General features: G+C 38.8%; 5 protein-coding genes across 8 annotated transcripts in view; all 5 read right to left on the reverse strand.

Annotated features, from left to right (window-relative positions):
• Positions 1-49610, reverse strand: part of WWOX (WW domain containing oxidoreductase) — a 524293-nt gene extending 474683 nt beyond the window's left edge. For all 4 annotated transcript variants that reach the window (XM_086757955.1, XM_086757956.1, XM_086757954.1 and 1 more), the window contains exons 1-5: positions 49479-49610; positions 46776-46840; positions 45458-45515; positions 44077-44255; positions 21373-21479 (exon numbers count right to left, since the gene is read on the reverse strand). In XM_086757955.1, the coding sequence (XP_086614081.1) occupies positions 21373-21479; positions 44077-44255; positions 45458-45515; positions 46776-46840; positions 49479-49585 (516 nt within the window). In that variant the 5' untranslated portion in view covers positions 49586-49610. The remainder of the gene's footprint in view (positions 1-21372; positions 21480-44076; positions 44256-45457; positions 45516-46775; positions 46841-49478) is intronic.
• A 20542-nt stretch (positions 49611-70152) lies between these two features.
• Positions 70153-75936, reverse strand: CLEC3A (C-type lectin domain family 3 member A). Its single transcript, XM_010129519.2, has 3 exons — positions 75822-75936; positions 73634-73714; positions 70153-70544 (listed from the first exon to the last, which is right to left on the reverse strand). The coding sequence occupies exons 1-3, from the start codon at positions 75934-75936 to the stop codon at positions 70153-70155; spliced, it is 588 nt and encodes a 195-aa protein (XP_010127821.2).
• A 14236-nt stretch (positions 75937-90172) lies between these two features.
• Positions 90173-148709, reverse strand: VAT1L (vesicle amine transport 1 like). Its single transcript, XM_086758012.1, has 9 exons — positions 148411-148709; positions 141894-142023; positions 137665-137880; positions 126952-127094; positions 123285-123388; positions 122067-122122; positions 120124-120318; positions 94766-94849; positions 90173-93224 (listed from the first exon to the last, which is right to left on the reverse strand). Exons 1-9 carry the CDS (start codon positions 148638-148640, stop codon positions 93126-93128), a joined length of 1257 nt encoding a protein of 418 aa, XP_086614138.1. The 5' UTR covers positions 148641-148709; the 3' UTR covers positions 90173-93125.
• Positions 148710-169708: 20999 nt separating this feature from the next.
• NUDT7 (nudix hydrolase 7) lies at positions 169709-174185 on the reverse strand. The gene is made up of 4 exons (XM_086758452.1): positions 174151-174185; positions 173673-174078; positions 172484-172642; positions 169709-171942 (listed from the first exon to the last, which is right to left on the reverse strand). The coding sequence occupies exons 1-4, from the start codon at positions 174183-174185 to the stop codon at positions 171559-171561; spliced, it is 984 nt and encodes a 327-aa protein (XP_086614578.1). The 3' UTR covers positions 169709-171558.
• A 1447-nt stretch (positions 174186-175632) lies between these two features.
• On the reverse strand, positions 175633-184307 carry LOC104485477 (hypoxanthine-guanine phosphoribosyltransferase-like). The gene is made up of 9 exons (XM_086758077.1): positions 184290-184307; positions 180939-181045; positions 180279-180462; positions 179292-179354; positions 178733-178750; positions 178440-178522; positions 177346-177392; positions 176598-176674; positions 175633-175680 (listed from the first exon to the last, which is right to left on the reverse strand). Exons 1-9 carry the CDS (start codon positions 184305-184307, stop codon positions 175633-175635), a joined length of 645 nt encoding a protein of 214 aa, XP_086614203.1.
• Between the last annotated feature and the right edge of the window lie 99573 nt (positions 184308-283880).

A 283880-nucleotide genomic window follows, 5' to 3' on the forward strand; every position in this document is an offset into this window, starting at 1 on the left:
AGAAGTTGGCACGGAAAGAGAATGAAAGAAAACTTGCAACTAATTCCAGTGCTGTACACCACTGAAAGAAAAAAAAAGCCCCTTCCAACTCCATATAGGACTTTGCGAGCCCAATCCAGTGACTGAATAATTGAACTGGGTGTGTTTTGAATCAGACTCCAAAGACACAGTCGAACTATTTGAAATGCAGTGTTGATTTCCCAGCTTTTTACATACCAGAATGGTCCATCAACAAACTGCCCTAGCTTAGCCCTGACCAGGACCCGACTACACAGCCTCTCCTCACTCCCCCCACCCTCCAGCGGGACAGAAGGGAGAACTGGCAAACTAAAGGCAGCAAAAACACAGGGACTGAGATGAAACAAACAAAAAAATAATAATAATAAATTTAAGAGCAATAACAGAAGAAAGCAAAACAGTTATGGAAAACAAATACAGTACAATGGCTTACAACAAATGTCAACATCCAGTTTCTTCCCAGGTAGCAGGAGACTCTCCTCAGCACCCTCCTCACTGATACACTGCGCATGGTGTCACATGGGATGGAACAGCCCTTGGGCTAATTTGGGTAAACTTACCCCAGCTGTTGGCTAATTAGTAAACTACCCCAGCTGGGTGCCCCAGCCATAGGGGCCACCAGCTCCGGCCCTCCTCCCAGCTCAGGTGAATATTAACTCTATCCTACCCAGAACCAGGACACAAACTAGCAATACGAAGAGAACAGGTTATGTTTAAATAAAGCAGAAGTCACAGAGAAAAAAAGTCAATTAAATACTAAATTGTTTAATTTCTCAAACAAATTAAATAAAATGGGAAATTAAATCTTTACTTTCAGTTAAAGAAAAGTAGTGATCCTGAAAAATCATTCTCCAGATGGCAAAGTTTTCACTATATTCTTACAAAAAAAAATTTTTACTTTTTTTGGTAACAAATTTTTAAAGGCTTATAGACACTAGGTTTATACAACTAAACAGATGTGGTAGCTCAACTAGTTTAAAACACAAATATGCCTTCTGACATGTTTGCATGTATATAATTTCCAGGGGTTTTGTGGGTGCCTGTCAAGAAATCTCTAGATTCATATTTATATTGGCCAATGACTTGACCATGTTGGCAAGGCAACCGTCTTCCTGGTGGCTCCGAGCTATTAATTAAGCTTAAATGTACTGTGAAAAACTCTTACAAGTAGGTTATGCAAGCTAAACTAGAGGAAGGATTGGAAAGCAGGACTGAAATCACCATCACCACCATCATCAGATATACTCTGAGACATACAGCACAAAACAGCAAGTTCTGTGTTGAAGAAATGAAAGCATCAAGTGAAATGTTTGGTTACTACAGTTTATGGAAAAGATAATATTAGATATCTTAAACCGCTAATCTATTTTCATCTGGTTTACATTCTATTGTAGTGCTTCAAAAATCTGACATTTTGATAAAATTGTTATTCCACTTTCTTTTCCACCAGCAGCTCCAGAGCTTTATTATCTTTAATAAAGGCTGCTGAAACGCTCCTAAGGACTACAACATTCCCCTCACTGCTTGCTCCTTCAAGAGAGATGTCTATTACACCTATTACCTGTTCTGCATATTGTCCACCATTTTATGGATTAAATCCATGGTCTTCTGAAACCCCGATTGTCCCACTCTGGCATGAATCAGGCACAATCTCATAAGCACAACACACTTACATCACTGGTATAAAACACAGCTACTACAGTTCAAAGGCTTTTATTTCTTTTTATTTCCAACTGATATCAACAAATCACCGGATCTACCCGTGGGTATTGTTTTCTGGTTTTGAGAGTAGCAGTACAGAAATAAAGAACAGATTTTTAGAATTGGTAATACAAAACTGACCACAGGCCATTTCTTCTTACACATGACCATTTTTCCTGTACATAGATCTAGAAGGCAGCCCCAGATGCAGTTATATGTATTATAAAGTATTGCTTTAAATAGGTCATTCTTCAGACCGTACACATTTTTAAAAGTAAATGAAAAATTATGTACTTGTATACTAGAAAAACACCAAGAGAAAGCTAGAATAAAATGAAGCTTATGAAAAAAATATAATTTTCAACAATTTACTTGATTTTGAAAGTTACAAACTAATTCTTGGTTTTCCAACTATGTTCCAAACAAAAACTGTGGCCAGCATCAAATAAGTGTTTAGACCTTCTTATCTGCCCTTTCCACATTAGCAGGGACATTTGCCACCTCCTCCATCTTCCAGCACTCCTTTCAGCTCCAAACACTATTATTTGCACACATTCCTAGCTGTGAATGCCTCACTCCCCTCCCATTTGGGGTGACACAGCCCCAGTATTTACCTTGCACTGTACAGTCCCAGTACCTCAGAGGCTGAGAGCTGGAGCAACTGGGGAGAGAAGGATATGAGAAAATATCCTTGAGTAAAGGGGTTGTGCTCCTTTCCCAATTGATAAGCAAGTCTGCTAACTCAAAATTTACTCCCAGTTACTTAAATTATAAGCAGAAACTCAAATATCAATCTACAGCCACAGCTCCAGACATAACCATGGAATAATAATCAAAAATATTGTAATTTTATCCTTCATTACTTCTCTCTAGAAAATGTTCTATCAATCACGGACACATTCTGTTTCAGTTCATTATTAAATTTGAAGTGACTTGTTTCACAATGAAGTTCCTCAGGAATCCTGATACGGTTTTTGTTTGTTTGTTTGCTTAAGGCAGTGCATAACATATCCTGTTTCAGTAACACTCAAAAAACTGAACCAATCTCAAGCAGATTTAAAATGCTTTAACAAAGGTATTTTGAGAGGAGGGAAGGTTACCTAAGGTTTGTCTACTCTTAATTCTGTGTCAATTTAACACTAAATTGACTAAATAAGATAAACCAGCACTCAATACAGTGCCTTATCCACCAGATGACTTCTGTATCATTTAGATAAAGAACAGATCCATGTTGCCAGCCAGGATCACTATCAGGAATATTACTTTTCACAGTATTACAGTTCCATGGCTTTTGCATCAATGAAGCTCACCCTCTTAAAACAGAAACAAACTGCTCATTCGCAAAGTGAGATTCACCGAGTTAAAAAATTAAGTTGTACAGATCAGAAATGTAATCATGGGAGACAAGCTCTGAGAGTTTTTCAATCACTGTGGGGCTGCATCAATTTAAAGTCATGTTACATTAAAGAGAAAAACGTCTGGGAAAGTCTCCCAGTTGTCACTTCAGATTAGATTTGTTGTTGTTATCAGACTGTGCATTTTGTAGGCTTTTTTACATCTTAAAGATACTGCCTCATGCAGCTACACAGTGCATAAAGAAACACGGAACATACAGTTTTTTAATCAGATTGCCTAGAGATTAGGAGTTTGCTGGTTAATTAACTGGTAGTCTAAAACAAAAAAAAAAAAAAGTATGCACATTTTAACTGCCTTTGAGTCACGGGGAAGCCACCCAATTTAACTTTTTTTTTCCCTTTTTTGAAGTCCCACTTCCCAGTGAAGCCCTGCCATTTGTATTGACAAGAAGGTCAACAGAAAGTTTCAGTTCCAACAGTAAAGTTGAACACAGTATGAAAACCTGATGGCACCGGTCATCTTAATTGCATGGTTTTGGTGCATAAGTAAATTTTAATCTACTTTAATGGATTTACTCATGTAACCTACATTATTTTCTGTTACAACAGTTCTCAGAATTAGGCCCTTATATCAGACACTACACAGCAGATACAAGATTTATGTGCATAAAAATAAAATTGAAGAATTTTAGTTCATTTCTGCATGATTTCAAGCTGGCTTCTGATACATTGCATTTATCAGAGCTTCAGACAATTCTCGTAATTACTCTGACTGTCAAGCAGTCATGTAAAGGATTCTTGAATATTACTGCATGTATTCATGTTGTCAAATACTGTCTCACACAGGCAAATGCAGCGAAATCCCCAACCATGTTGCTAGACATTACTATTTCAAGCAAATATTCAAAATAAGATTTATACACCATAATGATTTTGCCTTGCATTGCGTAAAATTTTTAGATATTAAAATTACAAATTCTAATATGAAGTACGTTTTTTCTTATACAGCTTTTAAGTGTAGTATTTCAGCAATAGTAATCTTTCTGAAAAATGAAGTTAGGAGCACACAAGTCTAAGTTCAAATACTTACAGGATGCTCTTTAAATCAACCACACACCTTTGATCTAGACCCCTAACCTTTTGAAATCTCGAAGACAAAATACATTTTCACCGTGTGCATAATATGCCACATCTCCCTTCTTGTAATTCTGCACATGGTAGGAAACATTCAAAGACTTTGCTAAGGTGAAACAAAAAACTTGAAAAATGCAAGACTAAGTTGCATGCCCACAGAAAGTTTGGCCACAGAACCCCTGATTACTGAAGCAAGGTCAGGTACTTACTCATAATGCATTATGCTTTCCTACTTTGTTTTGGAGTTACAAGACATGTACTGTTCTGGTGAGACTTCTAGTATCATGGGGAAATAAAGTCATTTGAAGCCATCCATGTTTTCATACTAGTCAAGACTGTCTTCCCACTACTCAACATTTTTGTTGAGTCCCTGCTGTAATCAGAACTGCTGTTACTGTGCCAGCTTGATACATTGCTTGCATACAACTGGAATGAAACTTTTTTTCTACTATGTAGTAGTTGAGTGCTGGCATAAAAAAACCACTCCTGGTCTTCTTAGTTACCACAGATAAGTCAAACTAAACCCAACCTCTAAATAAGATCTTTCTACTCCCAGAGAAGACAATGCACCAGCAATATACGGCATTTTTAAATTTACGATTTCTATGAGACCTACCACACACTTACAGAAAAGTCCAGAGACTAACACCTAAAAATAATTAAGAAGTTTCAGACTTGCTATGGTTTTTGTGAAGGTGGACTTTAAGCCTTGTGAGGACCACCAAAAGTAAGAAGAATCTTATCCCGAAGCATGACAGTTGTAACAAGCTATGTCTTAGAATAGTTCATCTTTAATCTAACACCATAGCCCTGAATCTGTTCTGGTTCTACAAATGCCTCTAGTTATTTCATTTTTATCAGTGAAGAAAATGAAATAAAAAGTATTTCATACTTAACACCAAACAGAGCACGTTATCCCAGAAGACGTGCTTAAATAATTTAGCTGTTAAAAGAATCTTTAACTATAAATGTACTAAATTCCAGTGCAAAAGATTAACTACAAAAGAAATTAAAACTGCCTTAGGAAAGAGAGATAACATTTTTGTAAAGCATTTCTAAAGCTTTTTGATACGCTATTTTTTAGAATTATATCTCAAGAGAACTAATATTTTTAAATGAGACTTTCAGAAGTGCTCAAATTGCAAAGTAACATTTCTGCAAGTTCAAGAATTCTGTGGAACTTGCTTTGCTCCCATTTAAAAAAAACCCCACACAAAAGCAGTACACAATCTTTGCCCATTTAAAGAATAAACACCTAGCAATCAGAATTTATCAACAAAAAAAAAATTCAAATAATAGTCACTTAAAAAAAAAAAAAAAAATGTTGCTTCTGGTTCTATCAACAACTTTGTCACAACCAATGAAAGCAAAACAAGATCTTTTCCCCTCAACAACTTAAGTTTCCAGGGTTTTATCACCAGTCGAAGCAGTCTGTTTGCATTCTCCAATACAAACTGACAATCTAGCAATACAGTACATTAAAAATTCTCTGTAGTATTGACTGCCTGAAGCTGATGCTCCCTTGCTAAATGCAGTGCAGTTCAATTAACAGCTCTTCAATATACAATTTAATTTTTCTTTCATCTTGATCCACAGGCGAGCTTGAAATGAGGAATGCTGGAATAGATGTACTTTAAATATTGAAGCAAGTCTTTATAAATAAATCCATCAAACTGGTAATGATTTCTGTCATAACACGACCAAACAGATGAACCTGAATGTCTAGGACTTTCAGGTCTGTACATTGTTTTTCTCAGCCTTACAGGACTGTGAATTGCTGGTGCAGGAAAGGCTCCAAAAACACCCCCCAAGGAGTCGAAGAGCTTTTCCCTTACTGCACCATTCTTAGGGAGTAGAGAACACTTTTCTGCTGCTACTTTATACAGTAAAGCCTTCCGCGTGTAAAAATGCAACTTATCACTACTGTCACCAGAACCGATTCCGAAATTTTTAATATTTCTCTCATTATTTAAAAAGACAACCAACAAAAGAATTGCGTGGCACCAGTTTCCATTACCAAATTTGCACTCAGCTGGAAGGCAACCAATTCTGAAAAAGTAAATGTTTAATGCATAAATACTACCCTGGATTCCTTTTTTCTCCCTGTAGTGTGAATATACATGGTAAACTTCAAGTTTTCTCTAGGTAGTTGTACCATTTCACAGGAAAATGTAAGGTTAATTTAACCAGGACAGAATGAAATATTGCATTTCAAAGTTACTCTAAGTGGGACACTGCTAAGGAAGCTATTAATATCTCTTACAGTGTGCACGCTCAAGGAAACATTGTGAATCAGCTCATTTCTCATAGGTCTACTACACAGCTTTCAAAATGGTAGAATTTACTACTGTTCATCAGAAAGGAAAACACTCTACTTTAAGCTAGAGGCATTTTCTACTCTTTAAACATATTCACAAAAACAAACTTGACAACACTTACTGCCTTACGTAGCAGAGAAGCACCACCGACATGGAAGGCTCCCAACCAGCGCGAGATGAGTTACAAAGCAAGAGAGTCTTCACCAAGTGAACACAAGTAGCGTTAGAAGAGCAGTAATCAGCTTCAGATTAATTCTGTCAAATTGCCTTTTCTCAATCTATACATCAACGCATAGTGAAATAGATAGGTTTACCTCGTTTGTGTCCACACTTATAATGGTATTAATTGACATGCTGAGGTAAGGTGCCTCTTAATTGTTATACTTTTTTCTTCTTTACATATTTTTAATCATCTCATCTACATTATCACTTTGAGTGCTGAAGAAAAAAATCTTTATAATATTAACCAGCCTCATTATTGTCACCGTTTCCTTTTTCCCTTTACTTCTAGTCCTACAGTCAAAAAAAAAAAAGTATCTCAGTACTGTATTTTAAATTGTCACAGAAATAACATTCAGCATTTACAGCAATTAACTCATCATTACTTTGAATAACCACTAATTGGTATGCTCTACAAACCTGCAATACTGCAGAATTAAAAATAAACATAACAAAGATATAATTTACAACTACTCAATACTTACAATTAAAGTTAGTTTCAAGATTTATTTCATTCTATTATTTTTTATTAGCTACAGCAGACAGTAAATGGGGTGTGCCACGTTCTGCTTTGCAAATACCTAGATTATAAAATATAATTACACAAATTAATTAGAAATGGGTACATACACTCATGTCTTTGTTTGTAACCATAACATGTTAAACATGACTACATTAACGAGCAGTTATAAGGTAGTATAAACCAAGTGAAATTTTAAAGCTCCCTGACTACGTAAGGCATAAATGTCACCCTGGCACAGAGAGGGTCACCCCCACTTCGGTTCTCCTGATGTCCTGTCTCGAGGTTGCAGGTAGTATACAGGTTGGCCGGAGTAGCAATTCTGTGAGAACTCCAATACCCAAGGTACCGTGGCAGAATACAAGTCCAGACTGAAACTACCCCTGACCTGGGCCCTGTACTTTCTTTCCCACCTGTGCCTTCAGCTCTGCCCACTGATTGCACACTTACCCTTTCACAAAGCTCAATGTGATTATCCTAATCATCCTAAGGATCTTTATCCTTCTTAAAAATTTGCTTCTAAACACTCTAAGAGACCAAAAGTTATTAGCCAAGGAAGGGCAGATACAGTGACTGAGCACGTCTTGGTTCCCCGGGAAATCAGAGAAGAGATGACTCTTGAGAAAGCAAGGAAACGAACAGAATAATCTGTATACTTTCTTCTAAAGCCAAAAAAAAAAAAAAAAAAAAAAGGAGTTCTTGTTTATTTGCTGCGTCCAGATCTGTACCTGCTGCACTTTCCTAGCAGGGTCTATGATTACAATTATACTGCTATAGCATTTCAAGGATGCATAAAGCTTGCATCAGCAAGATGCATTTATTTCAGTTCCACCTTGGCAAAACAAGGGATATTAACCATAAGCCTTATTTAGCAATCTAATTGCATCTTCACAAAGAGCATCTACCAATACATCTAAGCTGGATCAGATACACCTCACCAGTCTACCACGTTGTCAAGAATCTGTAGTGTAAAACTCATCCGAGATCTCCTTTGAATGTGCCTAACATGGTGTGTTTAGAACCTTTAAGTACAAATAGCTCTTTGTCATCACAACCAACAAATATCCAAGGCCTAAGAGACCTAAAGATGTTTCAAGTTAAAACCAAACAACAGTTAGATCACAATGTGTCCCTTGCCAAAAGACCAGAACTACACAGCTGGCATCTGTATGAGTAAGGATTTAGAGGACCTGAAAGAGACATCTGCAAATGTAAGTCTAAGGTGAAGACGTCCTGATTTATCTTCTAACTCATAATTACAATAACAACAGTTTTGATAAGCACGCTTATGAACTAAAAGTATTTAGTTACATATTTTATGTTAATTTTTCCTTTAGTATTTATACGCTACGATCAGCTATTCAAGATTTATTTAGGTGGTCCAAGGCCTGTTTTGCATGTCTCCAGCAAAAAGAAACTAACAAAACTACCCCAAACATTCCTTTCATTTTCTTATTTCAATACTCTTATTTGATAAGCAAAGTTTATTGTTGAAGTTAATGCTGTATCTCAGTGACTTCAAATGAAATATGGGAAAGAAAAGTTTAGCACATGATTACTAATTTTTATATACTGAGTAATAAAGCTGCTTCTGCAAAATGATGTGCTGAGTATCTTTATTGGGACCAAATTAATAGCAGTTTAGTGCAAAAATCTGAAAATTTAGATTGTGTTTTCCATGTAATTTTTAATTATGAACATCCCCTCATCAATAGAGGACTATTAAAGGAACAAGAGTTTCTGTTTAGAAAGCACAAAGTGTTTACCTGCTCACCATGGGGGTAGCAGTGTATCTAATTCACTCTGGTTCAGAGTTCTCACATGGAAAGTCACAAGTAAAAATTCAAATGAATTTTTAACAGAACAAATTGCATTCAGAAGTAATGCATGCTTTCCCCTCTAGCACAGTCAGGAAAGCACATATGAGAAGTGCTTTCTTCCAAGATGTAAACCAGAAAGGAATAAAATAAAGATTCTTAAATTACCTCCCTCCATAATGAAAGGGTACTTGTATGTGGCGTGTACTCCCTCAATGCAGCTCTAATAAATCTCAGTAACACAGTTTCAGATTTAAAAAAAAAAAAAAGAAAAAAAGAAACAAGCACAAGAGAGTAGAATCACCTATGTTTGACACTACATAACACAAATTATGGCAGATATTGGCAGGTATCTCAACGCTTGTAAACTAAGCATGGACAACCGGCTGCAGACATATAGCTAAAGTTCTGCCCCTTAAAAACAGCCTTCCTGCATACGGATATTTAGGGTCTGATTCAAAACTCTTCAGGGCAATAGAAAATCATTATTTTCAGTGGGCTTTGTAACAAACCTTTTAATAAGATAAGATAAATATACATTCTTTTGAAAATCAGCACATAGATATACCTTAGATTTACAGCCTCTTATTAAATTAAGCATCATATATATTATCAGCACAATGGTATTGTGTCTATGTACCCTAATATCTTAACCAATTGAGTTAAATAAGCAGATAATAAATCATCCTATTCATATAAAGATGTCTGAGACAGATGAAAGGTTTTGATTATTAATTTGTAAAATTACCTAAAGAATGGTGACCATTTTGCACCCCACTTCAACCACTTTCTCCTTGGACACATGATAAACAATAGTTCTCATCATGCATTGCTAAAATGGAGATTTTCAAAGAAAGCAGTGTAATTTCTCACAGCTAGCACTAAACCTCATGAAGTGAAATAAAAGATAAAATAGCAGGCTATTAAATAGAAGTCCAGGGGATCAAGCAAAATCCAGTATTCTTCTGTCCCCAACTCACTCCCTCCAAAGGAAATTATCAGCACAAAAGGGAACTAAAGGATGAGGAGAAATTAGAAAGGACAGTAAAATAAGCAAAAAATATTATACTTTGGTTTCATAGCATAAAGGAAATAAACCAATAGTACCTTTTGAGCACTCTACTTAGCAAGTCTACATTCTATATATCTTCTGTGTTCCTGTTTTCCTGTTGAACTCAATTTATGGCTGTTTTATGTCATTTACGCTGCTCTGTAGTCATATAAGCCAGATAATTGTCTTCAGTTTTATTAACTATTGTGGATCATGAACCAAATCAGTGCTTCTTTTGATGCCCTCAACATTAGTCCCTTGTCACTGTAAAAAACTATTAGTGATCCAGCAATGAACATCCACAAAGATCCTTTTTTTTTTTTTATGTATTACAATTACGCAGCGTTGTACTACACCATGCTGGAGCTGTTATTTTCCTGCTCTACTGTATTCAGTGTTACAGGAGAACTGACACAGACCTTAGCATTTTTGTCTTTCTCAGCAAGCATTCTTCAAACATTACCACGCTGCCACAGCGCTGCAGATACATGCAGCACAGCTTCAGAAGTAGGAAGAAAATAATCTCTCTACATTTTCTTCCCCAAACTAAGCTCAATCAAGAAAAGTTGCGCTACTTCAAAAGTCTCATTTAGCATATTGACAGACCAGTTACAAGCCTAAGAAAATAAATAAATCTTAAAGAACCAATTCTTGACATTGCAGACTGTGTGACCCATCCAACTAAACTCTTTGGGATCTGAAAATGTTTATCACTCCAAAAGCATGAATGCTGAGACATCTCTTCGATTTAGTTTTAACTTCTGAGCCATTTTTAGAGCAAAGGCCCATTTCACAATCGTAAGTGGCAGAAAACCAAGACAAGAACACAGCACGTACTAGGTTAGCAACAAGCGTGCATGAGTAAGACTACATTTTACTACAAAGCATTCAGTGTTGAGTGTTGAAAGTGTTGAAAGACCCACAAGTACTCAGTTATTGCCAGCTAATATACTGTTTACAACTAATAGTAATAAATATTCCATCCTGTTCACTTCTGATAAAGAAATAAACTAATGAAGTCGGGGTTTTTACTGTGGAAAAAAAAAAAAACAATTGCATGGAAATCTATAAGATCTTGAACATAAGCATTAGTTCTTTGTTTTCTTTTTATAAAATTAAAGCAAAGAACTAATTTGGGGACAAAAATGACCCACTGGATTTCACCATGACTTTCATAAAAAATGATCACAGTACATATTAAATCATTAGCGAGACACAACGCTGTCTGTTAGTTTTAAAATGCAGAGAATGAAACTCATTGCAGAAGCAAAAGAGGGCCAATAACGTAATTACAACCCGGTGCCTGTGCCGTCTGAGTTAATGCCGTTATTTGACATTGCAAGGCTATGCCTTCTCCCACGAGCCCCGCTGGAGACAAGGTTCACTCTAATTGGTTCCAAAGCACAACCCACCAACAACAGCCTTCCTCCGGCCCAGGAATGGTAATTTCCACACGACTGTAAATAGTGTTTGCAAACAATACAAACACGGTAATAAGAGGCTAGGTGGGTAATTAATGTGGTTACAAAGCAGCTTATTTGCATTTTTATTTAAAACTGCCTTCTTTAAAAAGCAGCTCAGATTTCTTCTCGCAAAAGGAGCCTTGGTTAAGGAACAGAGCAGTAATTACTCTCTTTAGGGGTTCTTTCATACATCCTTTAGGGAATTAGAATGAAAAGATAAGCAGAATTATAAAGGGAATCATGTAAAATATGAAATGCACTATAAACACTTAGTACTGTATTTACCATAAGCTAAGCTTGTCTTCTTCATTAATGGAATATATTACAAGCTTATGTTACAATCAGATTAATTGTGAAGATGGTTTAAAAAAAAAAAATAAATAAATGTAACCAGTCGCTTTAATTCCCCCTCTCCTCTCGCACAACTGACAACCAGAAATCCAGTGATGGCAAAACTCAGTGTATATAAGAATGCATCTACCTGGACCATAGTGAGTAAATTTTCAATGTCAACAATACTAAATATATTTAGAAAATAGATTCTGAGAGAGAAAGGTTCAGAAAAAAAAAAAAAAAATCAAACCCAAGTTACAGTAATGTACGTAAAGGATCAGTGAAAACCAAACCTCTCAGCACCCTATAAGCTAAACTCAAGTCAACATACAAATGCTGTGTTTTTTTAAAGACAGACATCTACAGACAGGTTTTTAATACTGTTGAGCAAACAGTGTTTCCTAGTGCCATTTAATGAACACTAAGTATGAAGTGTAATTTTAAAGAGGTTATTCTGGTTTGTGTTTCTGTTTGGAAGGGTGTCTTAAAATTTTGGTTTAAAAGTTCACACTGTGTTTAAGTAGTATTATTACAAAACTTTAGACATGGTAGGGATTTTGAGACTCACATTTCCAGATTAAGAACAGCAGGATTGTACTAAAGAAACAAATCACCAAAAAGATCACCTCAACATTTCTACGGATAAAATTCTGCTGACTGAAGGAAAAAATTAAGGAATGGTAAGATACTGTGACTACTTTCAAAATTATATTTTAGATTTTTTTTTTAAAATAGATGTAGTAGATGTTGGAAGGTGAACAGAATGATGAGAGTAGAAGTAATTTAGTCAACTCAAAAGACAACTTTGTCTTTACCGGAGGAAATCATGGCAAATTCACTAACTATGTTACAAATCTCACCATCTCATAGCTATGAGAACGCTCTGTTGGTTTTTATCAGCTGTCTACAGCATTATGAATTCATACATTAGCAAGAAATTTCAATCTAGCCTAAAAATCCAAAATTAAAGACAGAACGTAGGGTAAACTGTATATTCCCAGACCATTTATTCACCACCTTATTCAAGCATACCTTCTGGAATAATGAATCTCTTGTACAAGGCACAAAACCAAAAGGAGATGAAGTCACCGAAGCATTGCAAAAAATGATTTTTTTAATTTATTTTTCCCCCCAATAAATAAAAACCACTTCAGTTCTATTCCTCCATAGCTAATAAACTCTGTCTAGTCTGAAGGAAAGAACAACTGTAGACTAAATAATGGTCACCATCATGACAAAAAGCCCGTAACTGGTGGGTCAGCAAGGGCTTGTGGAACTCATATCTCTGAAAGTCCGTGCCTTTGCAGGGTTTTTTTCAGGTTCCCCCCGCCAAAAAAAAAATCTTCATGTGCTTCTTGCAGAAAGAAACCCTTTCTTCCTCTGGCTTGTCCCAGGGATGGATGAAACAGGCAGTAACAACTGCAGAAGCTCTTCCATGATTCAATAAGGCTACAGCGAACTCCAAGATCAGAATGGCTTACAAACAGCAACAGACACCCTACCCGAAGGATACCACAGCCTTTTCCCTAGTATTGACATAAAAACAATCTTTACTTTTTCATTCTTCTTAAGGACCATCACCTCTCCTAGCTATAAAGCCAAGCTGTTGCACTGTTCTCCTTCACCAGCATCCAGCTTTTCATTATTAATAGAAATCCTTCTGCTTGCCTTTTCTATATTTGTAAAGAAGTCCCAATTTATTTTAACATGTCTCACTACATGGGTTTTCCTCATATCTGAGAAAAAGATTATGGAAAACAGAGATTTCTGCCTTTTACAGAGTAGTTCCTTCATTCATATTACCAGACTTATTTTAAATGTTATTTCCTATACATGTAAAAATTCCACAGTGCTAAACCACTTCAATTCCCTTCCACCTTGTTGGACATTACTAAACTTTCTCCTGCATTTATTACTTCTATTATCACCATTAGAAAGTATTCTCTACTGAAAGACAGGTCAACAACATAAACCAGAGGCTTAAAAACAAAATTAAAAAGCAACACTACAAAATGTTTACGTTTGTTTCCTTAATCCTCATTTATTTAATAAGAACTGAGTTCCGAGAACACTTAATACCAAATTCTGTGCTTGCTACCACTACAATGGAAGTCAATGTCATTATGTGGGGTAGTGAGCATAAAAATATAATGAAGAGTGAATTCCTGCAGACTCCAAAATTGAAATGCCTTGCACAGGAACCTAAGCTATTTTTACCACATATTTTTCCTGTAAATAGTCACATACATACAAAGGATTAATATTAATGGTCTTTGCTTTATGTAACCAAAATTCAGTATTGCACCGAATACAGTACAGCGAAAATCAAACACTGACCTACTCTAACTGTAGTCCTTTTCAAGCAGAGCAAAGCTAGAATCTAACTACATTTTTAAGAAGTACTTTCCTTTTTATCCACATTCACATTTAGCATATACTTTATTTTGAATCTCTGCCACCAACTGAACCAGAATAAAAATAGTTCTGAGAACCATATTGAGAAATAAAATATATATCAAATTAATGAAACATTTGGAATTTATCCCTGTTTACTGGAAATGTAAGCCATAAGAGGTCCTGAATGCTTGGAAAATGCCCACCAAATCCTTTGAAGCCTCCTGCACTCACTCACACTGACTGGCTTTTATATTTCATAAATGTAATTACTTTAAAATATCAATGTATTTATCTGGATAATAAAACTATCTTTAGAACAGTAACAGTGCAGAGCTAACTAGAGATGAAGACACAGGTATGAAACAGTCCAGCTGTAGCCAGTGCATCGACTCCCTCACTAAACGCTATCAGTATTCAGCAGGATGCCCAGCCCTGCAAGTTAGGGGCTTAACACATCTGCTGTATAGCTCAGACTGTTTTACAGTGGTTTCGTTACTAACCATAAAAACTGGAACAGTGGAACTGTATAAACAAACTGAACAGTGTTTTTACTGTAAAACACAAACGTAATATAAATATTTGCCTTTCCCTTTTCTCAGCATCTATAATGAGAGCAAATTCATGCCATATGTTTATAGTGTACAAAAAAATAGATCTCAACAATTCATCCATGTAAATGTTGGTTAAATTGTTTAATGTTTTTAACTTTGTGGGTTGTTTTTTTTAAACGCAAATTTCCTCGCAAATCATTAAACAGCCTGTCGCTCATCAGTGGCCACATTCACTGATCTGGAGCTGGTTTCAAGAGATGAATCTGGCAGAAAAACATGAAGATCACAGATTTCTCACTGATAACAAGATCAATAGCTCTTGACAGGCTGCGACGTGACCACGTGGACAGTTACATTCCCAATACACAGGCCTGTGAACTGAAAGAAACTGCCACCTCAGAACATGTCAGAGACTTCAAAATACAAAGACAAGTGCTTTCCAGCTTCTCACATTAACAGAGTATATCAGCAGACCGCAGTACATCTAGCTTTTCTTACAGCTGTGTATGCATGCTACTACTGCTAAAGAACTATGTCTACTGTTATTTAACAATTCACTGTCCGTCTGTATTTGGAAAATAACTTTGCAGCACACACCACGCTCTAAAGGTGTCTCAGATGAGGAGATTACTCCTAGGAATTTACTGAATTCTTGAAAATTATGGCCAAAGTCTGGTCGTACTTTCACACTGTTCTCCATCAGCTGTTACTAGCACCAGTACTGGTTAAGGCCTACACTATCAATTCTCCACTAGTAACACAAGGTCCGATTCCACTGCAATTACAGCTAATTAAAAGATTCCTTCCCTTCAGAAAGATCGGGAGCACACCGTTAAAAACAAACAAACAAAAACCCAGCATTGTACTCAGCAGTGACAATAATGCTTTAGTTTGAGTGTCTCTGGCGGCAAGTGAGACAAGTTGACATGGAATTTTTTTTATTGCATCACCAGTTAGCTTAATAAAAGATACTGCCTCTTCCTACACGGCCTTTTCCCCATAGCAAGGTTTGGAAAACTACTTTTATCTTGATTCTTCAGCACAGTCACTATTCAGAGCACTGGAAAATGAAATATGTCTGTACATTGCAGGCTTTTATAACTGTGTATTACACTGTGATGGCATGTGAGTCAGTAATACACAATTTTAGAATATCATGCTTTGAAACAACACAATTCTTTATTACAAAATAACAATACAATATTGGAAATATTTTCTTAGAAATGCATGTGTTTTACCCACATGATATTCTGAAATATTTTATATTTTGAAGACATTACTTTTTAAAAGCTTTTATTTAGCACCATTTTGAAACCATTTAATTCTGTACTAACAAACTTGTGGCTTTATTCAGTATTTCTACATCTCCAAAGCTATCTTTTATGCATTCTTCAGATTCTTCCATAAATGAAAATCTGCCACTAATCATGCTGAGATGTCCTCTCTGAATCATTCACGTAAGTTAGTTTCAAGAACAATTTATTGTGCTGGTTCTAATGTAGTCTTACATAGTCTTGGTATGGAAATAGTGTATTAATGGCCTGACTGATTTACAGAAAAAGCTCACAAAATTAACATCCAATAGACAGAAAAGGAAATCTTATCTTCTGTATTGAGGTTAGCTCCCATTAGTATCAAGAGACTAAGGAAGAAGAATATTTTACAGAGCTATCCTGTATTCCACGCGCATACAAAAAAAAAATAATCTTAAACCAAGGCCACCATGGGGACAAGACACTACGGGGAAAATCAGTCGCTTTTCCTTGAGGAGGAAGCACACACAGCCAACACACGAAAACTGTTGTCCATGTTCTGTCCAAACAAGCCCAGTTTGCTTCTTGTCTTTCTGCACTTTGCAGGATTAAATTGGAATACAAAGAGTCACTTATGTTCTAATTTCATTCAGTTACTTAATCAGCAAGAATATAAATCACTCCTTAGGTGGAGAATACTTTGAGGGAAAGGAATACAGCAAGAAGTCACGTTTATTTTGTTGGGTTTTCTTCATCGCCAGTCTCACTTCTCTTGTCACGTCTCTACCTTATAAGTTTCTACATACAAAGGAAACTCAAATTTTCTTCCTACAGTTTAATCTAATCTTTGATGTAGCTGTAGGCTTAACACTGAGGAATAATTACAAAAGAAACATTATACTTTTTATGAAATATTAAACTTACAATTTATCTTTAATATCTACTTCAAAGACTTTGACAGGAATAAATAAATGAGAGCTTCTTGGCAAGAAAAGCTGTGATTTATGAAATATTTTATTCATTCATATTCTTAAGTATTTTCTTGAGAATACTGCTAACATCTGGAGCTACGCAGTCTTATCCAAACATTCTGCTCATACTCAATTAGAAAATTATATCAATAATAATGTAAAATAAATTACCTAGCTTCTCTTCCTGGAGCATAGATTTCAATGTTCGTCAGAGCAACTATGTGTACAAACAGCACTGTAGTGTTTTTCATTAAGCCTTAAAGTCAATTAAGCCACGAATTGGAACAATCATTCCTCCTTTGCAAAGTATTGATATTTTTTCTTGGCTGCTTTCGGGCCTTTTCACTACTCAAGGAGAGATTTATGTTTGACAATTTCTCCCTGATTAAAATGAATCATAACTCTAGAATTCCAATTTCCTCTCTTCTGAGCAAGAAATTATCAAATGGTTTTAAATTGATACTGAATGTCATCATGCATGAACAACATTCATTCGCAAGATATCAAATGTAAAACTGTACTGATCTCTTTTTTATCTTCTTTTACGTACTTTCTCTTCCTCTCTCTTTCCCTCTATATAAAAAACATTAGATTGTACTAATACAGTCAACGATACCTCTCTATAAAAATTGTATTTGGCAGAGTAGCTAGACTAGTCACATTAAAACTTGTCACAATGCTTTATATAAGATAAATTACTCTCTATTTGCAATATTAGCAAAATTCTACTGTAGTTTAGAAATAAAAAAAAAGGGAATACTGCAGGTTGCAAACAAATGCCAGTTGTCTAAAGTAATTAGCAAGTTTATATGGGTAATCCCTACTCAAATAGCTCAAACTATAAAACAGATCTTTAGACATAAATTGTTAAAAACAAAGTTTCTAGATTTGTCTCCAACAGCCAATATGATCAGTTTGAATTTTTTTTTTTAATAGCTAACCTGAAAAATTTTTTTTAGCAGCTAATCTGAAAAATCTTATTTTCTCCCATTATTCCTCCTGATTTCTCTAAAACTTAACAATTGGATTTTTTCAAGGCATTTAGCTGTCCCATTTTCCCTTTATAAATTTGATTTTCAGCTTTCACTAAAAGCAGATTGGAACCGGGGCTTTTGCCTAACAACTTATTTAAAACTACAACGGGCCGAAAGCAGAGCTGTCTTTCTGCAGATACTCAGTTCATAGCATTCCAAACCAGGATCTCGCCAACAGACTCACGAAGGGAACAAGCTGGATGGTTTTCCTAAGTACTGTTACATATGCTGCACTTTATTTTTAAATGTTGCATTACCATAGGTTTGACTTGGGGTTTGTTGTTGTTGTGGTTTGGCAGTGGTTTTTTTGGTTGGGTTTTTTTAGGGTTTTTGTTTTGTTTTGTTTGGGGGTTTTTGTTTGTTTGGTTTTTTAGAATTCCATTTCCAGGCTTTAGTTAATACAGACCATCAACTACATAATTGTATCAAAGTTTGAAATAATAAGTTGTTTCTTTATACATTTTTAATTATTTTCTCTTCCTGCAAAATAAGCAGAACTCTTTTGTGTCTGACAATAAAATGAATGAAAAAGGAAATATTCTTTGTCAGATACAAACCCCGAGTACTAAAGCATACTGTCCCACAGAAACATCAGCATAAGATACATATTGTGTTTGGTAATCTACATCTTATTATAGAAACAGCAATTTTATTACCAATGTAAACACACTAGAATTCAATATGGCAAAGATTTTATATATATATATATATATATATATATATATATATAAAAGTATAGTTCATGCAAATTAGAAGAAAACAGGGTTTGGACATGTGGTTGAAGAGTAGGTACTCATTTACCAAATTTCTACCCCTCAAAATATTGGAGGCAGACAGTATTTATAGTGGGGCTCAGATACTTAATCTCAAAAATTCAGAAGAAAACATAAAACAACTAGTAGTACTATTGTTGCAAACAATACCACTTGAGTAACATGAATATGAGGCTTTGTAAGGCTGTAGCCTAAACAGCTATGCTTTTTTTAAAAATTCATTCCAAATTGAAAAGTAATTCAATAATTTTGCTTTCCGTAACAACAAGGGACACAAAATACTGTGGATGTTTTGAAGTTATTAATAGCAGGATAGTTGCAGTTACATACTGAGAATTCACCCAAGCCATACACAGAGGTTGTTGACATTTTTCTTAAACTCTTTAATTTTAGGAAATAATTTTCAATTAACAGCTTCCTGCTCTGTAGTTAATGCCTATAAGCTAAAAATTAATATTTTACATCAGTATTTTAATATTACTATCAATCAATCATATTAATCTTTGTCTCTTTGTTTTCAGTAACTGACATTGGGGCAGGTTTTTGCGTTTGTTTTCCTCGAGATTGCTTACAATTTCATGTAAATTTTAAGCATCTTGTAATTCATCAACTAATTCTCTCCTGGTTACACACTCCAAGTAATTAAAGTTCAGTAATAACTTATTCTTTCTGCTCCAGCACCTGCATTTCATTTGTTTATTTTCCCAGAGTCATAAATCTGAGGGACTGTCAAAGTGCCATAATATTAGTGCAATAATCAAAGTTAATTAGTCCCTCTCAATAAACAACAACAAAGCCATTACAAAGATGCATTGAAGGTTTTCCAGCTACCCAGTTTACAGATGAGATTCTTTTCTGAACAATTAGAATTTGAGAACTGTTAGTAAACAAACGTAGTGTTTCTGAAGTAATTTGACCTTCAGTGATCTTCATTCAATTAACAATTCATTAACTTTTGGTGAGGTAATACAGGCATTAAGACAAGTCCTCCTGAACTCCCGTTGCCTTCAAAGTGCTCAGAGATATGCTTAGAATTAAAGAGATAATGGGGTATTTTAAAAATCAAAGGTACTCAGCACTGCCTTACTTTAGTTATATAAAAAGCTATATTTATCTAGACTGGGCCCGCTAAATTTAAAAGACAGAATACCACCAAATCCATTTCTATTGAAAGAGAATGGACAGATAAACTTTAAGCAACATACGCTATGCTTGGCCCTGTCGGAATTCTCTTGGAATTCCACACTGTTGAAATAAAAAACAAAGAGAGCTTTAATGTGAAGTGCTGAAGGTGAAAGGAAGGTATGTTTCTCTTCCAATCCTTTACTTTAAATCATTAATATCATCGGGCAAGAGAAAAAGGCCTAAAACCAAAGACTGTTTCTTGAACAAACTTGTGGTTACAAAAATTAGCAATATTATAAGCATCACTTATTTTGAAATACTTACTTGTAAATAAGCACTGTTTGTTTTGCACTAATAAATATTATAATTATCTGTAGACTACTTATGTGTAAATATTAATCCTACTGAGTGCTCTCCCATATCATCTGGGAGCAGCTGAAATATCTTCAGAGCCTGGGAAACAAAGTTACAACACTCATCACTGATTTTAGGAGGAAAGAAATAACATTCCAAGAAATCTGACCCTGCAGTTTATTATTTAAGTAAAGTGTATGGGACTGTGCCCACAGATTATGTCCTGGAAATCAGCAGTCAAGCTCAGACAAAACTAGCCTGCAATTCTTACCAGCAACTAAATGATTATGGGAGGAATAAATTAATATTGAATAAATGTTGATATGGGCCTTAGAAGATTAAAAAAAAAAAAAAACAATTGAGGGGGGAAGTTAGGAGTCAAAGAGAAACAAGGGAACAAACAGTGCTGAAGAGCTTGTATTTGCATGACAAAACAGAAGAAAAATGAAAGAAAAAGGAAGGAAAAAAAGACGTTTAGACAGACTGCCTAGCAGCCGTGCTGTTGGACCTGATAGACTAGGAAAGAAAAGGAAGGAAACATTCTTGGTTTTGAAAAGAATAAGAATGATCCTCTGAAATTTCTCATAGTATAAAGACATAGGCAAAATAGTGGCTGTCTCCAACATGTGAGTGTGTACATTCTCCTTCAGTTAGGGATACATTTTGGTTCTAGAAACATGCTGCCCTGCGAGCTATAAAACATGCCTCAGTGGTTCTTTCAAACATTTTCACCCTTAGAAAATATCTGGATGTAACAGGGCTAACAGCATCTCAAGCCTTGCAGTCCAATACGGTCACATGAAATGAAAAACCTCAATCAGGGATATGCCAGTGACTGAACATGGTATTACCAAGTAAGACAAATGTCTTCTTCCTTAACTTCTTGCATGGCAACATATTCTCTATTTAACTGCTTGTACTGCACAAAAGACCTCCCATCTTGCAAAACATAGCTTAGTGTTGGACACTATCTACATTTACTTACCCATTCCACAAGAATGCGTTGCACAGCCTCATTGCCTCTTGACGTATTTCTGCAGGCCAGGATAACATACGCCCCATGCAGTGCAAGAGACTTTGCAGTTTCAAAACCTATGATAAAACATTTTCCTAGTCAGAAATACATCTCAGTAACAAAACAGAGCAATAAAATTACCTGAGAAGGTGAGTCACACACTTAAGTACACTAACACTACCTTGCAGTCTCACTACTTGTTTGACAGTGGCCTGGACTCGGCTTTTAAGAGCACATTGGAAAAATGTAGACATCTCAATCTGAGCAGGTCTTTGGCGTAAGTATGTATTTTGTGCAAAATAGGCCTGGGATCTTCAAAAAGCAGACTCAATTCCTCTGCCTTGGTGTCTCCAGTGGTTAGAAAAGCAGGATTATACTTACTCCTTACCTGTTTGGCTGTGAAGAATGAGTCTGAAGACAAGATTGCAGAACTATTATGCCTGGCAACATCACATTAAAAGTGACAGAGTATTCTAAAATCGAGCTCCCAGCTCTTTAGATGCACACTTAGCCTTTGATTCATCAGTCTGAGGACCATCTATGGCAGGGGGGATCACCCAGTGGGATGTGTGAGGGAATAATAATCAAAATCACATGGAGGTAATGACTCCTTTTTCCAATCTGAATGCCAATCCATCTGTAGAACACTGCTGCACAAAACCAGGGACCAGAAAACTATCCAAGTGTTAAACCATTCCTGGGAGGGGGTTGTCAATCTCATTCTTAGAAAATGAGATTCTACCTGAGGAGATCTATTAAAGTGCAACATGAATCTATACCCCAAGGTTTTTTTGCTTTCATCCATAGAATAAAGTTTCACAGAAAATTTCTAAATAACTGTACACAACTTTTGCAATATTTTAAATAATTTCTTCCCCATTCTGAATTTGTGCACTTCATTTCTCCTTTCTAAAAGGAGACTTCAGATTTCAGATTCATTTCAGTTTGTTAATTTAGGACTATACTGCAATTTATTGAGATCAGTTCCAATCATGAAACTGCCCACTAAGAGCTGCCACTCTTTCCAACTTGACATTACCTGCAATCTTTGCAAGCTTACTCTGTTTCACTGCTCAGTTCATTAATGAAAAGCTGCATAGAAGTCGGTCTGAGGTAAACTTCATTTAATTGGAAAAAAATCTGTGACAATTTACACCAAATTATTGGCTCTTGGAAGTGCAGAATGCCCATAAAGTGCAGAGAATTTAGTCAGAAACCAGGTTTCTATCAGGGGTGACCTACTATGTCTTTGTGATGTGTTCACTAGCATCATTGGGTGTGCATCTCCATGGAGAACTGAAACACTGACAGAAATTTCCATCTAGTGGAAAGAGGCATAATGTAGCTTAACGCGTTCCAATTAGACAAGCTTAAACAAGAAAATGAAGAATCAAACTGAAATGCCCAGCAATTTGAGTATGTGAAGAAGTCAAACAGAAGAGGTATTGGTTTTAGCTTTACGACATTTAAGGCATGTTCATGTTTCCTTTTAAAAATTGTTTACAAAAAAAAAAAGCCTATTAAAATGGGCTGTCTCACTTCCAAAACACCCTGAAGCAACAAAATTCAGTTACAGCACAAGACATAACTTACATTATAGAAACAACAGACACCAAGACAAATTTACACCATTTTCTGCAATTACATCTTACAGTATTTAAGTCCAAGCAATTTTCTTGTATCTCTTTTAAAGCCATTCATTGTACTAAGCAACTTTAATTACCTGGGTAATTCATTGCATGCACATGAATTCAGCTACAGCATATGCAAAGATTCCCCCTGTTCCTAACTCCACTTTAAGCATATTTCACTAGAATTTTTCATGTAACTAATGTAAGACATGTTGTACCGGAGTTCTATGAGCTAGCTGTATGCTTCTTGTCTTGCCCCCAAAAATACACTTACTTTGACCAGCTTACCATATTATTAAAAACTAGCTGGAATGCCTGGGAACACAGTTTTTCTGCTGTTACACAAAGACCTAGAGCTGACGGCCAGTTTAATTAGCTAAGCGTGATGGTGTTTTGGTAACTCTACCCCATGTCATACCATGCAAAATAATAAACTCCATTCCATTATCTGTAACAGTTAATAACTTGATTCTCATTAGAAACTAAACTGAGAAAGACTAAAATTCAGCCAAGTTACATGCTGTAAATTTAGTTAATTTTAATACCGCCTTGATTCCCTGCAAACTTAGAGATGAGCGTGAAATACTCGTCTAAGACACAGTCACTATTTTCTAGGCTACCAAAGGATGATTCTTCAGCCTTAGGCAGACATGTTCTGGATCATTCCATAAAATTATGTGCTAAAAAAACCCTCTTTTCTGAGGATTTTTAAGTAGACCATCCTTCCATTCAAAATATTTCCACAGGTCACGTGCCCATGTGTCTCCCCATCAGTCACATTTTCAACTACTAACTCATTCATGAACATTCTTGCACTGTATTTAGGAGAGCTAGGTTTATGTAAAAGGAGAAAAACAAAGCCAGGTATGCAAGCCACGTAAAGCTTACAATTCAACAACTGAATTACTGGCTATAGGTAGGGAAGGCATGTAGCTATTACTACCTGATCTTTCTATCACTTTGTGTGGAGCATAATTCATAAGGCATCTTCTCAGACCATCTACCAGATGAAATACATGAAAAGAAGGAGGAAACACAATGTCTTCTTCAGAGAGCTCACTGGAGTTTAGGTATGATCTACCTACCAACTTGTTCACTCTTGAGACTACAGCACTTTTGTAGAAGTCCTTAAAACAAACCTCCATAGATGTGAAAAGCCTCATTAAGCAGTACAATTAAGTACCTTTACAGTTTAAGAAGCAACTATGCAGGAGCTTAGAAGAATGCAACTTCTAACTGAAACACCTGAAGCAGGAGTTTGGAAGCACCTCAGTATTCAAGTCCTTTTACAGCTTTAGCTCTTTTTTCTTCCGCAAAAATTAATGCTTCCTTCCTCCCCCAGCGCCACATAGCTAAAACAGGTAGGGAAAACCTTCTAGCAGGGTGGAAAACTTTTTTTAACAGATTCACTGTGTTAAACTAAGTTTGCCAACAACATTTGTTTTTCAGCAAAACGTAGCCATGTTTTCAATACACAGTAAATTTTAAAACCTCAGCCTAACACAGGGATTGAGTATTTATAGTACAAAACTGTTTAAACTCTGTAAAGAAAACCTTGCCTATCTATAAAAACTACATTGGATCAAAACCCACATTGAATGTGGTTTCGTACACTGCAGTTAAACCACAAACATCATAAACACCCAAACAACAGTAAAACTTAGAAAAAAAAATCACTGTAGAGCTAAATAGATAGAGAAATCTAAATACCTATGTTAAAGACGTGCATAATTAAGGAACCAGAGCAACCTCAATTCCACCCACAAGAGCAACTCTGTGGACTTTAAAAGAACCAGATTCCTTTACAATTTCACTTAATCGGAGCTTGCAGCTACCAGTGCGCTCTCTTACAGCGACACAGCCCTTCACAATGAAAGAACATTAACAGCAACGATACCAGTTTCTTTTCCAGGAAAGAAATCATAACCTCCAGTGGCGAATCTTGCCTGTACCATAGTGTTAGGGTATTGCAGCTGCAGAACCATTTAAGCCAGGTAAAAAAGACAGCACAGCCTACTGCAGACAAGAACTATTGCCATTTGCATTCTGCCTAGCTGCAGCCCCTGGCAAAGGGTGTACGTGGCTGAAGGAAGCTGAGCCCAACCTCAATATAATACTTTTTTTGTGCGTCAGTTTTCAAAGTAGGCATCTCAAAAAAGCCACAAAACTTGAATATCTTCTTATTAATAAATAAATAAATAGATCGATCACACATTATATATACTGGTTGTGTTTTTTTTTAAAGTAGGAACAACATTAGAAAAACAGCATAGGATAATATACTTGAACATCCAGGACAGTCAATTACAAAGTCAGTTACAAATTACAAAATACAGATAATTCCCCCAAGTGTGACAGAAGAACAACATCTTTAAATAACGTAAACTTCAGAAAAGCTGTAATAGTATTTAAATATACTCTATACAATACAATGTTGAAAAAGTGTTGTATAAACTAAGATAAATTCCAAGTGATTTCCCGGGAAATCTCAAGAGACAAGACTGTCCTGAGACTGGCTACTCTTCCTGCTGTTGCTCCAGCTCTGACACTCAAAAGTGACAGTCCTGTTTAAGAATAAGACATACACGAGGATTAACATTATGGCACAGCTCTCTACAGCAGCAGCTAATCTGAAGGAGTGGCACCAGAACTAACAAACGCATGGGATTTGCTACAGACATTTAAAACACTTCAGCCCTTGACTTCCAGCACGCTTTTCATAAAGACTCAGAAATCAGCACTCAATTTCATTCTTCATCTTCTGTGATGACTGTTCAGTTCAACACTCTCACATTCTTATCTGCAGTCAACTACTATCAGTGAATTTTGGGACAGATTTTCAGTTAACGGTCTCAATTAACGAGCAGTTAGCATCGCTCAATTAATGCCAAGTACACTGTGTCAACATACACCAGATGAGTACATGGCTCTGTCAAACGGTGCAACCTCCTCTATAAAACAGAGAAAGGGATTCACTGAGTGGAGAAGTAATTCAGCGATTTCTTGTTTAAATAAAGTAGACAGTATATTTATCATCAGGGCACATTTTGTAAAGAATTTGTATCAGGCATTTACATGTTTTAAAACATTCCTTTATTCCAAATATAAGAAAGTTTGAATACACAAGAAGAAATTAAAAACCATTTCAGACCATGGCAAGTTTTCTTCAATACTGAAATACTGCAACAATGATGTGAGATTTAGGGAAGAGTCTTCTGCACCTAAGGTGCAACAAAAAGGTTGTTGCTTGTGCTGGTGGTTTAAGGGTACAACATCCAACAGATCTTTCACATGGAGTGATGGCAGGCATATGCAAAACACCACATCATTGACAAACTCATACTTTTCAGACCCCAAAAGCACCTTTCATTCTGTATCTGGATTTTTTTGGTCACAATCACTCTGCTTCAACATGGATATTTAGGATAAAATCTTAGAGGCATGTTATTCAAGTTGCTCCAAATGCCAGTCTTCAAGGAAATAAAGCACCAAGATATTTTAAGAGTAAAAAATTTTAAATGAGCAATTCACATGACATACTAATGCTGCCTTTGTTTCTGTGTGTCTGCAGGCACGTGGCAATGACACATACTGATTTTTCATTGAAAAGTTTGATGTTATATGAAAGATACATCCTGCCTCTCCCTTTGTGTGCAAATTGGACAAATATGTTTTTCTTGGAGCCATGAACCACAGAAAAAGCCAACCAAAATAAAACAGGATGACTAATGCATTGATTCTGTCTTCCACCTAACCTACTTAAAAATATGCACTCATTACACAATACACTGCCTTGCCCAGAAAAGTGTATTGCAAAGAAAAGTTATTCTTAAAAGTAAGTGCATTGCCATTGTCACTGACAAAACACAAAATCTTTTGTTTCATCTGAAGGGATCACAACACTGAACAAATATGAAAAAAACACCCTTAAGTTGATGAGATTATAAAGACCTGTGAGTTATTGTTCCTGTAAAAAATTAAAAATGCATCACTTGAGGCAAAGAAAGGCTAAATTCATAACTGAAGACACTGCAAGCAAACAAAAATATAGAACAGTGACAATGTCAGGCACATACACTACAAATGTCCTGCAACTAAGTCACAAAGTTGTAGTCAGATCTCGTATTTACTCTAGTTGTAATGTTAAAAGACTCCCACCAACTCATTTTAAAATATAATTACACAAGACACGAACAAAGCTTGGACTTCAGTCCTTTCAGATCTGTTAAAACCTAACACTGACAATGACCTCAGCTATCCAAAGGCACAGCCTAGCAGCAGATTCAAACCCACATTTCCTACACTTTATGTTGCAGAGGTGCTACTGTCCAATATAAATATTGCAGTAACAGCCCAGGGGTCCAGACTGGAATGAACCCTACTGTGAGACGCCGCGTATTAAATACAGAGCCAAGCCACTTAACGTGTCCCATGGTAAGACCTTGTTTTCATTGTGTAAAGGCAGTTTCCACCAACCACTAAATCTCTGTCCCTGGAGCGCACGGAGATGACCACCCTGAAAAACTGAAAGTTTCAAAAGTTTTGAAATAAGTTAGATATTCCTAAAGAAGCTTAATTAAAACATAGTGAGAGACTGAAATTTACTACTAAACTGCACAGATCATCCTAACCACGGTTCTTTTTTTTCAGTTTCAAGGTCATGTAAATACAAGCAGGTCCTGTTAGGTGCCTGAATAGATAACAGTGGCCAGGGGTGAGAGTGAAGCGAAGAGAAGGAGAATCAGACATAAGAAAACTCAGTGCAGTAAGAATTTCAGAATAAGAAATTCACTCAAAGTAAGAAATTTCAGTGAAATCCCAGTTTTATCTTTCATATCTACTCCTTGCATTAGATGTGACCAAAAATCCCAGTCAAAAGGGGTTCAGACATGCATCTTCCATTTCAACTAATCCCAAACTTGGTTTAAACAACAGACACTCCTTTGAGAGGGGAAAATTAAGAAGTCTCAGCCTTCCTCTTTCATCTTGCCTTTCTTCATCTATTAAATGGTAGGATCATGCTCCTACCAAATCACAAACAATTTTTTCCTCAGTATTTTTTTTAAAGTGTATTGTATCAGTCCAATGAACATTATCAGAGTGGCATTTGATCAATACTAAAATCAGTTGCAGAAATTAACACAACTAGTCATAACTTAGGATCACAACTGCAACTGAATATTACTCTGAACTTTTTATTCTCAGCGTTTCCTTAAGCATAGAATAACTACGTTTTTCTCTTGTCTTCAGAAATGACAGTGTGGCTTCTTGCAAGCAAGTCAGCCAATAACATAAATCAATTATTGCATATTTTTTAAAAAATATCTAAATGATAAAGCCAAATGCTAAATTCTATGTTTAAGGAGAATTTACTAGAGTTTATTTTTCTGTTTGCATATAATTTTTTTTATTTGTAACAGATAATATACTGGGGGAAGATAAGCATCTGAATATGCAGCAACTCAGCACACAACTTCACATTTTCTAGACAAAAATAACCTTTCCACCTAAATGTGCATCTACATATATCACTACCAAGTCAAACAAAAAAGTTATACACATTTTAAAAGGAACTTGAGCTAGCAACTTTGTTTCAAAATGAGCAGAACTCATTTTATTGTGACTCATATTCCTAATTTTAGTTTTAAAATTACTCTATTCAGAATTACATGTTTATATTCATAAGAGAAAAAATATTTTGTTAGACTACACCTATGTTAATATATACTTTTATTTTTATTGCAAAATAAAAACTTCCAAAATAAACACTTAACTGAAATCTAGAGTAGCGAAAATGGTAAATCTCCCTGCAATGTAAGTCAACATCTAATCAGCATCTCGATGAAATCTAGATCAGTGCTAAGAAGTGAAATTTGACATGACATTTAGGGCACACTATTCCCCAGTAAGTAATCATTCCTGAATGTTTAGTCAACTATGGGATAAGTGACCAGGTTTTTGTTTAAAGTAATTCTACTTATAAGCATAATTACTTGAATCTATTAAGGAAATAAATACCAACATTTTTGTGCATGCTGATGATAAAGAGACTCCAGTTTCTAGCTAATCCACACACCCTGGAAGGGTTTCTGTTGTGGAAAAGTGCTAGCATGACAGCATCCATCCCTGCATTTATAAAAAAATCTGATCAGATTAACTAGGTTTTGAAAGTTGTTTTGAGGGGCATATATTTTTTTCAACTCATCTCCAAAACTTCGGGGCTTTTTCTCCTCTTACTGCTGCTATTTTTAACACACCTTAGATAAACTTACTCAAGTGACCAGAATAAAGCCCAGAGAATTTAAAATTTATCTCTGATTGCCTATCTTGGGCTTTTTTTTTTTTTTAAATCAGATATTAAAAAAAAAGTTCAAAGTGAGAAATGAGGTTGGGAAACTCTCATTCTCTAAAGTTGCTCTTTGCATCAGCAGTAGCTTTAAGCAACACAACAGCTTTTCCCACCAAACCAAAAATGGAGGAAAAAGCCAGAAGTTGTCTAGTTTCTTTTCAAGTACGCTTCTGTTCTTCCATCAGCCATCAGTATCACAGGTTTCTGTACTGCTGAGTCCTACTTAAACGTAACAAAAAAATTGGTTGCATGTTTTGAATCTCCTTTTGGCAAGTACAACAGTGCAATATTAATAAAAGAAGAAAAATTAATAAAGAGGAATGGTTCATCCAAGGCAAAATAACTAAGACATACTGTGCCGTCAGCTAAAGTGCTAGATCCTCAAAGCTTTAATGCATAAGTTATGTCATAAGAAATACTCAGTGTTATGTAAAGATACTAAGAAAGTATTACAACATAAACTGGACCAATTTTTTTTCTTAAAACAAACTGGATATTTATTTATATCAGTTACACAAACAGTGAAAGATTTTAAAATGTATATTAGACATTTTACAGATTACTAATAAAACAAGCTTCTGTCCCAAACAGTTCACAATTCAGGTTATCAAAAAAAAAGTCTTAGAGAATCAAACATACACAGCTAGGTTCTGTTCTGAAGAGTTCATAGATTGTGTCACGGGGGAAAGAAATAAATGAGCAGATCGAAAATGAAAACAACACTACTTGATTTCTGACAGTCACTACCCTCCTCTTTTTGGGCAACATGAGATAAGACAATTTGTTTAGTTAAGCAGCAGAGGAAGATTTTAATACAAGAGTCATTTTGGGATCCTGTGAAAAGAACTGAATACAGAGAAGATGCAGTTCATTGTTCTTTCCAGTGCAAACAAAAACAGCAGATAAGACACAGCTAGCAAAGGGCAAGATAACAAGGCACAGAGGTTTGTGAATTTATACAGTCCTGGGTTACCTCCTTAAATTCTAGTTTTTCTGGTTTAGGTGCTATCGAGGATGGGTACCAACCTCCCAAGGTTCAAAACTGGCAAACCTTTTGGGCGTGCTTTAAACTACGAAGGAAAGAGGGAGATGGGAAGCTGTTATGTAACTCAAATGATCCATCATGTGGTTCCGACATACAAAGTAAGGCAGGAGATGAGTTCTGAAACAAAAGATGAAGAATAAGAAGAGTATTAACAAAAAGTGTCTAAACACAAAAGCAAGGAAAATGGAAAACAAGCAAGAATTAGAAGTCATTAAATTATAATGGAAGGTCATGGGAGGAAAAAAAAAAGAAAAAAAAAAAACACACACAAAAAACCCACAAAGATCTCTGCCACACTTTCGAGAAGGGCACAAAAGGATATCTTGCATCTTCTCACATCACAACGAATGTGTATTTTTCTAGTTTACATTTAAGGTTGACCTGCTAGCAGCTGGAACACCAGCAACCAACCCAAAAGCTCAATGATAACAATCTTCTAAAGCAAATGACCAATTACAGCTGCATGTTCTATACCAATTTTTTTCATCTTCCAAGAAGTTAGATCTTGTCAGTTTAGGGAGGAGGATGTTAAATCCAGAAGTGCACATGCCAACAAAATTTTACATCTGTAAAAATAGGAAAAACTGCCAAGTCAACAAGCATACAAAACGTTCTCTAAAACCTACTGGGTTTTTGACATTACTTCTACTGATAGCCAGAATCTAGCATTGAGTAATTCACTCAAGATCACATAGAAATTAAGCTGTACAATTCCTGATCTCATATTCAGCCTCCCTTCTTTTTGACAAGTTCCCTAGTTAAATGAGCCAGTCTCAGTTTGTGTGTTTAAAGTCAAGTAAGTGATATTTCTTCATCAAATATATAATATACCATATGAACCATATCTCTGCCTTACATTCTAAATACATAACTTTTTGTTTTGCAAGAGATAATTGTTTAAAAGACCAGATATAAAGAACAGAATCAGGAAGTCTAAGTCTCCATTCCTTTAACCACAGATTAGATTCACAAACAGATACAGTAAGATGCCTTCTCACAGATCACAATCTTCATTCACTCAGGATGCCAAAAGCGTGCTCCCAACTAGGTCACAGCCATTTTTATGTACTCTTCGTTGCCTATCTTAGAAAGGCACAAAATAATATAAATTTACCTCCAGAGTTAAATATCCTTCAACAATAGTAAGATTTATTCCCCTTAGCAACTGCTCACAGCTGGATCCAGACCCAAACAAATAAAGCAGTTTTTGGAAAAGCTTTTTTACTCATTTCTAGTTGTCATATGTTCTGCTCTTAGTAGATCTTAATTAATTATTCTGCCAAAGAATTAGAATAGCTTTCAGAGGAGTATACTTTTTATCCTGCGACAGAACAATCCAACTCCTACTTTAAATTGGAATATGGACACGGGCATAACCCATAAAACTAGGTCAGTTACTGCAGCCATACGTTGCCCCATAAGTAAATAAGACTATCCACGCATTTCTCAAAATCTGAAGTAGCATAGTTAATGTCTGTAATGCACAAATTCAGAGAAGTGAGAAATGTTGCTCATGTTTGCCAATGGCAGAAGAGGAACATAACCAGAACCTCTCAGTTCCTGGATTTCTGAATATACAATATAATATTGTTTTATTCAATTTGGTTGTGTTAGAGGAGAATTAGAGATGATCCTCACAAACTTTTAAACAAACAGTGAATTTTTGCACAAAGGCAGCTTTTTGACTAATCATCACAAGAGGAAAATGTCCCACAAGTTTTATGAACCTGAATTTAGATATCAAAAATAAAGGAAACACAATTAAAGAATATGCTGATAAAGCTGCTTGGATAAAGATGGAATAATGAAGAGGCAACAAACATACCTTCTACAAAGATAACATAACCTGGAAGAAACAAAATATTTCTACGCAACACTCATTTTTCTGAACCTCAAGGCAGAGTGCACGTGAAAATTTAAATAAATATATCCAAAGCTAAACTGTGGTAGTTCCTTGTTCACACAGATATTACTACTATCAAGAAAGTATAACAACAACCAGAAAACCTAACGTCGCTTGGTTTTCAGTATGAAGGAGACACTAACTAAGAATAGGAACTTAGAAACAGTAAGCAAGGTAACTATACTAAAATGAAGAAGAGAGGAAATGTAAACCATATTACTAGAAATTATTCAGATTTGAAGACAGTCAGCTTGTAGGGAGCTTTCTGAAGCAACAGATAAAGCAGTAAAAACCACCACGTAAAAGTACAGCAAGAAATCAAAACCAGCGAGATGTTACATGAACAGAAAAACTGAGGTTATATAGCTGAATAGAAGGCTACAAAGATCTCACACAATAAAAAGAAAAGACTACAAAATGGAGAAAAGACAGACAAAATGGAAAAAGGAGAAGAAACAACAAAAATCTTTCACTCACAGATGGAAAAATAAAAATAACAGAAAGGCATAAGACTTAGTGTATGGTCAATAACAGAACTAAGAACTGCAAATATCATTAATTAAAAAAAAAAAAAAACACAGAAGATTAAACTACTTTTGGTTTTCATGTTCTTCCCTTGAGAATTATTAAAAGGATATGACATTTGATGTATTTATTTTTCTAGGGCACACACTGTCTTGTAGAAAGGTTTGCAAATCATAGACTTTAGGATGAATATAAAATCGATTTCTTTCTCACAGTACTACTCCTATTTGATAATTGAGGCAAAATTCTGGCCTCACAAATTCTGAAGTCAGTAGCAGTTAATACCATCAGGATATCAATCTTTATCTTCCTAAGTTCATACCCGCCTCCTTTCACTTGCTTCTCAGCAGGGATTTACTGTTTCAGACTTGAGTTTCAAAACCTTATAAAACCTTGACACAATCAAGTATGAGGATCTTGAAAGGGACAGAAGATAATGAAATCCTTTCTTGTGGTGACCCTAATGCTTAGCATAGGCAGAAACACCAAGAAATTTTCTGCTGGCAAGCCAAAAACTTCATATCCATTAATGTACATCTTTATGCTGTAACCAGAGTTGACAGTATCTAGAAAAGTCACCAGATGTCTCAGAAGACGCTGTCATTAGAAAGCAGTATGCTTTATTTATTTATTTTATTTATTTAGTATTAGAAAGCATCAAGCTCTTCTGTTCCCACCATCTAATAAACACTCAAAAAAAAAAAAAAACCACAAACAAATGTACAACCAAAACTATCCAATCAATTCTTGCAGCACAATTAGCTTTCACAACATGAAGACACAAGATGATGCAGAGCAAGTTCTGTGCTGCAGCAAGACAGACTGATTCATGCAAAATTTTCATCTCTGGACTATGAAATATGCACAGAATAACAAGAAAAATTTTTGTGAAATTAACTATTTCAAAAGATAGAAAAGTGCAGCCCATTGAAAAGCCTTTTTAAGTCCTAGATAATGGACAAGAAAGGTGTGCCACATCTGAAGGTTCCTGTTCTACAAATGTTCTTCCTCTGTAAAAGTACCACCAGGAAGTACAACACAGGCATCTAGCTCAATTCATTGTAAAAAGATTCCATTACAAGTAGTAATCATTATTGAACCTTTTAGCCCAGATATGATTTCTTACATGTTACAACAAGTTTCACATGCATTGTGAATTTCAGCCAAGGTTGATGAAGTTCAATAACTTGACTAACCAACCATGTGTACTACTCATTACAGAAGTAATAAATAGATTCATCAAAATGAACACGAAAAAGCAGTATGAACATCTGACACCATTTTCAGTTTATTCAATAAGAAATATAAATTACAGAAGTCCCAGAGGACCTTTTAATATTTATAACACGTAACAAGTAGACAGTTGGGGTCTGACGTAAAGCAGAGCAGCACTAGTATTCCACAATATGAAGCCAGAGTTAGAACAGAGTGGTGGCATTCATGGAAAACTCAACCACTATCATCTACCGTAAATTTTCAGAATTAGCACTGTAAATTAGAGAGAATCCTCTTCTATTAACATTATACAAAATCTGAAAATAATAGCTTTTAGTAGTTTTTTAACTGTCCAAAATACATCAGTACTAATCTCTGACTGACAGCTACTAATGTCCTGCCACAGAATGAGTTAGAAGTTCCACCCCACAGGCACTTTCCCCTCCATAAACTGTGCTTTTCTACACCAATTACCCAGATAATGTACTCTGGACAAAAATACTGTTCCTGCAAGATCCAGGCTCTCCTGGAAAAGCATTGCACTCCCACTCCCCCCAAAAAAAACACTGGTACAACAAAATTCATGCCTGCTACAAAGTTTTGGACTTCCATGAAGAAAATACCTTAAAAAACAAACTTACACTTCACTGTTTTTTTTCAGGTATGTTTAAGTATGAAGCAAACAACTAAACTTCTATACAAACATTGACATTTTTATGTTAGGGCTACTCATGTGGTTTAAAATAATCCATGCTAAATTTGGTCCACAGCACGTGGATCACGGGACTTAAATTTAGCCTTTAATTTTGCAGCATTTCTTTTCCCATTTTTTCATTAAGCAACTGGTTTCTCCTCAAGAGAATGAAAAAGTCTGTTGAAGCCAGAGTAACAACATGAAACTAAAACACACAGCTGCACATAAGATATCAAGCTGTATTAGGCTGAAGGATGATTCTTTTTTCCCCCTCACCCTTGCCACCAAATCTCATTTTTAAAGGGCTTAAAACCAAACCTCCATTGCCACTGTTTTGCTGGCAAAGGATGGCAAGAATACAGTTCCTAAACAACTGTGCTGGCAGGAGACTGTGCTGTAAAAGTTATATCTGCAAAACGATGTTTTTATTGGTAACTTATTTTTCTCATGAGAGGTTATTTTATTCTACCAGGGCAAAGCATACACACACCGGCTGCACCTAGGCCAGTTGTGCTTTTCTGTTAATATACTGTGCTTCTTAGAATAGTGAAACATGTGATATATGGAGCCTAGAATTCACAAAAAAAAATTTAAAATATGCATCAAGGAACAACTCTTTCATGCTTTTCAGGTCTTTAAAAGCCCAATAAATACAAAAGTATCACATTAAAACAATCTCGGGGACAGCTACGACTTGGCCAAGAAAAATAATCCAAGGTTATATATTGCTGATCTTTCTGTCTGCCTCACAATAAGCTTTGAACCCAAGCCTCCATAAATAATACCCACTTCAGTTCTCCACATGTGAAACACTTTCAGCATGAAAACATACAACCATGCAAAGACTGTAATAGCTCAATCACCACAAGTTATGCTGGTTTAGCAAGAGCCTAAGATGCATCTCCTTAGCAAAACCCCAGTACTTCCCTTCTCTCTGCACCACCAAGGTACAGCTGAATTACGTACATAAATTCTTAATAAAAACAGGCAGAAGTTTCTACTTATTAGTCCCCAGGAATTCAGGCATTTATGAAAACCAATTTTGATTCAGACAACAAGCTCTGTTCTCTAAACTAGGAAAAAGATCTAGATAGTAGGAAAAGACCATTCAAGAAGCATTGTCACAAGCTTGCTCCCCTACGCCACATCCCTTTTTTCTGCTTTCATAAGAAAGAGGGACGCAAACAATAGAGAATTACTGGAAAGCAAACACCTTGTTGTTTATTCACCATAATAAAATACACAAAAAAATAAGTTTATGCTTAGAAATCTTTGAGAAAAGTTAACATATTAATAGAATTGAGAAAAGTAACAATACAGACCAAAACCAGTCAGATTCATTTTCTCTTAAATATTAGTTTTTCCAAAACAAACTATCCAACAAAAATAGGTTCTTTTTTTTAAGGCTGACAAAATTCAGGTGTTACAGAATAAGAAAAATTCCAAAAGCGTACAAGAAATCATAAAGTGAATCTGAAACAGAGGACTATCTCGAGCAGTTCCTTTGTAGAAATCTTGTCAGTTGTATAACCTTTAAATATTATTTCATCTGGAAACAGACAAGAAATTAGAAAATAAACTTTGTGCTTTCAAAGAAAGATGTGCACATTTTTTAAGGAAAATCTAGCTCAAAAATGGAGCTGAACAATTCCTTATCAACAGATTCAGACAAACATCTGTGGGCTTAGACCACCAAACTCCATGCAATACAGTGAAACACAATGAACATATTTAAGACAGTCAGACTAATACTACTAAAATGAGAGTCCTCAATGGTGTTTGTAAGGGTCTATTTTATTCCTCCCATATGATCCGAGTTTGACTTAAATGAGACCATTCACTGGTCTAATTAGGATTCAGCAAGTGTTACCTTCTTTGTGAAGGCCAATAAAGCCAGCCTCAGTAAAAATGCTATGTCGCCCACAAATAATCTCAGTAACTTCTGCAACTAGAATGTTTCCACATATCCACAAAACTCTCTTATTTGCAGGTACAGAGAAGTCAATTTTTGATTTCTCAAAAAGTAAAGGTGCTCTCTTTCATCATACTTTCAGTAGCTGTCCGTTGCCAATAGATTTAGGGCACAGTGGTGAAAGCTAGCCAGCACCTATTACAGACCTTAAATGATCTTCATAAGAAATTTAGATGAGCTTTAAAAGTCTAATTTTGCTCCTGTTATAGGTAGTAGCTTAAATAGTCATTACTCAACTAGCTATAACCCAACTGGCATATGAAATGCAACAAATGTTAACTATATCTACCTCTATCAAGGCTTTGAAGGTAGACCCCGCTTTTTAACTGCAAGAAAAATCCAGAATACTGATATAGGAAGCGCTCAAATACTACTGACACAACATACAGAAACAATAGCTCAAAATTCAGGAATTCAGAAATTCTTAAGCTATGCAATATGTCACTCCCCCAGTAAAACAAACTTTCATTACCTTCTGCCAGTACAAAGTACAAAAGCACACAGCCAAAGCACAGTAGTCTGGCCATGTGTATTGTATCATTTATGTACAGGTTTACCTACAGCTTATACTCCTTTAATAAAGAGAAACAAGTAAAAAGCTACCAAAAATATATTTTTAATACAATAAAACAATGACGGAAAAACAAACATATCGGAATCTTTCTGAATTAACATAGGCACTGTATGCTTACTGAAAAGAGAGATCTCTAGCTTTCCAATAGTTTAGAGTTATATTTCCATCCTGACAGTATCAGATCTTGGATGCTATTGGTCCTGGAATTAACACAGTTAATCCTACATCCCAGACCACTGAGACTTTACTGTTTTTTCTGGTAAGTGAGACAGAAAAGTTTCTAGTATTTTAGAAGCAGAATAATTTAAGAGGGGTAGCCATTCTACACTGCTTACAGACATAAAGTGTTGGAATAATGTCACATATGAGAGAGATGTCTGAATCAGGTGCAGGTGATACAGTGTAAGGCATATGATAAATAAAAATTATGTAGCTCTGCAGTTTATCACAAAAGCACCACCACGTGTGGACAAAATCTAATCATCTACATGTTACCATGATGACTAATACAAAGTAAATTATCAGGTAACTTACTGTCAAAATGTTACCTTCTACAGTTTCACAATGTTCAGTTATGTTTGTGTATATATACAAACACTCACTGCAATTAACTATGACATTTGATACTGAGAATACAGTTCATTAAATATACAGTGCATTTCAAAAGCTGCCTGGGCTCTATTCTGATAGTTGAGCTCAAGATAGACTTCTAGGTTTAAGTCTCTTTGACCGATTTCACATACCTGATCCTGAAGTATTGGCTACTTTTCTTTAAGGGGATGCCAATCAGCCATGGGTGTAGCATAAATAAATTTTAAAAGAAAGAATGAAAGAATATAGCTGCTAACTGTATTTCAGTAATTAAGAGGGGAAAAAAGTAGGCTGCTTTGCATTTCCTTTGTTTGTAAAATCATATTTTAATAAAACGTCATCTTCTGCTAAAATTCACTCATAATTTTTAGCTGTAACTTAATCAGACTTTTAGAGTTTAAAAGCCTAAGTGATATGCTACAGTTTAACTTGCACAATAACAATAAATATTTATTATTATTAACTATGTCAAGCTAGCTTTCCACACTTAAAAAAATCCACACCAATAGAGTCATCAGAAAAAATAAAGCTGTGAGAGGGCAATAAAACAGAAAGCCTTCTGTTTATCATCTATAAATTAAAGGGTCAGTTATTCAGAACATTTTTTAAAATAATAAAGCAGATGTTTGATTGCAATAAATTATAAGCACGTCTCCCAACCTTTTGCATCAGTATGTCAAAAGTTGCTAATACTGAAGTTCTGTACAAAAAAAAAAAAAGAAAAAAAAAAAAAAAAAGAAGAAATAAGACAACTTCTCACACCAAAAGTAGATGGCAGACCAAAAGCTCACTGGAGTACTGACTGGTCTTTTAAGTACTGATTAATAGTACCTAACACATAACTCTTCTCCAAACTAAAGCCTCTTCATTGCATAGCAATAAAAGTGACGGGGAAGAAAAAAAAATAAATAAAAAAAAAACAAAAACAAAACACAACACTTCCACAATTATAAAATTGCGTGTTTTACTCTGGCAAAATATAATCAAGAAAAGCAATATAGCAAGCCATATTTTGACTGAACCTTCTAGATTTTCTTCAGTATTTGAAAAGAAATTAAGCTGCTCAAAGCCAAAAGTGGTTTTCATTTTCTCGAGATAATTTGTGCTTGTTCTGAGCATCCCTTACAAAAGCAATTAACAGATTTCTTTTGACCTTCATACAGCAGAAAAATTAGAACTGTAGTTTGAGCAATGGTTTGGGTGTGATTATCAATACAGTTTTTGATAAAGTCTTGCAAAAGCATTAAGAAAAACGCTGCTTTGTGGAATCTGTCTGACTGCACAGAACATACACTTTTTGCCCTTCCATAATATACTGCACCACTACTGACATTTCCCTACGCGTGCATACTCTAGCAGTCACGATAGGTTAGATGCAACTGCACTTGATACAGGAAACAGAACATGTACTTTCAAGGTCATATAGCTACATGAATCTTAAAGACAGACCGCAATATTTACAGAAGCCATAGAAAATCACATTAGCTACACAACTGTCTCCCTGATATTAAAACCAAGTAATATTCTTTAAAAAAAAAAAAAATAAATGTTTAGATTGCTTACAGATGCAGTTGAAAATACCACATCTTTTTATAAAAATTAAACCTAGATGAACAGCTGACATGCTTAAAATTTCAAATTCTAGCCCTAATAATTAAGAAGACAAACAACAAAATTCCAGGAGCATTTACCAAAAACAGGAAAAACCACCAGGTCGCTTTTGTTTAGTGTTTTCAAAGAGCAACACAGCCCTCTAGTGGAAAAATTGGAAAGTATGACTGACTTCATACCAGCAGCACGCTAGGGAAGCGTTTTCTCTGTAACCCTAATAATGTTGAGACCTTAAAAACAAAAAAAAACCAACGCACACACAAACCTGCATGCTGTCTTCAATTCCTCACAGTGGAATAAGTCTTACTGGCTTTAAGAGAAGAAACTGACCATTTACACGACTCATGTTTAAATGTACACAGAACAGTAAGTTTTTAAAACCAGAAAGATTGACACAAGACTAACTGTTCAGTCAGTCTTACTTTTTTATTACATCAGCTTTACCGTGACCAAAAGTTACCTCAACTTCTGATGTGATACATAGACCAAAATTTTGATTGAGCTTAAAAAACAGATGAGAAAAAAAATAAAAAAAAATATTTGGACTGCAGTGTAAGAAGAAAAGAAATCTTTCAAAATAAAAAAAAAAATATAGGAAAATGTTTTACTAATAACTCTTGATCTCTTTATATTGTAAAAACAGAATAATTTGCTAACCTTTTCCAAGTTGCTAATGAAAACTAATTAAATGTTTACAAATCTGATTTTTTTAGTACTTTTTTTCCCCTCAGGCATTTTGCAGTAATTTTAAGGACTAAATTAAGAAAGCGGGTATGTAATCTAGGAAGCTCTTACAGTCCATATTCCTTCAGCAGTAAAGAAAAGAACCACCACAGAGCAGACAGCCTCCCAGTTTTACAGACATATTAAGAGAAGTTCTAAGAAAGATGGGGAGAAACTCTCCAGCAGGGTCTGTTGTGCTAGGACGAGGGGTAACGGTTTTAAAATAGAAGGAAGCAGACTCAGTCTGGATACAAGGAAGGAATTTTTTTTTACAATGAGGGTGGTGGAACACTGGCACAGGTTGCCCAGAGAGGTGGTGGGTGCCCCATCTCTGGAAACATTCAAGGCCAGGTTGGACGGGGCTCTGAGCAACCTGATCTGGTTGGAGATGTCCCAGCTCCTTGCAGGGGGGTTGGACTGGATGGCCTTTAAAAGTCCCTTCCAATCCAAACTATTCTATGATTCTGTGAAGTAACATTTAAGAAGCCAGTATGTGTGATACCACTAGAACTCTACCACTGCTGATGTCATTCAAAGTATTTCCTCAGTAATTAAACAAACATCTCTTTTTCAGAAGACAAGGACATTTTTTAACTATGAGGGGGAAAAAAAAAAGTTCCTGGCAAGCTACACTGGATTCCCTGTATTAGATTTTTTCAAATAAAGTCAATTAACATATCATTCCATCTTTGTTGATTTAACTTCACTATCTTAAAGTGGTGTATATAGATGAATAAAAAAACCCCAGCTTCTATGTTTATCCATCTTTCAAGGGATTCACAGCATTTCCCAAACTTTATTTTGAGCATTCAGCAATGTAATAACTGAAAATGCACTTTATGCATTTTGATAAATTGGTAGACTGCAATTTACACCTTGATCTTTGTTCTACTCATCTTGAAATCAAAAATTCCTCAACAAATATACAGATACTAGAAAGTTAGTTTCAAATGTACCATCGAAATTAATTTTTACAACAATGAAAGGGCTGAGTGGCGGCGGGTTTCTTTCCTTGCATTAGTATGTATAAATACTCAACAAGCAATCCGTTCTTTTTCAACTACTTTCTATTTAATGGACAGCAATATTTCCTTCAAAATATTTATGCTTACCTCTTAAAGAAAGCATGTCAATGTTCTGAAAACACAGTAATTGTTTACTCCTCAAAATACATAGGGAGGGAAACACCAGCTCCAAAATACCCAGAGAATTTAAAAGGAGTATCTACAACACAAAGTGGAACACAGCACTGAAATTCTAAAATAAATGGGGAAATAAGCTCCAAAGTTGGCAAGACTCCACTTGAGATAGCTGATTAGTATTTCCACATGCAGTCCCAAAGAACTGTGTAGACATACTACAGTTCACAGGGATCTCTACCTTGCAATCCATTACATGACACTGACACGTTCAAAGCAATTCGCCAAGAGTCACAAAGCATGGCTAAGAGTTAAGTCAAGACTGATACATTTTAAAGACTCTGACAACAGTTTCAAGAAAACTTCAAATTCTCACAATTATGTCCCAATTAATTGGATAAGAACACTATTAGCCAACCTCAAAGGGGGAGCATTCCCTTCACACAACACCAAGGAGTTTGAACCTTGTTTTTCTCCATCAAACAGGTCAATGAAAAGTCATAGTCTGAGCTGGGCTTGTGCTGGTTATCTCCTCTCAGAAGTCCTTAGAATTAGGAAAAAAGAACACAGATTACGCAAGAGGCGTAAACCCTAGAATTGCTTTCTCCTTAACCCGTGCTCCAAGGCAACTGGTAAGTTCTATCAGACACAAAGCCTAGGACTACAGCAATATTAAATACAAAATGATATGCAAGAGTTGAGTTACACAGGCCATAAGACCACCTTCATTACATATGTGATACCACACCTTCATAGTTTTGGACTCTAAGTCCTAACCTCATATTTAGTGAAATAAACTTTGTGTGAAATTATGTGTGGCACTAGTGAAATAAGTCTTGGGCTTGTGCTGCTTGTGCACACAAGGCTTATTTCACTAATGCTCTCAACTCATCTTCATATGCTTCTGACCAGGGGTGATACCCTGCCCTCACCTACTAAGAGAGATCAAGAAAGTATGTATGGGTATATATATCTGTGCATATATGCCACAAGCAAAGAAGATCTGGTGCAAAGATACCCTCGCTTACTTGTGATCAATCCAGATTATAAACTAAGTGAGAAATAGGGGGGGGGGGGCGGGAAATTTGGAAGAACCATCATACATTTTGGATTAATCTTTTGCCGTGTATGAAACACTTTCAGCTCATTCAGCAAGTTTGACTGGTAGCTCTTCTCCTGCTGAAGGCAAATCATTTGAGCCCAGGTAATTCTTAAATGTTCTGAGACTGCACAGTTGCATACAAAGCAAATTCTACTGCTGGATCCAATGTAAAGATATGCTGTACTAAGAATCTAGAATGTAAACCTTCCTAGAAAACACAAATTCCTCATTGAGACAGATAAGTACCACACTTGCTGCCCTCACTGCAATACCAATCCACAGCAGCATATCACGCAATGGCAGCAGGACATGTGCTGTTAAATTGCAAGCTACAATAAAGCTCTAAATTCCTCATCTGACTCCTGTGGGATAACACTCCCTTAAATAATTAAGAGGTAAATAAGACCAAAAGAATTCAGAATGCTAAGCCTTGCTATTAACCCACTTTACAGAGCATCTCCAAGGTTTTCCAATGTCCTCATAAATGCATTTAAATCAAGATCCTGCACTAAAAAAAAAGGACATAAAATAAATTTGCATAAGGACTCCTTCAATATTGATGTAGTCCCTCCATAAAAAAAAAAAAAAAAAAAACGCAAACCACAAAAGGGAACAAAAGAGTAACAGTTATGTGGGATTTAGGTAGATCCTCTCATTTACCAAAAAAAAAATTTAAATCTAACACCAAATCACACCAGTGTTGTAATATTTGCAGCTCCTCCACAAATTTAATCCACATAAAAAGACACATCCTGTGCAGGTTGCTGAATGAAACTTCAAACAGCCTAGCAAATTAAGTTGGAGAAGAAACTCTGTCTTCTGAGAAGAAAGGCAAAGCCCTTAAGCACCAAAGCTTCATTATAAAATGGAACAAAAGCAGCTCATTAGAATCTCTCAAATAGTATTGCTTCTATGGCAAATGTGTATCTAACAGATATCTAAACAAGCTGAGTGTCTAAAAGGATTTCTGAACCTGCATAAATACAACTAACAGGGACTTCAAAAGGTCATGAAGATTTTATTTTTTTTTGCCCTAAAGGAGCATCAAACATGACATTCTGAGACAAGTTCATCATCAAGATGACTTGAAAATACCTTCAGAGATAAAGATTCCACAGCTTCCTTGGGGAAAAAAAAAAAAAAAAAAAAAAATTAAAAAAAAAAAAAAAAAACTTTCTCTGAGTTTACCTGCTGCCATTAGAAAGTTTTTCTGAATACTTTATCCGAACTCACCTGCAGCCATACAAACCTCACTCCTTATCCCAGCCACCCAGATCATAAAAAGAAACTTCCCTTCCCTTTCACAGCCATCCTTTACATACTTACACAATGTAAAATGTCTCCATCAATAGTTTTCTAGACAAAAATCAATTGTTTCAGACTTGATGTCTCTCCTGTGGCTCTCCTCTAAGCTCGAAATTCTCCACATTTTTTTAAAAAGCAGTACACAAACCTGAAAAAAGTTTTCTAACTAGGGGTTTTGTATGGATGCAAACTAAGTTTGAATACCAAAAGTACACAGGTATTTAAACAACTGATGTCAAAGTGGCTTGTAAGATAAAGATTGCCATATTTTACCTTGTGCGTAGCATTAACCTACCTATTCCTGAATTTGCTCCTGTGATTATAACCACTCTTCCACTCAAGTCACGACCCTGAAGTATTTCCATTGCAGTACTGTTTCCATCATATTTTTGTCTAGTAGTAGGCTTTACTGGATTATCTTCAACTGTAAAGGCCAGTCTTGGGTCAAGATAGGTAGTCCTTTTGTTTATGTGGCTGCAAAAGAACATAAAAATTCAACTGCTTCAACGCTTCTGTACTCTGCATTTAGAATTTAAATGTATTTTAACCACTGTTGTGTATAATTCTAGTAGATTATTTAAATTTTTAAAATCAAATTGTTTTCAGATTTGTTAAAATTATTCCAATTACTTATTTCATCAACCATTTTTCCAATACTGACAGCATCCATGATTGTACTCACATACTTCACAAAGCCATTCTGAACTTTATGTGAACTCCTGACATAGAAAGCAGAATTTTGTCAAGGGAAAAATTGCATTGTATCAGGGAAGATCATGTTCTCTTAGGAGCTCTATAAAAGGGACTTACACTACTCCCTTGAAACAATATACCAATGAGAAATGTAGCTCAGTACTTTCTTCCTCAAATAAGTGAAAACAAATAGCTTCACATCAGCTCAGTAAATGGCACAATTTGGGTCAGGCTCACCTTTCTAAAACAAAGTTTCAGTTTTCTTCACACAATTATCAGAAAGAGACACTAAGCAACAACTTTCAGTCTTCATCCCTTAACTACAGGACAGAGAGGCTACACTTACTATTTTGGCCCCTGAATATTCTTTATTCTGCCAAACCAGTTTAAGATAACTACCCCATTTTGAACTCGCCATTGAAAAGATATAAAAGGAAATGTTCCTAGAAATCTCTTTCCACTTCTGTGAACTTCCTCCTGCCTTACCTTTCTAAAAATCTTTGCTAGCTCAATCCCCGTCCTCTTTCTTTCTGTGCTTGAGACTGCGAGTGAGTCAGAGCTGCAGTAATTTTGTCTTCATCTTGTATGTTTAAAGCACTACTCCAACATTAACAATCAGCCATGAAGTTCTGGATAAGTTTTAAAAGTTAGAGTGCAGAGCTTATCCATAAAGGTATACAAATAAAATGAGCCTACACAAACATCACCTGAGGGACAGCTCAAATATTGAGATGTGGCTATGCAAGTCACTTCAGTCTGCCACACAAGCTGATTTTCTGGGCACATGGAAGAATTCAGAAAGCCGCAAATGGCTGTTTACACACTGCTACAAGTGTAATATCTGCATATGGATTCTGAAGTTGTACTTACTAATTTCTTTGTCTTTCCACCTGATACTATCACAGTATCGTAACTCAAAAAGGCTACCCAACATGAAACACAGTTGTCCTACTTGTTCATGTTGTACATTTTGACATACTTACTCTACAAAATAGACTTGTCCATTTTCATCAGTCTCCTGCTCCCATCCATATGGTAGACCTAGGACACACAAAAAATATTATCTTTTTGCAGGCATTAGAGTACACTGACATTTGAAGTTTGAATGATTTCTCAGACAGACGTGGCAAAATTCTGCATTATTTCTGTAGGCAATGCATTTACCTGCTGCACTTCAATACTAGAACGTGAAAGAAGGATTGCTTCCCTAATCACACACAACTGCTCTCTAAGAAGAGTACAATATACGTACAGGAGATCTGGTACTTCATGTGCTAGTCATTGCAGTTGTATAATCTAAAAATTATTTATATAGATTATTTTATGTTATAGGACAAATCAGTAAAACGCAACCATGCTTCCTAGTAGGCATACAGTTTTTACTGCATGCATAGAGTTTTTATCTTTACTGCATACAGTTTAGTATCTATCCCTGATAAAGTAAATAGCAAAAACATTGAACTAAATGTAGGAAAAGTTACACGTAACACACAACAACAGCTGGAAGATCATAACCCTCAAGTGGGTATGGGATATGTTAAATCAAAGTTGGAAGGACAGATAAAAGAACAAAAATGACAAATCTTTACAAAACAAACTCTTATATAAAAGACCCTACCGAAGTACTTAACAAATAGCAGTCCCAGTATTTCTAGTCCTGGGTGAAAAGTATTAAATTATAATTCAATCAGCTCAAAATCTACTGAAAACATTCCAGTTAGTTATAGTCACATTACCAATGCCAAAAGAAATACGGCTTGCCAACAGTATAGTACCCCTAGATACACCATATAGAAGCTTCTGAGAAGATCTAATTTAAGGCACTGATCCAAGGTCTTTAAAAAGTCCTTTGGAAGTTTCCTGCAACATCGGCCGATTTCTGTTCTGGCACAAACAGACAACTCGGTTAGAGAAAACAAGTAAAATGAAAACTAATGGGACTTCCTTCTGTGCCAGAGATATTCAATGATCAAATATATTATTTGAAGAATATAATCCAGAAGAAAATAAAGAATATGAGGAATATGAATATTATCTGATGAACACTAGGATATCAGAACCTAGAATTAGTACTTTGGCTTTATGAAGCAACACAATAAAGCCATAGAAGTGCAAAGTGATCACTCCACACAGACATAATCACACAGGCAAAATCCTGCTGAAATCAGCTGTGTTTTGCAAGCTCAGTTTGCTTATGTGACTAGTGTCAAGTAGAAGATCAAAATGAGATCTATCTGTTGCATAAACTCCAATTGACATTTGTAACACAATTTCAGTTCATTAGGAGCACTTAACACAAACCTCCTGCAACACGTTTTCTCTTCCCAGATTTAGGATGTTCCCACTGTGTTTTTTCTTCCAGGTGGCTGTAGGAAAAGAAAAGTTTAAGATTTTTAAAAATTGCCTAATAGACTTTCTGATGTAACGCTTTTTTTTTTTTTCATACAGTAAATACAGTTTAAGTCCTTTTTTTTTTTTTTTAATATGGTTCAGAAAGTGGCTTACCTTCCACCAAAAACCCCATGTTAATCCCTAGTTTAAGAAAGGTCAAAACTATTGTTAGAAGTTATCAGGCTTCCACACTGCCACAGTTCTGAAGGAAAAGTAACTAACTAGAAAGCATAGGAGTATATATTCAAAGAAATATTTTACTTCCGATCTAAGGTTTGTTGCTTATGATGAGAAGAAAGAAAACCTAAGTGTCATTAAAGAACAATATTAACAGACTCAGAAAATGTCTCAAAAAGACGGTGAACCTTGGCAGGAAAAAGGAAGAAAGGAGCAAGAAAAGAATTTATCTGAATCTAGTAGAAATAATATTAGAAAGTTTTCAAATAGCAAAAGCACCTTTCCAAACTCCTGTCTAACAATATTGACCTGCAGGCTGTAAGGTAAGTAAGCCTGGATTTTAGACGAGCGATTGCAGCTTTGGACAGATAAGTTTATCCAGAGGCCTTGACTAGTCGACTATTTATTTAATGGTGCTAACAGTATCACCTCACTTCTTCTCATTCAGAGATTTTATTCACTTAGATCACTATAACAGAATTAATATACTCTATCATGAAGTCTTCTGCACTACAGACTAATAAGCAAAGTGACGTACACATAAACAATATCGTAAAATACCAGAAGTGCTGAAATCAGGTTGGATATTAAAATCTTGTATTTCATTAAATATTTTTAAATCATAACCAAGTTTTTATATTGAGAGTCAGGCAGGGATTACTTGAAAGAATGTCCAAATTGACAGCTGCCCACATATGAAATAAAGACTAACAGCATATTGAATAACATGTAATAAACACATAACAAATAATCACTACAGATCTAGTACCAACAGGAATTTACACACAAGGTAAGCAACTTTTCCTTCTTATAGTAATCATGCAGTTAGCCCACAGTGACAGCACGCTGTACTACAAGAATCACAGCTGGTCATCTTAGACTAAGTACATCTGTGTGACCTGCAGTAGCACTTGAACTTCAGGACACTCAGACACTAAAGATACAAGATCCTGAGTTACTCCTGTCTGATGTGAGATTCATAACCAAATTACCACAGCTTGACAAACAAATGCACGTGCACCGAGCTTTGGTAACTGCGTTCACACCTGACTCATCACAAAAGTGTTTAAAGGTCCTAAACCAAAGTAACCCTACTCCTGCTAAGTTTAAAGTTCATATTGTTGGTAAGGTTCAAAAACAAATTTCCAGAATATGCAGAGGCATCACAGATACAGAGCTCACATTAATGTAGCAGTAGTGTAACACCTCTCCATGTCAAGTGTTTTTAGTCACACTGGACAAGATTTTGAGCTCGTAAAGATATATTAATGTAATGTCATTAAATTAAATTGAATTAGTTCAGTTTCACAACAGTTTTAAACAGAACTATTCAATGAAGTCTTTGTGTAAAAACAACTCTCAGTAATATCTTATTATTTTGTAGGTTTGCTACTTTCAGCAAGTGATTCCTTTTTGAAAGGGCTTTTGAAGTCAAAGGAAATATACAGAAATCTGACCTAAGAAAAACAAACATCTACACAGAATGCACAGTGTTTACAAAACAAGTGCGGACAAACCAAAGCATTCTGTCCAGTGTTTATAAAGCAGAACTTGGGAGAATGATGCCAACTCACCACAGGTGAGAATGCTCTCTCTATACTTTTCCCCCCTTTTTGTGGAAAAGAATAACTCTTGCAGCTTTAAACAGACTGAAACAGATCCCAAGACCAGCATGGTTACAGAAACCACAAGAGAGGAGAAAATACACAAATACACAAATATATATCCCAGTAAGCCAGTCAGCCCTGTAGCGCATCCCCTTTCGTGAGCGGTGAGGATGCAGTCACGTTCGGAGCGGCACAAGCAGATGGTGCCACACGCACGTTTTTATCTCTTGTCAGAACTGCGGCACGCTGAAGAGCCGAGGGAGAGCATTTTTAACTTTTAACTTCCACGGCACCTGCTTCTTCTCTGCTCCTACAAGGAGGAAAACTAAGAAAACTACAATATTGTGTCAGACTCAGCTGCCCATGCGGATAAAGGTCACGCACAGAACCGTGACGCGCAGTGCAACGGCAACAGCCGCGTGCCAGCCCGCTCCGGCACCCCCGAGCGCCTGCGGCTGCCCCCGCACCGCTCCCGCGCCAGGCAGGCGTCAGGGGCTCAGCCCGGCGGCGGACGGCACCGCGCAGACCCACCCGCGGGGAGAGCCCAGCCCACGCTCCGCGCTCCCACGAGTCCGGAAGGCACCGCACGCGGAAACGGAGTCACACGGAGACCGGTCCCGCCACCAAGCCCGGGTGCGGCCGCGGCCCCGGCCCCAGCCGGCCCGAGGGCGGCAGCTCGCCCCTGGGGCAAAGGGCGCGAAACGGCGGCGCCTGCCCCTCTGTGCCCTGCGCTGAGGGGGCAGCGGCGGCAGCGCCACGGGTGCTGCCCCGGAGCGAAGGGCGGGCGGGCGGTCAGAGAGCTCCAGGCGGGGTCGCCCCCCTCCCTTACTTGGCGTAGTAGACCCAGCCGTCCTTGGTGGTGCGCTCCTCCCAGCCCGGCGGCAGCTCCTCCTCGCTGTCCGTGTCCTCCAGCCCCGCGTACTTCAGCGCCGCCATTGGGACGGGCAACCCCGCACCGCACCGCCCCCGGCCAGCGGGCCCGCGCCACACCGCCCCTTCCGGCCGGCCCAGCCAATGGCGCGGCGGGGCGTGCCCGGGGTACCATGGGAAGTGTAGTCCGGCGGCGCGGAGCAGAGGACTGCTGGGGGGCGCTCTCCTCAGCCCCGCGGGGCTGGAGCTGAACGGCGGCACCGCACTCCGTCTTGCGGATTTTAGCAGTGCCACGGAGATTTTAACCCCTAAGGGGCCCCGGACTGAGTTGAGATCATCACGGATGGCACAGGAATCTCAGCTTTTGGGGGCATGAAGTGTTTCTAGCCCTCTGTTTTCAGAGATGGGCATGAATGCAACGAGGCCCTGGAAAGTGATGAAAAGTGAACTGTTGTTTAAGCTTTTTGCCATTAGTTGTTGCCTCCTGATCTGTGGGATGAGATTCCCTCTCCTGGCCGCGTTACTCAGAGCTCCTCCACATTGCCTGGTGTGGAAGGCCCGGCTGGAGGGCAGCACCTCGCTGGGCCCAGCGCCCTTCAGAAAGGCCGCAGCCGGCCTCACCCCGCCTGCGCAGGCCGCTCTGCCAGGCCTGGGTCACTTGGCAACACAAACAGAGCTGCAAAGATGGAAGCACCGCAGGTCAGCCGATTGACAGTCACCTACAGCTCCTGTCCTGGCAGCCGAAGCCCAGGCAGCCCGCTTTGCGGCTGTGACTGATGAAGAAGGGCCTTGCCGTCACCATCACTCAGCTGACGCGGCATACACCCGCGACCTACCTCAGTCCTTTTGATCCTGTACCCGTACGCTGACTTATTCATATCTATTTATATAACCAAACCAAACCGTCAGGATTTGTAACAGCATTTTCCTTTTGTAGTCCTTTGGCAGGTGTTTTAAGTAGGAAAAAAAAAAAAAAAAAAAAAAAAGCCAAACTCAGTGTTGGACAGAGACTGTACTCACTGCGAACTGCACCAGGTGGCACTGCAGCCCCACAAACGCAGCAGAGAGCTCTGACTCCTTTGGGTAACATTTTTATGCCCTATTTGAGACACTGACCTATATGGCTCACCCAATCCCCACTAATAGCATGCGTAGCTGCCTAGAAAAAGCAGCCTGAACTTTTTTCTGCCCTGCTGCTCCCATCACTTTGCAGGTTCCCCTGAGGAATTACGCCTACTAAAAACTCATGCACCGTCAAGAGCCAGTTTTCATGTGAGTATTACTGGGAGTATTAAAAAACTCTGTGACCATGTCTTTTGGGTAAACATACAGGAAGGGAAACATCCGTGACATGCTCACTTCTGGTCCAGGAAGCTCCTGAAATGGTGACTGACTGGAGAGACGGGCCAGGTCTCAAGAAAATAGATTATTTAAGTCAGTATCTGAAGTACAAAAAAAAAAGAGTATTAATCTAGCAGTAGTCTGTAGGAAAAAGTACTTGTTAAGTCTTCTTTCTGTTGTAGTCTGTTAGTTTTCAGCATCCAGCGTTCCACCAATTGCGTTCAGTGGAAATGTGGAAATAGTTTGTCTGACAGTTATCCTATCCCAACCATCTGTATGGCATAAAGAATGCATTATGTCCTAAATGTAAACAGCAGCATTACAGTATTTCAGTGCTAAGAGTGTACAGTGTACTTTAGATTAGCAAGAGAAAAAGAATCTTAAAATTAGGTGCCTATATGTGTATATACTAATTAAATAGAACCAGTATCTTTCATGTAAAAATATTTATTGAATTGAAAAGGAAAGGCTTTATTTGACAAAATAATGTGGATATTAACAAATTGTCTTGAAGTCCTTGGTACACAAGTAATATGATACCATGGAAGTCCTATGGGTTTATATTGTTTTCAGTGCAATTTCAGTTTCTACAAAAATTTCAGATACCCCACACTTCCCTCTTTGAAAATTCAGAATCAACAGAGACTCCAACAGCTATGATACTTTTCATAAATATTTACTTCCCTCTAGTTTTCACCACCTCCTACTTTTCAGGAAGTTTTCACTGGGGGAAAAAAACAAAAAGTCACAAGATTTGATAATTTAGTGACTTATGTTATTTACTTAATTGTTTCAAAGAATGTTGAAATTCAACTATGTATTTCAAATTCTGGCAAATGGAAGATTCATTCTCTTTCAGAAGGTCAGAGAAGACCTTTGCCATCTTTTCGAGCTTTTTATTTTTACATCAGTTTCCGACATATCTTACCTACATAATCCAAATTACATCAAGAAACGTCATGTGGACGTACAAGATTTAGGTATCATTTCAGTGGAGGTCCATGGAAGTTCACGTTTCTGTCCATTTGTACTAAATTGCAGAACTAGTTCTGTTAGGTTTCTCAAATGCCAGAAAGCAATGGCCATGATTTCTTTAAGGGCATGACTGTAACTTTAGATTAACACAGGTTAAGGTCTGTAACAGTTTTACCACAAATTAAGACACTTTTTCAGATCCTAAACCAATACGAATAATGCAGCCTTCCTCCTTATCACTTCTTTCCCATCAGCTCTGTGTTAGGAAAGAAAGAAATTGTATATAAATTGACTGAGTGTACGCACTGATCTTTGAGGTATACAGTATGTGCATTGTTCTGGTTGGTTTGAAGTTTTGGGTTTTGTTTGTTTTGGTTTGTTTTTTTTTTTTTCTAATAGCAGTTGTGTGAAGTTACTATCCATTTTCTTGCACTGCAGAAAAATAATGAGTCTCTGTACTATTACAGTGATCTCAGTCATCATGTTCATTGAGGCAGGGTAGTAAATAATCCATACTGCTTAAAATCTTCTGTCATTTGCTTTCAGAGTCATAGTTTATCAAGTAGTGCTTCAAAGATATCATTCTGATCCATTGCTGCAGCAATCCTGTAATTTAATTCTTCTGATGATTCTGAGCCTCACAGACCAAGATTAATTCCACAGCCTGCCAGGAAGTGGATAAATTAAAATGAGAAGGCATTTAGAAATGGTTGTTGATTTCACAATAATACAAATGTCAATTAGAATCTTAATCTCATTTTCTATTAGCCATACTTTACGTAGTCAAAATCAGATTTATTTGTCTCGCTTCTCCATGAGAAACATTGACAAAAATTTGGTCATATAATTACACTGGCAAGCCTAAGGCAGCAAAAACTTAACAATTCCTTAACGTTAGTCACAGGCTTATATGCTTTGCTAAATTATGGCCACTTTCTGTCAAAGATTTGAGTACTGATTTGCCTGACAAGGATTTGAACACTGAGAGTTATCTGGACAAGAGGAAAATAATCGTGACATATTGCAAAGGCACCCAGATGACACAGCAAAGGGTTGATTCATCCTTTTGATAAACCATGTGTCTATTTGTTAGAAATCATGATTCAGGAATATGACAAAAATCTGAACAGCCCTCAGATCATAATTTTTCAGCAGCTGCCAAAACATGGTTGCATAGGCTACAGCTGTTTCTTTTCAGGTGAAAATTCTGCCTCTGTGACTCATGCCTTTCTTACCTCAGCGTTAGACTAAAGCAGTGTAGTCTGGATAAGGCTACAATTGTAATCCACTGGGACATGATAAATGAATATTTGAGCTACTGCCTACTGTGAATGTGCCACGTCCTTCAAGTGAACAAATTTTTTTGTTTGTTTTGTTTTGTTGGAGTTAAACTCACCTTTCCACAAAACTGTTCACAATGTCACCTCTTACTTTCTTTCAAGTTATGAAAACTGTTTAAACTTTTAAAATCCCTGAATCTTTATTCAAGTTTATTTTCAGAAGTATAATTTTATCCTCCTTCCTTACATATGATAACATCATTTTCAACATAATTCACAGTTAATGGATTCAGATAGGCTTTGTGGTTGATGATCTTTCAGTTTCCTCTGAAAACAACATAAAGAACATTTTGCGTATGAAATCTGTCTATGAAACCTCAGTGGAAACTGCAGAGTTGGAATCCCAGTCATAAGAGAGTTTGTTTCTATTTCTTTTTAATTATATTTCCAGAGGAAAGAATATACTAGTGAGATGCAGAAGACTGGAATACAATTGTGCCTTGAAATGCTGTGGGATCAGTAACTTCCAACAGGCCATATTCAAATACTGCAAAGTCTACCTTTAATATTTAATTTAATATTCATTTGCTAAGATCATGCGTTGTGTGGAAATTAATGTGCAGGGTCATATCTGAAGTCCTTACCTGCAAATTCTGATATGTTATTAACAGAAATATTAAACTTGTTCAATATGATTTTTAAAATAATGGTAGGAAATGATACTTAACGATTTTGGTATAAATGCTAAAAAGGAAAAGATTTTATCCCTTTATTCATCATTCAGTCAATAACTTTCTGTCACTGTTCAGAAGCAAACCTTACCACTGCAAAAAGTCAAATAATCTAAAAGATGAGGCAGTGTTCAGCTGAACTTTCAGCCTATGTATATGTTATTTCAAGAGCTTATAGGTTTCTACCTTATACACTAGTAAATTTTCATGCTATTTGCTTCTTTCTAAGCTTCAAGTATCCTTAGCCTTGAGTGCTCTGGTTTCACCTGTAGTGGCATTTATAGGGGCAAACACACTGATAATAAAGCATTTCCTTTCTTGTGTGTTGCATGATCAAGAAATTTATTTTTTTCCATATCTTTTTATGTACATCAGCATGCATGAAAGTCTGTGAGATAAATTGCAGGCTTACCAGTGTCAAAATGCATAATTCTAGGAACTACTTCTTCTGCAATGACATTGGCCTTCTCATTGAAGGCAGTTGTAAACCTCCTGTGAGACACCATATCTCAGTCTCCTGCTACATTGGATGCAATGTAAAGTTAGTTCATTCACCCTGGTCTCTATATCCATCTTGCAGGTGTTGAAAGATTGATGGAGTATTCTTCACGAGCCAGTTAAATAAAAAGAACAAACAATATTCAAGCGTCCCTAGGTACAAAACCCATATTTGAACATACGGAGAAGTATTTACCCACATATACTAAGTAATTATTCATCTTCCAGGCTGCAAAATTGGACACTGATAAGTTAGGAGAAAAAAGAAGTGTAAGTGAAGTATCTAACTCCTTTAAACATTTGGCTTTAATTGCTTTGCACAGACAAGAAAGCAAGAAGTAAGTAAAATTAATTAGTGAAAGAACAGATTAATTGTAAAGTTTTTAAACCTCAGTGTGATTAACATTTTTATTCACTCTTGGTTTTGCAGTCTCTCTCTGCGTTCAGGGATACTACTCACATCTCTAAAATTAAACATGGAAATGCTTGCAGCGTCAGACCTGGAGGGTATAGGAGAATATCTGGTTCATTTTTCACTATTAGTCCTGCTTCTACCTGAGGCAACAGTGAGAAAGCTAGAATGTGTATGTGCAACATTACCGGCAATGGAAGAAGGGGAATTACCAGTATATTTTAAAACGAATGTGAGACTTGATATTTGACCACAGACATGAAAAAGATTAAGTTTTCATTCTGACAGATTTAAAAGCATGCAGATGATTTGTCTATAATTACTTAGGAGAAATCAAAGAGATGTAACATAACTAAAAGAAAACAGAATAATCACTGTAACTGTTTATAAATATTAATCACTAGTACCCTTTCTTACTCAAATGAGCTATTACTCCTGATTAATCTCACCTTTAATGAGCTTCTTCACACTCATAACGATGGATGCAGTCCATGCACAATGAATACAGTTCAAACACAGTTGTTGGATTAAACTCTAGCATTTTTCTTAGAAAAACTGTTTTCTCCTAAAAATTGTTCTCTCCTAAAATTATTTCAGCACAGTAGCCCATTGTAACTAAGTAACTGCATGCTCCTTTCCTTGATCTAGCAGGTTAGTGACCAGGACTGCCTTATTCATGAAAGCAACTCATTAGAATAAGTATTGAGCACTGATGGTATGCAATCCGTTTACAGCACTATGGAAGAAAGGGTATTATATAGGTACACGGTCAAGAAGATCAAATTGAAAAGATTTTATCTCCACTAAACAAAGCATTCTAATCTGTATCAAATTGCTAGAGAAAAAAAAAATAGAACTGCTGCAAAGAAAAACAGTATTCCTGATAATTTTTACAAAAATGCTGTAGTGGACATGTTGGTTTTTTTTCCTAGGCTGGATTATGTCAAGGAAAAACAGAACTAATGTATCAGAGAAGTCAGTGCAGTATGGACTGCAGTAAACTTATTTTGGAAATGCTCTGAAAAATCTTGAGTTGATTCTGATCTTGCTTAAACCATTGATACCTGACATGGTTACAATTCACTTGTGAGAGATTTGAATGCAGCTTATATTTTAAAGGAGCATTAATGTTTGCATAAAGAAGTATCATAGGTCCTTCTATATCCCACTTCAGTTACCTTTGGATGACCACATACTGTTTGTTTATCTCTTTAAAAATTTTGTTTTCATTTCCTTCTCTCTCTGAATCTCTAACGGTCATCCCAGTGAAGGACATCACATTAGGTTTGTGGTAATAACTTTATTTCCTTGGTAAGACTGTGGGAATTTTCCTCAATGCATTTTACACACAACCCTGTAACAGCATTTCAAGCTGTCTGATAGAACTTGATTTTAAAGATGCTTCATCAACTAGGTTATCCATATGCTTGGCATGAGTAATACTATGCCTCTTCAGAAAAACATCCAGGAATGCAGGGGAAAGGGACCAGCTATCTAAATTCAGCTGGATTTCATTCACATTGTTCATGACCTTCAGCAAAAAATGTACCGTGCAAACCTTGGTGTAAGGCCTATTACAACACCTACTGCAACAAAATCATGGCAAAACAGTTCTTAGGGCATGTGTGGGTTGTGATGGGCTAGCCAGTAGGTTTAGACGCAATAGAAAAGGGCTCCTTATATAAGGCTTACTGAGTGTGAGGGGTAGAGAGAAGCCTGGCAGCAAAAACTAGTGACAAACACCTTGTTTTTGTAAAATTTCTGTCAGTCATTAGTCATGTTTCTTTGTTTGAAGCTAAATGGTCTACAGTCTTGCAGAGATGAAAATGTGTCCTGTAGAGTCAGCCTTGTCATCCAAATAAAATAAATTAAATAGCGGGAGGCCTAATGCATGTCCCTGAGGCATTTCACTGGGTACTTCTCCTCAGTGGTCTATTATCTTCTGTTTATGGTCCTTCAGCCAATTTTCGTTCCGCCTGAAAATCAATTTGAATTCAGTAAAAGGCTGGCAGTACATTCATTTACATTCCTGACATCTACTCATTCTGCAATTCAGTAACAAAAAAGCAGCCACAGTTGCTTAATCTACTAACTTTGTGTTAAGATGATCTAATGAGAACAAAAGCATTTATGGAAGTGCAAATTAATGGATACACTTAATTTAATTTCAAATGTTACATAATGACCTGGAAAACACAGTGCATTTCACTGAATGGTATGTCCGTATCGGAGGAAAAATTTAAAATGTCTAAAATCTCATGTTGGCACCAAGTAGCTGGATTATCAAAAGAGCTTAAGTTATTGAGTGCTGAATGCTGTTGAACCTTGTGCCTTGAGTCTGAATGTACTCTGAAAAACCTGGTCATGAGCTCCTTTGAAAGTCTAGCTTTTATTGTACAAGATATTTGAATTAAGGTATTCACCTTTCCTCACTGAATGAAAATATATGTTCTGTGGTTTTGAAGAGGGACCAAAGGGAAAGTTACTTCCAAAAATAGTCTGTGCTCATGCAGCCTTTAAAAATGAAAAATAGATCTTTAAGACTAATGGTGAACAATGTGCCCTCATTACTCATGTTTAAATTGCTTTTCTTGGCACAAAACATTTCTGTGCTGGAGACTCTCTATTCCATAGCTGGAGAGAATCCAGCGTTTTAAATCTCTGATCAAACTCACAAAACTCTTCACAATTACTCTATCTTTGGTGGTAAAATGAAATCCTCAAAATGTGTTAATAAAAATCTTCAAATACACATTTTTGTATCCCTAAGCTAGACACAAGACTCCGATGGGGATCTTCTGCTACAAATATTCAACAAGTGTTTGGAATACTCAAATGTAGCATATGACAGTATTAAAAAGCAGATCTCAGTCTTCTCAGCTAAAGATCATATTCCTGAATGTTTTTCACATCATTCATTAGCTTCTAATAACAAGTGTGAATTCTTTGGCAGCAGAGCTTGATAACATACTATTTATCTCTTTCCTCAATAAAAGTCAATTGTATCTTGATCTTACAGAAGAATGTAAGGACCCTTCCTATTTTTTGGCACAAGAGGGGAGCAGAGATGCCTGTCAAGCAAGAAGGTGGGAAGAAGCACAAGCAAGAGAAGCAGAAGTTCTTACCTCACCAATATATTTCCAGCAAAGTTTACTGTATTGTGACAAAAATATAGTATTAAAATAAACTATTAATACTGCCTGGATGACATGGCAGCTAAGGAAGACTTGTGAAATGGTCACAGATTATGGCAGTCGGTGTGCTCTTGCTTTCTCAGGCGAGACTTTTAATGACACAAGGTGCACCTATAGCACCTGAGGCAGACAGTTGTTCTCAGCAGAGCTTCTCAGCTCTCTGCTTAGTGATTACATAGCTTTCAAAAAAGAAACTAATACCTAGCTGTCTCAGGACATGCAACTTAGAGGATTTGTCATTGTAGACATACCCTGTTCATTCTATCCTAAAAAGTATCCTCATCAGCTATTTTGGAGAAGATAGCTTGTACAATTGCTACCAGGCAAAGCTGATTAGAGATCAGCTTTTCATTTTTCTGGTTTCTTTCTCCCCACCATGCTTCCCTGAATCCAATCTCTCTTTCTTCTTCCCTCCAAGAAAATAAAATTATTTTAAAAACTCCTCAAAATTTTCTACTTAGTTTGATCATTTTTCCCCTCCTGTTTTTTTTTTTTGTTTGACCATAAAACCAGGCAACCTATTATTCACCCAGTTCTACTAATGAGCTTCTTTTCCAGAGTCTTTGTACTCTGCATAATGAAGAACATCTGCATCTTGTGTAAAGTTTGACATTTCCCTGCCTATTCACCAATGGCCTTTTCCTCTTTTCTTTCAATGACTGAATGGATTAACACTGCAATACTGCTCATGCAATGCATGGGAAAGGAAACAGGCAGAGTCTCCAGAATGTTCTATTCTTATCACCTTCCCTTAATATTTCAGTAGAATTACCCAATTCATATGGCAATAATTTCCTTCTAATCAATGTTTCATATGTAACCTTGCTTATTTACTCCTACTTCTTCCTACGTGCCAAGAAAGCTGAATGAGACTTTTGGGGGTGTCTCTCTTTCATGATGTTGAGAACAGATTAATAATGCTGGCAGCATGCTAACAAAAAGATGTTTTTCATTAATTAACACTTATAGATAATTTGTTAAAGGTTACAGAGTGCTTAATGTATGCCTTAACAAACAGCTATTACATGGACCAGTCAACTAATAAATTGCTTACAACTATGAAAGCTCTTCTGATGTGCTTAGAGTACTTCTCAACCTTTCTAAAAACAAAGGGCCACCTACTATCCTGAAAAAAATGCTGACTGCCTAGTTCTGTAGAAGTAGACTATTTTGTGCATCACTCCCATAATGTGTTTCATATAAATTTATTATATGCTATAATTCATATTAACATATCCCTTTGTTTCCCATGATGGTTTTGTCATGTGCATAGATGTGTTTGTGAGGCCATTTTTTTGGAAGGGAGAGAGTCCATTTTACAGGCTACTTTGTGATGTCTGGCAAATCGTCAGTGATCCAAGTTGATGCATAGTGATGTGTGGTACACACTGCTCATGTAAGGTGCTATTAGCAGTTTCTTTATTAACTCTTACGAGAAGTGTACTCATGGGCTTAGATTCCAGTCATTGACATTATTGAACTACTGCATACACACACATGTGCACAGACGCAGTTTGTATTTCCTAAGAAACCATCTGGTTTTAACTTAACAGTAGTAGAACATCGAATTTCAGTAGGAAACGGGATTTTAAAATTTGAAAAATAGCAGCAAAGCTTGTCTTCTGGTGGGTAAGGACTACATTAAGTCTCATAGTGTCCTTGCTGTGTCAGCAAGATCCAGTGGATGTTACTTAATTGCCATATATTGGCATAAATATTGTAGGGAAAAATATAGTGCTGTGCAGACAAATGTTTGGGAAGACTCACATGCTTATAAAATCCCTGTGAGCCCATTGTCTTCCATTTATCACAGTGTCTCTATAGCAGAATGTATAAAATAAAGCTGAAGCTGTTTTCTTTGTTACCTGTCTCTGATCTCAAAAGCTGCATTTCCTCCATATGCATTCCAAGATTCCACAATGTAATCTGAGCTCATCAAAAGAACTGAACTGGATTCTCCACAGGATTCATCCACTACCACAGTTTTGTTTTGTTTTGTTTTTTTTTGTCCAGTCTCAAGATAAATGCTTCCTTACAGAATCACCTGAAAAATAATTTTTTTAAAAAGGATATTCATATGTGATTATTTCACATTTGCTAGGGCAAATGCACAAAGTAGTTCACCTTCTTTATAATGGGTATGCCAGCAAAACAACCTATGGAAATGGAGTCCTATGTCAGTTAAACTCATTAGGAATAAGTTACAAGAAAACATAAACAAAAACATTACACCACATTTGAAAGATCCCTTGTCCAGGCTAAACCCACCTGCCAATTCTTTAGAAAGATCTCAAAGAACTGCAGCAGTATTAGTAGAGTTTTGCGGCTAATAACACTTTCAACTTGTTACACACGTTCCATTTTATAGACATAGGATGACATAGGAGATTACGCAGTTAGAATTTAATTTCATTTAAAGCAGTGGAGAAATTCCACTGAGGTCTTTGCATAGAATTAGTACCAAAATTTTCATGAACTAGAGACTAAGCAATGTTCACATAATTGTCTTTACACAACAGATTTTATGAAATGTAGGATTTACGGTGGCCAAAGGGCTTCTTAGGAATGCCTTTCAACTGTCTTTTATAATGTTCCAAAATGGTTACAGTGATTCTTAGTAAGCAATATTCTCAGCAAATGTTGTGTTTTAATGAGCAAAAGGACATCGTAGGTGGCTGCAGGTAATACATATGATGATTAACAATAAGAATGGGTTGATAATATCAGTAACTCCACAGCCAAGGTAAAGCTAGGCATGAGTAAATATCTTGGAAGATAATGTTTGAACTTCTGACCTTGGTGCTTGGAACAGATGAAGCTCTTTCTCATCTGGTGTACCAACATCATTATGCCTAGAGACTACAGACTATACAGTCGTAAATTTTTGCATTAGCCATATTTTATAGGAAATGGTTTAACTTTGTGTAGCATGTATTAAATATATTTGCAATAGGAACAGAAGTAGTTATCTCTTCTTTCCATTTCTCTAACCAATTAAAAATGTAACATTATTAATATACAATAATTATTTGAATCAAGACAAAGCGGACTCCAGTTAAATTAACTGAAATAGTGCCTTCTCAAACTTGGACAGGTTTCCTAAGATAAATTTTTCTGCAGTATCCATGTTTGCACTTCACCATGCTTAATTAGATATTAGCCACAGTTTGTTTCATGCTTTTAATCTTGATATTTTTCACATTGCTTTAGCCAGCTTAGACTGATTGCTTAGCTAAATACATAAGATGATAATTAGTTTAACAGCATGTTAGATTTATAGAGCAGTTCAACAGTAACTCATTATTGGCTACACTAATCACATAGAGCACACTAACATAATTACTCTAGATGTACTGGAGTAAATATGAAATATAATGTTTATCAATTGAATGCTTGACATAGCATTACCTGACCCAAGAATTGAAAATAAAGTTAATTTGATATGGGCTTTTTCATAGAAGGGAAATTGAGGGTCTCTGTCAGAGGGTGGAGTAGTTCTGGCAGGAACAGTCCTTGCCCTCCTCACACTCCCAGCTGCCATTTTTGTTATTTGGAACCCAGATCCTTCAGCCTGGTCAATCCCTGTGCTGCTCCCATGGATGGGAGGAATGTTTGTTACAACTCATCACATACCTCAGATCTGACTCTTGGGAAAGAAAGATAACCTAGTGGCTGAGATACTGGGTCCAGAAGATTTCATTGTCTTCTCCTTGCTCAATGATGCTTTACTTCAATCCTTAATTTCTTAATGCTTCAGCTTCTCCTTTGTAAAATGGGGATAATATTCTTCCTTTTTTCTATTTAGACTGCAAACTTTTTGGAACAGACACTTTTTTTTTACCATGTATGCAAGAAGGTCCTGAACACATGACATGCTAATATTTTAAGTTAGAACAAGTAACTCTGATTACATCTAGGGAAAAATTTAAAAATCTTTTGAAAAGGGCTGGTTCTGCACCTGCTGGGCACTTCTGTTTAAAGCTGGTTCTGCTCTTAGAAAACAGCTTGGTTTTTTAATCCTTACCTCTTTCTTTTCTCAAGAGTCCCATAATTCCTCTTTCTCCTCCTTCTCATACTCTTTTTGCACTCCATTCCTCCAAAAGCAGACAGCAGGACTAGCAGGGATACATTTTCCTATCAACACGTTTAATACATGGTAAATATATTTTTGTCTAGAGAGAAACTGTGATCAAAAACACACTTCAACTGATTTTCTAGATCTCTTGAACCACATCTCAGAGAAGAGCAATACCCCTGATATTGCACACTAACCCCAGCTCAACAAAAACAAAAAAAAAAAAGGCAAAATTTACCCCCAAAACTTAAAGAAAATCTCCTAAAACCCCACGTACTTTAAAGAGTGAGAAACTGCTTTTGCCAAGGGGTGCGGTGCAGGAGATGCAGCCCTCGCTCGGGAGCAGAGGCAGTCTAGGGGCCAAGCCGGGGCCAGGGCCGAAGCTCCACCGAGTCTCTGCAGAGGGAGCCTTCCCCGCCCTGCGGACCCCGCTTCGGGCCAGTCGCTGGGCAAGGGCCGCTCGCCCGCCGTCCCCTGCGCTCCGCGGCCTCCGGGGCTGCGCGCCTCCTGCGGGCAGCTTCAGCACCGGGGGCAGCGGACAGCGCCCCAGCGCATCGGCACGGCCGCGTCTCGACCGCTGCTGACCCCGGCGGGAAAAAAAAATCTCAAAAAAACAAAAAAAAACCCCCAAAACAAAACCAAAACAAAAAAAAAGTCCCAGTTTGTAGCGGCTGGCCATTGCGGAGCTCAGCGTTTCACGGACTGGCAGGCCCTGGTGCCCCGGGATGCGGCGCTGTGCCCCAGGAGCCGCCGGCGGGCAAGTGGTGGGGGCTGTCTGCGCGCACGCAGGAGCTGCCCCCGAAAATCCCCTTGCTCTTGCCCCTCAACTGCTCCTTGTGGGTCCTAGCAGAGCAGGCAAGAGTCGCCCTCACGGTGGAGATTTCTGAGCAGGGGCTGTCGAGGGACAGCGGTGATGTAGCAGACGGGATTGGTATTTAGGGCAGCCAGCGCTCACGGTCACTGCTATGCTGGAAGATGAAATCTCTTGCTACTGGGATACCCCCTTAGCCCACCGAGGATTCATGCCACTTTGGGGCTGGAAATCAGAGGAAAAAGTCAGGGTTTCCTCTACTCCTTTCCTTCTTGAGCTGATGTGTGCATGTACTAGTTAAATACCTCTAGAAATGAAACCCGGGTGATAGCTAGTGAAAACAGAAAAGGAATGACAAGTTCCTGTTTTTACTCAAAGTCTGTTGAAGCAAATTGAAACACAGTCCTTTCCCTTCCATAGCTTGCAGATTGGGCCTTTGCACCCTGAATAGACTGAAGGATTTCACTAGTGAATACATCTCCAGAGCAAACACTACTAAGACTTAGTTCTGCTTCTGTGTTTCCTTCACTGTGAAGGAAAAAAATCACTGCTATTGAAGGAGGAATGAGTCTTTTCATTTACAATTTAATTTTCTGAAAAAGCAAAAGGACCTAGTACCACCATATTTTCAACAGCCATCTTCTGCAGGTTTATTAATTACTAGCAGGTCTGGTAGCTCTGACACAGTACAGAGGAAAGATGGTTCATGTAAAAGTACATAATTTACTTTATTAACTAAACCATCTTTAAGTCTTATCACTGCTGCACTGCTGCTTTTCTTTTTAACTGCACTTCAATTCATCTTTGGCTATCCTAACAGAAGGGATCTATGTTTGTGGAATTTTCCATATTGCTTCTGCATTAACATAGAAGAATAAATCACAGTGCTTTAGTATGTGTATCATGTTGCCATGTTTTAGGTCAGAATATATCTATTTTATAGGCAGCCTATCTAATTAAATGTGCCATCCGCAGGTGCCTGGTCATACTGTATCAGTAACAGGCTCCATTCACTACCAATAAAAGTGTTTTAAATTCTTTACTACTTCATTGACTGCAAGTATGAGCCAAAGTAATGCTCTGAATATCACTGGGTGATTTTCTCAAGAGAAACTGAAAGTGTTATAAGTTGGCTCAAATTAGATTATTTATATTCAAACCCCTGTACTATAAATTCTCCTCCTTTTCTGCACAGGTGGTGCAAAGAGAGGCAGAAGCAATGCTCTGTGTGCACCCCAGCTGCTGGGCTTTTCCACCAGAGCAGTGAGAGTTCGGCCATCTGTACCCTCATCTCAGGTGCTTCTGAAGGAGGAGATGCTGTCTGGCACAGTGTGATACTATGTCCCTCAGTTTCTCTGAGCCTACAGACAGCTGCAACCTGAGAGAGCAAAGATGTCTTTAGAATACTCTCAAGCCATCCTCTCGTGCCTAAAACTTGGCTGGGGGAAGGAATGCTGTATCAAGATCATCACTACAGGGAAGTTCTATTTTGTTTAGACAACACTAAGTGAGATTGGTGTTGTACTTACCAGTGCAATAAACTGTTTTCTAAGGCACCCATCATTTAGTTTCCAAGATCTAGTACCGCTTTTGTCCTTCACTAAAGTAATCCACAAGATGGAATTTAACAAGAAAAGAGGAGCTATAGAGGCTTTGTAAGAGAGTCTATAAAAAAAAAAAAAACCTCCTATATAGTAAAAAGAAAATCAATAAAGAAGGAAATATTTCCAGACTCTGAGGAGTAATTGCAGACCACAAATGCCTGGTCTGCCAGGCACAGTAAGGTGCTTCCAGTTGGGATACCGAAATTTTATTTGGGATTATATCCTCCAAACCCTGTCTTGGAGTCTGGTACAAAAGGACTTTTTCCTTTTATAAACACCCCTACAGTGGAAGGAACACAGCTTTCCCAATAGCACAGCCATCTCTGGGGTCTGTAGAGCTGCCTTAATCCCAGAAGAAGGCTTAAATTGGAGATTAAGACCAAGAAAGCTGAAATTTGAAACCATTCCCTATCATTTTAATGGATTTCCAGTTAGTTTTACTTACTAAACATTTGACTATTTTCTATTTTTAAAGCTTCTGCTGCCGAAATCCACAGCACACATTAATCCATCAGACAGCCTGTGCCTCAAGCACAGTTGAAAACTTTTCACTGAAACCCAAGTATTCAAGTGGGGATGATTGGTGCGTGATACATGCTAACAAGCTTCGGCTGAGCTTAAATATGAGCAGAGTCTCTAACTGAGGTTCTTTGCCCCTACAGAGGAATTCCTGTTGCTACTCAGAGGTAAGGTTCTCTGAGTTTGTTTTATGTTTCATAGATACAATTGCTGTCCTTCAGTAATTACCCAGATTTAGGCTGTTGCAGTGTGTGATTCAGACAAATCATATGCCCCTGTGACGTAGCAACAAGTGACGTTGTGACTGGTCTGAGCTTACTGGGACAACATTAGTGCCTCAGAAACGCTGAGTGCCACGCAAGGTACTAGGATGTTGCTGGTGGATGGAAAGAGTTCAGCAAGGTTGAATTTTGTACTGGTACTGGAGTGAGTACTCAAGAACTGATCTTTAAAGCCTTCTGAATTATAGATCTGGCTACGGAAGCAAACTTCTGTGCTCTTAGAAAATATTCCTTCTCAGGGGTTTAATGTGTATGCATGAAGACTGTGAAAAAAAATATGGAGAAAAACCACTGGTAGGAGAGATGTTGAGAGAAAAAGGTGAAAATACCAGTAAATAAAAGTACTGTGCTTACATTCTTGTGTGTAAGGCTAGCTCTGGGCTTGGCTTTGAATTGTAACTTCCACTCCAAACTGCTCTAATTTGAGCTTTGTACTCCCCACTAAGCTCCCTAGGTCAGGAGTAAATCAGCAAGCCGTGGGCTCTGCTGTGCAGTTTGAAAAGCCTGGGGGATGCTCCTGAGCACCTCTCAGCTAGTATTAAAGCTTTCCCTTCAGGAGCAGACCAAGGAGGGCACGTCTGTAGTACAGCTAAGCTCTCAGCTGGATGTTGGTGCTGGCAGTCTTTCTTCTGCCTCAGACTCTCCTCTTGCTGGCAGGCAGTGGCAGCAGGCTCGCTAGGATGAAGTTCACCCTGGTTTAATATACACAGGCAGGGCTGAGGAGGTCAGAAAGAGAGAGGAAGGAATGAAGCTGAGTGAGTTGTTGAAAATTCTGTGAGATGTAGCACAACTGAAGCCAGACCAAACGATATAGTGGATGTATATTGTGTAATGAACAGGATGAAAGAGGTTCTCCTTCCAACAGCCTCTTGTAACTACCAGCTCTCATGCTGGAAACAACTTACTGCTAAAACACAGAGTAAGGCAGAAGCAAAGTGATGTGAGAGGTGCGAGGGACAACATCTTGCACTAATAAGAGAAGAGCTGCCCAGGGATGGAGTGGAGAATGGTGACCTAACCGTGTGCCACCCTGTATGGTAAATTGACTCTTACTGAGTTATAAAGGCTGGGGAGGCAGCTCACTCACTTTGGTGCCTATATTCTGCTTTTGCTTCCTTTGGGGCAGGAAGGTGGAAGAATGGGTTCTCCCTTGGCGTGAAACAAAGGAGGAGTGAAATCCATGGATGCATTGATGCAAAGTAGGAGGAAAAATATAAGTATGAAACAAGTGGGGAGAAAATAACATATTATTTATCCTGTTGTGATGCTGCAATGCAACGAGTGATTTCAGGGGGGTTATGTTGTCTTATATATTCAGGACATCATTCCTGAGGTTTTTATCACAATGACTGCTTGGTTTGTTGAGACGGAGTCTATGAAACACTCTGAGTTTAAAAAAAAATATTTTTTTTCTGCCTAAAATGAAAATTTGCTAATATTTTTATGAAAATTAAAAATAATGTAGAATTAGCAGCTAAATGTTAAGCGCTTCTGAAAACTAGTATGAAGCCCTTCAAGAAAATTTATTTTCTATTTTATTGCGAACATACTAGTAGATGTTTGGGCATGTTACAGTGGACCTTTTTCCTTTAGCAAGCGATTGGAAGGAACTAGAGGCAGTATTTGTTACAGTAACTGCATTTAAATGTCACTTCAAACTTTGAAAATTCTGCATTCTCCCCTTACACCACTAGGTGTGAGTGTTGGAGCTTTTTCTGTGCTTGGTTTTGCAATAAAGCATATGAAAGTTGCTGCTGTGTGCCCTGTTGAATTCCTGGTTGCCCAAGCAATTCCCACCTGAACCGTGATGACTGCCCAGTGCAAACGGGAAATCACTAAGTGACTGCCCACTCATGATACAGCACCCATCTGCAGAGCAGAACACCCCAGCTGCACTTAGCAGGGACCGTAATTCAATCAAGTCTGTTAAGTTTCGGAAATGATGAGCAAAACTCCTGGCTCTTGCCTCCCTTTTGGCATGTGTACATGCATGTACTGGGGAGGAGGAGTCCTAGTCCACAGTTTTGTGACCTCTGCATAGATGAGGAACCCAGAGTTGGAATTTGAAGGGAAAATTTCATGAGGAGACTTCAGAGGATTTCAGAAACTAATTGCTGGAGACTAGGGTAGAGAAGGGAGCTTAATCTGCTTGAATGGAAAAGCAAAACAAGGAATTCATTCACCACTTCCCATGGACAGGCAGGTGTTCAGCCATCTCCAGAAAAGCAGGGCTCCATCATACATAACAGTTATTTGGGAAGACAAATGCCATCACTCTGAATGTCCTCCGCCTCCTTCTTCTTCCCTCAGCCTTCTGTGCTGAGCATGACACCACATGGTATGGAATGTCCCTTTGGTCAGTTGGGGTCAGCTGTCCCAGCTGTGTTCCCTCCCAACTTCTTGTGCACCCCCAGCCCACTCACTGGTGGGGTGGGATGACAAGCAGAAAAGACCTTGACTCTGAGTAAGCGCTGCTCAGCAGTCACTAAACCATCCCTGTGTTACCAACACTGCTTCCAGCACAAATCCAAAACGTACCCCCATCCTAGCTACTATGAAGAAAATTAACTCTACCCCAGACAAAACCAACACAGCTGGGGAATACCACATATAATCAGGAGAGAGGAAGTGTAGGATGGGAAGGTCTGGGGACAAGAACTGGTCCAGCAGCAGGTCAGAGCAGGCCCACCAGGTGGCAAATACTCATCCTCACCTTGAGCTCACTTCACAAAGACACATTCAGTCACTGAGAGGAAAGTTAGTGGCAGTTAATCTTACAAGACAAAGTTTGTCTCCTTGCTGTGTTCCTACTTCATTTTCTGTCTGTCCTGCTGCCATTGTGGGCCTTTCTGGAGGAGGTTTTATCACTCTACCTCTTTCATCCATCAGAGTTTTCCTTCATCAGTTTTCCTATTTACTTTACATCTCCCTTTGTTATTTCTTAACTAAGCATTCTGCTAGGAATCTTCAAATTGATTACTGATTTCTGTTTGGTGGCGCTTATCTTTGTGAAGTAAATCACAGCTAAATGAGTAGTTCTATCTGTCTCCGGTACCCGTATCCACTGGATTACAAATGTCCACCGATAACATCTATAAATGTTTTCAATTCCTGGGTATAACTTCAGAAGCTTGGCTGAAATAGATTGAATAGGACATAAGCTTATAAACTCCTCAAAGTTTTGTAGGTTTTGGCTAAACAAGTCTTGAGTTTGTAGTGGTTTTTCAATTTGACTGTAGCTGTAGGGATATGCTGAGATATTGACTTATTTCAGACAAGCCAGAGGTAAAGCAGCCATGAGAAATTACTGCAGACTTTTAATCACATTAAAATGTAGGTAAAAGGAATATTGCTTCATAACTTGAGTAAATGTTGGTAGATTTTGAAAGAAAATCGGAGATATCTGGGGACTTTTTGTTCAGAAGCTAGTTAAGGGAGTTCAGAATCAGGCCTATTTTACAAACACATTAGGTGCTGGGAAAAAGGACATTAATTACAACACATTAGTGGTGCATTGAACAGTTGTATCCTGTACAGCGCTTAGGCAAGTAGAGATCCAGACTTTGTCCTGTGGCATGTAGGTACTCTTAAAGAAAAGGTGTAGTATAATATGCCCAAAGATAGTGCCCTTTAGAACCCTCAAGAAAATCCCAAGGGAAGAATGGCCTTCACACGGATGCATAAGCTGTCAAAAATACTACTACAATTAAATACCAAGAACTGCAAATTTATTGCATAATTTAGGAGAACCTTGCACAACTAAAAGATTAAAAAGTAGGAATTAGCCTCCAAAAAGCAATATATTTTTAAAATGAAATGAAACGCCTTTACACAAGAGAGAAACTGCAGTTTATAACATGAAGACAAATCTCTATTGTGAGGTTAAGAACAGCAAAAAAATAACCAGTGGGTTTTACTTCATTTTCACACCAGGTGTTACACTGGGAAAATTTACATGTGGCCAAATGAGCTGCAGTTTGGCCCCTCTCCTTTGTGCCAATCAGGCATGCTGCCTGCTGTGTGGAGAGGTGAATGAGCAGTGATGGGCCCAGAAAGGGGATCTTTCCTCTCTACTCGTGCTTTCAGGCAGTGTTACTGTCTGAATTATAAAGCCTCTCTCTGATCCTGCAGGAGAGAAGGCTTTTGCACGTCTCAGTAAGGCATTGCATAGCAGAGGTATGATCTAGTCCCAGGTGTTTTCTTCCATAGGAATGTTGCAAATGACATCTAATATTTAACCATAATTTAGACATTTAGAAGCAAACATGTTTATACTAACTGACCTTTTAGAACACTACTTCCCTCATTTTCTAGCAATGTATCACTTTTAACTCCATGTAGTTTAAAAATTAACATCCAATTTTTGTTTCATTTGGTTTTCTTAAGCCATAGGTAAAATTCTTGGTTTCAGATCAATCCTGTTAAACTCTGTAAGGATGAGCACCATTTTTCACAGGAGCTCCCAAAACCCCAAAGTCCCTCTTAAGCGCTGGAACGGAAAGGATCCCTACCCCTTATATTAGCACTTGTCACCAACCGGCAGTCTTCTGTGAACTGTCAATAAATTGATTAGAGCTCTGAATTCAAGTAAATGCAATCCTACCATGGAGATACAAAGTACAGGAATAAGAGGTGAATTCCAGCAACCCGAACATCAGGCTGAAATAATATGCCCAAATATGATACAATGTAGGTCAAAACATAATATATATTCCTCTATATAATGAGAGCACTCAGTAAACTTTTTTAGCATCTGAATAGAAAATAAATTAATAGGGAACTTCTGTTTCAGGAAAGAGTGAGCACAATGCAAGAGATGGATATTTTTAACTTGCCACTGTCTAAGTGGGAGGGTTACTAGCAAGCAAAACTGCATGTTAATAACCCAAAACATGATCATTTGTAAATGTAATTATGGGATCAAAAATTCACAAATGTATCTTTTGGCAGTACGGCAGACTTCATCCACCCACTTGCCTTGTGATGACTGAGAAAAAAAGACACAGTTTTCACGCTTCCCCCCATTCGGTTGGGCGCGATCCCAATTGAAGTACTGCAGAGCCATGCCATTGACATCAACAAATTTCCCTTCGTTTATCATGTCATTGACACCCAACCAAAACTCAGACACTCTAGGCATGCTTTTCTTGCCATAATCTCGAAGAGCGTTCGTTTCATCGTTATTTCTCGGGATAGCCAGTGTCCCTCCCTTGGCTATGCAGTCTTCATTGGCTTCGTGAAAATGTTTGGTGCCTTCTGATATGAGGTAGCACTTCTTATGGACCTTTGTCCCACGAAGACAGACTGTGAATAGATATTGGTTTGCATGTTCAGTAAAAGCTTGGGTTATAGTTTTGAATAATGTTTCTTAAAATGATAATTTTCTAAAGGTATGTCAGGGATTAAGCAGACAAGTCCCTCAGCAAGTGAAAGGCCCTTCCCTCCACCGAGTGCACCTGAAAATAGCTGTCAGATCAGACTTTCCTGCTATTCCTCCTGTTCATGTAGGACCTTGTATGCAGCCAACATGTTAGCATGCCTTTGGGAAATCTGAACAGACGTCTCACAGGCACTCTGCAAAGCAGCTTGGACTACAAGGGATGGCCAAAAGCAGAGCATGCTCTGGTAGCTGCTCCAGAGAAGAGACACTTAAGAGGAGGGACAGACATAGCTGTGATCTTAAGACTACAAAGTGCTTTGAAGAATCTTTCCTGTGTTTATACTGATAAACTTGAGGCATAATCTTGAGCCTCAGATTCCCTCCAGCAATGTAATTCTCCCAAGGATTTGTTTATTTTGCTGTTTTAGAACATTAAAATATAACCCAGGCCTGTTGCCAGTGTAGTTTGTCTTCTTTTAGCAAGTAGTCTTGCTTTCACACATTTTAACCTTATTTCCTCAGTATTGAAAATTATGGATTAGATGAGGTATGGCTGTTCGTATTGTTGGCAGATGTGAGTTGGTCATCAGGAATTCTATACTTGGCTTTACAGTAAAAAGACAGATCTAAAGATCTTTTCATATTTACGATATTTACGTGCCAAAGTAAAGTGTTATGCATTAACTAAGCCTAGTTTCTAGCAAACAAAAGCAGGACAGAAAAGTGCTATTTTAAATGTCCTGCTCACCAGAAAAATATTTATTTTCCATTCATAATGCAATTAATCACAACAGATGATTGATAAAAGTATATTGCCCCTGTAGAAGAGTATACTTTCACCTCTTTAATTCTTAATTTCTGGTCTTTCCAGCAAAGTCTATTCCTTCAAACTCTAAATTCAATTGAGGTAAAGCGGCTTAAATCTATTAACGGTTTTTAAAAGTGTACACTTATTACTGAGCTTGCATGACAATCTGAATCAAATAATCCAAACATTTGCATTTATAAATCTGTTTGCTTTTAGTTCTACTGGAACGTATCAGGGAAGTCTTGATGTACAGCCTAAATGTACTAGAACATTAATTTGGCATATGCTCTGTAACTGGAATTGCCTTTCTTCTAGCCTAAGGTCTGTATGGGCAGACTTGCAGGAGTGAATCCTTAAACTTTGCTTTCCAGCTCTCCTAGTGCAGATATGTGAAAAACTGATCCTCCCAAGATAAATACTTAGAAGAAGAGAACTCTCCTTGAAGCAGTGTTCCTTCTGAGCTGAGGAAGGCAGCAAAGGCCTTGAGTAAACTCCTGTAACAATTATTTTTAGAATCTTGCATGTGACTACTTCCAGATTATTTCATTTATTGCTTAAATTCATCTTATATTAAAAATATCATGAAACAATATGAACATCTTCTGTCCTGATGTTTTCTATAATCTTTTTCTAATTCCTGTCATCTGTTCTTGTAATAAAGTAATTATGCATCAGATCAACAGGATATGGAAATCCACTTTGGACCGTATCCTATGTCTCAGTTTTTTAGTATTTCCAGTTGTAGTATTCATTGCATTCCTTAGCTGCATTTTCAGGATCATAATTTTATATTAGGGCTTATCCTTCAAATTTTATCCTTTCTAACTGCTAATGACCAAAGAAAACAACATTTGCTAAACGTTGAATTCTTTAACAAATTTATATTAACAGGAAAGATCAGAGAGACCTTATCTACTTCAGCAATGCTGCAGTACTGATGGAGACTGGCCCTCTTTAGGGTGCTGCTAAATGGTGTGTGGCAACATTTCACAGTATGTAGAAAGGAGACCTAGGAAATTCAAGCAGCAGAAGAAATCAGATGGTAGTATGTCTTGGAAATGTCCATAAGCTAAAAAAACAGCTCCTTTTTCAAGTATCATAAGACCATTGATATATGCAGTCAGAGCTAGAGGGGTCATAGATCTCTTTTGGGCAAATTTGGAATCCAGTTGAACAGTGTGGGTTCTGAATTTAGAATATAGCTCAAAATAAGTTTTAAGGATAGAAAATCTCCTGGCTCTGGTTTCATTTCTAAGCCACTGCATGCTTACTGTCTAGCTCCTTCTGGAAGCAATACAAGAACTACTTTTAAACAAGAGTTACTTGTCTAGCACAGGATCTCTCTTTTAAGAAACTTCTGAAGTTGTCTTATAAGAAATTTAAAATAAAAATATTTTGTAAAGCTCAAAAAGCTCTATGTAACCTAAGACATAAAACAAGACAACCCAGATATTACCATCCCTAAGGAAAATATGTTCTGTTTCATGTGAATGATGTCATTTCCTCTGTAGTGTCCTCCTGTACATGTTTAAATGCCAAGTTTTGTGTCAACAGCTGTGAAAAAGCACAACTGTCTAGTAGGTGCATGTGTATTTACCCTTCTCATTTTGTTTGGAAATTTCCATCCGGTTATTTAATACTTGAGACTCTGCACATTGATTCAGGGTATTTCTGAACTCACGGTGGGTATTACTTTGAAGTTTTACGGCAACATTCACATTTGAATGTTGCAAACTGCACACTTTAAAAAGGCTCAGTCCTTTTAGGTTACTTTGGGGGGTGTTGTCAGCCTTTTCCATTAGTATTTTTGCCTCGATAGTCAGCCCATGTTCATATAAAAGCTGGGGACCCAACTCGTTGATCATCTAAACTCTGAAACCCAGCAACCCTAGTTGTGTTGCCTTTGTCTGATTATACCTAACATCACTACTTGAGGTTGGGCATAGCAAAGACAAAAGCAGTTCTTGCTCCAGATGAATTCTTGCTCTTAGTGAAGAATTGTCACTTGTATGCCATTAGTTCAAACTTGATTTTCCTTGAACGCTTCCTTCAACGTTTGTCTCACCATTACAGTTATGGCAATACCATGCTTATAAGGAGTTGTATTTCTTAGTCACAAATCCCCATTAAAGAGAAGGGAGTGAAGGAGAGAGGAAAGGCAGTTAAAACTTTTTGGAAGGCATTGACCAGTGTAATCTGCTTTACCTGTCTGAAGTGCTTGGATTTCTTTCAGAGCATTAACTTCTCGCCACAGTTTGTCAATCTGGGTCTTTAGATCATCTTTTTCTTAAAGAAAAGAATATAAAGAAATGAACAGATAAGCACACACACACAAAAAAAAATTTTTAAAATTACATATTAAAAGCTGTTACAGAGTATCATAGGTTCCTGCATTGCTGAGATATATTTTGATTTTTTAAAGATTTTTCCTTAATGAAAGGATTTATGTAGGGTTCCTATAAAAAAAAGAAGGAACCCACCTTTACCTTTCATACTCATAGTTTAAGTCTCATTTTCAGTTGGACTATATGCTAGTAACTGTTTGAAAATCAGATTGTTGCAGCTGATCACTATTTAGCCTGCCAGTATCTAATTTACAGCAAAATTTGCCTATTTCTTTTTGAACCTGTACACCATGGTGTATATATATATGACATACAAATAATAGCAGAACACAAGTTGTGTTTATTCAAAGAAATGTTATTTCTGTGAGCATTAAGTTTCACACAACCCATTTTAACGGGGTGAGGAAGAGCTAATATAATCCCACTCCAGACTCTGAAGGTATGCAGCCAAGTTTGCTGAGCTGCAATTTCCCCTCCCCAGGAGGAACCTTCCTCTCCCTCTTGTACTGAGAGGGCCTGGTGACTGGAGTCACCCAAGTTCAGTCTGAACCACCATTTTGAAGCACTTACAAAAGCACCAACAAGATGGTGGGATGAGAAAAGAAGCTAATTTGCACATAACAAATCAATTTTCATGTCCTCTTTTCCTTTCTTTTTTTCTTAATCATGATAATATTCCACCACCATCAGACAATTAGCAGGCATGTTTCTATTGCACAAGACTGCAATTTGATATCGGCAGTAACCAGACCTTCCAGAAGCCACAGTAATGAACATGAGGAATAAATAAGCTCTTTCACACATAGCAGAACTAACAAAACCACAGTTCCTACAGTTCTATATTACATCACCTAATCCTCCAGCTGCACCCCAGGAAGCTCCTCTCTTCTCCATATTCCTCAGTGCCTGTGGGGATAACCCCAGCTGTCCTTCATCACTCCCTGGTTTCCCAAGGCAGGACTCCCAGTTCCCCAGTACATGCTACTCCCTGCAAGTCGTAGTTCACAAGAGCCCCTCCATGTTCCTCTGCTTCAAAAGAGGCAAAAACCAGAACAAGCTGAGCTCCTGGTGCAACCTCTTCAGAGTGGAACATGATTTTTATTTTTTTTTTCCCCACTCTCATTCCAAATTTCATAAAATACTGGGAAACTTATCTTCAGGAGCTCCAGTCTTCTGCCAGATTTTTTCAAGTTCAAAGGTTATTAGTGGAAGGTTGACAGATGAATGTGCTGGCAAAACACACGTATAAGCATCCTGTCCTTAGGATACTAAGCTTGAAATTAGAGATTCAAAAGGAGAAGGAAGTGTACATAACTGTATACCTCCAGAGCAGTGTAATCATGTTGTACAACGACTTTATCAAAGCTGTGGTTTTCTCATTGACTAGGAGTTTAAATATTTGCCATTACTGTAACCTCCATCATACCCTCTTTTATTAGAAATAAGTCTTTAAGTTAAACACACAGACAATTCCAAACAGCACTCAGCGGTTTTGTATTTGCTCTGTAAGCTTTGCTCTGGGAATTTATGCTTTATCTTTTTCTGCTAATTCTCTTTCATTAGTTTGACTTGCCATTTCACAGTACTTTTCACACAGGTAAAGTAGTATTTCACAAATATTAGACTGACATTCTGTTAAAATTAGGAAAGGGTACAAAAATCTGCACAATAACCCTTGGAGACTGAATATTTTATTCTGCTCTTTTCCACCATATGTACACGAATTTCCATTCTTCTGATCTTAGTCAATATAAGAGTCCTCTCTCAGCTGTACCTGTGAGTCCTAAATAATGTTGACAGAGATGAGCAGGCAAAGCAGAGTGACTGTTATACAGCTCTATTTCCATAACTCATTCTGGCACCTTATTTTTGGCTTTGCTAACTCACATAAAAATATTTTAAAGACAGATATAATATAGAGTCAGTTGTCCTTTGTTAATAAGCATTTGGATAATATTAGTTTCTGGTTCATGCAGTGTTGTTTAAGTACATAGTAAAGTTGCATAGTCCATAAGCTTCTATCTCTCCTCCCATTTAAAACCCAGTACCTTTCACTCTACGTTTGCTGTGCTTCCTGGCTTTGAATTTGGAAGCCTGGCTGATGGTCTGATCCAGCAGTAGTATGCTTATGAGTAGAAAAATCCTAAGTCCAGTTTGTCCCATGTCTCTTCTAAAGAACTTAACAAGAAGCTTCCAGAGATTCTCTTTAGCAGCTACAGGAGTAAGTCACACAGACACATCTCAGTGGGGACTGGCTGAGGTCAGTTTTATAAAAGTGCAGTGCTAGGGTTGGCTGTACTGCCTGCTTACGAAATGTGTTTAATACTTCACTGGCTGTAGCATAAGGCACCTCCTTGTTCTCACATCTCATCTGAAATTCCAATTTCCGTTTTGAGTTCGGCTGGGACAGGTTGCTTTTACAGAAGCCATACCAGCACTGAACAGTGCACTGATTGCCACTAATAATCACTATACTTCCTATTTCAACAAAACGTATGGAAAAGCAGATGGATGCTCAAAAACACCTTGTGCAATGCCAGCCTCAAGAAGAGGTAGCCAAAAGACTTCTACAAATGCAACAGGGTCAGCCAGCACAGCTCTGTCCCAAGCTGGTGAAGTCATTACAATGGTCATGATGTTATTTACACCGAAACAAAAAAAGAATGCATTTACTCACCCCTTGAGTAAATGCAAACACTGCAGCTACACACACAGAGTACATATACATTAAGATTGCATTATGTGAGGAGTGCATTTATTATTTTATGAAGTGTTAATAAATGCCTAATAGATATGACAGCATTTCTGATTAAGAACAGTATGTGCTATCAGCAGGGTCCAGTCATGGGAACAAAAGATAGTGATATTCTTTCAAAGGTTCCGAGGTCCTGACTATATGGTGAAAGGAAGAGTAAAGCACAAGATGCCTGAAGCATGACAGTGCCTCTCTGGGCTCTGGAGAGCTCTCTGCATTGAGCATCTTTCATTTGCCCCTGGGCTCTGAGTTTTGTGGGGCTGCCTTTTCATTGCTGTAAGTAGTGGAACCTACTGTGCCTATCCATCACATTTTTTTTTTTAATTTCTTTTTTTTCCTCCTCTCCTCCAGTAAGAAAGGATTTCTTTAAAACATTGACACTGAAGTCATCACTAGGTGATGGGGTGCTGCCAGGTGCAGTTCACACCCCTCAGAGTTGTTGTTCCAGACATCTCTTTGCCGTCTCTGCCTTGGTTACATTCTGCTCACATTGCCAGATTGTTTGGTTTTTTTTTTCAGAACTGTAACAGCAAGAGACTTATTACTTTATTAAAGGAAAGCGGAGACTTAGGGACATGCTGTTATACTACATGAATGCGTACTGGCTTTTTCCAGCCCCCACAAACAGTCTGAAAGGACTTCAGTACTTACAATGTAAACCACAGCTACACCATCTGATTTGGATACCTTTAAACTAGCTGTATTCTAATAACCTGTAACTAGTAAGCATCTACTAATCATTAGTTAGTAAATTTTTAATAAATGCATCCCGATAAAACTTAGTTTCAGTGATCCTGCTTCAAAATATTGAAATATGTTACATTGTGTAGGGAAACCTCTGGATGAGCAATGCTAAGTCCTCCGTGCTATGACAGAGCATAGCAGACCAGAAATGGTTATCACCCACCCAGGACTGTCTGACAAACCACTCACAGCTGCACGTTTCTGTACACAGTTAAATGTGGAAAGTGCTGTCATTCCAGCTAGCGCACCAGAAACTGAAATGTGAGCTGTCAGAGAGGGAAACAAGGAGATTTGCAAGGGTCTAGTACAAGAGTTAATCTGTCATCTAGAACTAACCCTAAGTTCAGGGTTGATCCATATTTTATCCCAGTGATATTGAGGCATCAATATAAGTTAATTAAGGGCAGAGAGCTGAATCAATAACTGCCTCCAGTTAGTTTTTCATTTGGTCCTTTCTAAGAGCTTGGGGAATTGCACATGAAGCTGACCCTGAGCCACTGCAGCTTCTGGCCTGGCATATTAAACTAGTGCTAATTTTGGGTTGCTTCAGTAAGTGAGCTGTAAACCCCCAGAGCTGTTTCACGTGGAGCTTAGATGGCCCACAGGCTCTGAGAGAGGCAGGACCTGTAGCTGGGGTCAGCAAGCATTTTAGTGTTGGTGTTTAAGGACTCAGCACCAGAATATATTTATTCTTGCTCCTAGGAACTTGAGTTTTCTAACACAGACTTTCTTTTCTTTCTGTTAAAAGAGTCTGACAGAAAAAGATTTGTACACTACTGAGGCAAGCACACAACTCCTAGAAATGGAGGTATACAGAAAACACAGATCTGATGTTCTGAGAGTTCTTGGCCAAGAGCCTGAGTAAAAACCTGTGCTTTTTAGAGTATGCCATGTACTTTTAAGAACAGACTGAAACTGTTTTGAAAGCTTCATCCTCTTCGCTCAGTAGTCTCTTTGAGCATTATACCAGTCTGCAAGTAGCTCAGCTGGACTTCACTCCTGAGACCTGAATCACAAAGCTGTCCTTGCAGCTGCTGTGGGAGACACAAGGGTACAGGGGCTTATTTGTCTACAGTACCTGAGAAATGCGTTTCACACTTTGACTAATCTATAGCAAGTGACGAAGCAAGTTAAACCTCTTGTATACAGTATGTGGGCAGGAGAGTCAGAGAAAAGTCAAAATATGTTGCTGAGAAGACTTAAATTCCCAGTGCTGCTGTGAGGAAGCAGGAAATGGAACCACATAGGAGGTCTAGAGCCTCACTGAAGTGCGTACCTGGTCTGTGTTTCGTCTTGAAACCAGCATCACAAAGTCATTTAGAGTTGAAATTTTTCTTTCACTAGCATAGTTATAGTAATATAATACAGCCCAGAGAGTGAACACAGTTCTAGATATGTATAGAAGTAATTATTCTTCTTTCCATATCAGAATGTGCTATACAAATATAAATAGCCTCATATCTTTATAGCTGCATCCAGACTAGAATGAGATTGTGCTTTTTTACACCAGTATCGTAGAACTTCTGCATACAGAAAAAATCGTGGTTTCTCTTGAAGTGTTGTTTTCACTTCGGAGCACTCTTGAAGAGCTTTGTTTGATAAGAAACATCTTGGAAAAGCCATAGCTGCTGTACTGTGCAGGCAGCTGGTTTTACAGCTCCCTTCTCCCCACCTCATTCTGTTTGCTTTCAGACAACTGAACCATTCAGAGCATAAGCATCCTTTGGTAAAAGATTTATTTCAGTTTCTCCACAGAGGCTCTTCAAGGTTAGAAGTCTATTCCCCTTGGAGACACTTCTAGCTTTATACGCTGCTGTAAACTGGCTCAGAAAAACTCCTCATACAGCTGTTTTTTCCTCTCCGTTCTCAGCCATCACTGGGTTTGTGGAAAGAACATGCAATTGGGCACAGAGTAAGAGAAGTCAGTGTGAGATGAGGACTGGATGCTAGGCTGAGATCCTGAAATAGGTCTGGCTGCAGAAGCCATTTCCTGTTGTGTGGAGTAGGATCCTGTGTAGGGAGATCATGTCCTTATCTCCTGAAGTAGCAGAGCTGCAAATAAAACACTGCTTGTAAAACCTATCTTTAAAGAAAATTAATGCTTCAATTTGTTGAAAAGCGAGCTACTCATGTAAGTCTTTCAAAGTCTTTTTTAAGGATTTGATCCCAGTCCAACCAGGTATGAAGCGGGATTATGGCTGACATCCCAACACCAAAGTTATTTTGGGGAAATTTGTGCAAACAAACTGTGTGTTTAGAAAAGGGAAGGGCTAACCTTATGGTATGTGAGGTTCTGTGAAACTTATGATATTTGGGGTTTTTGCAATCAGTTGAAGTTTTTTCCTGTCGTGCTAATTGTTCTTTTGAAACAAAATTTTCTGGCTACAAGTGATCTGCTCTGTCTTTTAGAATTAAAGGAGATTCCAAGTTTAATGTAAAATCAGGCTGCAGAGCAGTGACCTGCCCTGAAGGTCACTGAGTGTTGAAACAAGAGCATTCATGTCTTCTCTAGATACATGATGCCACTATCCCAGGTGCATGCCTCACCTTGGCACTGTGTCACTGACAATAGGACTGATGAATCAATAGGCTTCTCGAGGTGGTATTTTTCGGTTCCAAAGCTAGCTATTTTTACCTACAGGTCTGCTGCCTTTCACTTCCTATGCTGTAAATACAAGCTTCAAAAAAAGAAGAAATTGGAGATATAAATAATGTATATGTACTGATAGGATGAATCAGAGTGGTATTTTGAGCTTCCGGAAGGAGTGCTTTTTGTGTCTCTTATTTGGGGTCTTTGTCACAGCAGCATCTCACAGCTGGGTCTTAGCAAGCAGTGAGGAGAGAAAACAATTTGCAAGAGGCAGCATAAAGACTTGTCTTATGTCTACCACACATGTTTAGGGGAAATATCGTTATCTTGTCTATGTGACCAAGCTACCTCACCTGTACTCCTTTCATAGCTATGTGAAATTTGCAAAGAGAGCAAACCATAATCCACCTCAAAACAGACTTTTTTTTTTTTTTGCAGATCAGCTGGCTCTGTGTCATCTCTAAAGATAAGGGACTTTAGGAGAAAATTTAAAGCAGTTTCTTTGCAGTCCAGGTGCAAAGAGAAGAGTTGAATGGGGTCTTTTGAAATGCTACTCCTGTGGATTTGGCAAAGTTTCCATGTTGGGAATTACTGGCAGCAGCTCAGCTTGTTTAGCCCTTGGGATGTGTATGAGAATGTGTCTCTTTCTCTTTTGTAAACACAAATTACCTGGTGTGCTAATTTTTCTACTGTAATGTGTGCTGCCTTTTTTCCTTCCTGGAAATGATCTGAAAACATCCTGAGCATTTAATTTCTCCCTTTAAATGTTTTATTTTTGATCATCACCATCTCTCTAATATGAGGTTTTCCAGCTTCACTTTAACCTGATTTTAGTAGGTTCTGCTCATCCTTACCTGTGCCAGACAAAACGGTTTGGACAAAGCCTTGATTTAGGCACTGTGAAGCCTCCAGACAGTCTGAATTGCACATTCACAGGTTCATAGCAGGTTACCAACAGAGCAGCTTTGCATAGTGCCAGTAGGGCCGGCCAGAGTGAGGATTACATTTTGGCTTGTGTAGATGTTTGGAGGATTTTCCTATACCAAATGGAAAACCAGACCTTCTCAGGAGTGTGATCATGTCTCCTTTTGGTGGCTGCACTTCACCGAGGGACTCGAAAGTTCTGCTCAAGGGCTGAGGCCCCTGCTCGGCAACCCAGAAACTCGAGTTCCCATCTCATGTATGGCCATATGACCTTTGAGGTCCCCATCTCTTGCGCCATGGCCCTTCTACAGAGGTGCTCTTGGAGACCCTCCCAGTGCTGCTGCTCCCACCCAGCCGGTGTGGCTGCCTGCTGACAAGGAGATGCTTCAGTGGGGTCTGTCAGCCTGGCTTGGGGCGAGGAACCAAACAGGAGCTCTGCAGTCCAAGGCTGTCACAGGACCTGCAAACAGCTGACCCTGCTGTACCATGTCTTAGAAGCAGCACCAGCCCCATGCATAGGCATAATCAGCTCGTGTACCTGGCCCCAGGGCTAGAAAACATGTGATGTAGTCCAAATAAAATGCTGTTCTTTAAAATGTAAAGGAAGTTTTTAGCTGCCTGGTCAAGAAGGAAAAATAGTACCTAAATGTAAATGTTTGGAGGATGTCTGCTTGTCTCTGCAGGCAAACTGAAGCAGTGAGAAGTGGGAAGTGGTCCTGCCTTGCTGGAGGCTGGGGAAGGGGCAGTTTGGAGCAGAGACAAATACTGCAACAAGCCCTACCACTGCACACTATGCATGTCCCTGCCCTCACGATGGGATGAAAGTGCAAACCACATATCATCAACTGGGAGATGCTCACGCAAGAATGCTGAGAGTGGAAAAGAAAAAAGTAACTTGTATCAGTGCAATTTTCACTAACAGCTCAGTACATCTATTCAGAAGTAACGTTTGCTTCTGGGAATGCTGCCCTCCTGTGAAATGTCAATAATATAGCATCCTCTTGAACTTCAGCTCTTCTACCCTTAAGGCTGTGTTTTGATGATACACAGATGAGTTTATATGCTGTTACTGTATTAGACGTCGTTTCAAATGCTCTTCCTAAAATTTTCCTGATTACAACACAGTAATCTGTAAGTCCTTTTTCAAAGTCTTGGTTGCTTTTCCCTGCTGAATTCTTGCTTGGGCAGAAAGAACCATGATGATGTTGGTAGTACGACGTCCACCTTCCCTGCTAGCTACTGTCTTTAAGGATTTGAAGTCTTAGTACATGCCGTGGCTGGGTATTGTAGCCAGACTAGCTTGGCTTCCAGTGAGAACTAGCAAAATGTACATTTATCTTTTCTGATACGTTCTCTAGCTTCTTTGCTGATAGCACTGAAGCTATCTAGTATAAAGCCAGCTTGTTAATGTCTATATAAAACACACTGAGTGCACTTTCTACAGTGTAGACAGACTTTGGCTGAGATACTGGCAATATTTAATGAGTAGAATTAGTCTGTTTCAGAAATTGCAGGACGTTTCATCTCCTGCGCTACATGTTTAGGAAAACCCCAGAGTTTCTAAATAAAAAGCCGAAGGAATTAGCAAGAAGGTGGCCACAGTTACACCTAAGAGGGCGCACTCATCTGCATTTTAGGGAGGTTTCAGAAGCTGGGGTTATGGATCTGGACATAGCATCCTTTGGGACTGAGAACTGAAGGAATTAATGTTGTAACATTATAACTAGCTAAAAGTGGCTGTTGGTCAAGGAAATGGGGATACAAATCCCTGCTCCTCCTCTTCATTTTTTCTTCCTGAAAAAATGAGATTCCTCTGGTAGAGTTGGGGGTTGCTTTAAGACGTGTATCTCTCTGTGCACTCCTTGGTCAACGTGTGAACATCATGTCCCACGCCTGGATCATCGTCCAGCTCCCATGTGCAGTATCCCCTCCCTGCACCGTGACCCCACAAGTCAGATGCAGCCAGAGAACCTGAGCTGTGGGTTTATAGTGTTGGATTAAGTAGCTGGGCATGTGCAAGTGGCAGGGCCACACACCCTGACAAAATATACAGTGTTCTGCAAAGCTCTTTAAAGAGGACTTGGAATCAAAACTTTCCTTGTAAGATGTTTGTAAACAAGATTTGTAAGAAAACGGGGAAAGAGATTTGTGTGATCCCCTGTATCCAACTCCAAAGGCATCTGATCTCACATCCATCCAAAGCCTGAAAATCTGGCCTCTACTTTAGTCCCAGCACATGATGTTACGTACTGTGCATGTATGTCTGTTCTGTGACCTTACACATCAGGGAAGAAGGGAGTTCAAAGACTGCATTCAAACTTGAAGTGTTTTGAAACTGAAGTTTAATTCCTCAGTGGCAACAAGAACAGTGGGAATAAACAGGTTATTTATTCAAATATTTTCAAATGGAAAATATTCTGGCATTTTCCAAGTAATTTAGACACTTTAAATGTAAACTTAACAGAATTTCTAATTATTTCATTACTGATTCTGTTATGTACATTCTTACTGCAGTTTATTCTTGTTTCCAGCAGATGTCTTAAGTGCCCTAGGAATGATTAGGAGAGCTCTGATTTTGTATTGCTTATCCATCAAAGCAGACAAGAAAAGACCAGGCTCTCTGTCTGCTTAATACTCAGGGTAAATCGCTTTTGTTGTATGGCCTTACACCAGTGTTACCCAGTATAGGATCAGGCTCGGTCTGATTGCACATTTCCTAGATGCTTCATTGCTGTAGGACGTGCAGCTGCAGACAGACAACCATCAGGTCAAACCTGTTTGTGCAATTGGGGTTTCAAAAGGAATGGGATGTCATTTGTCCTGGCTTTGTTGATACTGTTTCCTAAAATAATGCTATGGGCTCTGCCCAGACTAAATCAACTTCATATAAGAGGGTGACATGATTTCACAAGTTACATGGATATCTGACTGATTACACTGGCTGATTCATCTTCTAAACATCTTTGAATATCGGGATCAGACATGTTTGATACCACTTCACGGCAGTGGGAGAACAAACAGGCTAAGTTTTCCTGGACTTGACAGTCACTGCCCATGTTCGTTCTCAGTGCCTCCCCAGGCAGAGGACAAATCTTTGCATTTCTCATACCCCTCCCTGCAGAGCCAGGTTCCCTGCTGACACGGAGGCCTGCAGCTGGTTTGGACCTCACAAGTCCTATGCTTTACCTTGCTCCTTCACGTGTGCTTCTCCTCAGGCAGCCCTGACAGCTGTACCCAGCTGCGGTGCAGTGCTGGCAAGCACAGGCTCAGGCTGCAGCCATGTGCCATGGTTTCTCCCCTCTCACACGCGCTGATGTCGTAGCCAAATTGTGGAGACAGTTCCTATTTTACGGCTTTATCAAGCCCTGTGCTGTCCCTTTGCTCAACAGACTTGCACATTACTGGAAGACTCTCAGCCCACAGAAATAGGAAAGGGTAAGTTCCTGTGAGTTAAATTCTCACTAAAGGCAACAGAGTTTTGCCTGCAGAAGGCCAACAGCCTTTGCTGCTTCTCTGATAAGTCGAGGACCATCTCCCCGTGCAGAAGAAAAGCTGGATGTGTACAAGTGAGCCAGCAATATTTGTGCAGAGCTAGATCTGAGCTAGTCCAGCTGACATGGCAGGACTGCCTCCATATATGAGCTGGCAGGTTTGTGTGGTGCTTCATGCTGCTATGTAGACTTAACAGCTTGGGTCTCCATTGGTTTGAAGAAGTTGGCACTGCATGCTGCTGCTTGATGTAGATGCTCCCCAGGTTGCAAGAAATGGTCTCTATCAAGGCAGTCCCTTTGCAAGGGATCTCATGTGACTAGGAAACAAAGCAGCTGTCCTAAAGAAAGGCTAGCAAATTCATCTCTCAATGTAGGACCTGTCAGACAAGTGCTTGCTTTACATATCCAAGCTTTTTGTGCAACCTGACGCTTGACACAGGAGCTTGGCTGGCATTTGCGTGCTGCCTCTGGTAGAGCGAAGGGCCGCAAGTCCCCCAGAGTGTCAGAAGCAGCACAGCTGCAAATGCAGAGGAGCAGCTGTATTCTCTGTGCAAGGATTTTCGATTTTGTACTTCATTTACTTGCTCCAGTGGCTCCATAAAACCAGTATAAACCAATACTGCATCCTCAAGAAAGATAAATTGATTTGGCAATGCATATAGTGTATTTTAATATGGAGAATTGAGTAAGGCTTAACACAAAAAAAGAATCCTGTGTTTATTTCCCATAAAAAAAAAAACAACTTATGACATGGAAATAAATATTACTCCCTGAATTTTTAATGCTGCAGCTATGACTAGGTTCATTTAGAGGACCAATCGGCTTAATGCTGTCCCTATCAAAGCCAGTGTAAAACTCCTACGAGATTCCAGTTTGAGCTGGATTTACCATCTTAATGGGAATATGGAAGGAAGCTTGCAACAACTATCCTTTTATCATTCTGTTTTGCTTGATAATTAGCAAACAGAACACTGTGTAATAACTTTATACATCGCTGGCATGATGAACAAAACGCAGATCAAAAATCTCATATGAATTGTATTGTGTATGCTTTATTAAATTAACCTACAGTACCAGGGAATGTGCTGCAAGCAAGAGAATATTGAAATGAGGGTAACACTTAATATGTGGACTCTGAGAATTGGTTAGAGCAAGTGTCATGTGGCACAGCCAATGGCATCTAATATGTGTAGGTGAGTGGTTGCAGATTGATTGTTCAGGTGAGACCTTAAAGACTATTTATTCTGTAAATTTCCTGTCGCGTGCCTGTGCTGAGTCTTGAGTACTGACACACCGCATAAACGCACCACTTGGCGATCAGACTTTATTATGGCACTCGTTTTTACAGCCCGGTGTGCAACACCATTTCCCATCTGATCCTCAGATGGAGTAATCCCAGATCCACCCATGAGGTGAGGATGAGCCAGAACAGCTGGAGCTGCAGTCTCATCTGAATCCAGACACTGCTTGGAGGAAAAGGCTGTGTCTGGGGATCCAGGCTGCTCCTTTCCCTGTGATGCTCTACCAGAGGCAATTACTCAGATGTATGTGGAGAGCATGATCAAGAAAATAGTAGAAAATGCTTATAATGGCCACATTCAGTGTTGGTTCAGGATCTGAGCTATCCTATTTGATGGGAAAGCAAGGAAAATCTCTTAACAGCATATATTTTTATGGGGTTTTGCTGACAGTCTTAGCTGGGGGTATTCAGTATAAGGTTCTGTGCATCTCCTTTGCCTTAGAGTAGGCATGATTTGAGACAGCTTTCAGCCATGGAGGCAAAACGTCCAGCTCAGCTGCTAAATTTAATCTGGATTCCTTCAGTAAGTGGAGAATTAAATGCCAGAGAACTGTAAGTCCTTAAAACAAATGGCAACAATATGGCATTGGACAGGACACTTAATTTCATTTTTCCTGTCTACAATAGAAATGGTCCAGGAACTAAAAGGGATGCTTTTATAGGACCAGTGAGATACTTGGTGAGTCACAGGAGACTTAGTTTGATTTTTAATATTTTTTTTTAGAGTGGGAAAATATTCCTAATATAAAATACAGACACGAGAAGGGAAACACAGCAGCAGAGAAACAGTAAAATAATCTGCCAAAGCAAACTGACTTAGAAAAGAAAAACACTTCACTTGTCATCATCTCTTTTCTATGTTAGCAACAAAAGAAATATGTTCTCCTAGAAGCCTCTGGAAAACATCACTGATCTGACGTGTCCTCCAGGCCACTCGATGCATGTATCACCAGAAGACATCCTAGTTACCATTCCGCGAACTTCACCCACCGGCCTTTAGAAATATTGTCTGGTTATTAGCTTATCACCTGGCCAGCCCAAGGCCTAGCCGTTTCAGGGAAAGTACAGAAATCCTTATCATAAATAATGCATCCAGCATATCTGCCATCTCACTCTGTTCTTCTAGGGCAGCTGAGATGCTGCATCATTTACTGCTGCGCTATACAGTGAAACACATCTCTCCATGTGGGAAATGCATTTACAAAGATGACCCAGCAGAAGAGCACAAAATGATTTGTACTGGAACCTGCAGTTTATCAGGAAAATTATGTTTGGCAGGGACACAGCTAATGTCTAGCAGAACGCAGCGCGTTTCCAGTTCTGGCGGCTGCAGAGGCAGAGCTGCTTCCAGCAGGGCTGCAGGTAGCAGGAGGCTGACGGATGGCAGCCCGGCCTCGGGCCTGGGCTCGGCAGAGAGCCCCTGTGCCTCGCAGGAGCTGTGGGTGTGGGTGGTGTAAGTACTCATCCGCAGCTCTAAGAGCAAACTTGCCCCCAGAGAAGCACTATTGCCCAGTCCCTCAGCCCTCACAGTGGAACAATTTTTCCTCCACCATTTTTCCCCAGTTCTTTTGGGCTAATTGTAGCATCTCATCATGGTCACTAAACAAGGGGAAAAAAAAAAGTTCTTCTAAACAGATCAAAGCCTTCCTAATCTCAGAAGGAAAACAAGCAGGCCCCCACCCCTGCAGCCCTCCCTCAGTCACAGACCCCATGCACCCAAAACACATCCCTCTTCCCCTTTTTATAGCTGGCAGCTGCTGTTCCTAAAAAGTGCCAGTGGCATATCTTAGCCCACCCATTTAATCTCTGGCTGCCCAATTTGCAGCTTTGTAGGGCTGTTGGGAGGCTAGTGGTGTCTGTACCAAGCACTAAACATCATGAGGGTTCAGAAGCTGCAAGATTTAGAGTCTTCCTTTGCCTTTTTAGGTTATGTTTTAATTCAGTCTGTTTTAAAGCTTTTACAAAAATCTGTGAATACTGTTTCTATCTAAATGAAAGCTGATCTTATATGATGGCAGGTGTTTGAGTTCTGAAGAGACATGTCAATCCCTGTGAAGGCTGGCAGTGCTTTTTCCCAGCCTTTTTTTCTCATCTTGCCCAAAATGCCAGCAGAAGAGAAGAAAGGTTCCTATATATGAAGGGTTAATCTGCCTTTGTTGAGCCCACTAGGAGTTTGTCTGTCACTCTCTGTGGGGGATGAAAGTGGACATGATCCAGTATTCTCCAAAAGGCAGAAAATTAATTTTCCTGAAGTGCTACCAGAGAACAACAAGGATTATTGAGCACTGCAGGGACTCTAGAAACCCTGCGGAGAAAGGCTGGGACCCCCCATCAAACCTGGTGAGAGGTCTGGGGGCTGTTAGAGTAGCTCCAAGGAGGATACTGACTGCAGTAACAGCGGTGACGGTGTCAGGCACCCCTCTATACAGTAAAAAGCAGCATCTTTCAAACCTTCCCCAGGTCTGGCTGGCTGGAGTAGGAAGCAATGGTGCAGCTGCCCGGTTTACCTCCCAGGCCTGTGTTAATGGGCTGTTCTGCAGCCTGGTAAATGTACTTGGCTTCATACAGAGATGCAGGAACTGAACTGAACTCTGAGCTCTGAACACTTTCCCTGAAGTGAGTCAGGTTTCCAGTGATGTGGTAGAAAAAGAGCAAGACCAGAAAGCCTTGGAGGCTGCCACAGTGGAGCGCAACAGTCTGAGCAGCGACTAAATGCCTCGCCCGTAACAAAGCAGCCTCCTTTTCAAGCACACAAATAAATCAACAGATAAGATGCTGCGATTTCTAGTCACTTGTTGCTCTTGAGCAGAGATGTACATGATTCATTTCTCTTCATACATGCATCCTCTAACTCTTCATCACCTGCACTGTTCTCACAACACCTTCCAGTTTCTGCACAGCGTCCTGGTGGTGAGGCACCCAACACAGCACTGTTACAAATGGCAAAGATCGAGGCAATTTCGGAAAAACAGGCCATTTGCTGCAGAAGTAGTTGACAAAGACAGTTTTCAAAGGTAAACACGAAAGGAATGGCTTAGTTAGGATCAACTGGGTCCAATCAATCAGCATGACAGCTCAGACTAAGGAGATAAAGCTATATTTGCATTTATACTCTAACCTGTTCTCTCAAAGGAGAACATTAGGATGTTTACCTAGATATTACAAATTACTTGGAGGAAAAAAAAAAGATGCCTCGATGCAGATAGCAGCTATAGTCTGATGACTGTTTTGGCTCTTTTTGCAGTGAAGCAAAACACTAGCTCACACCAAGCGACTTAGGTGCTGCCAGGGGGAGAAACTCCTGCGTGGTTCTTGAGGAGCTGGCGGTTTCAAGTATATTGTGCGCTGGCAATCAGGGTCATACCAGAAGAATCTTTTCTGACAAAAACCAACCAGGATTAATCATTAAGCTCACAGAAAATCTGAGTGGAAGCACAAAATGGAGGATGAGGTGAGGGCCAGGGATACTCCGTATCCTAGGATGATCGTTGCGTTTTATCTGGCCAGATGCCACAGGAAGGCAGCCTGCTGCATCCCTGCTTGCCTGGCAGCAGCCTCTGTGTGACTGTATGACAGCCGAGTATAGATGGCCCAGTGGGAAAGCTGGTAAAAGGCAGAGCTTTGTTAGTAATCACAGAGAGTTTGCAAAAGGCTATGGCTGTTTGCTTTCAGCCTTATCCTCACCCAGTGATTAGGGATGCACTGATCATTATTTGCTTATTAAGACCTGAAACCAGAGGGCAGTACTCTGCTCCTCTTCACAATAGCAAGTGCTCATACGGGCTTTTAGATTACAGGGTAGAAGCAGTAACTACCAAAGTGAGATTTTCCAGGAGCATTACAGGCTTTAGGAACATGTCCTGCATGACTAGGATGATCCAAAGCTAACATTTCCTCTTTGTTTAAACTGAAGTTTAAACCTTCCTTCTTTTCATGCAGGGAGACCTTTAAAGCCACGTACTCAAGTACAGGCTTGAGATGACCTGGAAGGTTTGGTAACTAAAATAGGTTCTTTGAAAGCAAAGGTGTAAGAATTACATTCAGGAGAGGTAATCTAAGAGCTCATGTGAATTGAATCACCTCCTGAGCTAAGAGCAACACCCAGGGAGAGTGGGATTTTAGATCCAATCATGTCCTCCTGCATTCTATTAGCTAATTTGGTGGTTGCTGTTTTGGATCCTATTTTAAGATTATTGCCTTAGAGTATATTCATTTCTGAAAGGAACTGTCTCTCGGAGGATAACTTGTGTGTCAATCCATCTCCCAATGCACTCTGAGTGATAAAATTGTGTAAACTAGTTTATATCTGTATCAAAATACACTTCCCTGAACACTTCATGAATGGTGCTTATACGATGTTTTGAATTTCTTAGACTGTAACATTCAATATTCAATATCTAAATTGTTAATGTTCTGTAAAGTAGCACACACAGCCATTTTAATAACCTTGATGTACTCTCTTAATAACAAAATATTATTTGTATATCCCTCATTGACTAAAATTGAAAAGACAACCTCAAATTTTCCTCTTAACCAATTCCAAGTCAGTTCCCTAATGTGACCATGATATTAGAATAAAACATGTAAGCCAAGGATAATGCTATGCTCAATATTTTATTTATATTTTTATGTAAACATAATTTGCTTTGTAGGCACAATATAACAAAAGCTCTAAAGCAACAAATACAATTAAACAGTGTTTCAGTTTACTTCAATCAGGCTTAAGTTAAAGAGAAGCTTTCACAGTTCCTTTAAGGCAAATTGAGAAATAATTTGTTTCACTTGAAGAAACTATCCAATTGTCTTAGAGTTGTTTAAACAACACTGTCAGTAGTAAGCACAAACCTTCAATAAGACCCGGTCAGTAACAAGTCTCAGCATCATCGTATGCGATACTACTGGTTGTGGTATTCTAAAAAGTACTTGGGGCTTGTGGGCCAAATTCTGCTAAGCACAAATCCTGCTTCCACAACAGATATCTGAAAAATTTCCATTCGTTTCAGTAGTAACTTTCATACATGCCATACTAATACCAGTAAAACACAAGAGTATGATTTAGCTTGCTGATGGTAACACTCATCTGTGTTGCACTTAGGCAGATCTAGATGTATTCCTTCGTACTCACTGCAATTACCTGATATTCTGCTGATCAGAAAATGGCCCTAAAATTGGTATGAATTAGCATGAAGAGTATTTTTGCCTTGCTAACAAAACTAGAAAGAACTAGCCAAAATTATTTCATTTGATTGTTGTCCCTATGGGGTCTGTGGCCATGACCAAGATCACCCGTCTTTATTTCTCTCGAAGGGTAATTTAACTGTAGAGCCAACCATACTGCAGTTTATAACAGAAGAACGGATTTGCTATTCTGCTTGCCCTACTAATTTAAGGCCTTGAGAATGCCACTTTACTGCCAGCTCGAAGATCACCAGCAATATTGCTCACTTTGGCGTCAAATCAAAATTCCTAGTTATGTTAAGGTTTGTTGCAGGACAACATCATTACACTAACTGCAAAACAAAATTGGACATGTTTCCTACCGTTGTCAGCTTATGAGTTGTGAAAACTTAATGGCCTTTCTTAAAAGTCCAACTGGCAAGGCCAGTACACGGAAAACTCTCACTGAATATATATTTTTTTTCTGTGGATAAAGTCCCTGTTTGGGCCTGATATGGCACTGGAAGTGTAGGCAAGTCCAACCTGAAAAGAAAATCAACTGTAGTGAAGTTCTGCATCAACACCTACAGAAAACTAAGTTCTGGTTTGATTAATATTTCAAAAGCTTTTTTGGCATTTTTCTACAGTTATTTCTTCTCGTTATTTTCTAATTTGTTTAACCCAAGGGAAACTCCTTCAGAATGAACGTTCTGCACAATTAACTGGTATTAGAACAGCAACTTCATGAGTACAGTGTAAAAAGATGGACATTAATACTCAGGCAGCGGGATGAAACAAACAGGAAAAACAAGAGAGAATCTTCTAAAACCACACATAAAAGTCATCCAGACACACAAGTCCTTTCTCATTGAGAAAAGCCTGAGAAGCCCTCCCTCTCCGCTTTTCTAGATTAGATTTTAACTGCTGTCACTACAGGATACTTGTAGATTTAGGTGAACAACTAGCCATGCTGGGGGAAATACTTCCTTTTGGAAAAAAAAAAATTAATTCAAAGACAGATGGCATTGTACAAGGTCTCTGACATTCCGTTAGCATTTCTACTATAGGTGAACGCAATAATTTTAAAATCATTGTTTTAAAAAGACAATTGAGGACCTGAGTAGCTGCGGCTTGGATAGGTGAAAGACATGGAAAAAATGTTTATTTAGTCATGTTTAGATACAGTTTCCACTAGTGGGAGGTAGATAAGACTAGCTGGTCTTTGAATACTTGATCCTGCAAATAATTATAAACATAACTGTACAAATGGAGCAGGGCTTTTGACAGAACTACTCACCTAGATCAAAGTTATCCCTCTGCATAATTTCTGATGGGATTAAGGCTTAAACCTCATTTTTAACAGGGTTAACTTCTGTAGGAGCTCAGCTCCAGCTTGCTAGTTGATCAACACGTTAGTGATTTCAGAGCAGTAAATTCCATCAACAAATTTCACATACTGATGAACGATCCTTACCAATACAATTTAAAAATGAAATTTAAAATTGCTTTGGATTTTGGACACAGATAAGTCAATGTGTCCTTAGCAGAAGATGTTGATCTGTCAATAACAATGCTAATTGGCTACAGGCAATTAAAGTTCTGAGTCTAAAAAGAGTGGCTTTCTGACCTTTTTCTTTGCCTGTAACATACGGGGTGATAGCTCAGATCAACAGGAAAGCATGACAGTTGGCACTCTGAATGAAGTGTTTAATTACTGGTGCTGATGACTACCAAGATTATACAATACTACTCAAAGTCTCTCAATTAATGATTTCTTGCACAAGTTCAGATTCTACCATTCTAAATGAGGTATGTTTGAAAATGAAAATAGGATCACCTATAAAATGATAAAGCATGACTGAGGAAAATGAAAACTTGTATTTTTTTGCAACTTTTATCTGTGGTTCATAAAAGGAAAACTATTTTAACACTGAAAATCCACAAACTTAAAATCCACCCTCCAGTTACTAGAATTGTTACGAGACTCTTCCAGATAGAAAGTGGGGAATTTTTTTGTTACTGTTGTCAACTCGCAAAAAAAAAAGCCCACCCCACCCCCTGTAACTTTATGCAAAATGTTGGAATTTGCATGAGAGAGATGCCCATCTAAAATTACACACTAACGTAATAAGGCTTTTAAACCGGAACAGAAAAATCCATGGGACTCCTACAGGGAAACTGGGTATTACACAGGAATGTCATAATACTGCACTGGATGAGAATGGCACTTGAGTTCAAAACAACAATGATCAACAGCTCATAGCTCAGCTGACTGCAGACAAATACAACACACACTGTACTACAGCATTTGTTCACTGATGCACAGAATAGATTTCCCAGTCTTGTTCCCTTCTACTTCATCAATCTTTCTGCTCCCACCACCTCTGGCTGTTACTGGATGAATGGCATGCGCTCTTTATTCTCGTTGTCCCCTTCATGGTCTTCCTCCTCTTCTCCAGCCTCACTTGTTTCTGTGCTGTCGTTGGCCATCTGTAGGATGAAAGATGAAGGACATCAGAGTGCCTTTCACACTGTTTTATTCATTCTTATTTCAGTTTGATTCATTTGATAGAGCGACTTTAAAAACGAAAGAAGGCATAGCTGCAACATGAAAATAAACAATCTGTCTGTGCAGAACTTCTGTTGGCACTCCACCCCTTCCAGCTAAAACTGTAAGCTGTTCCCTCACGGCTTACAGCTGCATTATGTAACAAAGCTGCTTTGTAGGACAGTTGCGCAAGCAGATTCTGATCTGTGCACTTAGAACAAACTGATGTTAAGGCTCTGAGACAGGAAATACGACTGTGTAGGAAGTACACAGAATGTGAGAGGCCTCTGCTTTACAACTTCTGCATCTGCTCTTCCACAAACAAGGAACACTATACTTTAACGCCAGCTAATGGGCGAGATCTGGTCCCACGTGAGGCGTAGTATCATCAAAATGCAGAGAACAACTGTTTTATATAAACAACAACCTGATTTTAATGGAGAAAAGCAGTACTCTGAAGTTACCCATATTTTTAAATTAACACTCTTTTGTGAAAGCGTATCACGATTTGTTCTCACCTGCTAACCAATGGCTATTGTGAATATACCATATCAAGAGAACAGATGGAATAAATGTATTAATGTTGTGTTAGGGATTCTTGTTTACAGTTTCAAGACACAATTCAGCTACAAAATAATGCCCAGTTTCCATGTGTGAGGTCCCAAAAGCTGCCTTTTTCCTTGCAGATTTTGTATGAGATTTGGGGCCACTTTTAGAGTAAAAGCTTAACTGTCATTCTAGATTCTTTTCTGTTCTTTCAAAACAGGTGGTATCTCATGTCTGAAAGCAAAATTCATACATCAGTATTGATCTGAAGTCAATTTTTCATTATCTTTTTTACTGCTCTTTCCTACACCATCAGTGAGTGTTTAGGCCTGACCATGACTGTCACTTACTCCTGCTCGCTGGAATGTTTCGGTACCATGCTAACTGCTCCAAATCCAGTGGACCAGAGCTCCATCACAACTATCTTCCTTCAGAACAATTCTAGAAGGAAGTATTTAGATATTATACTTCATATATTATAATAGAAGGAAAATAAATTCCTATCAAGGGTGTCCCCTGACTCTTGTACCGGGAATCAGAAAGCACTTCTGTGTCTGTATGTTGAAGTAATATTGACTGTGTCTTTTTCTGTTCAATCCACTTATCCTTCTAATTTTGTATTATGTGAAGCGTCTATTTGTTTTCCATCATGGGGACAGAAATAGATGTGGCAGTTTTACGCTGATCTAAGACATGCAGACACATTTTTGGAGAGGCAGAGAGCCATTCAGTATAGAAAATTAACTGCTGGGACTCTTAAGAATTGGATTTCACCTTTGGTTAAAAATAGAAATTATGATTATTGATTGTATTTAGATGCTATGGATGTAGAAAAAAACAATATAAAAAAAAAATTGTAAGGGACATTTCTCCAAAGGTCACTACCGTGCTTTAACTTGTACGACTGTACACCATGTACGCAGTGCCTTGCACTCACCAGGGGAGTAGGTGCCTTCTCCACATCCAGGATTAGTTTCCCTATATTTCCTCGGTCATGGATTCTCTGCATGGCCTCCTTCACCTGAAAGAAACATAACCTATTGATAATCTTCATACCCACTAAAAGAAGCCTGAATTTCCTCCTTCTTTCCTAAACCAGCAATACATTTAAGGCATGCTATGTGCAAAGTCATTCAAACAGCTGCTTGAAACAAAATTAATAGTCAAACATTTTTAGTGACTTTGTAAGGCCTGATTTTTGCACTGTGTTTGCCAAAATGGGATGTGAGGTCTTGATGACAGTTTCTGAATACCGTAATACATACATAACGTTAATGTAGTACAAAAGTAATGGTTAGTTGAGGTGCAGAGAGAAATATCGGCTCAGGAAGTTAATGCTGACAGGTTGTTCATTAGATTTTCTCTCTACATAGAATATTTATCAAGAAACTCTGCTTTCACTTGAAAGCATGAAATGTTTTTCTAATTGACCTATGATATTTTTTCATCAATTTATTTTGTATTGCTACAGAGGGGATGCCGAATCTAGGCAGTGGCTGTGATTAATGCAATACTGTGGTTCTCACTGCATAAACACATATTTCTTTCCTTTTTCCCCCCATTTTTAATTTTTTAAAAAATTTTAAATAAGTAATGTCCTATAGATACCACTAAGACTAGACGTTTAACAGCTGGCTGCAATTAGCACATGCGTGAAAGGAACAAACCCCCCTTCTCACCAGTGCCCTGGAGAAGAGCTTGTTTTGATGTATGAAGTTTCAGAACTCATGAGAGCTCAGTGTTGATGAATTGACATTGTGTGTGTGTCGCACTGAATGTTCAATGTGCTGCATGCAGACCACTATTAAATCACTGAAAACTGGAAGATGTCAAGAGTTTTCTCACTTCCATGGTGGGAAACTTCAGCAACTGAAAATGTACACATAAAGGCTGTTTCATACCCTCATCACACTATTTTTTGCTGCCATAACAGGATATGTTGAGACAAGAAAGAGTTTTATGTTAATAGGATCTACCATCTGTGACATAGTTTTATTGAATATTTTAAGAATAATGGCATAAAAGTTTGCAACAATATGCGGACTTGGGAACAGGTGGGTCCCACAGTACATTTAAAAGCCTGAACTGGGGTCCAGGTACCTAAGATCATTACTGAATGTCTAATACAGAAGAAGGTATGAGAATTTTAAACATACCAAGTGAATACAGCTTTCAACTTCCAATTAAATTTAATGGATGCTGGGCACAAAATGTCTTTACCATCTGTCAGTCTTATTTTGAAAGCTGGCAGCAGTGAACTCAATATTACAACCTTAATTTTGCCAAGTGGTTCCCTCAATTAGTAAATACCAGACTTTAAAAAAATAAAAATCTGTTAGAACAAAAGAAAAACTGCACTGCAAAACACAATGACTTTCTAACTTAGGGCATAATTGTAAATTACCCTTGGAAAAGTCTTATGAATCCCAGTGGATAGAATGTTGACATCTAAATGTAGTCCACAAAATCACAATAACTTTTATTAAGTTACTTGACAGCATAAACAATACTTAACTATCCTATAACACTTGTTCTGCACTATGAACAATATTCCTTTAAGAGTATCCAACAAAGGTTCTGAAGAAGCAGCAGCTACATTATTTTCCTATGAAACCTCTTAGCCAAATCAAGCTTTTAGGAGACTACAGCATGGCATAAATAACCAACATAGATGTGACAGAATTGGAGAAATCAGCACACACGTTTGCCTGTCCACTGAAATTTATTACCAGAACATCATGTGAAAGCAGGGCATGCAACATTTATTTTAATTTGTACCGTATCATATTTAGCAAGGCAAATTTGAGAAAATGTGCTTTCCCTGCGTTTTCCACACGCAGCGGATCAAATTTAAGACTCAGGAGAAAGGTTCAGGAGTTGTTGCCAGGACACTTGTAAGTAGCTTGCAAATGCAAACAGCAGACAGAGGCAAAAGGAACAATAAAACTTAGAACAATAACAGTGCCTAGGGATCCAGATGGAGCTATTAAAATATTTTTTTAAATTGAAAAAAAGTTTGAAGGGTTGATACTACATGTGTATATTTCAGTGTTATTTGCAACTTACCTACTCTGTAGGTCAAATTCTGTACTCCTGCAATGCCACTCAGTATACTACATCTGAACTAAGAGACCATGAGCTGTTTTATAAATGAGTAATTTTTATGTTTATGGCTGCTAACAGTCCACTTATTCAACCAAGACTGCAACGACTTATTTCCCAAAGTGCCTGAATATTAAAACCATTCCCTCGTACACTCTAGAGAGCAGAGAGCATAAAAAACCTTCTTTGCTATGCAAGTATGGTTAAGGCTTAAGTTGTTCTATGCAGACTATATAAAAAGCATTTCCTTCTTCACGTGAACATTTAAGAGCTGTGGATAGTCTGCCTTCTGCAGAGTGTGGCACGGAGCTTACGCTAAGTCTGTGCCTGAGTGTTTGCATGTTACCAGTGAAGATGGTGATCACTCAGTACTTGGTTAAAATCAGTCCCAGGCTTAACCGTGAGTACAGTGAGGCATGTGGAAATCCTGGAATTTACTGGAGGTTCTCTGAAGTGGTTGAAATTTGATTCAAAATAAACATCCCTTCCAGTAGCAAGGATCTAAAGGGCTTCCCTCTTCTTACGGAATTGCATCTCTAAATTACTTTTCACCAATTTATTCTATATTGGTTGCTATTTGCATTTGTCAGCTCAAATCCCAGTAAACAGATCTGACATTTTTGTTTATATGGCCAAGTTAATTGAATTTCTTATTGTGCAGTATCATCAGCATAGGGCTCTTGGATTGGAAATAGTGCAAAGGAGCGTTTACTAATATAAAGAGTTTCCATTGGAATAAACAACAAAAATTCTGTTGGCCTCTGCTTTCAGTATAGCTCAGCCCTTAGAGGGTCTGTGTCTAAACTAATGCTGAACTACAGATTTTAGCCTTGAGAGGCCCCAAAGTGACAGAGTCTGTACCACAGAGCTCTGCACTGGAATCAGAACTATTTCTACACATTAGCGGACAATTGGAAAATGCTTCCATTTCCATGTTATTTATGTAAGGAAAGTTGACAAACCAGTTACTGAAAAACAAGACAGACGCAGAATGCTGCACAGCCATGCACTGCTCAATGAATCCAAACAGGCCCTCCTAGGAGTCATAGAGGAAAATCATCAATAGCAAAGGAAAAATAAAAGGAATCCCAAGCTTGCCTCTTCCCTCAAGCACACTTTTGCATTAATTCATATCTTAGTTTCACATACTGTTTTTAAGCATACTCTAGAGCAGAATGACTTTCCCCTATCTGTTCAGTCTAGTGGAAGATGACACCACACACACAAGAAAAGGACCCTTCTAACCCAGTTTGAAACAATTTGCATTTGCTTTAGGGAATATGCTTTTATAGTTGGAAAAACAACTTTGAACAAATACATTTCTCCCATTCCTTTCAGCTCTCCAAATGGTACCATCATGGATATGTTATCACATATCCTCATTCAAGTGTTGTTCTTCAACAATAGTGAATCTGGAAATCAAGACAACCTATGCAATGATGAGGCCATCTGTAAAACAAAAAACACAGTCTAGAAAGACAAAAACAATGTACCTCAAGGTCGTTTACAAGTCATACTTACCACGCCCTGTGAAAAATATTCAAATTCTCATTTTCCATCATAACTCCCCAAGTCCTGCAAATTTCCTGAGCCTCCTACAAGGTCCTTCCTCATACCACTCTGCTGGACCCAAGCAGAGAGGCAAGGAACACACAATATATAGAGTTTAACTGCGAACGTACAGGACCATTGCACTGTGTTAGCATCACAGGCAAAATTTAGCAGCTTTAACATTTCTTAGAAAAATTTCATCTATTAACACACAAGTGCACATTTACAGAGCTGTTATGCTACCAGTGCTATCAACAGAATTCTGCAAAGAAGTCTTGATACAAACACAGGATTTAAAAGGTCACAAAGCTAGCAAAGGTGGCCTGTTGTGGAAAAGCCTATTCAAGTATATTTTCCTGAGGGGATCTTATGGTTGGGATCGCAGAGCTTCTCTTGGATCAGAGCCACTTTTGTCCATTTGTGCTGTGTATCGTACTGTGAAGAGCAACAATCACTGTCCATAGTCCTTGCTAGGAGAGGAAGAGCAGAAATGCCTTCATGTAATCTCAGAGAATGTTCTAGCAGAGGTTTCACAGCAGCTGGGTTCTCTGGAAGTATGACAGCTGTACTGAACCCTCTCCAACACCACCACAGTGTCTCTCTTGGGGTACTCCTCAAAAGTACCAAGAACTTTGGATATGTGTCCTCTTTAAAATTTCTTATTCTGCTCAAACATGCTCATCTTCTCCAGCCTCAAATCTTTTCAAAATCAAGTCGTGGCACTTCTCTTAACCAACAACGGTGCTTTTCAGAATGCTGTTTAATACTTTCATCTCCTACTAGACTAGAGAGTCTCTGTCTTCAAAATCAAACTGTAACAATGAGATCTCCCTCTAACAATTTTTATACAGGTAATTATTGCAAAAAGTTAGTATTTTTAAAAGAATCTTCACACTGAAATTAAAAATAGCAGCCACAACACACTTTACTCAAATAATTTCTGCAAATTTAAAATAATTAAAAACAAGGTATATGCCAAACAGAGCAAGTAATGTAATATGCTATCAGATTATGACATTACATTGGGATATTTGCAGCTAGCTGCTGATTACATTGTTTTTTCCATAGCTTTTGATGGGAGTGTGTAAAACCAACCCATTTTAAATTGACTAAAAGACCTTTTTTTTTCTTGAAATCATCTTGTACACCTGCCGTAGCTTTTTTTTCCCATGTTCTCCTGTGATATTTCTTGGGTTTTTTTAGCATTATGTTTTCCCCAGGTGAAATTAGTAAGATAGATTTCTTGTCTGCCTTTTCATCCTAAGTCATTCATTTTAGGTGTCCAGCTCTACTATCCTGGTAGCCACAGCACCGATCCTTCAATTTGCTGAGGCCTGCAACTGAACTGAGGAGCGCGACACCTTACAGAAGAAACCTTCTTATTTAACCTTGGATCCTCATTACAGAACAAGCTTGCAAACTGTACTGAGACCACGATTACTTTGGAGATGTTTTCCTGGATGTAAGTCTGACCATTTATAATTAATATATGCCTGAAACAAAGAATTATGCTTCAACTTTGCATTGCTATAGTCAAGCCTTCACTTATTTACCCATTTACTTCAAACTAATTGGTCAGCTGTTCTGCATTTGAAATTGAGAGCCAACAGTAATCTCTACTGAGGTATTTGTAACTGCTTGCTGACATTCAGTTCTCTCTGGAACATCATTTTGTCGTTAGAATATAGCAAAAGCAGTGTACTGCTTTTGAAATATAGGAAAAGTTAAATTGAAGATTTCATGGTGTGAAATAAAATGCAGCCTGCCTAAGAAATGGATATTATTTTCAAGTCTTTGGATACTATTTTAAATATAATGATCCATTTCTGTATTTGGCTCTTAAAAGGAACCAATCTCAGGAGTAAAATAAGAGAGATTGCAAAGCTGGAACACGAAACCGCTTGCTAAGCCAATATAACACACTGGGGGCTTCAGGCCCGTGTTAGTAATCTGGATGTTTAGTAGAGAGAAACAATGGAAGCAACATGCCATGGAAAAACTTCCTAGCAGAAATGTCAAAACAATGCTTTCATCATCCTACATGGAAATGTTCAGCTCAGTAATATAATGAATTTTATCAATTTTTAAAGTAGAGTTATACATTTACTTAGAAAAAAAAAATAATTGAAAAACACTGGTGCAATAGAAGAGTGGATACTCTTTTAACTCCATGAGGCTGAATGCAGTTTGTTGCACAAGCTGCCATCTACAGATGACAGTTTTTTGCAGACTACTTCTTTACTCCCTCACTCTCAGCTCCGGCAAGTTTATTGGATGGTGCCAGAGGGCTGTGTACTTTCTTTTCCTGGGCCCCTCGGTGATAGTGGGTTTCCGTGAGGCATATTAAAGGATTTCTACTTACAGTAAAGGAATCCTTCATTCTCCTTTTTGGTAAATTAGGCTGTAGTATGAAAGGCTAAAGAATCTTATTCCAAGGTTACAAATTTAACCCAAGCCAGAAGTGAAATTAGTTCAATTACCTCTGTGTAATCTGTCAAACTCACAAATTGTTCTAGTGCTGTATCATCACATGTTGTCTCAAAGGTGACTAGCACCCAAATAAAGGGAATGTCCCTCACCTCCAGATGAGCACAGCCTAACAGAGCATCAATTTAGTTTATAATCTGCAACCGTAATTTTGCTCTCTCATTAGTTCCACACCTTTAGGTTCAATATTGCTGTTTATTTTCACACATCATCTCAAGGAATCACCTTATGTCCTCTGTTTACACATTGAAAATATCTAAGTCTTCCAGCATGTCTAGCTATGAAATACTCCCCTCATCCATTGTAACCTGCACTGCACAGATCACCCCAAAGTCTTACTTCTTCAGCTATGTTCCTTCTCTCTTTAAACCTTCAGACTAAAAGCGAAGGCCTAAGTAGCAACATTTACTCTCTGCATCTGGCCATCAAGCCAAGTCTTGTCTGCTCACATCACCTCCCATGAACACTTTTACTCAGTATTATTTTAAGCACTTGCACGATTTTTCCTGTGCTGCCTTTACAGTTAAGAGAGAGTTCAACAAAGACATCTCCAAAGCTGGTGCTTTAGTGATTCTTTACAGTAATCCTAAAATGGCAATGTCACTACATCCCTCAAATTCTTTGTAAGTCTCTTTTGATGTATATATGGGAGGCTGAAGTAGCTGCCATAGTCACGTAACAGTTACCCCATGCTCCCTCACTTACTGGCTCATACCACATAATGCTCTTGGACAGTTTTTGAAGCAGGGACCGTATCTTCCTAGGAGTGTGTGTATCATGTCAACAGAACCCCCACCTGATCGTAGCCAAGCCTGCTCATCACAGCTGTAGCACACACCAGTAGTAACAGCACCTTTTAACCATCTGTCGTTGTACTGCCAATTTCATATATAAGCAAAAGAGGTGGAAAAAAGCATTTTGCAACAGCAAAGTACCTTTATCCTGAGGCTCTCACTTCTGTTCTCCAAAGAATATGGGGAGAAAGGAGAGAGCACCCATTTATCCTGCTTAATCATCAGAAACAGAATCATGTCTTTTCTCAAAAGGTTGGTTGGTTTAACTGTACTATCAATAAAAACTTTCAAGTTTAAGAGAGAAAGAAATAGCAGTAATGTAGAGGCCAAATACTAGAAATGCAGAAACTAGTGAAGGGAGTTAGAGGATTTAGGTAGGTGTCTAAACAGACAGACATGTGCTAGAATTAAGGTTAGAAGCCTTGGCTCAGAAATAGGTTGGAAAAGACAAATAAATACTAGATTATCTCATGAGATTTTTCTAACAATCATCACAGTCTGCTTTGGTATTGCTGCACAGAACAGGTCCAAAAATCTCCTTTGTAGTGCGATTGTGAGGTTCAGTAGATGCTGGAAAGGAAAGCGCACGGCACGGCAGCTACTTTTTGAGGATAATTTTGCATTTTCTGTGGAAACAAACAAATGTCAATCCCTGTTCCAAATTCCACTCCCTGTTCCGCTGGTATAACTTCCCTGACATCACTAGGTTGCATGTGAATGAGAAGAGCGGGTAGTGGAAGAGGATAAAAGTGTCAGTTGATAAAGCAATACTAGTAGTGTCCAGTAGACTTCAATTACTTAAATATGTGTTCTGTAAATGAATATTATCCTTCAAACACGGTTTTCACACAGGTCAGCACTTTCTGACCACTCCTCCCGTGTTCACAGAACATGAACTTTCTGTTAGGACAACTCAGCATTTTCCATAGGAAAGCCAAGAGAGATTCCTCCTGCTACCCCTACCCTTGCCCTAGTCCTCTATATGCAGCTAAAACAACAGAAGTTCAGCTTCTGCATTGCTTCCACGCAAGCACCCTCTGCCAGAGAGAAGAGCTGTTTGCAAGAGCATTCCTTACCAACAGTTAATTTCTCTCTTGCTCACTGCTGTGTGTCTGAGAAGCCTGCAACTGCATCATGTCTGCAAAATCACACGGACAGGATCTCCATGGTGATAGTGTCATGCGGTATGCAAACATCAGCTGGCTAGTCAAGGTTACTTTGGCAACCCAAGTGTCATAGGTAATGATCCAAATCTTGTTCAGACTTATGAAAGAATAATCTGAATTAAAAACATGTTCTAGGGCTGGTTCTGTTTTGTTGCTGTCCATAACAGCCACTATTTCAACGAGCCCAGAGCGATCTCCATTAGAATTACAAACACTAATATCAATAATATTTATTTAAGCATTATTTGTATGCAGTAATGAAGAAAAAGAGGCATACTGCAGTCTGTTCTAGCATAAACAAGGCTTTAATACTATTGCTTTCATTAGAGTCATGAGGCAACATGATTTTTATTATCAGAATCACTGCTGTGGTCTATTACAAAGCTATGTTGTCTCTTAAATGAACTGTGAGCTGCAACTTAATCGCAGATGTTCTTCTCAGACCAGGTGAGGAGTTTTCTTTCACGTCATTGGCACATACAGCTTTTAAAACTGAACACAGCACTCTGTACAAAGAAAAATCATGTAGTCTGTCTTCTGGATTATGGCTGTCTAGCTTTAGTCTGTGGAAGGGAGGAAACTCAAGAAATCAAGGACCACAGTTTCATAGCTTACTGGCAGCTCTGAGGGAAGTGAACTGGTGAGCAGTCACTAATGACTGTGTCCTTCCACTCTCAAAAGTGACAAGTCCCATTGTTTCGCTGGCATACTTCCTCACTGAACTTGAAATGTCTCATGTTTATGCAACATGATTTAGTGGGGTAGTATTTCATCAGAAAACATGCTGACATTTTTTGAGTTTGCAATAGAATCAGAGAATCATTAGGGTTGGAAGGGACCTTTAAAAGCCATCCAGTCCAACCCCCTCGCAAGGAGTAGGGACATCTTCAAATTTCCTTCCTCAGACTAAGTCTTCCCTACAAGTTTTTGTAGAAAAGCTGTTTACCTGGCTGTGATTACTAACAATTACCTTACCACAGATGCAGTTACTTGGAGAAAACCATCCTTTTCTAATAGGGCTTATTTCCCCGGGAACAAATGGAGTAACCTGTATTGACCAAAACACACTTCCATGGGAATGATGTGCATTTTTGATAGAAATATTTTCGTCGCACTGCGTAGCAGAATAGCTAACAGAAAGAGTGCTTCTGGCATTTAATTGATCTAACTGCTGTGACAGTGACAGAATCCTCCAATTACCTGTTTGCATGGGAGTTCAGCATATGGGAGGCTGGCAAACATGCATCTGCAATTGGCCTGCATTATCCTCTCTTTCCCAGGCTGATTCTCCTCTCTTACCTACATTAATTGTAAAGAAACCTCTCAAACTCTCTTGTTCTTCTAAAGGCTGAGGGTATGCAGCATCTTGCAAGATAGAGAGAAAAGCAGCATAACATTTACAGGATCTTGAAAAGACTCTGTTCCTGCCCACGGTGAATACAGCTAGCTCTTAACATGCAGAAATCAAGCACTGAGTGTATGCAAGAAGACACATCAAACTTAGGGCATCTGGGGCCCAATTTTCATAAACACCTCCTGAAAAAAAAGTGGATGGGGAAAACATGGATACAATCAAAATCAACTGCTAAAGTGTTAAAAAGTTAGTGTGTGTTGGCAATGACTTTGAGCTGATTAGAGTGAGCATCTCAGACACAGGAGTAGGACAATAACTTGGGTCATGGAGTCTGTTTCCTTGTTGTGAAGCTAGTCCTGTTATCTGCTAGTATCCATCTGAAATCAAACCCGATTTTATCCAACTCACCTGTTGCTGTTACACTGAACCTTTGCACCAATGGTTTTGCCTGCCTACATGCAACTAGAAAGTACTTTTAAAATCCCTTTCATTCCTATTGCTATTCACAGCTGCAAACAGCAGCTCTGGCCTCTATTCCCTTCTGCTGCCTGCCAGCGAGGAGAGACCTTTTCTCTGGAATACCTTTTAGCCTCACTGTATGTTGCCATGGCAGCAAGACTAAAACCAGACCGAAGATGAGAAAAATGTCAAAGGAATAAAAACTGACGCTACAGGCAAATTCTGACTCTGAGTCCTCCCTCGGCTACTGAAGATACATATTAAGTTATACATCTTTTAGATGGAGAGCTACAGCTGCAAAACTGTGCTGTTTTCACTCTTTCCTTATTCCTATAAGCTCTTGCTGACGTCAATGAGTATTTGTTTTGCCTCAGTAAAAAAAAAAAAAAAAAAAAGGAAAGATTTAAAGCCTTGTAATTACAAAATAACTGAGCCAAATCTTGCCAGCTTTTACTTATGGAGTCACCCAGGATAAAGCAGAAAAAAGGCAGAACCAACATCAAATTAAAAATTTAGAAGTACTAAACAGCAGTGCCTAGATTATCAATTTGGTGGGAGCATTCCTACACACTAAAAGAGGAGAGAAGACCTTGAAATTTGATCCATCAACATGGAGATTTCCAGCAGGTTAGGACAGCTCAGGAGTATTCAGCACTTTAACAGTTCGACTAGCATTTCAGTTACAAGCTAAGCGCTATAGAAAGAACATCTGTATAATACTGTGTGTATTACCTTAGAAAAACCTGCACAGAGTGAGAAGGAAAGCTGTTTTGGATTTAAACAACCGGCATAGCACAGCTTTTCTCATGATCACTTGTTATTAACATAAGCTTGAAGAAAAGGGGGATTTTTTTCTGCATTAATATGGGAAATAATTACCTTATTATTTTCAAAGTCACGGGTGGTTTCTGAAGGGTAGAGATTTGGTGAAGAAATCCCTGGAGCTCACTCGAGCAGAAAAACCGTATCTTGTAAATCAGGATGAAGCTGTAAGGATCCTGCACTAGGATTTCTTTTAGAGCAGCAATAAAACCAGAACTCCTGGACCCAAATCTTCCGCAGCAGTCTGTCTCATCGACAGCACAATACAATCATATTGACTCTACACTGAGATTACCCAGTCTGAAGACGAGCAGGGAGTTGTGTGCAAGAGATACAGAACTATTGTGACAAAGTTTAAAAGTTCCTCAAATCCGCTGACCAAAGGGGGATCTCTCCTACATCACACTTCTGGTTGGCACTACATCCCTGTGAGCCACTGAGTCCCAGCTGCTGTCCGAGTCTTTGGGATTGCTGGTAGAAATTACGATAGCATGGCCCCAATTTACAGTAGGAAGATGGCTTTAAGTACATCAAAGCCACGAGTAGAGGAGCTCAGAACTCATCACCTTTATGGTACCCTTCTCCATTCTGGGCAATAATGCATCTCACAGAAGGCTGCAACCAACTGTGCACACAGGGATGCCCCAGACACTCTTGAGCCTTGGGGTATTCAGAAGTGTAGTGGTTCAGATTCCATCCCAGTGAGTCTGGTTTAGTCTGCAGCACTGTCTTACAGTCTTACACTGGGGAAAATTCCTTTTGCTACAAAGGAGTTTTGGCAGTCGCAGGCAAAAGAAACAGGCCCTCTGTATTTGGTTAACATGCAGCAGTCTCCTGCCTAAATTGAATTCATACATAACATTCAGTTTGGTGTATTCCTCTATTCCATCACAATCTGTTGTAACAATTTATGTCAGGAAATAAAGTTTATGACATTCATCACTATGCAATTAAAAAAAAAAAAAAGACGTTTTATGTTGTTACTGACTATCAAGCTGCATGACATCAGTTTTTAAACTCTTGCCTCAGCAATGCTGCCTTGGGATCTCTTTGAAAAAACGTTTGGAGAAAAACTGCATGAACCCACAAGTATGTCTCATTTGTTCTCTTTCACATAAGCATGCCCTAAAAAAGAGTGTCATAAAACTCTCCTCCTCCCCTCCACCCCCAGAACATGCAGGCTTAATTACAAGCATCGTGCTTTGCGTACTATTGTATTGTTGTCTTTCTAATTACAATGCCTAGACTGCAGAAGGTGAGTGTTGTTGATCTCCTCTGCACAGTCTTGCAGCAGCAATCCTGTCTGGCTGCTCCTCTGCGGGTCCCTTGCAAACGGAGATCCCTCTCCACACACAAGTGAAAGATCAGGCAGCCTTTCTGGAGCTATATTGTTTCACAGCCATATGAGAACTCAAAGTCTGAAATACTTCCAGAACCACAGCTTTTCACACAGACTGTCTAGACGCTTGCAAGACACTATTTAATGCCAGAAGAATAATTTCTCTGACACCATATTCTGAATTGCCTCTGAGCTAACTAGCTGCAAGGTGTTCAAAGTCAATCCATGTCTTAACTCTGCCTCCAGGCAAATGGGCACAAACAATGCCACTTGGGGGTGTGGGGTTGAATCAAATAAACCAGCTGGCAAAATATTAGGTGATTCTTGAACATGCATTTATCAAAAATCAATGCCAATTCTACCATGTTTTTGTCCATGTATGCAGTTATACCAGCATATAAAATGAAATGCCGCAGACTGGGCTCTTTTCTGCAGGGACTCTGCTGCAATTTGAGCAACACCTGGGACTAGGGGGCCCTGATTCCCCAGGTTTCTGAGCACTGCAGACTTGACTTGAATCAGAAATTCCTGTACTACTGGTCTGCTTATTCCAAGGAACCTTAAGTCTTTCTTCACTGCTACTATGGAGAAGATATTGTGCTCTATTCCAGAACCACTATTCCAAACCTTGGGAACTAAACTTCCTGGTTACAAAATACAGCAAACACTCAGTCTTCCAGATAGTAAAGACGTAATCATTAAAAAGCCTTGACACAATAACTTTCGAAGTCTGAGAAGTTTCATATACAAATCCACCTACGAGGATCAGATTACAAGAGCACATTAATATTACACCTTTGAAAAAAATCTCTATGTTCTTTTGTAATAATGGATTCTCTCCAATAAAATCCATCTTAATCAGTAAACCAATTATGCGAGTTCTTGAAACTCATCAAGGTAAATCCCAAAGGTCTCTAAAGATCCAAATCAGAAAATATTTCTCCTTTGATTTCTTATATAATTTTCTTTTTGTTTCAGAAAGTAGTACCATGAGGACTGCAAATCTAATTATTCATAAGTCATCATAGTATTTTTTCATTACTCAAAAAAAATCTAAGTCAGATCCTACCATTGGGTGCCACTTTGTACCTTCATTAAAATTATACTTAAACAAAAACAAAAACTACAGATATATTAAATTGTAATGCAGTTGTAATGTTAGAGAGTATGATTCATGCTTATCCTCAGTTTGAGCTACATCCATTTAAAGCAGATTGAAGTCGTTCATCTAGGTAAGATGAAAGGTGTTTGAATTTATCTTGTTCACTAGTTGACAGCTTTACAATATATTTTGCAGGCCTATTTGCTTTATTACTTAACATTTCTCCTGGCACTGTTAAAAAGTGTTTCAGTCTAAGCCTATATTAAAGATGTTAACTCCACGTTAAGTACTGTACCAACATGATTGCTATAAAAATTGATTTGGTTTACAAGAAGTTTAATGCTCATGTGTGAATACTCATTCAGCTTAGCATTACGTTGCATCGACTGAAATCAAATTGCTATGTAATTGGCAGCAGGGAGCCAAAGCAGAAGTGCTTGTATGATAGAACGTCACTGATTCTGCTGAGACAGTTTCTAATCTAATTCAATTAAACTTGCATGTGTAGATGCACCAAAAAAAGCAAACGGCACATATACTAGCTACAATAATTCAGGAAAACAGGCAAGAACCTGAATAACACACATTTTGCTAGCTCTAGGCTAACGTAGGCTTAACTGTACGGACTTTTACAATTATGCTGGATGTTTCCTTTAAATTGAAGACACAGCATTGTGTTACTTTTGCTAACTAATTAGAAGGTTATGCCCTTTTTCCTCAGGAACATTTAAGATCTTTAAGATATTTTACCCAGAACGTAAGCATAGTGTATAGTAGAAAAAAACCTCAGGTTCTTCTCAATGTTGTAGGTATTTGGTGATGGTAGGGAATCCACTTTTACACAGCCTTATTCTTCTAAACAGAGTGCATTTAAACAAAGGTTAGGAGCTGTGATGTATGAAGCTTTATTTCTTATAGATATGGCCTACATTTTCCAATGTGTGCACTTTAATACCACATTCAGAGTCTGAACTCTGATATTCAAGCTAGCATATTCAGTAAAATCAAAACAGTGGAAAAATCAGTTGCTCATTTGAAATTACAAATTAAAACAATCCTAAAATGAAGCAATGTAAGTCAGTGATTGTAACATACAGATTTGCCCTACAAAATATCTTTGTGTTCAGTCATTAACAGCAGGCTAATATACATAGAAACCTTTTAGTATCAACAATATATCTGCTTTGCTGCCTTGGTGTTAATTTATATCATTATCTGTAATGAGGAATAATATCATTACTAAACTGCAATACCACATAAAACTCTCAATTATCACATTAAATTTGGATTATATTATGCTAAGAGATGTCTTTATGTCCAAGAGGGGGCTTAAAGCACAACCTGGAAGATGCTAGTTTCCCCTGACTGGGATATTCATTCTTTTGCTCTCTAGAGAGTAATGAACAGGTTCATGTTGCGACGATCCAGTAATGAATCTCAAGATGTGTAAAGCAAGAGTCAAACACTGGAATACAGTGACTCATGAAGTTTAATATTCAACCATCGTCCCTAATTACAATCAATACCAGTAATAGATCGCCTGGTTAATATGTAGAAGATTATCTACATAAAACTACAAAATTATCTACAAGTCTGGTAGATAAGACAGTAATGAGTGGTTCTTTGGGGGGACATTGGCAAAGCTGTATGAAATAGAACACAAAACTTGTGTCTTCCTTGCAATAAAGAGAATCTACTAACCTAATTAGACTATTGGTATGAAAAATTTAAAAATTAATTAAAAAAGAAAACAACATCCTAGGAGATTAATTTTGTGTGACTGCTCATGAGAACTCTAGAAGTTCTACCAGTCTACCAAAACTTGTCATCAACATGGTTAGCTGCTGAGAGACAAACTGGGTTTTGATGATGGAACTAAGAATTTACTCTTTCTTTGGTGATTGTTACAAAGATGGACCAATAAGCAGATTCCCAGGAGAAGAGCTAGAATGTTCACTTTAGAAAGGCATTTCTAAAACCAAGAAGGCCCAATCCATTTCATTTACCAGAGTTCTGTGTCCACTAACAACTAAACAGCCTTCTACTATAGCTAAAAGCCTATGTCGTTATCTCTTTATAGGCCAAGCACCCAAAATCCCCAAAAGCAGAAAAATGTCAGCTAGAGTATACAGCAGAAATGCTGAAGGCGTATATTTCTCACCACAGTAATTTTGCAGTCCCTAAAAGCATCTCGTTCCCTTCTGCTCTATTAACCTTTCTGCTCCCTGTCAGTCATGAAAGATGGCCACAGGGACCAGTGCTGCCAGTGTAGCATCTTTTAGACAAAATGGACCCATTACATTTAAATATATAGAGAGATTTTCCTTATTTTTATCTCTCACTCCCTTTTGATTCTTTTCACTGACTCCTTAGATGGCTTTCTAGACATTCATTGATTAATGAAGTATTAGACTCATAGATTACAACCAGAAAAAAAAACCCAAATAACTAATCTGACTTCACAAATCAGAGGCCAAAACCACATCCAAAATCATCAGGGATCTCTTCCCAGTCTGAAAATGGGAAGGTTTCGAAGACTGGAGGAGTCTGAATTACTTGTATTCTGTATTGTGTCAGACACGTAAGGATGGCATCTCTCAGCTTTGTCAACATTCCCAAGAAGACTTCATGATTTCTATCTCAGTTTTTTTTAAAATCCTTAGCACCTGGGAAAACAGGTCTTTTAAAACTTGAGCTGAGACCAAAAAGAGTTTCCGAGAGAATGAGAACAGTCACTAGGAAATGTTAATACAAACCTCAGATTTCTTCTTCATGGCACCCTGGGAGAAAAGCTGGATTTCTCACATTAGCAGTCCCTGCCAGTTCAACTGGAACAGCCAGGAGCTTGCTTTCTGAACCAGTCAACCGATTAACAAAGAAGCGTGAGTGGAATTTTTTGACACAGAGGAAGATTCTACGTTCCATTCACAGGCTCTGTGGCTTAGACTACATACACTAATACCACATAGCACAAGAATATCATATAGCACAAGAATGAAACAGCTTCTAAATGTGTCTCTGAAAAATTAGTTTCTAATATTTTCCCTTTCGTACCTGCTGTTTATCTAGTGGTTTGCATTTATGGCGTGCAATAGTTATTTCTCCAAGTGACAGAAAACACTCACTGTTCCAAATCTTAACAATTCCTTGCCAGTTAAGGTGGCCAGTTCCCTGCCTTCCTTGGTTAGTGGTACTACCAACTCAGACGTCTAAGGTATATCCCTTCTGCTCTGGTAAAGCTTTCCCTAGCCCGGTCTCTGGTTATTTTCTTGCATGGGTACAGTATCACCGTATCAGTTCAATACACAAGGAATGTGTGCCAATTAAAACTTAAGCACCAGCTAATGTATTTCAGTAAGCAGACTATTCCTGTGAAATACTGCTTCTTCACAGTAATTGATCAGCACCTTGCTCCATGTAACAGGTTTGTTCTTATTTTTTCTAATAAATGACAAACTGATTTTTCCCATATACAATCTCTTGTTGCTAATTTAAGTAACTGGAAGCATGTGACTAGTTTATCTTTAACTGTGCACACCTTCTTTAGTGGAATCTATCAATGCTTCCTATATTATTTTCCTGCCCATTTCCCCCTGCCCTCACATTATCCACCAGGAACCAAGTCTGTGTGTTGTCTTCTTGCAGCCCGCAGTTAGAGAAAGCTGTTATCTCTGTGGCACACATGGGCAAAGAGAAATGACAATCCATCCTGACCCAGAAACACGTACCATGACTCACCACTGCACTTTTAACTTCCAGTGTCTCAAGCCTTCTAGAAAAGTATTTTCTGTCTGTGTATCTCCATAACTAATTAATTCTTCGCAGAGTGCTTACTGAGTAGATGAGAAAAGTGCTGTAGCTGCAGGCTGTATTTATGGTAATTGAGAGGGGTTTAGTCTCACACTAGTCAGCTTCTAACCTTTGTAACAGCAATATTTGAACACTAAATCAATGTTCATCAGAAATAGTACCAAAATACTTTTCCATGTCTGCTACTTGGCTGTTAGAGACCAGAACTGGAAATTAAAGAGATTTTCAGGCTGAGCCGTGATCTTTCCATTAACATGCTGCATGGCATCAAGCAAGTGAAGGTACCCACCGTCTCTTTTGTTATTTATCTATTAAATGAGTATTACAGCATGAATATTCTCAGCATGCACAAACAAACATTCTGAAGAGTCTAGCTGGCAAAATTGTTTACACATAGGTATTCAACTGGTAAGCTAGAAAAAACAAGCTAAATTTCAGAACCTGTAAAGAAAATAGAAGAAAGCACAGAGCTGAAATAAGTTACTTCTTTAATTAAATTCCATTCATGTAGGTTTAATTTAATGCAGTGTTTATGAATAATATATAACAATTGAAAACAATTGACTTCTGCTTACATACTTAACAGACTTAACGAGTGAGGTCTTAGTTTCCTGAAACAGCTCATTTACACAGCCTGATTTTGTTGTAATCACAGCTAATGATGTCAGGTATCTGAGGCCTTATTATGGAGCCACAGTGCCTATCTCCAAGCCTTGTCTTGCTTCTTTCTATCTCACTCTTGTAATAGAATCATGATCACACGTTACATTGCCATCAGCCGTGCGTGAAGCCAAAAAGACTACTGGGTTACGCCATCACTTGCTGATACAGTCAGGAAGGGTAGAATGAGCTATGAAGTAATATGGAGTCCTGTTAAACAGCATTAAATGGGGAAGAAATGTAAATGAAATGATGTAGGTATTTAACAGGAACTTAATAATTTATATAAAAGCAGCAAGGATCCCATAATCAGGTATGCAGAATACTTTAGAGGGTAAAAAAATGCAATGCCTAATCTCCAGTACTTTCAAGATATGTTTTATTCCTCTAAGCATACAGTACAAAGTTATTTGGAGTTTTAATTAATATTTACTCCAGATAAGGATCTTGGGAAAAATTCTTTGCAAAGTCTTTATTAAAAAATCACCTTACTCGTGGCTTAATTTTCATTCATTTAGACCTTGTGTTCAATACATTTAAGGTTACCAAGGTAAAATTCAAGTGTAACAGCTTTCCCCTTACCCTTCCCGAAATTTGAAAGATATATTGGCCTATAACTGTGTATAATTTGATTGTGAACACAGAAGCAAGCTACCCTGAATTATTCAGGTTTTGCTTCTCAGTATGCTTTTTCCACGTCTCTATTCTGAAGCCTCTTGCATCAGTAAGACATAGCTCCTTGCATTTTTGTACGCTTTAATATCTGCATGAAGCTTGTACTAAACTTGTGTCAGACTTGTTTGTATACAAAGAACAACAGTGATGTACAGATAAAACATTTACATTTACTTTGAACTATTATTTTATACACTTAGAGGGAACAATCTTACACATAGGAAGAACAAAGAGTTCTAAGGCACTGTCATAGGACAGTGTATATGCAGACCTGTAAATCAGGAAAGCAGTTCATTAACGACTGCAAATGAAGAACTGTCAAAGAAATAGTAGCAGCATCAAAACAGGCAGACTCCGCATTGTAATACTAGGGCAGCAACCACAGCAAAGGAAACACTGACGTGCTCGTGGGAGTTTTCACAGAATGGCTTTGATTTCCCTCTTGGTACAATATAATACTGCAAAGTAAATTGTTTTATGCTTATGAAAAAATATTATTTTCTGTATTTCAGGGTGGGTTATTACTTTGATTATAAATGAACTTCCACTTTTATCATGTTACTCTAGATTATTTTGCATACCTTGAAGAACAAATATGGGTTCTAAATGCTATAGATGTCGCTTGACTTAAAAAATGGTGTAGTTTGTTCAGCTGAAGAATCTATTTTCATCAAGCAGAAACGAGAAAAACCTGCACCTGCCATTATTATGTTATCACAAAAAAACCCTCAGATATGAGATGGCATTTAGTATTCATAGAAGGTAGCAGCCTGACATGATATTGTTAGATTGCCCTCTTACTATATGTTACAAGTAACTAATGGGTCAATTTTCTCTATGCCTTACTGCAGTCATACATGAAAGACTTTTTGCACTAAAGCTAAGATCAGGAAAGGCGTGAATAGCTTTTGATCAAATTAAAGTCCCTGCTTTAGCTACTACTCTGCTATTACAGGTTTGGGATTTCCCATCCCCCCACTCTCAATAATATTGGTATCATTGATATCCAAAACCATGCACTGAGATGGTAACTTATAAAAGAGAATGAGTTCAGTGGGAAAAAAAAAAAACCAAAACAAAACAACAAAACACCCAGGTTTACAGTTCCTGAAACTTTTCAAGCCACAGAGCAGTGCTAAAACTAGACATACTGTGATGGCTTTGCCCTCCCCAAAACACGCTATGAGCTCTCTGTGGCAAACATTCCTTTGTCCGGTTCTCATCACTGGATGAGAACTTGATAAGTCTGATCCTAGATGTAAGGTTTCTACTGTTTTCCTTTGCAGGTTAATAACACTGAAAGCTACTACAGGGACCAGAATGCATGTGAGAACAGCAACATCTGAGAAAACGTTTATTTTAAAATAAAATTTTGTATCAGCAAGTATTCTATAACATTACCACAGTGTGATTAGTTGCACTGCACTCCTTTAGGTTTAGGTTCTTGAACACAGCTTGGTTTTTTCTTAGCACTTTACTGTAGAGAAAAGCTCTGGCTTCAAGGCAAGGAAATCTCACTTGTATAAAAACTGCATTTACAGCTAGACTTGCAACATCTCTCAATTATTCAGCCCCCAAAAACCCAGCAACTGATAGTGCAGTGATCCTTACAAACTAAATTAAGGTACTGGCCTCTTTCCACTCCAAAATATTCTTTGCACTGACCACAAGCACAGCCATTGGAGTCCTCTGACACTCTTACCAAGATCCACAGGGCTTGATCCCTAAATGTATTTAGTGCTCCACTGATTTCATAGAATCATAGAATCATAGAATGGTTAGGGTTGGAAGGGACCTTCAAAGGTCATCTAGTCCAACCAACCACAGCCGAAGGCTACAGTATATGCCTGGCGCTGGGCTGTGGTGCTTGCATTACTGGTTGCTAGGTAAGGAGTTGCTAAAGACATGATTACATTATCACTGCAGAACAATGACGCTGGGTGATGTTCAGTGCCTACTATAAGGTACCAGCCTGATCTTGGAATATTATCAGATTATCCTCTTATTTTTTAAGAGTAAGTAGCAACTCCGCATGTTTCAAGATCTTCATCACTCTTACTGGCCCTAAGGCAGTGCAGGTCCTTGATACCATTATTACTCTGTAAGCACACCATTATATCACCTGAGACACGAATTAAATGCATCCTTTGGTATACAACGCAGATCCATAGTCAGGATGCTTTCCCATAACCTCACTGGTCACCTATATGGCCCAAAATAGCCCAAGTTTGAAAACTTTCTGGCATACTAAGAGTCCTTTTTGAAACAGGTAGTCTAGCATGAGTGAAAGGGGCCTACAGATATTTTGATGACATGGACCGGATTTTGCACTCACAGGCAGCTCATGTGCAAGAATTTGAGTTTTGTTTTACATGCTATCAGTGCTACTTTCAGCTGCTGTAAATCTCCAAAGAAGGTGCACGCAACTTCTGCGTGAATAACCTGTTCTACCTTGAGTATATATTTTCTTTTGTAATTATAAAAATCTGGAGAAAGCAGAATTTCAGTGGAAAAGTACAACATGTATATTTTTATTCAACACACTAGATTTTTTGAGAACCTTCAATTTTCATCCTGCTTAATAATCTAGAATAGTCTACTGTGTAAAGCCAGAGATTCACAGACCCTCAGGAGAATGCTAATGCCTAAATGCACACTACAAATTAATCAGAACGAAGCAGAGTGACTAACTGCAAATTAAGGATTAGACAAGTAGTTACTAACAAAGAAACAACCACAAAGCTCAACAAATATTCACTGAATACTAATTCTGTTTTAAACTCTGCTATTTGTAATGAAATGCAATCTTACCAGACAATCAGCTTTTTACTACAGAACAGTATTTTAAGCATGCAACATCTACAAATTATCTTGTCTTTTAAACGCTTGAATGCATAAACAAATAGCTGCAAAATAGCGAGACATCTCAACAGTAGCTAATTTATTGTATGACTTCCCTCATCTTATGATGAATAATTCCCCAGTTAGACTTCCATTTTAAAGTATCTATGGATTTTGTTACTGTCTCTCTTAGTTAAATCTTTTTTACATTAACACCATAAAATGGCTCTAATGGCCTACTTGAGAACAGACTTGACTTTACTACGATTTATGGATGTAAATTTGAGATAAAAATTACCCTTCCCAAGCCAACACCAATGGATAACAGCAATACAAATAGTTTTGCTCCACAGCAGTAGTCAGTAGTCCAGATCCTGACCCCCTTGTGTCAGCGACAGTCTGATGCGCTGAAGAAAATGAAGTCAGTTCTAAGTTTCCATTCAGAATAAGTTCTGTCCCACTCTTTCTTCAGTCAGTCAGTAAATTTGTTTAAGCAGACTGTACTGAAGAAGCAGAGCAATCCTCATCCTAAAACAAAGGCCAGTGAAACTGGGAGTCCTTTCATGGACTTCCATGGCCTCTGGATGAGGCCCTAAAATGGAGAAATCAGAACACCAGAAGGATTATATCTTAATTAGAATAATCTCACTGACACTCAGACAGACCTTTATTGTTCAATAAGAATAGTATCAAGCCAAGCCTGTCTAATAATTTCTGAACACTGCTATCCTGAATATTATTTGACAACCAACTAGACATCACTTAACATACACTACAATCTGATGGACAAATGGGAACCTAATAACTTTCTCCAAACTCTGTATTACTGCCACTTGAAACACTTTAAAATTCAGAATCTCACTGCAATTACAATATTCCCTAATAAGTATATTGTTTTAAATTCAAACTGTGTACTCCTACAGAAAGTATTAAGAAATATATACTGCTTAAGGAACCACACCAGTCTTTTAGAACAATAAAATATCTTTTTTACATAATTTCGAGGACCTATTAAAACAGACACAAAACCCTCCTCTGGCTGTTCTCACAAGCACCCTCAATTTCAGGGTTATCGGGCAGGAAGTGGTCCTGCAGCAACCAGCCTTAAGCAGCGAAGCTAACACCACTTTAGATACAACTCATTGTCTTCCAAGACTGCAAAGATGCTTTTCAGCTCAGATACACAGATGGCTATCGCAACTGATACCTGATTGAAAATACAAGTGCAGTTTTGGAAGAAAACTAGGTGTCTTCCATGTTGGCTTTAGAGAATCTCCATTAACTTGTGAATTCATATTTGCAAGAAGAAAGAATACATGAAAACAAGTGCAGATGCAGAGTGAATAAAGCAAGCTGAAGGGGTATGTTGGGGATGTGCCTTTCATAAGACCAAAACTTTTACATATGTGCTGGTACATTTAGGTATTTAAAATCAAACATTTGGAAAGGTGTTCCACAGTTAAGGCTCCTCAGAGTCTTCTGTAAAATATTTTCATTTTGAACGTCTCTTACTGGATGCAGGCTCACCTCTACAATAGAATTACTGGTCAGACGACAAACAGACTCTCCTGTGAACCTCGAGAGAGTGATATTTTTCCACAGAAAACTATTCAGTCATTCATTTTCAAATGCCATGCAAGGAGTCCACCTTTCTGCCACTTTCTAGTTAAACATACTTATTCTCAATGCCCCTGTGGGTCAGGAAATTTCCTTAGGAAACATCAATGGTAAAAATTGGTCATATGGGTTTAGCCTCTAATGAACGCTGCTGAGAATGGTCAAATGGAAGCAGACATTTGGAGAAAATCAGGCTTACTCCATAAGAAATGAAAAGCAATCAAATGCCAAACTCTGAAGAGGGGAGATGTTAGCACTAAGGAGTTTAAAAAAAAAAAAAACAAACCTCTCAAAATAGAACAAAAATACAAAAATACATACCAACCTTTCCTCAGTCTGGCTCCATTTAGTCCTTAGCTATGACACATATTTCTGCGTATCATACGAACTTGAGAGTCAGCCCTAAGCTTTTTTTATACCCGCAAAAATATATCCTCCAAATGATCACATCCTGAATGAGTAATATTTCAGTAATACTTTGCAATTGATTAAGGACACCTCTAGCACTGTTACATCCCTGACGATACTAGCCAGACATTTCCTTTGTAAATCACCAGATAGCTCATGGAAAGTGAGCAGGCATGATAAATGAGCTGTAATTTTCTAGACTGTGCTTTTTAACAGATGTATTTACACATTTCACAATCTAACGGTAGGGATGGTGCATGTTACTGGCAAATGTTAGATGAAATGTTATCAAACAAGTCTCCCAACAAATTCCCATCACGTTGACTATTAAGATCAGCCTGCCATGTGTAATTTTTCATGTTTTGTCCTCAATTGAGATTTTTCAAGCCATTGTTACTGTTTTAATTATCCTTTTCTTACTCACCAACACATGAAAAGCACATATTTACATCAATCACTTAAATTTTTAAAATACTTTGTAAGATCATTAAATAAGTAAATACAAAAAAAACCTCACCACATCAAAAACCTAAACCTGATCCCATTTCTATTTCACACTGCTCTTCAAAGTGCTCTAACATTTCAGATGTCAGAGCAATTTTGTCTTGCCTGAGCCAGCTGCTATGTATCAAAACATCTCATTTCCCAAATGCATTTCAACATTGCAGTGTGTTTGGTGAGAATTAGCAAACAGCTGAATGCCACTCCCATGCCACTGGCTAGTAAGCCTGGGGTGTTACTGAGTTGCTGTTAGTGACAGCGTGGCCTCAGGTGGACACTTTAGAGAAACAGGAAGAGGTTCCTTGGGGAAGACGCAGATAAGAGATTCCCGGAGAATATGTCATTCCTCTCTGTTTTGCTGGAGTGGAACAAATGGAGCCCACGTTGTGCTGGACCGCTTGCATCTGCTGTACCACATGAAGTGGCGTGTTGGGGTACACCGGGGCAGACGTAGTGACAGTATGAAGACATACATGGCCTGAGACAGTGCACACCTTGTCATATTACCTGGCCCAGGCACGGAAAAGCCCCAGTGAACACACAGTGCATCCAGCTCCAAGAACTGCCGTAGGCTGTAGAGTCCCACCACACAACTGCGATGTCTTACCTGTGTCCATGACAATGCCACTTGAATAACCTACAGCATGCTGGGCTCCAAACCCTGCCCACGGGGCATTCAGAATTGTAACAAAATCTAATATGATTAATGTCTTAAGTCTGATGGTTACTCATGGCTCATTGATGCATGGTAATACAAGTTAATGTGTTCACACACAGACAGAATTTTGTGACAGCATCTTCTGAACAGCAACCATACAGTGATACAATCACAATTCACATTCAGAGCTCTTACAGATCACGCAGTCAGTGATGTGTCATGCTCAGTGCACTTAAAACACATAAAAGAAAAAGTAATCTAGTGATGCTACTACAATCATGCCATTTCTTTATACGTTAATGTACGTTCACACCTCTAAAAATATATTCATTTATCAGCATCTTAAGTATAAAGGTCTCAGAAAAGAGTGTTTTCATCAAAGAGCTTATAATTGCCCAAGCTATCATCAGATTAGTTTCTTTGCATGTCTTCAAGGAGAGCTGAGCAATTAGAAGGAAAGAACCACCGAAAAAACCCACACTCTATAAATTTAGCTTACATTAAAAGTGAATTCTGATTTGACTGCTTGTGATACATTTTCAGTAACATCCCAAATACCTCCAAGCTTCCAAGGTTTGCTAGCGCAAATATAAAACTGAAACTAAAGCTTATGTATTGGATCTTTTCCTCAGATTTTAAGTTGCTTTCAATTATAAAGTCTGCATTTCATCCTGCAAGTCTGTGCTTAAGTTTCATGCACTTAGGAAACAAAAATCATTTTCTAAGATTGAAAAACCACATTTATTATTAGTACGTTCAAGAACTTTACACAGAGTCTTTGAAATTCTAAAAATAATTAGAGAAATAGCAGAGGCTTTGGAGATAACTTTCACACAAACTAAACAGCAGAATATGCTAATAACTAGAAGACATACTTAAATGTAATTTTACACCTAAAAGTGCACATATTTCATAAATTTCAAAATGAGGAAAGAAATTTTGCTCCTACCTCTTCCAAAGCCCATAATGAATCAACCACAGGCTTAATCTTCTTATCGGTATATAGATTTAGGAGTTTGTCCATCACACCCTTGATCAGGCCACCTCGATTCTGTTTGAAAAGTAGATTCAACAGAGAAAACCCAGCAATGACTTTGTTCTCCTCGTAGAGCTTGATAGGATTTACTTTCTCAACTTGCCACCACTGGAAAGCCAAAAACAAGAGCAGGGTTAGAAAAACACTTTTCAAGAAATGTACAAGAAAGTTCACAAGAAAACTGCCTGGGCAGATGTGATACACGACTCATCTGTCAGATGTGAAGCAAGAGCCAAGAGCAGCAGTAAGGATTTTATTTAAGGAAGAGGCAAAAAAAGTATACAGCTTGCTGACATGTGGAAATAAACCACAGACTTGTGTCGTATGAGATTAGGGTGTTAGAAGAATAGGGAACAGTTTTGGTTTTAGGACATGGGCCTAGAAGTAAGGAATATGGACCTCCCTCCTTACTCCTGCTGTCCTCCTTTGTTATCTCCAGAGAGCCATGCAAGCTTCCCAAACATTCGCAAGCAACTCCTGACTATTATTCTTCTCTCAAAAACAAGAAAACCAAGCACTGCTTATCAGCTTCCATTTACTCTTCACCCATTATTATGTCTGTGATATTTGAGTAAGCCTCATAATATCTAATGAATTTTTTTCCTTATTTAGCCCAAGAGCATCCTTGAGACTGAGATCCCACTTCCTAGCAAGTTTTATTTGAACGGGTCAATTTTTAATTAAAATTTTCATACAATTTTGATGAGTTAATTTTGCAGTAGAATTACATAAAGAAACTAGATGTACTTTTATACAAAATTTGGTATGCTATTTTTATTAATATTTATTCAGGCAATAAATACCAGTACTATCTGAAAAAACATTTCAGTTAACATTTACTTCGTTGGGTCAACCAACCCTACAAATTATAGGCATCTGGATATGTTTATATTAACAGTAAAAAGGCTGCATAGGAGAGGTGATCTTGTTTTAGCTCATAAACACATGACAATAACAAACATTATGCCACTACAGCCATTTAGAAAATGTAGGAGGCAAAGAGTAGCTGCTTGCTGCAGTTTTTGATTTATCTTGTTTTCAACTACATACATAGAGACTTTTGAAGCTAATTTCTCCTGGGAAGGAGTTGTTACTGGAAGCTCTACGTGAGCTCTTGCCAGAAAGATCATATGATAGATCTTTGGTCAAGACTTCTCCCTTGCTTTTTCTTATCTGAAGGAATCACTTTCACTCCTGGTTAACTTATTTCTCGCTAAAAGTTTATTTGATATATTTGTCTCTTTGATCTCTAAGATTTCTGAGCAGACTTTTCTTGTTGTAGTAAGCTGAAGAAAAAAAAAACCACGCACATTTGAATTTTGGATTTGTTGATGTCATCAATTAGGAAACAAATGCAACATCATCATCTCTTTGATGTCACTTGAAACGAACATGGAGAACTGAAAAATGCATTTCTGTAAGGAACTAGCTTCTGAAAAGCTGGAAATGACTGGATACAAGCCCCATCTTAAGAGATGTATCTCCTTTAATATCTCCTTTAATTCACTGCACTGACAGCGTTTTCAGCTACAAGGAACCTACGGGGTATAGTTTTCCATATCCATGATTATGATATTCTGCCGTAAGTAAATAAATAATGAGTCTAACTTTAAACTCAGCTGTATAAGAGAGATACGTCTGAGAGCTAACAATTTAAGTATGCATTGCGCACAGATCCAATCCCTGTCATATCAGAAGAAAACATGTCAGACCACACTGCAGCCAAAAAAATGCTCTCTTTAGCAACATCAGAAGTAACAACTTAGTAGAAATTAATTAAAATTATAAACATGAAAATGCTACAGAAAGGACTGAAGTTAGAGGAAAGAGCAGAATCACAGCACTGGGACACTTACTGATTTTGCAAAACTGAAGAAGCTTTTTGTCTCTCCAGTAACCATGTTAGACGAACCTGTAAAAGACGAGTACATTCACACACTATTACATGCTGACAAGCAAACCATTTATTATATGTAAAATCATTTCCATGATTCATATTTAAGAAAAAAAAAATCCCCAGGTTTAAAAGTAGTAGATTAGTAGACATCCTTATACTTTGGGAACAAACAACAAAGAGGCTGAGGTGACTGAGCCCTACATGTTTATAAGTATTCCAAGGTGAGAAAAACAATCTATCAAGTGTTCTAAAACCAGGAACAGGTTAAGTGCTTCTAGGCATCTTGACCTCAAAACCCTTCTATACCTTTCTCCTCTGCAAAAAAAATGCCATTTGTTTCTGACACGCTATTTTTTAGCAGCAATCATCACACAGGTGTCCTTTCTCTGTATGTGTAAAAATCCATTTATCTGACCACTACACGTGTGAACATACAGGCTGGCTTGTACAGTCCCAGCAGGTATCTGAGTGACAGTGCGTTCCTTATTGCCACCCTGCTAGCGAGATGAAAGCCCAAGGAAGCAGGTATGCTTATACATGATGCCTTTGCACCTTCCACTGTGATACAGATATCTTCTTCATTTCAGAAGTTTAGCAATCCCTTCAGCTGTCCTCCTAAAGAAGCTTGGCTTGCTGTATCAACACACAACATGGCAACCTGTCAGAACTGCAGGAAAGACGTGTTTACTCTGTATGTGGAGCAGTTAATGTACACTAATGGAAATTTGTAAACAGAAACCTGGGCTTGAATTCCTCAAAGTCATGCCAAATAAAAACGACAGCATTCTTTCAGAAATATTCCTCCAAGCTTCCCTCTCAAAAGAACTATATTAGAGTTTCCTTGGCCACACTGCGATTCCTATGGTGTGCAGAATGAGATCTCCAACCTTTCTCCTACACTTCTCCTGCAGCACCCAATAAAGTTTAACAATCTGAAACATATGTTCAGTTTCTCTTTTGGATTAATTTTTTTAAAAGAGTTTATTTGTACTACCTATTGTTTCTCAATAATTCAGTCTATGCTCAGCTTTAATAAAATCCTTGATTGGAAATAGCCAAATTGAGAAAGCAGAACATGGTAGCCTCCAGTTCTGGAAGAAGCGGCATGAGTGATTTTAAGAGATTTTAAGCTTTGCAAAGCTTGTTTTGAAATATGTACCTGGCTTTTTCCACTCACCATATAAAATGTAAGTTCCAAGTGGTTTGAGAAGACTGAGGCCTTTCCCAGTATTTTCTCCACACAGACAGTCCAAAACAATATCCACTCCATCTGTCGAGATTCTAAAAAGCAAGAAAGAGATCTCACTTTGCAATAGGAGCCACAGGACCAGTCAGCCAGCATGATACAAGCAGATTGTTAACAGAATATTAACATCTTCCAGGTACTTTAGAAAGGATTCCAAGGCTGAGGCTTTGACTACATGAAAATCTTCTCATCAGTGCTGGAATGCAAGTTTGTTGGGCTGGCCAACCCATGCCTTTCAGGCTTAGAAGAGTTGGAAAATATTTTGTTCCCCCTTTACGAGGGCTTTCACTAAAGTTGTATTATAAAAAACAGGTGATAGCTATAAAGCTCTTTTTGAGTGCATATGAATGTCAGAGAATGTCTTTTTTGGTCAATGAATGTCACAGAGGAAGAGGACATTTTTGTTATTCACATCTTCTTATATTCTTTTTCTGAATTTGTAAAGAAATAGATCTTCTTACCCTAGTTCCTCTCAGATAAAATTATGTCCTCATAAAGTCATTTAAAGAGTCTTCTGCTTCAGACTTTGTATCAACTAGATGACAGCAAAGAGTTAAATCAAGCATGAGAAGTCCCCCAGAGCTAGAAACTCAGCTTTAAGGACACAAGTAGGCCATATTATAGAAAGCAGACAGTATTTATACTGTTTCAACAAATAGTTTGCATATTTATAATCTTCCCATAAATAGCTTTGTGAATGCTATGGCAATATGACGCTGAAGAAAAAAAAATACATCCAAATATCCTGATTTAGTTCTTTTTTTTTCCTGACAAAACATCAGCCTGCAAAATCCTATCACTAGTTTGATCGAAGTTTAATATCCTACATCCTAACCAAGTAAATAGCCCAAGCAGTAGTAAATCCTTGACTAATGCTCTTAAACAATTATGCAAATAACTAAGAAAATGACAACCTGGAGACTATCAAAGGTTTAAGGGGCAGTCAATAGCATCTAATCCCTGGGAACATTGATCGGCCCTGGATGACCGTGCCTTCTGCAGTGGTATAAATGCAATCAGAAGTCAGGAAAGAGGTACAGCTTTATGGCTTATAAAGCACCTTTCTGTTTCCTCACAAAACAAAAGTGATACTTAAAGATCCACTGGTTACAAACAGCAGCAAAACCGGACAACTTTCCCCTTTGGTACTGCTGCCACATGCGGGGTAATAAACTGTTCATACGCAGGCCACCGCATGAGCTTGCGCTGTAAATGAATAATGACTCTGCTTTCAGCGGCTTCCATGGTTGAACTGATTCCTCATTCTCTAGAAGGAACATTTCCACGTCCATATCATGCAGGGTTTTTGTTTGTTCGTTCATTTGCTTGGGGTTTGGGGTTTTTTGTTTGTTTGTTTGTTTGGGTTTTGTTTTTTTTTTTTTTGACTTGGCTCCCTGATGAAAGCTCTTCCCTGAAATACCCCAGGTGCCTACAGTAAAGCAGGTTCCTACCACTGCCCTTTCTCAACCACGGGCCCACCCTTTCCGGCTCACAGATTCAACACAGGAAGAGCCTCCCCTTCCCTTAGGGCTCCCCCCGACTCAGTATACAGCAGGCAGGCAAAGGGACTGGCTGTCTTCCATGCTGGCCAGCCAAACATTTGAAGCAGAACACAGTATGCAGCTAGCATCCACAAACCAGCCAACTACGCTGTTCACCCCACTGCCTCTTTCAAAAGACAACCTAGAAATTCCATTTGTCTTTATAACATTCTCAGAATTACCACCTTATTTTTTTTTATTTAGTATTTTTTCAATGCAAAGTGAAAACATATGGATCTGAGCAAAAAATCAGAGTACTGGTATATTCTACAGGGTGCCAATTGTGACTTTTAACCAGGAGTATCAATTGTGCTAATACTACACACCTCTATACCAGGAAAGAGCACAAAACAGCTTGCTGCATCTACATTTTATCTTTTGTACTCACTGGTTCTCTGCCTCATTGGTCTCCTGAGAGGTGAAAAAGTATGTGAAAATGCAGGATCATCAAAAGGGATTTTAACAGACTTAACAGAGCAGAATTCCACCCCTTCAGAACCAGATCCCTTTTGATTTCAGTAGATTACGCTCTGTAACACAGAGTCAGGGGTGGTGTCAGGGAACTGTCCCAAGCAGAACTGTCCTGATGAAGGGCAGAAGCAGCCAATGTTATCTGCCATCATAAAGTTACCAGAAGTTAAAGGGGCTTTGATCCTTTTTTTTTAAGCATTGATTTCTGTTGTATCTGCTCCCACATCACATACCCCCTTAGATCATATCTTCTGCTGCCCCTGCCAAGAGTTAGGATTAAGGCTGGTGCTGAACCCTGATTAATGTTTTCAACCATTTTTTCTTGCTGAATCGATGTTTGTGAAGTGAGGATTGCTAGAATTCAGTCTTCATCTCACTACAGCAACTTTCCAGGGGCAGCAAAACACTTAGGTATGTATACTTCTCCAGGAGAAAGGCTATCAAAGGGCTGCAGAAATATGCTGCAATTCTGCTGAGCTGTAAGAAAAAGGTAGCGGTGTCATCTGCTGGACAAGTCCTGTCTTTTTTGGTGAAACGTCTCATATGGTAAAGTTTTCCTTTGATATAAAATGTCCTTTGGTACAGATGATTTCAAACGTTCTCTTAAGCAGAACAGAAACTCAGAAACAGTTGCAAGATGCCCTGCTTTCTCCTCCAACACCAGTCTGGATTGCTAACCACTCAAACAAAAGCCCGCTGAAGGCCCTCTTTGAGGGTCAGTAACCCTCGTGCTACGAGACCTTCTGAGACTTTGCATGTCACCCCGAAGAATGCGTAAGTTTGACAGGAAGCCTGTCAGCTGTACTACCCTTGGGTGTCCCTTTGAGAAATTTCTTGTTTATGCCCAGCTACATAACCTAGTATTTTAACAGATAAAAGATGAAGGGAAAATATTCTTCTTACCTGTCTGACAAGTAAAATCAATGAGACATTTTTTGCTAAGATTTTTCTTATAAATTCTAAAGTTTTGCCACCTGTATGTATCAATATTAATATCTAAAACCAGACAAACTGGAAAACAAAGTATTTGAAAACACATAAATGGAAACACACATGATGACTTCAAAAGGCAAGAGGATGATTCTAATCTGAATGCAAACAAACAAAAGCTAAGGACTTGAAATTAAAACAGACATCATGTGCTCTGATATCAATCCCTGGCAGAGGATAAAAACCCAGGAAGGTAGAAACACACCAGGGAACACCAAAACCTGGATAACTTACAGATCCACTGAAAATATCTTACTCAGTGCATTACAGTGAGCTACTATATATGCAGATATGCATACGTGCACATGCAAAGTACATCCTTCTGTTAAGACTTTTATTCTTTTTCACTTAATTTACTTTGCTCGCAACAGATGTCTGAGTATGAACATGGACTAACAAAGCTTATGTTGCTTATGAAAAAATAGGGAGATGCTTGCTATCTTGTCCCTCGTAGTGCACATACGGAATATCTGGAATAAACTACAGTTCCCAAACTCACAAATGCAAACTCTTCCCAAAAATACGATCAGCCCGGTGTCTTTCATAATATTTTGCCAGATCCTATACAACCTTTACTCAGGAAAATGAAAGATTACCTTTTTACTTCTTGAACATAGTCTGCATTTCTGTCAAACAGGTGAGTTAGTGAGTCTTTGATTGCTTCATGTTTGAAAGATGAAGCTGTTCCAAAAACAGTAACATTGGGAATAGTCGAACAGAGCTGAGCGACAGCTTGACCCTGCAAACACATTGTTATGTTAGTTCACTGACAGAGAAATTGGTTGACAGACTTTGCAGCTGCCAATTCACTCATGACACAGCAAAATCCAAGACCAAACACACGCAAGGACTTCCCAAACTCATTTCTTACCAGTGCAATAAAATTCAGCCACAGGAAAAAAAAAATTGCACTTAAATCACAAGGATATTCTGAAGACAAAGCAACTGCATGGATAAAAGTAATTTAATGTATGAAAAATATTGGAAAAGAGGAGTTCTTGATCTTTTAAGAAAGGCAGTGTCATCAAAGGAAATGGCATTCATTTACAAGGACCACCAAAACAACTACTCAGAGTGCTAGAGAAATATTGCTCATTTGCCGCTTGCGTCCTACGTGCACTTCCCCCAGAGCCCCTTGAGTAACATCAGCAGTCCTCTCTGCACTCCATAGCTGTGAACGGTGCTGACCGCTTCTGCGCGTGATTCCAGCCCTCTCTGCTCACGGGGAAGGCCTTGCAGCACCTGATGCCAGAACAGAATTTCTGGCAGATAACGTAAAAGTACTTGGCTCCTCTGGTACTCAGATGCAGCTTTTACGCTTCAGGTTTTTGCAGTCCTGATACAGAAGGTCTAGCGGACCAGGACAGCGTGTACTCCACCATTCCTAAGCAACCACATTTTCTTATGGTTTTAGTGGGAGACAGCAAGTTGGTATACAAACAACCTCAAAACCGGTCAAAACAGCAAAGGGGATTAAAAGGCCTAGAGAATGTATAGGAAAATCTTTCTCCTACTGTATCCTTCCTGCATCCGGGCAGGACTCTAGTGGAGTCAATCAGATGTCAGTGTTCAGGTAGGTCTTGGGGCATTAGAGAATTTGTGCATTCACATGTCCATCTTCAACCTTCCAGTTTTGGGCCCAGAAGGCTTTAACTTCTCTAAGTTTTAACCTCTAATTTCATGAGGCTGAGAGAAGAAAGGAAGCGCTGCATAATTGCTGAGCCATCGAGATTTCCAAAAAGATCCTAACACATCATCTTTTTACAACCCTGAGTTTTCTTTTACTCTTAACATACTAACAAATGGAAGACAGACTTTTGGTAGCCACATCCTGCCTCTTGCTGTAACCATACTGTTCCACTGGAGCTCACACAGTTACACGGATATGCCCAGAAGCAAGAAATGGCATTGCCATTCTAAAAATAATGTCTGATGGAATTCAGCAGATTCTTACTTATATTTACAGCCAAAAGATGGTGATTTGTAAACTACATTCATGACCAATAAAATCATCCACGGATAAACACATTTCTGTTAATTACAGCCAGAAACTCTGATTATCAGTATGTAAATACCAGTAATCAGTGCTTGGGTTTTATTTACAGTAGAATAATTAGATAGCCCTGCATACCCTGGGGGTCTTGGCATCCTCACATATAATGCTGAGTGTAATTGCTAGTGACAATCCTCTGAGCTGAGCATCACAAGAGAGGACAATATTATTACTTATACATGGTGGCATCCGGGAAATTAGTTTGCTACTGGATAAGTCAGTAAACAGCTACAGAGCAAGGCATAGTTTATGTGATCCTTTGGACAGGTACCAAGAGATACAGAGAAGAGAGCAGGAGAAGGGATGTAATGTCTCCTGGGATCAGAAAAAGTTTCACTCTTCTCATTTTCATTTCTCTGCTACTTACAGTCTCATTCTGAAGCCCAGACTTTAGCCTCCACAAATACTGAAACATAAAATTAGAAGAACAATTAATCTGGATTTTGCATCTCTCCTTTTCTTAGTAATTTTCACTAGCAATTTTCTTTTCTCACTTTCTGCATCTCCCAGAAAACCATCATCCACAGGGATTTAGATAAGTTAGTATTTTACAAGGTATGCTAGTTGAGTGAAAATCTGACGGTATTGATCTATTCTCCAACTCATTTTCTGCATTTTCAATCTAACTTGGGAAGATGAGGGATAATGAGTATATACTGAATCAAAACCACTGAACATTTAAAAGGTCAAATATTAGAGTAGAAAACATGTTGATTTTTATCCTGCAGAAGATGATTTAACATTTAAACTGACAGTCAGATAAATAGCAGAAATGCACAAAAACCCCAGGATGTGCATAACCGATTTTCCTCCTGACTCAAACTCGTTAGTACACCCCTCCCTCCTCCCACGGAGATAAGCTTATCTAAAATCCCCCATCAGAATACCTTCCAGCTTTCTGTAGATATTTAAAGCCTAAAACTCACTCGTATGACCAATACTTTTATGACTGGATGAACAACATCACTGAGGTATTCTGAGGCAATTCCACAAAACTTTCTTCTACAGCTTTCTGAAGATCTTAATTTGATGTTGACTCTTACTTATTTTGGTGCAAAGTATTCTTATTCAGAAATCTTGGGAAAAAGGCTGATATTGGACCTTTCATGCTTTCCCCACCAAAACAGGAGAATTGAACTCAACCTATGAACTCAAACATTTCACTAATTTCTGTGGAATTCAACTAAGCTTCAAAACAGCACCCTGGCTACGCAAGTCACTTTTAAATCTCTTCTAATCCCTCAAGTCATCTAGCTGCCTCTGGATTAGCAGCCAGTGTGTAGAGAGCTATACATTTTAATTGCAAGTATGTGAGGCCCCGGTGTTCAGAAGGTCCATAGTTCACAAACGAAGCATGCAGAGGGGTTTTGCAGCTGGAAGGAAGAACATGCTTTTCCCAGGGCTGTGGAGGTGCAGGTGAGGTATCCATGCTGGCTCCTGTCCCACCACGCACTCTCACCGCAAGGCATCCCTTGATGATGAGGGCACACAAGCCCTGGCCCGTCTTTTGGATTTCAAAGCCATTGCCCTCCTAAAAACTGCTTTGTGGAAGACAGAGACAAGGGAGCTTTCTGTCTCCTCCCTGTCCAGACAAAACCACATAATCTCTGCTACCAGCTTTCACCATGGAGACCACATGGATATTGAAGTAGGCACCATGTTATCAGAAACTGTGTATGACCTCTAAAAGCTGCTGAGAAGGTGTCTAATTAGATAGATTTTTCATTTAAAAAATGAAAAACAAAACTCTTCACAGATCTGATTTTTCATATACCATGCAAATTTCTACATAAGTACAGACTAGATTCCTGAACCTGAGAAAATTTGTAAGTGGCAAAAAATAGTTCTCACTTGGAGAGTTAATTTTACCTTTAACAGGATTTAGCAGTCTTTGAAAAAATGGATCAATTGTTTCACCGAAGGGACAGACATGGTTACAAAATATGCCCTTAAAATTTAATCTCCTTTAAAATACATATATTTTCTATACCATTTATCATGCAGAACTCCACACAGTGAGTCCTCAAATAAATTAATAACTGGGACTAAAGTGTTCTGTGGAAATGAAACATATTGCCTAATACTGGACCAGGCATAGGCGTCTTGTGTCTCTTCAACTTCAAAGTCTGTTTGATGGACTCTTTTTCCAGGTATCCTGTCAACTTATAAAACCAGTATGTTGAACCTAATCTACATATATGATTATTACAGAATTCATTGTAAATTGATATGCTTATAGTCGTTTTAGATCCAGTAAAAAGAATGAGATTTCTTTACACTCCTTTGCTTTAAATCCCAACTTCAAACCTGTAGGACTGGAAACTTCTCATACTGAGATAATCACATAAAAGAATGGAAAGGCAGATTTTCAAGAAGTAAAAATGAAATAGATTGAAATTGTTTAAATGCACAGAACAAAGTTAAAAAAAAAGGTCATTGACATTTAAAAGGCAATATAGAAAGCATGAATAGAAGAAAACTTACTAATCTAATTAGCTTATTAATGCTAACTTAACACTGGATGAAATATAAATAAGGGGTATAAGTTAGTGGATGCCCAAAAGGGTCTGACCTGCTGGCACAAGCCAGACCTCAGTGTGATGAGTAACCTGTGCACAGCAGTTACAGATCAGTACACTTTCAAGAAAGCATCTTTTTTGCTACCTTGTAAACTCAGCCCAGCTTTATAGCAGGAGAGAACAAACCATCTAAAAGATACCACTCTGCAAAACTACATCCATTAGAACCAACAGCATCAGTAAGAAATTATCATTTCTATGACATATTTTTGCAGCCCAGAGGTGCTACAGCATTTAAAAAAACAAACAAACAAACAAACAAAAACAACAAAAAAAAACCCACAACAAAACAAAACATTCAGACTTAATCTTGCACAAGAAACCTGCCTGGAACCGAATGTGAGCTGAAGGTGGTACGCAGTACAGAAACATAGTAAGAAAACTGCAAGAGAAGATAACTACTGATCTCCTGGCATCAAGGAAAGCTTTTCTCTGGTCTACACAACACTCCATCTCCTGAAGGTGTTGTTTTTCCAATTACAGCAGAGGAAATTGGAAACCAAACACTAAGGTGAACATTGCAGAGTGGGCAAACTGAAATGTTACTCCTGAACAAGCACAGGGCAGCATCTGCTACACTCGGTGCACTGCAGATAAGTTTTGGAGCAGAGGGAGGGGAAGAAAGAGTCACCATCAGATAATGATCTCTTTTACCCTCAAAATCTCTTATTTTCTGAAACAATTAGTAGGGTGTGCTTTTTCATTCCCTCCTGCAAAACTGTGCAGATGAGGTGCATCCAAAACTCAGGGCTGAATCTCCATCTCGTATAAATCCTCTTCAGTTTAGTGGGGCTCCGAGAACATACCCCAGCCAAGTTCCTCGCTCAGCGGACATAAACTCTCATCTGAAAAGGCAGAACAGCCAAGGAAGAGTTAAGTGCTGCCTGTCTGTGACATGACTCAGCAGGGGATTCAGGGAAAGGACGTGTCCTCTGGGGAGCGCAGGGCTGCAAGAGGCAAAGACAGGCCTTCAGAGAGTGCAGCCTGCTTTGGTCAGGGAAATTGCTTTTTGTGTATGGCTCGCCAGGCTTTTGTGTTTGATTAACGGATTACGCTCTGAGGCAGTGTCTGGAAATAGACTCGGGCACGGCACCGGGACTCTCCCGAGCTGCTGAGGGAGCACATCCATCGCTTCAGAAGCATCCAGCGGCACAGAGCAGCTCAGCGTGGAGATACCCTGTCTGGCTTTACGTGGGTACTTAAAGCAGCCTAGACTTGGTTACAGAGCTCTGTGTGAGCTGATTTATTCCCTTCCTTGGCTGCTGGAGATGAAATAAGAGGAAAGCACTTGCGGTGTATTCATCAAATGCAGAACAGCTATGAACTGCTCATATGAAAATAGCAAGCGCGGTCCTGGGAGGTATTGAGTAAAGATCTCAGCAAAGTGGGAAGTATCGATGCCATTGTGCACTATGCTGGCCAGGACCATCACGAGAACAGAGTAAATTCTAATTATTCACATTCAAGGACTGACTCAAAGACGAGAGTGCTATTTAATGTGCTCCTACCTGCTAGCTGCAGACAGACCTAAATTCAGTCTACCCATACAATGTTTAAAGGATCAAGGATGCTGTGAGACCTATTTTAAAAGGCTCTGGCTTTCACACCAGCTTACTGCTCCTTTGCTGCCAACCAGCTCAGAACCCAGAAAATGTGTACGTATCTGCCTGGACCAGCATCTGCAGGATGACCAAGGAAACAGACATCTGACCTTAGAGAGAAGGGGTAGGAACAAACCAACCTGCTTTCGGCCTGAAAAATACAGGCCAAGGAGAAATTTGGTTCAGAGCTTGTTCTAGCCATAAGCTCACATACATCCTACCAAAAAGATCTAAAGAAGTGCCCGAAGAGGAAAGAATAGCTAATTTTAATTAATGGACAACATGAGCAGAATAATCAAAGATACATTAAGTGGCCACAAATACAGACTGCAAATTGAGAAAGATGTCTCATCAAGCAAGACAGAAGAGAGGGATTTTGAAGGGATAAACACATAGGGGTTTTTTTTAAGGAGAATTTGATAATTCTCTTGAAAAGGTTCCTATATGCTGCATGTAATAGCAGGTGACTAGATTTACTCAGGATTGCCAGTTCTTTGTCAGATGAAATATCACCACTTCAGTGATTCAGTTTGGAACACATCCTCAAATATTTGCAATTTATGCAGGGGAGACACAATAAAAAAGAAGGTTCCTGCCAAGCAGTAACCAGTCTGCCAGGATGACCTAAATCTGTTGCCAAGTCAGATTTACCCTTCAAATTCAAACATGGGAGCTGCTCTAACTTACTCTGCTTGCACTTCCTCTGCTGCTGAGCCTGAAAGGGACGATCAGATCGCAGCTTCAGGACAGCAATCGATGCTCCTGCATGAAAGGCAGCTTAATTTTAGCATCTGTAAGATCAAAATGCTAAAGATTTGGCTAATAACTCTGCCTTGAGTCTGAGGGGTTAAGTGATGAAATTGAAGTGTTTACAAAATCTTGGTAAATGACCAAAGTTTTGTGCTCTAAATATTCAGAATAGGAAGTACATAAAGAGCAAACTAATATGCAGATGGGCATAATGGCTGTATCTCACAAATCTAAATCCCTGAAAGAATTCATTTTCCAGGTGGATATCATAGAGAGAGACACACACTGGATTTATTAAAGTTAGAAGAGAAGAGCCTAAGGTTTGTTTCTTGGGGGTGGGTTTGTTGTGGGTTTTTTTTTTGGTTTTTTTTTGGTTTTTTTAATACAATAGTTCTGTATTTATACTAATTCAACTAATCCAGGATAGAGTTCACAAGTTTACAGTAATAATTTTAAGAGCAACTTTATAATCTCATAAAAGCCTGTGCTGTGACTGGCACTGAATGCACCAACTTAAGCGGTCTTCATTTTAAAGAACTAATTGCTTCATACAGCAGATCAGTCGCAGCGGGGTGCCTGCTGCTGCTCAGTTTTCTCAGTCTATTTTCTTCAGGCACCACTTTGCTTCACTTGAAAACAAGTCGTGGGAGTGTATTTGTGAAGGGAGCTACTCTACCATTGTCCTACAGTCAAGCATTACTTACAGCATTTTACAGTTAAGATATGACCTACTGTAGGATATATATTGGCCTATGTTACTGCAAACTTATGTTTCTGAGCATTAACTTCTATGCATGGATAATATGAAGTTTTTCAAGTTCAGTGTTAGCTGACTTTCTCATTTTAGCAATCATTTCAGAAGGACACAAACTTTTCCTTAGCTTTAAGCATTTAAATTCTATTTGTATTACACAATTATATCTTTTGTTAACTATCAAACCGTCCTCCTGCTTAAGTGTCCTGACAAGCAAAGGCCTGAAAGAGAGCGTATGACAACCACTGTCCTTGCGAGACTTTGTCAGTAGCAGCTCGAGCAATGGCATCAGAATGCTTTGCAAGGTACTGATTTCTTGTCCAAGTCTGACTGAACCATGCAATGCAACTGTGAGTGCACCATGCTTTCCTGGAAGGTCCCTTAGATTTCTCCAGCCTACTTCACTGTGCAGGTCAAGGGCTGAGAGTCAGTCTCTCTTAACTGCCCCTATCTCAAGAAGAAACAGGAAAACCAAACCAACCCTCAAAGCAGCCCCCTTTCCAAACGATCAAAATCAACAAGCTGGCCCTAGGAAACAAAAGCAAATACAATCTCTCCTTTCAGACCCCCTTTCTAAGCACTACAGCAGGTCTCCCTCTTCAGATGGCAGGCTACAGAGCATCAGAAGCAGAGTTGGAGTGTCCACCTCTCTCCTCCTGGTTCAGAGAGACAAGTTGCTTCCCTACAGCTAGCCAGGGAAGATCACATGATGCCCTGACCTTTTAGCTGAGTGGGTGGCAGGGAAGGTGCTCATTTGGTATATGGAACAGGATCCAAGCCTCTGTAACAGAGAGACAGGTATGTGAGACTTTTTTCAAGACAAATTATCTTGGTACATTTCCTTTTTCTCAACATCATCTTCTGATGTCCACTGGAACTTCTGGAAACAAGTAAACTGACTTATCTAAAGCATCCTGTCAGACATTAAAGGATACCGTCACGTGCTAATCACGCCCCAGGCACAGATGGGAAGTCAACTGCTACAGTTACCTCACTATCAAAAATACCAATAAAAGAAAATAAGGCCACATAAATAAACTGAGGCAATACAATAATAAAGGTCCTAGAGAATTTTCCCTGACTTAATTTATTGAACAAAGCTGCAGGATCCTCCTAAAGGGGACTGGGGAGCCAGAACAAAGAACCTCACAAACATTTTTGAAGTAACAAGTTCCTTTTCATAAACTGCCTGAAGCAGCTATAATAATGATCTTGCATAATGAGAAAGGAACAATTACAAACTTCTAGTCCCACAGGGAGCCTATTGTCTCACTGAAGTGCTCTGGAATTTCTATGACATTTAGAAACAAAGTGGACAGGTTTCCCACTTGCTGAAAGCGGGAATGGGCCTTCTATTAAAGCAACAGCACAAAAATAACTTTTCCCATAGCAATTTCAGTGCCAGTTTTCTGTTTTATTAACTAAGAACTCTGTGAGAATGATTTGTTCAATTGAGACTGTTACATTTTTCAAAGGATTAACAGACAGATTATTAGAGCAGTTTAAAGAGTAACACAGACCTCTCTGAAATCTTTACGTCTAGTTAGCAGGAAGGAAAAGATTCCATGCATCTCCAGAGTGGTATTTCACTTGTAGGATCTATCAAGCAATGGGGAAAGTCTTTCCAGTTGTAGCGATACAGGCTCTTCCCTTACCAGGAACGACACGCTGCGTGAGGCACTCTCCCTGTGACAGAGCGATCAGCATCCTGCCTTGCAGGCCAGCCAGCCCCGTCTCCCTCTTAGATACGCTCCCCCCGGGAGCACACACAGACCCTTACCAGTTATTGGCCAACTTGGCTGCTCTTCCTGCATCTCTGCTCTTTCCCTTGGAAAGTCTGTTTTATTTAACTACTTAGCAGGTGATGGATCTGGTTTCTCCTTGTTCTCCTGGCAGCCAACCAGGACCCATCCTTTCTTTAGCTTCTCTCAGAGAAGGCCCACAAGCAGCCATGGCAGAGGATCAGTCAAAAACTGCTCACTGACCAACTGCAATAAAAGAAGGGAAGCCAGCAGCTCCCTACAGGAACAGCCCAGCACAGAGGCTGGGCACCAGTGATGGAGAGTACATGGGAGCTGGCAGAGCATTAACAGTGCTTCAGGAAGAGGAGGAAGAAATAACAGAGGCAAATGAGGTTAGACAGAGGAAGAGAGAAAGAAATAAAAAAGGAGTTCATTTTCTCTAAAGACATGTATATGTGCAGGGATTGCTTCTGAGTGTTTTGCTAATTCTGTATGCTCAGCCTGGATCCGTACAGTGTTAGCCGGGCAAATGGCCTTCCAGCTAAAGCTGAGCTCTCAATTCCTGTACAACACACAGTCCCCTTGAATGTGTGGCCTCGTATTGCTTTAACAGTCCTAAACACCACATGAAAAGATTTAATATTAAAAAACAAAGTCAGCCATAACGCTCTAGGTTGTATTGTGCTGAAGCATAAGACGATTATAAATTCCATTCATTTGCAGAAGCATTCCAAGAGGACCATTTACTCCAAGTAGGATTATCGTTAGCTAAAAATACTTTGTATGGGGAACTCATGAATTTATTCCTTTGATTACAGTCTTCTTTTATATGAGAACCTGAAAGAAGGTCTAAGAGCATAGAATTAGTGATAAGGTGTTTGGGGCTGCCCACCAGACCTCAGCAGACAACAGAATATTAATTTAGCATAAATAAGGCATAATAATAAAACAGAAGAGGTACTCCAGTTTGAAAAGCTAAGATCTGCTAATGTTCTCTGGCCGTAAAATCTGTCTTATGGAAAAGGACTGCTTAATTTCAAATGTAAACAAACCCCCTGTCAGTGTCTTAATACTTTGCACAAGCTTCAATATTTTCCAAAGGAGAAAAATGTTCCTTAAAAGACAGTTCAAGGAACTGGTAGCACAAAATGCTGACTTTTTATTCATTGTGTGGCCTGGTATTCCACCAAATTCACCCTACTGTTGCTTTACCTATGCAACATAACGCCTCTTTACTAATGATCCAAACCGTGACAAGCAGCAGCCAGCACTGACTCAAATTCAGTATTTGTATATTTTTCCCAGGGTTGGCACAATAATGCTTTCCATTGCTTTCAATCCCTCTAAAACAAAGGGGAAAAAAAAAAAGAAAAAAAAAAGAAAAAAAAGTCTTTCACAGAGAAAGCATCACACACACTCGCATATGGTATCTGCAGGAGTACTCCAGGAGGGGCATTTACTGCAAGGAGGATTACAGTTACCTGTAAATATCCTGTGCAGAAAGTGCATGCATTTATTCCTTTCATACCTTCTTTTACACAGAAGTAGTACCAGGTGCATAAGTTCAGGAATGCAATGTTTGGGACAACACTTGCTCCTCGATCTCTGACAACCAATTTGGAGGGGATTTTTATTTCACCAAAAGCTCCCGACAGCCATTCACATCAGTGTTTCAATGGGAAAACAGATGCAGTTCCTCCACCGCAATCCCTCACATAGGGAAGTCTGATATGGAACCAAACTGCAGGCTCTGGCTCACGTCAGAAATTGAGATGCATCAGACTGCTTCAGTTACTTGGTGACAGGAAAGTAAGAAAAATTCCAACTTACCACCCCGCCTCCTGCCGAGTGAACCAGCACAGACATGCCTTCTCTTAGGTTAGCGACTTCAAAAAGCATCATGTAAGCAGTTACAAAGTTCATGGGAAACGCAGCAGCTTCAGAAAAACTCATGTCATCTGGGATCTTGTAGACAAATTCTACTGGTGTACATACTACTTCAGCCCACGCATTGTAGTTTACAAAAGCCATGACTCTGTCTCCAATCTACAAACAAGGAAAAAAACAACGTTCAGGATATGGTTGCAACTGAGACTGTAGAGAGCACTTTATGAGACCCGCAACTCTCCCGTTCAAGCTGTGGGTCCCTGATTGATGGTGAAGATACTGGCGCTCCACATCTTTGGCAAAATAGCAGTTAAGCTGCTCAGCTTCAGGCTTTTACCATTTTTAAATTGGATTTATTTAAAAAGTTGAATTTAAGAAAAATATCCAAACAAAGTTAAAGCCACCTCTCATTTTTTTGCTACACTGCTTCTCTGATGGAGCAGTCTTCCATCATCACTAATAAAGATCACCCTCTGCTAGCAGAGCTCCTAAATCACAAATGGGCCTGTAAACAATGAAAACAATAATAACCATTACATCTTACATAACATCTTACAAATAACCAGGAAATTTGTTTACCAAAAAAAAAGAGAGGAAAAAAGATTATAATGATATTGATGAGATGCATGGAATAAACAAAATTACACCCAAGATAATTTTCACGTTACTTTCTCAGCCTTCACACTAATTTAGAGCTACTTTTCCTCTCTGTGGATTGAGAAGGGGAGGCCTTGTACCCTGGTAGATGGAGCACATGAAAGCGTTCAGAAACCACTCATTTAGGAGATAACACCATCTGTATCCACTCTCCATTTTTATTGTCTTATTAACTGATTTTACCAATACATTGCCATTATTGTCATTTCTACAGTCACGTGTCAGACCAGAGTTTGACCCTGCAAATTCAAATAAGCCACCTGAAACATCAGAAATATACCTCTGGATTCTGAGGCACTACTAAGCCTACAAAGCGAATTTGACAGGATCTAAAGGAGCAACAAAATATTCTCTTGGAATGCAACATTTCTCTACTAAATTTATTTGGAAAATATACAGCAGTGAAAGGGTATTTCACTATGGAGAAATAAATATTTTATGCTAATATTAGACACAGTTGATTACCCATAGGAAACTGATTTCAGAGGTCCAGGCACATTAAATTCATATTTTTGTACAGTGGTCTGCATTGCAGCTTCGAATTTTTAAAATGGAGATAGTGACTCCCCACAGATGGGCAAGAAAAGACAACTGGAGCTCTGAGGCTTCTGCAGGGGTACAACCAGACTTGGAAAACACTCACATAAAAGTAGAAATTGGTCTGCTGGGGCTACGAGGGAGAGCCATAGCGAGCAAATGCCTGGCCAATTTATATTAAAACCTTCATAGGCACCACTCTTACAAACTCTTGATGATGGCTTGTCACCAGCAGTCCCTATGCATCTTTAGCCTTGTCCTAGACCTCTTTGCCTTTCTATAATACACCAATAAAAATGGCATCATTAACCATGAAAGGAGCTCTTCAGTGTAGCCACCATATAAATAATAAGGCAGGAATAGCATCAAACTTCAGGACTTCATGTTTTAACTAAAACCGACGGCAGCTGTCCCTCGAAAACACCTTTGCTTACCCGCCCTTTACTCTCCATCTTGCATTCTACTAACACTCACTAATGCTTTAGAAATACTACAGGTTGTTCTTAGACTATTTCAACTATCTTCCACAGCAACGGAGTAAAGCACAACACTTTTACCTTCAGGCAAACATTTATAGCACAAGCACATTTTGATCTCCCAAGTACTTGTCATCACTTTGGCTTTGGGATATTGCGGGTTTGCTAAAAGCTAAGGTGCCGCTGACAGTTCTGAAGAGTTTGTCTCTCTTAGAATGAGGATGCTGGAACAGAACTGTCACTCCAATTTCACCAAAATGCCTCCTCCTTTTGAAAAACACATTCAAATTAACAACGCCTCACTGGTAAACACTCTGGTTCCCTTTTCCTGTTAGAGAAGCATCTAAAATCTAAAGTCTGCTAGTGAAGATGTTAATGTGTCCTATATCCTTGCAAACAAACATAAATGATTACCAAAAAGGATGTAGAGAAGTCCCTCTTGGTGATTCCCAAGGGATTCCAGGTAATAATAAATACCACATTTTACCACAAACACTCTCCAGAGCCTACTCATCACGTCAGATTAGGCCTTAGCTCCTGAGAATCATCCCCACAACTTGAGAGAGATCAGGCCTGATACATTTGGCCTCAGCAAAAATCAGCTTTTTGTTTTAATGGGAAAAGGAATAGGCATTACACCATTATTCCATAAAAAAAAAAAAGGCTTTCTTTCAATGTACAGTATGTTCTTGCACATTGCTATCACAACAGACTGCCATTCACTGCTGTCACTTGTCATAAGATAATGCAATCACAGCAAATGAAGACAATAAACAGCTGGCAGTATCTCAGGAACTACGGACTAAGGGCCAACTTTTCCAGAGCATGAAACGCCCACAACTTTAACATGACTTGAACTGCAAGAGATATACAAAGGGAAAGAAGGTCAGAAGATGTAGGGTGCAATCTTTGCCATTGCTACGGACAGTGGTAACAGCACACGTCAAGGAGAAAACAAGCATCTGGTGTGCTCCTGTTCTGTGCAAGAAATCCATAAAGAAACGGACAGAACATTCTTGCATCTTCCTCATGGTACGCTCTCCTGTTGATGGGTTCACACCTGTGCAGAGCAGTTATTCTGAGCGTCGACCCTTCTTTTAGATCACTCTAACACTACTATGGCTATGCAGATTATATGCAAAAAATAAAATACCACAGCTTGTTTCAATTTTAGGGAGTACACTGGAGCACAAACACGTTCTGTAGTCAGAACAAAGATGTAACTTTAAAAAGAGACACAGTATATTCAGTCAGGTGCAATGCTATTCAAAAAAAAGCACCATATGCTGTAGCCTCACGATACCCTTTAAAAATAGCAAGAACTTTTCAACTGAGAATGCTGATCTAGAGAAGAGATTTTCTACAATTCTTTCACAGAATATTCTTCGATATGCAGCATAACTAGAGCAGAACAACTGAAGCAGCAGAGTTTTTTAAACAGCAGAGTTATTGTTCAGTTATTGTTTCTCACAAAAAACACTGGAAGATTATGACTTGTTTAAAGGCAGAGATGGGCAGGAGGGGGAAGGTAGAGAAGTGTCCTAAGAAGAGCTCATCACTGAGCCCCTGCTAGAAATGAAATCGGCCATTATCTTCACTCAACTAAGAAATTTTACAGCTCTTCAAAAGTAAAAATTTTACCTTTAAATAAAAATATTTTAGGTAATTGCCTTCTTAAGATCAAGATACAGCAAGAATTCAGAAAATGCAATTACTTGATGACATAACTGTCTCGGCAAGTAGCTAAGATGGAACTGATGTGCACTAACTCAGGTTTTTATTTCAAAATTTTTCTACCTACTTAGGAAATAAAGTGCAGGATTGTAGGGAATATAGCTGTTTAACACCAATAATGGAACAGGAGCCAGGACAGAACACTGTTTATATGTAATAAGAGACACTGAAGAGTACATAATGCCAACCAGTTAGGAAAGCTTTATTACATACAGTAACTATTTGTCATTTAATGCTATTCTGTTTGAAAAATGACCTATTTCACCTAAGTGATCAGAATAAGTCATATACGCAGAATCAGGGTCCCAATTTTACGCGTCTCATGAATGCACATGGTTGTAGGAAGCAATGCTTATTGTAGATGGGGCTCTCATTACTCAAGATCAAAAGCTGGAGTTCATGGGCTTTGAGGAACAGAGCAACGATGACAGCAAACATGGCCAAGAAAAGAAACCTAACGAGTTAGCTGAATTTCTTTTACTTTCTTAAAGCACAGTCATACTATCCAATTCCTACTTAGCCATCAGGATATGTACATGGTACAAGTGACTTTTCAGGAAGGATTTGAAGGAGATGACAGTGGTGGCTTTAGAAACTAATTCAACTGGTCATCCTCATGCTTGGGAAACAACAAGGAAAAATTGCCCTTTCAAATCTCAACAGGGCGGTGAAGGCTGCTGTCGCTGGCAGACCAGAAGAGATTAGGGACAACATACTCAGTGAACTGGTGATTATTTAGCCTTGCTCTGAAAATAGAGAAGATATTACCTCATATCCTTTCACGCTATCTCCAAGAGCTTCTACAATTCCAGAGCATTCAAATCCAGGAACAAGCGGCGTCTTAGGAGGGTTGTCGATATTCCCCTGTCGCACCATCAAATCAATAAAGTTCAAACCACTGTAAAAGACAGGAAAAATATAAAATCAAGACTATTACCACAGATCAAAGCAAAGGGGGAAACTTGACCCAAGTGATGAGAAAGCCAGAAAACTTCAGGGCAGCATAAAAAAGCTGGGCTCTACAGCATAAGAGGGACCCAGCAGACGTTCATGTTCTTCATGCGTGGAACAGACTGACTTAACGCTGTGCTGTCCAAGCCCTGGGCAGAAGAGTACACATGCAAGGCAACCACATCTGTCACCAGCCCCAGAGCTTACAAGACTGTTTAGGAGTCACATGTAGAAATTCACAAAGGGCATTTAAAAACTCAATACACTGAAATATTATGATTTCTATGAATGCATTAGTAGCCCACAAGTAAACACAGTGCGAATTAAGAAGAAAACCCCAAACCTCACACATTATAGATGTTTTGGGCCAAGAGCAACCCGATGTAACTATCCTTGTGCTCATCCCAGGCAGGAGACCAAACTTCAACATGAACTTATTAACTATCAGACAGGCTGGTGTTTTAAAACTGTTCCTCCTGGATCACTTCTGTATCATTTTGCAAAGGTTATTTACGTCTTTGGAGCCCTCTGCATTGCTGCTCAGAAAAAAAAAAAAAAAACAGGTCTTCTTCCATAGTCTCAGTTTTGCAAAAATCTTGAAGCATCTTTGCTTTGTCTTTTATATGCTATCCAATTTTATTAAGTAAAATGTTGTGGTTTTCTAGGCAACCACAAAAACACAACCAAAAAAGGTACTGTTGATCTACTATGTGCATATACTGATTACTGGCACAAATGCCATACATAGTTAAAACTTCTAAAACTCCTAACTCGCTAAAATATGCTTCAGCATTTATCCATTGTTCCAAAACACAGCCCTGTATTTACTGTGAGCCGAAATCGCTGCATACTGACTCCCCCGACTCCATGAAGCTATGCACACAGCCAGTCCCACTCATGCACAGGATACCAGCAACTGCTGGATGCATAAAATTACTGATGTATTTATAAGATAGAGCTTTAGTCAGATACTAATTAAGACACAAACAGATTGAACAGACCCAACAAACAAAAAGACAAAGTAGACATACAGCGTGCGCAGGAAGACAAGACAGCATTCACGAGATGTAGGTCACTGAGGGGGGGACGATGACATCCCACCAAATGTAAATATTTGTAATTGTGGTGGAGGGTTTAAGAGCAACCTGAACTCAAAACTTTTAGCTCTATAAAAGCAAGATTATAGACTATTTCTGAAAAAAAAATTACTTCAACAATGTAGCTTGACAAACTCAGGAGAAAAATTAAAAATAAAAAACTACAAACCAGAAAAAGAAAAAACTCCACCCCAACGTGCTCACGCACAAAGCTCGTAACAGTAACCATATGGAAGGTTAGGAGGGGTTTGACACAATTAAGTTGGGCGCTTTGACATTATTTTGAAAAGGCCACTTCTAAGATCACCTCCTGCATCGCCACTGTAATGTCGATAGTGAAAGAAAAATTCCAAATAACAAAATGCCTGCAAGGCAGTCGTCATTTGGAAAAAAAGAAAAAACAAACCAAACCCACCACAAAACCAAAAACCCCACAACAGACATGGTGGCAACCACTGTCTGTGTCCATTAACTTCAGTGATGATCCTTTGAACTCAGCTTTCCATTGGTCAGCTGACCATTTCACAAGAAGTTCACTTTTTCTACATTCCTGCAAGAAAGGGCCGCTGGAAGCAGAACCGTGATGCGGAAACCTGTGTAGGAACACGTACCGTGATGTTGTAACAAGTACGCAACAAGCAGACACATGGCTACGGCAAAGACCATAGCTATTTGATAACAACATATGATTACGAACACATCACTGCAGCTCCTTCTAGAAACATTCATTCTTACAAAATAACTCGTCAGACGATTTTTGAAAGGGCACACATTCGGTTTTACATCTAACAACCTAATACCAGCAATTCAGTTCTGTTCTGGTTCCATTTCTCTTTGGTCTGTCTTTATCCTCAATAAAAGGCAGCAATATTAAGTAAAATAGAGAATTCATCTCTATTACAGTGAACTTATAAGACGTGATGTTAGAACACGGAGAGAAAACACACTACACAAGGCACGTAACACCCAAGTCACATGTTTTTGTCGTTTTAACTACTCGCTGGAACATAAGAGTGTTGATCAGCATTTCTAATCATTTCTAGTCACTTTCCAGAGAGTTTCTTCTTCATTCACATCATCTTTAATCTCCTGTATGTCTATGTGTTGTCACATCCCCGTTACTCTCACATGAGTTTGTTTCCATTCTTCTCCACTTTCAAATAAGGACAGAAATAAGTTGTTTTATTTCACCTGCCAAATTTGAACAAGCCTTATAAACAACAATGGACATGAAAGCATAATTACATTGTATGGTAAAATTTTCCTTTGAATAACCTGGAGGGCCCAAAGATGAACGGCTGGTTTGGTAACTACCTCCAAGACACCCAACCTTATCAAGTCCTTCATTGAGATTCAACCTACAGCAGACACAGGAAAAGGGAAGTTCGTCTGCACAGAACATTACTAGAAAATACATCTCATGAAGAGTGATGGTTTTAGAGAATAATCACAATTTATTTCTTGTATTAGCACAAAACAGCATAGCCTCTTCTGGTGTGTAGCCAGAGAAAGTGACTCCTGAACTTTAAGTAAGGGCATATAGAGGGGGAAAAGTGTGAACGTAGAATGATTCAGTGACAAAAAGTGCACAATTTCTTCTAGCCATGGGTTTTTAATCCTAAATGAAGAGCTAGATGCAAATGAAGACAGGGAAGGATACGACTTGCCAAGATCAGCACATGGACATAGGGGTTCTGCAAGAACCTTTGTGAGAAAGAGCAGGGACATTGGCGTGACCTGCACAGACTGAACTACCTGTGCATCCCTGGAGGCAGTTTATCAAACATGGAAGTATCTTTGAATCGGACTTTCTACGTCTGCAATGCTCTGCCTTAACACCAGTTTTGAGGACCTTGAAGATTATTTTCTATACTCGTGATTTAGCTTTGCTGCAGTTTTATTTTCTTTTTTTTTAAGTGTGGGAAGTCCTGCAGATAGAAAGCTGTATTCTAGACTTTTTTCACCATCAGACCAGCAACTCGAGGATGCCCAATACTTCCATAGCAAAAAAAATACCAAATCATGCAGACCATCCTTTACCCTTTGGTTTGGAGAGGTGCTGCTTTTGATCTATCTTTCTTATTTCACTGTAAGACTCCACTGAAATTAATTACTGAAGTCAAGGAAATACAACAGAGCAAATAAGAGGACCACTGAGTTTTACATTCTTAAAATCCTCCCTCTATACCCCTGGCCAGCAAATTGCCCAACAGTCTTTTAAAAAACAAAGAAGGAAGAAAGGTTTAAAATGACCAGATTTCATGCTTTGTATCCAGAAACACCCACAGTGTGTGAACAAGACTGCTCTCAAGAACAAAACTGATACACTGTCCACTACTCTGCAATACTTAGGATTTCTTTCATTTGCCTCCAGTTTTTTTAAAGTGCTGTTATCTCACAGTCACAGAGTCAGAAGGGTCACTTCTGCCGCATTCCTCATGACGCACACGTATAGCGGCACAAAGAAGAAATAATTGTAACAGAGAAAAGAAAAATAAAGGAAGGTAATCACAGGACATGATTCCTTATTCACACATCCTATCCAAGATACTGTTTCGGTTTGTTCTAGCTACTTGTCTGATCTTTTAAACAATACGTTTACTAGTGTTCTGCAGACTACAAATTACAATACAACAAATACAGCAATTTCAACTGCTTCATCATTATCAATCAAAAATTATTTCAGGAAATATGCAGAAGCTGTGACTCAGCTTGGACATCGATGGCTGCTCCATTTCTTAGTCACTGAATGAGGCTAACACATGACTCATCTCAGCTGACACATTTTCAATTGGATCATTGATATTCCAGACCTTCAAAAGAATTATTCATCTGGCTTTGTGCTAATAGCAATATATCCTTCACCTCCTCCATTTATAGCACCATACTACAAAACATATACATATGATTTAACTGGTCTGTACATATGATTCAACTGGTTTGATCCCCCAGAGATCACACAGAACTTCCAGTTTTTACTGATATATACTATTTATCATGTACCCACATATTCTTCTTAAAATAACGACCTGCAAAACTGATTCAACTAAAAACATTATTTCTCATCAGTATCTCTTACTGAGTAGCCCATCTTCAGCGTGCTCAGCACTGTACGCACTAACAGGTGCATACCACGCCAGGCAGAGCCAACAGACATTTTTCTCACTCAGTCTCCCAGAGCAGACCGCAAGTCCATCATCATCCTGATCAATCTCCTGTATTTACAGACTCGGGTCAAGAAGATAGGCAAATTGATTTTGCCTTGTTTGGAAGCACACTTGGGTGACCTGATGGCATTTCAGCCCTATGGCCACTTCCAGCCAGGAATGCCAAGCAGATGCTATACAGCCTGCAGACTCCTCTGGCATGAGGGGAAGCTTCCAAAACACACACGGTATTGTGCAACCAGGCAGTAACTACGAAGCAGCTGAGCAGGACTACTGGTGTCAAACAGCAAGCAATGCAGCTCGCACAGCTCACTACTGATAATGCAACCCTGGCAACCAACTGTAGAATAGAGCTGAATATTTCTATTTAACAGCCAAGCGTTCTTTTGCAGGTAGCTTGCTATTTGTGATACACACAGATCTACCGCTTTGATGGAAGTGGAATTCATACAGCTACTGGAGAGCACTGTAAACCCTTCAGGCATTTACAGGAATATGCCCACATGCTCAGAACATTTTACATTCTGCATGTTAACTTTTCTTAACTCAATGGCTTAAGAAAAAAAAAAAAAAAACCAAAAAAAAACCCCAAACCCCATTAAGAAAACAACACAGCCTATTCTCAAATGGAATTACAGCACTGCTTGATAGCAAACTGAGCTACCCAGCAGCTACTTTGCTACTAGTATTTCTTATATTCACCTAGCATGGGGTTTCTTGCATTTCCCATTGTGATTAATAGAGGAAAAAAAAACAAACAAATGAGAAAGCAAAAAATCCTGGCCCTTCATTTATTAGTTGTCATTCAGACTGATGGATATCACCATTTGTCATGGGCAGCACCTTGGGGTGGAGGAGGAAATACTCGCGTAGGTCACAAACCTTATGATCCCCATTAAGTATGGGATGGAGAGCCCAGCATCTGAACAGCCCAAGACACTCAGCTACATTAACCTACCGGGATGTTCCAAGATCTGAGGCACATCCCCTGGATACATCGTGCAAAACAAGCTCACTGCCCCACACCAGTATAATTTTTAATGCAAGTTCCTTCTAAAATAAACAACTTGGCCTTCACCTTGGAATTTGTCTTCTGGAAGCACCATGTTTTCTCATAGCAGAAGACGACAACAAAAGATAAATCCCTGCCTAAGCGAAATTAATCTGGTCTTTGGTACACATCAAGCTGTGTGATAAGATCCTAACGTTGCTTCTGTCACTTAAACAAATAATCCTGTTTTCACAAAGGAACATGTGCACTGAGAAACAGCTATCTAGGAAGAACAGACTGCTCCAAATTGTCTGGGGGAAAAAAAAAATTAGCCTTCTAGGAAAGCTCGTTTCAGGATGCTACCAGATTGCTAGCCACTTGTCAACTGGGCACAGGAATTAAACACTGGGAGTTTATCCTCAGCACCAGCTACGCCGCCACACCAGCTGCAAAGAAAAATTACAATGACTGAAGTGAGTGATTCCCAGGAGAACAGCAGCTAGTACCAGAAGGGAAAGGGACCCGTGGTGAGCACCACACACAAGCTGGCATCCACAGTTCTCAGAAAGAAAACAAGAAAACCCTCAACACACAGTTGGGCAGGTTTTTTCCCCCTATTTCTCCCTGCTGGCACCGTGAAAATCGATGACAATTTTTTTTTTCCCCCTGATGGCTGCAGCTGACAGCACGCAAATCCCCGGCTCTGCTCCACGCCCGCCCTGTACCAACCCAGCCCCGGCCGGGGGTCTCCCAGGTGCCGCGGGGAAACGGCCGGTACCCGGGCGGCAGCGGGGCAGGAAGCTGCGGCGGCGGCTCGGAGCGGGGCTCCCCGCCGAGGGGGAAGCCACAAGTGAGGGAAGTGACTGCAACAGCCGCCCGCCCGCCCCGGGCAGCGGCAGAGGGGCTGCGGGGCTCCCACCCGCACCCCGCCCCGAGGACCCCGCCGCAGGGCAGCGCCGCCCGCGCGGGGAGACGCGGCTGCCGCGACACGGGTGTGCGTGAGGCGGCCCCCGGCCCCCCGCCCGCCCGAGGGGGCCCGCACCCCAGAGGGAAGGGGAGGGCGAGAGGCGATACTGGACCAGGCTTTGACGCGGATCTTCAGCTCCCCCTCCTGCGGCTCGGGCATGGCTTTCTTGGACACGCGGAGCTTGTTGAGCCCGCCGAAGGCGGACAGCACCACGGCTCTCATCTCCTTCGTGTCCCCAGCCCGCAGGCTGCCGGCGGCGCTGCCCTCGGCGGCTTCCTTGCCGCCCTCCTTCTCGATCATCTGCTCCGTCTCCTCCGCTCGCTGCGCTCCCTCCTTGGCCATGGCGGGGCTGCGGCGGCGGCGCGGCTCCCGCCGGCTGCTCCTGTGCGAGGCGCGGTCCCGCCGTGTGGAATGGCCGCGGGCGCGGCGCGCAGCGGCACGGCGATCGGTCGGTCGGTCGGTCGGCCCGCCCGCCGCAATGCACCGACTAGCTGCGCAGCGCCATCCGCCGCCCCGCCGCGGCGGGATGCGGCCCCGCGGGTCCCTTGTCGTTGCCCGGCCGCCGGAGCGGGAGGAGGGCGCCGAAAATCGCACCTTCCTTCGGGCGGGGCGGGGCGGGCCTTCCCCGTGTGAGGGGCTGCCGGGGCCGGGGGAGCCCCCCGCCCTCCGGGGACCGGCCGGCTCCTCTCCTGGCGGCTGGGCCCGCGGGCGGGAGCGGAGCGCCTGAAGCCACAGGTAGGCTGCCACCCTCCTCCCCACCGAGCAAGGTGCGAGGCAAAGCTGAAAAATTCCCCCGATTCTTTAATCTTAGGCCTGCGCACAGCCCGAAACCCCCGAGGAGGTCGGTGCGCAAGCTGGGGCCAGGTGAAAGGTTGTCGGATCAGACCGGCCCGTCCCTCCACGCCCCACACTGAATGGCACCACGGCTCACATCTCCACTTGAGGTGGCCAGGCCTTGATCGTCCCTGGGGATCCATGTGTGCAGAGTCGCTCCTTACCCACTCCTTGCCCTGAAGCTGTTCTCAGGGGCGATTGAGTGAACACTCTTAGCATCAGGAGAATCATACAGGCAGGCAGCTGATACTCGGCTGTAATGAACATTTAAGCCTTTATACAGCAGGTCTCTCCCTGGTGATCAATGCTGGTGTTTCCTGGTTTCTGCGGGGAACTTAATCCTTTAATGCAAGCACAGGAGGTGCTGTGAGACATCCCTTAGCTGGAGCTTCCCAAGACTGGCCTTGTCTGGGGACCCTAACAAGGCGCAGGCATCAGCTGCTTAGCTCTGTGTTAATGAGGGTGGGTGGCTGCAGCTTAGAATCATAGAATGATGGAATAGTTTGGGTTGAAAGGGACCTTTAAAGGCCATCTAGCCCAACCTTCTTCAACTAGATCAGGTTGCTCAGAGCCCCGTCCAACCTGAAGTCCAAGCTTCAGCTCTGACAGCTCAACATGGATTTGGGGGGATCTCCATGGGTGTCTAAATTTTGTCTGTTGAGTTCAATATTGGACATCTGCATCAGTTTGTTGATGCCCCCTTGGTCTGAATAAATCCACTTCTTACGTGCCTAAAATTATGCATCTATTTATGGAGTTTCAAAATTCATTGCAGTGTGCTGTGTGTCTAGAGAGTGTTCCTCCAGACCTCTCTGGGGACACAGTCCTTCCGTCAGCCCCCCTGCAGCAACTGAGTTCTTAAAAAGTTTCAGGACCTTTCTGACTCGTGGTAGGGATAATCACCACCATCTCTTTGGGCTGTGGATTTGTTGCAGTCTAAATTTATCAATATTCCTTTAATTTCACAATATGTGTTTGTTTCATCTTGGATTATGTATTCAGGATATTGTATTTAGAGGAAGAAAAAAACTTGGAAATGTCTTAGCTATAGCAACTAATGGGGTAAACATTTTCATTCACATTAACAAAAAGTGAGAGAGTGAAGGACTGGATGGAGTTTTTGTATTTCTTTGTATTTAGTATGTAACACTTCTGGGTTTTTTTCTGTCTAGTCTGTAAAAAGTTTGTAGACAAAATATTTTTTTAAAGCCCATTTCTGAGAATTTGTCGTCTAAGCCTGTCATAAATGAAGCAGTAAACAAATACATGTTAGGAGCAAAGGAGAAAGACCAGTAGCCACAGGGAAGCTTCACTAGCTTCGTTATCTCAAGAAGTTCAAACAGATTTTATCAAAAGCGAAGTTGGATATCTTAAAGACCTCTTACGTTGTCCTTAAGATATGTTTCAGACAAAGACTCAAAACCAGCTCATTAACACCATCGAGAATTTTCTGTGTGCTGTATTAAAGTGATGCCATCCGCTTCATTCTAAATAACAGCTTGTGGAGGGATCTAACCATTTTAAAGGTCGGGAAGCGTTTTTTCCTCCCTTGCTCCCCTGGTAATACTATGAATATTCCCTTCCCTGTTCCCTATACTTGGCTAATTCAGTGCTGTAGTAGGGAATACAAAGTTCTGTCACTTTAGATCTGGCCATTTGAATGCATGACCAGGCAGGCGGCAGCTGAATAAAGAATAACATGCATTTGACTCCAAATGATTCACTCAACTGGCATCTTATTAGAGTTCTAACTCAAACAAATGGTAAAGTGCAGAATGACTGGGGAGAGTAAAGCAGATAGCATGTCAACTAAGTGACATCCAGAATAATGAAGAGGCCGAGGGCAGCGCTCTCGCATCACTCCAGCGGTCTGAGACATCCAAAGAAGGGAATCGGGACCTCTAGACTGCATTAGTTTTGCATTGGTTTGTTTTCTGCTGTAGTCCTGTTTCGTGCTGATGACGTGGGAATTTTCTGATTGACTCTACCCGTAATGATGTAAAGCTATTTATAGCTATTTCTCCTTGATCCTGAACTAAAAGTAATTTATCCTAAGGGCTTTAACCATCTAACCATTTAACCATTTAAAATGTACTGTTTGTAAGTCAAAATGATTGAAGGATGGCTGTTTTGTAGAAACACGATGTCTTGGTTGTGGTGGAACCAGTACTTGCACATCAGTTGTGGCAACTGAGGTAACATTTAGCAGATATTTTTGCATAATCTTGATTCCATTATTTTGGTTTAATTCATAACCACTTCTTTAAGAATATTAGATTATGCAGTACAGAAGCTTACACTAAGATGTAAAAGCAGGATTTATTCTGGCAGTTGACTGCAAATTTAACCACTCTAGAAATGGGCTGTGGGATGGCCATTCATATCACTTGAGACTTCAAGAAAAACATTCTAATGGTGGCTTTCTATTGACTTCTGTGGCTGGTGGATTAGACCCATAAAAGTGAAAACATAGGGCTTGGTTTGATGGGTGTAGTTGAGTAGTGACAATATTAATGAATATGCTGTGAGAACCTGAACAAAAGGGAATTAAGAGTTCTTTGATCACCATCTTTTATCTCCTGGTCAAGTTGGTGCAATCTATTGTTTGCAATAGTGATTTTAAAAAAAATGCTATCTAGAAAAGAAGGGAAATGGAACAGTGTGCTTGTGGATCAATGCTGGCGGTTACAGTTAACATCTCTTCCCGATTCAGATCTTTTATTTTCACAAGATAATCATTTATTCAGCAAAAGAACCTATGTCAGGGCCAAAACAGGCTTCTTCACAGGTACTGTTCTGAGGGTTTGTGCCTGAGTTTCACGGAGGGGAGCAGCCATTCAGGATAACTCTCCTTGTAGCATCACCGTGTTTTGGGAGTAAGGTAGCCAAAGAATTAGAAGTTGTTACTGGAAGCACAAACAACATGGGAGATCAATTAAAAACTAAAGTAGATGAGTTAAATGCAAGGTTTGATTCTGTGTGGAGATGAAAAAAAACCAAACCAAACCAATCCAAACCAAAAAACCCTTGGACCTTTGTGGAACAGACCTATCCTGTATTAGATACCTATTATGTACTGTGTGCTAGGTTTTTTTGGAAGAAGAACGACCAGGTTTGTGTTCAAGAAGGACTCCATGTCATTGTATGTTTCCCTTCTTAGCAGGAACAACATTTAAGACCCTGAATAATGGCTAATTACTTTGCCCAAAGGAAGTAATAGATAGCAAAACTAAACCCTCAGTTAGAATGGATAACACTGCATTTTTTTGTCTCAGTAGTTTTCTCTGGGGCATAAGTCACATTTTGTCTGGAGGAATAAAGTAGTAAAAATATTTTTAAGCTAAATGATGCATTTTTCTAATAGTTGTAAATAACATTAGTAAAATCATATTTATATACATTCTGGCTGCTTTAAGGAATAAACAGGGCAGCTTTTAATATGTTGTGTTCCACAACATTGTTTTCTTTACAGTCTACTGTTATAAAATTCTGTTTGTGCAGGGACAGAAAACAAATCCTCAGGACTCTCTTAATTTTTCAGTCTTACTTAGCATCTTCCCCCTACAGCTTTGTGTGCTGTGAAACATCCATATTGATGACAGAAGATGCATCTTATGTGTTACGTTTGGAGAGCATGTTCAGAATGCCTGTTTCAGCTGTTGTTATAACCTATAGTCCACATCTCTTATCAATAAGAAAATGGTTTTGGTGGCTTTGCCCCCTATAACTGTGCGTAGAATGTATTAACAAAGAAAGAAAATTCTGAGGGAATCTCTAAGAGTATAGGATGCTAGATTTATTTGTTTGGGTTTTTTGAAAACAAGAGAGACCTCTATTTTCTAAGGTTAATTCACACTGAGATAACGGTTTTATTTTATTTTATCTTCGCCAGGGGCTTTCTCTGGTGGAACTACGTATGAATCGTAGAAGCAATGAAGCAATTCTCTGTTTATAGTCACTGAAAAGAACCGTACATTTCCCTACAGTAGAGAGAAGCAATTTAAAGCTCCTCCGAATACTCAGGAGTAATGAGAATGTGCTGCATTATAAATTAAAGAGGAAAAGAAATCAAAGCGTTCACGCAGGATTTGGCAAGGCCAATATATGCCAATATGACCTATCCTGTTGACTGCTCAGTTATTGTATTCCTCCATTGTTTTACCATTTCTCTTTATCGAAATGGTGCTCAGATAGCTCGGTGATGGGTACAATAGAAATTAAATAAAGGGATCACATTACTGTTGATCAGTAAATAATACAATTCAAGAAAATTTAAATATATTGTGAAATCTTTACATTCTGGTGATGACAGTTATCAATAAACTCAGACAGAACAAAATAACCCCTTTTAACAAAGCTTCATTTATATACTTATTTTTAGAGCCATACTATGCACTTGTTTGGCTACCTGAATAGGTGGTATAATGAAAAAATGCTGTTCAGTGTCTTCGCCTGCGGTCTGTACATTCTAACACTTCTGTTGTGTTTTCTGAAAGCTCTGAATATTTTTTACATTGAAAAAAACCACTGTTTTTTTTTTTTAATAGTAAAATTGAAGCTGTATGTTTCCTTTTTGGACTCAGCTCTGAGAAATGAAGAAACAAGAGCAACCTGATCTAGTCGGGGATGTCCCTGCTCCTTGCAGGGGGGTTGGACTGGATGACCGTTGAAGGTCCCTTCCAACCCAAACCATTCTGTGATTCTAAAGAGCAGGAAACAATTACAGAGATGGACAGTGAATCATAGGGTATTACAATGCCATCCTTGAATTCCAGCAGGTTCAAGGCATTATTCGTACCTTGTTCTTTAAGGTAATTCATAGCAAAAATAAAAAATATTGCACATGTTAAATCTCCTGTTGAAAGTATGGTGGTCAGTAACTGGACTGTTATGTATCTAGGGATGCACACAATGCTTTATGTACTTACTCGTGCTGTGTGACTCCCGGCATTCAGAAAGAGTAATCCCGCTTGGCATTTTGAGTCAATTTGGTCTCAGTAATTATGAATCCGGAGTAACTTGTTAGAAGCTTGTGAAAAAATGTCTCTGAACTTTGCAACAGAGCTGAAGCGTATAGAAGGATGAGAATTCAACAAATACTGAGATTAAGTTTGAAAAGCATATCCAGTTGTTACGCTGGATATATCCAGTTATTATTCTACCAGTATAATATATATCTGGTTGTTGTCCACTGTTACAATACAGTGCACAGTATCACCTGTGAATGTACAAATACACCTGTGAATGTACAAAAACAGGCTTTATACTAATTTACAGCTCTGGTGAGAGCTCTGCCACAGCACAGAATTTCCATAGGGCTTCCAATACAAAGAACTCTCCTTTTCCCCCACAAACTCTTGATGCAACTTTTGGTACCACTCTGGTTGTGCCCTCTGTGATGGGCCTTTTGAAGAGAGCAACAGGATGCTCTTTAGTGTAATTGTGTTTTCTGCGGTGTGTTTTATCATGGTCTATTAATCATCTCTTTTCCTCATCTCCATAGCTAGTTACTGCTTTCTAACTCATTGATTTTGATAAACCAGCTGAGTGTGCTGCTATAGTCTCTTCTACTCTCCCTCTGGAGAAAGAAAAAGAAAAAGTACCCATAACAAAAAGCACAAATGGCAGGTTATTAGGAGATCAGTTTACTCTGACCACTCTTAAGATGCTAATGGAACTGTTCCTTACAGAGCCGCTGGGTTAGATCTCACTTGGGCTGCCAGAAACAGGGATTTTCACTGAAGAAAAGCATATGAAATTGCAGGCAAGGTTTAGAACCTGTGTTCTTTTTTTTTTTGCTGGAATGGAGTTATTTTTCTTCACAGCAGCTCATGTGATGCTATGTTTTGGATTTGTGACCACAATCGTGCTGATAGCACACCGATGTTTTAGCTGTTGCTGAGCAGTGCTCTCACAGTGTCAAGGCTTCCTCTGTTTCTCACGCTGGCCCAGCAGCAAGTGGGCTGGGGGTGCACAAGAAGTTGGGAGGGGACACAGCTGGGACAGCTGACCCCAACTGATGGAAGGGGTATCCTATACCATATGACATCGCGCTGAGCAGTAAAGGCTGGGGGAAAGGAGAGAGGGGGGATATTCGGGGTTATGGCTGAAGACCTGCTTTCCTGGAAATGGCTCAACATCTGCCTGCCTGGGAAGCAGTGAATAAACTCCTTGTTTTGCTTTGCTTGCATGCAAAGCTTTGTCGCATTTTTTAATGTCTTTATCTCAACCCACAAGTTTTCTCAAGTTTGTCCTTCGATTCTCTCCTTCATCCCACTGCAGGGGAGAGAGCGAGCAGCTGTGTGGGGCTTATCTGCCTGTTGAGTTAACCCACAACATAAGCAAAAAGCCAGCTGTCCTCTTTTTCTAGTAATTTTAACAGGGAAACTGATAAATTAGGAAATAGGCCTGAAAAGTCTTAATGCCTTTTCCTCTCAGAGAAGCAGTTCCTTAGCCTACAGTTAAGCATACTAGTGAAGTACTTCAGGTGAGCGTACGCTATTGGTAACAGTACTGTGCCCAATATTTATCATAGCACTAGGATAACTGTTCTCGTTTTATGACTTGTTTATTGCATCTGTAGCTGTATTTCACAGCACTGGAAAATAACTGAAAAACAAGTATTGTCATCTGAAATGGGACCCATTCGCTGACACCAGTGTTACTACAGAAGAGGGCTGACTGTGCCATTCTGTTTCTTAGGGGCTTTGAAGAAGTACTGGCTTAATTTCCAGTGTGCTTTTCAATAATAATCAGCTAAATGTTAGATAAAGGTGAATTCTGATGACAAAATTAATGTAGACCTTGCATAACAAACCTTCATAGTTGCAGCTAAAACAAATGATTCTTCAGTGCCCCAGTCTTTTGAGAAATCAGGTGTGGCCCAATAGGCTCCACAGTTTGTAAGTGCATTTGGAACTTCTAGGGGGAAAAAAGTTAGGAGTTGAGAGCCCGTACAGCTTTCTCACACTTCTTTCATTGATACTAAGTTTATGTGGTAAGGGACTTCTTAGTAGCAGGGTAGGAGTTGTAGACTCCAGGTAGACAACGTGTCTTGTTGCGTAAGGGGAGCATTCATATTTTTCTCCCTCTAGAAGCTGTGCAGATGGAGTCTAATTTTGATAACTTGTGAACTATCAGGAATAACTATTCAGAGAAATTATTTAAACTTGAATTGTAGAACTTGGCCACAAGTGGACGTTAGAACTTGAAGTCCCAACTAAGGGGTCAAAGTGGGCACTACTTACTACCGTGATGTAATCGCATTGTATGATTGTGATTGCTGTGTTTTTCAAAAATTTGTCTTTTTGAGACATTGTTAAAGGGCTTTGAAGTCCTGACAAAATGATCTTTTATGTGGAAGCTTTGGATCATACCAGCTATCTCCCTGTATGACCTAACACAATTAGGTATCTATGTAAACAATCATTTGCTTGATCTTTTGTCCAGTCTAAGAAAAACTGAAAGAAAAATTGGCCACTCTGGATAAATCCTTTTCTTTCAGGGTAAAATGGAAGGACCACAACTACTTCCTGAACATGCAGTTTGATTCCCTCTCACTATGAGATAATTTTATATCTAAAATCTGGCAGGTTGATACAGCAGATTATTTAAATTAAAATTGGAAACCATTTGAGGCGAGAGTTTGGAATGCAGCCAAGAGTGCCTTTGTGAAATCATAGTGCAAGATGGACTACACAAGTGCTGGCATTTGCCTTACTTTTAAAAAAAAAAAAAAATTCAAAATGCAGGCCACACCTACAGTTAAAAATAAAAGTCAGGAAGGGCTAACACGGAAAGTGAAGTTAGGACAAAGGAAATTGAGATTTCTAGGGAAATGGGTATTTTGCACTATACAAAGAGAAAAGCTCTTCCTTTTTTTAAGGAAGCATTTTAAAGAAAAATAAACAGAAATTTTCCTGCTTGATAATTTAACCATGAGCTAAGCAATGTCCTTTCACGGTAGGTAACCAGTCAGCATCTGTCTTTAAATGGAGATGCTGACTAGTATCTAGAATCTCAGGTAGAGGAGAAGGGGGATTGTGTTACTAAATCAGATCCAAATACCAATACTATCTTGGTGAAGCTGCAGCATCAGAATTATTTCTGCTCAATGTCATCCAAATTTCCTCAGAGACTTTGAAATCAGTGGGATTGTCAGGCATGTGCGGTCCCAAAAGACTATGAAAAAAAGAATTTTTCCATAAGAGGCCAGACCTCTAGTCACCGTGAAGACACCTCCTTAGTAAGAAGATGGAAGAGACCTAAACTACTTTCAAGTCTTTAAATGAAGGGTTTAGTTTCTCCAGTTTAGAAAAGATAAAGCTACTGCTGGGTTACTCAAGTTAAAAGAGGAGTAGGAGCATATCCACAATTGTTAGCTAGATTCAGAAAAGATGAACAGTGCCCCAGAAAGTCAACATTGTAGTGTTTTTCTCTTATTGCGATAAATTTTAACAAGAGGGCAAGGGGCGTGTTGAACTTGCTGTATTTTGAGAGAGAAGTGTGAGTAGGAACAGGAAGGAATGAAGAGAGAAGGCAGTGTGCTACAGACACACCTAAGCAAAAGAATCTGGCATCATTTAATGGGAAGCAAGCGCATCTGAAGAGAAATCCATGTGAAGCTGTTAAAAAAGGTTCTTGAGTTTCTTTTGAAAATGCATGCCCTATCCCAATAAAACATTCCTTCAAGAGAGGCTAGAAATCTTTTAAATAGCACGATGAGTGTTCAGTGGTCTGAGGTGCTGCGGGTGAGAACCATCGGGGACACAGAACAACACCTCCTTTAGCGATGCTCCAGCTTCACGCCTGCCAAGACTGACCCTGTAGGAGACTTCAGAAGTTATACAGAAACAACTGAACAGAACAGCTGTCAGCAGGCTTCCTGAATGACCGGGCAATTTTGTGACCAAGGCCCTCCTCAAATGAAAATACAGAGCCAAGTCTTGTCAAATTTTGGAGGGAACTGCCCAGAGTTTTAGAAGAGATTCTGATGGACAGTTACAGTGATCACAGCCCATGCTGCTGGTGAGCGACGTCAGAAATGGAGCAACTGAAGTTAAAAGGGAAAAGATCCATTTAATCATTAACTTGAGAGGAAATTAAAAGGCCTTTAACTGGGAAACTGTGACATAGACACATGAATGTCGAGAACAGTGGCAGTACATTAGCCCCATCATACAGCATTGCTGCGCGAGAGACAGCATGGCCCCAGAAGCAATAGGCTCCTGCCCAGCCCCGATTTTTCTGCTCAAGCACCTCAGCCAGGAGCTGGGTTTCTTTGCCAGAATGGAGAACAGGAGATTTCTTCATCAGGAAAAGGCCATTCTGAGAGGGTTAGTCCATATCCTTATCCTGAGCATACGTGCTCCTACAGGATAGACTTAAAGATACATCCTGAGAGTAACTCCCCGTTCTCATTGCTCTCTCGTTTGAGTTGTGCCATCTAAGAAGGAAGTGCTTGTGCAGTAGACCGTGTAATACACCATCTAGTGTGCTCATGGCACCTGTGTCCCAACCAGTACAACATGTATGTGCTGCTAATCAGTGACAGGGCTTAAAACAACCCCTAAGTCACAACTTCCAGTCCTCTTCTTATTCATTTATGCCTGTGATCGGTATCATGCCTTGATGAGTTACTTCCTATCATCTAAGCTGCCGTGATTTCTAGCTGTGAATACTTGCCAGATTGTGCTAGGACAGGGATATTCCAGTTGCACTTTGTACAGTGATAAGCATTATCACAACAAATCCTAGCTCCCTGTAAATGAAACAATATTCACTTCATCTTAAAAAATATAGTATTTTATTTCTTGACTCAAATTTAAACTGCTCTGTCTTTTCTTCAGTGTATTTAACATTGTGCAGTCAGTCATCTACATTATATACTCAAAGGGTCTTCTGAGCACCATCAGTCTCTTAGAATTTTTCATTGGTTTATTTTGTAGGTTCTGAACAACTCTCCATTTTTTTATATTTTGTGGGTTACAAGATGTAACACCAGCTCTTCTGGATAAGCCGGAAGAGTGCTTCCAGCCCAAAGCTGAACTCACTACAATTAAGGTGCAGTGATCTACTATTACAAGTAAGTTTTTTGGTTTTCAGTTTTTTGGGTTTTTTTTCCCATTAAAATGACATTATTTAACAGTAGTTCTAAGTAGACTGAACAGAGTTTACTGATTTTCTTTGAAAGTATAATGGTTTATGTGGAGCCATCAGGTGCCAATGACAACCTATACACTGTAGCAGTTTAGATGAAGTAGTTGTCATGACAACTCAATTAACAAAATAAACATCTCTGTGTGCAGCAGCAGCTCACGTCCTCTGCATCATCTTTACCTCAGTACAAAGCATTTTGAGTCTATGTGCAAATGAATCTGTCACCCACCCCTTTGCCTCTCCTCCTCCCCTCCCGACCAGGCGATGATGAAAATGAAGTACCACGCAGTACTGCTCACTGCTCGGCACCTCAGCTGGAATCATTACAGGAGTGTAGCTGCTTCTGACAGCGCGGAAACCCAGGCCAAGTCATTGTCATCTTCCTCTTCCTCCCATTCCTCCCTATTTGCCCCTTGAGGTTGGCTGATTAGGTCACCTTTCCAGAATTGGCTTTTAGTTCTACTATAATTAGAGGGAAAAAGGATATTTTTTTTTAATAAATACACAGTAAACTACCTGCCTGCCAATAAAATCTGTTTTTACACAAAGAACTAGCACAATCAAATATGACAGCCAGCCTGAGGTTGTCTTTAAATCAGCAGATTTTGGTAATGCATGCTCTTTCAGAAGTATGTAGCATAGCAACTTAAGTTACTCATGTACCTCCACTCACCAACCATCTATGGGCTCTGGAATAATTGATGTATCTAAGTGAAAGCTCAGGTCACAACTAAGTTTTAATTGCCTTCACTACAAAAGGAATGTAGTATTGCTTCATAAAGGAATAACTGTTCCAATACCTCCCGCAAAACAAAGCACCAAGGAAAAGAATAGATAAAAGCGAAGGGTTCCTTATTAGAAAGTTGTTGAAGTTACTGCAACCATCTAGAACCAGTGGCTTTTTTTTTTATGTTTGAGAGCATCTATTTTCACGTTCTGTGTTTCATCTGTCAGAAAATATTGTGAGGGACTTAACAAAAACAATAACAGAGCACCTGATAGACTTCAACTGTTAGCACCATCACCATTATTTTGATCCCTGTCACATCCTGGTAGTACCCAGACTGATTTTTCATCCTGAAAGAAGCACCAGATCTATGGCAAAGTCCTTTTTAGCCCAGGGAAATGTTCAGTGAAACCACATTTGAATTTTAAGAGACTTAAGTGGCCCTTGTCTGGTTTGCATTATTCTGTACAGAACAGTTTACACTGGCATGAACTTTATCCAATATTGAGTCTGATAGGAAATTTTAAAGAATATAATATAGGATCTCATTCAGGAAAGCATTTAAGCCATGTGCTTTTGTCATTCTTGGCTTTTGTGTTTTTCTAGTGGGATATAAGTTTATGCCTAAAATTAAACACTTTTTTTTTTAATATAAATTTTTTTCTCTCAAGTCCTTAGTGATTCAACTAGTACAGTTTTTAACACTTTGGCTCTGAAGTTTACCTGGCATTGCTTTAATTATAATACTTTTAAAATCAGGAAAAGAAAATAATTCTACCTTTAATATTTCTCGTTTTAAAAACATATAGACAGAGAGTAAGTGCCAGCTCCTTCCTCAAAACCCCAGCAACAATCACCTCCAACACCCCACATAAAGCTTGAATAGTGTATTCTCAAAAGATAACATTTCTGTATCACATTTCTGGGCTGTTAGATTCAACTGGAGAATGATGGATGAACTAAGTCCGTATTTACATACAGCCCTCACGGTAGGAGAACAGACATATGTTACGGCTGTTTTTGAGGTGCGACGTCCCATTGTATTACTGTGAAAGCTTGAAGCCTAAGGATTCAGTCTGTTGTTCTGGGGCAGTTATACCTGGAAGACAACAGAAAGTGGCAAGCTGAAGAATTTTGTCCACAGAAGGTTTGATTATATAGAGTGGAAATAAAAACCTGATGACTATTCTGAAGAATTGCAGAACTGTTACTTGTGGAAAGTTTTCGTGTTGCTGGCCAGGCTGGTGTGAGGGAACTGGGTGTTCCTCTGCTTTGTTTGCCTTTGCAAGGTAGCCCAGGTGTCTTGAGTCCGTGATGGCTGAAAGACACTGACTTCTGTGCAGATGTAAAACGGCTCATGCTGGCAGGCACCCGGGAGAAGATTTGGATTACCAATTCAGTAAGATCTCTGGTCCTGTTTATCTGATCAGTCTCACTGAAAGCAAGGAAAAATTCTTTGGGCTTTTGTACAAAGCACATTTTTTGTACTGAATAAAGCTAGAATTTAGCATGTCTGCTTTTCTGATGGACAACTCCACACAGTAGATGAGTTACCAGGATCTCTGGAACTGCACTAACTTCCACTGCAGATCTGACTCACAGTGCCTAAATGTGACTGAAATGTCTTTATATCCTGAGCTCCACAATACATGTCCAGGAACCAGATGACTGCCCACCACACAGAATTGTGAACCATCTGTCCTGCTTAATAAGCCTTAATGTTTAATAAGTAAATGAAATATTTAATATTCACAGAAATCAGGCTGCAGGCTGCATGGTTGCCAAGTGCAAAATGGCCAACAGAACGTACACAGCTTCATTTCTGCCTCTGTGGATGTAGCTGGGGAACTCCTCTGATGCCAGACACTTTCTGAAATTAACATTTCTTAACGAGCAAACTTCAAGAGCAGGAAGTTTTCCTATGCTTTTGTTCAGCAGAAGGATGCTTGTATCTTAAGCAGGGCCTCTGGACACAAATGTAGGTATTAATAAATAGGATCAAGCAACTAAGAAACATTTTCCTCTCTTTTTGTTTCTGTTCACCATCCTACATCCTTCCGTGCTTGTCTCTTCGAATTCTAAATTCTTTTTCTTCATGTTACACTCACAACAGAAACTGGTAAAAATGCTCATCTAAAACTTTTCAGCTTGGACATCTGTGAATAACTGGTTCAGATAGAAAAGACGTAACTTGGAGGATGTCAAAAGAGATTTCTTACTGACAGTTAGGAGCCAAGGATGTATGTAAATGGGGCGTATCAGCAGTACTAGATACCACCCCCCATCTGGGCTATCTGCAAAGAATCTAACAAACAGTGCTACTCAATGGAGCATTTATTTTGACTGATGCTCTTAAATTCAGAGCAATGTTTTTTGTAGTACCTAAATTACTGTGGTAATCTGTTATCTTTAGTCAAGGATAGAGTAAATACCACAGCAAATTCTAACAATTAAAATCAGTGCTGCAGTTTTAAATAACAAGAATATATTTGGAAGACAGTTCTCAGACCAAAGACATTTTTGTCTTTTACTTGAGAGAAATATTTTTCCTAGCAGAGCGCTGTGGTGGTGCAGACCCCCTCTCCTGAGCCGCTCAGTGCTGGGTGCGATTCCTCTCCTCCTGGACAACGTAACATAGAGTTGCTTGGCGCTGGGTGCGATTCCTCTCCTCCTGGGTAGGGTAACATACCAGCCCAGGGTAAGTCCGGCACAGACTGTGAACAGAGTGAGCCCCTTAATGCACCTGGAAACAATGGGAACAGTAATAACAGTGCCTGGGTCAGAGCCCAAAGGAAGGTGATACCAGAATTTCAAATTCTGGGCCTGTGTGACTGCTGGAAAGCACCAGAATATTTCATCATCCAAGCTGGGCTGAAATGGAAAAGTTCCTGACAAATGTCAATTATCTCTGACCTTATAAATAGCAACCCTAAGCGAGACCCACGGAGCTCTGGACTGCAGTGAGCTGCGGCTGGCATCTCCCCTGAGCGGGGACACTGCTGAGGCACAGCCTCCTCACACTGAAGAGGTTTAGGGACCATCTGCTGGCAAAGTCAACGAAAGGCCAGGGTGAAGTTTGACTTCTTGAGGCTCGGTTATCACCCACTGAGGAATGCCAGTGCTTGTGAGTATTTATTCTACATTTGAGAAAGAAGAGGCAACTTTTAACTATAGACTAGTCTCCTCCATATGGATATTTCATTGGATTCAAATATTTCTGTCTGTGTTAGTGTGTTTGTGTTTGTACATATATACATACATATTGATTTAGGGTGCTCTGAGATAAGTTAGTGTGAATCTTGTCATTCTCAAATCTATAATTAAGTCACTGGTTTAAAAATAACATATTTTTATTGAATCACTTTGTTCATCTTTAAATTGGTTAATAATTAAGTGCTGCTAAATCCAACCTTTTCATCCACCTCACACCATTAATAAACCTTGCATTGCTGCTAAATCATAACTGTGTGGGATATTTCATCCGACAAGTGCTCTTTCTCATTCATTTCTAGGGCTTAAGAAAACCAATTATCAATTTGAATGGCTTCACTAAACGGCCGTATAATGGACTGGTGAGACCGAGTGAACAAGGCAGGCCGGGATATTTGAGATCTGCTATTCATCCGGTCGTGAAGAAAAGCATGAATCCAGGCTTGTAGTGTATCTCTGTTGCTCAGCCATTGAGGTGCAGTCTGTCAGAGTGGATTGGAAGAATATTGTTATTTCTAGCACATTAGAACAAATTCCAGGAGAATTATTTAGTAAACTGATCGTTCCAGCTGTCACAATGTGAGCAAGACAGAGCTCTGTGTGGTCAGTCATGAGCTGCTGAGGAGATACACGAATACAGTCCCATTCCAAACAGCTGCAAATGGTGGCGTTTGGCTATCCCAGTACCTGCCAGCCCCACCGAGCACCACAGCCGCTCCGGGGCAGCTCTGCCCCGTTGCTGCCTGAGCGGTACCAGCGCTGGCCTGGGGGCGCTGCAGCACCCGGGCGGTGGCGCCCTCTCGTGGCGCCGTGCGGCGCTGCTGGCCGCTGCTCCCTGCCTTTCTGCAGGCACTCGGCGTTAGCAACCTTGCTAATTCTTTGGTCTTCTCCGCTCAGAGGAAGGGCCAGCTAACCATAGCCCCTGCTACAGCGACCCCTTGCTATTTCCCCTCACCAGATGGATTCTGTTTCTTAGTCACAGAACTCTCGTGCTCTTACATCCAAATCAGCTCATTTTTTCTCAGTCTTTTTTCGCAGCCTTCTGGAGCTGTGTCCAGGTTGACAGGCTCTCACCGATACAAAGGTCTCCAAGAGATGAGCTTCCTCTTAGCCCACCGCACACACCTTTTTGCTTTTCCTTATGTAAGGAACAACATGATGCCAGGTGTACAAACAACTTTATTTTAACGGTATTCCCAGTTTTCCAAGCATGGGTGGACCTTCATTTACATCTGTTATTAATTCATCAGTTACTGCATTTCTCATTTAACAGTTGATAGCTGAAATCCACAAATAATGCATTCTGTATTACTTTGATTTTTAGCAGTGAAACCCATTTTATTCAGTTTGTTTCCCATAAATATCTGCAAATCAGTACTGTAGGTGATCTTAAAAGATGTTGCTCTTTAGAGTTAAACCCTAATATTTTAGGAACAACTAACAATATAGTCTAAACCAACTTAGGTTTCTCTAAAAGTACTGATTTATTAAGTAGAACCATTGATAGCACCTTTTATGCAAATGTTAAGAAATAAAATAATGAATTGAAAGAGACAAAATGTAATTGAGAGAATGTATGTTATCGGTTAAAGTAGGTATGCAGGATAAACTAAAGTCTCATGGCATGTACTTTGGCACAACTGTGCTAAGGTCAATGAAATTACTGTGATTTATGCCAACTACAGATCTGCAGCAATTAAATTATTAGAAAAATAAAACAGTCTCATTAATTTTCTCTAAAACAGAGAATAAAATAAACACTATTTAAATGTCCTGTTTGTCAACTCCTTTTCTACAGCTGCTTGTTTCTATATACAAATCCATCTGAATACAGATTTACATCACTATGTCCTTAATCATTCAGACATACACAGAGCTCTTTGCCTGGAATTATTCATATTAACTGCAACAACTGGATATCTGACTCTTACCAGGGCTCCGGAGGAGCGTTATGATCTACCACAGGGCTCAAAGACAAATTTCGCTTCCCTCTGAAGAACAGTTCCTGTTTGTGGCCAGTAGTTCTGGATTTTACTATGGATGTAAAAGGGGATGGCAGCACTTTGTTAAGAACAGCTATGCGAATATTTTAAAGCAGCTGTGCTAGCAGTCAAGCACTGCAGCAGCTGCAGGGTGAACTGTAGGAGTATGTCTTTAATACAATATATGTTGAAATGTATATAACAGAGTGGGGGCCGAGACAGACACAGGTCAATAAGTGGTCATGAGTGGACAGTCTAAAGGATTATTGAATTCAGGATGAGAAAAGGTAAATGTGCCCAAAATAATAACTGCATAGCTAGCCAGTGAGCAATCTTTCCCTTGCAGCAGATTCTGACAAACAGGATGATTGTTCTTCATTAATGTTTCATTATTACTTGGATATTTTCCTTCCTAGCACATGTACTTTTCATTTTGAAAAACAAACAAAACCTACCCTAGATCTGAAGCACGAAGTAACGGGCAGCCATACAGTATAGTAAATTTAATTACAATCATAAAGCATAAAGAAATTCATGTTGAAGCTCAGGAGCCCATACACTAAGTGAGCATTCTGGCTACAGAACTAGAGCTTCTGCAAGGAATCAGAAACAAGTGCGATTCCTTTTTGTCTTTTCCTTATTTCTTAGATTACATTTTGGGAAGAGAGAAGTTTAGAGGGCCAGAGGGATTACTTAATGACCCTTTTTACTTTTTTTTTTTTTTAATGGGAGATGGTTTAACATGTACTGTTGTGAAAAGTGCATTGCTATGGCAACCTACTGAAAAAAAAAGAATCATTGTAGGTACATCACATAGATATTGACGTGCGAGCACGCATGCGAGGGTTTTCCTAAAAGACAAAAACATCTCCAGATTTTTTATTTTATATATATGATTTAGGCATAGGCTGTATATAAATAATCTCCTTTGTTGAATATTTACATTCCCATCTAACTGTGGCTGCTTTAAGCCTGCATGAACTCTAGCTATGCAAAAGTGACATGCATTTTAACTGAACAGCGTACACGGAACTTGTTGGGATGAAATGAACATTTTATGGTTTTTCGTGACACAGAAGTGCTGTGAACTAGTATATATACTATATCATTTTAAAAGTAATTTTCATTATTTTTATATGGTTATAATGGTTAACTAACAATTTACATATCAAATATATATATAAATGTTAAATGTTCACATAAATTTAAACACCAAAAGGCTGATTATTTGAGTACTCAAAAATACAGAAATGTTAACTGCTGATTCACTGCACATTAACCGAAAGAATGACTAACAACTCACATTAAACTGTATGCCACTTATTTTTAGTTAATTTTATATCATATCAGTAATTTTCTTGTTCTGATACACTTTACTGTCATGCTAGAATTACTTGTCCCCTAGCTGGAGAATGTAATCTGGAGTACATTTTTAACATTTTTTTTCAACTGGGCAATGGCCTTGGTGATTTGATTGTATGAAAAAGCGCAAAGAGTAAATGTGTGTGTATAAAACACCTTTTTGAATTGGAAGCTATCTTAATATACCATACTTAAAACAAAAAAAGGCATAAATGCATTTGCAATCAACGATTCAAAGCAAAGGAGTCCTTTAAAATCACCACATTCAAAATAAAAGTAGATACAAATCTATTTTAATAATAATATACAGGTGTAACACAAGAGAGAACACGGGGACAGCCAGGTCTTGCGAAGTGCTTTGTAACATGACTTTAAAGACAGCTCTGAAAAGGGACTGAGCCACTGTAACACCGCCGTGTCAAACGGCAAAGCATCTGGTCCGTTGCGCAAAAACCAGGGCCTTTTTTAGAGGCTTAAACTTTGGTACACAATAAAAGGGAGAGCTGACTGTCGTAGGCCCCGAACCAGTTGAAGGGCGGAGTACAGCATTTTCCAATAGGAAATTTGCAGAACTGCACATTTGCTAGATCTTTTCCCTTTCAGGTTTACAGTTTCCCTGCAGCCCAGGGCCCAGGGCAAGATTCGTCTCCCTGGAGGATCCACATTTCCGTAAGTCTGATCTCGCACAGAGAAGGCAGAATCACACTCTCCTTCAAAAACACGAGGGGCAGAGCAGCTGCAATTCCCCTTCAGTACACAATGTGACTGCACAGAGTCTTTTGAGTTAAGAAAGTACTTCCCAAATTTCAAAACTAATGTCAGTAAAATTGTGTAGGTTACGTATAGTGAAGCACGAAGCCCCAGTGGTTTTACTGCAAATCACTCAAGGATTTTCGGTTGGATCTCTGTAAGTTTTGTTTTTCAACTCGTTCAAATGGTTGATTGATTCAAAAAATCAACAAGATTTGCATTTGCTAAAAGGAGCAATAGTTGTAAACGTTGCTGTCCTTACAGTTCCACACAATAATGTTTAAAAAAAAAAGAGAGAAATAAAAACAAACTAAGGTTTGAATTTGTACAATTTGTACAGTGTCTGTGCTGGACTTGGTTGAGAGATGAAGAAGAAAAAAGTCTGCTGGGAACAGAGGAGGATGGTAAGTTAGTAATTATGTCTCTTGGTACTTGTTTTGTTTACTAATCAAAGGTCTAATTGCTTTGCTCTATTTTAATTAACAATGTTCTTATTTTAATTAGTTACTTTTGCTGCATACATTAACATTGAGAGAAACCACTGAGGATATGAATAACATGATGAAAAGTCTGAAGTTAAGCTTTTTAAAATGTTTTAACACTTTTAATAATGAAAAATAAAGCTGTTCTTCATAAATGTGGCTACTACTTCTCCAAAGATTTCATCCTAGCCAAAAAAAAAAGGTCTTTTTTTTTTCTTTTAACTTAAAAACCCAACTGATATCAAACGTAATTAATGCAGGCACCAAAAGAGCTAATGAAGGCATATGAAAGGTTTGATAGTATTTAGATATGCTAAAATGTTCAAGCTGGCCGAATCTTTTGAAACATCCCAATGCGACAGCCATTCTCTCAGAACCAATCTCAACATTATTAGCAATTATCGTTGAAACTCAGGGAACTTTTTCTTCTTCCCTAGCAGAGGCTGGGAAAAGGTAAACAGTGCAGTATGGAAGAACTGCAGAACTCATACAAATTGTTCCAGTTCCTGGGAAGATATCAGAACAAATCACCTCTACGTAAGTACTTTAATTAAACAAGGACAGATGTAGCAAACGCCATCTTTTTCCTGTGAACTGTTTTTGACAAAAGTGTTTGCATCCTCTGAAGGGCAGGTAACAGGCTTGGTGTATAGGAAGAGCTATAAACCTTCAGGTTTTGAACATAGTGCTGCCCCGTGTTCCTGTGTGCAACGTAAGGGCTGGTGTATATGCAACTAACAGTAGTATGTTACACAGCTGGCTGGAAAACCGCACACAGCAGCAAGGAGTTCACTGTCAAAGTGGCAATTACCAACTGGGATTCTGCAGAGGCCTGTTCTGAGTGTGCTTACTGTTGTCCCAGATGAGTGTTCTTGTACCCGGTGTGCAGTGCACTAATCTTACACCCAGAGCAGAGGTACTTATTTATTCCATTTCTGTGCAGAGATGGGCGCTAGGTGGTAAATCCACAAAGTTAGCACCCCTACTTACAATTGCGTTACATATTTATACAACTCAAAATACCAGTTCTGCCTTTCAGCCACACCTACTGAACTGCAATGGATTAGTTCTTTCTTTATGTTAGTTTAAGGATGCAATACTTCTTAAATTTACTACACGTGCTTGGTGAGCAGGGGTCTTTATCTGAGGAGGGGGTGATTTCAGCACTAGAGCTGTGGTTTTCATATGATGAGAAAGTTCACTTTGAGGACGCTAATTAGTGGGATTTTGCTGGCCATTCACAAGCTTTATCAATGTTATGCACCTGTGATGATAAACATCCCCTTAGTTTAATAAGTGTTTTCATGCTCCAGGTCCCTCCTTATCTATTTGGGCTTCTTCAGCAGGTCTGCTCTCCTTGCGCCTATCTTGGTGTTTCTTTGTTCTGTCAGATTTACGGCATCATCCTGCTCTTTCAGGGCCACATCTGCTGTGTTGCTCTTTGTTTATCTTGGTTCTCCCTTTCCCATGCAGATCTTTGCTAAATTCATGCTCCTTTAACAGTCATCCAGCTTTCCGCACCTTCTGGGGCTGGACGTTTCTTTTTTTTATCAGTCTTTCAACTTCTCTTCAAGGGCACAGTCATTAGCATTGTTTATACAAAGTAACTCTGCTTGCTCCAGCCAAGTTGTGTTTCACAGCATATTCATTGTCCTTGCCTAACAGAAAATTTCATAACAACTCATTTGTGTAAATTTCATAAAAATTTAATTCATGTATATCAACTCTTACGCTGTAAATGAAACAGAAAATATATTCATTAAACTTGAGCTAACAGCAAAATGGAAATGTCTGAAAAACATTTCTTTTGAAAAAATCAGGATGTAATTCAGTAAGGACAAATGCAAAGTGCTGCATTTGGTAGGAATAATCAACTGTTCAAATACAGAACACAATAAACACAAATATAAAAACAACTGTCAGTGTTTTCAGAAAAGGATGAAGCAACTTTAGGGGAAGAAGTGGAATATGAGTTAATATTACCATACTGCTTCACAAACAGCAATCACAATGGGATGTATAAAAAGGAGCTGTGAGGTAATCCTGTCCCATCCAACCCAAGTGGTTAACTAGAACACGGTCACCAGGTTTGATTATCAAATATTTGATGGGGGGGAATGGGAGAGGAAGGTTCACTGAAGATTCTGGAAAGCAACAAAAAATGACAAGAGATGGATAGAAAATGTGACTGATGAAAAAAAAAAACAAAAACTGAGGGAATCTGATCATTAAGTCTAAAGGTGTCTTAGTAAGACACAGCAATGCAGTTTTCAGGAGTGCAGACAGTAACTACGGAAAGGAGCTACTCACCATTCTGATACGCACAGGACAAGAAGCAAGGCTAATGCCCGAGGCCTTTTCCAACCCAGTAATCTCATTAGCAATCTTGTACTTCTTTAGTACCCCAGCATAAAGAATACTCCAGGCAGAACACTGCAGGAGAATACCTGCCACTGAATTACCTCTGGGAAGAGAGCAAGCATTGTACAGTTGTAGCAGGGAGAGGAGGCAAAGCGAAGCTCAGTCCTTGCAAGAAGATTTGCATTGATTTTAGCCTTGATTTGTTTTGGTACAGTTCTGTCAGCTGAGTGCAACTCCAGCATCTTTCTCTACTTCAGCAAAAGGTCACGCTGCAGTTACCAACCAAACACAAGCTGGTATTCCAGTGCCTAAATGCTACCGTCCTAGCACAACAGCCAAAGAATGTTATGGATGCAATCACAAGAAGCTAAAAAAATTTAAAAAAAAAATCTTGGAATTGGATTTCCTAGAAAATCATAATTAGCTATTCAAGCCATACTTGGGAAACATTTATTTGTAAAAAGGATGCATTTTGCCAAAGTCACAGCCAAATTCAAGTATATGACAAAAGGTGCTTAATGTAAAAATCTGAGCTCTGCTCAATTACAGCACAGTTCATAGGAACTGCCAGCAACTTTCTAACCACGCTTGCTACGAATAAGCTTCTAGTTCAGCAGCAACGAGGAAACGAGGATTCACAGCACAAAGAACAGCATGTATCTGACACTGCCAAGGTGACTGGTAAAGGTGCAACTATAGATAAGTATTTTAGTCTTCATGAACACTCAGTTACACTTCTTTCCTTAAGATTACTCCCTCTAGGAGCTGAGTAAGTGATGCTAACAAGATGCTGAGGAACAAAGTTCAGTACTGTGGCCTGTATACTGTTTTCCACAGTCTACAGAATTTCCTTGTGAGAAATGTTACATTGAGCAGGAGTAACAAAACTCAGTAAACCTTGTGAAAGCACCTCCTACCTTTTACATTTTTATTCTGCATTTCCTAAGTGCTTAAAGATAACACACAAGATGCATTGTGTGTATGCATTGTTACCCATGTGTAGTATGCCACACAGTAAGAGACAAAGATCCCCAAAAGTTTTCATATTGCAATTCAAACAGACAAAAATCAGATGAAATAGTATTGTCTCATTATACAGAAGGCAAACCACAGAAAGTGTCTTAGATCATACAAAATAAAGGCAGAAACTGAAACAGATCTTCCAAATCTGTATATTAAGTCCATCAAAAATACCATGTGCTTTTGGCAACTCTGAAACAGATTAAAAATTATATGAATCTAGTTAGGGCTTGTCAATTATTTAAAAATAAATGTTATAAAGGTCTCAATTCAGAAGAAAGTAAAGTGTTAAATTCAATCAAATAACAGGTACAAAGGCAATAAACAAAAACCTTTTTCCTCCTTCAATATAAATTAATTGCCAGGCCAGTTTGTCATATATTACTCTTCTTTTTTTCATATAAGGATGCATATAAATTCATGAAGTTGTTCTCAGAGGATGAAACTAAGTTGTCAAGATCATAATCAACTTCAAAGGTAGGTCTCTTTCCCAAAATTACAAGAGCAAGAAATACAGCAAAGTGTGCAGTAAGTCCCCATATCTTGAAAGATGTATTATGTTCATGGTCATCATATGTAAAGCAGTGCATCATCGTTAAGTAACCAGATTTGGTTTTATAAGGCAAGGTGCTGTAATGCAAGGGCTTGACAAAGTACTCCAATGGCACGACAAAAACATCGCTCACTTCATCTGGATTAGGAATGGCCTGGAATGTATCCTCTATAAATCCTACAACCGGTGTTACCAAGTTATTCATCTAAAAGAAAAAAGAAACCAAACAAACACACACTAAGTTTGTATCATGTAAAAGAATGTTCTTTATTTTAAAATTTTATCTCATCAAAATTTAATTTGTTGCTGCTTGTGTCCCTTGTCTCAGGAAGTCTGGTATCACTGTCTCTATAACCACCCCGGAGGTACCTGAAGAGAGCAACTAGATCCCCTGCTAGCTTTCTCTTCTTCAGGCTGAGCAAACCCACTTCTCTGTCTCTCCTCATAATCCAGCTGCCTTACCATCTTTGTGGCTCTCTCCTAAGCTCTCACCAGTTTACCACTGTCTTTGTGGTACTCCAGTGTGTCCATAACTGAACACGGTAGACCAAATGTGGTCTCACAAATAACCACATACACAGCAGGTATCTCTTGCCTTTGCTCTGCTCGCAACACAGGCTGCGCACTTTAAGAAGTGGTGGCTATTTACAGTTAAAGGTTTGAAGAGGTCATTATCAACCTTATGAAAGAAAATAACCTGAGCTTATTTACTAATGATATGCTGTCTTACTCTGACTATTGCTTACTTTATCAATTCCAGGCACAAGCCTACAGATGACTTCCACCTTCTCTGGCTGGAGTCCCACTTCTTCTTTAGCTTCTCGGAGAGCAGTATCAATTTCATCTTTATCAATTGCTTCACTTTTACCTCCTGGAAAACACACTTCCCCTGGTGATCTTCTCAGCTAGAATTTAAAGGAGTACTACTGTTAAATACATCAAGTTTTAAATTTCTTCTTGGATCTGCACAGACACCTGTTCATATTGCAGAATTACTTTATATTTGATTTATCTTTCCAGTCAAACAAGATGGAAATAGTGCAAAGAGGTTTCTGCAGATCAGAAGAAATGTGCCTTATCAAGAGCTACACAAGAAAACGTTGGGCCTATACCAAACTAATTCATAAACCCTCACTATCAGAAATACACATATCACTTACACAGTATTGTGTAATTTATATTATACATTCTGGTTTAATACTTCAAGTTTACATTTTTCATCATCTTGCTTGCATAAGACTAACAGATTAATCTAGACAGACAAGGTGAATAGTGAGATTAAAATGCTCAAGGTAAGAGCAAGAACTTCTAAAATATACATTTAAGTAATGCACCTTTAAGTACATTACAGGAATAGGCTTGCGCATCAAAGATCAGTAAAAAGCACATTTATAATCGGTTTATCAGCTAAGTAACTAATTATTAGGGTCTTGAACTTTCTAAGTAAGACGTCAAAAAACTTCAATTTTTCAGCAACAGAAAAACAAGTAAATAATCTCTGAATATAGGCAGTTGATCAGGAAAAGGGAAGGGAATGGAAAACAAGAGTTGTAAAAGACAACAAAATAGAGGCAGAAGAGTTCTGAGTGACTTAGGTTGTTGCCTTTCCTTTCTTATGTGAAAGGGAAAGAAGAGCAATATTAAATACAGATTGAAAAGCCACACTAAGAGAAGCTGCACTGCATTGGCAGTTTTCTCATTTAAGTCACAGCCAACAATCAAGATGTCCTTTTCTGATCGGGCTCATCTTTCACTGTCACAGGTTTCTGGGTATCCGGCACTGTGCTGGCACGTAAAGCCTGCCATCACCGGTGCCCAGGAGCTCCTGCTGCTGGCCGGGGCACACCGCGCCGCCGCTTCAGGGGCCGCACCCGCAGTGCGCGCTCCCGTCAGCGGTGCGGCCGGTGCCTGCGGGCTGGGCCGCGCCTCACCCACCTGCATGGACCGGACGGTGAGCAGCAGGTGCAGCCGCCCCGCCCGCACCGTCAGCGGCAGGAGGACGGCGGCCCTGGGCAGCGGCAGGTGGGAGAATTTACCCCCAACGTCGAACTCCCTCAGGCGGAGCCTGGCTCTCTGCTTTATGCTCTCTCTAGAAGCAAACAGAAAGGAGCGCCGTGACACCCCGAGGCTGCACCCCGGCTCCCAGCACCCCGGAGGCGGCGAAGGAGGTGTTTTTCCACAGAGCTGACGCCCACGGGCGCCGGCGGCCGCAGACACACCGCTTGCCACCCCACACTCCCGCGACCCCGGGCCGGCTGCCGGCGCACCCGCACAGGGCTCCGCGGCGGCTGTCGGGCCGGCCCCTGCCGCAAGACCCAGGAAGGTCTGTTCGCGCTGCTGCCTGCCTCCCTATATCTCCCCACAGCTCGCGCGGAGAGCGGGGGCCGCAGGCAGGACCAGGGACGACAGCTACCTTTCTAGACCATCTTCCTTCTCCGCAGCCGCCATCTTTGACACCTAAGAGCGGACTTTCGCCCTCCCCTATGATCGACGGTCAATCTCTCCAATCAATATGCGAGATCGCCGGGCTCCGCCTTCTGAATGGCTGCAAGCAGCCGGGGGGCGGGGCCCTCACGGGACGGCCTTCCCGCTCCTGGGCGGGCGTCGCGCGGTCCCGAGGCGGTCGCTGAGAGAAGAGCGGAGTCGGGCCCCGCGTTCCGTGGGCTCCGTTTAACTCGGAGGAGGGCGGTGTCGGCTGTCAGCGGTCCTCGCTGCATTTGGGAAAAGCAGAAACCCGCGGAGCGGTTTGGCAGCGCGCCCCGCCGAGCGGCGTCCGTGTCCCGGCCTCAGAGGGGCGAGGCCGGCGGTAGCGAGCGGGTGGCGCTGGGCTCCAGCGTGAGCCGTTCCCGTTGCGTTAGGTAAGGAGTCCGTTCGTGCGGGGACCAGCCTTCCTCCTCTCACCCGCTGTAACGTGACGGATCGCAGCCTCTCGGGGCTCTGGACAGCCCCGGTGCACACCTGTCAGAGCCTGGTCACCTGTGGCCCAGGACTCTGAAAAGCCAAAGGGCATCAACAGAGCCTCTGCAGCAGAGTGCTCTTAATTCACAATGGGGAAAACCCCCAGGGTCTCAGAGCTCATTTTAGTCATTTAGTACAAGCAGGAAACGGAGGTGTCAGAGATCGCCCCAAGCTTGGTGCAGTTTCCAGGCAGTGAAATTTAGCTTCCAGTTCTCATTAGGGACACACAAGTAGCAAAAGTGATTTCCTGCTGTAAGGGTTTATCATCCAGTCTTAACGGCTGGTAGGCAGTGTTAGCTGCATTTCTAGTAACCCCACAACGGTACAGTTCACATATCATCCCTCAAAAAAGCAGCCCCCCCAGCTAAGTTACATGGAATGTGTAAGAGCTAATCTCAGTGTAGTTACCTTAATGTTTACTTTTTTTTAAAAATTGCATTAAGCTAAAGAATGAAATGTGGTTTTCATGTGATAAGCACTTTGTACATTGACTTAATTAACCTCAAGTTCTTAAATGCTTATTCAGCCTGTTGGTTATGTAAAGTACACGTGTATATATTTACACACACAAATTCACATGTGAAAATAAGTGCGGTTTATATACAATACACGTAATGTGTTATTTCGTATTGTAAATTGAAACCCAAGCATAATTACATACACATGTACATGTCACGGCTGTGTCCCCTGTGATTCCAGCAGAATATATTATCTATTTTATGGTTAGTGTTTTGTTCAGGTGTCACTGAAACTTGAACAGAACTCATTCACCTTTAAGCTGTTTTACATAATCATTATAGGAAAAATATACAGAATAGTATCTTTAGAAAATGTTGCAGTTCTTCAGTGAAAAGAGCACAGTTAGTGGGTTACTTCTTGTTATTCATCCATACAGCTGTACATGCTATTGAACTATTGTTCCAGAAGACTGGTGTTATCAGATCCTATATTTCTCTTTGGCTTTCTCTTTCAGAATGCAGATGTGCTAAAAAAAAAAAAAAAAAAAGCAACTTTAGTCAATTTTTATCTTCAGAGAAAATGCAAGAATTTTCAGTTATGTTCCTAGCATTGTAAGGAAAACACACTGGAACAGTAATCTTTGCAAGTTTACTACTTGCAGTAAAATTGCAATGTTCATATTGCTTCCGAGCTCATCTATAATTTATAGATTTGTATATTGTGAAGAGGTGAGGCTTGTTCAATTATTGTATCCTTCTTCATATTGTTTTGCAATAGCATAGATCCAGCACGTGTCTGTAACAGAAGTGGTTTGTCTTATTAAAAAGACTTTTAAGTAAAAAACTTTTCCTCTTAACCAGATTTAAGAAAGCACTTTTGAAAACTAAGGAGGGAAAAAAGGATCACCTCTTTTTATCATTTATGCTCTTTCCAAGTCTACTACTCGGTGCAGCCTAAGGAGACTGTAATGGAACAAAGGAAAAAAGATCTTGATGGGACATATTATATAGTGTAGGAAAAACCTCCACACACAGTCCACATACAGCCATCTTAAAGACTTGGCTAGAAAAGAGCAACATAGGATTTCACTAAGACAGACAAATGTCAAATTAAAGCCAAATTACAATTCCTTTCTTTTCAGATGGGGCCAGCAGATTGTGTGCAGCCAGCCGTCCTAGAGGATTTAGAATATCGTACAGCACAGCTGGGCCACAAGACTTGCCTTGTGAAGTAGATTCATAAAAAGGTAAGGTTCTTATACATTTACGTTGAATTATCAGCTTGGCACATTAATTATGTTTTTGCTCTTTAAATGGAAGTTTCTAGTCAGATTTTAAGTTTTGTTAATTGTCTAGAGGCTCCTAGTATAAGCTAATATTCTTGCTGGTTACCTGTGGCAACAGTTATGTATGTAACAGTCAGGGTACGCATGTATGTACTTACATTTAGATCTCTGAAGTATTCATTATAATCAAGCGCATATCCAACCACAAATTTATCTGGAATTTCAAAGCCTATATCTGTAACAAAATACAATTCTTTTTATACTTGGGTGGTGTAAATAGCTTTTAAGTACACAGTTTGTATTCAACACATGCTTCAGCTATTTAAGAGTAATAACTAACAAATATATCATCTTGCTTTCAAGGTACTTAGCATGCTTCTTTAACAGTCAGAGCTGTAAATTGATGACAAAGGTTAGAATCTATATCATCCCCATCAGTAATAAAATTAAAATGTTAAGAGGGTGCATTTTAAGAACAAAATAATTACTTAGAACCTACTTATGAGGTAGTCCTGGGAGAAGGAGGCAAAGAGTGAGATTTTACTTGTGTAGAAGTAGATACACTGCAACTCAGTAGGAATTTTCAGTTTGAAAACAAAGCAAGTTTAATGCAGAGTCAAAAAAAAATGCCTTTTAGAGTCAAAGCCAAACAATACAAAGTTAGAGTTTGATTCTGTTTCTGGTAACAAATAGCCAAACCTGCACTCAGACCAGCTGGGGAAAAAAAAAAGGAAGGTGATCATGAGATTTCAGCATGGAATAACTGGTCGTCAGTTTACACATTTTTATGTGTTTTCTCCTCATTTCTTTTGGCCTTCCTGAAACTTACATGCCAGTTTTCAGACTTACTACGTGAAGTGAAATTATGAAATCATGTTTGGACAACTAGAAAAAAGTGATACTTACAGTCTGGTCTGTATCCTGGACTTTGAGGTTTCCTTTTAACGAGTAGGCTGTAAGGCAAAGCAGAGAAGGTTATGCTTTTTAAAATATGTCTTGCTCCAAGCTGTGTACTTCACTTCTCCCACCTCTTCCCATAAGCTTCTACAATCATGCAGTTAAATTAAAACAATTCAATTATTGTAACAGAAAGAAGTTGTGTTAGCCTTATAATTGAGAAAGAAGAAAGGCTCTGATCTAGGTTCATTGTGAAGGTCCAAATGACTCTATTGTTTTACATTTAATTCTCTTCAATTCTGTGTCCCAAATTATTATCTTTTCATGTAGCCATGTATCAGCAAACTAGAACAGCACATACAGGTAAGCAAGTTCAACTGGCATGTAAAGATTTTAGCAGGGAGGAAGGGCAAAGAGGACAAGCTGTGCAATGTCACTATGATTTCTTCCACAAAGTCATGTCAATTCTTGCTTTTCCTGGGCGCTTCTGAGGAAACTGAGAGCCTCCTGGACAGTCACTAGGAGGAGCATAACTGGTGCATGAAACAAAAAATATTTTTTCAAAACATTGTGATTACTTGACAGAGACAGGGGTATTCCCAAAAAACTCCTTTTAGAGATCATCTAAAAGCAGATCTAGAATGCCACTTGAAGTCATCTTGCAAGTGCTAAGAAAATCTTAGATTCTGAAAACCTGTATGACTGATGATATCAAGAAAAATTCTGAGTGTTGTCTATTTTAGTATTGAGGCAAGTGAGAAGGTGTCAGGAAACCTATGGAAAGAGTTGAATTTCCTTCGAACATAAGGAGGTAAGAAACAGGGAATTCAAACTTTATGCACTACGCAAAAAGAGCCAGGAAACCTTTTTTATTGATTTTAACAGTGAAGGTGGTAGTGTATATGTAAATTTCCCAGTTTAATAAATACTTAGTTTTTCACCAACTGTATAAGGATTGCTTCCTGCTTTTACTTCCTCTTCCCGAAAACTTCAAACTAAACAAAACCGAACAAACACCGGCCAGCAGACACTGACTATTCACCTAAATTGTTTTGCTTTATCTTCTCATTACAACATGTTAGTAAGTGGCTATATCATTATACCTTACAACTTTTACCATCTTTGGTTCATTGTCTTTTAGTTTTGAAAGTAGTGCTTTCATTGTTCTACCAGTCTCAATAATGTCCTGAAAGAGATAAAAAAATAAATTATCCTCTGAGACTGAAATTAAAACCAGACTGTCAGTGAATTAATTTAAGGCATAAAAACCAGTCAGCAACCCTGGCAGCACAGCAACATAATTAATTTGTTTTATATGCAATAGGTATTAACTTGCAAAATGGGGAGAAAAAAAAGTCTGTGTCATTTCCACCACCCACATGCAATCTTGACTTACCTCTACTACTAACACATTCTGGAAACAATCATGCAGGGAGAGAAAGAAAAGAAAATATTTACATGGCAACATTCAGTGAATTATACAGCCTGGAAAAGTTTGCACTATAAGCTTTAGTTACAAGTAAGTTAGAATTGATTTTCAGAGGAACTTGGCACTTAACTACTCACATTATTTCAGTGTTTTCTGAGGAGTCTTTCTGTACATATTTATAGAAGTATACAGTATTGTGAGTAAGCCACCTGTGTCGGGTTTTATATGTTATTCTGTGTATAGCAATAGCTTTCTGAACCGTACTGCCTGAGTCAGTTTAAGATGGTTTATTTCTGGGGGCTGTAGGATAAAACACGCAGTAGAATCTTTAGAAGCATTCAGTACTGATGGCATTAAGTTTCCATTCAGATCAGTGGGAATTACTCACTGTTTCAAAGCATGGTACTTTAAACCAGTGTTAAGTGGCTGTAAATACGTAGTCTCAAAATCTTAGTAAAGACAGACTTCCTGGAAGATATACAGGAACTGTTCTTTCCCCTTAAAACCTGAAGATGCTAATTCATACCTTCCCATTTAGTGCAGACAGTTCCTCGCCAACAATACTGATTTTTTCTGTAGGTGGATCATTCTAGAAGGAGAATGAAAAGAGGGACATCACGTAAAACATGCTCAAAATTGTTATATTGTATGTGTATGAATGATGTGCAGCTCGTGCTTTTCGCCTGTCAAGTGACCTTTGCAACTTTACAGAGCACTCCTTCAGTAAAACGACTTTTAGGTAGCTGAGTGCAAGAGGAGTGAAATACCAGTGCAGACGGATGTTTGCATGGAACAAGAGTACATTCATATTCATGGAATAGACACCATTGCTTTCAGCTATTTTTGCTCCCACAGATTTGTTTCAGAATTCCATGAAAAATTTACAGGATATTGTAAACTGTTGTATTTAGCGTGGGGTGAATTTTGATCAGTGCACAGAGCTCTAGCATTCAAAAGAGGGGAGACAATAAAAAAAAAATAGCATAAGTCATTGCTTTACTGTAGTTGGCCCAGGCCAGCTACGATTGGTTCAGGCAAAAGACAGCTGTTCCCCGACACACAGATTATGAAAAAAAGTCTCTCCAATATTGTCTATAGGAATAAAAAATAGTACAGAGAGACACAATAAGCAAGTCTCTGATGCTAAGGTGGTCTCCATACTCCCTCTCACCAAAGGGTGCCATGGTAAAGAGCAGAACCTGTATGGAAGCTTTGGGCTGGTGAGGAAGACGTTGGAGACCTGACCCTGGCTTTGTCATGTTAAGTGTTCTGCTGTATGTTAATTCCAGTGAATATACAGCATCTGTCTTTGTTGGGGCAGATTGGTAAATCAGTTGCTTTTAAGTATGTAATAAATTTAGTTGCTTTGAACAGGATAACCATAAGCTGGTTTGGTGTTTTGTTTTTGTTTGTTTGTTTGTTTTTGGTTTTTTACTTTTCATGTAAAGTACCAGTATTCAGAATGTCAATCCATGGGGAGAGTCAATTTTCCAAAGAAAATAAAGTTGCTTACACTGTAGCTTTTTATTCTAACAAAATCCACAGTAATAGGCACAGATTTTTCACCGTTTTGATTTAGTGCTTTTATGTGGTCCAGCAAATCAGCAAAAAATTTATAGCCTCCTTTCAGGACACAAAGTGCGACAATGTGATGGCTTCCCATGTCTTGCATGATGTCTCTAGCCAGACGTTCTGTCCTGGAAGGAAAAAAACCAAAAACAAAAACAAAGCCAACAGCAAATACTCTCAAGTGTTTTGTACATCATATTTGTTTGTCCATATATTAAGCAGTGTCCAGGTTAAAATTCTGATCATGCTGTTAGGTTTTTATAACCAGCAAATTGTGACCACATTAGATCAGTTAGCTACGTATTTGCAGTTCACAAGATGATGCCTACTCTGCTTGCTATACTGTTGATTTAGTCCACATACCTAAACAATGCAGGATAGGAAAGTTTAAATATGTTAGAGATAACATGGAAACTTAACTGGGCTTGTAGAGGAATCCTTTCCATAAAAGTTCTCTTCTATTACACTACAGAAGCCAAGTGTTATGGCTGCAGGATTTCCATGTTTCTCAGGGGCTATGAAGGGTAGGGCCTCAGTCTTTTAATTTGGAGGGAAATGCATCGTTAGCATCGCTCTCACTAGTCTTTGTTGTTTACCCTCATACCTGTCCAGGATGAGTCCATGAGGAATGAAGACTCTTTCTAAATCTTCTTCATAATGCTTAGGAATGCAAAATAGATTTTTATTATAGCCACATTCTTCATCTCTTATCTGCAAGTGAAAAGGAAATAGCTCTAAGAGTGAAGACAGAGCTGTACAGTAAAAAACCTTCCAGTCTCTGACAATGCAGAGAAAGACTCCTCTCCTCACAGTCCTCCCAATAATGTACCAAAATAAAAATGTATCTGAGAGTTTTTGACCTTTCTGATAGAACAATTCACAATTTAGTAATTCAGGAGGTAGTGTGCTTTTCTCAGATGTGAATGGATAGATAACTATTTTGCCGCAGTCATTATAGGAGAAATTCTCAAGCATCATAAACTCACAAACACCCCCCAAAACCAACAATAAAACTTTCTCTTTTATTCTCAGTTTTTCCTTCTGCAGGGCACAGTAGCTTGTTTGTGTGGTAGACAAGCAAAAATTAAAATTTAAGGCAAGTAGATTGGAATTAGAGCTTGAGCTCTGGTCAGCCGCTGGCTTTGGGATGCTGCACTACTTTCACGGTCATTTTCCATTGTGTAAAAGAGAAAACTCTGTCTCCTAAGTGTGAATTCACAACTGAACTTTGGAAAGCGGTAAGCGCATACCAACCTTCAGCTGTCTCAGAGGACAGGGGTGCTGAGCTGTAGTTCAGCTCGTTGTGCTGTTTGCCCTGCTAGCAGGTTGCTCCTCGGAATGGTTGAGGAGAGGCCACAGCTACCTCCCACGGATCAGGGCCTTAACCCTTTTGCCATCAGGGTCTAGAATTAGAGTTCTTCCTTCAACATGCTGGCTGCAGGCTGTTGCACCCAGATGTGTCTGGATGTCTAGAAGTTACGTATTCTCCATTTGGGCTTCTTTTCTGACTAGTCTTTTGGCCCCAAACAGATCTGGGTCTTTGGATTCTGCCACCCTTCAAGACCATAATGAATACTTTGGTCTTTGTTCATTTATGAATTAGTGGTACAAAAGCAGGCAAGAAAACAACCATAATGAGGTAGAAACAATTGTGAATAAGATGGCTAATATGTGAGTATTAGAAACAAGTTAGGGAAAAACTCAAATTAGTGAGGCTTTGTCACATTTACTATTACGCTATTATTGTTCAAAAATACAGAACTAATTGAAAGAAAAAAAAAATCAGACTTGGCTCAAAGCTTCACTAGTGTGAAATAGGTTAACTACACACCAGTTGCATTCAGCAGAACCCAGTACAGTGGCTTGCTAACGGACAGCACAGAGCTATGAACTAGGCAGTAACAGCATAAAGTAGTGCTAACAAACAAGTTAGCACCTGCAAACTCTTTTGACAGATGAATTGGTTTTAATTCTCTTTTTTTTTTTTTTTTTGGCATAGGAGACATGAGTGCTTAGGAAGGAAGGAAAAATGGACTGTAGGGAACAGGAGTGGGTTATTACTTGCAAAAATCATAGCAGCCACAAAAATGAGATAACCAGTTACTGCCACTTATTTTAAATTGGCTACAAATAACAGACTTCATTTAAAGATAAAAGTAGAGAGACAGGTGTTAACAAGGATTTCAAAGAGCAAATTATTGTAGTACAAGCCAATGCATATAGAATCTCGTCCTGGCTGAACTAACCGTATTCTGCAAGTACTCAAACCTGATAGACCTTTATGTTCCACGTTAGACTTAAGAATAGCCTTGCAGTTGAGTACTGTTTAGAGAGTCAGCAGTACTACTTTGCCTCATTTAGTTACTATTTTCTTTGTGGCTGAAGTCAGTGAAGTGAAAGGTGAAGGATTGTTTTTAAATTAAGTCTGTTTGTGCTTTATTCATCTTGGAAGAGATACTGGCAGTTATACTGGTATTAGCTGTAGGTCAGGCTAGACAGTAGCATCTATGAGCAGGCTTTAATGCAGTGCAGAACTGCTTGTTATTGTTTGAGTGTTATCTTAAGTCAGTTGGCCGGTTTGACACGGGCTAATTTCTGCCTCTGTGAGGTTGCTAGTTGTGACAGACAATGCACATACAGGGTATGGGATTCTGTCAACAAGAAGCAGTGACGATAGGACACAATTAGAAGCACTGGTCAAAGTTAAAATACAGTGTTTATTTGAGACTACTGGAATAGATAAACATCATTTTCATTTGGAGTACAGAAAAAGCAACTTTAAGGATAGTCACTGACATGATAAACAATTTAAAAAGTGCTGTAGGGTGGGTTGTTTGTTTTGTGGTTGGGTTTTTGTTTTACTTCCCCCCCCCCCCATCCCCATCTCTGTTGCATTCTGCATAACTGCAGCTTAAAGGCAATGACTACACTACCTGTGATCTGAGCAGTTTTTCTTTTGCCCAGTCATGACACTGATTGCCATATTTAATGGACTACAGCCTTACCATTTACTTTTGCAGTTATAAATCAGGCTTTCATCTGCACAGTGATTTAAAGTTCAGCCTTGTTGCCAATGAATTTAGCTTCCTCCTGCATTTGATGAGAGGCATCACAACTGGTTCAGCTCAAGTGAGGGGTGAGCTTTGACCATGTTAATGTAACTATTGAATAAAGCTGGTCTTGAAGCATACAGGTGTGCATAGTCATTACTGCTGACAGCTACTCCAACAGTGCAGTTGGTTTTATTTGGTTAACAGTTATGCTCATTGAGACTATTTTGTGCAAACAATGTCTGCTACATTAATATCTTGTTTGTTGCTATGTGTGAAGCATTTTTTTAATGTCTACTGAAAGGTTCATGAACAGAACCCTAAGGATTGCATCAGTTTGAGCACCACATCACCATAGCAACATGCTGCATATACCTTGTAGGCTCATAAAAGCATTTATATTGTGACACATGCTAAATAATACAGCAGCATCCCATTAAAATAAAGCAATCTACTAAACTATCACACAAAGTCATTAAATTTTTAAATCATGAGCTTATAACTTGAGGAATTAGTTATTTAATTTAGATTCAATCTCATTTGTTGTTCATTTACTGATGTAGATTTCTGAGTTTAAGTGGGAAAAAAACAACAAAATGAACTATTCGAAGCAATAAAGAGCTTCATAAATAAGTATTGTTTCATCAGCACAGAATGAAAGAATATGAGTATAGGTATATTAAAGTCAAATAAGTAATGTCATAAGTTTGTGAAAAAAAATTAGTCTCTTAAGATAACTCTGTTCTGAAAGCCAGTTTTTCTCCTGAGAAAATATAAGAAACATGGCCTTTCGTTAGTCAGTATTTCTAATAGTTCTACTGTTTTTGCTGAAGCTAAATTCTTCCCCCACACCCAAAGTTCCCTTCAATCAAATAACCAAATATGAGTGCATTATGCTTTCTTACCTGCAGTCCATGAGCCATAATCTTACTTTGAACTATGCTATTGGAGATTGAGTTCGTATTAGTACTGCAGTTTGTCTTGCTCTATTTTCATCTTGTAGTCAGATCATGACCTGCTTCTAAAAGGTCAAAACTGCCATCCTTCCTACAGGACGCATTACTTCCTTCTATTAATGCATTGACATCACAATCCCAGGTTTTTACTTAACCAGATTAACCAGAAATAAAACAGGCATGAGCCCTGCTGCAACCAATCAGAGCACAGATACGAGGAACGAGGGAGATGCAAAAAGGAAGCTCATGATTCAAATTAGTGGGAAGGACTAGGTAGAGTAGTATTTTTTAAATTGAAAATACAAATCAGATATTTGGTTGTAGCAGATGATAATTCAGCTGTATATCTGTAGAAGGTAATTTTATATACCAGCTTCTTAGACAATATTTGCACATCCGTTGTTGTGATAAAGTCCACATCTTTTTAAAATTCTGGTGCTAACTTATTGTCAAAAATCAGTATTTGAATAAACAAAACCAAATTTTTAAAGATGACTTGAAGCAGAGATCCACAGCTGTTGAGACATGGTGAACCCTGTCTGACATTCTTTCAGGTCATCCTTTCATAAAGTGAGGGGGTGGTAGTTCTAGTAACATGCTTCACATCGTTTAAAATCAAATCGCACTGACATTCACTATAATCTGATTATTTTAGGGTACCAAACTGCACTATTATCTGGGATTAACATGAAAGTCTTAAATTTCTAAAAATTAATCCTACTAACAAAATGAGCTAAAGCCAGCTTGCATACAACATGTTACAGAACGTTCTTACCAGATTGGGTACATTTTATTAATTCAACTGGTTTAGTGTTTTCTTTGGGAGAGGGCACATTAATGAAAGAAGATTTTTCTCATTTCTTTATAGTCTTACAGATGCTGTTCAGATCATGGCTGATAACACTTGAGATAATGCAGAAATGCTCTTCTGATAGATTAATGGGCATATCTACAACTTTGAGTGACACGTCAAATAGTAGTACTGTTTGGGAACTATTAATGCCTTGAGGCTACTTGGCCCCTATTTTATGCAGTTAGCAGAGCCTTCCTTCTATGAATTCCCTGTCATATTCCCTACCTTACATATATATGAGCTCCCTATCTTGTGAAAAGCCCTGTTTTTCTAATTCCTAGTGTAAAGCACTGCTTTCTAACTGGTAGTAACATGTGTTCATAAACCTGGAGAATTTCCTCAACTAAATCCTTCTTTGAAAGGGAACAGTAACAAAAACCATACCTGTAAAGAGTCATGGCTATTGCTCGAGCAGATACACTTTCCTTCCTTATTCTCAGGTGCCAAAATGAAGGTGAACAGCAGTGCAGCTGAGGAACTTACACAAACATACATTGCCTTTGTAAGTGCTTGTGGAGAAAAGCTATATAATACTAAGTGCTGCAATACTGATTGTCCATGTATCACACCTACAGCTTTATATGACCAGGATTTTTTTTTTTTTTTCTAATTATTTACAGGAAAAAAAAGACACATACAGGTTTCATGTTTGTTGATTCTCATGTAGTTTTCCACATTTAAGCAATGTTGTGTAGTTTTGCTAAAATCAACAGTATGGGTGAGACTAATTGTTTTAAACCTCTTTCTAATGAAGGGACTAATTATTGGTGCTATCTCAGTTTACAATTTCCAACAGTCTAACTGTGCACAGTTGCTGAAATTAGAGTGAAGAAATAAATATTGTGTTCATATCTGATATGATTTACAGCACCTAACTTAGCTCTGCCCTGTTTTAAAATGCTCTGTTCTTCTCTATATTATGTAATTTTTGTGTGTGTGCTTAACCTCTGTGTAGGGAAACCTTGACTGCAGATCACACATTAGGCAGCTTTCTCTCTAAACAGCCACCTTAAAATATTCTCAAGTGTAATATGTAGGTTTTGGTTCTATCCGTTAGAAGACCACCTCTGTTATGTAAATTACTTTTATAAATCCCTGAAGTCTTTACTCGAGGAAAGTTTGATTGGACACTTCTCACATTTTTATAAATGTGAGAATGCACAATCTTGCAAATCTTTGTGTCTGCTTTAGAGACCATACTGTGATCTGGTTTGAACTGAGCCCAGTTTTAAAGTCCTGTTTAATTGTGTTTCAGAAAAGAATTGCAGAAAATCCCTCCCTCTGACTTTGTTTCTGAGCAGTGGCTTTTTGACTAGAATCCATGCTTAGAAAGAGCAGAATTTCATTCAGAAGGGGTGCATGCATATATATGCATGTATTATATAGTTATATTAGTATTGAATTTTCTTAACAAGCACTGATTTCTCTTGAGAGAAACTGATAACAAAAGAGACTGTTTGACATTGGTTTGTGACATGGACATCTGTTCAGCTGGAGTGAGATTCCTGTAATTGAACTGGGAAAATAGGTGTATTCTGCTAAAATCCCCATGTCAGACAGGCCACCATGTGGTCTCCAAAATTTTATGAAAGAACTAATGAGAAATAATCAGGTCAACAGCCCACAAGGGGAAAAAAGTAAATTTTGGAACTCTAGAAGACTTGGTATAGAAAAGTTCAGTGTTGGGAAAACCATACACTTTCATTAAAATTTAGGCTGTTTCAAGAAGCCTCTGTTTACTCTCTCTGAAACTCAGAAAACTACTTCTCAGATGGTATTTGTTTGAATGAACTTAGGATTCTCAGTAAATTCCATAGCACCGTAATAGTAACCACACACCACTATCACCTAGCAAGTGCTTGAAAATCTAATAAATGCATTAGTGGTCTCAATTAGTAGTGGGCTGAGATTTGCATTACGAAAGTTACTGCTACAATGAATGTCTTTATTGTCACATTCTGAAGAAATGAAAATTCACAGGTGAAAAGGTCATGCTAAGACAGCCCTTTGTCATTGCTGACTGTTGAAAATAGAATGTAGCCGGTTGGCATCCTCAGATGGTTTCTCAGTTGTAAATTATGTGGTAATACTCCCATAGGAAAGAACAAAAAGGTTTAAGTGTGTATGTTTTTGTTCCATATAGGAGCCCTAACTGCATATTTTTAAAGTTAAATGTTTTGAGGAAACCAGTGCACCAAGCAAGTCAGGTATCAATCTATTGCCCTCCTCTAAATATCGGACTACTGAAGGAGCCAGTAAGTGTAGCCCATACAAACAGACTGGAGGCTAATTAGATCAGCACTGATAGCTTGGTAAAACAGCAGCCAGTCAGTTCAGAACAACACTGCTCTTGTTCTTGTGTCTATTCCCTGAACTACTGAATCAATAATTATTTTTTTCAGGACATGATTTTGGTGTTTACATACCTGTATTTGTTAAAGTTTTATGTTGTATTACAGTTTGAAGTCACTGATCTTGAGACTGCTACAATAATTTTAAGGGTCCTCAAGAAACGTTGTATAGGCACTAATTAAGTCCTGTCAGGCATTTCCTTTTAATTATTTTAAATCAGAAAGCAAATATTGGATGTATTGTACAGCTGTTTCATTAAATTACTAAAACCTTACAAATAAAACATCAGCGAAAGTGTCCACTAGAGGGAAGCCTCTACCATGGAAGACAATACTTCCCAAAGGGGAAGAAAAACCTGTCTTTTATGAAGCAAGCTTTCCAGACTAAGAAACTCAGTGGGTTCACTTAATAAGTATAGATACCTCACCGAAGTGCAAATACAATCAGGTAATTTAAAACAGGCATCTTACATATTTAGGCCAGTCCTGAGCTTGTATAATTGTGGATTACAGGACAACTGGTCTGATTTGCACCACTGAAGACTTGATCCATGGGCTCCACATTCCAAGTTGCTGATAAAACCTTAAATTAGACTTGTACTCAGTGACTGGTTTGTTATTAGGAAACCTGATGAATACACTTTGAAATAGCTTGACTTCAGTAATTTGGAGCCCATCCTAAATCTGTTTTTTGTTCGGCACTTTTAAGTCTTGGGTAAGACCAGCTGCTTGATTGGTTTGGTAAAAAGCTGTTTGCACAAACCACACTGCACATCCCATGGTAAACAGTGCATGTTTACAAATGGAAATTAGAAACAATTTCACAATCTTAGATCTTTATCATATGTACTCCTGTAGGTTATATAGCTCTTTCACATAGTTCATGAATATGAACCTTCACACGTTGCTTGGCTATTTTCTTTCTGGTCTGAATATGAGATTTTTATTTTTTTACTGAAACAGAAAAGTGATCCGAGTCTTGATCAATATTGGATATTTATAAATGTTGTACTTGAAAAGATCTTCTGCTTTGACAGGTCCTCTGATACCCCTAGCATCTAGAAAACTCAGACTGATGCATGGCAGAACTTGAAGGAAACACCCTTCAAGTGTGACTCAGATTTAAGTTTGAATAATATTTGAAAATACCCTGACACCTATTCTTAAATAGACAAATGACAGCCTCTGAGACTCAGACATTCTGACTGCTGACCTGGAGGAAATATACAATATTTATTAACAAAGTCTTTCTGGCCATAACGTAAATGGTGGAGTGACCGTGTGAAGGAAAGCTTTTCGTATACCTTTTGCTAGATAGTTCGTAGATCGGAAAAAATGTTTCAGTTTCCTGGACCATTGAAATTAGAAAGTAATTTTGAGAGAGAATCTGGTTAGAACTGGGGCAATAGAGCAGAGAGACAACGAATCAGGAGTTCTGGTTTTTATTCACTGCTCTGACACACAGTTTATTTGCTGTACAACCATGACCAATTTATTTTCCTGACTGCTCCTGTTGTACCTCTGACCTTCACATGTGCCTGCTTTTCCCCCCATTGCCTCCTGTAATCAGCTGACCTTAGTTTTCTAAGACTTCTGTCCTGTGGGCTACACAGGTCATTGTTATTTTTGGGAAGGTGCCATTTAGGAAACACTATTGCTGTCATTAGCTAGTGGTCAAATTAATGATTTGAAAAAAAAAGATCGTGGTCTATTTGCTTGAATGTTAAAATACAGTTGTTGTAGTTTAATATGTCAGTGAGCAGAGCAAACGCGAGTTGCTCCGTAACTGCCACACTGTCCAGTGTGTCTGATCAAGTTCCCTCCCACCCCCCGGCAGCTGGATGAGTTGTTTTACCTAGGGAGCAATGGGTGGTCCAGGAAGCAGTCTGCGCTGCTCTTGGGGAGCTGGGCTCATCTTCACTGCAGAGATGTTTAATAAAAATATTTGTTGAACAATGGCTTTATCTGAGTGTGTGATCACAGCTGTTTTATTTTAGCAATGTAACAGCAATAACAATTAAATCCATATTCCTCCTTGGGTATTTATTTTCCTGAATTCATTCTTAATGCAGTGAAAGAATTTGATGTGAATTGCCGAGTTAAAATAGAACTACATGTAGTGGATTTCAGATTACTTGTATTACCTTTGTATGATTTTTCTATTACTTGAGACCTTTAAACATAGTATAAAAATACATGCCACAGAGAGGCCACATTTCAAAATATTCCAAAATTCTTCCCTCTATTTTTTTTCTAATCACTATTTTTAATTGTTAACAATGTTCTATTCTGCAAAGCCATGTTTGACTATTAGAAAAGCTAAGTGCCATCTTCCCATAACTGCGTGTAAGAAAAATGTGGACTATGCATTTTGGTAAAATTGAAATATGCTCATTTGAAATGCCGTGCAATTACTGCATTCAAATAAAGATAGCTCATCTCTAAATCTCAGTTTTATAAAACCAGCTATTTCAGTCTTGCCAATGCCTTTTGTTGAGATGTTGAATAATGAAGATGATACTTTTATATGAGCTTGCTTAGAAATATTTTGCTGCTGCTACTTATGTTTACTTATAGACAATTCCAGTGATTGACAGCTTGCAGTGAAAACCACCGCTAGTGTGTGTTAGCTGTGCGGGCTTGCCCACGGTCTAAAAGGGAAGTTCAGTACAGTTTCATACGACAATGGAGGGAACAAAGAGAAAGGCTGTGCTACTGATTGTCAAGTTTTCAATTCCTTCCTCAGATCTCCTTGAAAGTACTCCAGTTACCGCCTGTTGAATCTGATGGCATAGATAACCCTTTGGAATCTGCTTACATAGTTGAACATCTGAATTCCATAGGGAGAAAGTCAGTAAATGCTGGTAAAGATGGTAATAGAATCATAGAAGAGCCCAGGTTGGAAGGGACCTCAAAAGATCATCTGGTCTTGGGAAAGGGAGCCCGGATGAGTTTTTCTAGCACCCCGTCCAATTGCATCTTGAAAACCTCCAGTGATGGGGACTCTACCACATCCCTGGGAAGGTTGTTCCAGTGAGTGATTGTTCTCAATGTAAAAAAATTCTTTCTTATATCAAGATAATACCTGTTCTAGTGCAACTTGTATCCATTGCCCCTTGTCTTCTCCATGTGGTACCTTGTGAGGAGAGAGCCTCCATCCTCTTTGTTGCTGCCTTTTAGGTACTGGAATACTGTGATGAGGTCCCCTTTGAACCTTCTCTTTTCTAGGGAGAAAAGACCTTAGCTCCTTAGTCTGTTCTATGCAAAACCATACATTCGTACATAGGATGAAATCTGGAATATGTGCTGGAAGCCATGCCATTGAAATCAGATAGGTTTTTAAGGGATTTAAACAAATTAGATATGCAACTGTCATAATTTTTGAAGATACTTGCCTTCCGCTGTCAGCCAGATTCTATTGTCGGTTCATTATGCCTCAGGTTTTCAAGCCTAGATATTTGAATTACTTGTATGTCACCTTCACTCTGATCAGAATTTGGAAAACAAGAATGTAGTTTTGTGACCACACTGAAATTAGTAGGATATAGAAAAGATTTTTAATGAAACACATTGTTTCACAGTTCCCTTATGCTATTATAATGGCTTTGCTCTGAGGAAAGTAATAAAACCAGAATCTGAATTGTTGAAAATGAATGCAGTTCTATTATAGATAATTTACATCTACTTTAAGATGTGTGTTCACTGGTAGTTAAACTTATGCCATAGTCTATTTAGAGAGTGGAATTAATAATATCTATATTTTAGCCCTCAAATAATACTAATATTTAAAATGTAGTAGTTAAGGCTTGTGTTTGTTTATGTCAAATTGTTTGGTTTGAAAGAGATTGATAAAATTAATTTTTTTTTCATTTGTAAACAATCTTGTTTCATTTAAAACTGTTTATCCAGTTTTAACATATTGCCAGACAGGCACTGCTTTTATATGTGAAGTGAAATTAATTTCCTGTGCATTCTCTTAATGACGGTGAGTGTGTTATTCAATAAGAACAAGTTAGATTTGTTTTCAACTCTCCTAGAAGCACCTTGGCTCAGAGCAGGAAGCTGGTGTGTCATCAAAAGGATCTTCCGAGCCTATTAATGAGGAAGAGCCACACAAGTGCTTATGGCACAGTGGACACAGCAACTGGTTTTTGGTCTGTTCAGCCATTCACAAGAGTATGTCGTATGAAGATAAAAACCATGATTGAATGTTAATGATGGCAAACAGCATACATTCTTCACTCCTTAACTAGTCTCTTCACGTATCATTTGCATGTATCCCAAAACTGACATAAAACTAATAACTAAGAGGGAGCCGTCTTATTGTGTGATGTCCTCATGTGACATGGCAACTTACTTTTCTTTTTGCTTTGTTACTGTTAACATGCATTTCAGAAAGTGCCACCCAGCACCAACTGAAAAAAAGATGACTTTGTAGAAGGTATGATGCCGTGGTAATCAAGCGAAACTGGAATGTAAGACTGGGCTCAGACGCTGGCTGAAGATCACTCAGTCTAGCCACAGATCTAAAAATGCACCACTGTGTGGTAAAGCTGGAAAATCTCTAACATCTTGGCTTTTGCTAACAGAAAATAAGAAAGTTAAGTGCATGGAAGACAGCTATGATAATTTTGGTCATTTCCAGACATGTTCAGTTTTCATTATAGCAATTATTCTTTTAATTATCTTCTTAAACAGCTTTCATTTTAAAACATCATCCACTATGGCTTTTCAAAAATTCATTTTTGTCAGTACGCATCCAATTTAAGAAAGCATATAAGTCTGCATTAAGGACTGTCCCTGTTGAAGGCAATAGCTAAAACCATTCTTAACTTCATGCACGTACTAAGGCTTCAGTCTGACTTCAGTCATGGAACTAAAGAAGTTAGAATGATTCGGGCATATGAGAAAAAAATCTCGTATGCAGCTTTGCAGCCTCTCATTCTGAGAGGATGTCTGTGACAGCTGCATTGTAGAGGGGCAGAGGGGAGGGTTGCCTAGGTGTCATAGGTAGAAACCGAGACTTTAAGATCTTCACGTTTGCAGTTAAAAGAATTCCACCGAGACACTGTCAGTAAGAGGCTGTAATAGCAAAATTTTTGTGTGGATAATATGGTGCATATAGTGAGCCTACCCAGGAAAAACAAGACAAGCTATTAAAAGAAATATAAGTTTTGGACAGCTAGCAGGTATAATAGTACTCTCACACAGCTGTGTCAATGGACTCAAAGCACAGGCTTCTGCATTGAGTTAAAACACTCAATATGTTGTTATACTTAAGTATATTTTTAAAAAAATCCATAGTCTCAAGCTGTGTTTTCTATCTGGAAGCTAGAAAAGGTTGAGGAATAGGCTGCTAGGGAGCAGCAAGGGACAACTGCTGCCTAAAGGAAAAGGAGCCAAGTGTGGTAACACAGCAGGCAGGGCAGTGCCTCACCAGCCAGGGCTTAGTCCCACAGTACCTGACTGAGGTGAATAAGACAGGCCTGGGCATGGGACTAGGGTCAACCAGGAGTCTAGATCACCAGAAAAAGTTGTGCTGATGCATCAGGTTCAAGGTCAAGCTGGGAAGTCAATCCATAAGTCAAGTCCAGTGATCACCAGGCAAATCCACAGCAAAAGAACAGATCCATCTGAACTGGAGACAGGTACACATATGATATAGCTCTGGCAAGGACTGAAAGCCCAGTCCTGAGCTTAAACAGAGCCACTGGGCCCATGGCCAGAGGGTGTTGGTGAAGGCCCCAGGTGAGATTGACCATGGCCAGTAAGTGCACACATTGGTGCACATAGGGCCAGACACAGGCCACATGTCAGGGAGACCCAAGCTGCAGGAGGTTTTCTCTTTAAAGAAGCCTAGAAGAGTCATGCTTAGAGTTCATCAAAAGAGAAAAATAACATAATACTTGTGCATGTTTGAAGTAGATACCTGAAAGACTGGAAAAGAAGAGCAAAAAGAAGTTTTATTTACTCTAGCAAGAGTGTTATGAGATCACACAAAATCTGTTCAAAACATAGAGGAAATAGTAGTTTCCAAAACTCACATATGACATTAACTATTCCGGGTTAGCAATTAGGGAATTGATTAACAAGAATTTAATTTGTTTCCATCAAATGCTTCCACAGCTATGCATCTTCAGAGGAAATGAGAAGATAAATGGCATGATGTAGAACAGGGCAGCTGGTTCGGATCCTTGTCCCCGTATCTGCTGAAAGAGCACTAGAAAAATGATTCTTACTGTAGGCCTGTTCAGACAGCCCATCATCATAAAGTTAACAGAAAGCATATATATATCTCAAGTATCTAGTGAACTAAATACCTCGCAAGCGTTGCCAGAGATGTCATTTATATTCCTATCCTGTTCTTTTCCCTTTTATTATTATTCAGAAGGAATATGAAAAAGAACAACTTAATCTTTCATTAACATAGATTTTTCCTTGCTGTAGACTGTGACCTTGGGATACGACAGAGTCTCTTATATGAATGCTTGCATCCTGCGTCTGTGTATAACAACCTTTGAGAAGAATTTTGGGGGAATTACTTGCTTTTCCATTTTTATTTGTGTGATGGACTAATCTGTCATATATGTGCAGTCAGGTGTATTATTCAGGATAATGGAGAACTGGAAGAGATCAGGTAATGGAAAACACATCATGCAGGTATTGTGAGGTGTGAGATCTCAATGCAGAGATCCACCAGGAACTCTGCACAGTTAGTTCAGTTTTGGTGCAGCTTAACAGCGACCCTGTCAGAAATAAGGCTACATGCAACCTCTTGGGGAGTCTCCACGCTGTGTATCCCTGCTTCTGAGGGCTCTTACTAGCTCAGACTCAGAGTACAGAAATGTACAAAAAGTCCTTTTCCATTTGTTGTATTGCCAGCCCAGAGACACAGCCGTGTAAGAAAAATGTCTAATTACAGAAGTCATTTCAGCTGAGGGCTGGGAGGCAGGCAGGTTTCCAGTGCCTTTGCACCATTATCAGAACGGTGCAAACTTCAAAACTGCAATAGTCCTATAAAAGAAAGTTTGCATAGCACCTTCTGAGAAATGTGAGATACTATATGCTAAAGAGTATTTCAAAACCGGTATCTAAGGAACAGGAATAAAAAAGAATATCCAACAAATAATGTACTTGGTGACTGGTTTTTCTGTCAGTTCTAAGTGTAACTTGTCACATTGTATGACATTATTTTTTTATTCCCTTTCCATGGTTTTCTTCAGTGCTGATTTGAAGGTAATAAAAGGTTTTTCTTTCTTTTTGGATCATATGTCTGATTCTCAGATTTTTTAGCATAGATATTAATTTGTGTGTTTTATTGAACATCTCTGGGTAAACTGCCTTATTGCTATCCAATGAGAAGAATCTGAGTGCTACAGAATACACAGACTGACCTAATCCCTCTTAGTCACAGTTAGTGATAACTTTGGGCCACATTCTATTATCTTTATTTAACTGACACTAGAGACAGCTACAGTTTTCTTAACATGTCCACTCATTGAATAAGGAGTTTGACTGTGTAACAATGTGTAGACATGGCCACTGTATCTGGTCTTATCAGACAGACTGAAAATCCTGTCTGAGGAGCAACCTATGACTGCACTGTTGAGATGTTACAGTGTCAGATATGTGCCAAAAGCAGATCAGGTTCTTCTCTTGTTCCAAAAGCAAAACGAAGCAAGTATTTTTTGATCAACTTCTGAATGTTTGCTTTCCCCTATGGGCTGAGCTAGCTCAGCTTTTCAGCATATAGTGAAATTTCTATTCCTTTCCCAGTTTGTTCTGTTCCTTCTCTACATACCTAGACTGTACCCTCCGCATTGTTCAAGGTGCATACACAAATTTAGAATCAACTTGATATTGTCAGGCAGCAAGTCGGTGTCTTATTTTCTTTCCTCTTGTACTGCTTTAGAAAGGCCAGCAACAAGCTAACACAATGAAATCTAAACAAGTACTTGCCAGCTTACTAATGCCCTGATTCTGTATTAGGATAGTGACTGAATCTAGGGAAACCAGATGGCTAGATGGCTCTTGGGTCAACTGATACAAGAGTGACATTTCTAAATATATCTTCTCATGTGCACTGTGGAAGTTGGGCCTACTAGTTCAAGGTTAAGTTCTTAAAGGTATGCGTGTGTCCCAGGCTCTCTGTCTTTATTCATTTTGTGGGAAGCCTCTTTTCCCTCCTCTGGGATCATAGTGAACTTCTCAGGGTGGGGACTGTCTTTGGCTACTGAGTAGATTATCTTAATGTAAGGTGATCTTACATCATAATGCAAAGAAGTGATAGAAGTACTGCAATGGATACAACTCAAAAGCAAGAAACTAGTTGTCAAAGTATCAGAAAAAAGTATGGAAGCTCCTTTGTGCATGTGCTATTTTTTTTCTTGTTTGCAATGCTTAGAGAAGAAGATAATTAAGCAATATAAATTAAGCAGTATTTTATACTGGTATAACTGTGAATGAAGTTAATTAGCACAGGGAAAAAATGATCCTAAAAATAATGTTGGAAATGAAGTCTGGTTAAATAGATGATAATGCTTTTACTGGCTGTGTGACAAGCCCCAATACAAGATGTCTAGTCTGTAGATTCCACCACTGAGTAACTCGTTGCCATAATTAATGTAAAACAATACAATTTTATCATTCTTCCAACAAAATTAAAATTAACTACAAACTGGGCTTGTACTGCAGCATTTATACTGGCTTCTATGCCCCAAAGGTCATTGTATTGTCTGCATAAAATGTTCGAGTCATATTTGAAAGAAGAGTAATGGGATAAAAATGTCTTCATTGGAAGTGTTTGCTTCCCTGGAGTGTAGGAGCTCTCGAGTACTTAACCATAGTTCTGTAGCAGATGATGGGCAGCCAAGCCACTATAATGGGATTAGAATCTCTAATGTCAACGTTGGCTTCAGGGATGAAAAACACACAGTTTTTTTTTTTTTATAGAGAGAGGTCTTACTTTCATCTGCAGTGTAACAATAAGTGTTCAGCTGCATTTTAACTAAATGGTTTTATTTCCTACAGCAAATAAAGTGTCCATGTTAGGATAATAAGAACTACCGTCGTTATGCATAAAAATCTGGTTCTGCTGAAATCAGTGGCAAGATTACTTTATTTCAGTAGAATTGAGGCTTCACCAGTCCATTTAAATATCAAATCGCAATAGCAGGCATTTGTGCTTTGAGCAATATCAACAGCATTCTGGATATTCAGTGTATTAGCACTGACAGTATCAAAATGAGGTATCATTGTGAATGACAGTGTATCAACGTTCACTGTATGGTTGTCCTTGTGCCTAATGACTCAGTTTAAAAGTGGGTCATAGCAGTTCTCTGAGACAAATCATTCTTAAGCCTGAATCTATGCAGATAGCATGAGAGAAGAATCCTTTTTTTTTTTCCCCAGAATAAACAATGCGAAAGGAGACAAGCTTATGCTGAGTCTTCATTTAGAGAAGAAACACAAAGTGGAATTCATGAAAAAATATCACAAAAGTGGAGGCAGACTCGACTGCAGGCTGGTCTTGCTCCTTGCCAACCCAAACAGGGAGCACTGTAGTCACTTCAGCACAGAGCTCACTCTCAGCTTGCTGAGTCAGCTGAGAGCAGGGCATCCACTGTCCTCTCTGGCAATACAGCACACTGGCACTTTGGCTGGGAGAACAGTGTACATTGTGTAGAAGTGTTTTCTGAACACTTCAGCCCTGCAGATAACAGAATTTACCTGCTATCGAGCTCAGACAGAGCATGTGGTATGTGTAACTGTGTCCTCCCAATGGGAAAATATTCTATCATGAGTGACTGCTATTTTGCTCTTTGCCTATCAACTGGAGTTGCTGTTTTCAGACTACGATAAAATGCTTTATTCTGATTTTGCAGCAGAAATACCTGGATTCCCATATTCTTTCACACACACACATACACACAGACACTTGCATTGCTGCCTCTTTAGTTTAAGCCAGGGAATGAAGCATTCTAATATCAATATGCTCATAACAACCAAGAAGTTATTATCAGTAACAAGAAGATAATTCTCTCTGTGTTAAGTTTTTTTTTGTTTGTGTTAGCCAGCAAAATCACATCTTTCTTTAGTTTCTAAGGTGATGGGAGAAGAAATTATGCTTGCTGGATGAAATCTGAAATGGTTTCACTCTGAACCAGCTGGGAGTCACAGGGCTGGAATGACTGGGTCAGGAGAGCAGAGACCATTCTGGTTTGGCATGAAAGAGGAGAGACAGACATATAAGGGACATGGAAAACATCAAGATGTCTGAATAAACGAAAAAGCTAGATCTAAGCTGGAGTAAGTCTGAGAAGATGCAATGAATTCAGTTAAATCCACTCCAGTTTACTCCAGGTCCACAGACTTTTCAGAGTTTGACTGATCTAAATCATATAGTGATTCTTTTAAAGTTTATCCCATCACTAATTATTTGGTGTATCTAAGGGTCTGACATTCACTTTTTGAGGCTTTTTAAGAACTGTTTTTACCAAGAAACCACAGGATTTAGGGTAACATTTTTTAGACTATTTGGTGTCAGTGGTGTTTTTTTCTCTTTGAGGTTTGCTTTGTTTCACAGCTGTGGTTTTACTGGGAAAAATCTTCACTTAGCATCTGTTTTTTCATTGCCTGTTCCTGGTGATGTTTGCTGGAAAACAGCATAGCATTTCCAAGCTGTAAGTGAAAAGCGTGTGCCCTGTCAGGAACCTTTGCCCAACGTTGTTAGAATGCAGGGACGCTACCCAAATCCTACTCAGAGCTCTGATTTTATAAATAGTGGCCAAAGTACAAAAGACAAAACCTAAACAAACCTGAACATAAGTCGAAATGCTATAAACCCAAACAGTCCATAAATCAAATGATAAGATTCCACAAGATGAAGAATTCATGAATAACAAGCATGTAAGTTCACTTGGTAGCGTGTTGGAAATGTGCCACCTTGTGCAATCTGTAATCAAATCCACCTGAACTAGTGGTTTATTACTTAAGTAATGTGAAATATTTTCCATCTACTGTATTAGAAACTAGATTAGAGAAATAAAAAAGAAAGATTTAACTACTCAAGAAAATAAGAAGAGAAAGTTGTGTTTTCACAGACGTTTCCTTTGCAGTAAATCAACTTTTGCCTCTTTTTAGTGTCTTCTTCACTTATGGAGGAGGAGGTCACCTTTCATTTATCAGAGGCAACAAGATATTTCTGCTCTTGAAAATGTTGCCGTGAACTAGATATGTCTCAAATGGAGTCTAATTTCTCATTACCTTTCTAACCTTTCAGCCTTTGCTGGTTCCAAAATGAGGAATTTTGAAATGTAAGTTCAGAAGCAAACTGCATCTTTTCAGCAGCCGTCTCTATTTAGCCAGTTAAGAACATCTGTGCAATTTTAAGAGAAACCTTCTAAAGTGTTAGCAATCCACTGATTTTTTTTTTTTTCAGTTGGCAATTGACATAAAACTAGGTCTAGACCCAAATGCATTTTTTCTTGAGACTTCATTTTTTATTTATTTTCTAAATTTTTGCTTGTTGATGAGAGATAAAAGCGTATCTGTACAGGAATACATTTTATGGCTTAACTTTATCATCATGTGAAACTAGATGAACTGCCCCTAACATAATGTAGATGAAATGCTGAGCACAATTTGTTCATAAAAGTTGCAAGTCTCCAAAAGAAGGCTGCAGTGTTATTCTTAAAATTAATTGCTCTTTCAAGTCTATTAATTAGTCCTCTGTATGAATGCAATGGTTAGCACAGTATATTGGTTGCCATATTCAGGAACAGAATTGAAGCCATATTAAAATCTCCCATTGTGATAGCAAAATTTAAGGAGCTGATGCTGTGGCCTCCAAACCACATCAATCTCTAAGAACTGGGAACTGCCAGTGGTTGTCTTAGGTAACCATAAGAAAACATATGGTATCATGCGTATCATTGTGTGGTAACAATTGTTTATTGCTGATTTTTTGCTTGTAACTAGCACATTTTACTTAGCTATTTATTCAAATACTTGGATTTAAGCAAACCCTTTAATTAAATTTAAGTCTGAACTAGGTTTAATTGCCTCAAGTTTCCAGATGTTACTTTTCCAGTGAACAGAATAAAAATATTAAATGGTATGCCTTGACTAAGACAGAAGCGCGGGGTGGAAGCTTGTTCAGGATCCTTCAAAATAGCAGCACTTTTACATAGTGGTAGGAGAAAGCATTATTCATGATGTGTAAAGAACTGACTACAAAATGTATTCTTTTGAAAATATGAGAAAAAGTAATTAAAAATTTCCACCTGCAAATTTTCCACGTAAGGAAAAGTAGTAACATGCCACAAGCTGTTTTACATCTTGTTCCTCCGTGTTTTCTTAGACCTCTTGGAAGATTCCGTAGAGGGAGATGAGAGGGGGCAAGCGGCCTGAAAACAGTTACAGTAACTCCAGATCTGAAGTAGTATTTAAATTGAGCAAAAGATCTGTAACATGTAGCCTGTTTTACCATTATATGGATCAGTGCCTATCAGCTGTCTTTGGAAAGGGACATGATAGAAGAAGGATGTAATATAGAGTAGATTTGTATAAATTACTTTCTAGTAAAAAACCCTACATCAAAGTAAGCTTCATAGCGATGCCAAACACTCAATCCAAACCCAAACTATTGTTTCACTTTGTTGGGTTCTGGAAATATATTTCCCAGCCATTAATTTATATCATTAAGTACTGCATACAATATAAAAACAGTACACAAACTTGCACTGTTTAACTGAAACATGGTATCACTTTCCTCTGCAATTTTTGTTTTTATTTCATGGCTTTTTATGGTTTTCTAGAAGAGTGCTACTGAGCATTGGGGGAAGCATCAGAAGAATGGCATAAATCAAGACTGTTCCTACATTCCTTTAACTCCAAACATAAATTTTTTAATTTTTTATTTTTTTTTAAAAAACAAGTAAGCTCCTTATGTGTGTGGTGGTGTGGTGGGCTCAGATCAGGTCAGACCAGAAGCCCACTAAACTTTATTTGTTCTTGTCCTCTGTAGGACTAAACTTCTTGCATTTACCTCTTTATATACAGAAGTCCAAGCCTGTTGACTTAATTTTGAAACCATTACGCTGGGAGGGGGTCATCCCTTCCAGGTAGCATCTCTTCCCAGGCCTGCACACCATCTCAAATGTCAGCATCTTCAGGAACTAGAGACCCAGAAATATCTTTGAGTTGCACAAACCTGTCAGCTCTGCTCTGGTCCAAGCCCTTAAATGGCTATCCTGTTTTATTGGCCTCCTTAATCTCCCTCTTTTTTCTTCCTTCTCAAAAAATCTCTTCAGCTCATAATGAAAGGATCACAGACAGAATCAGAATTTTCACTTCTACATGTTTTTTTTTACTCATTGTTTGAAATAAAAACAGCAACAACTGAAAGTAACACCTTCTGGTAGACACTGGAGAACAGAACAAGCATAGTAATACATACCAAAAATAATCAACTGCCAAAATTATTTTGTATTCAGGGACTTTCTGAGCCAGATGATCATCTTTGTGTTTAAAAGCCTTTATTAGATGTTTCTTCAATGAATTTGTTCAACCCTTGCATGCCTTTGCAGTCTTCCAGCATCCACAACACCCTGTGGCAAGAAATTCCATGAGGCAGTCTGCTAGTCTGATGATTGTGCTGCTATTGTGTTTCTACAATGCATGGAAATTAGCAACTCTGTTATATTTTCCTGCCCATTATCTTAACACAGGAAATCACTCAGATACTGCTCAAAGCACTAAGCTAGGTTCTTGACTGATACAAATTGAAATCAAGGGAACTAGGATAATTTATGAAATAGTATGATGTTATTGCTGTGCAAGAGCAGTCTTGAGTTTGAGATTGAGGTTATTTTTTTCCATCTGTCCACACAGTTTACCTACAGAAATTCCTATTAGATTGACTTTGTGAGGACCCTACTGGTACCGCCAGCAGAAAATAATTGGATGAGTCCTCTGCTGAGGACTGTCAGGACTGTACCTTGCCTGATGATCTAATCTATCTTTTCTGACTTTGCAGTGCTTTCAAATGGCAAACACACTGGACATAAAGTGACACAAAGTCTTTCTTAAAGAGACCCCCAAATTTTTCTTCCTAAGGACATATGATATCTGTACATAGTGTGCATTCTTGTTACTTGACAGTAGGAAAAAGAACATGTGGAGCTGAGTCCTGGCAGCACTGCAGGCTACAGTGTTCTTGGTATCTCTCTGATCTTACAGGTAGGTATAGAAATGCATCCCATTGCACATAATTCCTCCTTTCTACTCTGGTTTCTTTAGGATCGAACTTCCGTTTCACCCTCATTACATACATTTGGAATGTAACTTTATGTGCAGGAAACTTAAAGCCTTGAGAAGGTACTTTGTTGGGGCAGATTCAGTAAGAAGCTTCTGGAGGGCTTGCTTACGAAGCACTTATGCATGAGCCCAGTGCAGATAGCCTTTCTAAATAGAGTTGGAAGTGGGAGGAGTGTCTTAGAGTGGGCATCTTTTGAACAGCCTATTCTTAAAGGATTTCATGCAGGACTGAATGATTTATGGATACCTCACCGCCACTAGTGCTTTGGCTGAAGCAGCAATATGCTTAATGCTGGCTAACAGCCTGAGGATGTAGCCTTCTTTCTCTGCAAATTTTGCAGCCTGCAACCATGTCTTGCAGCAGCTATTCACCTGGATCTTAGCTGACTGAAAACTTACCTCAGCACATACCTTTTTGCATGGAAGTTCTGCCTTCTATCTTCCAGAAACTCAGCACATATGTCCCACCTATCTTGCTTTCTCCCAGTTCTAGTTGTTTTTAATTCTGTGTATCAGATCATCTTTTCCCCTTATTTTCTCAGCAGACAGTTATTCATGGAAACAAATGTTCCTAGCGTCTGGCTGTGGGGTGGATCATATTCCAAATACAAAGGATGACCTAGTTTCGGTATGTGATGTGGCAGTTTTCCTCAACTCTGACTGTATTTCGGTAGCACTTAGCACCCTCACCTAACTCCTGCCCACAAACTGTTTCCCACTGCAGGAGTGTTCATTTTCAGTATAAATACATCCCTAACAAAATGACAGATTACCCACATTACTACTTTTTAATGAAGCAGACTCTCTAATGTAAAATAGTCAGTGTGGTTTTCGGTTTGGCTCAGAGACGGCTTACAGTAAAATACTGAGTAGTAAAATGGTAGGTCAGAGTAGTGCTTGAATAATACCAAATTGTGCATGCCTATCACATTTTATTCCTGTACTTCAGGGTCTGCTCTGTTTTTACTTATAGCAGGGCCCGTTTACCCCATGGGAAATGTCCATTCCAGTTCTATCTGTGCTGACTGAAATTATAGCTTGGATCTCATTTCTGATCATAACTTCTATTTTTAGTTAAAATGGGCAGCTCATACGTTCAATTCTGGACACCTTTAGGAATGCTTCCTGTGGCAGACAGGATGGAGGCTTTCATGCTGCTTTGGATGCCTTCACTAACAGCGTGCTCAGGACAGTCCTTTAAGACAACATGTAGATGATTAAATGCCTGTCGTTGCTTCCTTGTGCGCGTTAATGTCAGCTACAGGGATTTCAAGGAGCTTATATCTCTTGAACAATCAATATATTCTCTGGAACCTAGCAAAATGTTGGTGTAGGAGTTACAGAGCTTGTCATGCAGACCCTAAAAAGTCCTGGCCAACTATCTAAAGAGTTTCTGAATTGAAAACCTATTTTGCTTCTTGAAAAAGGGCTAGGTCAGTAGTTTCATGTGCAGTCCTCAAAAGGACGGAGTACTTCCCGTTAGTATCTAGGATACCTTCTGTCTGCGCAGTAATGCAGTTCAAACTGCTCAGAAAGCTGCAAGACCAAGTCTTAAATTATAGCCTCCCCTCATCAATTAATATCTGCTGGCAATGTCTTCAGGCTAAGCGTACATTTTTTTAAGACGGCACCAGGTCTATGTACTTCTTAAAGTCTTCATAAGCCCTCTCTTTTTCACTTGATTGCTGCCACTTTTGGAATTGTCACCCTTTTGGAGCAGCAAGAAGGAGTGTCTGTCTCATTTCACAAAGCTGTTAACAGGGAATCTTCTGTTAGTGCTAATATTTTTAATTCTTCTAACTTCACTGACCTGGCCTAGATTAGTTGTAATGATAATTAGAAGCATGTTTTGAAGATTACCATCCAGGTGGCAGAATAAATTTTTGTTTATTATGAGCTGATAAATCAGCTATTATTTAATTTACACAACAGCTGCAAAAATAATTACTTGGATATATTGAATGGTCATGTCTAATGAAGGTAGATTTCTAACGACAGCTACATTCTGAAGTTCTTACTCATAAAGCAATAACCAGAGCTTTGAAAATTTAGGAAAGCTTCAGAGGAATCATCTTGTGAAAGCTGTCTTAAAGAGTGAACTCTGTTTGAAGTCATTCAGTGGGAAACACCTTAATTTTTTGCTTCTTCTCCAGATATATGTGCATTATTAAGTGGAGGAAGGCCAAAAATTAGGTTAAATTATTGTCTGTATTAGGACTCATATATTGTGCACATTGCTGAATGATGTAAATGCAAGAAAAATACTACTATTTTATTTATTCACATGGGAAGAAAGCAAGATAGTTGGAGAAAATTATTTGCACTCTAATAAAGGAACTAAAATATGAATACTTGGTGATTTGCAGAACACTTCTCGTGTTGCTAAAAGATACAGGGTGTAGCTGCAAACATTAATAAGCGTTTTGTATCCTTGCGCCATACGAGTGGACACACAACCTGTCTGGTTGCTTTGTTCTCTGATGTTCAGTAAGATTATATCGCAGTAAAATATAAGACCTTTGTGTCTCACTGAGTATCACACAGATGGGAAGGATGGCTAAATAGCAGACTGTATGTGTTCTGAACTCGGTTCTTGGAGGGGTGATTAGAGTATCAAGGAGGCAGAAAATAATTGGGTAGAGGAAGCTGTCTTGGGAATTACGATAAGAAAATATCTCAGGCAAGTGGAGAGAGGGAGGCTAAATGTGGACTTGAGCTGTGAATGGACTAGACCACTTGGGTAAAGTAGGAGAAGAGGTGATAAGAAACAAACCCCATACTTAGGTAGATCTGGTATATATTTATTTTGCTGGAACCTTAGAACTTGAGGCCTTTAATCTCTTATCCCTCTTTTTTTTTTTTCTATAAATAAATAACTCATAGACTGATAAACACTGCAGACTACCTACCTGCACGAAATGCCTGCAAAATCTTTCCCTTGACTGCAGTGGTAGCGTATTTAGCTTATAAGCACTGCAGAGCTATGGTGATTTAAATAGTTTTATGTCCAGGCTGACTGACACTGGGCCATTTCATCCTGTTCTGTGTTCAGTATATGTGTACAGGTTGGGTGATTAACTGGACTCTCTTCTGCTTTTCAGACTGTTTCATTGAAACTGTCTTATTATGGAATGCATGTGTTTTTCTTTTAAAACATTATCTTCTACATTCCACTTTATGTTATGTTTGGGACTGCCTCACTTTGTAACAATTTATGATAAATGTGATTTTGTCACTTCATTAAAATTATGGTTTCGTATGATGTAGCATGATGTCCTAAATAGCACTTACATCAGCAATGATGCACACCTCTAGCCGTTCTGATTGTCAGCATCAGTCTCTGTAGGGACTCCAAAGCAGATAATTTTTGTGCAACTCGTACTGGCTCAGCAATGCAGCAGACAAGGAATTAGAGCAGAAGCAGTATTTTCCAGTATCCATGCTTTAAGGCAAACTCAGCCTGAAACTGAGATTTGAACTTTAATTCTGATAGCTTCTGTCAAAGAAGGAAAGCAGTGATTTCTCATTGCTGTCAGTTTTAATTTTGAGTCCAAACTCTTATTTGGACTTCTTAAAGTCCAAATTTCATAAGACATGCTTTCCTAGGCCAAGATTGCACATGCCATGTTGATCTACAGTTTTACTTTTCTGTATGTCTTCAGTGCTGCTTTCTCCTCAGTGATGAAAACAACTGCATATTAATGAAATATTTTATATTCCATGGAATATGGAACAACCTGAAGTAGAACAGGAGTACATTTTACAAAGGGCAGCACAAGAAGAGCACAATACAATAAGCAGTAATCTTGCCTCTGTTCAAGTCTCCATTTTTTATGAGGGATGAGTTGGAAGGCTATGCAGTTTGATAGATAGGACACTCAGCTAGGGTACCAAGATTTATGTTCTTGTTTCAGCTCAACCCTTGACTGTCTATATGACTTCAGCCATTATTTTTTATAGTGGTTTTTTAGGGTCCTTTAGGACTTAAAGATGTAGAAAAAAAGCCAGAGCATGATTGTTCTCTTGTGTCAAGCACCTATCTTCCTGTCTCTTTCCTAGTGATCTTAAGTTAATTCAATGGTTTTTAAAATGTGCTACCTTAGATGGGATTTATCTCAGCAACTTTAAATGCCACAAAGTCCGTTGGGGAAGGATTGACATCAAATGCCTTTATGTAAGCTTCTGAAAGTTAATCATCTAAGTCTTAACTAGACACAGTAACTTGGGTCTGTACTGTAAGTTTGTTAGAGAAAAATAGGCACCAGCAAGAGACAGGATGGACTGCTGTGGTTCCATGATTTTAAAAGGATGCAAATTCAGACTTTAGCATTTAACTTTTAGATAGAGAAAGGTGAGATAAATCCAACCTTTTGCCTGCATGTCTTTTACTGTACTCCTGAGCATTGCCTGTTGCCATCCTTGCCAACAGCCACATTGCTTGCATAATGGTATATGCTTATGGTATGTTTCTGACCTCAGCTGGGGGCCCTAAATGATCCTGTACTAACTGTTAAGAAGGCCTCATTTCTCAATATGCTTTTGACATGAATGATTGTTTGAGCATCGGGCACCTCTGCTGAAACTTCCATCATCCAGACTGTGCATTATCTGACACATTTGCCATCTCCGTGATGATTTCTCTTCTATTCTTTCTCTAAAACCTGAAAGGTGCCACACAGTCTCTCCCTGATGTCAGTTTATTGACTGTGACAATCACATCCATAGCTATATTAGCACTGGCCGTTTGGACTGTTCACCTGAGTATGTCATTCTGTATGTTTTGTGATTTTGTTATACTGGGCTTATTAGTTGCTTATTTTTCACTTACACAAGGGAAAATACATTTCCTACATTAATGTTCATATTTGCAAAGACGTATCATTTTAAAAATAAAGATCAATAGGTTTTGTTTGTGGGTTTTGGTGCACGTCCAATCTAGATGCTAATAAAGCACACTAAGCTATGGTGGCTGTAGTGTACTTCTCTCTCTGTGGATGATGATTTTCTAAGACAGCGTATTTCAAAAAGCTATTAAAGTGCTTTGTTTGTAACTTGAAGAGTATGTACCATGAACTCATTAAAATCTCTTTCATCATTGTACTGGTTAAATTATCTTTAAAGGTCAGGCTGTGTTCTCTTGATACAGTGACGTCAATGAGAGCGTTACATGGTTGGGGCAAGCAACGTTTGACCCTAAATCCTCCCAACTAGTAGGATAGATTGGTGTAAGAGTTGTTGAAAAAAGTCTCCTCCTAGGTTTATTATGCTGTCAGTTCAAGCTTATATTAGTTGACTTGAGCCAATGCTTACGCAAAGTCCAATGAATTTAATGGAGAGGCTTCCAATTGGGACCGTTGGACATTTCTGGATTCCAAATAATGGAGAGGAATTCAGTGGCTTAGGGGAGCCTTGAGTATGCAAAATGTATACCTTGAAACCTATATTGGCATGCAGTTTTATTTCACCACATTTCATGTAAGCGTCTGCAAACTATAGATAACAGATTCCCTTTCTTAGTCAAAAACTTTCAAGAAACTTCTGACTCCAGGTTCCTTTTTCTTACAACAGCAGTGTTGTCTGAAAAAGACTACAGTGCACATGTTTTGTGAGGTGAATAGCATATATTCAATGTGAATGATTATGCAGTTCTGTAGAGAACATTTTCTGTGGATTCAGCCTAATGAAACATATGCTTCCTATTATATCACATACATTTTTTACAATAACCATCTCAACATTATGAAAACGTTTAGATGTTTGTTCTATAATTTATATCCTTCTTTCAAATGTCACCTCTTAAAACTCATACTCATTTTATGAAAAAATATTTCAGCTCTTTTAACAATTATTGCACTCAGAAAACAAAGGAGAGCCAGTCATATGTATTCCATCCCAAACTGTGTTTGACCTCATTCAGAACTAATAGGATATTTTTTATAAGATTTAAAAAAAAATTAATAACATTCAACTACCACTCAATTCTATTATTCTTCCTTAATTATCTTCTGCAGTTGCTCCGTCTGTGTCTGCCATTCTGACTTTCTCTTTCTGTAAAATACTCCAGGAGCAGAGGAGAAACGAAGCACGTGAATACTGAAGTGCACTCTGCCTGTTTCTGTGCAGTGCTTTAGCAGTGTGTTATGCAGCGCAGGAGTGAGGTACATGATGGAGTAGTGTGTGAAACCGTAGACTTTTTGCTTTGCTTTTAGGAAGAACAATATAGAGGTAAAGTGTACTTTTTGCTGGAATGCGTCCTCTGGATTTCAGATAGCAGGTCCAGGAATACAGATTTTGGACTTTTTTTCCCCTCTTCATTTCTTTCTTTAGTCTTATAGGGCTTAATTCCCATTTTCTTTAAAGGGCAGTGAGCAGGACTTCACAATTCCCTGTCTACTTTGATTTTTGTGTTCACTACAGTTGACTGCAAACCATTTTGAAGGGGGAAATTTTGTGAATGAATGAGTTTAAAATAAAATAAATTATATTCTGTTAGTTGTGCCACTTCCCCCCCCGCCCCCCCTCATTTGCCCTGTTTTTTTCTGGCACCTTAAAATGCTAAAATACTCTCCCAACTGTAAATCACATATCTTTCATTTACTTTCTTTCTGTATCAAACTAGCAGTATGTACAACATACGCTTTGAAAAAGATAGAAACTACTGAAACAAATCACTGTATTGTGGGTGTGCATTGCCACTCTGTAAGATGGTTTTTTTGCAAAAAAAACCAGTGAGAAGTAGTCGTGTTGTGTAAAACAGTTGGAACATACTTTCAGTGTCTTAAGGAGAAGAGAGGAGAAGAACAAGAGCTTTCTTTTGTTAAGCTATATGTTTCTTTACAAGCTAATTGATCACAATTAATCTACTCATGCAGTTTGTTAGTATTCTGTGTGTCAAAGTCTAGTTCTAACTTTGGAGAATTAAAAAAAATATCTTTATCCAGATTTCCTTGAGGTAGATTAGCACATGAACTATGACTGAAAATGGAGATGCAGCACAGAGGGCATTGGTCAGCACCCCATAGGTCGGCAAGCAAACTGAGACGGAAAGTAGATGAAAGCCCTCTGAGCAGAGAAATCTCACCAGTATAAACAAAGGTGCAATAGCTGTAGGCCTATTTGGCAATACAGAACCAGTTAAGAGGGTAAAGAAATAACTTAGTTTGCTAATAGATAATTCAATAGGACTGTTTGCATAATGCAGAGTGCTTACCTGAGCAAGGAGTTCAGGATAAGGTATATTAATTTTTCCTTTGCCAAATAACAGAATTAGGAGCTTATCTGAAATGAATTTTAACTCACTTCTCTCTTGCTACCCAGGCTTCTCTATGCTGGTCTTTACTCAGTGGCTGCAACTGTAATGCATTTAGTAAGAGTACAGCATTAAAACCGCCTCACATTGAAAAGTGCTACTGGTTTGGGGTTGATCCTCAGTTCTGCTTTTACTCTACCCTGACACATTCACTGTGTATTTGTCCACCTAGATGGGACTAACATTTCCATTTAGACTAGGAACCTATGACCAGATAGGGATAGCTACAGATGTTTTAAGATGTAGACAGTAAAATTTTTTTTGAGTGTGCCTATGTTCAATTTTAATTAAATACTCAATCTGCTTACGTGCATTTGAAAATCATATTTGATTTCCACTTGCCTCTCCAAGTGCCTAACCACGGTTGAAAATTATCTGCAGGACATATTTGAAAATGAGACATAGAATGTGTATGGATGTTCACAACCAACCAAGTTACCAAAATGTAATGAGTTTGTAAGCTGAAGTGATTTAAGCTATCAAGTTTTACTTTACCACTGAGGATGAGTAGGAGTACACATAGTCTGTTTGTGAAACTCATTTGGCTTATTCTAAGCACTTGCAATCCTCAGAGCACACCACAGAAGTGGTATTTCAGGCTCATGTAATAAAGCTATATCTAAAACACAACATTTTTTCACTACTGCAATTGCAACCAAATGATGAGAAAATGGAAAATAACCCAATCCCTCCCACTGCTAATCTTCAAAGTTGAAAAAATACACCAAACCCCTGAATTACGAGCTTTAGTGGCTAGAAGATGCTATCACAGGAGTCAAGCTTTTTTCAGTTTGCTGTGCATGAAGATTGTCAAATGGGATCTTACACAGTTTTGACATTCATAAATATTAATTGTCGAAAAAAGTATTTTCGTTTCCAGATACTTTGTTATGATAAAAATTGAAATATGATCACTTCAATAATTTTCATGCCTAGGGCAAATGTAAACCCTGGCTGTCCTACACCTTTTCTAGATACAACATGTGATGCTAAGATGTATTCCAGATTTTCAAAGTCTTTGAGGGCCAAAGCATTACAAAGTTCATACTTATTTGCTTTCCTTTTCTGTTTTTGATTCTCAGACTTCAAAGAACTTTTCAGCTTTCTTAATTTACTTTGCGAAATCTGTTTGCTTGGTACTGCCTAGTGACTTTGGTTCTAGTGTGGGGACATTGGTCACTGATGTGCAAAGTGTAAGTGAGCAAGCTATTAGGGACACAATGATCTTTAGTGGTGTGGGGAGAACAGGAATGTAGGAAGAGCGAGCCAAAGGAGTCTCCTCAATTAAGTGCCTTTATCTGTTAATACAGTGACAATGTATCGTTCTATCTGTAACTTTTTCCAGTTTTTGGTTGCTGGGGTTTTTTTGGTTTGGTTTTTTTTTTTTAACCAGTTACTGTATTTGCTTAAAGCCCCTACAGAAAAGCTCCTGCCTAACTAATCAAGAATGTTATCAGTAAAGGTACCTAGGATAAGGTTCAGCTTTCAGATCAGTGTCTCTTCTCACAGTGGGCAGTAGCAGGCATTAAGTAACAGCTATCTTCTTGATTCTTAGGCTAAATCTGTGCTCTCCCTAGGCCTAGTGTGCTCAGAACAGCTGAAAGGAGTTGCACATGGTGTTTAATGAACTGTGTGCTAGAGAGAGATAGTTGTAGCTTTAAAACTAGTGTCTCCCTTCTCAAAACTCATCCTTTTTCTCTCCTACAAGTTTTGGCTATGCCATCTTTACTCCAGGAGGAAGATTACTTTTGTTCAAACTTTTTTAGTGCCCCATTTCAGCTGTGAGTAGGACTCATTTCTGATTCTGTCTCTGAGAGATGTAATTGCCTTTTGCAATGACAAACATCAGGAGCTCAAGAACAGCAAGGACATTTTGGAAAAAGCAAACATTTAAAAATTTCAGCCTAATGTAATGGTAAAATAAAAGAGAGCTGACAACTTTTGGCATAGATTTTTGCATATTATGTGGGTTTACCCAGAAAGGCAAGAGGACAGGAGGTTTCCCCTTGTTGAAGGTTTCCGTAGTTCTGCCTCCTCTGAACCTTCCATCCTGTGTCTGTTCTTGAATTATATTCAGTTTAAGAATCCTCAAATGTTTTACCTCAAGGCAAGATGATGAGGAATTATTGCATACCAAATCCTCAATTTTTTGATAGACACATGACTTTGTCATTCTACAGTGAATGTATGATACATATTTATTTATGTCATATCTGATGAGTTTCTTTTTTCTTTGCCACCTCAGTTTGGATAAAACTCCCTAAAACTCATGGTGATAACAGCAAAACTTGCATGTGTCTTATCAAAAAAGTTCAAGACTTTCTGCAATTTGGTCTGAACTGCTCAAATTCATAAGGCAAACTTATTAATCTTAAAAGTACAAAGGTCTGCATATTTAGGTGCTATTATGAGTTGTGCATATTTACATATCAGTGTTTCTGTAACTTCACCAGTTCATTATGTCAATTTAATACACGTGAAACCCATGCTATTTTAACAATTTCTCACTGGTGTGAATGTTAAATTAGTGTGAAACTTGACAACAATAGAATTGGCTTGGTGAAAAAAATGGTAAATCAGAATCAGGGTAAAGCAGTGCATTCTATGCCTTATATATTCTCTGTGAAAGTTGGCATGAAAAAATAACCAAGAATAATAAAAAATTTCTTTCCACCTTTCACTGAAAGACTGTGACATATTTGGCAAATATTAACAATCTCTCCCAAGACTTTGTAAGAAAGGTGGCACTCACAGCGACCCATTATCCTGCTTCACATTATAAGCAAATGTAAGTTAAAAGAAGCTGGGACATTTCCAAACTTGCAGAAAGCATGATCAGGAATCTTGAGACCAGATTTATCCTCCATTTGAATTACATCAGAATGAATTTGGCTTTCAGTTTCTACTTGGTTTTGACTTGAGGCTCTGGAAATGTTGAACTGCTAGAAATGTTTTCAAGTCTGAGACTCAGTAATCACTTCTCTAATAATTAACACAATTGAGAGAGTTCTATATAAAGAGAGTTCAAATTCCTGAAGAGATTAAACTTACATAGAATCAGTCCCAAACAAAGCAAGCTGTTAACATATCAGTTAAGGATGACAACGTCAATTCCTATGCGCAGACAACATCCTTATTAACATCTGCTCTGATGGACATCAATAGATCTTATCTTTTGATTAAATGAAGATTGGAAAATCAATCCAAATAAAGGCATTTTCTTCAACAGTCTGTTCCTAATGTGATCTTCATTTGTGAAATTTAATAGCAGCACAAGAAAACAAGTCTTTGATGTTTCCTTGTATACATCCTATAGGAAGGATTGTATTGCTGTCGAGGGTAAAAATTTTACCAACAGACAGTGTTATGCAGCAAAACTGTTCATTATTTATCTGTAGCGTAACATCTAACATTTGATGAATGAATTTACAGCAAAATAAGATTACTGGAGCTTGTTCAATTGTTTCATGTGGTTAGGACAGCTGTAGGCAATCTGTATAGGCTCTTCTGCTATTAGAAACCTATACATGTTCAGGCAGTATATATTTCATTTATGATCTGCCAGAAAATATATTAAAACTGAAGATCGCTGTATGAATATTCCTCTATGAATGCTTGTAGCATAAGAGGAATTTCCCAAGACTAAAAGTAACCACAGTAATTTCATTTGAACATCTCATGCAAATGAAGTCCGTCTGCCTTGAACGTGTCTTCTACATGTACACTTTATAACAAGAGAGGTCGCTTGCTACAGATTATGTCACTCAGTCTGACCGGCTCTTAAATTTAAAAAAAAGTCTTTACGTGTCTTGTGTCCACATATGTAAAATGTCTGGTTTTCTTAAAGCATTGATTCAAGGCTTTGAATTTTAGCCTTTTAACTAACCAAGATTATTCAACCGGAACAAAGTATCACAGTTCCAGCACTCCACATGATGTTAAATGGAAATAAAAGTAGTTTGAGGTGGAGCCATGTAACAGTCAAATACATGTGAAACTCAGTTCCAGGAACCAAACTCTATTTTGCCCGTGCTCCTCCAACTCCCTGTAAGAAGTTTTCCAGACATATGCTGAATCTTTCAGTTCTGCCTCTCTCTGACTTTGCATCTGTTGTCAATTATTTTGTCTTCGTCAGCTGTTCAAACAGAATCTAAAAATACCCTAAAACATCCACTTGCAAACCTTTCTGCCCATAAGGAGCCAGGAGGTTTTTTGACAATGGTTAGCTTATCATTTATTCCAAACCAAGGAAAGAAGCTCCATCTTTCTTTCCTGTCCAGGAATTCTTATAAGTAAAAACATAATCTGACAGAGAGCCTCTTAGGTTTGAAGTGCATGGGAGTACAGAGGGCTTCTGACTTACATGGATATACACAGGCAGAACAGTTTAATTCAAGAAACACAAACTTCCTCACAGATAAAGATTTAGCTGAGCTGAAATTTCTTGGAATTTTAAAGATTTGCTAAGGACAGAAAAAAGTTATTGTGGTCCACCTTTGGTGAGCTTCTAATTGAAGGAGAACACCATACTTGTATCCTAGAAGCTTTATTTATAAAGTATTGCCTATCACATGACTTGCAAGAAACTATTTTGACATCCAGAGAGTTCAGGATACTGGAAAAAAACCTCATTAAAATGTACCATCGTGAGGAGTGGTGCTGCAGTTTTAATTACGATCCACAAGGTGGTACAGACTCAGGAAAGCTACAGTCAGCGTGCTAAAGCTGGCCGTAGAGCTTGCTCCGCTTGCCTGGGGGGTGGAGCGCCTATTGCGTTTCCACGTGCCTGTGTGTTCTGTACAGACAGTTCAACGAGTGTATTGTGTTTGTTTATATTTAGCTCTCAGTGGTGTATAGCTATGTGTTTCTGTAAAGACAGTAATTAGAAAATCATACCGCTACTATTGTGCATTCACTTTAAAATTTTGTGATTATTTCTTCTGTTGTGCAAAATAACCATAGTGTATACTTACTTCCTTCTCTGTAAATAAACCCAGGATTCATCTGACAAATGAAGCCTCAGTGCAGCACACATTTAAGCTTTGTAATCCGTGAAACTACTCATTTGCTTACAATTAAGTATACATTCAAATATATTGGGGACCTTTGAAATTAATTCAGACCATGTAAATTCACACAATGGCTGAGCTGTGCTTAGTCTTGGTTAACTCTAATTCACTGGTCCCAATGTTGCCATAGGAGTTTTCAACTGGAATAGTGTTGAAAGAAATAAACAAATGAGAATTCTTGTGGCATCTTCAGAATAATTAGCAGGAATGCCACAACCACTGTAAGGTTAAAGATACTTATTTTCTCAACTCCCACAACCTAATGTGAGATAGTATTTCACCACCCCTCTTGGTTTGAAATGTGGGGCAATTCCAGCAGCATCTCCAAGTAAAACTTGAGCTCTCTGTGGGTAGTACTTTTTACTGATCAGCTGGACCAGCAGGAAAAGGTGAAAGTAAGATACCAGAGGGTAAAGCAGAACAAGAATACATTATATTAATTATGTGGAAATGTTAGCTACAGTGCTCTGCTTTCATATCGTCATAGACTGTGTAGATGCTGCGTATTTAGACTAGGCAAGTCTAGGAGCACTCTTTACTGCTATGCACTAGTCTCAGCTGAAGACTGTAGGAGCAAAAAACATGTTTTACTGATGCCAGTCGTTAGAACTCTATTTTTTGTTTGAGAATATAGCGGGTACCATACCAACATGGGCAACATAGAACATTGAGGGTCGTGACCCAGGACCTGTGCCCCCTGCATGGCAGGATGTGGATCTCACATGTGAGCAAGTGACTTCATAACACTGGTGCATTCCTGATTGTCTGTAATCTCATGCATACGCCTATGCCTGTTGCTTGAATTTATGTTGTCCATTGTATAACAGAGGTCGCCTGCAGCTGGGTTACAAAATAGAGAAGGTGCTGTTAGACCTTGTCAGAAGGCTAGAAGCCACTTCTTTCTTATGTCTAATGTGCTGTCCTTTGTTTATTATTATTAAGTTATGCTTGTATCCATGGTTGTATTCTTATTCTAACACTTCCGAGTTCCACTGCATGCTTAGGAAAAAAATAATTGTATGAATCTATGGATTCTGCACATGAGAATCAGGCACATTGTTTTGTTCTTTTAGAATATCTTTTCCTGGCATTCTTGAGTGGGTTCCCATACAAAGATTGAACTAATGTGTCCAGGTGATTATCATTGTCACAAATTCTTTTAATTAAAAAAAATCTGCCTTGCCGTACAGATAGCTAGTGCAGCATTTACTATAATCATTGTCTTTCAAGCTATGCGTGTATCAAATGTTTACACAGTTTGCTTCAAGAATTTCTTGTTTTGCAAGTTCACACAAAACACCAGAAATGGCTCACTTAAAACATACATCAAAAGGGAAATGGTGATAACAGATGAATGCTTTTATAAAACTAGCTGGGGACAAATTCAGCTAACAGCAGCTTGGAACAGAGCAGACGCAGCTCGGATGGGAGTCTCTGGGCAAAGTTCACAGGTTGTATCTATGGGAGAGTAAGTTACAGGCAGAGCTCAGTTCTGCAGAAGGCATACGCTAAATTCTGGAACCACAAGTGCTAAAATGTAATGCTCAATGCCTGGTGTGCTTGCCTATTCATACTTCTGTTCATGAGAATGCTATTGAATGGCTACCAAATAACTGTCCCTTCAGAAGAAAGGGGCTTCCATGTGAGCATTCAGAATCTCTCCTGTCACATGTTATTCCTTCTATATATGATAAGACTTTGGAGGGTAGAATCAGATGTAACATATAATATCATTCCAGGCAAAGCAGAGACCAACAGCTTAGGTCTTGAAGACCTGCAGATTCAGAAGACAATATCTAAAAAAAACATTTAATGGAGCAATTTTGAAGGCATAGCTGTAAAAGGTGCTGAAAATCGATGTTACGGAGTTACTAGGATTTTCAGAACCCCCTGTCATATCTAATTCATAGCGAAAATTAGGAACTTGAGCACTTTTGAGAATCTTACTACCTATGTAACTACAATTTCAGGTGCTGAAGTTCCTTCAACATCTCTCCTTAGGTATGATGGGAACTAAAGTGATACTGGCTTTCACAAGAGCTTACTCTCCAAGATAACTTAGATGATGCCAGATGACCATATAAAGGGTCCAAGACAGTTTTCCATGTTCTTTGCAGAATATATTAAGAAGCCTAAAAAGCGTGTAACTGTGTACTGAGTCACGATTTCAGTAGGTACTGTGGGGAAAAAAGTTTGATGAATGCACGCTGTACTTTCAGTTTGCCAGCTTGGTTTTTTTCTTTGACTTTCAGTTTTTTACTTTGAGCTTAATTTATGTGCAATATTTCAAAACTTTCAGTAGATTCCATTTTGAAATGGACATTCAGTTGTCATGCACTGAACATATCTCTAAGATCATGTATTTTTCAGGACAGAGTTTAAAGAGTTAAGTACTCTTTAGATCACAATCTAAACCTAAGTCCAATGGAAATGAAGCATAAACCTACATGGAGCTGGCTTCCCTAATGGCACCAGTTTTTAGAGATTGCTTAAATGTTGATAAGTTGAAAAAAAACCCTTTCAGATGGTACAAGAGTTCAAACCAAATACAGACTGTTATCATTTGCAGTCATCTGGAGAGGAAAATGCTCTTAATGCAATGCCAGCAAAGGATATTCCCTTGAGTTTTCCTACTCTGAGCTACTGTAGCTTGTTTACATTCCCCAAAGAAACTGTGTGAAATCTTTCACACACAAAGTCAAACCTTTAGAGAAGTTTAAGACAGGACTTATGTTGTTAGAACATTTCGATATGTTTTGCTAAAACTTAACATTTTAACCATAAGAACTCCCAGATCCTACTTCCTTTTTTCCCCCATGTACTAATCACTCTGAGAAGCGTTAGACTTCTAAGGCATTTATACTGTGACAGTCAAGAGAAAACTATCCAGCAGGTCAAAGCATGGAAAGAAGTAACAGACACCTGCTGCTTCTACATACGGATAGATTTTTCACTTAAGTGGAAATCACTTAGCTGAAAATCAAAGCGTTGGCGAAAAGCATATCAAAGCAGTTCAAACCAGAAAAGCTCATCTAAGTGTTTTATAAGAAAGCATGTAGCTTAAAGTGTTGAACTTTCACAGATAAATTTGCAGAATTAGTTAGCTGTTTTGTCTCTTTCGTTTGCTAATCAATTTTCCCCACTACCAGCCTATGACAACTAGTAGGCCTGCACATTTGTTTCATATGGTTAAAGAATGTTTAACCCCCTACTGACCCTCGAGTGTTTGCTCTCCTTCCCTCAAGGCACAGAAGACTTTAAAGTAGAAAACTGATGAATGAAAAGAATTAATCTCTTGGGGGCTTTTGTCATGAAAGCTTGAAAGGGAATCAGAACCGTCTGACATGTTGACAGCTGAAGTCAAGAGGAAAATTATGATATAGTAAAAAATGTTGTGTGCCATTGTATCCAAAAGGCAAACAGTGTATACATGTTGCCTTATTTCTTTTTTTGACTGCCCTTGCTACTGGCGACAATAGTAAATTCTGTACTGGAATCCCTTGAGAAAAATGAAGGGTATTCGTGGCTGCTTTTTAAGAATCAGCTGCTGAGCTCCTCAAAGATGAGAGTAACATGTAAATGAGCTGCTTCTGACCCTTGCATCCCTTTTACAATCTGTGATGGATCTCTGGTTGCTGTTACTGTTCTGGACAGTTTTGTTCATGCTTTGTCTTCTTCTAACTAGTTTATTTTGTTTGGAAGTTGTGAGGCTTCAGCTTGATAGATGTACATTTTTCTCCCTGAATACAGCATTAGTCAGCTCCTTATCCAACAGTGACACTGTTTGCTGTATGAACTTGTGAGGTTTTTATTTAATATAGTCTTACCTTTTCAGCTATTTTATTAATATGGATTAGTGATTTGCCTAGCAATTCTAAAAGTGATCAAGATCAGAGTGGGTTTGTAACTTAAATGGCAAGAGAGAGAAAGTTTGTGTACATTTGCATTCAAAGATGACAGCCATATTCTTTCCTGCTGTTCTCATTCTAAGCCATTACATCAATCAGAAAGCTATTGATAAACTACAGCAAAAATAAAACATTTTCAGTCCTGTGCTTATTCCTTTTCATTCTGTTCAGCATGGAAAGCCAGGATGGCCACAGCTCAACAGCTACTGGACAAGGCTCCCAAACCCAGATGTATTTTCATAGCAGTATTTTAAAGCTGTGGCTGACTTTCTAGTTAGCATAATTTTAGGAGTCTCCTGAGCTCCCAGTGAGCTTTGCCAGCTAGGGCAAACTGAGAGGCATGGCTTTCAGCTTCCAAATTATATTACAGTGAGCCAACAAGATTTTTTGCTTATAATTCTGTTAGAGGATTTTCTATTTGCAGTAGAAGATGTGAGAAGAGAGCCTATGTTATATTAGCAACAGGACAGTCTGCTTCCAGAGTGATCTGTGGAGTCTGTGCAGCCCCACAACTGCACCCTATGACCAGAACCATACGTGCCAGAGCAGAAGAACCAACAGCGCATGCTGGATGTACCCCAGGTGGGAGGTTATAGTCCTGTCACTTCCTCCTTCAAATCTGCTTCTTGGCTTACGTTATTGCAAATTACTGCTGGCCGCCTGGAAATGACAGAATTATCAGTAACGTGCAGCGTTAGCGTTGTAGCTGCAAGGCAAGTTTTAGAGACAGTGGAAAATAGTGTCCTTTCCAATGCACGGCAAATGGACGGACCGTTCCTTCCCCCCCTTCCCCCTTGAGCACGACGGTGTGCCCAGTCCTGAGGGGCAGGTGGCCCCGGCCGCGCCGCCCCAGCTCTGCGGGGCGCTGTGCCCGCGGCGCCGGCGGGGTGCGCGCCGTGCGGGCCCTGGCCAGCAGGTGGCGCCGTCGGGCCGGGCTCGTCGGGCCGGCCCCGCTCGGCGGAGGGGAGGCGCTGCCTAGCGGCGGGCTCTGAGCAGCTCGGGCTGGGCGGGGAGAGCGGGGTGCTCACGTTTCTGCTACAACTAGCGCTGGGTGTCTAACCAGGCTGAGAGAGTGCGCGCTGCACCTTCCAGTCTAATGCTGGGCTGAATTTGAAGACTAAAACATCCGTGAATATGTATATACAGACATATACTGTAGGGGAAAACGGAAATCAATGGGATAAGCTGTTCGATTTTCATTTCTCAGCTGAAAAGAGGCCAGAGTTCATCAGCTGAAAACAGAGCTTGGAATTTTCTGGATGGAAATGTAAAACTTTTACCTTCTAAAAACTGTTGAAGGGATGATACATATCTGCTTCTGAAGTACAATTTAACAAAAGTTTTCTAATTTTTTTTTTTTTGAGAAGCAAACCATGTAGACCTAGATTATAACCCTACAATCATCATAAAGAAAGGGACAGCAAGTATCTCTATTGCCTTACAAGCCCAGTTCACACTGACCACATAGGATACAGTCTAATCACCTCCACTAATCATAGGGTGCAGTGATGTAGGTAGCTCATATCGTGTTGATTAAAACTGGTTTAAGTTTTGTTTCCTATGGGGATGCACAGCATACTTTTAATCAAGCTGTTAAATGTTTACTAACAAAATTAATCAAATTTTTCAGAGTTACTAAAGTGAAACACTGCTGGTTTCCCCAGTGTGTCTAAGAGAATTCTCTCCAGAAATGGAGCAGGTGATATTAGAAAATTGGAGTTTGCTAAAATGGGTCCCAAAACTTCAGGCTTTTAATGATTTTCAACATTTTGTGATTCTTGACAAATCTGCTATTCCCATGTTTGAGATGGTGGCAGGTAAATGTGAATATTGGGTTGCAAAACAATCAAAAAGAGAACTTTGCACTGTGTGGAAGATTAAGAGAGAAAAATCAAAATGATAATGTTTCAAAGAGTAGGAAAAAACCTCCCTGCTGGCTGCTAACTGTGAAAAGACTTGTGAGATGTATGGCAATTTGTATAAACTCCCAGTACACCAGACAGCATTTGCAGTAATTGTAGCAAAATTGTTTGTGTAGCTGTGTGGGCACAAGTCGTGGGACCATCTGGCCGATATGGACTTGGAAGAGTCCCCAGGAGTCCTGAGTCCGAACCTGGTTCTGTGTGAGCCACTAGTCCACTTTTTCATTCTGAGGACTGCAGAGTATGCAACAAGAGAGCCTCTATGTTCTGGTCAGTGTACCGAAGTGCACTTGCGGTATGACCTACAGAGTTCAACCACATGAAGCGTTTTTTGGAAGCCAGCTTAAAACTGGCAAGTTTAAAAGCAAGATGAACAGTAACTCCAATTCAGCCCATCAGTGAAGGCTGGCTGATTGAATGCAATTCTTAATCCATTAAAAGAGCAGTTTTATGCTTAAAAGTGGAAGCCTTACCAAAAAAAAAAAAAAAAAACCACAAAACAACCAAACCACACACACAAAGATTAATCAGCCATTCTTCACTCAAATACCTCCTAGGTCCATGATTCTAAGGCCTTTTGAGAGCCTTGCAACTTTTTTTTTTCTTTCAGCTAAGAACTAAACTGTCCTCAGCAAGAGTGTAATAACTTCTAGCTTCTTTTGGAGCATGCCTCGATGCTCATTTGGATCCTGTCCTATCTGTGGAAATTCCACTGCATTTAGTGAAAATAGCTCACAAGGTGGGGAGGGCTGCAGGAGAAAAGAACCTGAAAGTTGGATTGAGTTCAGGTTAATAAATTGAAAACTTAATACCCACAAAAAGTTGGTGAGTTCTCTTTGTGTATCCGTAGTTACTCACTATGTATCATTCAGTATCATGTATTCCAAGTGTAACAAGCGGTAAGAGGAAAAAAGTTACTTTATGTGAATCTTTGCTACTTGAGGATACAAAGTTATTTTGCAATATCCCCAGTGGCTAATATACTCTGCTTATTATTAGTGCAAGAATTTTGTTTGTATCCCATCTATTCAAAGAGATGCTTCAGTAGATCTTTACAATAAGAAGGCCTAAAGTTAGAAGTGTGGAAATAAGATAGAAAGAGCCAAATTCAGTTCTATGCTATTGCTTTTAGCTTTATCTAAGTGTTATAAGTATTCCAAGTTTTATCTGGGCTATTATGCTGCCTAAAATAGTTTCAAAACAAGCATTTAACTGATAAAAGCATGTACTCAATGAAAAACAAAACAAACAAAAAAAAGAGGCACGGTCATATGATTAAAGTTGATCCTTTGGACACATCCAACGCTTACTTAAATTACTATCAGTCTTCCACTAAATTTAATGGGAGTTGTACAGAGCGTGGAATGCTGGGTTCTCATATAGCAGTAATATGTAAAATACTAACCCAAAGTTTTTCAAAACTTGCTTTAAAATAAATTTTAAAATTAAATCTAAATATGCTGACTTCAGAAGTGAATACAGATGTCTTTAATTTCTTCCTTTCAGCTTCAGATAGTATTAACTTACAAATGTGTGGTCTTTTCACTGAATTGATTTCAATGAAATAGATTTCAGTAGAATTGTTTTGAAGATCCATGTTCGGCTTAAGAATTTTGTCTGCAATTTAGAGGTCAAGGGCAGAATTTCTTATAAAATGAAAAATTGTGCTCTAAGTAGATAATATGCTTAACACAAACTTTTGTTATGATGAAGGATCGTTAAAAATCTGAAGGTTCAGTGAAGTTCTTGAAGTTTGGTGGAGCATAAACTTGTCTTCTGAAATGATGCCACTTTACATGCTTTTAAGTTTCCTTAATGACTCAAAGTGGTTCGGCTGTAGCTCAGGGTTGATCACATGAAGAGACAGAGAACATAGGATTGCACATATACTAGTATTTTCATTTTTTATGTCCAAAGTACATACATTTGCAACTTGGTAAGAATGTTAGCATTTACCCTAATTTTAAGTAAAAACACTGTGATCAAACTGGAGCTAATGGGATCAGATATTAGCCAATAATATTTGGTTTTCAGTATTTGTCTATAAGATTAAAGTGATAAAGCTATTTATATTAGCTACATCTAAGCCAGTTAGCTAAATATGAATTGAATTGACATTTACTGATATTTTGGGATAGCTGTAGCATAATTTAATAGTAACCAAATGCTAAAAATATCTAGTAGTTTCTGGTAATGTTGCTGAAAAAGTACATATAGCTGTCTGGAAGGTAGATCACACAAATTATGTCTCAGATGTTTTAAGCAGAGCTAGGGGTTTCTTATATTAGCACTAAAATGATACTGACAAGTGCTACCTTCATTCCAGAGTTACTTAATATCTCTCTTCTTAACTAGTTGCAGTATATATGAATCACATACTTTGGTCCTTAACTTCTGGAGTTCAGGCCATCATCTGTTACATTATCCTTCCTGTTCGAGTGTATTTGGCAAAGAAAATGAGCACTGCAAGAAAGCAATCCGTTTTCTTTTTCCACTACTCTGGCTTCTACTTCAGTTGTATCATTCTCATTCTGTCAGGTGAGATCATCATTACATGTCTTGTCCTGGACAGTTATTCTAATTTGGGGTGTGTAGGTTTTGAAGCAATCAGTCAGAGGTCAGATTTGGTCAGAGTAGGACTCTTTCCAAATTACTCCTGGAAAAGGCGGGACCAGTTCCTGAAGCAATATTCTGTGAGTGGAAAAAATTATTTGTTGAAAAGCTGCAACACTTCACAGATCTTTTATAAGGCAGCACTATGTAAGAAAGCCTGAGAACACAGGCAGACTGAAAAGTAGAAAGTGAACAAATGTCTTAATGAGAATTCATGAAAGTTAGCTCTTCATTTGGAATATTAAGTTGGAGTAAGTCTGAGTTGCTTCTCAATATAATGACTTTCTGACAATGTGATCAGAATTATGATTCCGTTATGGGTACTATGTTAAATTATTCTTCACCAAATGGGACCAAATCTCTGTCCTCAGTCCGTCGTGGAAGTTTGACATCAAACTCAGCTCTGGATATGCCTTTTGCTCCTGGAAATCCACCTTGATCCATATCTCAAACCTTAGTTAAAGTAAATAGAAAATAACTGGAAGCCAAGTTAAGGCAATTTATCTTGCTTTGTCTTATTTGCAGGACGTAACTTGCTGTACTTAAGCAGCAAACATCAGTACAGATAATAAATGGGAGATACCTAATTTTAGAACAAGTCCATAACTATAAATTCTGGAGGACACACTTTGCTGTGTGAAAAACAATTTTAAAGGTTTAGGTTTTCTGAAATAAGAGAATTACTGAAATAATAATTTAAGTGAATGCACTTTCACTAGAGACTAGTAGTTACTACTAATTGTGTTGCATATACACTTTAGACATTGACCTCATGTCTCAGACATTCAGCATACCAAAAGCTTGGTTGCTTAGCAGTGAATGCTAAGTGACATATTAAGTTCAACCAAATGTCAGTCATTGCGATGATGTCATGTTGTCCAAAACCCATTAATTACTTTGAAAATTCCCACAGTAACTGAAAATCTCAGATTATCTGCCTGAATTAATGGGAGCCCTGTAATTGAATGATGGATCCCATGCTGTTGTTTTGTACCCTATGTACTTTATATATACATTTTGATAGGGAAATAAAGGTGGCAAATACTGGTTTTAGTGATCTCTACTCATCTTAGAGTCACTGCCACTTTTAGTATTATCGTTAAGAACAATTCCACTAATATTAAGAAATGTGAAAGGCCGTATTCCCAACAGTACACCTTAGAAATTAATATCCTGTGTGAGTGATATGCAAAGACTTTGGTGGAATTATGTGGCTGAGAGTTGGAGAAACCAACTCCAAAACCTCTCATTCCTGTTTTAGCAATGTTTGAGATTACAAGAGAGAGAAAAGGAAGTTATTTTATTTAATATCTCATGCCAATTGAAGTATCATTTTTCTTTTTTTCTCTTCAGTCAGGAATGTAGAAAGAAAGTCAGAAAATTTTAAAGCATGTTTGTGCACCGATTTACCAGGCTGTAGTTAAATTCCAGAACAGTGCATGTAAATGCTTGGGGCTTCATGCATTTGTCAGCCAAGCACTGGGAAGTGTTCTTTCATGATGATAAGCCGTTACAGGATGCAGGACGCTGTTACTCTCAGGTGTTTTTTACTCATTCTAGACCCCTCTTTAGGCCTCCTGGGAGAGATGGGGCAGAACCCTCTTTGGTGGTATCACCAGCCAGTCTTCCCTTCTACGTTTGCTCACAAGTCATCAGTAATTGTGTATTTTATGTGATCTGGCTTTGGTGCTGCTGTGTTTTATAGGGTGACACCTATAGCAGAAGAAAACTCCAAATTCATATTATGAGACCTGAGGAAATATTTCCTAGGGAGTAATATTCCAGACAAAGCCTGTCTCTGTGTTGATGGAAACTTTGCAAACACTTTGCAATCTTCTTGATTTTTCTGATGGAAGATCTTGGAGAGAATTTTCTTTCACTTTAATGGATTCATTGTGAGCAACTTGCCACTGTGAATTAATATTCAGTATTCAGAATGTTAAAGTTCTTCCCATTGTGGCCTGATTTATTTGGTTTATAGGGAGCAAGTATGAGAAAGAAAGAAAGAAAGAAAGTTTAATTAAATCCTCTTCAGGGTTTTTATGATTAATGATCAGGCCAACTTTCTACTGGTAAGAAAAAATTATGAAATTGTCTGGTGCATCAATCAAATTGCACTGAAGAAATACTTGTTTGAAGCTACTGGAAAGAAAAGCATGATTCACAGGATTGTGAAATTAAAGATACATGCACTTTTTCTTTAATAAAGAGATGCATACTCATGAAAAGTTTTCTTGCTTTGCAACTGTACATACTGGCAGCAAAGATGACTTGATGCTTCTTCAGTTATGTTTCTAATTTACCATTGTTTCAGTCTAGTATTCTTCACATGTGTACAGGGTGTGTTCAAACAGAAGTCTCAGAATCTGACTAATTGTGGTGCAGTTCTAGATACTTTATTTCTTGTGGTACTACTCAGCAGAACGGTAGGAGCAGATGGAGAAGTGATGCAGAGTATTCCTCTGTTTATTCTGTGAGCTTGTATCTTCCAAAAAGTTACAAACTCAGCATTTGCCAGGCTGGCTTTATAGATGTCAAAATATCAAGAGCGCATATTGTAGGGAATGTTAGATTCTATTCATTTTAAAATACAACTTTTTTTTTTTTTTCTCAGTCCTTCCTTTGAGGAAGAGTGGGTATCTTTTTTTTTAAAAAAAAAAAAAAAAAAAAAAAGGATGTGTACTGGAGTAAGTCAGTCTTACTAGCTTGTATTGAACTTAAACAAAATCAAGTATTAGACCTAATACTTCTCATCCAGTCAGTATTAAAAAGAAATCTAAACCCCAAAAACATACACAAGTAAAAATGTAACTGTAAGCAGCAGCTGGCTAGCTAAAAAGGAGGACTACTGAACATTCAGTGAAGTTTCTGAGGCAGAGTAAAACCCAAATTCAGTTTATCAAAGTTGAACTAAGTCTTTTGGAATCAATGATGTGATTTTGGCTTTATTCCAGCCAAGGACTGGTCAGCAGGATCTATTCTGGGGATGAGAGATGCCCCAAAATGCTGAATGTAGAAGTTAAGGCCACTAGGGCATATCATTATCCATTTCACTCTGCGGGATGGACTGAGTAAATTACCTTCCTAGACTGAGGAACCAAAAGGCCTGCAGAAACCTGGCTGTCCAAGCCATCTTCTGCTTTTAGCAAGCTCATTTATTTGCAGCATTTTGCTAACGTTGCCATTTAAACTGACTAAGAACCAAAACCATTGCGACTTGCCCCTCCCCAAAGGGATATTGCCTTTCCTAGTGTGCTAGCTCTGGATATGCAGTAGAAGAATGCAATATCCTTGAAATTGCAGGTCTCTGCCAGGAAAATCAGATTTCACTCCTGAATCTGAAAGTATCTCTTATTGTTAATGACAAACATGTATGTAGCAACTGTATTTGTGTTACACTTTACCAAAAAGAACAAGACATTTTCTTTGCCCTGATTAATTTGCAGGCTAAATAAACCAAACATGACATATTACATTTATGTGTTTAAAAATACACTTAGCTTCCAATACCATAGACAGCTATCAGTTTTATATTCTTGGTGTTTGTTTGTTTGTTTTCCTAAAAATAGGCCTGTAAGACAGAGTGATGCTGTTATTCCTATAGGGATCTAAACCACAAGAAGATGATTAGTTGGACTTCACACAAAAACATGTATGGCAGATGAGGGACCTCAACTGACGTGTTCTGGCAGCCACATCGTTGTCCTGATTGATGTATTTCTCTTGAAATCAGACAAAAGAAGGCAACAGGGAAAGAAACTACTTTTACTTTAAATGATTTGTTTTGTTGGAAATCCTGCAAGCAAAGCCTGTGAATTCTTTTCTCATTTTTAGAACCTCAGGAAACACCTGCCTTCAGAAGAAAATCCTGTAACCCACAACTCTCTGATGGAATATATCTGATTGCCGGACCTCTCAGTCATAAAGTGTGTGGGAGAATGTAGAGGAGTATGTAGAAAGATCACGTTATCACTGATCACAGAAAGTAGAGGAAGTATTGCTTAAGGCATATTTTAGATGCTTCTTGGTGTTTATTATTCAAGCTCAGTGAATTTTTTTCCATCTCTTGGAAAATGAATTTCAAAGTTAATTTTTCTGAATACTGGCATGTTCTACACAACCGCATAAGGGTTCAAAGTTACAGAACTTACTGCCTATGAAAGTAGTTGCTGCTGGGCGTCACTCTTACTAACTTTTCAGAGGCAAAACAAAAATTAAAAAATCAAATTAAAACTTGTTTTTCATTTCAAGTTATTGAGCATACATACACTCATTTGCCTAAACCTCTCATACATTGACGTCAGTAACCTCGTGGAAATCCAGTAACATATTGTCAGCAACTGGCTGCGTCAAAGCACAGTTTCTGAATTCCAGCTCTGTGGTGTTGCAATAAAGAACACATGTAACATTCCCAACTAATTAACCAAACAATATTTTAGACATACTAGCTTATCTGAATACAGGAAAGCCAGGCTCTTGTAAACTTACAAAAGGGGGAAAATAAGAAAAATTAGTGTCTTTCTTGGCAAGTGCCTTCTTTAGTCTGATTTTGAAAGGGTCACTTTAGCTCTTGACAGAAGAAAAATGGACTAAGCTAATGCAGAGATTCTAAGCCTAATATCTTAACCTTGATTTTTTCTTTAGCACCCAAAACCATAGCATTGGATCTAGACATGGGTCCTCTCCTTCTGGAGGCAGATCTACAGAGCTGTTTGCAAACTTCTGATTACAACTGGCTGTCATCCAGCTAGCTTTTAGTGTGGGTAAAGTAAGCGCGTGTGTGCCTGCTAAATACCAGGGGGACAGCCCTTTGGAGTTTTCTAGCATTGCCGTAGTTACAGCACATTCTTGCAAATCAGCTGAGTGTCAAAAAACTATGCTGAGGTCTTGATAGAACATTTTTCAATGGCAATAGGAAATACGCCAAGGAACTGAACCCGTAGGAAGTTACTGACCCAAATCCTATTGAAGCTGGTAGACCACCTTTAACTGCACTGGGCTTTGGAAATAGGCCTGAATAGTCTTCAGGATTTGTACTGCAGAGCCAAATCTGACCACATAAGTGTACTGCAGGTTCTCCTATTCCTCACCGTTCTCTTTCCCTTTCAAGTCAAAAAAAAGAGATCAAAACTGAGTCTGCTGGTTTTTTCTGTGTGGATGCTCTCAAGCCTCCACAAAGTGCAAATCAAATCTATAAGGCTGCATTTCTGATGATAGGAAATCTGCTGAACTGCAGTTAACACTGAGCTTTTTCCTTCTTATGTGGGTTTCTTAAAGCCAAGATACAATCAATCATCCTTGTTCTCTTTCTATGGATTATGCTTTATCCTGAACTCATACAAAGCATTTCTTTTGGCTTCCAATTGTGAAGGCCTGTTAAGTCATTAATTGCCATAGGGCACTTAAAATCTGGTTCTGCTTCCATCCGCTACTGTTTTGGTTGTGTTAGAGCTTATAATTGCTTTCAAATGTGTATCATAAACATACATTCTTTTGGAAACTGTTATTTTAAAAGGCTAAATTAATTTAAAAGGAAGTTTCTTTCTCCAAAGTGAGCATATATTTAGGATGGCGCATAGTCATACTACATAGGAGAGTAATGCAATACTAGATTACTGCATTAAATTATAATCAAATAAAAGTCAGTACAATTCCCTAATCTAATAAATGGCAGATATTCTGGATTTCTTGAGCCAGAGTACTTGCAAAGTCCCTAACTAGTGACTAATTAGAAGAAAAATGTTGACAAATTACACAGAATGAAGATAACGGAAAGAAGACAGATTTGGGAAAGAATTGCCTGAAACTTAAAGGATAGAACATCTCCTTGATTAACTTCTTACATGTAACTTGAATTATCCACTGCAATTTTAAAGTGATCAAATATTCGTGTCACAATAAAAAGAACCTAGGGATGATGGGTTAAATGAAACTAATTGTAGGAGTATCAATTGTTTAATGCTACCAGTCTTGTTGCTGAATAAGAAGCATTCCACTCCATATTTAACAATTAGCCTTGCATATGGTTTAATCCAGATTTGTAAATAGATTGGCTGTATATCAGTTCCCAGGCAGTATCGTGACATTGAGCTTTGTGCAGGTCCGACTAAATGTACGAAGAAAGCAGAGACCACCTTATTGTACAGGCTTTGTGTAAATAGTAATGCAGTTACAAGAAAAAAAAACCTGCTCCTGCTGAAGAAAAGGGAAGTGTGTAAGTTGCAAATTCAATGTAATCAAAAGAGATCCAGACTTTATTTAGATCTGCTTTGGTTACAGAAACCACACATTAGCCAATCTAACTTTTTAAATATGGACAAAATTTAAATAAAATAGCAATTAGAAGTAAAGAAACAGTTTTTACCACCTATATATAAAAATGATACTAGGAGTAGTGCTATACATTTTGCTTTCCACAGACAATAGCTGATTTTGCTTTGCTTTTGTATGCCAGGAAACCCTTGTGCAGGCCAGCTCTGTGTTTGTGCTCTGTAACAAATGTGATTACTGGGAGCACTTGGTATGATGGAAGTCCATGGTGAGGACTGTGTGCAGCTGAAATGATCTCACAGTCATGCAAAAGTTGAATATTAATGCTTGTAAATGGACATCTGAAATGTATAGAAAAGTGTATAGAAAATACACATTTCTTCCACTATTGTATCTAACATACAAGAAAATAGGAAAATAAGGAGCATAGGGACCAGATAAGCAAGAGCAAAGGTGGAATCTACCCAATATACTCTGTCCCTAAGCAGTTTCAACGTATCTGTATTTGCTTTCGCTAGCCACAGATTATTTGTAGACAATACCAAACTTGTGCGTATGTATTTTTTTATTTAGTGTGTAGGCTAGCTTTTGGTTACCCTCATGATGTTTCGATGTATATTTCAGCATAGGACTGAACACGAGCCCATTTTATCTTGGCATTTACTGGAGTGCCATATTTTTTTGAAAATTGAGGTTTCCTGAAATGTGGTTTATTTTGCAAATTTTAAAAGTGTAGAAAGCCACATTCTTGATCTTCTTTTTAAGAATCAGATCTTATCAAAGTTGTGTTTTTCTACCATAAATTCCCACATGTATAGAAAAATACCTTATTTCATTAAAATATTTCTACTAAGCATGTTTTAAATATATTTTACTATAGACATTTACATTCTTATACATTTATTTTGTATTTCTAATAGATCTTGTCGGACAGAAGAAATCTATAAATATCATGTATTATACAGGCTGTGTTTAGCTTCTGAATAGCTCTGACTCAGCACAGACGGTATAAGGCCAGTGGCTGTTGAAAACGGGTTGGTTCTGTTTGGTTGACTGAGATGGCAGAACATGCCGGAATAAGCACAGACTACCTGCGCTGCTAAATAGTTTTCTGTTTGTATTTGTTTCAAAAGTAACTAAACGCTTTTCATTTTGCATTAAGAATTACTTGGGTTGACATCTACTTCTTCAAGTAGGAAAACCTCCATGCTCATCCTTTGGCCTACAACTGGATTTTTTGGTGTGTCTTTTTAATGTCACTTTATGGGTAATGAGGTTTATGTATAATTCAGGAAAAAAGTACCTCCCCAGATATTGAAATTGAAACAACTCTAAACTTTGTATGAATATAGGAGAAAAAAATGTGATGGTGTTCTTAACTTAGATGGTGTCTGACATGCTCACCAACTCTTACTATCACACTTTTTATTTAGTTACACAAATGCAGGCCAAATGTGTCTTGTCCTTTTCTGGAAATGCAGTGCGCGACCTCTCTTCTTCCCCAGACTGGATTTCCACGTTTGTAGGATACAAAGAAAGACGATGTAATGGCCGTTTCTTTGTCTTTGACCACAGGGAGGATAGCTGATGCACTAGTATTTGACGTTCTTGATTTTATTTGATTTTCTCCCTACCACACAACTGGATCAATTGCGTTTTATCCATCATCCTTGATTCCCTGCTTTCTCCAGGTTAGGAGTAATTTGTTGATCTCCGTCATACATACTCTTTGATACATTAGGGAAATGTGGTAACAATTTTGTATATATATCCTTCTCTGCCATTTAGAGAAGTTGTCCAAGTCCAAAATAAGTTCCTCAGCTCCCTGCATTGTAAATGAGCAGGTACAGTGACAGCACAGGGTAGAAATTGAATCCATCTAAGATGGGCAGAAGTACTGGCCTTCACCACATGTTCCCAAACCTTTCTAAATGCAAGATGTTCAAAAGACTGATCCATTTGCTGGAGATTATCTGTGATCCTAAGGTAGATCATTACTAGCCTGTGACTGTAACAGTTTTATGTACTCAGCCAGGCTCCTGACAGCTTCTCATTCCTTGAGTTGTCAGTAAAGCCACTGTATAATGTTCCTACTAATCTGTTCTGTGCTTCTGCATCCCACATCTTTGTACTGCCTCAATTCAGTTCTTTTCAGACAAAAACAGAAGAGAGAATTGTTTAGAGAGCTTGTACTTGAGGGCAAGCTGCAGCTTTCACACCTACCCTGGAGTCTTACGGCAGCTGCAGTTCTGCAGGGAGAAGGTTATTTAAACAGAGCAGTGAAAGACAATCAATCCTGGTGACTTAGTGACTGCACGACACAAGTTTGCTTTGAAATGTTCATCCCAGAGCCAACGCCAATTAGGATCCGTACTATTGTTCTTCCTTACTGTAAGATGACAAGTTTCTGTCAGAATTATAGGATGTGTTGGTTACAATAGCAGAGGAATTGACTCAAAGATCTAGGAGGTCTGTTCCAGTCCTTTGTTTCTACAGCAAACCAAACTGTCAAGTTCACAAATTGGCTGGATTCCTATTAAAAGGATGCTGAAAGACTCTGTGAAGCTGCAGTGTTCTCTGGGAAGGGTTGGTGACATATGCAGATGTTAGTGCCACACTGAAGACATTGAGAAGTCATCTCTGATTATGTATGTGGGTGTCTTGGGAATGGCTTATGTTGAAATCTGTGCAAAAGTAACAGAGTGGGAAAAAAGCTGTTGGGAATAACCACTTAGCAGTTATTTATAAAATACAACTATTGCAGCTGTTGTTTTCAGTGCTTAGATACTACAGGTCATGTGTTATTTGTGAGAAGTTTCATCACTTTTTGTCTCAAAAAAAATATTATAAGATGAAATTGTGTTCTGCACATAAGCAAGAAATTTGAGCCTCGTCTCAGGAAAGAGGGTTGTATGCTACAGTTACGTATTTTACATCTGCGCCCCTCTTAAGACAGTTGCAGAGAATGGTATTGTAAATGACAGAAATGTTAAGATTATGCAGAACTCAAAGCATACTGATTTTGTTGTCGACATGCTATTTCATAGAAGAGTAGAGAAAGTATTTCCTGTAGATTTTAAGGATTTGTGACAACATGTATGTTAATTGTTGTCAATCTGTGCAATTGGAGAAAGTTAAAATCTGTATTTCAAGTAGTTTTAAAGTTTCACGGCAGTCTTTTTTTAACAAATTTTATTTGACTTCCCATTAAAAATGTTCATTAAAGACTAAGATGAATGCATATGAAAAACTTGTAAATTATAGTTAACTGGGAGTGGTTTCAAATATTTTGGAGAATAGGATGAAAAAACCTGTGTGGGAAGATACTGCATAGTGGTTGTTAGAGAGAAATATTCACACCTATTCCAGCTGCTGGCTGCAGATGTTTATACACATCAAATATTATTCTGTAAGACTTTACTCTCTGTTTCCTTTGCTTTTACACGGCAATAAGATTTGTTTTTTTAATCCTGAGATTTTGCCTTCTTTGCAGTAAAACCTGAAGGCCAGGAAAGGAAAATTCATAAGTTATATTATCTCAGCACACCCTGTTCTCCTGTTTTACTGCATAGATTTTGAGTAGCACATACACAAGTTAAAAGAGTTTTCCAAACCCTTTTAACAGGCAAGTTTTCAGAAGGGTTCAACATATTGTAGGAAAAATAATAATAATAAATACAATTGTTTCAAGAAGAGCTCTGGTGGCTATTTAGCTACCATGGAGAAATCACACAACTTTGTGTATTATGTTCACTATTTACTTATAATCTGCCATTGCCTGTATACTTGCTAATGTTGATATACAGCTATTGTTGCACTACAGTCCCAGTTTGACTTCCCTCTGACCTTTTTTTGACTGGTATAATACCATCAGTTTAACTGGAGTAGCTCCAGCTACTGGAGTAGCTCTCCTGTTCCTAGCTGAGACAGGTTCGAATGGTGGATACTTGTAGCTCTTACGGGAATAGAAAGAGTTGAAGTACATAAATAAAACTTTCTTTACAGATAGCATTTCTGCAATGAAAGGAACATGGCATTTATGTAATTTTTGCTGCTGTTATGGGATGTGAAGTTTCTTCTACCTCTTTCTGTGACATAATACTCTATAAAATAATCAACCTTTCCTTTTTCACACTAGCAGTCCCACTGTATTCAGTACTATGAGGTATGTGAGAAAAGCTAGGTGAATTTGACTGTCATTGATTCTGTCATTAGTGGGACACAACCTCAAAGTGAAGAGAAATAATAAAAAATTAGGAAAAAAATTATTTCTAATCAGAATTAAACCTTCCATTAAGGCGCAAAGACAATGAATGTGTCAAGAGAGGGGAAAATGTGAAATTCAGATGAGAATTTTGTGATACATAAATCAAGCATGTAGTGTTTCAGAAGAAATTTATCCAATTGATCATGAAGCTAGCAGATAAATCACTAAGGAAACAATCCGTGACAATAGGCTTTATTGTTCTTCACAGAAGTTCCCAAGTATTATTTTCCATTATTTCATAGGAACAGTCCTCTAAACTTGTAAGACAATAAAAACATTCCAGTTGAACTAGACGGAAAAATCAGGTTCCTACCCATGTTATTCAAAGGACAGATACTCCAGCATCACCACAGTGCACACACACTTTTGTATCTGAGAATGTGACACCCTCTGGGATAACATGCCTACATTTATGGCCTTTAAAGTAAAAAAAAAAAAAAAGACAGTTATTTTTAAGCAGTTAAAGATGTTGTAGTAGTTACAAATATTAGAAAGGGACAAGTGCTGCATGCTACAGTAACTGAAGCACATGCAATCTTAAATTTGCAGTGTGAAATTTCAACATGTGGAAATATTGCAGAATCTCAGCGTCAAGAAGAGCAACAATATCTTGTTTACAAATTGCTAGGACCAACTTGTAAAGAACTCTGTTCTTTTACCTAATGTATGATCCACAATAATTTTTTTTGTTCCTCAATTTCCCCTTCTGTGAGAGGTGGGACAATTGATACCTACCTTTCTTTCAAGAGACCAGAAGTACCTGTGACACACAGGAACGGTTATGGATCGATTCCTTTGAAATATTTGACAAATGAGTCTTTGTGAACAGTTAACAGCTCAAATTGCTTTGGCTTGGCACGTATGGCAGCTGGGATGTTTCTGTTCCCTGATGAGCCTGACTCCTTGAAGCAGGACTGGCATGAATACTCCATTATTGCTAACTCAGGATACAGTCCATGCAAATCTCTCCACAATATTGACTCAGAAGTCAACTTTGGGCAAACATGACTTTCTGTAGATTTATTTCAAATGGTGGCAAACTAATGACAATTGACATTATAGTATATGCCTTTCAGAATTGCAGAGACTTTTTTGCTACATTCCCCAAGCATTAACCAGAGTTCATGCAAATGTACAATGAAGAAATAGACACAAATTATCTTAGCACATTTTTGCATCTTACCATGCATATTGCAAATACAAACCCCAAAGATTTTAAACTTTAAATGATGCACGGCTATCCAGCTTAAGTGTTTTTTATCCCTTAGAAGCCATTTCCTTTAGCTTAGAACCATGGTAATTTGTCTTTTTTCACTTGCCAAAGCCACAGGACAGAATAAGCATCAGAAAGTAATTAACACTGTCTGTCTTTTCTGATTAAATTAAACAGATGTAAGGTATGTGGCTAGGATAGAGGTTGAACTTACTCAATGAACCTCATTTAAAACAATAGAGTTGCTATCTTTCACCACATTAATTTATTAATGAAGAATTTTTCCATATTCAATTTTATCTTAATGCTACAGCAAACACAGTTACCCTTTTGTCACGATCATTATCTCTTAACCATTCATAATTTTTAAATAACAAGAAAGAAGAATGGTCATAAAACTGAGATTTAAAAAGAACGACAGTTCAAGTCGGGTATCAGTGAAAAGTCTGTGCACCTCGTTTATAGGTGCAAGAGCGCACATGGACACCTGTAAGCACTGCACACTTCCACATGTTGTATCTGGGGAGAGTACCACCTCTAAACTGGATTACAAAGTCTCACCAATGAGTAATTTTTGAATGCATGGTGATGTGGCAACAATCTATGCCACATTTTTAACAGTATTCACCGGACGGAAGACAATATGCTTTAACATGGGCTCAGTCTCTGCTGTACCTCCAGTTGATCAGCATATGCATCAGTCCAGCCTAACTGCCCGTCTAAGCACGGACACTGTCTTGCAAATAAAGCGCCTGAGCAGTCAGTAAGGGTTACTCAGTGCCACTCAAACAACTAAATACACTTTTTGTCACACAGTGTGTTACAAAGAAGAACAATCATGGAAACCAGAAGTAGTTATGTACCTCAGTGAATTGTATACTGTTTGAACAGATGGGGCACTTAACAGCACTAAAGGCTGCAGTGGCTTTATTGTCATGTTTTAGGTATAATTTAACATTTCAGCATAGACATTATAACATTGTAGCTACTATGAGTTATAGTTCATGTCAACTTTTGAGTATGCCAAACCTGCTTCTGCATGTGATAAATGGTATAAAGTGTTTTCTAGAGATGCTTTGCTTCAAGCATATAGTTTTTGCTAAGAGACATGAGTTGGCAGAAGGGGATTGCCAGAGGATCATAAGGTAAAGAAGGAAACCATGTCAATAAACTACTTTCACTTTTCATACAGGACACTGGTAATGACCATACTGTTACAATTGTGCTGTGTGTCCTGTGCAGGAGTGTCTTGTGCTGCACTCAAGTAGAAAACCATTAGAGTTTCTACAGTATCAGCAGCAACGTTCCCCACCAGCAACAGCTATTTCCCAGTCTTAGTGTAACGGCTTGTCGGGTGTGCTGGGTGTGCCAGAGGAGGCTTGTGGCCAAAGACCTGGCTGCACTCCAGCAGTTCCTGTCTCCAGCAGCACTCTAACCACATTTCCTTGCCAACAAATTGCTTGTGCCATTACGTGAAGAAGGGGGGAAGGGAAGGCTGTGCTGCAGGCCATTAGAAGCAGGTGTGGCCCTAGGCTCTAACAGGCATAATTTAGAGCATCTTACAGTTTCTTCTAAACAATTCTGGGAACCCCTTGGCAACTCCACCTGTTCTAAGGGAAAACAATAGTGGCTTACAGTAGTTCTGCCCCTTTATCTTCTGCTTAGGTGTGCCGAATGGAATTTGTGTGTCTGAGTGTCTGGCTCTGTTCTTAGGCACTTACGAGACATGGTATATCTTGGACACATCCAACTAAGCTTCCCATGGAGAATTTTTTAAAAAACAGTAGGAAAACAAGTAGAGAACTTATTTGTCTGATTTGATCCCTGATGAATCTGGGAGGAAATATTATACTTAGAAGATTTATTACATAAATGAAGATAATTTGAAAATAAGATCCTGTTACTATTCAATAATCTTTCAGAGTTAAGTTGTGTTTATACAATCAAACCCACAGAAAGTGGCCAGAAGAAGCCATCACAAGAAGTTACTTAGAATTTTTCAAAGTTTTTGTCAGTGTTACATATTCTACTTACTTTACTTTAGAAGTTGATGAACTCTAAATTTTTTGTTAATCATGCTTTTTTTTTTTTTTTTTTTTTTTGTATCTCATGTTAGCATGATCCAGTTGGCTGTGGTAAATGCTAATCCCTGTTCTTAATCTTGAAAGACATATATTTGGAATTGAAGGAACAGAATTCCATTATCTGTACCTTGGTGAGACATGAAATATAATCCAAATCCTCTTATTCAATTAACCTGGCTTACTTTAAAACAATAAAGCCTTTTGTCTTCAGTCAGTTGTTCGTGGAAAAAATAGTTACTTAGTGTAAGGTTGATATTTATCTGAAAGCTGTTAACTGACTATCCCAATATTCAGGACAACAAACTGTAAATGAAGAGGCTTCAGATAAGCACTACAGTGCAGTTTGTGTCTTTTACATAATGCTATCACAATGCTCCTTAAGGACTAAGAAATGCAGCTCCTCCAGATTACTTGCAATAGCTTGCAATGCAACAGGGAGGCCACACATTTAAATGCTCTCTGTCTCCTTGCCACAGCATTAATAAATAATTGTCTGAGCAGAATTCACATTATGCTTACTTTGCTGTATTAGAGCTTCATACTTATGTTTTGTCTCAGATACAGATCAACACCTTTTCTGAGTCCTCTCAGCTGTCTAAATTCAAGTATTTTGGGCCTCACTTTTCTTGATCTCCCCTCAGATAACAAGTATTCTTGGTGTCAACAGGAGCTGCTGGTACCTTTTCTGCAACTGTATTGAATTTTCTCTCCTTGCAGTTAATTGTAAGACACTGTATGAGCATCTTGTTGGTTCTGTGACTTCTAGGATCTATGTTTTGATTGGACTCTGCCTTTATTTTACCAATTAATCATTTTCAGATTCTGTCAAAGAACTTCTAACTTCTAACTAAGGCAATTACTGGCAACTGACAAATACCAACCCTCCCTTGCATCTGAATTTCCAGAAATCATCATTCCACTTGGAACTCAGTAAGCAGCACAGGACACATTTTCCTTTCCTTAACTAGCTGCAAGTGAAGGCCTGAAAAGATGTCTTGATTCTGCTAAAAGCAAGATTTATTTGCGTGGGGAGTGGCAAAGGGACCAAAGGGAATCATAAGAGCTATTTGTAGCAGAAATAACTTTAGCAATAGAAGGAGGGTGAAAGGATCAATTCTAAATGGCAGAAGCTGTAAGAGGGTGGAGAGCAGAAGGGATGTGTGCAAGTGGCCTGTGGGAGAACACAAGCTCATTTTAAAAAGTACAAATATATATTGCACAGAGAGGAGTACTAAACTCTAATGCTTTTCTTTTATGTCCAAATGAACATTTTTGCTGAAAAAGAAAAAGAATTTGCTAGAATGCAAGTACTTTGTGAAAGCGGGAAAATCGTGGGATGATGGTGTCTTAGTGTCCCAGAAACACTGAGAACTACAGAGGACAGTTTTTATTTCAGAGCAAGCCTGGTTATTTAGCTGAAGTCTTTTACTTCAAATTTTTCTTGGAGCCCTCAGTAGTTGAACATGTTCCCCCAGGAGTAAGACATCACAAGGGAGGCTGGACTTCACTGTACAAACCGAACAGCCTTACAGCCTTGTACGTACTAATTTTGTGAGGCACTTAGTTCTAGGCTGTGCTTTGCTGTCTCACTGGAAAATGCCTGTTAAACATTGGCTGTAAGAGCTTTAGGCTTTAATAAATCAGTTTTTATACATTATGTTTACATGTAGTTTGCAGGTAGATTTGCAGATGGTGGGCCAAATACATATGTTGCTCTGCCACCAGAAGTATCTGTGGTGGATCCCTGAATCTTATAGTTAAGAAACTTGTAGCTTAGTTTAGTGCTCGTTTAAATGACTCTCACTCATGAAACTAACAGTAAATTAAACCCTAGGTTTGGAGGAAAAGCAATTATTGAAGTAGCACCCCTGGGACTCAGCAGCTTCTGGATTATTTCAAGACGTAGATTAGAAGGAGGCAAATGCAGTTCACCACTGACAATGTAAGATGACTCTTGGGAACATGCACTAAATGGGAACGTATCCAGATGTTGGACTCCCAGATGTGTAAATCATTGTGGAATAATCATCCAATCAATCGATTTGGGTAAAAGCAGGAATGAAAAGAAAAGGCAAACAATATATAAATGTGAATTGGAAATTGAAATTCAGTGGACCGTAAGACACAAAGATGGTCCTGTTGGTGTACAGGACACTGGCTGTATCATGTCTGGGAGGCTCTGTGTAAGAAAGTCAGTGTTATGAGACAGGGAAAGGAAGGCAAAATTTAGCTTCTCACTTGTATGCTGATGTGTAACAACGGTAAACAGAGATGAGATGTGCAGCACATGAATGACCAGATGTCCAACTTGATGAAAATCAAATCCTTTCTTTGTATACAAACTGCCAAAGACTCACCATAGATTAATGACATTTGGAAATCACACTTTCACTCCCTATTTTTTTAATTATTTTTTTTCTAATTTCTGTTTTCTTAACCCATTGCAGTCACATTCAATATGGTATAAATACAAATATTTGTAGTTTAAAGGATTTATAAACAAAAATGAATGAGGGGAAAACATTATGGTACTTTTCTTGACCTAGCATTTACATAGAAAGTTTTTAATTTTGGCATGACTAGACAGATGCCAAACGCCAAATGGTTTTAACTAACATCAATACACAATTAGCAGTCTTTGTAATTAATCAGGGCAGAAAATTGGAGACAAGGGCGTAACACAGGCTTCTCTCAGTCTTAATGTCCACTCTGCAAAAGTATAAACTTTTTCCCTACTCTTTGGACAATTTTCAAAATGGCTCTTGCACAATTCAAAGATGACAATTACTATTGTTGCCCTCCATTCAAAGATCTGTCAGTCTTTGAAAGCCTGTCATTATTTATGTTCAAAGGCAGGAAATACTAATGAGATTTGATTTCACCAGTCTCCGTGAGACTACTTGCATATAATTCTCCTCACAAGATAAACTCACAATGTGTGCTTATTTTGTGAAATATAAACTTAGATGTAAAACATGAGAAAACAGTAGCTGAGAAATTATATCCTTAAACGGTCCTAATATTGTGGTAAAGGTATTTAATAAAATCCTCAGCCCAGCCATATCATTGCAACCTATTTCTGCATTTATGTGATTTTAGGTCTTTAACATGCCATTTCAAGTCCATGGAATAGAAACACACGTTCTATTTAAGAAACACTTTGTAGTCCTGGTATGATTGTATTTCAGTTTAAGTATTTTATATTTCTTCTGGTACAAAATACAAAACAAGAGCTACATTTAATTTTCCTACTTCTCACAGAATTAATTAAAAGACATCAGAGTTCAGTCAGCAGAACCTAAGATGTTTACTACTTGAAAATTCAATTGGAATTTTTAAAAAGGTGTTTGCAGTGAATTGCTATATTCACAGCTGAACTATTTTGCTGTATAGTTTTTTTTGTGTAAGAAAATCATAGAAGTTCCTCGGAGTTCAAGTTTGTACTGTTTTTCCACTGATATTTCTTATGGTCTTTCATAATGGCTCACTTATCACTCACCAGTGTGATTTAGCATTTAACGTTCTGACTGGTAATGTTTCTTAGTCCAATCAAAAAGGTCAGAGAACAATATATTGCTAAAAAGTCCAGTGTAATTAGATTACTTGCAATGTAAATTATAGCTACTTGAGTTGAAATGAAATGTACTGAGGTTGTTGTTCATGTAGTAGTCATTACACGTTTCTGAATTTCGTCTTTTAAAATGTGGATTTAGTGTGTTTTTAGTTTAATAGCTGAAGGATTTTCCATGTGGCTGGTCCTATTGCACAGACTTGACTTTAAGCTGGGATCAGAAGAAAAAACATAATCATGTATAAGAATTAATTACAGCTTTAGCGGATAAGCTAACTTTAAAAGATACAGGCAAATCTGTACTCATCAAATAGTGATTTTTTTCAAGCTGCTTTGTTGATTGTCTTTGTTGTGGGAAAGTATGAGAGACATTTCAGGAATGACAACCTGATTGCAAAGATAAGTACCAGAAAAGATTTGATCATGTCATTGATATTGATGGGAAAATATAACTTGGGTTTTCATGGGGATTGACTTGATGGGCAAGCTAAAGTGCATGTGTAAGGATTAGGTTTGTCAGTGGGAAACACTAAGTCTGGTCGTTACAGTTAGCTTATTTACAGTACAAAGAGGCAAGTGAACATTTGTAAATCTTTCCTCCTTGCTGAATAAAACGGAATTACTTCAGACTGCCATCTTAGCTGTAAAATATCAGAGCTATCAGAAAAGAACAGTGATTAGTGACTGCAGAATGATACAAATCCATCTGTGTCTTGGGCTTTGAGAAAGCATTGGAATAGTCTGCTCAAACCGTGAGACTAACATAGAAATGATCACATTGAATAATGTGATTCCTTTTTGCAAATTTAGTGAAGAAGTTAGTGACTTTGGTTTATAAAACTACACAGAAGAAAAAATACTCAACTCATTGGAAAATGCATATGTAAACTGTCTGATTTTCTTCTCTACATAAAGAACTCAAGAAAATTGTTCTGACTGGCTGCGGCTCTCAGAGCTGAAGCAGACTGTATAGTCCACGCTGAGAGGTTTCACTGCTTTTAAACCATCTTTGAAATCTCCCAACTATGGTCATTGCTGAGGACTAGAGAGACACTCACTCAAAAAAGCCAGCCGCAGGAAAGCTTCCCCGGTTACACGAACCGCCTATTCCTAAGATTTCCTTCTGTCTGTCCAGTCAGTGCTGCCAGTTGATGCCCAGGCTCTGAAATAATCACTCCCAGATTTTTTTTTCTTCTGGAAGGGAGTCATCTGATAGCTTTATGCTTAGTTGTCATAGGGACTGCAGTAAGGGAGTCTTCATCTCTCACATCTCAGGACCCCAAAGAGCTCTTTATGCCCATATGCAACGCAAAAGGAGAGGAATGAGGGGACGAATCTGAACCTTCAGCCATCTCCTAACATTTTTAGATCCTAACAGATTTATGAGTCATGTCACACCAAGGTGCAGTCCCATTTTGTTTACACCATATTCTCAATGTAATTCTTTCTGCTTGATCAGTTGCAGAGTCATATTTCTGTGTTTCACATGCTGTGTTATTACTGATTTTATTAAGCTCAGAACCATGTAATTATTTTTGCTATTAATATGGCCCCAATGGGAAGGGTATTCTCCACTGCTTGGTGTGTATCATAAAAGCTGTAGTCCGCAGTGAATGCTCCATTTGTTATCAGTAGTTATTCAGTAATGACAGAGCAATAGTGGTGGCTTAGTGCGGAAAACACAGAAGTATTTCTAATCTTTTCTGGTATAATAAAACTTCAGGATAAAAACAGAGTTTCTCAGTTCCATGCAAAGTTAGGTCTTCAAAACTGGCAGGACCTTCCAGAGCCCATGGGCGTGCAGAAGTTTTGAAAACAAAACTTGAGAAAAGGAACCTCAGTTTTCTCCTTGGGCCTGGTTATGTAGTTCCTTCTTCAGCCAGAGCTCTAATTCAAGGCTAATTTGTGAGATATGTATTTGAATTATTTGCCTAATAGAGACAAGGAAGTCAACACAATACTAGTGGTTTCTGTTTCAGAAGTAACTAGTTTCTAAGCCGTGTACAAAACCCAGAGTCTTGGTTAAGCAGGCTGTTTAGTATAGATGCACCTAACTTTAGTCACAGGAGAGTTCCTGTTCAGTAGTCAACTGCAGGGGATCACAAAGTAGTCCAGAGGATCTCACTGCCTCTGTGCTCCTGCAAGTGCATTTGTACTCATGATTACAAAGAGTAATGTCTAAAGATCAAAGTGAAAGGGTAATTTTCAACCTTGTAGTGCCCTACAGTGGAGTCAATTATATGAATAATTCAATATATCACAGGCCTGCATTGTAAAACCCAGGCAGAGGAAGTACCTTTGTGATAACAGCCCAGCGTTAACGTGTGTCTTTGCCCAAAATGCACTGGGACTGAGAGCTTTTGCTTTGTTATTTTAGATCAGTGTTCTTTTTGAAGTTTTCAAACAGTTTTAACCTACAGATTACAGGAACAATGGTAGCTGTGTTGCAGTATATTACAGCAGCACTTTGAAGGGGTAAGCAAACAGCTGAGGAGTTATGTTCTGAAGCCATCATAAGCAGACTGAATTTGACAGTCAACAGCCACCCGATCTTCTTCAAGGTTCCCTTGTGCTCCTTTACCTTGCCTGAAAACCAAGCAGATCAATGGCTTCTGATCACATTCCCGGAGATCCTTTCAGATTCACAAGTAACCTAGAAAAGGCAAGAGAGAATCTCTGTTAACCCCATAATTGTGAAAGCAGTTAAGAACCTTTATCTTAAAAAAACCTATCCTACCTGTGTAAGATAAATAAAGAGATCACATTACATTTACTTCAGCTCCTCTTCTACACTCCTCTACCTTCATTTTAATCCTCATTACTGATGTCTATATTAGGAATGTTGCACCAAAGCAATCTAGTGCTATAACACAAGGGAAAAAAAAAGTAGAATCAGGAAGTTGTTCCTTTCTCTGCCTTATCCTGACTTTTGAGATCCTGACATGCTATTGACAGGCAGAAAGAATATGTAGTCAGGTGTACCTTCTCTCCAAGAACAGGCGAATGAGCATGCTCTTCAGTTAAAGAAAAAGGCTGCTCCAGGAAATTCTGTTATAATAATAAAAAACCCTCACAAGCAAGGAAACAGTTTTCTCTCCATAAGGATAAATTAATTTAAAACATGTTGTAGGGTGTGTCTCGCATGCTCTAATGGGTATGTCAGACACATGACATTATTTAGTATTACACAGCACAAGGCATCATCTTTAAATCAAAGTGTCGGATCGCCCATATTTTTGCTTGACACGTAGCAGATGCCATTTGCTTACATAAATCTTCAGATGAGGTTGTTAAGCTACAAGAATAGGCGCAGTACTGAACACAGAATATTAGAGTGTGCATGGTAAGAAAAGCTGTTCATTACCAGGAGAAAAAGAGCCTGAACTGTATCAGTTCTAATGCCCGTTGTAGGCAGCTCCATCGAGCAGTGCTCTCAAACTGTCACCCTTCTCTTTTAAGGAAGCTTGACATTAAGGCAGGGCATGACGTTTACTTGAAATGCTGGTTTATCTCCCTGGTCAAACTAAAGGAGCAGAGGTAAAGGCTTTTCGTTTCATCCTTCCTACCAGCTGGATCTTTAGAAAGCTGTCCACGGTCTTTGAACATGATCTTCTTCCTTGTTCTCTTGGCATATGCAAGAAAACTCCAATTGCTCATAATCAGGAGCCAGGTCTTCCAGTTTAAGTACAGGAACGATATACAAGATAAATCTTTCATATGGGAGCTATGTGAGCAGGGAAGGAGCAGAGCATCTACAGCATACAGCGTTCTAGATCTCATGCTGCAGTGGACTGAAGGGAAAATCAAAGCTCTGGGCAGTAGCTGTTCCTAAGGAAGCCAAGGAAATGGCAGCATTTTAGCAGAGGAATTAAATGTTGCTGTTGAAAAATGAAAAGTGACTGATTTGGGATTCTAACAGCATCAAGACAATACTAGATCAATGAAGAAGTGAAGCATAACTGTGGCTAGAGGAGATGACTACCAGTGTTCATGGTGCTGAAGAGATTGGTCAAAAGTCTTTTAAGCCTAGCTCTTGTGAGGCCACCCCATTGGCCTCAGCTGGGTAGTAGGAGTGATGCTGGAATGAAAATTTATTGCTGCTTCTTTTTGAAACTGTTTCTTCCAGAGTCACCCCCAAAACGATAAAGGTTTGTTCGTTAATCAACTTTCATTAATAAGACCGATTTCCTTTTTTTTTTGTCTGTTTTTTCCCTTTCTTTTACCTCATTTTGTCTTTACAGACATTGCCTTAGGCATTTGCATGTTCACTAAACTGTTCGTAAAACATTTGTAAAGCAGAAGTCATACATAACCTATGGGGAACTACATGCCCATTCGTATATTTTTTCACAGTGAAGTACAGACCTTTTCTGAAATGGTGAAGAACCTTTTTCTTGTACTAACAGTTATCACACATGGCACAGACACAGTTGTACTCACAGTTAGCGTGCCCGCAGTACTTTGCCAGGCACAGATGCAGTGTTGCCACTAAAAAGGGGAAAGAATGACCACAGAGAGTCTCTAGGATGTTCTTTAAGATGGAAAAGAGAGGAAAAGCAAACATAATGAAGGAAAAAAATTCAGAAAGAGTAAAGAGAGAGGAAAATGTTAATGGAAAAAGTGAAAAGAAGCAAGCTGTTGTGTCGAATTTGTTTGTACACATTATCATTTAAAAAGAAAGTGCTCAATATTCTTCACAAAGAGTATGAACACAGCACTATGTACTGTACACATCATACAATAAACTTTTAAAAGTCCATTCAAGTCCTTGCTAAAACAAGTTTAGCAGTCTACAAAAAAGAATGCTTTTAACATTGCAACACCCACAGCCGTTTTATAGGTCTTGTGGCTTGGAGCTCATTCTTGTTGGGGGTTACTCTTTGTTGCTTATCCAGAGTGTTTACATCTTTGTGGTGTCAGCAAGACAGACCCATCTTTATAAGCAAAAAAAAAAAAAAAAACAAACCAGCAATAAATCTTCGCAATGTGTTTTCAGTATGTCTATAAATCTGAAATATTTCAATGTGAAACAGTAATTTTCTTTGAAAACTGTGGATTGCAACTCACAAAAGGATTTATTACAATATTTCTGTTCAAGATGATATGAACAAAGATGAGGCTAGTATTTTTCCTTGAATGTAACCTTGAAATTAAGGGACACTGTGAGGAAAAAAAAAAATCAGTATTTTATTAAAGGAGTTGGTGGTGGTTTGTTACTATGGGACTGAAGCCAAAACTGCTCTTACAGAAAGAAGTACAGTTCACTGATAAAATTGTATAACCTGTGTGTTATAAAGACACAGTGAAAAGTTCAGCTATTTAGGTGAAGAAACTAAATAGGCACAGCTAGATCTCTCTTCTATGTCTGAGTTTGTCATTTTAAATGTAATACTGTTCAAATAGGTGAATACAGATTCCTGTAAGTGATCTGTAAGTAGTTGGAGAGATTTTGTACAACTGGACATCTGTGCTGTATTTTTTTCATGAACTGATATTTTAATCTCCTATTTTGATAAATTATAATATTTTCATAACAATGCAGTCCCCAAAGGATCAAAGATTCATTGTGTTAAGTACCTTTAAAGTGTTCAGCATTTTCTAGAGTCAAAAATAGTTTCTGCCCGCCAGAGATCTTGCTGAAAGGACAGGACCTGAGACAGAGTGGTGAATAGGTAACTGGGATTTGAAAGGCAGGAGAAAGACAGACCCATATAAAGAAACCTACAAAGCCAGGTAGATTTGAATAAATCAACAGTTTCAGACTGCAACAATCTAGAGTGATCAGAGAAGAGGTAGAATTACCTGGATTGAAATTCTATTCTGATCAACAAAGTGCTGAACCTAACAAAGGTGGAAGTGGATTGCTATGGAGATTGAAGGGAACTGTAGAGATTTTGACAAGAAAAAGAATCCTTCAAAAGATTCAAGGTCGAAAGGTGTGTTTTAAGAGTGGTAGCATCCCCTCAGGTACGTTTGCCCTCTCTCATCTCTGTGTCAGTAACCAAGTGCCATGAATTCCCTTCTGATGAGTGTCTGTTATGGGAAACTCACCACACAGTAAAGCCATTCTTTCTAATATGACTCTGCTTCACATAACCCTTTCATGAATGACAAATACATTACTTCATGTCTTCTCTAAGGCATATACCCTACAGTGTGTGTGGACCTACCTTCCAAGAGATACTGTTATTCTCAGTGCAAGATTCTAGTTTTAAAATGTCTATATTCAGCTATCCGCCAGCATTTTTTACCTCATCTGCTTAACACATTAATTGTTCAGTTAAAATACAGGTTACTCACTTGTCCTTGGTCCTGGTCTTGTGAGCACTTGGTAGAGACTCTGGCCACAAAAAAAGGACACACAGGTCCCACTTAACCTGTGGCAACCATGTCATATGTACAAGTTAGGTCTGTAACATGTACATATGCTGCCTATATGAATAATGCATAGATATTTTCAGAGGTCAAGTCAGCCCATGGAAGATCTGGATGCAGGCCACTATGGTGTTCCAGTTTTCAAGAATTTTTACAACAGCTTCAGAATATCAACACAGAATTCATAAGCTGCACATAGATTCCACAAATAGTCACAAAAGGCCAACCCACACACCCAAATGGATATTTCCCAGCTGCTGTAGTGAGTAGGGTCCCCTGCTGCTGTCTCTGTCTGTCTTAGCAGCTGGGAAGGAGCTTCCTGCTGCTTCAAGGGCAAGTGGTCCTTTTTTCCACTTTTAGGATGGAAAGAATGAAAGATTCCTAGAACATTCTCACTATCTGAGAAGGGTCCCTAGCCTCCAATACTTCAAGAAGAGAGTAGGTCTTACTCTTTGGGTGAAGAACCATCAATGACCTTGTGTTATACTGTGCTGCTTTAGTTTGTTTTAATGGGGACAAGAGAAGAAAAATGTAAGAGATAATGTTGAACATAAGTACTGACAGTACTGTAGAGAAGCTAGCACCTAAATTCAAGCATCCTAACAAGCTGAGTGAATTGAATAAACAGTTTTTGTGTCTATCATGGGTCAAATCCTGGAAAAACATTAGCAGATATGTTTATGCCAGCATAAACATTTAAGTAAATCACTGTGTGTTATTACAATAGCATCGCATTTGAACTGAAGTTGTTAAAAATCCCCTTCAGAAATTAACCCAGTTATTCTTAATAGCAAGTACAGCTTTTTGCAACCATATTCACATCAGTCTTCTTAGAAATACAAATATTTCTAATTAGCAAAATGGCAATAAAAGTAAAAGAATTCACATATTAGGTTAGCAGCTGGAAATGTGTTTTTCTCTCACCTCTGAGCAAACTTTGTGTTGCTACATTTGCTTTCAGAATGATTGCATAGAAGAGTTTGCCAGGAGATTTGCTCTATGTACAGTTGTACAAGTGCTTCTGTACTCTGGAAAACAAGAAATGACAGGAATATGTTGTAAAAATGTATCCTCTCTGTTGGGAGGTTTTTTATTACATATACATTTAGTCAAAATAATTTTAAACTTACATTTCCACCAAGGCTCATCTTTGCTTTAACAAGTGTTTTTTATTAACTGGAATGATGAGTTTTTCATTTTGAACTGAAATCTCCTTTTTGTGTTTTCAAAAGGGCATATATCTGAAGGCTTATTTTTAAAGCTGAAATGCAATATGTTGAAAAAGCAGTTGTGAGCTATTTTTCTGTAATTGAAAAAATACATGAGTTAGGCTTTAAAGTGTGAAGAATGATACAGCTACTATCTGTGCTGACTCAGGCCAACTTGCTTCCATGCTGATATGACCTTCAAAAGGAGTTTGAAAAATCACTTGAGGAGAAGAGAATTTCTGTTTAAAAATGTGAATCAAAACTTTTCATTGCTGCTTGCAAAATATCAAGTGTGATACATGTTATCATTTTGATCTTAACATAGCTTTTTTCTAATAGTAGCAATATGCTCTGACTACATCAGGATTCTAAAAGAATACTTCTATTTTATAGTTGGAAATGATGCAGTAATAAATTCTTCTTTCAAAAAAAATGTAATGAGAAGCAAGTGTCATTGCAACTATGTTACTGTAACACTGCGGTTTTTATTGCATCTGGCTCTATGTTAGTAATACCTAGATCCAAATGTTGGGGTTTTTCTCTATGTCTAAATAGTACTTAGGGATCAGAATGGAAATAATGATCTGAATAGTTGTAAGAAAAAGTAAAATGTTTTTATTGGTCAGACAAGAACTTCGATCAGTTTTTAAAGAGGTATAATCCACACTGATTATATTCAAAGGATTAATATGGCTTTGTGTTCCAGAATTGTCCCTGCAGTCCCCAGGTCAGCCAAGAATAGTATCTAAATGGATTTGCCAGTCTGAAATGGTTTTAAGTGAACTTCCTGCCCATGCTCAACTTAGTTTGGTTTAACTTGGTCAAAGTCAACCATTTCAGTAATGTGCAGTTTACAGAAGAAATGTGCGAAAATTACACAAATGTATAGTTTTGAGTAGCATATTAATTAAGTAAGTGGTTGTGTATTTTGGCAAGTTACATAGGTTGGCTGTAGAATTTTTACTGAAAGGGTAAATGATTTAATCTCATTAAATGGGTAGGATGATGTATAGTGAGCATTGTTGGCAAATACGCTTAAAAATAGACACCTAAGTGATGATTGACGGTATCTCCTTCCAGACACACTAGAGAGAAGGTATGAGGCTGCTGCAATAAATATTCTGGCAGTTCCCAAAAACTCTTCTCATGTATGGCAGCATGTGGTCTGTGTCACACGCTGTCACAGTGTGTAAGGTATGTCACGTGGTCAATTACTCGCCTACAAGTCTCCATGCCTACAGATGCTGCGACACTACACCGTAGATGACAGGTTCTGTGCGTGGAAGGTGGGTGATCTGCTGGCCAGCTGCAGACCATTTGTAATTATGCTCGGGGATAATGGTGGTCATAGTAGGAGATGGCTTCTTTATGTACGCATTTTTTAGTATTTTACCTAAGCTTTGAAGTGACTATTCTTTCCCACTGAGCACTCTTTCTGTAGTTCCTTGCACCATTTACCTAACATGCTACCTCCTGATTAGTATTATTCCCATCTGCCATGCCTATACCTGTTTGTTTCTTCAGAGAATCAAGGAAGCCACTGAAAGGCTAGAACAAAGACTGTAATTGACCCACTTGCTTTTCACAATCTCCTAGTTTTCATGGGTCATTACTATTTTTCACAGATATTTTAGTACAGCTCTTGTCTTTATATGCTGGAAAAATGTGGTATTGAAATTTCTTCCCAGACACTTCACTACTACTGTCCATTGTTGTTGAACTTTACCAGTTCCAAAGAAGGAAAACCAAAAAACATCACATTACATGTGTAGTCCAGAAACAACACAAACTTCGACACTTTTGTGACCAGGACTCCAACTGATTCCTCCAAGTAAGCAATAAGGAAGGATATCATCATCATCATCATCATCATCATCATCACGCTGTACCCAAGACCACACCATCTGTTTCCTCAGATAATAATCTCCTCCATAATCTAATGATCAAGATCAATGTACAGTATAATTTTGCTGAGTGAGTGGCATAATGCATCCCTGCCAAACCCCTTTCCTGATGTCGGACCATTTTGTAGTACCTTTTATTATTTTGATTGCTGTTTTCTGCTTACAATAGGAAACTGACAAAGTCAATTCACTAAAGAAATATTAGGAACATCCGGTTCCAACAGACAGGCAACCTACATTAGAGTTGTATAAAGCAGTTCTTTACTCAGTAGCTAAAAAGCAGTATCGCTTGCTGGGTAAGGTTTGTACTTTTTCATTGATTGCTCTGTGTTGTGGTTTTGTTAGTGAGGGGGGGCTAAGGTGGTGGCTTCTGTAGGAAACTGCTAGAAGTCGCTCCCCTTTGTTCAGTGGACTCGGCCGGTCCTAGGGCGGACCTGCTGCTGGCCAAGGCCAAGCCGATTGGTAGCAGAATGTTCCGTGATAATGCCTCTGCGATAACGTATTTAAGAATGGGAAAACGGGAAAAAAAAAAGAGAAGAGAAGATGTGAAGAAGCTGAGCGGGGAGGCGCAGGCCTCATGGGCCTCTTGCCAGGCAGCCAACTGGGCCCGACTCGGTCCAGCCTGGCTGCAAGAAGTGGAGAGGAGATGAGAAGTGAATAAGATGTAAAAAGGATCCTGAGAGGCGTCTGCCAGCCTGTTGTGAGGAACGGCTGCAGACACCAAGGTCAGTGAAGAAGGAGGGGGAGGAGTTTAGTTGAGCTTTAGTTGCTGGCACTTTTGGTGTGGGAGCAATTGTCCGACGTTCGTGATTTTTTGGGGTTCTTTCAGTGGGCGCCCATGTGCAGTTGGTGGTAAACGTCGAAGCGCTGTTCGTCAGGGAAAGCCCGGAGCCCCGATGTCTGTCGTGCTGTAGATGCACTGTGAATGGCTGGCTCCTGGCCAAGATTCCCCTGCAGCCCGTGGTGACGACCATGGTGGAGCAGGTTGTCCCCCTGCAGCCCATGGATGTCCACGGAGGGGCAGAGATCCACCTGCAGCCCGTGGAGGACCCCACGCTGGAGCAGGTGGAAGCCTGAAGGAGGCTGTGGCCCGTGGAGGGCCCGCTGGGACAGCTGTTCTGGAGGGACTGCACCCCGTGGAAGAGATGACCCACGCCGGAGCAGTTTCACGAAGAACTGTGGCCTGTGGGAGGGACCCCACGCTGGAGCAGGGGAGGAATGCGAGGAGTTCTTTCCCCGACTACGAAGTAGCGGTGTAAAACAACACGTGATGAACTGACTCCCCATAGGAGGAGCATTACAAAAACCTCGAATGGCACGTTGGAAGCAGAGAACTTCATAATCTCCTAATAATATGGAATCTACCTTATTACCTGATACTGCTGTACAGCGACCAGTGCAGATGGCATCTTCAGTAGTAGATGGTAGTAGGTGGTTCTGTACCTCCTATGCTAAACTACCATCTTGTTCGTATATTGTCACTCCATGGGGGGCAGAGGCTTGATCAAAAAGAAATGTCATTCTTGAACTTTCTTCTGCCTGACCATCCTTGTTCATAATTCAGGCTAGAAGCACTGGTTGATGGCAAACTGTTCAGAACATAGAGGCATATTTTATTTCCTCAGCCCAGGTGGAACAATCCAAAACCACCTGAAGTCGATAGCAGAGAAGCCATAGTGCAAACTTTTGGGTTGCATGGGAGTCTAATGGCTGCTTACTGAAACCGAGAGCACCTCCAAGATCTATATAATTTCAGATCAGAACTGCTTTTATTAGAAAGTGCTGGGTTGCCAGATAGAAAAAAAAAGGTGATTCACTTGGATGGTGAAGAGAACTACAGCTCTTCTGTAATGAATTCATTATTAACACAGTGAGAGACAGAACCAGGCAGTTTCAAATTCACAAATCGTCTGTCTTTTTACTAATATCTGTGGGTTTTGGCACCCCAAGAGCAGACCCCCTTGCCCTGGAGAGACTCTTTCATAATGCTCAGTAATGCATCTGTTATGAGAAGGATGTTGAGAGTTTTGAGCACAGCAGCTCAGCTGAAGCAGCTGTTGCTTCAGAAACAGCAAAAGCAGAAAAAAAGGACTTTTAAAATTTTTAAATATATGCTCCCGTGTGGTCTGTTTCTCAAACCAAAAAGGGGCCTTAGCGCTGCAGCTGGCACCTGTCTGCAATGGAGGAAGCTCTATAAAGGGTTTTCCCGGAGCTGTGCTTGGCTGCCCAATTCAGGCCACAGCAAAAGCCAACTGTTAAAAACCATTGTAAAGAGTGAATTCAGCTCTTCCTCCCTACTTAGATTTCTCATGACCCTAATCTTCCACAGGGACTGGCAGTTAGAGTGAGTGACATGGTAAATCTTGGCCAACGAAAAGCCTAGCTCGCTAATGGTAGGTATTTGATTCAAAGTGCCACAGGAAACAGCAGTTAGATTTCAGAGAAAAATGAAGTGTTGGTAACCACAGCAGAGGTCTGCGTATCAGCCAGGTAATGTCCTCACCCTGCAAAGGGAGCTGTTGGACGCATCCATCAGGTATCTCCCAGGGTGAGAGGGTCTGCCTGGTTGAATATGATAGCAACACTGAGGCTAGCTAACAACTTTCTTGGAAGAATACCAGAAGAGAATCCTATAGATAAGCTGTGGAGATCTTTCAAAGACTGTACTTTATTGCATACAACCTAACTGCCACATTATACACCTACCACTGCTTCTTCTGAATGGCAGATATTTGCTGTAGTTTAGATTCTGCCCCCCCCCCCTTCAACCCAGTTTCTCGGATTAAGTAACACCACACTCCTTAGTGAATACCGCTAACTCAGCTGCGACTTTTAAGGAGCGGTGAAAATCAGTTCTATGGGAAGCCTTGTTTTTAAAGCTGTTTCATATAAGATTTTATAGCTAACTTCTTTAAGTACAGAGTAGAAAAACTGAACCATAGTTCATGCAGTAGTTCCCTTTCTCTGTGTTTTGAAAGTGTAAATCAAAGGTAAGATTTATACAAATAAAAACCAGCAAGTGCCCATTAACACAGAGAGTGTTGGAATTCTGGATTTGCCACACTGATGTGCAAATATATGGGAGTCACATATATTTTAATGCATTTCTAGTCATTTCTAGAATTCAAGAGCAAGTATCCTGTCCCTATTGCATATTATTTTGTTTATCTTTCCTGACTTCTCCAATTAACACACATGGCCATGCTTGAAGTTATGGCTTTTACAGACCCATGTGGCTTTATACTGACACAAATTGCAGCTCAAAAGAAAAGTAAGGGACAGGAAAATTTATAGTTCAGCCCAATACTGTATGCCAGAATCTAAAAATGGTTTAAACTAGCTTCTTAAATAATCATACTTCAAACAGCGCACTCAATTTCTTATGCCAGAAATGTTAGGCATTTTTGTACTTCCCCAAACTCTGTGGAAATAAATTAGGGTTTTTTTTTAAAAAATCAGACAATTATTGGAGGAAATGCTGGACAATTTTCATCCAGTCTCAAAGCTGCCAGTTCTCACAATATTGAGATTTTAAAAAATAATTCCAATGCCTAGAGCATGAATTACAATAAATTCCTAGTTCTTATTTTATTTTTTAAAGGCAACTTCCTTGTTCTTCTAACTGTGGAGAAAAAAAACGTAAAGGTGAACCCTTAAGGCTAAAAAATTTGAAAGCAACTTTCATAGTACTATTGTAAAACTATGATGGTTAAAGTTAATTCCTTCATTTTGAGGACTTAACTCATGATGCTACAGCTGTGCCAATACTGCTGTCTAATTTAAAATAATAGATAGTCCTCTGGAATCAACACTGCTAGATACAATACTGTATTATTCATATTGTACACAGAGGTAATGCCCAAATGCAAGTGTTTTCAGTGCAGATTCTCGTGGCATATGTGAGAAGAAAATCAAACCTATATAATTCTTTATGAAGTATATATGATTTCTTGTAATTGCTCTCAGAATAGTATTTTTTAAAATCCCCTAAACTGATCAGGAAATTACTGTTCCAGAAGATATTACAAGAAAAAAAAAAAATCTGTGATGGTTTAAGACCTAGTGCCTACTGAAAGGATTAGAGTTAGGCTTCCGGTCAAACCTCCTGTGTCCGTACAGCGTTGAAATACAGGGCATTTTGGTATCTCGGATGAGATGCAGCAGTATAATTATATTAGCAGTAGGAATCATATGGAGACCTAGTGTAGATTGTTTCACTACCATTACTAGTTTAGATTAGTTAAGCAAATTTGTGTGTTATTAACTATGGAAGAAATGTATTAGCTGTGAAATAAAAGCATATTTGGAATTTTTCTGGAGTCAATGGAGTTGCACTGGCTACTTTCCAGTTAGATTGGTAAAATGTAGTTTCCAGAACAAATTGATATCTGAAAGATCATGTAGACAGCTGACGCCAGGTGTACCATTTGCTTCTACCCACGCTTGGGTGTGCCACAGCCACACTGACATTGCAGAGAACTGTCGGAGAGAGTTCGTTTTAATCCTGCAGAAAAAAAAATCCCAGGTTTGGGATCAGCTCTTGAGCAGCGGTGGTAGGATTGCTCTGGCGTAGAGTTAGGTGATGTGTTACTCCTCGCAGCCCCTTGCTCCTGTTGCAGACTGACCACCTGCTCCTCTGCGGACACGGGAGAAGCCAGCTGGCTGCTGGGGCAGTGCGTGCTGGCTGAATAGCTAATCCCAGTCTTTTCTGAACAAAATGTTATGGGCCAAGTGGAAGTATCCACTTGTCTATGACTAGTTTGTGAAACAGCTGGAACTGCTACACTGTTTTCTTTTTACTGGCATACCATGTATTAACTATGTCATTTGGTCAGGAAGTTGGCTGTGCCTGTGATAGTACAAAGATGTGAAGAAGTAGTAAAGCATCAAGTACAAATCTGTGCATAGGAGAATTAGATTATTCTGGAAAAACAAAATACTGACTGATGGTGACTGATGGCAATGTTTGTTCATCAATTTTCTAATTTACACAGTCATTAACATGGAGAAAATAGTGGAGATAAGTAAGGTCCCACAATTGTTGGGGAAGTATTACAATTTTCAGCTATTTATTAATCCTTATTGGACTCAAATCTTTAATGCTAATCCCCTGTTTCTTTTTCTCCCTAATCATTTCTAATATTAATCTGTGTTAATGCCATGTACTTATGTATTTGAAACATGGATTCTAAGGTGCTATGTAGCTCTGGCTCTCCACTTACCCTGCTGCTGCTTGTATTTATTTTCATATATGTGTATATATACATGTATATATAGACATACATGTAAATATTTATGAATACATAAATATGTAAGTCTGTATATATACACATATATAAATATGTCTGTATGTATGTATGTATATATACATTTAGTTGCTGTGTGGTTAAGTGAGAAGTACCTGGATAAATAACTACATAGTTTTTGCCTTTTCTGTACACATCTTTCTTTATATCAAGACATATGTTTATATATGCACAAACACTAAAAATTGCACAAAAGTAGGTGGCATAATTTTAAAAATAAACTGTAGAAAAGTCATACTGTTGTCCTAAATTTTTTTGTATAACATATAAATATATTTGTGCAAAAAAAAATAATTTTCTATTGTTGTAGAGATTTATGCATAAGATTAAGTCAATAAACTGTGGATAATCTCATTATCAATAGTGGATTGCTACCAGGATTTAGTTAAATATGAACCTAAGTCTTTCTAGAATTAGGAATATATAGTAATTAAATTAAAGAACAGACATTTATTTGGATGGATGCGCATCATCCTGAGAACGTTTGATCATACTGTAGCAAACTTTGATCCTTTTTCTATGTGCCATTTAAATCTATTGGAAAATGGCCTTATAGTCAAAACCCTGATGTAACTCTAATGTATTGTATAATTGTTCGTTTTAGTTTAAACTGAGGGTTGAGGGAGTTGTTTTGTTTTGTTTTTTGCCCTAAGGATTGTCCAGTACTTAATCAAACTTACTGGTTTATTTCCATTTCAAAGTTAAGTAGTAGTATTTTATTAACAGATGTCTGCATCAAAAACTGCCATTTGGACACTAGCCCTCAATACAAGGTCTTATTGCAGAATAAGAACAGCTCCTGTACTGCAATTATAATTTTCATTGTTCTCAGACAGGAACCCACCAGTGCCCCGCTTACGAATGTTCTTACATATTTTCTCCAAGGAATAATTGTAGAACAATCAGAACACGTCTAGATGGGGCTTAGAGTTGATAACTTACGAATCAGTTTTGTCAACGTTTTCCATCAGTGATTGATTTATGATATGACCTAGTGCTACAGTGACACAGATTATTACCGTTTGTAATGATCCATACAATAGAAATGAGACTCAACATTATGGAAAAGCAGAAAAGCACATTCAGATGAGTTGATTAAATGTGCTGAAGCAGAATGTAGCATAGACAATCCCTCAAATATTGCGGAATGGGGTTTTACAAGCCAACACGTGGAAGAACTGTTTGAGTTCCAGTAAAAATGGAAGATGAGGTAAAATTAAGTTACAGTTTATTAATAGTTTTGGTTTTATAGTGGTCATTTTGATGAAGAGTACAGGATCTAGCAGAACTGTGATATTCTGGGATAGCTTATTTTACTCATTTTACAGCCTTACTACACTATTGCATGTACTATACACTGGTGTACAGCAGTGGTTTTGGGAGGCTATCTAAACTAGGCTTCCAGTTTAATTCCTTTTTAGAAGTGTTTTTCCACTCAGAAAACAAACATACAGTGTGAAGCAGCATCCCCTGAAGAGAAGAAAAACTGTGGTGTCACATCAGTGAGAGACTACAATGGCCAGTTGAGCAGTTTATTTTGTGCTCCTGAATAGAAGCTGATTTCATTCTCTGTGAATGGAGATTGATTCAATATAATTATCCTCTCTAGAGCTTTAAACAAACCAGCTTTAAATATTTTAAGTGATGTGGCTTTTATCACTTCCTTTGGACAATATTTTCATTGCCTAATAGCTCTTACTCTGAATTTTCTTCTGATATCCAGCCTAATTGCTTAACTGCATATCATTATCTCTTATTCTGCTTAGTTAAAATTCCTTATAACAAGCCCTGTCAACTACTGTTGCCAGGAGCTACTGCTTCAAATGTTTCAGTGGAGATCATATAGGTAAAATCTTTCATCAAAGAAGGCATTCTCATCGGTATTAAAGCATTTGGCATTAAAAAATGCATATATTTCACAGATCATCTCAGTTTCTAAGCCTAATAAATAACCCTTAATTAGATTATAAGGACCCTATCATTTATAATTAATGCAAAATTGAAGATTGATGTAATGATAAGGAAGATATGCTCCCCTGGTAGCACTGTGGATTGGGATGGCCAGTGGGAAAACCTCCTGCTGGGTATTGAAGCATTTCTCACCAAGTGCCATTTGTCTAGAAGCAATGTTCATCTCCTGCAGCTGTGGGCAGAAACAGGTCTCTCTCTGTTCTGCCAGTCATCAAGATTCATGATTTCTCTGTCTGATGGCCATGGGATGTTAGAAGAGCAATCATGCTTTCTTGATGAAAAGGGTAAATGAGCCAGGAAGGGTGGCTGATGGAGAAGGCAGGGAGCTAGAAAACTGCAGGGTCCGATTCAGGCACTTTTCAGGCAGAAGGCAGATGAGTCTTGATTGCATTTGCCAGGTTAAGACTCAGGAATGTCAGATACAAGTGTGAAGAAGAAAATGTTGATGACAGCTCATTGAAAACGGTTTCACTAGCTTTTCTACTGGAGTAGTCATGTTCAGGTTTGCAGATTAACTTATGGCTGCTTGACCAAAATCCCTGATGTGGATACCCACGTGCCATTCAAAGATCTCTTTTTACATGGGCTTTCGTTAGGTGGACCACAGTCTGAATCCCTTGAACTTGAAAAACCATATAATTTACGTTTTTGTCAAGTTCAGTTTGCAGTAAATGTTGGAATCTCCTCATTCCCTTGAACCTTTACCTAGTATATCTTACCATGCTGTAAGGGAGTTGCCCTAATATTTTGCTTCTGTTCTCAGCAAGGAAGATACTGTGTAGGCCCAACCTGGGTGCCAGTGAGAAAGTTGTGTAAGACAGAGTAAGCAGGTGTTCCTCACCTGCATGGGACCTTCAGGTTTCCTTCATGTAAATCCTTACTGCCACGTGGCTTGCAGCATTATTCCTATTGAAGGGTTTGTTTTGCTGAAATCCTGTGGTGGAAAGCAGTATGTTTGCATGTACAGATGCAGTGAATGTAGTAAATGTTGGGCAATGTATCAGGACCTTTTTGATGCTATATGTTTGGCAGAACTAATGACTATAGTATACAGGCAGACCCTCAAGTTAGGTCTGCTCCCAGCTAAAGTAATCTTTCTTATCTCATGCTTCAGCAGTTGTGGGTTGACTGTGAGAGATGCATTTAGAAGCTTGTCACATAATCATATGTGATGGTAAAAGAATTCCTGACATACTTTACTTCCCATGGGATAGCAACATCTGCAGTGGAAAATGTTTTCAAATTGGTTTCTGTCATGCTTTCTACAAACTCTTGTTTTAAGGCTTCCTGCAAAGAAAAAAAAAAAATTGTCCAAAATGCAAGATACTTTTTCTATCTATCCTGTCTCAAACTAGTAGGATATTTGCAAAGGAGAGATGTAAATCACCTGAGATAAATATGAGTTTTAAGAGAAAGTCTTGCCAGGTGCTGTCCTGCCAAGTGCTGAGGTGATGAAAAGTGGAAGTAGCAGAATCATGCGTGTGGTCTGTGAAAAGAATCTGATTTGAGACATTCTCTATAGATACAGAACATGCTGAATTAAATTGCTCAGCTACATATTTATAAGCAGAGTTGCATTTATTCATTTCTTTTCTTCTGCTCTGACAACTCTTGTAATGCCTTACTATTGAATACTTCCTTATGAATGCTTTACTGTTCAACTAAATCAGTTGCACATCCTGTTCAAGAGATGATCTTGAGGGCATGTGGCTAAAAAGGTTAAATTACTCAGTGTAAGAAATGACTGATTTTCCAAGGACCGAACGGTTACATAGTGTCATAGGATAGCAGACATATGGCTGATGAGACTATGTGAGCAAATACACTTTTAGTGCAATGTTTAAGGAGCTGAGACAGTGGGGCAGCCCATTTATTTCTGGGAGGTTTCATCAACTCACTCACAGTAAGAATGAATTCAGGTCCAGCCTTTTTTCAGTCCATTAAACATAATCAATATAAGAATGTAAATAGCCCCAAATAACACAAAATAATGAAAATATTATTTTGAAGATATTTGCTAGCTTCTGAGGAAATAAGAGAGCATACTAATAGTTTAAGAAGTATTTTTTTGCTGCTACTACATACGAGCCTTTTCACATCCCAGCCTCACATTCCCATTGATGAAACAAGCTCTCTCTTTTTACAGTATGTGCCACTGCTGCAAGCGATGTGATTTCTGTGTCAGGTGTCCCTTGAAACTCAAGTTCCTTCATTTTTAAAGCTGCAGATCTGTTTCTGAGTCTTACAATATTTGAACTAAATCACTGAACGTTTGCCTTGAAAAAAAGCTTTTGTAATAGTGTGAGTGAAGAGTCTTCAATCAGTGTTAAAAGAATAACAGAAAGTGTAACATTGTATTTCTACCTTCCATAGCAGACAAAATCGTGAAGTTCAAAAGTCAGAGGACAGAGAGTGCTCCACGTATCGTCTTGAAAAAAAAAAGAATCTGATTATCTTGTGTTTGGCTCCTGGTGGCTTTAACAGCTGGGGTTGGCAGAGGCATCAGCGTGGGGACTGCATACCTAACAGTATCAGCACTCTGTTACATCGTTCACTGAGGAGGTGCTAGTGGAACAGTATTATTTTAACCATAGCAGCTACACATGGAAGGCTGGCTGATGCCAGAATACTGTGAAGTGTAAAAACACGTCAAAGTACTTCTCTTGCATTATATATATTCCCAGGGCGGAGGTGAGGAGGAGAGCATAAACAAATGAACACTTGTGCTCAGCAATATAGAGTTAACGGAGTCTCAGAGAAGACAATGAGCAGCAGAGAGGGAGTCTGACCACATGCTGTGCTGCTGTCCTAACCAACTGTCAAGTCAGCTGGATCGGGGAATACACAAAGCCTCTTTCTTAAGTTGTTTGAGGTCTTTTTCATTGTAATGCACCCCAATAAGCTGTCCTAGACCTTGTGCTACTGTCCAACAGAATAGACTAACTCTATATTAGCTATTCAAACCAAATAGTCAGAGCAAGCAGTTTAGAATAGAAAAAAAAGACTGCTAAAAGAAACATAAAATTTTACAGTCCTCATGCAAAATACTCTGACTTTGTTGGCTAAGTGTAAGATCCTGTAACAATAAATAGAATAAACAACAAAATTGTAAATAACTGACTGAAAGGACAAAGCTGACAACAAATAAAATCACAACAATGAAAGGGAGACTACTATAATTTTTCCTCCTGGCTCTTTTTCCACCTACTCTGCCACATGGAAGGAGAATTAATGTATGCACACCCTCCACGTTGCTCCAGCACTGCACTTCCATACACAAAGCAGCTGAAATGCAGATCGTATATATTTTGTTTCTGCTGGCAGCTCCTCACATCCCGTCAAAGGCTAATAAGGCATTTGGGGTGCTTCATCTCATTTGTTATCTTCCTCATGGCGTTATCATTCCAGTCAGAAAGGCACTGAATTCAGCACCTCTGAGATCGCCCATCGCTTACAGCTGTGCTGATGGGGAAAGCACATCCAGAATTATGGTCTCCCTGCAAGTTCTTCCTCCTGTTGCTGTCACCACAGGCGTATACACCTTTAGAGACTGCGTGTACCATGTTCCTATTGAAAGAGTTAAATTAAAATTGTCAGGACAGCTATTTTTCTTTCCCAGTCCTTGCTGTAAGGGTGGCCTTAGTACGCTGGGAGGGAAAGCGCTCACCCAGTTATTTTACATGCTGTGCACACATTCTGTGTTAAGTAGGCTTCAGCTGACAGCATGAAAACACTTGGATTTACATGTCACTAATGCTCCACTACAGGATTTGGGCCTCTTCTTCTGGTAGCTTCTGCAGAACGGTCCCTGGAAGAGCACAATATGACCACTCACAGACTAAAGCTGCCCACTGGAGGTTTGCCATGCCAAGCTTCAGGCTATTCTTTTTTAGCACTGGCTATCCTAACTGCACAGCAGGCTTTAAAATTGTGTAGAAATTGGTGCCAATCTTCCTAAGATGCCGTACTCATGAGATTATTTATTAAAAGATTTATATCTTGTTAATGATCTCAGAACCACCCACGGGTTGTTTTGCCTTAGAATCTATACTTGTAAATTGATGATTAGGAAGTAACACAAGGGATTTGCTGCCATGAAGCACTATTTTCTCTTTAATTAATATGGGAATTTCAGGGGAGGACATTCATATCTCTGTCTCCTTAAAGGGAAAGTGAATCTTCATCCCAACGTCAGTACACTTTAAAACATAAGCACTGTTTGATCTGTATGTATAATTTTTGCAAGTGTAGGTAGTCCAGGGAATTTGTTACTGAAATTCTTTGCTCCTTGTCCTCAAAGGTGGCAATGAGCTTCGAAGATTTGAATAAAATAGAGCTCAAGGGAAAAAAAGTGTCTGAGCAAAGAAAAAGGTTTGTAAGGGTGACTCCGTAGTGAACTAGCTAGGTGTCATGCTGCTTTTACATGGTATACTCACTGGGCAGAAGGGAACTGTTAATTATGTCTTGAGGCTGATTAGAGAAGAATAGATCAATGTTCTGTGGATCTTGCTGTGAGATAACAACATGATCATTAGGCACCCTTCACGGCTTAAAACAGCAAGGAGGGTGTGGTGAGTAGGTCACGGAAGTCAACGGTACAAGCAAAGTCCTAGATCAATGGAGACTTATAAAAGGTCATTCTCTGGTGAACTAAGGGGGACTCCGGTGCATTTTGCATGGTAGACATTTATGAAAGTAATCTTCTTGGGTGCTGCAGTTAATTTTATTACTGAGGCCATAGTTAGACCCTGCCACAGGTGTGTGACATAGCATGCTCTAACACCATGTTTTTCCAAACTCTTTGGATGAAGAACCTGGGCAGGATCACACAAGGACTCCCTTTGAAGACCTTAGGCAAGGCAGTAAATGTGTGCCAAATTCTGCTCTCAGATAGAAATCTGAACTATACCTATCTTTAGCTGCTTAGTTTACACAGGCTAAAATAAGCTTTTATTCCTGAAAAGTTGCTAAATAACTGACAGGTCAAAGAGATCCCTGAGGAGACATGTCGTGGCTACAGTAAAAGGGACAGAGGATTCCAGTATTAAGACAAATCAGTGCTTGTGTAGTGAAATACTTGTCTGGTGAACTACGTCTCTGGCAGACACTTCTATGTAGTTAGTAAAAGTAAGTGAGGTGGTAATGCTGTGTTCCTCATTTTCTGGGGAGCCAACTTGAGACATCTAAGCTAATGTTTCTGGTTTGCAGATGTGGCAAGATCTCTATTGCATTGACATCTGTTCTGGGTGGAAATGTGCTATACATTGTAATTGCTTTAAAAAGTCAAGCCCTATGCTTCTTAAACCAAGCAACAAAAACAAGATTATGGAAGACTCAGGAGTCTGATGAGGTGCAGCAGGGAATGCAGAAGGTTGTGCACTGAAGGAGGGAAACAAAATAAAATGCTCAATAGCTGTACTGAGCATTGCCTGTTCCTGTAAAAGGCATGTGGCTGTATGATGAGTCTGTACCATGCATACCAAATTAAGACTGCATAAACAATTGGTACCTCCTGGGTTTTGAATCCTTACTTCACAAACGTAATGTCCTTTTGTATATAGGTTTATAATTTAAATATAACAAAGTACAGGATGAGTGGATATAAAAAGCGTGTGAGAAGTGATGAAAGAAAAATGTGTCTCTGAGGTATATTATAGTGATCTCTCCTGTCCCATGTCAAATCTAAAATGCAGTAATTAATTAATAGGGGTAGAAGATGTTCATATATTCTTCAGCTCCAGTTTTGTACTGATACTGAACAAGTTAAATATCCTTTAATCATCACAGGACAGCATCCCTTTTTACAGTCATATTTTCTTTAATAAAAACTATTTGTATTATATTTTAAAAAAACAAATCACCTCCTACTAGTTCACTGGAAGCAGGCAGTAATGTACCATAGGGTGCCTACTACAGGAGGGCTCTGAGCCTGGAGCCACCCAAAAATTCAATAGAACTGTCCTACTAACAGCTTTGAAACCAAAGATTCTTGAGGCCTTCTTAAGTTTCCCTATGAAATCCTTTTGTGCTTTTCCTGACCAACCAAAACAACAAAGTACAAGTCCTTACAAGTCAAAGAGCTGCACGAAAACCTGGTGCAAATGAAAAACAAAAATTCCAATGTTGGTGGGCTTCAGAGCTGGACTATTGTGAACTCTGAAAATCTAACAAAGCAACCCCCTAACGTTTCTATAGGACATGTAAACAGAGAGCCATGTCTGCAGCAATTGGACTGGGTTTCTTCTGTAGGGCTGTTATTGCTTTAGCCAGACCACATGCACGACAAAGTAAAACATAGCCTTGTCTTTCCTCAGCCTTACCTCTTTCAGGATTAAGTGCAACGTGAAGCTCAGCTTCAGGGAGCTGATGGACAGAACTACATGCAGGCTGCTTTCTCATGTGTACTCATCTTTGTTAGCACCATAAGAAGTAAAAATCAATTCAGATTTTTATTACTCCTTTTCTCCTAGTCCTTCTCACCCCAGCTTTATGTCTTGTCAGCAAAAGGTCGGTCTTTTAGGGCATGAATTAAAATGTGCACCCATAAAAAGAAGAGCAAAACCACACAGACCGTGGATGTTAAAAATACACTCATCTGTAAACTGTGCATTCCTTTTGTGTCCTCCCTTGCTGAGGCCTGGTTATCTTGTACTGTTTTGTGAGATATCTTTGCCTGGAAAGAGCCAATATAAATATATATATATATACTTCAGAGGAGCAAATGAAGGAGTTAAGATCCTGATCATCTGTTCTTCTACAAGACAACCAAAGAGATGGAGCCTTAACAAAGATTTTTAAAAAGAGAACCATGCTTAAAGAGTATGGCCTAGGAAGGAGCAGGCTGAATATCTCCAGATTCTCGTGACTCTGCTGGGGAAGATTCACATGCTTTGCTGCTGCTTCCCTGAGAGCACAGAATAACTGAGGCCTCATGCAATATTCTCCTGCTACTCTCAACACTCCATTTTTAGGCCATCCCAGAGTCTGGTGCCATTCTGAGGAAAAGTCCTCTTAGGCCATAATAGCATCTCACGGCCTGCGGCAGACCTGCCACAAGGCACGGGTTAGACACTTTATACACTGTAAACATTAAATAACAAAACTGAATGCATGTAAAATGCAGGAATTTCACTTCTCACAGAATGGAACATTGCTTGAGGCTTGGTAAGCCCAAACCACAGGATGTGGATGTGATGACTAATGTATGTAATGCTCAGCCGTTCACCTCTGGAACAGCTTGAGAATGGAGGTACATTAAGGAAGGGTGTTACACTGCTTTCTTTCACCGTCTTCCTCTGTGGAAACATCCCCTTATCCTGAAAGTTCTGAGTGATCTGTAAGATAAAACAGCTGGCAAATATGTGTGGAAAAATAACACACTGCTACTGAAGCTTCTGCAGACACCAGAGATGTGGGAAGCAAACCTTCCCGTGCACCTCTGTCTGGCGTAGGCTGGAGATCGGTGAAGACAAAGTTGTTGCTTGCAGGCAAGCTGTGTTGCAATGAACCAACCTGTATGCTTTGTATTAAGATTCATTAGGTTTACTGACATTGTGTAATATTCTTAGTGTGGCAGTAAAGCACTTCAGTTTTCCAGCTTTGCATCCACGGAGGCTTTTAAAAATCCTGTGAATTTATCTCTAGTCATTTGCAGGGACATTTTAATGGAGGAAGAGACATCATTATAGATGCCTTTACCTCGAACAACAGGGAAGCAGCGTACCCACTGGCAAAAAAACAAAGCCAGAAACAAGAGAAAAATTCTCTGGGGGACCAGGAAAATACAGTTCTGCCTAGAAATAGTATTTTTTATTTAAAGCTTTTATTGTCTAGATTTTCCAACTGAGGCTTCTGCTGTGTGAGAACGGGCTGCGCATTTTGTATGTTTGGTTTTTTTGCTGTTGTTTTCCCAGGGATGTTTGGTGTCCTAAAGGAATATGCAAACTACAGATGGTGCCCAAAGTGAGGAAAGAATGTAGCTTGGAGTGCGATGCAAATGGAGTTGCCTGAAAGCCTCCTTGTCTGCTCGTGCAGGCCAGGGGAGCAATGCAGAGTAGAATGACTCTTTGCTTCTATTATGTTCTATCAAACTGTTTGCTGAAAGACTGTTCATTTTCCTTTTTTCTCTCTCTCTATCACCCACCCAAAAAATCTGAACATTTAAAAGCCCAGTTTGAATAGTGGAATGTGTGGTACATTCTTGTCTCGCCTGATGGGACAATGTCTGTGCCATGGGGGATTGCTGAGATAATTCTTTATTGACCCTGAGTAATTCCGGGAGCTTATTGTATAAAATTCTAGTGAACTGCATTGTGTCAAAACTGTGTTTAATTTAATATCTAATTTAATTAACTTTTGTATTCTGTGTGCTGAAGAATGCTAACATGGACGGACACCTCCCAGGTTATAGCCAATGCATTTCATGGGTTACACTTGATCTCCAGTGGCTTAAGCTGCTTTTAAAATATTATTTTGGGTTTGGATTTAAGAGTTTTACATACAATTAGAGCTCACTTTTAAGCAGCAAAAGTATTTTTTTTCCCCAAAAATAGTGTTTTCTCATATTATTAAAGAAAATTAAGAGTTACTGTATCATCTTTGGGATTTATATATTTTTCACTTTTTCTTTCATTTGTCAAAAAAACCCATATTGTCTAAATGAAGACATCATAATTCCAGTAAATCAAGGGAGACTAGTTCTTGCTGTCTGCAGTCTTATACTGAGGCATCTACCATCTCTTCCATGCTAAGTTCCTTTACACCATGGCTGCAACAAAGCAAACAAACAAACAAACACAGCTGATTGGAACATAAATGCCTTATCTTGTAGAAAGCTGAGAAAAGAAACACTTTGAATCAAGACGGAAACATAGGCTGTTAATTATTTTGAAGAAACTAAATTCTGAAGAATACATTATGTTTTGTCCAAAAGTTCTTTCAAAATTTTCAATAAAATAAAATCTTTCTAAGGCGAGGCATATCCAAGTGGAAAATTCAGACACTTTCAAAGTAAATTATTTCTATTTCATTAAAGAATTTGTTGTAATGGATGAAATAGTCACCTAGATGTCATCATAAACCCTCTTTCAGAATGCTTCATCCTAAAACCGTATGGCCTATACCGTTATGCCAGATGCCAGCTTATTTTTTCTTCATCAGCTGCAGGGGCAGTGGGTTGTAGCTAAAAAAGGTCAAACAAGACATGTAATATGATCCAAGCATAAATATTTTTAAAAATTTATATATTCAACTTTAGAAAAAGTTGAAGCTGTATAAAATTACTTGAATATGATTTAACACCTATGTGATAGCAATGCAGTGAAAGAAGAACTGAGTGATTTAAATGCAGTCAGAACATGAGGTTGCTGATGTAGCAATGACATTCACATATCTTGAAGATGTACAACTTCTGGAATACAAGTAATCAAATTTGCTAGATAATTTAATTCAGATGTTTTGTGGTTTCTGGAAAACAAACAAAGCTCACAAACTGAGAGAGAGGCTTAAATATCTTCTAATGATTTATTAGGAAAACTTTCAGCCTGCATAAGTGGTCCTGTAAAATTGACTTAATAACTGAGATACAGAACACAGCAAAACCAGACGTTTTTGTCTTACAGTTCACTGTAACCATATCCTACAGCAACATTCTGAAAACTCAAGCAGATGTTCTTTAAATAAATTGTTTCATGAAACATGCTGCTCTTTTCTTTTGAGAGGAAATGTCCTTTTGGTTGAGCTGTAATGGAGATACTTTACTGACCTCAATGAATGGCAGAAAGAAAACTATAACCATGTTGATTAAAGCAGACATTTTTAGATCAAAAGCAATATTGATAATAGAATTGAAGACCTTAGTGAGATAAAAAATTGATCCTTGGTAAATCTCCACAGCTGTAACTGCAAAAACAGTAAAATGTTTGTTCTTTCTTCAGGGCTATGCGATGCACTGGTCCCAATCACAGTCAGCATGCCACCCAACTGCATGACACCCAACTGCAAGGTGAGTCAGAGGAACACTAGAGAGTGTGTTCTGAGTGTTCCTTCTGTTGCTAACATGGAGTAGGTTCGTTAGATGGTTCAGTAGGCTTGTCTTGGTACCAGAGATGGAAAGAGGGAGACCTGATTCTCTGGGTATGATCAGGGTACCATATCACGGCAAAGGGATATGTACAAGCCTAATCTAAGAAGTGTGTGAGTGAACGGAAAAGACCCCTCCTGATTTCAGTGGCCTGTGGTGATTTACTAAAGGATCGATGTCCTTTAAAACTGAGTAATGGCAACAGAAGACTGTAGTGTGGGTGAAGGGAATGATGTGATTTTGACAACAGTTCCCTTAGGGAGCTTTTCTTTCCATGCCGGTTAAGGACAACTCTATTTTACAGTAAGAACTTCACGAATAGGCTGTTAATATATTTTATATGCTTGTAGGTTGCAACAATAGATCCACTGAACACTTTTCCTTGCCTCCAGTGTTTTTTGAAAATCCTTTGTGGGCAGGTGGATTTCAGGCTGTGTCAGCAAGCTGGATAGGAAGTAGGAAGTCAATTTTCAAAAGCCTTTTTTTTTCACTCAAAAAGTGAAATTTTCAAAACCTTATCTGCAAAACCTAAAGCTGCAAAGTAGCCTAGGCAAAGCTCTTGGAGTTTAATGGGGATTTTGATTTAAGAAATTAATCAGCTCTTCAGATCCTTCAAGATTTTACTGTGCTGAGATGAACAACTAATGATTTAAACAATTGAATCTCTCTCAACTGATTTGTTTGCTACCCTAATGTTCAACTCTCTTCAGAAATCTGTGACATGTCCTTTGGGAATGGACTGTCTTCTGGGTCCGGCAGAATGCACATGGCAGTATTGTGATCATACAGTGGAATAGATGGTGGTATTAATTAGTGTTAGTAGGGGATCCTCTGCTAGGCTGGAAATATGGGCAATACTCAATATACTCATCAAAAGTTGACATTCATAATTATTACTAAGCAGACCATAGATATGAATAATTTGGTGCAACGTTCTCTGTAAAACAGAGGTGATATTTATCACTAAGAAAATTTGTATGTATGTAATAAAGTGACAGATAAGAGCTATGTTATCAGAAATGTATTTTCCCTGTACAATAACAATAACTTAATTAGTACCTCAAACATACAGGACTACATATCTCATTTTTCAGTATTTGCTGCTGTTTACAATGGCTATCTGCACGTGCCCCCAGATACACCTCCTTATCCTCCTCATGTATTAGTACTTTAAGTTGACTGTCAGTTCTTTATGAATATTTGTTTTGACATTGGGACTGGTTTTTGTCTGTAAGCGTGCAAATTTCCATTTGATTTTGGTTATTAAAAAGCACGAATATGGGTTAGAGCTCTGCCCTATTTCCTGTAGAGGCTGAAATCAAACAAAGCAGTAGAAAAACACTTTATACCCTTCTCTGATTGAAACACAGTAGCTGCAGTTACAGAGCAGCAGCAACATGTTGAAATTATTTTGTGACATTTGGTGTTACCAGTTTCCAGAACAGGTGAAGTCCACTCTGGTGTGGAAGGCAATGAGACTCCTGTTTCTCTGCACAAACTGGTTCTGTGTGGAAAACACCAGTGTAACAGCCTTACAAGAGGGTCAGTGCATTATTTTGAGCTGTCAGAAAAAAGGTATTGACGGCACCGGCAATCAGCAGCGTGCTTGGACCGGAGAGGCGGCCACACGTAACATGTGTGAACACACAGGTTAACTGGCCTTAAAATATTGTGTATAGGCACAAAGAGGCTGTGGTTAAAATTCCCAGTGTGATGGTTCGCACAGTGTCTCTGGGTGGGAACATGTGGCTGTAGTGTTCAAGAAACTTTGCCTGCACGTTCTCTGTGTTATTCCAATGTACGGTCTCCAGTTTGCTTACTCTTGATTTGATTTCCCGCTGTATCTCTGATTGGAGCGAATAAGCTACAGCCCTTTGCCATTTAGCAAGATAACAGTGATCTATGTTCTCTTCATTATTTATTGACATTCATTTCTGCCTCAGGGATATTTTATGTTTATATGATAGATTTAGTTTTCAGTTCTAGGAAACCTGCTCAGTGATGTCTCTGAGCCACGTGGCTGTGATGTAGGAGCAGAGACATGGTATGAATATTAAAATAGAGAATTTCACTGGAAACAACTGTTATTGTAGGTGTAAAATGATGTAAGTCAACTGCCATCAGGCACTAAGGCTGTCCCGGGCAAGCTGCTGGAAATATGGCAAGAAACAAGCATCTGTCAAACTCTGAATTCTTATAATGAAGATACTTCATAAAAGTATTGGTATTTGCTTTTTACTTGAGATATGAATAGGAATTACTTGTTTGAGTCTATCAGGAATGCATGTTATAAATTATGTACCAAGCACCTGCATCTGTGCTCAGTTTTGTAGTCATATATATTTTAGTGGAGTTATTCATAAATGGGGCCTTTTTGAGAAGAAAAAAATTCCATAGAGGTCTTTTCTTTTTTAAAGGTAGATGCAAAAATTTGAGTGAAGAGAATTTCAAAGACACCCCCAATTCTTGTATGTAACATGATTGATAAATGGTAAATTTTTATTTGATCTTTTGAAAAAAACCTATGAGAAAAAGTTCAGAAAGCTTGAAAGCCCCTAAAATTCTTTCCTCTAGAAACAACTCAGACTGTTTGGGGGAGTTATTTGTTTAATCATCAGCATCAGACATCTCTTTTATGTGTTTGGCAAATTGTTACCATTTTTTTTTTCATTTTGGTTTGATTAATTAGACCACAATGAAGACATTGGAATAAAATGGACTGGTTACTTCTTCCTTTGTTTGAAAAATAAACATTTGATTTGAGATCACATTTTTCCACTTGAGTGCATGAGAATATACTTTCATGGGGCTTGATTTTTGAAGATTTATTTGCAAAATGTCAAACATGTTTCTGTTTAGCTTCATTTGCAGTTATTATTTCTTTATTAATCTATGTTATTTGAAACGTTCTTTGGAATATACTGTTTAGCAACTTTCAACTACTGAGCCCTCTGTTAATAGGATGATGAGAAACTTGTCAAATTCGTGAGGAAAAAAGAAAGAAAAAACATACCAATTTTTTTTCCAGCAATTTTAAATCTTTCCACCTCATGACACACAACTTGTACAATCATTAAAGAGTTCTGTGACATAACCACATGAAATTATGAAAAGGTATGGGGAGAGCGTATTACAAAGTGATGACAGCTGATTCCTAATTTCGTCATGAACAGCTTGAGATAAGGTGATTTTTGTGGTTGGTATATTCAGAGTTAACATGTTGTTATATTTCTTGAGACATATGTACTCTGCAAAATATTTTAACCAGTAGAAGCGCCTGTCTGACTAAATAAAATAAGGATAATTTAGGACATGCTGAACCCGTGTAGAATTCCCCTTTCCCCCTCATCTGCATCTGCATAAGTAATGAGCTATGAGTCAAACCAGGAAAACAAGTTTGACAATGCTCCATTTGCAGCCCCACTGAATAAAATGGAGAAAGACGGAGTGAGAAAAAAAAACCAGTTATAAACAAAAGTTTGGGTTGTTTACCTGTTTTGTCTAACCTGTGATCCAGGCTAATTTAACATCGCAATTTAAAGAGCAAGAGAGGAAGAAAAGCAAAAACCTCACCGGTGTCCTTTGACATGCCATTTGCGCTCCACATTAAAGTAACAACTTTAGAATTTGTTGGTAATCAAATTAAGGGGCAGTTCTCCAAAGCCTCATTTCAAAATGCTGTCTGCTTGCTAGATTACACCTTATTACTGAATGATAACCTGTGATCAAATACTGAAATAACTGTTCAGAGTGGGCCTGAAGTCAATTCTCCATTGTTAGCATGTTCTTCTGTTATAGGATTTTTTATGTATTTTATGGTATGTAGCAAGTGTTTCCACATCAACATTTAAATACTTAACTTTCTATCTCTGTAGTTTAATCTTATTTTTATATCCTTCAGCATTTAATGACATTATAGTTATCTGATAAATGCACAGTTCTCTGTTTCCTTTGAAGTAGTGAATTATTATACAGTATGGACTAGATAATCCATAGATTAACTTCCATGCCACACAAATAATGAGGTTCTCGAGAGCCTGGGCAAACACTCTACATCAAGCTGCAAGGTCTGGTTTAGTACTTCCTCGAAGATTATAGAACTGAATTTTCCTTGGCTGGTGTTAAGAAGTATCTCTAGCCACAGGTGCCTGAAGGCAGCATATGAGCTAGAATCTTCACAACAAGCAGCATTTAATTTGTTTTCTCTGAAGAGTGATTTCATAATCTAAAAGCAAAAATTGTCCCTCCTCTAAGAATAGTCAGTCAGTACTAAAAGGAAGGTCCAAATTCCAAAATTTTGCTTTTTAAGTCCAAGATTTTATGCTTATTATCAATTTAGCAATGGTAGTAGGGAGGAGGTAATGCCCTAAGTTCCTTGAAATCATGTGGTCATTTAAGGATATTATCTTTCATCTAAAAAAAATAAGTTTCCATCTTGCAGTTGTAAAAGAAAGGCTAAAGTATACAAAAAACTAAGTCAAATAACCTGTGCACAACTGACTTCTGCTGCATAAACCCTCATGCAAACATGAGTACATAATGATTTAATGACTTGTACATTTCTCTCATGTTTTTTAAGACAGCTCTCATTCATCTGATTTTATGTGAAATGCTGGGACTGGAATGGTGCCTCAGCCTTCTCTGCATTCTGGTAGCACAGATATCTGGATTGTGAGGGGTGGTCTAAATCTGTTAATAAGTAGCCCCAGGATTACACACTTGCATCTATACTCAAGACTACAAAATCCAAACAGTGGGGAAAAAAAAAAATCCTATGGTCTCTCAAAAGCAAATATTCTAAAATAAAGGAACAAAAAAAGGCAGATATTTTATCAGCGCAAAGTCTAAATGAAGAGGGGTGTTGTCTGAAGATTTATGAACCCTGTAATTCTGTGTGTGGCTCCTGTTACTTTTTTCCTCATAGGGCATCATCAAACTTCACAAAAGTTGCAGCAAAAATAGTTTTGAAGCAAATAGCAATACCTCCACTGCACTCTCCAGACTCCCGTTCGGGGAAAATATTCTGTCTGCATTGTACATAGTTGTTCACGTTTCCTTGATGGATACCTCCAGCGGACTGATCTTCTGTTCCTGTGCTGGACAAGTGCTTAGAAGCTCATGGTCCATGCCCAGTACCTAATAACTTTTTCCACTCTACAGAGAGTCAGATAGTGCCCTTAGGAAATGTGTGATTCAGTCATTCCAATTCTCTCTTAATTATTAATTTCTACTCTTCATTTATATTTCATTGAACTGCAGAAAATCTGCAGTCATCACAGTGCCACTTCCATCTCTTAACAGCGTGAAATATTTATTAAACTCATTAAGCTCCAGTCTCGGTAGCTAATTACAACAAACTTATGTTTATGGAAACAAATCTAGCCATGAAGATTAAATTTAAATGAGTGCTAAAAACTCCTTGCCTTCGGAGATTTTTGTTTTTCCTCTTTTTAATTTATCATGCTGATTTGTAAAGCTTCCTAGTTATTCTGGTAACATTAGCACTGTTGATAATAACAGACACTGTTTGTCTTGGAGAAGTGCCAGTATTCTAAGTACATATCTAATTTGTCCAGACAGTTTTAAAGTCTCTTGAATTTAAATCATAAGTTTAACCTGAAGAGTTACAACAGCTAATTACATATTAAAATTTGGAATGAGATTTTTTTTTAAACAAAATGAACTACCAGAATTCTTTGAATTTAAGGGCACTGAACAAATTCTACCTCTTTTGTGTTATGAATGTCATCAGCCCATTCAGGCAGGGCTCTCAGAGGATAGAGCATGTGGACTTGATGCTATTTAAAGGTTTCAGTAGACCGTATGTAGCTGATTTTGAGGCCACTGCTCAACCTACACCTGTATATGTCTCTATTTACTGGGGTAGAAAAACACTTTGCCATTGCTAGAGGCTATTCTGGAATGCTGTCTAAGTTAGACCTCCTCTGAAGCATCCTCTGGAGGACCTTCTTCCACTCCAGGAAGTATAGACAGGCTGCAGGGATGAGCTCTTTAGGCCGTAATAGGTGGTATTCTGGAGCAGTCTTCAATCTTGCACTGTCTTCCACAACAAAATCCTCAGTAACGTATTTTTTCAACAAAGTCTTCCAGTGAAGATAAATGTGTTTAGGCTGCCATAGCAAAAGTGTTAGCTAATGAATACTAACTCATACTCTTACTTGCTAAGAGTAATTGCCTTCATTTCTACGTAAGAGCCTTTCTGGAAGCTGTCTCCAGATGTGTCGATGTACCTACACAGTGAGTCCCCAAGATCCACTGGAATGGTTCTGTGTGCGTAAGCTGCACAAAGCTGTCTGTGAGAGCACTCTCCTCTCTCCTTCAACAGAAAGGGAGCAAGTTCTTTCCCTCAAGAAATTCCATAGGATTTACTGGGCATTACAGTTCTTTTATGGGGTATAGACAATATGAGACATCCAGACTAGATTAAAAACCCTCTTGGGTTGCTTTATATTCCCGAGACAATGTTTGCTATTGATGCGCATTGCCCCAGTTCTGTTGATTTGAGCTGGCCTGGAATTCTGTCTAGCAATAGGTTTCAGCAAAACATTACTTCACTCAAGCTGTACTGGTTCACACCAGCACAGACTTCTGGGAGAGTCTGACCCTCTGTTCACAGCAAAGAGCCTGTGAAGTCTCACTGATGCTTTTTAGTAAACTAATACCCCGGTTTACTACAAATGTGTTTGCTGTGAAGTGGCATGAAATTCAGAGCACTGGGTAAGTGTTATCAGTTATGTGATTAACAGAACATGAGTCAGGAAGATTCTCTCCTGAATGAGAAAGGTCGTGTAGGGATTTTTTGTCATTTATAGACTTTTAGTTTCAGTAGAATCTGGAACACATACAAAGCTGAGCTCATCGTGACTTGGTAATGATGGGACTATAACGCCACACTTCAATTCAGTGATACAATGCTTGGTATTACAGAATTTCCACATTTCAGAGTTGCATGAAAAGTCTAAAGAGCTTAGCTATAAAAGACAGCACCAGATCTAAGAAAATAAAGCATAAAGAAATAGAAGTTATATGCTGAAATAGTAGTTTTAAATAGCACCTTTCAACTTGAGAGTCAGCAGGTGGAAGCCAGAGATTCTTAAAAAGACAAAAGGCCTCCCATGTAATCACCCTTGCAATAGAATTTTTCATTGACTTTTTTTTTTTTAAATACAGCTGTTTCCGCCTTGATTTATATATCGATGACTTTGGCTTCTACTTTTTGTACGACTTGATTTCAGTCAATACCCTGGCAGGAGCTACCGGAGGGGGTGTAAGCTGGGCCGGTGTGCGAGGCTCGCTGCTGACATCTGCTGGGTGGAATTCCAGCTTTGCTGGCGAAGGGAATTTTGTGTTGACTTGCTTCTTGCCTGCAGTGAAGTCAGGATATGGAGTGTTGTGGTGATGCAGAACAGAATTCCTTTATGCACAAACTAGGTCTAGCATATCCTTCGATGCGTGCAGCGAGTTTCACCGTTTCCACACTGAGTGCTTTTCAGGCTGGAGCATGCAGAGGGACTGGATGGGTCACCAGATAAGTGCTTCTGGGTTTGAGATTGCCTGAATTCTACCCTTTGAATTTAGATAAAATGCTTAGCATTATTCTCATACTGCTTTTTAAAAATATTTGTGGGTATGCTTTGAGTTAGGTGACTTTGATAACTTGGAGTTGAACACAGTGTTCCTCTGGCACTGAAACAGATTTCAGGGAAAAGTAGGCCTATTTTTTTTTTTTTAATCCAGAGAAAAAGGAGTTAGATAAGATATCATAGCTTGATAGCCATTAGTGTATGTTGCCAAATAAAACCAGATTTTGTCTCAAACTGTTTTGGTAACTGCCAGTCAATGGGTATGTGCAGAATTTGGGCCATGGTACGATGACATTAGACAGGGTTCAGAGAAGCAGGCATACAGACAGCGTAGCTTTTGGAGGTGCAGTCGTTCAGCCACGTTAGAGTAGCATGTTACACTAACTATTCCAAATCCAGTTATTTCCTCTAGTATACTAACATATTAATGGTACATTTCTGAGGGTAAATTACTTCATCATTTGAATTTCCAGTTTTAGTCCAAGACAGGGAATGTGTGGATGTACAGCAAGTGTGTGTTCTCAAGACCCAAACCTTTCAGTCACCCTGAATACGAAAGACTGTCTTTCCCCGTCTGAGAACGGCAGAGCCTGTTCAGACTACAGATACATTGAAGTGCATTTCCAAAAGTGATTAAAATCCTTAAAATCTGTGGTTAAGGTCAAGATTTTTAGTGTATATTAATCAAACACATCTATTAGGCTGGAAAGAAAAGCTTTGTTGGATTTTTAATGTTTCAAGGAGCATCTCTCCCTCTTGAACACCAGCACTTACTTCTGTCCTTCTTTAGACAAGAGTGGACAATTGCATATTTTTCTAATCTCACTCCACTGGGCACTCAGGGCAATAAAATGGAATTCTCCATTTCAAGTACTTGTGGATTCAGTTCCTTTTTTTTTTTTTTTTTGACCTGGTACAAATGATAACTTCAGATGTTTTTATGATGATACCATCAAGCATACCAAACGAAGCTTGTACTTGTGCAGTTTACCTAGAACTGCATCTGACTTTTTCCAGGTATGTGCTCTTTTTCTATCTAGGTATTTTGTCCAGGAAAATTGAGGTAATGTAATGCCTGTTTAGGATTCTGATGAGCTGGTCAAGGCCATTTGCAGACATATCTGTTGCATGTGGTCAGATGTGTTCTACAGTATACGAACAATGGATCCCATGCATTTGTGATGCGTGGGATCTAATGTGTGCGCACTGAAGAGGTGATCTGTGTGAGCACAGTAAATCCAGTTCACTCTGAACTTACTGTATGTGTATAAATCAAGGACGCATCCCAGACACATTAGTCTCACTGCATTTCATTTTGTCTGGGAAAACATGGACAGAAATATGGTAGCCTTAAGCTTCCCACATTCCACACTCCACACACACACGTAATAGGTTTATGGCTTGAACCCTTAGTCTCTCTCGGGCTTTCCATTATTGTTGATACAACACATAAATCTCAGGTTAAGTGTTCTCCTGACTTTGCAGTTATTTGCGATTTTCCTATAGGCCCAACAGTCTTTAAATCCTTCTGAGTTGCTTATTAGACTTTTAGGTGGGAAATAACAGATGACCCTTGGTTTAGCTCTGAGGATGATTCAGTAGAAATCTCTTCTCTGTGTAATGCCCAGGTATCTGACAAACCACTCTGAGTGATTTTTGGAGCCGTGGGCATTGTTCTCTTTGTTTAATGTTCTCTGTTGTTTTCTTAGCCAAGTTGCTTTGGTATTTATTAATTGAGAGTTGTAAGTAATTCAGTTAATCTAACACTTGATCAGCAATTTCAAATCAACATGAGAGGGAACATGCCCTAAGGCAGTTGTTATTTATTCTGGTCAGGTAATTCCTTTCTGGGCTGTTTAAACAGCAACGTGCTTTTTGTAACAGTGAGGCTACTCAGCGTAGGAAAGAAGTTTGCAAAAGTTTGCCTTTCTGTTTCTTTAAAAGTTTAGCTAAGTAGACTGCTTAGTGTGATAGTGATAATCAAGTATTAAGATGGGCAGATAGCATAATTAAGAATATGCAACATTGCAACATAAAGTCCAGGCATCTGGTAAGAATTAGATTTGCTGGTTGCACAAAATCATGAAGACACAAACCATTTTGACAGATCTGATAGGGAGAAGAAAGATGAATACATTACCATGTAAGCTGCCCTTGTAGCACTGAGAAATCCTGTAGTGCTTCCCACTTAAAATATTTCAACATCAAAAGCTAAACATTTGGCTCTCAGGGAAAAGTTCTCATATTTACATGTATCACCCATTGCTAAACTCTCTCTTAAATATTTTAAGTATTTTATTCCTCTGTAGAGGAAATATCGACTATACTGCTCACATTTGTATTTTAGGAGATGTCTTTTCTCCATTTGGAGTTTTGAGTATGAGTAAGTCTGACTTGGTATTCCAAAAATGTCCAGTAGTCATGAAGCTCCATAGTAGAGTTGCTTCTGGGCAGCCCATAAGGAAGAAGTTAGAATAATCTTACTGAAATATGAAAGACTGAGCTATAATAAAAGCACTGTGATAATTCAGGGGCTAGCATATACAAGCCGCGTTTGTAGTTAATGAACAACCAAGCTTTAATCACTGCAAGTAGATTGCTCGCTTTACACCTATAAAAAAGTGCTTTGAAAGCTAAGCAGCACGGGCACTTAGTGAAAACTCTGACATGACAAAAGTTATACCTCATCGTGTTTATCAACAAGGTAAAGCCATAACACAAGCCTCCGTTCTCCCTTTTCTTCCTCTTCCCAAGAACAACAACCTGCACACTACCAAAGCATTAAGCCCTGTTTAGTGAATTGTTAGAGCAGGTTTTTCCTGGACCTAATAAGGCAAGTGTCTGCAGCTCCAGAATAAAGTGGGAAACTGAAGAAAGCTTTGAATTTCAAACATCTTTCAGTGAGGAATTAGTTTTAAAAGACATACAACAATAAGCCATGAAATAAGTCCAGGCACCATAATTCAGGGATAGAATATGCTATGAAACTGGCAGGCATCCAGGCCAGAGCCAGGTGCCTGTTTTGGATTAGATTCAAGTGGCCTTAGGCCACCTACAGAGCTTTCAGGTAAAATCTGGAAGCCGCTCACCTCAATATGCCCTACCTTACTTCTATTTCAGGTACTTGTGAAGGATTCCCAGATGGCTGGCCCTCGTCCAAAACAATATGCTTACAGATCGCGTTGTCTCTACACTGTGATGAGGCAGGTTTCAGAAAAAAAATATCTGGAAAACAGAGACTTAATAAACTGCCCGTTTTCCTCAGTTTGCAATGAGAAAATTTTATTCATGAGAACAGCATTTATGTCTTGCTGCTCTTGACACTGTTAGTGTGTGATTGCAAATGAGCGAGACACAAGTATATATATAAACCAAGGGACACAACAGGCAGATCCTGAAAAAAACCCAAATCTTGCAGCTTAGACTATTACAGGTCATAGAAAATAAAAGTGCTTTTTCAATCTAATTCATATTTTACCTGTCACATTTTTTTGTTTACTTTTAATTCCATTTTATTCTGGATCATGAAAATAGGACAAGGTACCTCAAGTTGTAGACTTTATTGTGTAGACTTCTGTGTGCAAATAGTTTTTGCTTGACCACGGCTAAGTCCTAGCCATGTGATACCTTCCATAGCCCTCTGAAAGATGCTGTGCGTATCGCAGTACACATCATGTCGTGTGCGACTCCGGTTTCATAGCGTGAGGGCAGCCGGCAGCGCTCGCTGGCCTGGCAGAGCTGGAGTCAGCGCATTTCTTCCTGCTAGATGCAACTCAGTAAAGTTATCCTGTGAGCATGGGTAAAAAATAATCAGGTTACCCTCAAATAGACTAATGGGTTTCAGTTTCTGGTTATGAAGCTCTAGCACAATGTTGCAGTGTCTGCATTGCCAAGAAGGTTTAAATCTCATTCAACTTCAAGCAAAAAGAACCCTGCTCTCATTAAAAGTAAAATGATTGAAAAGGCCATGAAATCACTTTTATTAATATTGCACTCTTAAAGAGTTCATCCGTGGAGCAAAACAACAGCACTTCCATAGTATTTGGTGTTTCTTAAAGGAGAGGAAGGGAAGGATTTTGATTATAAGGCACCTCCCAGCAAACAGCATATCTAACATTAGATGTGTACGTAAGGATTTGCTGCGTAAAGCTTCAAACTACGTGAATCTGATTTTTATGAATATTCTATTCTACATTTCTCTTATGTAATATGCCTAAAAATCACTTCTTCTTTAGCTCTCCCAGCTGCCTTCATGTTCTTGCTCCACTAGTGCGCTTATCTTAATATACAAGTTCAGAATTGCCACTGCTCCAGCTCTGCCCTTATGGAATTCAGCTGAAGAGGGGCTGTTGATTTCAGTGTTACAGGCATACAGCCTAAAATGATTTCATTCCTTTTTCTTCTCAACATCCAGCTCTATTGAAAATAGACAAGAATCAAACGCTTTCCACTCAGTACACACACAGTAAGATATTATTAAATGTTGTCACAGCAACCGGTGCAACACTGAGTTTGTAAAACAACTATTTGACTCCTCAACATGCTGAAATCACTTTGGAAATCAACACCACCGTCAGGGAATAGTTTTGTTTGCAAATTAGGAATGCAAAGAAGGCTGTGGTAAATTAAAAACTGTAAACTGAGCTCTTGGGATAGGAACCAATTTTCTGTTCTGCATGTGTTCAGCACCTAGCTCAAGGGGTCCTGTACAACTACTGCCACCATGTTCTTCATCTGTTATCGTAATCTTTTGGCAAGAAAAATAGTGGTAAAAATATCCTTCTTTGGAGAAAATAAAAGGTAAGTCATGAAGGCCTTGATTTCCTGGTGAAAGAGTATAAAGCAAGTTAAACATTTAGAGTTAATACCCTTATGCAAAGCTGTGAAGTGGTTGCTCACTGCCATTGTGGTGCAAAGTAGGCTACAAGAAATGAGAATCCGGTCCTCAAAAAATACAGCTTTCCAATGTCTAACACAAACTCCGCTCTTGTTACGGTACAAGAGCTTGAAGTCTTTCAGTACACAGCAAATAGAATATCAATGCAGATTATTAGACAACGCCTTCTTTGTATAGTATTGCATGGTGCTGCAAGCCCTTTCTTATAGACACAAATATGGAACAGCTCCGTCATTCTGTGGGAGACCTTTTCCTGTTTTATTGCCAAGCTCTAGTTAAAATTCCCACTGAGAGGTCGGTCCATTTTGAGTAAGAAAGAGATGAAGGTGGTGGGTCTGGGCAGACAACTACAAAGGGAGGATGAACACACACTGAACCAGAAGTAAAAGCACCTAATTTTCATAGGAAATGGCTGATACTTAATTGAAAATGGTAAAACAAAGTATTTGTGGGTACACTGCAACTGTTACCCAGAAGGGACTGAAAAGGCTCCTGTACTTCTTTGCAGCCTGTGTTCCCAGCAAGAAGGCTGAAGTAACAAAAGCTCATTGATGTGAAAAGGGGGGGAAGTTTTTAATAGAGGAATCCCAGGAGCCAGCCAAAGAAGCATTATCTTGTATTAAAAAAATCTGCAAATAATGAAATTCAGAGGAGAGAGAAGCCAATTTTCTTCTTTGCTTGGCCCATGAAATTAGTAGCAAATAAAAGAAGAAACACATGTAAAAAAAGATTGGAGACTAAATCTTCCCAGCAACATTCTTCTCAGGGTATGTTGTTCAAAAGAGTACAGGGGTTCCATGTTCAGAAATGCCGAGCAGACTGAGTTCCTCTTGATCTCAACTGGAGCTGTGAATTCTTGGTACTTTGGAAAATTAAGTCCCCAGAGTGCACTTGAAATTTTCATCCCAGAACTCACACTCCCACCCTGAAACTAACTGGATACAAGCAGGAAAATTGTCTTCAGAGATCTTATCTTACAAAGCAATGCGAACTGATGCTAGCACTTGTGGGAACAAGCCGCATCAGCAGAAGTTACCTTTCCAGTCCAGAAATAAAATGAACAAGCGAGATAACATTTCAGGCTTGGGGGAGATGAAGCAGCACTACCAGGAGTGGAGGAGAAAAGAACAACTTTTAGCCTCTATGGGATGAAACAAGTGTGTTTTGTTTACAGAGATGAAAAGAAGAACCAATAAGAAACGAGTGAGGTACCATTTCATCCCAATGCCATTTGTTTTGGAGGTGGAGTAACCTCATGCATTCCTATCATGGAAGACAGAGGTTGAAACTTCCATATGGATTTTCTTTCTTGGCCTAGTTTATCCTCTTCTGGGGTGCAGATGCTGGCTGACTGTAACAGAGACTGGGCTTTCCTTCCTGCACGTGATGCCAAAGTATGTCTGAAACCAATACTAGTGTCTTAGAAGTAATTTGCCGGGGTTTTAAATGTGTCTTTGTGACTCTGTAGGCTACACAGCCTTCCGGGTATAGTGCAAATCAGTATTTATAAAAAATGTTTTCAAAGTGGATCTTTGAACCTGCTGGACTGCACGGTTTCTCCCGTGCCATTTTTGATCCATTATATAAATACAAATTTTGGCACGTGCACAACATTATAAACTGCATAATTGTTTTTATTAGAGTTCTGTGAGTTTGGAGGTACCTGTGCTTTAATTACACTTGGCAGTTTTCCAGGAAAACTCTTCTAAAATGTAGTGCTTGCAAAGCCTTAGTCGGGCCACCCACAATGACAGCTTTTATTTTTCTTCTATTAGTGATGGACATTTTCATTTCATTTTGGTCTGGGTGTGTGATGGAGCCCCCGTGTACTGAGCTGCAGCTTCCCCCTGTTCACTTTTCAGCCGCGGAGTGTGTCGGGACACTGTGGCAGCAACTTGTGACATTTGGATCCAAGCCAAATGAATGCTATTTGCTAAGTTTTTAGCTTGTCTTTCTTGCTTCCTTGGTCTCCCCTCCCCCTCTTAAAAATTGCTGGTGACACTAGAAATGCAAGTCAGTTAATCTCTTCTAAAATCTAAGCATTAGCCTACAGCGCTGACTGCAAGAGAAATGCAGAACATTGCTCTGCGAAGTTTCTGTACGTGGGTCGTAAGCACCCAGCACGGAGGTGGTTTTAGTTCCGCTCCTGAGCCCAAATCTCTTGTGTCGCGGGAGAGAGCAAGTACAATGGTAACAAGTCAGCAGGATAGCTGGAACTTCATACTCCATGCCAGAAAGTAGGATGTCCAGCTAGCACAAATAAATGTGTAGAACTAATCAAATTAGGATGGACATGCTGTGCAATACAGAGAAATGCATGTAAGCAGAAAATTGTGTTTAATATTTGTAATCAAAAGCATTTATTTGGGACTATAACAGCCCAGTGCTACGTGCAAATTGGGTGAGGAAAAAATGTAAACATTGTTTCTTTGATTTCGTTGGGAGTTAGGGTACAGCAGGAATGCTGGATCAAGCTCCCGTTCCAGTGGCTGTGATTAAAAAGCTATGTGAAATGAATTTAGGGGCTTATTGACAGAAAATATTACTCTAACTGGTGGCGAAAACCTATTCCACAGAGATTACACTTTATTGCGTGGAGTTTGCCAGAATTTATAGGATGCAAACTGAAAACTGTGGGTTTAGAGACCATTTGAGGAAATAACTTCAGTCCTAACACCACGTTCTGAGGCTTCTGCAGAAAGCAGAATTTAATACAGAGACTGGAGAGACAGTGGAATTTTATTCTGTGAACTTTCGGGCCCTTAAGGAACAGGAATTAATGGAGGAACCACAATAAGTCAACCAGTAGATGTTTTTGTTACTCATTCAGTTTCCGTGTCAGCTGAAATATAGTTACCCATCAACAGAATAGCCAGTGACATGGTATAGCATGAAGAATGCAATTAGCCATCATTCAAAAGCAACTTCATTACAGTAGCTCATATTATAAAGTGAAGACTGGTTAGAAATGCAGAAATATGCTTTTGGGAACATATCCATTCCTGAAAATACTGTAGTCAACTTCAGAGTTCACAGAAGTAAATGAAGAAGTCCTCATCGTTTCTTTTTCTAAGAATAGCCCTTTAAAATTTGGGGAGGGGAGAGAGGATGTGGTGTAGGAGTGGATCTGCTGTTAGCAGGCATTACAGTACTGTCTAGTGCTTTAGAAAGCCGCTCCGTGGAAGTAAGAGCAAGCGCTAACGCCGTTCCAGCTGGAGGGGAAGCTGATCAGTGTCCTCAGAGCATCGCTCTGTTCGGATGTGTCGTGTTCCGGCTGTGCCCCCGTACCGTACCTGAGGGGCTCCCTATGGCAGGGAGGTAGGCCTGAACTCTCTGTTTACAGCCTCCTTTCTGCACAAGGGATCTTTCTGGCAGGAGGGATACAGTAAACTGTCTTCTCAGGTTCTGTAACTTGGCCAGATAGAGCAGCTATGATCATTCCTGCCAGCTGAAAGGATTTGGCCTCTTCCTAAACTGAATGGTACCGAGCGGGTTTAGATAACCTACAAATAGCCGTGCAAATGTAATTTGCTACCAGATGACTACGTCCCTGCCACTACGCTTGATCTCTATGAACCCTTCTACAACTTCTTTTTCGAATTGCTCATATTTTGTTCATCTAGAGGTTTTGTCCTGCTACAACTGGTTTACAGTTGCTGAACTCTTTAGACAAATTATATAAATTTACAAAATGGCTTGAGATTGTTGAATGGATGATACAATAGGAAAGAAAAGCCTCCCTAGCAGTTATGGTATATATGGAGCGTAACCAACTTTGGAGCATAACTTCACTTTGGAGCCTCTTCAGCTTGGGACAAAGATGAACTTAATAGGTTTTGAAAACTACCAGCTCATTCTAAAGAGGGTCATTTTCATTTGTAAAGGGGTTTCCATGAAGACTTCTCCACAAGGAGTTTCACCCAGCATGTGGTTAATCACCACTCACTATAAATGAAGGCAAAGGGCTTCTATGCTGCACAAGAATGCAACGTCTTCATGAGGATAAACACAAAGAGAGCATAAAAATTGAGCTGGAAGAATCCTGTGGGGTGCTTACGTGTGTCCTGAATAACCCAACAAGTATGTCATTCAGTAAGAAATAGTCACAGAAATGGTCAAGCAGGAATGGACAATTGCAGAAACTGAATGCTGAGTTAGCAAAAACCATATCTGTTCTGATTCTACTATGTGTATTCACTCAAAACAACGAGATTGCCTGATTAAAACAACCGCTCACTGCGCCATTTTCCCATTGAAGTACTCTGCTTCCAGTCATCCAGTCATATATGATTTAAATATGGTGTAAATTATTTAAATTAATTTCTAATACAAGTATAACTGGAAAAATAATCTGGGTTGACAGACGAAGAGGTGATAACTATCAGATGACAGACTTCTGTGAATCATTCACTCATCTCGGTGGTCACGGATGTCTCACATGATAA

Source organism: Chlamydotis macqueenii, chromosome 13 (genome assembly GCF_036417535.1).
Source record: "Chlamydotis macqueenii isolate bChlMac1 chromosome 13, bChlMac1.mat, whole genome shotgun sequence".
NCBI classification, from domain to species: domain Eukaryota; kingdom Metazoa; phylum Chordata; class Aves; order Otidiformes; family Otididae; genus Chlamydotis; species Chlamydotis macqueenii.

Coding starts and splice junctions, on each gene's coding strand:
- CLEC3A (XM_010129519.2), bottom strand. CDS start 75,936: ATGGGACAAACTGGACTTAGGATTTTTCTACTCATAAGCATACTACTG. Junction 73,715..75,821: donor CAGCAAACGTAGAGTGAAAG/GTACTGGGTTTT, acceptor CTTTTCTTTAAG/AAAAAGATGATCTAAAGACC. Junction 70,545..73,633: donor AATCCAAGCACTTCAGACAG/GTAAAGCAGATT, acceptor ATCTATTCACAG/TCTGTCTTCGTGGGACAAAG.
- VAT1L (XM_086758012.1), bottom strand. CDS start 148,640: ATGGCCAAGGAGGGAGCGCAGCGAGCGGAGGAGACGGAGCAGATGATC. Junction 142,024..148,410: donor AAGATCCGCGTCAAAGCCTG/GTCCAGTATCGC, acceptor TGTCTTTTACAG/TGGTTTGAACTTTATTGATT. Junction 93,225..94,765: donor AGAAGGCACCTACTCCCCTG/GTGAGTGCAAGG, acceptor TTCATCCTACAG/ATGGCCAACGACAGCACAGA.
- NUDT7 (XM_086758452.1), bottom strand. CDS start 174,185: ATGGCGGCTGCGGAGAAGGAAGATGGTCTAGAAAG. Junction 172,643..173,672: donor TCACCGTCCGGTCCATGCAG/GTGGGTGAGGCG, acceptor TTTAAATTCTAG/CTGAGAAGATCACCAGGGGA. Junction 171,943..172,483: donor TTGTGCCTGGAATTGATAAA/GTAAGCAATAGT, acceptor TTTTTCTTTTAG/ATGAATAACTTGGTAACACC.
- LOC104485477 (XM_086758077.1), bottom strand. Junction 180,463..180,938: donor CATGGACTCATCCTGGACAG/GTATGAGGGTAA, acceptor TTTTCCTTCCAG/GACAGAACGTCTGGCTAGAG. Junction 175,681..176,597: donor AATACTTCAGAGATCTAAAT/GTAAGTACATAC, acceptor TTTTTTTTTTAG/CACATCTGCATTCTGAAAGA.